At 36.3% G+C, this 288358-nt stretch overlaps 1 protein-coding gene across 2 annotated transcripts; it reads right to left on the bottom strand.

The window, feature by feature from the left end:
• Positions 1 to 52724: 52724 nt before the first annotated feature.
• On the bottom strand, positions 52725 to 246948 carry LOC149560533 (Alkaline-phosphatase-like family protein). Of its 2 annotated transcripts, none has more exons than XM_089824719.1 (20): positions 246418 to 246948; positions 222973 to 223007; positions 222609 to 222730; positions 219823 to 219912; positions 219538 to 219657; positions 219242 to 219325; positions 190417 to 190494; positions 149631 to 149756; positions 149443 to 149532; positions 74212 to 74250; positions 73951 to 74006; positions 72482 to 72632; positions 64192 to 64930; positions 63882 to 63973; positions 63108 to 63657; positions 62072 to 62213; positions 55027 to 55068; positions 54454 to 54619; positions 54175 to 54258; positions 52725 to 53697 (listed from the first exon to the last, which is right to left on the bottom strand). In XM_089824719.1, exons 1-20 carry the CDS (start codon positions 246738 to 246740, stop codon positions 53602 to 53604), a joined length of 3225 nt encoding a protein of 1074 aa, XP_089680845.1. In that variant the 5' UTR covers positions 246741 to 246948; the 3' UTR covers positions 52725 to 53601. The 2 variants fall into 2 exon arrangements, with proteins under 2 accessions (XP_089680845.1, XP_089680846.1); XM_089824720.1 differs by having other exon boundaries at positions 222609 to 222761; positions 246418 to 246894.
• Between the last annotated feature and the right edge of the window lie 41410 nt (positions 246949 to 288358).

The following is a 288358-nucleotide window of genomic DNA, read 5'->3' as shown; positions in this document are numbered from 1 at the left end:
TAAGCAAGGCCAAACTCCTCCCAGACCATGCCGAGCAACCAAAGACCATGACGAGTAACCAAGACCATTGCGAGCAACCAAAGACTATGCCGAGAAACCAAGACCGTGCCGAGCAACCATAGACTATGCTGAGCTCCAAGACCATGCCGAGCCCCATAGACCATACTGAGCTCCTAGAGCATGCTGAGAACCAGTCCTTCTTCAATTGAGTACCAATCCAAACACCCTCCAAAGTAACTACTGAGCCTCCTCCCATGAACTCCAAAGTAGTCACCAAGCAAACCCAAGATGCTCTTGCATCATTATAAGTCACTCAATGAATCTTGGTGATGATTTAGAAGTTCAAGGAAGCATTGTTAGGAAGATCACACTCTTATGTGTACTTGTTTTGCTTGCCACCCAAGCAGTATTCATAGTAACATCCTTTTTAAGATGCTAAAATGCATAGGAGCAAGCGAAGAGGAGCTACTTGTCTTTTGTATAAGTGTATTATATATTCTAATGACATGGATTGTCACAACCAAATACACATAAGTAGAGGAGATTTCTTCAAACTTGCCAATATTATAAGGGAGAAAGGGGGTAGAAAAGATATGATAAATATGAAATTGGAAGAACAACTGATCACGCTCCTCCATATCCTTGGCCACAGTCTAAGGAATCGTAAGATTGGCCATAACTTTGGTCACTCAAGAGAGACAATGAGTCGCTACTTCTATAAGGTCTTCAAGACTATCATATCACTCCGTAGCATTTAAGTTTTCCCCCCTTCTCCAACTACTCCTCTAGAAATTGTTGAGAAGGACCATTTTGATATGCACTTCAAGGTACATATCCTATTGATATGTATTTTGTTGCTTAAGCCATAAGTATATTGCTACGTATTTGACAATAATGTTCCTTACACTAGAATTATATTGGAGCAATCGATGGAACCTAGGTGGATATATTAGTTATCATTGATGTGGACAACCAGGCAAAATATCATGATAGAAAAGCCAACCTGTCACGGAATGTAATGGGTGTATGTTCGTTTGACTACAAGTTTCAATATGTTTGTGCTAGTTGGGAAGGGTCAGTTGCCAATAGTTGTGTTCTTGCTTCACTCTGTAAAGAGCAGATCTACTACTAGTGCCCCTAGGTATATTAAATCATATGATTAAGGATTATATTGTCATTATTGTAATACATAATTTTTATACTATTTCTAATTTATAACTTCTTTTTTCCTTTGTATAGGAAAATTCTATTTAGTTGATGTCAATTATCTAAATATTCCTAGATTTCTTGCCCCTTAGTGGTGTACGTGATATCACCTAAAAGAGTTTTCTAGGGTAAACCCCATCAACAATGCACATGAGTTTTTAAACCACCAACACTCCTCTCTTAGGAATGTGATCTGCACATTTGGTATTCTAAAGCAACGTTTCCCTATCTTCAGGCATGCAACATCCTATACTATCAAGAGTCAAACAAAGATCACATTAGCATGTTGCATACTACACTATTTCATTACAAAAGAGGATGGGTTCCACCCGATGTGGAAATTGAAGACAAAGATGATCGTGATGGGATAAATGTGCCAATTCTTGACACTTATGGGATGACTCAGCAAGATAGAGATGATCAGGGAAAGTTTCAAGATGAAATAGCATGAAGGATGTGGGAGGACTATAAATCTTGACATTAATTATTATTTTCCTCGTATTGACACTTTTTACTTCAATTTTGAACTACAATACTTGCATTGACACTAACTATAGATTCATTATCACTGATATATGATTCAACTATTTTGGATTGAGTGACATGAATTTTTCTCACCACTTCATCATGTAGATTGTATGCTTTCTCACCACTCCTTACAAATTCCATCTTGTGCACATTTTGCAATTATTTCATAATGCTTCTTGACATGAAAACTTCTTTGAGGCTTAAACAATCAACATGGGTTTTCTATGATTCCATTTTTAGAATTATATTTACAAAATAGACTTGTTTATATTTGAGTCGTAACAAGTGCATCTATATTTATTTTTCCTTCATGTCATGAGGTTTCTATATACTATTGGTTGTATATTACTGTTGTTTAGGAATTCATTTCTAGCTGTAGCACAAGGGTTGAAGCTACTATTTCTTAAGCAAATAAGTTATTTTCTATTTGTAAAGTTTTCCCAGGTGATCACACCTTTTATGATTTTACTCTATTGAAATTATTTTACATCTACTGTAGTTGTACTGCTTCTCTTTAGATCATGTAGGAATAAGTCATATTTCCTTTCAAGTATATCTTCATATTTACAGTCAAATTTGTTTTCAACAGATCATCAAAATCACAATGTTTTGTGATTATATCATACTATTTTGGAGGAGTCAAATAGAATCAAAAAATTTATGGTGAAGAAATGATGGACTTGTTTATATTGAAGTGGTAACAATTGCATCTATATATATTTTTCCTTCATGTCATGAGGTTTATGTATATGATTGGCGTTGCAAGTTGAAGTGAATGCAAATGATATTTCTAATTGAGAAACAAATTATTGTTGTTCAAGAAAAGTGGGATTCTTCTTAAATGAATGCAATTGATATTTCTAATTGAGTAACATATTACTATTGTCCAAGAACTCATTTCTAGCTATAGAACAAGGGATGGAGCTACTTTTTCTTAAGCAAATACGTTGTTTTTTATTTGTAAATTTTTCCCAGGCCATCATATCTTTTGTGATTTTACTCTAATAAAAAAAAAAATCAGATCTAATGTAGTTGCACTGCTTCTTTTTAGATCATGTAGGAATAAGTCATATTTCCTTTCAAATATATCTTCATATTTTCAATCAACTTTGTTTTCAGCAAATCATCAACATTACAATGTTTTGTGATTATATCATACTATTTTGGTGGATTCAAGCTATATCAAAAAAATTGTGGTGAAGAAAGCTCACATGTTAATTTCTCTTGTTAACTTCATTACATATATATAGTATCTTTTGAATGAGATAAGAGGTTTTATAGCATGTTGCTGCACTAATGGACTTGTTTATATTTGATTTTTTTATTCTTGTATATGCTTGCCACCGGCATTGGAGGAAACTGTGTTACCGAGTATTATTTCAGATGAGGTGTTGGATCAAATGTTTTTAATTTATTCACTCATAGTCTGAAGAGCTATTCGGCATATCATTGGTGAAGAGTTTTTATATCCTTCGGCACTTCTATTTTTCTACCCATCTCAGCTCATTTCAATTTTCCTTTCCAATACTATAGATCTCTTGCAGTCTCCTGAAATGCTTCAAGCTTTGGCCCATAAGGTAATCCGACCTCACTTCCTGGTTGATAACAAATTGATTTTGGCTTTACAAAAGTATGACTTATGCAATGGAATGGCATTAGTTGGTGGTTTGTTCTCACATTTTCAACTCCTACACAATCATGAATTTTATGTTGTTTTTGAGGCGCTTAAGCATGCTATAGACACTAGCAATTTCATTTATTTAAAACATGCTTTGCCACCTGAACCAAGATTAATGGGTGTTCATTTGGTCGAATGAATAAAGATAGTGGGTCAGGCTATGATTGATTTGTAGAAGGAATCTAATGTTTCAAACTCCAGGGGTATGAATGTAGCTTATGTGTAGTCAATTGAACAAAAATTTTGGGATTTAATTGATGAGGTTAACTCGGATTTGGATTGGATTCATGGCACTTCAGAGTTATGTTCTGGCTGCGGACCTATTCCTGGTGGGCTTGGGTCAATTGAAGGTGGATTTGTGTCTGATTGGGAAGATTTGTAAGATAAGTGCTAATTGCTAGGATAAGCTTGTCATGAAGATAGTGCTTGGAAAAGTCCAAAGAAATCAATGTCAAGGCACTCTCTAGTTCACCATTGGGTGGTAGTTGATACACCCCTTGTAATTATTTTCTTAAACTATATAAATCTATTTATATATTAGGGACGATGCTAGGTTTTCTTCATTGATTCTTTCCCAGTTGACCTCATTGAATTAGAATTAATAAAATATTATAGTGGCTTGCCACTTTTGCCTTAAAAAATAAATTAATTAATTTAAAAAAAAAAAAACTGCTCATCTCTGAGGTAAAAATGTCTTTCATAAATCTATTGACAAGCATACATGAGGAGGTTTGTATGCCCCCCATTTCTACCCCTGTTGTTAGTTCTTCTAGAAGTTCAAAAGTGGTATGGACTAGAGAGATGGAGCTAAAGCTCCTAAATTTTCTCTTTGAGAAAGTTACTCTAGGAAGGAAAGGTGAAGGAGGTTTTCAGAAAGAAGCATGGACTGCCATAGAGAGGAGATTCAATGAAGAGTTGAAGTGAAATATTAGAAGAGAAAACTTTAAAAACAAGTTGAAAACTTGGAAGTCCCTATCTATAGAATAATGAAAGAGTTGCAAAATACAAGTGGATTTTCTTAGAATGAGACAACTCAATGTATGAATGCCAACGACAGCATATGAGATGAATGTTTGAAGGTAATGTTCTCTTCAAAGTGTTTTTCAATCCTAATATCAAACAAATATCTAATTATTTAATTTTTCCAACATGTAGAGAAATGGATTCAAATTACAAAAGTGTATAGGAGGCAGCCATCCACCTATTTTAATGATCTAGTTGTCATTGTTGGGAATGACATGGCAGAAGGAAATACAGTGGCAACGACACAAGATACTGAAGATGGTAACATATTTTATGAGATTTTTGGTTTGGATGATGATGAGGATTGTTATACGCCTATGAACATTGCTGCTAATTTCGCTGAAAATTTCGTTCAATCAAATCAATCCACTAGAAACAATCATTCCACACCTATGACTAGAAGGCCAAACACAAGGAAGGAAAGCATGGCCGCTTCTTTCGATGTAAAATCTGAAAGTATCCATATGATATGGATGGAATCAATATGATTCAAACTATAAAAGTTGATAAAGAGGATAGTAAGAAAGACGTTGCAAATGTGTTTGATGCCTTGAAAGCAATTCTCGGACTTAGTTAGGAGACTATGACTATGGCATCTAACAGTTTTATGATGAACCAACAAGATCTATTTGGTTCTTAGAGATGGATGCAAAGGCGAGGGAAGATTATGTTATATATAAGTTTGGAGGATTATAATATTCTTATTGAAACCAACATTTATGCTAATGTCATCTTTAATGGCTATGTCAATATGATGTATCAAACACTATTTATACATATCTTTCCAGTATTGCAATTGTTGTTTCATATATGTATTTAATAATAAATGTGATACTACTATCTCAAGTTTACTTAGAATAATAAATGTGATATTATTACTTGGATTTTACTATATATTTTTATTAATGATTCCATTGGATTCATGGAACTATTCTTTATCCTTGACAAATCATTTGTGTTTGCTTGTAGTTGTTCTTACTTGTAGAAGATGATCATACTAAGCTCGAGTAGTTCCAATACACATATTATTGAATTCTATACCTACATAGTAGGATAGTTTCACAATAGATATCTACATATTCCTGGATGGGAGTTGTGGAGATTATATATAGTCCACAATGATCCTAAATAAGTGATATGTTTATCAAGTAGTGAGATGAGTTTGTTCTAATATTGTGTAAGCACTTTATTTTCATATCACAAATACAATAGTATTCATGAGTAGCTTGAATTTGATATTCTAAGTACCATTCTGTATCCCATGCATTTACTAATATTGGATCAAATTGTTGTAAATTTCATGTGATAATGGATTGGATACAAATAATCTTCCAGGGTCTCTACTGCTTGGTTTAGAATTGGATGTTCACTTCATTAGATCTACATGTCCTTGCAATTCAATAATTTCATATTTTGAATTAAGCCAAATCGATCGACTTGGTCTTGCTTTACAGTATTTCTATTAGAAATGCACAAGTTGAAACACACAATTGTTGCATAAAAATTTACTATAACAAGTTAATTTCTTCTCATTTAATATTGCATAGAACTCATGGTAGATATTTAGAGCATTTAAGGGTTTCTTGTGTCAAGTATCAATATTGATTCTTTCTGGTATTTCTCTAATTTGGAATAGAAAATTTGGATGCAACAAAACTTTCCATACCATTTTATACCAAATATATTTGCATATAGCCATGGTTATAGCCCAAATGTGTGGTTTTGCCAAAATATGGTTTTTTAAGATGAAGATATTCATTTAATGAGATAATTTCCTTTTTTTTTAAGGTACTAATTACTTGAGGTATTATGAAGAATTCTAATGAAATCTGAATTGTTGTTAACAAATTACAGTTTTATGAGTGATTTTTTCTCATACGGTCATTTGATTTGTTGCTATTAATGATTTTCATCTTGAAATTTCTTATTTTTCATAATCCAGTCTAGCATTCATAAACATTGTAGAGGATTTTTAATGGTATGAAATATGGAGTAACATTGCACTCTACTAGTATGGATGTTTTAATGAATGTATGTAAAATTATATCATCTTCCTAATTGAATGTAATTTTTAGTATTTTATATGTTCATTATTTATACAGGGTTGATGGATTTAAATTTACCAATGTGTGAGTGTGGCATTGGCCCTACAGTACCAAAGATCTCGCATGCAACAAATAATCCAGAACATAAATTCTTGTGTTGTCCAAATGCCAAAAAGGTTAATTTTTTTTTTTGTAGGTTTACATTTTATGTAACAACTAATTATTGTGGCAACCACTAATTTAGATTTGGTATTGTAGGGGGAAGGTGGTTGTAGTTACTTTCAATGTTCGATGATGTCCCACCTACATCCATCATAGCTAAATCTATAGCACATGAAAGTAATGATTGCAAGTTGTGCAAAGTACAAGACAGTGAAAAGAGGTTTCTCCAAGGCATGTTGTGCATTATAATTGTTTCAATCTTACTAGTATATTGGGATCATGTGCATAAATGCAGTTAAAATTCAAAGCAACTATTGTAGACTGTAACTTATTTTATGATTTTCTATAGAAACGATGGACATATTTAACAATGATTTGACTATTTTGTTGTTTAGAATTTATTCATGATCATGGTAACTAATTTATGATTGTGGTGACTAATTATGTAAATGATGAATATATTCTACAAGTTTCATGACTATTTTTCATAATTGTGTCTATTTTTTTTTTATAAATAACTTCTCGATAATTTAGCTTCACTCCATAAAATGAAAAATATAAAAACTATCTTTTTTTAAAAAAAATTTAAAAAACCAACTCAATAAAATGTAAGCAAAAAATATTATATAAATAATAAACATATTCTCAATCAAATTCTAGATGAACTAAACATAGAAAATTCCCATTTTCCATTCCCAAAATAACAAATCTAGAATATGTATTCCTATTCATGTATTTGTATTCCTGCCACCAAACAAACCCTCAATGATTAGAGCATACATTTGTATCAACAATTGTAGATATCAGAACAACTATAAGATATCATTCAAAATATATATATACATTCATTTCATATTATTGTTTATGTTGTATTCATTTCATAGAGATTTATTTCATTTCATATTATTGTTTCCTCTTGTATTTTGACCTCAATGACACATTTAGAACACAATTTTTGTAACTATTCTAAACTATCATTCAATGAGTAGAGAATATGTTTGTATCAATAATTGTGGATGCCATAAAACCAAGTGTAATATATCATTCAATATATAGAGATTAATTTTATTTCATATTAATGTTTCTCCTTTTATTTATTTCATATAGATTTATTTCATTTTACGTTATTTCTTTCTCTTGTATTTTGACATCAATAAAACACTTAAAGAACTGATGCCACGTGTCTGATGCCACGTGTCTATGTATGTATTTTGAGTCTAATTAAATCAATGTATAAGGCTATGCAAGCTAAATTGTAAAAGTTGATCCAATTGTCCACATAGGTCCCAAGATGGTCAAATGGCCATATCGAGATAAAAGACCCATGGAAGGGCACAAAATGTTGTAAAATGTGTTACTAGTCCATCTTGAGATGTTTAAAATTTTCTTAGAAGGATTGATGGTCATTTGTATGTAAAGTGTAAAAGTTGCTTAAAGTACAACATTGTGAAATTGTCATTTGCAAGTTGCGCCAAAGTAGACAGTTAGTCTACAAGATGGTTAAGAAGTTGAAGAGTCTTATAACTATCCAAGAATGTTATAAAAATCATAAAGTATTTGAGTAAAGGAGAGAAGAAAATATATTAGAGGAAAGTAATAGGATAAATCCTTCATTCCTCTGACTTTCCTGCTGCAATAAGAAGATAGACCATCAACTGCTTTGTCATTGAATCATGTTCTTCATGTGAAATTGGTTGACTCTTTTCATTTGTCAAACCTAGAAATAACTTATACTAGTTGATTTAGCAGTCTTATTTTTTCATTCATAATAAATTAGTATCCCCAATCATGACTATTTTTCCTTATACTACAAGGTCGTGTCACCTTCTAGTGTCAACACTATCATAGTTTACTTTCAAAGCATAATCATCAAATATGGTCATAACACAATACTATTCAACTCTGAATTAGAGTCTCTTAGAGTACTAATAAACCATTTCACGCCTTATACAATGCATCATTTCCTAAACTAGATTCGCAGTCAACAACATCAAGGAAATTGGAGCGTTTGAGCACTAAGTCTTGTGAGTATAGTCAGAAATTGTCATGAAATGACAATTACAACAACTTTGATCATTTTAAAATGGTTTTACTAGTGATCTAATCAAATTTTGTAGTGGTTTTTAATTTATCCAAGGCCCTTTCAATTAGAGTGAAAAGATTTCTCAATTTTTGTTTAATAACTAATTTGAAGACCTTGCAAGTAAAGGACATTGTCTTATAATGTTGATCATTCACTTATTGTGTAGATAGTGACATTTAACGAATGGACTAAATGTAGTTTGTAACCCTTTGAACATGATGTAGTGGTTACATTGCATATGGAGGTTTATAAATATGAGACACTTGAGGATTTTTATGATGTTTTCTAGCCTTATGGGTAGCATATATCTTGTTTTGAGACTAATGAATTTGATTATGGATTGTGAACTTGCAATTTGTGGACAACGTGTAGAGCGACTTTAAGAGAGGTCTTGAGATGAATCTTTTGAAGAACTTCTCCAATCTAAGATGTAATAGTAGTTTATGTAAGTCTAATTGTTGATCAGTAGGACCCTTGAGAGTTTGAGTAAGTTCCAAATGTATTTAAGTAGTTAATTAATTCATTTTTTTATAAAGAAATATTTTGTAACTATAACAAAAGATGTGATTATCAATAAAAAGAAGCCATATGGTTGTATAAAAAAATTATTTATTTCATATATTTATGAAACCAGTATACATGATCAATACCATGTTCTTTTCTTACTTTTGGTATGATAATTCATTGGGTGAAGCAATGGTCTTCCTTCCCTTTCCAACACAAAAAATCCATTATTGTCACCATATTTGCTAACTAGGTGTGACAGTTAAAGGTTGTATCAATAGCCTTGGAAAATTCTCCCTCTAATTGACCATATTGACTTGAATTCAATCATGGGCTATCATCTTATCAAATACATTAAAATGACTTTGGATGACTCTTAATACACCAAGAATGACTCAAGAACTCATAACATTTCATATCAACCTCTTGGTATGCTTGTGTTATTAGGTGCTCCTACACCAAGTGCCCTTGGTGATATAATACTTTAAGGGTGATACATTTTTCTTGATCATATTATTGATTATTAACAAGAAACCGCTACATTCTGATGTTCTTTCATGAAGCAGTCTTTACAAAATTAATATCATTTTGTTTATATATAATAGGAAATCAATATTTGTTTTATGCATTGTACCTCATTATCATTAATTTTTAGTCTTCTTTGATCCACTTTCACACTAATGAGTATTCACCATTCTTTGACCTACCCTTTTTATAATTAAAATATTGATTAAGATAATAAATTTGGATTAAGATATTGAGTTCAAGAAAGATTGAAACTTCCCATCAAAGGAATTTATAGTTGTGGTCCAACCAAAAACTCTACATAAAGCTTGTTTTAAGGTAAAAGTGTTGATTGCATACATGCCTTTAATGACAAAAAAATGGTATTTGTGTTTAAAATATGAAGATGATGTAAACTGATGAAATGTGTAGAATTGGATAAATTTTATGCCTATAATTTTTATAATTTTTTAAGTAAGAATATATTCATTTTATTTTATTTTGAAGTCGCTTTTTTAACTATAAAAAATATAGGGTGTAGTTCTCATCAAATAAGTATATGCAAATCATCTTTTTTTGTTTTGATTTGAAAATATCTTATAGATGACATGTATAGCTACTGAATAAAAAAAGAAATAATTATTTTTGATATATATTTTCTTTGTTATAAGTACTCAAGTTCAACCTTATTAGAATCCAATAGTTTTTTCCTCCCGTCAAAACTTCCCTATCAAATCTATACCTTCTTGAAAAAAAAATACATATTCGTGAAGAGGATTCTCTCCTTTAGAGATAAATATAATTTTTTAATTTTTTTGATATGATTTATTATATTTTTTCTTTTTTTGAGGTAGCATCTTCTGAAATGTTGAAATATCAACTTATAATATTTTGAGATTATAACATATTATAACTAAACAAAACACTCAAAAATTTATATAATGATGATATTGAATCTGAGATCTATAAAAGGGTATTTTTAGTTTTTGAAAAAAAAAAGAGTTTTCATAAAGAAATTGGATTTGACCAAAATAGGTTTTGGTATCATAAGCAGTGACACGGATCTATGCTATCAATGACAACCCCATCTCAAGCTAGAACTTGTTTATTTGCTGTGACTTTCAAACATAGGAAACTATCTAACTAGCTACAAGGACAAACACCTAATTTAAGACATGTTTTATTCAAAAAGTTAGATGACACAAAAATAGCTTACACTTGGTAACTAGTTGTCTTTGTGTCTAACTACTTTTCGAATTAAAAAGTTCGCTAACACAAAGACAACTTACTAAGAACAACTTCCAAACTTTGCATTATTGGACATGACGTTTTCTTTTTTTCTTTTTGTGGTGATTAGTTTGATGATCCTAAACTTTCATATAAAATGGTTATCTATGGTAAGAGCCTCCATCTCAAGTCAAACATACATTTACCTTGACCCTTTTTATATGAAAGAAATGGTGACATTTGACTCAAAAAATATTTCCAAGATTAAAAACATTACAAATGTCCTAGTTTCTTGGCCTTGTTACAATTTTGACCATTTATAGTTACATTGGTATTGGTACACCCATACTAGACTAGAATATGGCTTAGAGGCCTTATGTTTTCTTTCTGATACATAAAATGACATCAAAGAGGATTATTTGAACAACTTAATATAAAAGATGTGTACATCCTTACATAATTATGCAATACCATCAAGGTTATGAAGATTTTTTTTGAGGCCTTTAGAGTATTGTTGGGGGGAGGGTGGATGGGGCCAAATTAATGAACTTCCACCTTCACATAGTTAACCTTGTTTACTAGAGATAACTATTATTGAAGTAAAGAGAAGTTCAATATTGGATATTTTAGGACCCTAGGGACCAAAATAATTGTTCCTACTCGTGTGTTCATTTAACCACTAAAACCTATTACACTTCTATAGCTCATCAACCCTTGCAGTATGAAGGAATTTGATACAATGAGTCACACATTTGGACACATACAAGAATCAGTGTGTGAAGTTATGAGATTGTAACAAGATGTATGAAAGAAAACTAACAAGGATATTGTGAAAGGTGTCATTGACCTAGGTTATTGAATCATCATCCTTGCATCGGTACTCAATCTCGTAACCCTCATTTTCACTTCTTGCCACCTCATCTTATTGAATGATATATTTAATGGGACTCTCATATTCCATCCAAGATATTTTTCAATAAGATGAGGTGAAGCAAAAGTAAAAATAACAATTACAAGTTTGAGTATCAATGCAAGCTTGATGATTTAATAACCTAAGTCACTAACACCTTAAACAAGGTCCCTAATAGATTCCACTCATACTACTTCTTTGAATCTTAGAACTTCAAACATTGATTCCCATTTTGTGTCCTAATGTGTTAATGATTGAATGAAATTCTTTCAACTGCCATGGTTAATGAGTTGTAGAATTTTAAAAGGTTTTGGTGAGATAGAGAGTAATTATTTTTAGTCTTTAGGGCCCTAAAATCTCCATACATGTGGTCATCAAAATTCCAATGAAACCCCAAGGAGACTCTAATGAGGATGTTGTGACTACAAGGAAGCATCTCATCAAAGGCACAACATCCTTGTTATAGGTTTTAGTATTTATTTTTCAGAATACTAGCGGGATCTTCTCTTAAAAGTTTTCCAAATATTATGTCATGTTCCACCAAATATAAGGGGAAAGTTTCAACAAACATGGAGTCAGAATTCTAACGTATGACCCATTAATGATATGACTACAAGGTCATCAAAACTTCCGACAAAATTTGAGTGATGAAGTGTTTCTTTCCATTTCATTGTAGAATCGATGGCTTGGAGTCACAAGTCCAACAAATGTTTGGCAAAAAATGTGTCAAAATGTTTTAGTGAACCTTCTAACCTCCTTGTGCAAGATTGCTTTTGATGAAATGTCAGAATTTCTCTAAATTTGATATCAACCTTATGACCTCTCCATCTAGGGTTTCCTCTAATAGATTTTTAAACTCCCTTTAAATATGATATCAACATTTTGACTTCGTTGCCCAAGGTTTCTTGTGATGGATTGTTAAACTCCCTCTAAATGCTAATTTTTCCTATTTGAAGAAATTAATTTAGTATGTACCATCAACTCAACCTTTGGTAGCAATTTGTGTTTTTATACTTCACCCTACATGAGTTTTACAAAAGATGCATCAAGCTTTTCTTAGAATGCTCCTTGGTCCAACAAGTATCCATCTATCTAAGAATATATTGACCTAAATGTCTACATAAAGGCCTTCAAACCTACACATATGGAACTGCATTTCATGAATCACGTTCTTCTGAATACTAATCACTAGAGTAACTATCTTAACATGGTCCACTCCCTCTGAAGCCAACTTATCCATATCATCTAGTTTCTTCCTCTGTGAAAAAATCATACATTGTCCAAATCATTGAAGATATCATTCTCATCATTTGTGATTAGAACAAAAAATTCCTTTATAGTCTACTCCCTCTCACTGAGGCAACCCTCTTGTGTTTGACTTGCTATATGTCTCTCTTAGACTTTGTATGTTGTACTTAGGGTCTGTTTGGTTACTAGAATAGGAATAGAAAATTAGGAATGTGTTTTCTATTTTCCATTTGGTATATCAACTGGAATAGGGAATAGGAATGCATAGTCTCATTTTGCCTCTAAAATGAGCTTATGCCCATTCCAAAAAATAGTTCTTATTGGAATAGTCATTCATATTCTCCATTCCTATACCTGCAACCAAACAGATGCTTATCACTTCAATAACTTCCTCATATCTAACTATCATACCTTTTTCTTAACTCCCAAGATATAATAGAAACACTTTCACTAATCTTGTAAATTTAGACAACCTGCCCATATATACCCATAGCATATGTGCTCTTGAACATATTGGCATTCCTAGTCTCCATAGTTTTAACACCATTAGATACCAAACCCATCAATTCAAATAATTGCGAAGATGCTTAATAATATTATCTTTCACCACTTGCTTTATCTCAAGGGCCATAGTTGTTGGTCTTCCACCGCCCGAGTAAACTTATTTCTCTTTATTCTCAAGACCCTACTCTACATATTAAAAGAGAAACTACCATGCACATATGGTCTCTTCAAATCGTCCAGGTCATCTCCTCTCCACTAGGTTGGGACTGCCCAAACTTGACTTCCTGCAATGCAAAATCCCGTCTTCGCACGGTTTACACCAACTTTGCTTCCCATGAATTCTTATGTCCTGATTGATTGTTAAATGATACACAAGCGATTTGAAAGTCGTGAATTTATGAATTTCATGTTTGACGGAAAAGTCTTAATTATATATTCATCAGGCTTGTCTTTGACCGCTGATATATTTCAAAGACCAATCATATGCTCGTCATCATACATTCACACAAACAAAATTCCAATGTCTATTTATAATTAGAAATTGTTTCTTCCCATTTCCTAGTTCACTGTCTTTGTCTTAGAGAGTCGATGACTTTGGACAGATCGTCATGTATTATTTGTGAAACATCAAACTGCAGAGTAAAATTAATCTTTGAATTGCAATCACTGATCTTCTTCATTTTCGTCCTCTTGTTCCATCACACAGCATATAATCATTTGTGTTATTACTGATGTATGACCGCAGCATCTAAACTCCTCCTGATTATCTTTTTATTTTTCTTCAAATACTCATAAATCTCACAAGCCTCTACGAAATCACATTGTATTGATACCATTTTGATTATTTTACAAATTGTAACTATTATCAAATTATGTTCAAGAACCTTTTTATATCTTTTGTGGTGTTCCTTCAAAAGACGGCCTTCTTTCAAAGTGGCTAAATGTTATATTATTAATACAACATAATATATTATATTATTATATCAATAGAATTATAATAGAATTGTATTATCACAGAATAAGATAATTATATTATCAGTATAATTAATATATTATTAATAAGCATATACATAATTTTTATGTTATCTGTGTTTGTTTGAAGGGATTCGATCAAAATTACAATAACATCAACACCAATTACCTGCAAGATTGATTGCCTAACATACATTTATAGGTACCTAAATGTCATGGAATCAAAATTGTTCTAGTGGTCAATCAACATATAATCAAATAGAAGTGTTTTTTGTTTGTTTATTTGACTAAACCCAACTCCACAATTCATGACTTCTAAGATGTGTGACTTGTCTTTTAAAATCATGGTGTGGGTTGGTTCAAGGTTTGCTATCACTTTGGTATTCCTTTTGGAATTGATTGTGATTGTATGATGGTTACCAAACAAAATAATAGAGCATGTATCAACAAAGCATTTAATGTACCAATAGCACACATACCAAAGTTGGCGAGGGAAATCATATATTTTATTGATTACCAAAAACAACAAGTACATCATTCATGTTCCAATGTTCTTAAATAGAAGACAATTGGTTAGGAAGATCAACTGACACAACCCCTCACTACCTAACTACCTAACTCCAATACTAATTATCTTTAATTAAATCAAAGTATTAAAGTATTATTACGCCCTTCATTTAACTCCCGCCACACACCCCCCCCCCCCCCCACCCAAAAAAAAAAGAAAGAAAAGTCTTCCAGATGACTATCCAACAAGAAACCCAAAAGAAAATTGTACTTCAAAAAGTAGGGTGGAAGGATGTCCCTAAATCGGATGCCCATTTGTGAATATGTCGTAGATCATGCTCCACAACCACCAACATACCTCGAAGTCCTTGAAGCAGGAACAAGGCTTTCATCCTATCCTTTTCTTCTATGACCAATTTTTCTCTTAGAACTTCTTTCTTGGCCTTCCATTCGGCTTCCATTCTTCTTGTCAGCTCTTTTTCTTCTTCCAGACTCCTTGTCGATTCCCTTTCCTACTATAGTGCTAGGAATTTTCCTCAAAATGATTCCTCCATCTAAGGAGGTGCCTCCATGAAGGATGGTTGCTCAAGGGTTGTTCTAGCTTAGCCTCCTCATACAGTATTCTTTTATCCTCATAATATGGCTAGGTTCTTCAAGGTTCTTCTATGGAATAATTAGTAAAGGATGTAGAGCATGCCTTCTTCTTCTTCTTATGACTAGGTTCTTCTAGCTTAGCCTCCTCATACAATATTCTTTTATCCTTATGGAATGTATGTGGTTGGGTATTATCAATTGAGTTCATGTGTTCTATGTACTCCTTCTAACACCATAGATAACCTTCATCAGGTTCCATCTCTCAAATCTGTGACATATTGCACTCTAGTTGCAACACTTCATAATCCCCCATTGGTTAGTGAAACAAGTTATTGAGAGAGTTTGTTTCATCTTTTGAACATTCTCCCAGCATGCCTTCTTCACCTAGCTTGGTTCTATTGCCATCTGCTCCCTCAGCTTTTGAATTGGATGCAAGCTCGTGACTTAAAGATTGAATCCTTAAGTCAATTATGTATTTTTGACAGTCTACTTAAATGGAATGGGTATTTTTCTTCCAATTGTGATTTTCCTTTCCTGAGATTAGCCATCCTCTCTCCAATAGTGCGTTGTAACCCTTCTTCTCTAGGGAAATCACTACAAAATATAGGAAGAATTGTTGTGTCTCAATCACCACTTTACTTCCATTAAGGTCCCAATGGTCTTGATCCCATGTTGATCTACTCCTACCAACTAGAAAGTAGGTGGCCAAAATGTTAGTTTCCTGAGAGCCTTTTGGGTTTTTCATGGAGGAGATTAACACCTAAGCCTCCATTCACAATAGTATTGTCAATTTGCACCCCATAATCTCCATCTCTACCACTGTCGGTGTCCTTCACATCCCTATGGTGAATAAAGAGTCATTTTCCTTGTCTACTTTAATTTCTCCTTCAATGGTTCCTCCTTGGTATTGTTTCTATATGCTATTTACACCCTTACGTGTGGTAGGGTCTCCAATAGGTCTCCAATCTTTACTAGTACAGTAGTCTCCAAAACTTGTTTCATGATGTTAGTTTCTAGGATGCACATCATGGAGGCACATCTAGAAGCACTTACCTTTCATTCCTTGTTCATGAGTTCTTGGATCTCCCTCTTGACATCATCCAACCTCTCCTTTTCCATGCCAATGTTTGGATATGTGAGTTTTCTAGCTTGCAGCTAGGTGATACTTCCCCCTAGTTCTACAACCTCCAGCATGTTCACACTTTTTTGTTTGGGTTAGTTGACATCCTCATGATTACCTAGTCTACAACTTTTTCATAGCATTCCTCCACTCATTCCTCCACTCCAAAAGTCATGGGAAAAATATCCCCACTCATTACATCACCTACATTATATCATGGGTCATCACCAAGAGTCATACAGGATTCCACTCCTGGGTGTGGTGGGCATGTTATTATTATTAATGGTATTGCTTCTCCCCAATGTTATTCTGGTACTCCCAAGTGATGCTTCCATGTTTGTATTTCATGGAGGAGTAGAAGGTGGTGTGGATTGTTCCCCTTGCGTAAAAACTACTGAAGTATTTTGTGCCCTCAAATTATATCGGCAGCCTTTAATTGAATGCCCCAACACCTGAAAAATGTCACAGGATACCTTCCTGGGGCATGCATTTTTTGTGTCTCCTTCCTTTTCAAAGTTTGTGCACCATAATTATTTTCCTTCTCGTTTCTCCTCCTTACTCCTAGTCATTTCTTTTATCATCCTAATCATGTCTTTTCTCAATGCTTGGATCAGTTTAGACTTGTCTCCACTTTCTTCTCAACATTTGTTTCCACTTTCATGCCTCCTCACTTTAGAGGTTTCATTTTCTCTTTCTATATCCATCTCTCTAGTGCATGCATAAGAAAATGATGATGGTGGTACTATTTTCATTTTTCTTCGTAGGGATGGGGTCAACCCTTCAATAAACCATCTTTTCTTAAACCCATTGGCTTATTATCTAGTTTCCCACTCAATTCCTTCATCCTTCTATTATACGCTCTTATGGATTGATTTTTTTCTTGTCTTGTCTTGTATATTTATGCTACTATCTTATCATCTTCATGTAAGAGTGTGAATTCTTCCTCAAAGGTATGAAGATCCTTCCATGTCACTTTCTTCCTAGCCTCTAGATCTACGTACTAGTCAATGGTAATGTCTCTTAAGGTGACAGGAAATGCCTTTAACCAATCATCTGCATCGTACCCTCCATTTTTCTTGCATATGGTTATGCACATTTTACAATATCATGTTGGATCCTCTAATCCTTCTCCTATGAATCTGGGAAGTTTTTACTTCTCCATGGCCATCCTAGTTCTCCCATTCTTCCCTTGGTTGTTTCCTCCTTTTGGTACAATATTCCCTCTTGTTAGGATTATTCTTTGAGTACTAGTTTCTATTAGGATAGTGTTCCCTATGGTCAGGGCAATTTTCCCTCATGTCAGGAAAATTTCCTCTCCTAACATGATAGTTTTCCCTCTTGTCAAGACAATTTTCCCTCCTGTTGGGACAATTTTTTGGGACAATGTTCCCTCCTATTGGAACAATTTTCCCTCCTATTGGGATGATTCTCCCTCCTAACGATATTTCTTCTTATGTGCCTACTTCTCCTTCTCCTTGTATTTTTTTCTCTGTCTAACTAGATTTTTTCTCTTGCATAGGGCATTGTTCTCTACATGTTGGGGTTTCAAGTGTAAATTTTATAAGATCTTGATTAGTGGGACTCAGCAACTATGTTTTAGTCTAATTTCCTTACTTTGATAGACCTATTTGTTCCTTATATGATTTCCTAATTTCTTGATCTGATATAATTTTTGAATTAGTATTCTAATTTTAGTCTGAGATCTATATGACAATGTTATTGATATGATTTGTAGATAACAAATGAGACTAGCATATATATACATTGAAATATAACCAAGTAGGGCCCATCTTCTACATTCGTAGATAGTTTTAATGCAGTATTTTCCTCAAATATAACATCTTTTCTTAAGATAGTTATAATGCAGTATTTTTCTCAAATATAACATCTTTTCTTACTTCAACTGATCTTTTTCCAAGAACATAACCTCTATAATGTTTTGAGTTTTCACTATACCCAACAAATATTCCTTTCTTTCCAGATGGTTCTAACTTAGTTCTTCTTTCTTTAGGTATGTTAATATAAATAGGGAAACCAAAATTTCTAAGATGACTTAAATCAATTTTGTTCCCTATAAATACTTCTTCAAGTGTTATGGTTTCTAGTATGGAGTGGGGACATCTACCTTGAATGTATATAGAATTATTGGTGGCTTCTGCCCAGAATGAAAACATGCAATCTACTCAAACTATCAATTTAGATAAATGGAAACATGTAGGACTAACTACAACAGCAAGAAGAAAGGAAAAATAATGAAATAAGTAATTGTTGGATTACAAAGTTAGCCAATGCTTTGACAATACCCGGATTGTATATTCCTCAGTTGCTTCCACACCAATTTCCATCTTTCATATGTAACAAAAAAAACTAAATGCACAAATTATGACAAACAAAAGACATGCTCATGCTGAAGAGAGTAAAGCATATAATCTATTGAACAAAGGAAATAAAGCCTAGTTCATTCACATTCATTCAACTTTTAGCATTGACACATTCATTCCATAAACTCTAATTAAACTAAATGAATAGAAAAACTTAAAATAAAATCAAAGTCTCACATAGCAGTCCCAGCTACAAGGGTTTTCCCAAAGTAAGTTTTGTCGATCTTATTTACATCTTAAAAGGTTACATTTATAGCCCTTCTCAAAATGGCCTGTTACATTGGATGATTTCTCTATAGAGCATCTATGAATAGAAAAATCTAAAAATTGGATAAGCTCAAATCATTATCCATTATAGAGATTTTCCAAAATTCCAAGATGGTGACAAAAGAAGGAAGAGGGGAAGAATGATAGATGTCTAGAGAAACATCAAAATTTGGCTACTTTATTCATTTCTTCAACACCTAGAATGAGGATATCGTTAGCTCTGATCATCCAATAATCATGCATTTCTATAAATTCATCAAATCTAGCCACCCTCAATTGGAACTTCTCCATTTCAATCTTTATGATTGCATCAACTACTGACAGTTCCTGGATATTGGCCACTTGGAAGTTAAGTGGGTCAATGGCTTCATCAAAAAATGCCAAGAACTTGGACTTCATTCTTTTGATGTCCACAAGCTTTCCATTAGTAGACACAAAGGACTCTGTGTGCAAGATCTTCAAGTATTGAAACAACTTGTTAACGATCTTTTGCACCAGGTCATGCACATCCTTGAGTTCAATTGCAGATCTCACAGAGTTCTCTATGACATACTCCAAGGATTTCTTCCAATGGAATAGTGACTCTTGGCTAGTCTTTAGAATCCCATGAGACATGCCCACATTGGTCTTCATATTTATCACTTCCTGCATAAGGGCCAATTTCTCTGTCATCTTATCTTCTACCTTTTGTATGGCTTTATGATGATCTAAGGTAGCCTCTCTGAGCTTGTGAGCATCCCGTACCAAGCTCCCTAGATTCTCAACTAATGGGGGACCTTGGGCATTTATTTGATCTACCCATGCTTAGCCTACTTTCCCAAATTGTCTCTCTTATTGTAGCTTAAGTAGCAAGTTCTTGTTTTCTTCTACATTTAGGTCGAATTGACTAGAAGAAGTACTCTCAAGTGTGCACATTATTTATTCTACGAGTTCTCTATTGGAGGCTTTCAATATCTCCTTTTCTACTTTTAGCTCCTCTAACTTATCCTCAATCTTTTCATTGGTTAACTTCCACATGTTCACCATGGAGTTGTGAAATGGAATGCCAAGATCCAATGTTTTGATTTGGAAATCATCTTTTGAGAGCTTGTGAAATCTTCCCTCTTTCTGAGGCTCTACAATCTCAACTAGCATATGGCTAGTTATCGAATCTGTAGACAATGCGGTGATTTTCTCCTGCTTCATAGTCTTCTTTGATGGTTGAGAGGAGGTGATTTGTAAAATTAAGTCTTTTGATGGGGTTGCACCCTTGTATCTCCTCTTCTTTCTATCAATGGTCTCTTGGAGCCAAGACTTTGTAGAGAGCACATTAATAGCAGATTGTAGCGTACATGGATCGAATAGCTTCCTCATAATCAATAGAGTTTACTTGCTCTGGGAAGCAATACGGAAGGTAGCTACCTTGGTTACCAAAAGGGCTAATGTATCCCCTTGTTGAGATGCTTCCTATTCCTAGCCATCCATGGGATTCATATCACCATCCAAATTGATGACTTGAATAGGGGAGGATGGGTTAGCCATTGATTTCTCTTGTTCCTTCCCCTTATCCTTGTCATCTTCCTTCTCTCCTATCTTCCCAATGTTTGGAAGAGAGCCAGCTCCGCAGGTGGGAGTAAGTGGCACATTCTTTTCTAGAGGTTGGTCTCCTCCTTGGCCAATGGATTGTGTTGGCCCAACAGATGTTGTTGTAGTGGCCATTGTGGTCATATCTACAATTGATTGGGCAGCTCATCTTGATACTCCATATGTTAAATTGACAACTCCAGTCCTTTTCTTCCTCACCTAGGTCCACTCCACCCATTTGTCTATTCTTTTACTTATCCCTCACATGAGAACCTCGATTGTATCAATGACTGGCTTAGCAGGTGGGGTAGACAAGATAGGTGTACCCTTGATCTTCTTATAAGATGTGGGGTGCATGTAGGCTCCATCATCTACAAAATCACAAACATATACAGAATCATTATATAGCTTTATTTCCTCAATAGTTAGTCATGACCAGAATCTCTCCCAAGTTCAATACTCATTGAGACACCCAGACTAGAAATCTTTAATATCTGAGATATCCCTATAGGAATATCCTTACTTCAGATGATCCTTTACAAAATTTACTAGATCATATTGAGGCCTAAGCACCTCATAGTCTATCAACTTGATCTTGCTTTCAAAACTCTTCACCAGGTTCCTAGCATCTAGTCTAGAGGCACATGAACATGGGCCTACTAAAATAGGAAATGGAATCCCAGCAATATTCTTAACATTTGAACACAAGGTATATTAAATCATATGATTAAGTATTATATTGTCATTATTTTAATACATAGTTTTTATGCTATTTCTAATTTATAACTTCTTTTTTCCTTTGTATAAGAAAATTCTATTAAGTTGATGTCAGTTATCCAAATGTTCCTAGATTTCTTGCCCCTTATCAGTGTATGGGGTATCACCTAAAAGATTTTTCCAAGGAAAACCCAATCAACAATGCACATGAGTTGTTTAACCACTGACACTCCTCTCTTAGGAATGTGATTGAGTGCACGTTTTCTATTCTAAAGTAATGACTCCCTATCCTGAGGCATGAAACGTCCTATACTATCATGAGTCAAAAAAATATTGTGTTAGCATGTTGCATACTACACAATTTCATTACAATAGAGGATGGGGTTCCACCCAATGTGGAAATTGAAGGCAAAGATGATCATGATGGGATAAATGTGCCAATTCTTGACACTTATGGGATGACTCAGCGAGATAGAGATGATTGGAGAAATTTTTAAGATGGAATAGCATGAAGGATGTGGGAGGACTATAGATCTCAACATTAGTTGTTTTTTTCCTCATATTGACACTTTTTACTTCAATTTTGAACAACTACACTACTTGCATTGACACTAACTGTGGATTCACTAACCCTGATATATGATTCAATTATTTTGGATTAAGTGACATGAATATTTCTCACCACTTCATCATGTATATTGCATGCTTGCTCACTACTCCTTACAAATTCTATTTTGTACACATTTTGTAATCATTTCATAACATTCCTTAACGTAAAAACTTCTTTGAGGCTTAAACAATCAACATGGATTTTCTATGATTCCATTTTTAACATTTATATTTGCAAAATGGACTTGTTTATATTAGAGTGGTAAAAAGTGCATCTATATTTGTTTTTCCTTCATGTCATGAGGTTTCTGTATATTATTGGTTGTATATTACTATTGTTCAAGAATTCATTTCTAGTTGTAGAACAAGAGCTGGAGCTACCATTTCTTAAGAAAATAAGCTATTTTTTGTTTGTAAAATTTTTTCCAGGCCATTGCATCTTTTATGATTTTGCTCTACTAAAATTATTTTAGATCTAGTGTAGTTGCATTGCTTCTCTTTAGATCATGTAGGACTAAGTCATGTTTCCTTTCAAATATATCTTTATATTTTCAATCAACTTTGTTTTCAATAGATCATCCACATCACAATGTTTTGTGAGTAGATCATCGACATATAATGCCATCATTTGGAAAGGCTCGCTATGTTCTCACCTTCAATGATGAATTTTCAAACTACACTTGGGTCTTCTTTCTTTCTCATAAGAGTGAAGTGTTTTATAAGTTTATCACCTTCAAAGCTCAAGTTGAGAAGCAACCAAGGAGAGCCATCAAGATTCTTCAAACAGATAATGGAAGGGAGTATGTGAATTCAAGGCTTATAGACTTTTGTACTCATGAGGGTATTGATCTTCAACATTCAATTGCATACACTCGACAATAGGATGGTGTTGCTGAATGGTCAAATATAACCCTTAAGGAAATGACCACTTGTATGCTACAACATAAGTTTCTAGATCAAGTTTTTTGGGTAGAAGCTATGTGTTGTGCCAATTACATCCAAAAAAAAGTCCCCATAAGGCCTTGGATGGAATTACACTTTTTGAGGCTTGGTGTGGGATAAAATCAAATGTAAAACACTTTAAAGCTCTTGGTTTCCAAGTATGGGCAAGGATACCTCCACAAAAAAGGAAGGCATTGGAACCTCAAAGTAAACCTTGTATATTTGTTGTATATCCTAACCATCTTAAGGCATACAAACTCATGGATCTAGAGACACATGAAATATTATTTGAGAGGAGTGTTCACTTTGAAGAAACTTGTCCAAGTTTGGCTCCTTCAACTCCTCCTTCCTCCTTCATGGAAAGTGATGATAGTAATGATAGTGACTTGGAAGATGATATTCCTTCAACTTTGACTCGCAGGACACCAACTTCACGAGGTCCACAAATAGTTGAGGATATTCCTTCTTCTTCTTACACTCAACCCCATTGGGCACAACAAACACTTGATTCAGCAGGTTCATTGGTCGAGAATCCTTCAGATACTAGGAGGACAAGGGCACAACACAAATCATTTCTACATGCATATATTGTCATTGCTTTTGATCCACAATCATTTAAGGAAGCATCAGGGGTTCTTGAATGGGACAAGACCATGGAGGAAGAATATAACTCTTTAATGAAAAAAAACACTTGGGACTTAGTTCCTCTTCCTAAGGGAAGAAATTTGGTTCGATGTAAGTGGATCTATCAGACCAATTTTACAGCAAATGGAAGTGTGGATAAGTATAAGGCTAGAATTGTTGCCAAAGGTTTCTCATAGGTTCCTGATATTGACTATACTAAGCCCTTTGCATTGGTAGCTAAGATGAACTCCATTCATTTGACACTAGCTATTGTTGTAGCTCATGGTTGGGTTGTACATCAAATGGATGTGAAGAATGCTTTCCACAATGGGGATCTTCACAAAGAGATCTATATGGAGCAACCTTAGGGATTCACACAAGATTCTACTATGGTTTGCAAGTTGACAAAGTCTATCTATGGCCTTAAGTAGGCTCCTAGGTCTTGGTATGCTAAGATGGATTCCTTCGTACTCTTAGTAGGATTCACTAGGTGTCATTTAGATTTGAATGTCTACATTCTTCAGAGGAATGACTCACACTTGATACTCGTGCTTTATGTAGATGACTTGATCATTACAGGAAGTACTTCATCCATCATTGCCAATGTCAAGACTTCTTTGCAGGATAGGTTTGCTATGATAGACTTGGGTTTACTTCATTATTTCCTTGGTATTGAGATCACACAATCTTTAGCTAGGATTGCACTTTCTCAACCCAAGTATTCTCTTGATTTACTTTCTCACTTTTTCTTGAGAAATTATAAGCCTACACCAACTCCCTTTCTTTTAGGTGTTAAGTTAGAGGCCAAGTTTTCCACTCCACTTGTTGATGTTACATTGTACAGATGGTTGGAAGTCTCATTTACTTGACACATACATGCCCTGAAATAGCTTTTGCAATTGGCATGGTTTCTCACTTCATGCAAGAGCCACATGAGCTTCATTGGAAGGCTACCAAATGCATCTTGCACTATATATAGGTTGCACATACACATGGGATGGACTATGCAGTAGGTACTAGGCTTTAGTTAGTTGGATACACAGACTCAAATTATGCAGGAGATCTTGATTCTCACAAATCTACTTCAGGTTACATATTTCATCTTGGTTTTGGCCTCATTTGTTGGTAGAGTAAGAAGAAAAATACTATTGCTCTTTCTTTGACTAAGGTTGAGTATTGAGGGCTTGTTACTATAACTACAAAGGCTATATGGCTACGACACATCTTGAAGGAGTTTGGGTTCAACTTTCCACAATCTACAGTCATTCATTGTGATAATTAGAGCGATATTGAGATCTCAAAACATCTAGTTCAACATCAGAAAACCAAACACATTGAGGTTCATATGCACTACATCAGAGAGCTAATACATGAGTAGGTCATTGAGTTGAGGTATTGTCCTGTAGTAGAGCAGGTTGTAGATATCTTCACCAAACCCTTCACTGCGGTCAAGTATATCCATTTGCGAAATCTCTTGGGGGTGCATGACATTTTAGTAAGGGGAATCACTTGACTTCTCTCTTCTTTCTTATGGGAGGGATCTTTTCCTTACATGAGGTCTTCTTCTCTCTCATTTTCTTTTATTGTACTTATCTCTCTTTTTGGAGGGGGGGTTTTCCCATTTGGTTTTCCCTCTTTCTCTGCTTTATGAGAGATTGCATATCATTTGCAATTGCATATTGTACATGTGTACCTAACATGGATTAGTAGTTGGGACCCATCTTGCATTATTATATAGCTTTTGTGAACTTAAGTACATTTCCCTAAGTTTCACTTAAGGGGGGTTGTTGGTGTAAATAAGTATTTTCTATTTACACTTGACTTAAGTTTACATAGGTTAATGCTTTATCATATTAGTTGTCATGTAGACACCTAGGAGTTTGCATATTCATATTAGTTGTCATGTAGACAACACATTTGTTTGCACTCCAATTGAGCACATGTTGTCTACTACATCTCTTTACGAGATACACCTTTGTATCCTTATCCTCTCATTATTGCACGTACATTCATGCACAATGGAGGATAATCCACTCTTGTTGGACATGTGCTTAGTTGTGATGATTATCTCTTTGCTGACTCCTAGTCATTCTAGTTGCCTTTATATACAACGCTCTTCTATGATGTATTCATCCAATCATCTGATATCCATTCTCATTTAATCATCATTTGTCTCTCTTGTGCTACCTACTAAGCTTCTTCATCTTGGTGTTGAATTATTTCCTTAGGAAAATTCTTACACTTTCAAATATATTTGTACATTTTCAATCAGCTTTGTTTTCAGTAGATCATCAACATTACAATATTTGTGGTTATATCATACTATTTTGGTGGAGTCAAATAGTATCAAAATAATTGTGGTGAAGAAAGCTCACATGTTAATTTATCTTGTTAACTTCATTACATATATATAGTATCTTTTGAATGAAATAAGAGATTTCATAGCATGTTGTTGCACTAATGGACTTGTTTATATTTGATTTTTTGCAGCAATATAACATTTTCTAATCTCTAAGGTAAAATTGTCTTTCATAAATCTATTGACAAGCATACATGAGGAGGTTCGTATGCCGCCCATTTCTACCCCCAACTCTACCCTCGTTGGTACCTCTATTGTTAGTTCTTCTAGAAGTTCAAAAGTGGTATAACTAGAGAGATGGAGTGAAAACTCTTAGATTTTCTCTTTGAGCAAGTTACTCTAGGAAGGAAAGGTAAAGAAGGTTTTTAGAAAGAAGCATGGACTACCATAGAGAGGAGATTCAATGAAGAGTTGAAGTTTAATCTTGGAAGAGAAAACTTCAAAAACAAGTTGAAAACGTGGAAGTCTCAATGTATAGAATAATGAGAGAGTTGCAAAATACAAGTGGATTTTCTTGGAATGAGACAACTCAATGCATGGATGCTAAGGACAATGTATGGGATGAAAGTTTGAAGGTAATCTTCTATTCAAAGTGTTTTTCAATTCTAATATCAAACAAATATCTGATTATTTAATTTTTCCAATGTGTAGAGAATTGAATTCAGATTACAAAAGTGTATAGGAGGCAGCATCCACCTATTTTAATGATCTAGCAGTCATTGTCAGGAATGACATGGGGGAAGGAAATACAACGACAACAACATAAGATACAAAAGATGGTAACCTTTTTGATGATGTTGTTGATATAGATGATGATGGGGATTTTAATATGCCTATGAACGTTGCTTCTGATTTAGATGAAGATTTCCTTTAGTCAAATCAATCTACTACATCCACTAGAAACAATCATTCCACACCTATGACTAGAAGGTCAAAGAGGAGGAAAGAAAGCATGGCCACTTCTTTGGATGTAAAATCTAAAATTATCCATTTGATATAGGAGGGAATCAATATGCCTCAAACTATCAAAGTTGATAAAGAGGATACTAAGAAAGATGCTACAAATATGTTTGTTTCCTTGAAAGCAATTCTTGAACTTAGTCGGGAGACTATGACTATGGCATCTGACAGTTTTATGCAGGAACCAACAAGAGCTATTTAGTTCTTAGAGATGGATGCAAAGGCGAGGGAAAATTATGCTAGATATAGGTTTGGAGGACTATAATATTTTTATTGAAACCAACATTTATGCTAATGTCACTATTTAACTACTATGTCAATTTGATGTATCAAACACTATCTATGTTACATATTTTTCTAATATTGCAATCGTTGTTTCATATATGTTGTTAATAATAAATGTCATATTACTATCTCAAGTTTACTTAGAATAATAAATGTGATATTATTACCTAGATTTTACTATATTGTTTTACTAATGATTCTATTGGATTCATGGAACTATTCTTTATCCTTAACAAATTGTGTGTGCTTGCTTGTAGTTGTGCTTACTTGTAGAAGATGACCATACTAAGTTTGAATAGTTCCAATACACATATTACTGAATTTTGTACCTACATAGTAGGATAGTTTCACAATAGATATCTACATATTCCTGGATGGGAGTTGTGGAGATCATATATAGTCCACAATGATACTAAATAAGTGATATGCTTATCAAGTAGTGAGATGAGTTTGTTCTAATATTGTGTAAGAACTTTATTTCCATATCATGAATACAATAGTATTCATGAGTAGCTTGAATTTGATATTCTAAGTACCATTCTATATCCCATGCAATGAAATCTATGTTTACTAATATTGGGTCAGATTGTTGTAAATTTCATGTGATAATGGATTCGATACAAATAATATTCTAGGGTATCTACTGCTTGATTTAGAATTGGGTGCTCATTTTATTAGATTTGTGTGTCCTTGCAATTCAATAATTTCATACTTTGAATTAAGCCAAATGGATCGACTTGGTCTTTCTTTTCAGTATTTCTATTAGAAATGCACAAGTTGAAACATACAATTATTGCATTAAAAATTATTATAACAAATTAATTTCTTCTCATTTAATATTGCATAGAACTCATGGTAGATATTTAGAGCATTTGAGGGTTTCTTGTGTCTGGTATCAATATCGATTCTTTCTGGTATTTCTCTAATTTGGAACAGAAAATTTAGATGCAGCAAAACTTTTCATACCATTTTATGCCAAATATATTTGCATATAGCCATGGTTATAGCCCAAATTTTTGGTTTTGCATGAGTATGGTTTTTTAAGATGAAGATTTTCATTAAATGAGACAATTTCCTATTTTTTTAAGTGCTAATTACTTGAGGTATTATAAAGAATTCTAATGAAATCTGAATAGTTGTTAACAAATTGCAATTTTATGAGTGAATTTTTCTCATATGGTCATTTAATTTATTTCTATTAATGACTGTCATCTTGAAATTTCTTATTTTTTCATAATCCAATCTAGCATCCATAAACATTATAGAGGGTTTTAATGGTATGAAATATGGAGTAACATTGCACTCTACTAGTTTGGGTGTTTTAATGAATGTATGTAAAATTATATCATCTTCCTAATTGAATGTAATTTTTAATATTTTATATATTCATTATTTATACAGGGTTGATGGATTTAAGTTTACTAATGTGTGAGTATGGCGTTGGACTTGTAGTACCAAAGACCTTGCACAAAACAAATAATCCAGAACATAAATTCTTGTGTTGTCCAAATGCCAGAAAGGTTGTTACTAATTTTTTTTGAAGCTTTACATTTTATGTAACAACTAATTATTGTGGCAACCACTAATTTAGATTTGGTATTGTAGGGGGAAAGTGGTTGTAATTACTTTTAGTGGGTCGAAGATGTCTCACCTACATCCACCATAGCTAGATCTATAGCACATGAAACTAATGATTGCAAGTTGTGCAAAGTATGAGAGAGTGAAAACATGTTTCTCTGAGGTGTGTTGTGCATTATAATTGTTTCAATCTTACTAGTATATTGGGACCATGTGTGTAAATGCAGTTAAAATTCAAAGTGACTATTGTAGACTGTAACTTATTTTATGATTTTTTGTAGAAATGATGGACATATTTAACAATGATTTGACTATTTTGTTGTTTAGAACTTATGTATGATCATGGTAACTAATTTATGATTTTGGTGGCTAATTATGTAAATGATGAATATATTCTATGAGTTTCATGACTGTTTTTCATGATTGTGTCTATTTTTAAAAAAATAAAATTGATAATTTAGCCTCACTCTATAAAATCAAAAATATTTAAAAATATCTTTTAAAAATAATAATAATAATAATAATAGACCAACTCAATAAAATGTAAGGGAAAAAATATTATATAAAAAATAAACATATTCCAAATCAAATTCTGGATGAACCAAACATAGAAAATTTCCCATTTTCTATTCCTAGAATAACAAATCTAGAAAATTTATTCCTATTCCTGTATGCCTATTCCTGCCACCAAATGAACCCTCAATGATTAGAGCATATGTTCTTATCAACAATTGTTGATATCAGAACAACCATAAGATATCATTCAAAATGTATATACATTCATTTCATAGTATTGTTTATGTTGTATTCATTTCATAGAGATATATTTCATTTCATATTATTTTTTCCTCTTGTATTTTTACCTCAATGACACATTTAGAACATATTTTTTGTAACTATTCTAAATTATCATTCAATGATTAGAGAAGATGTTTATATCAATAATTGTGGATGCCAAAATAACCAAGTGTATTAGATCATTCAAAATCTATAGAGAGAGATTCATTTCATTTCATATTATTGTTTCTTTTTATTTATTTCATAGAGATTTATTTCATTTTACATTATTTGTTTCTCTTGTATTTTGACATCAATAAAATACTTAAAGAACTAATGCCACGTGTCTATATATGTTCTATATATGTATGTATGTATGTATTTATGTATTTTGGGTCTAATTAATTCAATGTATAAGGCTATGCAAGCCAAATTGTAAAAGCTGATCAAGTTGTCCATATAGGTCCCATGATGCTCAAATAGTCATATTGAGATAAAAGACCCATGGAAGGGCACAAAATGTTGTAAAATGTGTTATTAGTCCATCTTAAGATGTTTAAAATTTTCTTAGAAGGATTGATGTTCATTTGTGTGTAAAACGTAAAAGTTGCTTAAAGTACAACATTGTGAAATTGTCATTTGCAAGTTGCGCCAAGTAGGCGATTAGTCTACAAGATGGTTACGAAGTTGAAGAGTCTTATAACTATCCAAGAATGTTATAAAATTCCTAAAATTATTGAGTAAAGGAGAGAAGAAATCATATTAGAGGAAGGTAATAGGATAAATCCTTCGTACCTCTGACTTTCCTACTGCAGTAAGAAGATAGAACATCAACTGCTTCATCCTTCAATCATGTTCTTCATGTGAAATTGATTGACTCTTTTCATTTGTAAAACCTAGAAATAACTTATACTAGTTGATTTAGTAGTTTTATTTTTTCTTTCACAATAAATTAGTATCCCCCAATCATGACTATTTTGTCCTTATACTACAAGGTTGCGTCCCCTCCTAGTGTCAACACTATCATAGTTTACTTTCAAAACATAATCATCAAATATGGTCATAACACAATACTATTCAACTCTTATCAGAGTCTCTTAGAGTACTAATAGATCATTTCCTAAATTGGATTCATTGTCAACAACATCAAGGAAATTTGAGTGTTTGAGCCCTACATCTTGTGAGCACTATCAAAAATTGTCATGAAATTATTCTTACGATAACTTTGATCATTTTTAAATGGTTTTACCAGTGATCTAATCAAATTGTGCATTGGTTTTTAATTTATCCAAGGCCATTTTAATTAGAGTGAAAAGATCTCTCAATTTTTTATTTAATACTGATTTAAAGACCTTGCAAGTAAAGGAGATGGTCTTATAGTGTTGATCATTCTCTGGATTAATCTAAACTCCTCCTCATTCTCTTTTTATTTTTCTCCAAATGCTCATAAATCTCATAAGCCTCTATGAAATCACATTGTTTTGGTACCATTTTGATTATTTTACAAATTGTAAGTATTATCAAATTATTTTCAAGAATCTTTTTATATCTTTTGTGGTGTTCCTTTAAAAGACGTCCTTCTTTCAAAGTGGCTAAATGTTATATGATTAATACAACATCATTTATTAATTTATTATATCAATAGAATTATAATAGAATTGTATTATCACAGAATAAGATAATTATATTATCAGTATAATTATTATATTATCAATAAACATATATACAACTTTTGTGTTATCTGTGTTCGTTTAAAGGGATTCAATCAAAACTACAATAACATCATTACTAATTACCTTCAAGATTGACTGTACAACATATATTTTATAGGTACCTAAATGCCATGGAATCAAAATTGTTCTAGTGGTCAATCAACATATAATCAAATAGAAGTGTTTTTTGTTCATTTATTTGACTAAACACAACTTTGCAATCCACAACTTCTAAGATGCATGCTTTGTCTTTTAAAATCATGGTATGGGTTGGTTCAAAATTTTCTATCACTTTGGTATTCCTTTCAGAATTGATTGTGATTGTATGATGGTTACCAGAAAAAAACAATAAAGCATGTAGCAACAAAGCATTTAATGTACAAATAGCACACATACCAAAGTTGGCAAGGGGAACCATATATTTTATTGATTACCAAAAATAACAAGTACATCATTCATGTTCCAATGTTCTTAACTACCTAATTCTAATACTAATTATCTTTAATTACGTCAAAGTATTAAAGTATTATTACGCCCTTCATTTACCTTCCCCCCCCCACCCCCCCCAAAAAAAAAGTCATCTTCTAGATGACTATCGAACAAGAAACCCAAAAGAAAATTGTACTTCAAAAAGTTAGGGTGGAAAGACATCCCTGGACCAATGCCCATTTGCGAATATGTCCTAGATCGCGCTCCACAACCATCAACATAGCTCAAATTCCTTGAAGCAGGAGCAAGGCTTTCATCGTATCCTTTTCTTCTATGACCATTTTTTCTCTTAGAACTTCTTTCTTGGCCTTACATTCAGCTTCCATTCTTCTTGTTAGCTCTTTTTCTTCTTCCAGACTCCTTGTCAATTCCTTTTCCTATTGCAGTGCTAGGAATGTTCCTCAAAATGATTCCTCTATCTAAGGAAATGCCTTCATGAGGGATAGTTGCTCGAGGATTGTGGGTACTATATGTTTGGTCTTCCATATCTTTCTTGCTTTGTCAACCCTGACTCCACTGTGCATAAGTAACCTCATGTCTATATGGAAGTTGTTTTTCATAATTTCTATTAGTGACTCTATTGTTTTGACTAAGGCAATCTAAGTGCTACTCTTGAGCATGTCTTATAATCTCCTTAGCAGTCTATTGATTCCCTATACAACTCTTTGAGAAATTTTTCAACTTTTTCCTCAAATGAAATTTTTTTCATTCATGTTCCTAATAGGTCCAAGAACACCTCTTGAGATCCCATTTGATCTTCTATCTCCATCTCTAAGAGATTTGGTGAAGGGGGAGGTATTATTTCAAAAAAAATTAATCATTTGTATGGTTCTAACAACATTGATTCCTCATCTTGTGTTACTTTCTTTCCTATGCGTATAGATTGAACTAGTAGGGTGATTGGTTGAGCCACCTCTATGGCTTCTAGTGTCTCTAGTCTAATGTTATGTCCAGTCTTCATGTGGCATCAAAGATCTATCATCTTAGTGTGAGTTAACTAATCTAGAGCAACAAAATATGCCAGAATGGGAAAAAAAAATGCACCCCATTGAGGGAGTAGTTGTCCACTTGGTTCTTTTGTACTTACTCCTTGCTTTGTCCTTCAGAAGGACCTTCTCTATATGGACTCTGTCTGTTGCATCCAAAATACCCTCTATATTAGCATCCTCTATATAAGCATTCTTTATACCAGTTCCTCTAGATACTAGAATACTTTGTACCAAAATCCTTTGTACCAACATTCACCATAATAACATCCTTCGTACTGACATCATCTATATCGTCACCCTCCATACCAGAATTCTCCATATCAAAATCCTTGGTACCAAAAACCTCCATACTATAATCTTCCATACCAGCATTCTCCGTACCAAAATACTTTGTATACCAGAATTCTCCATATTAGAATCCTCCATAGTAACATCCTTTGTACTAACATTCTATGTACTAGCATCTTCTATATTAGAATTATCCATACTAGAATCCTCTATAGCAACATTCTCCATATCAAAATCCTCCATACTAGAATTCTTCTTACCAAAATCCTTTTTACTAACATCCTCTATACCAACATCCTCTGTATCAGCATCCTCTATACCAGCATTCTTTCTATCGAAATCCTCTATACCATTATTCTTCCTACCAACATTTTATGTACAAACTTCTCTAGTATGACCAACTATACATGCTTTCCCTATCATCTATACATGTACATGAACTATTGTACAAAGTCCTATTCTTGTTTGTGTCTTCTCTTTTTTGTATGAGAATTCACCCTCTAATACTCATACATTGAGTTTTTCCTCCTATTTGTGATATTACAACAATCCTTCATACTTCATCATGCCTTCGTACTCCACTCTAGAATACAAAGAATTCCCTACATATTGCAATTCCCTTGCATACTCCTCTATGTAGTCCAACTCTTTGAACAATAATGCTACTTCATACTACAAATCCCCTTGCTGCAAAACTTTGTAGTGCAATTTTTTGTACTCCTAATCTTCATACTCGTACTCTAAAGTTGCATATGATGTTCCTTAGTACGTAATCTATGACATATTGCACTCTAGTTGCAACACTTCATAATCCCCGATTGGTTAGTGAAAAAAGTCATTGAGAGAGCTTGTTTCATCTTTTGAACATTCTCCTAGCATACCTTCTTCACCTGGCTTGGTTCTATTGCCATCTGCTCTATCAGCATTTGAATCGGATGCAAGATCATGACTTAAAGACTAACACATTAAGTCAATTATGTATTTTTGATAGTCTACTTCAATAGAAAGGGTGTTTTTCTTCCAATTGTGATTTTCCTTTTCTGAGATTAACCATCCTCTCTTCAATAGTGCATGTAACCCTTCTTCTCCAGGGAAATCACTACAAAATATAGGAAGAATTATTGTGTCTCAATCACCACTTTACCTCCATTAAGGTCCCAATGGGCTTGATCCAATGTTGATCTACTCCTACCAACTAGAAAGTGGGTGGCCAAAAGGTTAGTTTCCTGAGAACCTTTTAGGTTTTTCATGGAGGAGATTAACACCTAAGCCTCCATCCACAATAGTATTGGCCAATTCACACCTTATAATCTCCATCTCTACTACCGATGGTGTCCTTCCCATCCCTATGGTGAATACAAAGACATTTTCCTTCTCTACTTTACTTTCTCCTTCAATGGTTCCTCCTTGGCATTGTTTTTGTATGATATTTCCACCCTTAAGTGTGGTAGGGTCTCCAATAGGTATCCAATCTTTACTAGTATAGTGGTCTCTTGAACTTATTTCATGATATTAGTTTCTAGGATGAGCTTCATGGAGGAATATGTAGAAGCACTTACCTTTCATTCCTTGTTCATGAGATCTTGGATCTCCCTCTTGAAGTCATCCAACCTCTCCTTTTCCATGACTATGTTTGGATATGTTAGTTTTCTAACTTGAATCCAAGTGATACTTCCCCCTAGTTCTACAACCTCCAACATGTTCACACTTTTTTTTTTGGGTTAATTGGCATCCTCATGATTACCTGGTCCACACCTTTTGCATAGCATTCCTCCACTCAGTCCTCCACTCTAACAGTGATGCTTCCATGTTTTTATTTCATGGAGGAGTAGAAGGTGGTGTGGATTGTTCTCCTTGTTTAAAAACTACCTAAGCATTTTGTGTGCTCAAATTATAGGGGTAACCTTTAATTGAATGCTTGAATACTTGACAACTATCGTAGAATACCTTCCTAGGGCATGAATTTTTTGTGTCTCCTTCCTTTTCATACTTTGTGCACCATAAGTCTTTTCCTTCTCTTTTCCTCTCCTTGCTCCCACTCATTTCTTTTATCATCCTCATGTCTTTTCTTAATGCTTAGATCATTTTAGACTTGTCTCCACTTTCTTCTGAACTTTTACTTCCACTTTCGTGCCTCCTCACTATAGAGGTTTCATTTTCTCTTTCTATATCCATCTCTCTAGTGCATCCATAAGAAAATGATGATAGTGTTACTATTTTCATTTTTCTTTGTAGGGATGGGGTCAACCCTTCAATAAATCATCTTTTCTTTAACCCATATGTTTGCTTATTGTCTAGTTTCCCAATCAATTCCTTCATCCTTCTATTATACGCTCTTATGGATTGATTTTTTCCTTGTCTTGTCTTGTATATTTATGCTACTATCTCATCATCTTCACATAAGAGTCTGAATTCTTCCTCAAAGATACAAAGATCCTTCCATGTCCCTTTCTTCCTGGCCTCTAGATCTATGTACTAGTCAATGGTGATGTCTCTTGGGGTGATGGAAAATGCCTTTAAACAATCATCTGCATCATTCTCTCCATTTTTCTTCCATATGGTTATGCACATTTTACAATATCATGTTGGATCCTCTGATCCTTCTCCTATGAATCTAGGAAGTTTTTGCTTCTCCATAGCCATTCTGGTTCTCCCACTCTTCCCTTCATTGTTTCCTCCTTTTGGTACAATATTCCCTCCTAACAGGATTATTCTTTGAGTACCGGTTTCTATTAGGATAATGTTCCCCATGGTCAAGACAATTTTCCTTCATGTTGGGACAATTTTCACTCATGTCGAGAAATTTTCCTCTCCTAACATGATAGTTTTCCCTCTTGTCAAGACAATTTTCCCTCTTGTTGGGACAATTTTTTGGGACAATGTTCCCTCTTATTGAAACAATTTTTCCTCCTATTGGAATGGTTTTCCCTCCTAATGATATTTCCTCTTGTTTTCCTACTTCTTCTTTTCCTTGTAGTCATTTCTCTATCTTACTAGATTTTTTCTCTTGCATAGGGCATTGTTCTCTATGTGTTGGGGTTTTGGGTGTAAATTTTATAAGATCTTGATTGGTGGAGACTAAGAAACTATGTTTTAGTCTAATTTCCTTACTTTGACAGACCTGTTTGTTCCTTATATGGTTTCTTAATTTCTTGATCTAATATAATTTCTAAATTAGTTTTTTTTATTTTAGTCTGAGATCCATATGAAAATGTTATTGATATGATTTGTAGATAAGAAATGAGACTAGTATATATATACATTGAAACATCACCAAGCAGAGGCTCATCTTCTATATTTGTAGATAATTTTAATGCTCTATTTTTCTCGAATATGATATCTCTTCTTACTCCAACTGATCTTTGTCTAGGAACATAACCTCTATACCCTTTTGATTTTTCACTATACCCAACAAATAACCCTTTCTTTCCACATGGTTCTAATTTAGTTCTTCTTTCTTTAGGTATGTGAATATAAATAGGGTGACCAAAAATTATGAGATGACTTAAATCAGGTTTGTTCCCTTTAAATACTTCTTTAGGTGTTATGTTTTGTAGTATAGAGTGGGGTCATCTGTTTTGAATGTATACAACATTATTGATGGCTTCTGCCCAGAATAAAACATGCAATCTACTCAAACTATCAATGCAAACAAATGGAAACATACAAAACTAACTATGACAGCAGGAAGAAAGGAAAAATAACAGAATAAGTAATTCTTGGATTACAGAGTTAGCCAATGTTTTGACAATACCAGGATTGTCTATTCCTCAGCTACTCCCACACTAATTTCCAGCTTCCTTATGCAACAAACTAAACTAAACACATTGATTACAGAAAACAAAAGACATGCTCATGCTAAAGAGAGTAAAGCATAAAATCTATTGAATGAAGGAAATAAAGCCTAGGTCATTCAACTTTTAGCATTGACACATTCATTCCATAAACTCTACTTAAACTAAATGAATACCAAAACTTAAAATGAAATCAAAGTCTCACATAGTAGTCCTAGCTATAGGGGTTTGCCCAAAGTAAATTTTGTCAATCTTATTTACATCTTAAAAGGTTACATTTATAGACCTTCTCAAAATGTCTGGTTACATTGGATGATTTCTCAGGGGAACATCTCTTAACAGAATAATCTAAAAATAGGATAAGCTCAAATGATTGTCCATTATAGAGATTTAGCAAAATGCCAAGAATGGTGACAAAAGATGGAAGAGGGGAAGAATGACAAATTTCTGGAGAACCATTAGAATTATCATGCCTTCTTAGAAGTAACTTATTTATCCCAAATCTATATGCTTTCATAGCTTTGGTTACTTTATCCATCTCTTCAACACCTGGAATAAGGATATTGTCAGCTTTGATCATCCAATAATCATGCATTTATGTAAGTTCATCAATTCTGGCCACTCTCATTTAGAACTTCTCCATTTCAATCTTTAAGACTGCATGAACTGTTGACAGTTCCTAGATCTTGCCCACTTGGAAGTTAAGCAGGTTAACAACTTTGTCAACAAATGGCAAGAACTTGGACTTCATTCTTTCATTGTCCACCAGCTTTCCATTAGTAGACATGAAGGACTTTGTGTACAAGAACATCAAGTATTGAAACAATTTGTTAATGATCTTTGCACCAGGTCGTGCACATCCTTGAGTTCACTCACAGATCTCATAGAGTTTTCTATGAAAAACTCCAAGGATTTCTTCCAATGGAATAGTGACTCTTGGCTAGTCTTTAGAATCCGACAAGCAATGACCACATTGGTCTTCATATTTATCACTTGCTGTAGAAGGGCCAATTTCTCTGTCAACTTATCTTTTGCCTTTCGTATGGTTTTTTGATGAACCGAGGCAGCCTCTTTGAGCTTGTGAGCATCTAGTACCAAGCTCCCTAGATTCTCAACTAGTGGGGGACCTTGGGCATTTATTTGATCTACCCATGCTCAGCCTACTTGCCCAAATTGTCTCTCTTGTTGCTGCTTAAGTAATAAGTTCTTGTTTTCTTCTGCATTTAGGTCAAACTAATTGGAATAAGTACACTCAAGTGTGTACTTTATGTATACTACTTCTCTTTGTTGGAGGCTTTCAATATCTCCTTCTCTACTCTTAGCTCCTCCAACTTATCCTCAATCTTTTCATTGGTTGACTTCCACATGTTCACCATGGAGTTGTGAAATGGAATGCCAAGATCCAATTTTTTTATTTGGAAATTATCTTTTGAGAGCTCATGAAATCTTCCCTCTTTCTGAGGCTCTGCAATCTCAACTAGCATATGGCCAGTTGTCGAATTTGTAGACAATGCAGTGATTGTCTTCTACTTCTTAGTCTTCATTGATGGCTGAGAGGAGGTGACTTGTATGATCAATTCTTTTGATGAGGTTGCATCCTTGTATCTCCTCTTCTTTCTATCAATGGTCTCTTTGAGCTAGTGCTCTATAGAGAGCACATTGATAACAAATTATAGTGTGCAAATGGATCAAATAGCTTCCTCAGAATTAATGGATCCCCTTGTTGAGATGCTTCCTATTCCTGGCCATCCATGGGATTCGTATCACCATCCAAATTGATGACTTGAACAAGGAAGGATGGTTAGCCACTAATTTCTTTTTTTCCTTCCCCTTATCCTTGTCATCTTCCTTCTCTCCTATCTTCCCAATGTTCAGAAGAGGGCTAGCTCTGTAGGTGGGAGTAAGTGGCACATTCTTTTCTGGAGGTTAGTCCCCTCCTTGGAAAATGGATTTTGATGGACCAACAAATGTTGTTGTAGTGGTCATTGTGGTTGTAGCTCCAACTGATTGGGCAACTCCTATTGATACTCTGTCTATTGAACTAGCAACTCATGTCCTTTTCTTCCTTGCCTAGGTCCACTCCACCCATTTTTCTATTCTTTTACTTATCCCTCACTTGAGAACCTCAATTGTATCAACGACTGGCTCAACAGGTGGGGTAGACAAGAGAGGTGTACCCTTGATCTTCTCATAAGATGTGGGGTGCATGTAAGGACCATCATTTGTAAGATCAGAAACATCTACAGAATCATTATATAGCTTTATTTCCTCAATAGTTAGTCGTTACCAAAATCTCTCCCAAGTTTGACACTCATGGAGACACCTAGACTAGAAATCTTCAATATCTGAGATATACCTATAGACATATCCCAACTTTAGATGATTCTTTACAAAATTTACTGGATCATATTAAGGCCTAAGCAACTCATAGTCTATTAACTTGGTCTTTCTTTGAAAACTATTCACCAGGTTCCTAGCATCTAGTCTAGAGGCACATGAATACGAGCCTACTAAAATAGGGAATGGAATCCTGACAATCTTCTTAAGATTTGAACACAAGGTGTTCAATTCCAAAATTTGTCAACATAGCTCGACTAGAACTACCTTGTCCTCTAGATATTTGGGCAATCTCTTAGGAACTCCATCATAAGCTTCTATTCTCAAATAGGAGAAGCTCAGGAACTGAATGAATGAGCAACCAAATTGGCTTATGGTCAAAATTTCCTCAAGTGAGAATCTCCTTTCTGGGCAATCGTACAATTTATGACACAACGTCATTGTAAAGGCATCATTCATAGAAACATACTCCTTATAGCTCCTTTGCAGTTATACATGTGGATAGAACATATAGACCTTGGGACACTCATTGTAGTTCTAGATACTTGGGAGACCAGGCCACAAATGGTGTGTTGCAAAAGCATAAATCAAATAGGACCTATAGAACTGCTTGAATCCTCTGGCAAAATTCAACTAGGAAGCGAGCTCATGTCAGATGATTTGTATCGATCTTCATATCTTCAACACAAATAGCTTGTACTAGGAAGAAATGGTGTTCAACGAACTAAAAATTTCCTCTCTTCTCTTTAGTCTGAGGAGGAGTGTGAGGATATCCACAATCTCTCAGTTTAGGTTTGTGGCAAACAAAGTTATTGGAATTTTTCTCTTCTTCAAGTGAGTGGTTTGGAACCAGGTCCTCTGCATGTCCTCCCATCTAAGAGTCTTTTTCTCATTAAACATGGACGTGGAGGACCCAAAATCAATGTCACAATATTTCTCTTATGCAAGGATGCCAAATGTTGACTACATTAGTGTCTTGTTAATTGATAAGAGAATGGATTGATCTTGAAATAGAATCTGCATCATTTCTAGATTGTATCTCTCTATGCACTCTTTTACTACCTCAGGTGCATGAACTTCCATTGGGAAGTTGGTTGCCTCTACCAATCCACTTTCTTTGAGTTTTAGAGTGATTTCATGAATGGGTTGGGAATTTAGCCTCCAATGTAGATCACTCAAGTCATAGAACTTGAAGGATGTATATGTATAATCTTTTAACTCACTTTCCAAGCCAATTAATCTTTCGTAACTAGAAGCTCTGATTTCCATTCGCTAAGATTGTACAAGATGCAATTTTCGATAAATAGTCTATAAACAAAGTTCTAGAAACCAATTTCTTGCAAATCTAATGAAATAGCCTTAAGGAATTATAAATTTGGTGCCACACGAATGAAATTAAGTTCAGCCAACAATTATAATGGTCAAATTTGCATTTAATTTCTTAAGCAATGACTAATTAAACTTTTCGTTAATTTGTAATTAGAATATTAAGTTCTCGAAAGAAATCTTAATTTACTTAAAGTAAAGCGATATGACTAAAAATCATTGAACAACATAACTACTTAGCTTAGCGGGAAGTGCCTTACTTTGCTTCAAAATCTAGACTGCAAATATTCTTAGCAATATTAACATAAATGGGAGAGAAAGAAAAACTTAGCTTCTCTGCAAACCCATTTTTCTTTTATTCAGAATCATAGCACGGGGAGTGATCCTTTTTCTAGCTTGTGCATTCCATTCTTCTATTTTTTGCTAAAGGCTTTAATGTCGCTTTTCCTTCAGAATGGGTTCACATGTTCAACACTTACTTTTCTAAAAGCATCTTTTGGACATCTCCAAAGGACATTGAAAATTTTGGGTAACTTGAATTTGTATTTTCAAAGCCTTCAGAAAAGTAGCCCATTTTTTTACCTTTGGGCAGAAAATTCCTTTCTCAGCAACATTTTTCGAACTGAGGCACAACAAAGAGTATTCAACATTTAACTTCAATCTAATGGGCCTGAAGAAAGATCTTGAGCACACCTTACTAGTTACGAGCCATTAAATCATTATGCTCATACTAGTTGATTATTTGAATTGAGATTTGTCTTAGGTTCATGAGGCTTCAGAAATATATCAAAATGGTTGCATCTCTATGAATATGTAGCAACAAAACCATAGACCTATACTACTAAGCAATATTTGAACTTATTTCTACATATCTGAATGAGAATCACGTTGGCATCTATCCATAGCTTCATAAGTCCTCAGGCATTGGAAAAATCACATTCTCATCCCTTTTTAATCACTTTCCATGGCTACAACCTTCGGATTCATAGTTGGTGTAGTTCTCTTGGTGGGGAAATCAACTCGACAACTTGAAATCCATGAGATATGAAATATTAGGGCAAGAAAACAAAAAGTGAAATTCAAAACACTTACTTCTCATCAAGAGGATGCAATATCACACCCCAACCATGCCTAAATCACCTAATCCTCATGTGCACCAAAAAAAATAGGAGACCTAAATAAAAAGGTTAGGTTAATGTATTGCAAAGAAGACCTAGAAAATGAAGATAGCAGAGAGCTTCGGGAAAGATAAGAAGTAAGTAACCTAAAATAGACTTAGAAACCTCTTAATCCCTTTTATTTATTCAAAATTCATTATGAGAGTCTCTCTCTACCAATTAGGCTATGATATTATTTAAATTTTGTAAGATCTTGATTGGTGGAGACTAAGCAACTATGCTTCAGTCTGATTTCATTACTTTGACAAACCTGTTTATTCCTTATATGATTGCTTGATTTCTTGATCTGATATAATTTTTGAATTAGTATTATGATTTTAGTCTGAGATCTATTTGCCAATGTTATTAATATAATTTGTAGATAAGAAATGAAACTAGTATATATATACATTGAAACATAACCAAGTAGGGGCATAACCCTGCATGATCATGCATCAATATATATAATAATACTAGCACATGTTCATAACTAAATTGTACCGATGCTAATCTCACTTGATGACAAGTCTTTTAATAATAAAATTTTTTGTCAAAGGAGACTCCTAATTCATTAATCGATGTGAGAAGTATAACACTAATAATGATTAGTGATAGCACTCGATAGCAATCGGGATAAGATACAATGCAACTTGAAGTTTATTGAATGTGAAGCACACCATTCGATCGGAAGATCATTTTCATAATAAAAGGAAAGGCATTATAAAACTAAAGCTACTACATTTATGAATTTTAATGATAGATTTGATCTTGTGTGTGTGTGTGTGTGTGTGTGTGTGTGTGTGTGTGTGTGTGTGTGTGTGTGTGTGTGTGTGTGTGTGTGTGTGTGTTTGTGTTTGTGTGTACATGTACATACATACATACATATATATAGATACATACATACATACATACATACATATATATATATATGTCTGTGTGTGTGTGTGTGTATGTGTATGTATATGTATATGTATATGTATATGTATATACATACATACATATATATATGTATATGCATACATACATACATACATATATGTATATCTATGTATTTATGTATTTAATGTCAGACTTATAATTAAGCATTAGGTGTTTCAATACACTAAATGTTAGCATCGAGGTCTGACTACCCCTCCTTCCTTCCCTATTCTTCTAAAATTGTCAAATTGGCTATGTCCCTTATAGTGTTTTCAATCAAATTTACTTCAATTTGATTTGGCACGTGAGTTTGATTACTAACCCCTCTGAGATGACGAAACATTTCTTCTTGCTATGTAGTACGTAGAATCACTATAGGGAAATTTCTTCTTCCTGTACTCACCTCAAGTCCTTATTTGGGTTTAGGGGCATGAATTGTTTTATTGTCTTGTTGTTCTCCTAGATTTTCCCATTATTGGAACTCACGTATACTTCTTTTAACTCTCTCTTCCTCCTCTCACACCAATTTTTTTGCGAGTAACTAAGGTATTTTTCCAAGGAGTTTGTACATTTTTGGTGGCACCCAAAGTTTGTCCCAGGACGTGCTCTCTGGAACCTCTCTCTCAGGATTCCCTTTGCATGTATTGGTTGACCAAGACTTCCTAGGATACCACCAATTATCATGACAGTTAATCTGCTCTTATTATTTATTCCTCTTCTTTGTCATTTTTTTTGACTTGTACTTGTGGAAGGAATGGTCTACCTATCACTCCATCACATTTTTTATATGACTACTAGACTCGAACTTGGGCAATGGTACCAAAAATGTAGAATGGTTACCAAACATAACAATAAAGCATGTCTCAACAAAATATTTACTACCAATAGCACACATACCAAAGCTAGCAAGGGAAACTATATCTTTTATTGATCACCAAAAATAATAAGTACATCATTCATGTTCCAATGTTCTTACATAGAAGACAGTTGGTTAGCAAGACCAACCAATACATTCCCTCACTAACTAACTACCCAACCTCAATACTAATTATCTTTAATTACATCAAAGTACTAAAGTATTATTATACCCTACAATTATTATTTTTTTAAATCCATTTTAGATACATACATGGTTCTAGGATAATATGAAACTAGTCAAGAGATATAAACTTTGCAGTGGAATCTACTGAATAAAACAAACTGAAAATTGATGGAATGTCAATTATTAGTTCTTGAGGCAATTTGGTATTTACTTAGGAATGCAATGTAAGAAGTACTTCCTAATGATTTCTATAGCCTATTTCCATCTAATTTTATGTCTCCATTTTCCATGGGCTCGTTTTCTATTTAAAGATAGTATTGTTGTGAAGTTTTCACACCATCGCACCATTACAAATTGGGACCCCCTCTTTTTCTTTTCTTGCTTGGGTTGTTGGGTTAGTAATGGAGTTCTAAACTTTTAGCATTGGGTTTAAGTTTGAAAAGAAGGGATTTTTGTTTGTGTTGAAGCGAGGATTTGGTTAAGTATAGGAGATGGAATGAAATTGGGAGTGATGCTAAAGAAGAGCTAAAATTGGATAAGTATAAAACTCATCTTGAACAGAGACATTTTTCACTACCCAAGTAAAAGTTGTCTCAGCTTGGCCGAGATGTGTTTTTCTATCCAAGTAAAAGTTGTCTCAATTTGGCTAAGACATTTTTCACTACCCAAGTAAAAGTTCTCTCATCTTGGGCTACGACATGTTTTGCTACCCAGGTAAAAGTTGTCTCACCTTTCCGAAGACATGTTTTGTTACCCAAGTAAAAGTTTTCTTAGCTTGGTCAAGACATGTTTCGCTACCCAAATAAACATTGTCTTAGCTTGGTCAGGATGTGTTTTTCTACCCAAGTAAAAGTTGTCTCAGCTTGGTCAAGATGTGTTTTGCTAGCCAAGTTAAAGTTGTCACAGCTTGAGCTCGAACTTGATTTTCTACCTATATTAATTTTGTCTCATCTTACAGAAATGGTCTTTGAACCCTTAAATGAGAGATGGAGCCTAGATGTTTCTTGTAAATGTGTGTGGCCTTTTTATGTGGCATTGGGGCCTAAAATTTGAGGCAAAACAACCTTAGAAAATAATGTTTGAATATGGGGGATTAAAATGCCTTGAATTAAATATTTATAAAGAAATTCATTTTTAAATTGAGGTAAGACCCATAAAAAAATTTAAAGCTATTTTTAAAAAGAATTGAGGAAAGAAAAGGACAAAAACTAGAAATAAAATAAAACAAATAAAATAAAAATGGGTTTTAAATTGGGATGAGATATAAGTTTTTGTTGATTTTGTAAAATATAGATTAACTTTAAATGAATTAATTATTTCATCCATTGTTGTACTAAAATTATCCAAATTGCATCAATGTTAACATTGGGAAATTAAAATTAATGGAAAATAAATCATAAATGGTAATAATTAATTATTTTCCAATAAAATTTGTATCACCTCTTTAAATTATTATTTTGTTTTATTGAAACTTAAAATGAGAAAGTTTGTGAGGATTTTGTATTGCAATTATTATTTAGAATTTGATAATTATTTACAAGCAGTTGTTTTCCTTGCAAGATAAGGAACGCATTTTCCAAAGTGATGAGGTGGCATTGCCTACATTGGCCTTTCTTCTCACGGATCCATGTGTCATTCATCCTTATCCAATTGTTATGGATTTGAATTTTTCCATTTGTCCAGGGGGCAATGTGATCTTTCATTGGCACGCAAGGTGGTGCTTAGTTATAATTGGGTGGGCATTTAATATTTGGAGCATGTCATTATGAGATTCTAATTAGGGATTATGTAGATTAATCTAGGCCTTTGATTTCAAATCAATCTTGGTCATCTTTTGTATTTGAGCTCCCTATATAAGGATTGCTCCCCTCATTTATGAAGGAGAACTTTTTGGAGGGTTGTTGCTATTGTTAATACCAAATTTTCTCTACTTTTCATTGTTCTGTCTTATATGGTGAATTGTTGTGATTAAGTTTGTATTAGTGCACGGTGATCCATATTTCCTCACTTAGTTTGGAATTTTATTTCATGTTATTTTGAATTAGTTTAGTTGGATGAAAGTCATTGTAGATGTTCACTTGAATGACTCAAACAAATCAGGCCACTAGCCTCTTATGGATTGTAAGAGTGCCTTGTATGGTCAATTGATGAAAACACTTAACTTCAATTGATGTTCAATCCTTGGTTTGCATCCAGATGATGGGATTGGAGAGAGGATATTGATGTGAAAATCATTTGTGTATTCCTTAGAAGCTTGCACTATATGGGTGGAGTCATTGGTGATATTACATCTAGTAAAGTCCAAGTTCATAGATGATTCCTTGCATTCATAGTTGAGGTAGAAGTAGAAATAGAGGTTAGAAGTTAGAGTTGGAGTTTAAGTGAAAAGGTTGAACTATATTCTCATTGCATGTTATTATTGATGTGAAAATCATTTTTGTATTCCTTAGAAGCTTGCACTAGATGGGTGGAGCCGCTAGTGAGATTACATCTAGTAGAGTCCAAGTTCAAACAAGATTCCTTTCATTCATAGTTGACGTAGAAGTAGAAGTAGAAGTTAGAAGTTAGAGTTGGAGTTGAAGAGGAAAGGTTGAACTATATTCTTATTAAATGTTGTAAAGCCAAATCTTTAGAAGTACAAGAGTCGACGTCCATTGAATGAATAGTGTAAGTCCCTTTGTGACAACTAGCATATCACATCATAAAACTAAGTGAAGTCCACAATGAAGAAGGAACCTTGAAGTCATTTCATGATCTTATTGTGCAATCTTAGCATGAGATACAACCTTATATCAAGAGAGGATTGTGTTTGTTGTTTCTCCTTGAAACAATAAGTATTTGAATTTGTATGTTGTAGTGGAAAAAAACTCACATCAACTCAAATTGGTGCTAGGAGGGCATGAATGATGTTTATTTGTGGAGATATCAACAAGAGTGAGCTTTTGAGTTGTATTTGAGATAGGACATAACTTTAATAGTAAAAAAAATCCCTAAAAAGAGGTGAGAATTTTAAAAAAATCAAAAAAGGAAAAGGTTTCTCAATGGAAAGGCAGGTGGATGTTCTTCCTATTTGGTTTGATTTGAACAAGAGGTTGCATCCATGTGGATTGTCTCAATAGGAATAAATAGGGCAATGTAGGATTCATGGTGCCACATATCATGAGATGCATTGCTTGGTTTTTCTTTTAAAGGTAGACTTGGTATTACAAGGAAGAATTTATTTTTCACAATTATATGAGCTTGTGGTACATGTCAATTCAAAAGAAAAGTTTCTTGATCTTAAAGAGAATATCAATAGGAAACAAGGAAGTGGATATGGGGGAAGTACTTGGTGTAGTATGCATAGCCTTTTACATTGAGAATCTACTTGTCCATCTTGTCAAGACATCATTGAGTTGATCAAGTTTCAAATGGGTTGGGATGAGGAAATATTTGCGGGAGATGGCAAGGATTTATTTCAATTCCCAAGTTGGATGTCAAAGGAAGGTGGCAATCATCACTCAAGTTGGGAACCAAAGATTAAAGAAAGAAATCGGTTGCATCAAGCAAACATGATTGAGTGTAGTGACAATGATAATCAAGAGGAAGAATTTTCACACATCACTTCACAAGAGGGTGTAGAAAAGAAAATCAAGGAAGCAATCCATTTCATCAAAGGAAGAGGAGACATAGAAGACAAAGATCGACATCTTGAAGAACTAGAAGGTAATAATCACAAGTTTGAGGAGGTGATCCTTGCTGAACTTTTCCTCATGCTACAAGGAAAAATTCATGAAGATGAATTGCAAGGAATTTTACACACTTTTTGGGAACAAGATGGTCAGAGGGATAAGTTGGCAAAAGAATTACAAGTTATCATAGATAAGTCAAGGTATGAAGAGCAATTTGATATGTCAATCCATGACATCGTCGCCACCAAGTTCTTTAGGGGGGGTTCTAAGTGATATCATGAAAGAGGTTGATTCAGTGCCAAGTACATTTCAAGATGATCAAGTTATTGCAAGTGGCATGGTTCACCATCAACTTCGACTGCCAAAGATCTTGTCATTTGATATTGGGTTTGATGATGAATTAATGAAGACATTAGATGGTCTTCCTTTTAGTGACGAGCATGTTATGCTTGATGAGATTCTACATTAAGAATAGCAAGATGTTTGGAAAGAGAGATCTACATGCAACATCGTGGGAGAAGAAGATGAAAAATTGTTTGGGATTTTGCATTTGATCAACTTGGGGAGATATTTGAGGTGATAATTATCAAGGAATCCTTGATTTTTGAGGATGCATTCAGGAATGTTCACAAGGATGAATGGTTTATGCTATACAAAGACAAGCCACCTAAAATAGTATTACAAGGGCTTGATCTAAAGAAAAACCCCTCTTTGGAAACCCATGAGTTTGATGTTGACGTCAAAGGGGGAATCCACCACTAATTGCTACCTCCTAAAGTTGTGGATGATCAACAAGGATATGAACATGAATTACCATGTGATACATGTTAGGTTGTTTCTTGCTTCTAATGTTAAAAATTTTGGAAGCTTTTTCAATTATGTAGGTTTAGGAAAGAAAACTTGCATTTGGATTGACCATGGGCCACATGAATTACCTCAATTGTTGATCTTGCATGATACTTTTCCTGAGTTTGAAAATGAGATAGTAAATTGGTTTTCAAAGTATAAGAATAAATTTGTGAAACTAGGAACCATCACTAAAGCCTTGTTACTCTTGAACATCTTGAGAAACCATGTCCGATCAAGTGTATATATTAGTTTGGTATGTGTCATTCGTTTGGGATTCCTGTACATAGTTAGAGTAGGTTTGTCTTGAACCACTTGGTTCAAGAGGGTTAGTGTAGGTTTTCCCTTTAGTCGTTTAGGTCTGTAGGTTTGTTGAGTCATTTGACCCAAGATTTTTTGTAGTAGTTTCTTGGTTTGCTTTAGTTTAGGAGTCTTCTTTGGGTAGTATGGTTTAGAAGGATCCAAATTAATGAGAAAGTTGGGGTGTCAGACAACACACATTGGTATTTCTCGCAATGGATTTGTTTGGTATATTTGTTGGATATCTCTTTGTGAGATTTCCTTGAATTGGAGATAGGATTCCTAATTACCTTATCGTGTGATATGGCTTTTTACTTAACTTGGATTGAAATTCATTTGATGATCTTTGAGTATCTAAGTCTTTCAATTACAATATTTTACTCACAATTTCTCTAAGTTCTTCAGAAGTTTTCAAAGTGAAGTTGGAATTAGTAAAAATCATACACCTGCTCAGTGCCACTGTGGACTTCCAAACCCTCTACAAGCTTCACTGCTTGTAAGCCAAAAATTAAAGATTGAGAAGAAAGAAATGCAATATCAAAAGAGAAAATGAAAAAATGAAAAATGAAACAGTTTGGCTTTGGGTGTGTGAATGTATCTATTGATGCTATAAAAGTAATCACTAAAGGTGGAGATATGTTCATGGTTGACCACAAGGACAACCTCAACAAGGCTATGGATGCTTGACTGGTAGAGAGGCTCTATCCAAGATGCTTTTGGAGTAAGGATATCAAAATAGCTAAATCCAATGGATCTGAGAGGATTTCTAGGTTCTTGTTGAACAAGGTATGAATGCACTTGCACACGTGTGTAATTTAGGATGAAGGCACTAAGCCAAATTTGTGGTTTCTTCAATTTTGTGTGCATAGCATAGTTGTTGGATATGTTGAAGTGGCTTCAATCAAAGGTTCCTAGTTCCACACAAGTTTTATCCTTGGAACTGTTTGGGAACATTTCTTTCGCAGGGGATTAGATATTGTGAGGTTTTCACACTGTCACCCCATTGCAAATGGGGACCCCTTCTTTTGTTTTTATTGCTCTAAGGTAGTAGTGGGGTTCTAAACTTTTGGCATTGGGTTTAAGTTTTAAAAGAAGGGGTTTTTGTTTGGGTTGAAGCAAGGATTTAGCTAAGTCTAGGAGATAGGACAAAATTGAGAGTGATGTTGAAGAAGAGCTATAATTGGCTAAGTAAAAAACTCGTATTGGGTTGAGACATGTTTTGCTAACCAAGTAAAAGTTTTCTCAACTTGGTCAAGACGTGTTTCGCTACCCAAGTAAAAGTTGTCTCAACTTGGCCAAGATGTGTTTCGCTACCTAGGTAAAAGTTGTCTCAACTTGGGCGAGACGTGTTTCGCTACCAATGTGTCTTAGCTTGGCTGAGATAGGCTTTGCTACCCAAGTAAAAGTTGTCTCAACTTGGTCAGGTGTGTTTTGCTACCCAAGTAAAATTTGTATCGTCTTGGTAAGGACATGTTTCGTTACCCAAGTAAAAGTAGTCGCAATTTGTGTTGGAACTTGATTTTTTACCTATTTTATTTTTGTCTCATCTTATAGCAATAATATGTGAGCCTTTAAATGGGAGTTGGAGCCTAGAAGTTTTTTGTAGATGTTTGTGGCCTTTTTATATGTCACTGGGGCCTAAAATTCAAAGCAAAACAACCTTAGAAAATAATGTTTGAACATGGGGGATTAAAATGCCTTTGGTTTAATATTTATAAAGAAATTAATTTTGAAATTGAGGTAAGACCCATAAAAAAGTAAAAAGTAAAATTTGAGAGAAAATGACAAACATTAGAAATAAAATTAAATAAATAAATAAAAATAGATTTTAAATTAAGATGAGATTTAAATTTACCTCGATTTTGTAAAATATGGATGGACTTAATATGAATTAATTAATTCAACCATTATTGCATTGAAATTATCCAAATGGCATCGATTTGAACAATGGGAAATTAAAATTAATGGAAACTAAATCATAAATCGTAATAATTAAATATTTTCCAATCACATTTGCATTACCCCATTAAATTATTATTTTGTTTTATTAAGAATTAAAACAGGAAAGTTTGTGAAGATTTTACATTGTAATTATTATTTAAAATTTGATAATTATTTAAAATTCATCCATAATTCTATGCATTTATAGTAAAAGTAGAAGTAGAAGTAGAGGTTAGAAGTTTAAGTTGGAGTTGAAGTGGAAAGTTTGAACTATATTCCCACTGCATGTTGTAAAGCCAAATTTTTAGATGTGCAAGAGTTGATGTCCATTGAATGAATAGTGTAACTCCCTTTGTGATAACGAGCATTTCACATCATAAAATTGAGTGAAGTCCACAATTAAGAAGGAACTTTTAAATCATTTCATTATCTTACTTTGCAGTCTTGGCATGAGAGATGACCTTATATCAAGAGAGGATTGAGTGTCTAGTGTTTCTCCTTAAAACATTAAGTATTTGATTTTGTATGTTGTAGTGGAACAAAACTCACATCAACAAGTATGTTATCTCCTTAAGCATTGTCATTGTACTAGTATCAAAATACAATAGAATTTTGTAACAGATTATTTCCCACAATTATTGTTAGGTAAAATATGTTGGGCGTTGTTTTACTCTCTTCAAGGCCTAAATTTAGTAAAGTGGTAGTTTGTTGACCTTTTGTCACATTATGTACCTCCTAGCACCTACTCTCTTGAAGTGTAATTTCCTTATATTGTTCAAATAGGTTTCTCTTATTTTTCAAGGTCTTCTTGGAACAATATATTTTATTCTAATTGACAATACATTCCATAATGAAATGTTGGTCAATTCTTTCTCAAGTTATAACAACTTGGGTGGCCTAGTTATCTAAGGCTTGGAAGAGCAGCCTAAAAATTTTGATCTTTCAGCTTGAACATTTGTTACTACAAAATTTTATGTTGATACGATCACATTTCCATGCCTCTAAATTGGAGGATTGAAAACTTGGACAACGAATTTTTACTTTAAAATATTATTTCAAAGTATAAAAATGCTTCTCAACCATCTACCATCCTCCTTTTCTATCAAATAAATGATGAAATTACACTTGTGAATCCTTAGATGTTGAGGGCCTTATGCAAACATAGATTCTTTCCGTTTAACTCGAAAGAATAATGCATGGTTGCAAGTAATTTCTTCTTGTAATATATACAACCCTTCCATTTGTGTCATCAAGATTGTATTTTCTATTCCACTTGACTAGTATAGAAGGTGTGATTTCCATTCAACTCGAGAGAATAATGCATGGTTGCAAGTAATTTCTTCTTGTAATATATACATCCCTTCCATTTGTGTCATGAAGATTGCCCCTATCTAAACACTATATTGCCTCTCTTTTGTTATGCTATATTATGAATTTCCCTAGGAAAAGTTGGTATATAACCATCATTGCAGAGAAAATACCATGCATTTGAATCATTCTAATTGTTATTTTTCCTTGGAGTCGTATCCTTCATAAAGTGGGTCCAATTTTCTATAATGAATATGGTACTTGAATTATTTGCTTTGAAGGTTAAAGACAGCAGTCTCCTTACGAATATTCATACTTATTTGGTTGATATTGTGGTCAAGGTCCCCACGAATTTCAATGAGGCTGTCTTTTTAGGTCGATGATCTCCTTTCAAAAACTCTACAAGAAACATTTCATGTCTTCTATTTCTGATGATGCATGGGTGCTGATATTATGACCTCTAGTCCTTGAGAAGTGGGGTAGGCAAATGGGTGCTAATATTATGACCTCTAGTACTTGAAAGTGAGGTAGGCAAAAATTTGGGCACTATTTTTTAATAAAACATTAATAGAATGATTTTGAATTAAGACAGAGAATGAGTAAGAAAATCCTCAGAAGGGTTGGAATAGGATTCTGCTAATTACTTACATAAAATGTCGAACCGTTTTAATTTGGTATATACATAGCTGCGAAAAATATCCATTTTCCAAAGGAAAGGAAAGCCAGATATGATCAAAGATAAAAGCATTAGATAAATATATTTAGGAATACATAAAAAGAATATTACAGAAACCACGATCTTCCCCATCTTCCACCATGAAAAAATGTTTTCTATCTGAAAAAAATCAATTATGAAGATTTGTTTTCAAAAAGAACTCGTTCATAGTTAGCCAACTTCAAGTTCTTCAACAGAGGCTGATTTAAGAATTCTTAATAACATTTGCTGCAATTTCTGATCTTAAAACAAATGACTTCCTTACAATTACCCCTACAACTAACAGATACTGTAAACTGGATGATTTAAATAGGTGATAAGGGAATAGCTAACCAATCAATCCATGTTCAAGAAAGCAAAAACTGCTCTTGATGCTACATAATCAATCCATGTTCAACAAAACAAAAACTGCTCTTGATGCTACGTAAGTAACAATATATCCTCAGGGATGGATCTTTGCTTGCTATTCTCTTTTATCGGAAAGGGATGCACTATGCAGTACATACGCAGATTGTCCAGTTTATAGAGCAAAATTGTGGCAATAAATGGATCTTCGCCAGAAATTCATTTTTAGATTGTATCGATGATGCACTGCAGTAATAAAATACCACTTGGCCTTCAAATGCCAATGTTTCTCTGCAACAATTGTAAAAGACTGAGCCAAAGTAAACAATCACTGGCATGTCCTCAATTTGAACCAGAAAAAGGTGCACTTAACAAAAAATCTCTATGCTCCTTCAGTCTTCCATACAAGAATTAGCCATTGGGAATAACAAAAATATAAAAGAATGTGTCAATCTTTGTCGATGAAATAAAAAATGTGATCTTTGCAGAAGCCATCATAAACAGTTTTCCTTCATATACACACTGATTAGCTTTCTTTCCAGCAGCTCATAAACAATAAATAATAGCCAAAATAACTAAGATATCTGTAACAAGGAGACCCAGAATGTCAAATACATATTTTGGAGCGAATAACCCCCACACCTGCAAAGACAACATATATGTTTAACATTAATAACAATTGTGAGGATCAAAGTGGAGAAGGCTCTGCATTACAATCACGAAAACAATTTGGGCAACATACAGAAGTAATGATGAAAGAAACAGCAGCTGCAAGTTCTATAAAAACTCTGAACAGTTAAATGTACACAAACAAACAACTGGACACATGCAAAGTAGGCTTTATAGAACATTTCCATTTAAGATTGTACAGTTTCCAATATCCACTGATGCAACTTTTTGAGACTCAATGTTGGAACTCCTTGGTACAGTTGAAGGAATTTAACCCACAGAATAACAGTTGATAACAAGAAATGGACATTCAACAGGCAACACTTGACATGATTAAAAATTTAAAACTGATGAATAAAAGTTGAGTATTTTCTATTGTTTCTTTTAGCATACTGCATCACTTTATTAAATTGTTCTAAATATAGACAATAACGGAGTACATAAACTAACCATCAAATGGCGCCGCTGTATCGTCACACAAATTGTTGAGAAAATTACCATGATTACAGAAATTAGTCCATAAGTCAAGAAAACCTGCATTTATGATTTTCAAGTTTATGAAGAAATTTATTTTTAATGAAATGAAATGATATTTGCAATACAATCAAATTTCAGAATGTAATTTTTTAAGTGAAAAACAAGTCTTAACCAATGTGAACCTAAAGCCAAACTAGTTTCAACAATTGAAGTTGACTGATCAAAGGATTATGACAGAGAGAGATTGCATACCTGGATCACTTGTAAGAGAAAGAGTTTTTGACGTTTGTTGCCAAAAACATGTGGATATTTAGTTGTGACAAGCAATGGAAGCCCAAATATTGGCAATATATGAGAAACTCCAAATGTATCTAGTGCAAGAAGAATGCCTTGCCGAATAATGTTGAAGTTGTCAAACCTAGCAATGTTCAACCAAAGATCAAGTTAAATAAAATTAACATATTTTAACTTTAGAGTGAGTTGAAACCATAGACTGCTTCCCCCCTGAAAATAACAATTTTCAACTTATTTTGCTTATTTGAAGTTGATCTCCTTGTAAGAACAAAGATAACCACAAACAAAACTAACTATTCGTCCAAGCAACAAAAAATCAGTTCTTAATTATATGTGTTTGTTTCATTGCTATAATATAATAGGCATCAATAATGTATAATTAGTCAGAAAGCTCCAGGCAGAAAACTCTCTGTAAGTTTTCTGCCCACAGTTTTCTACCAGAAGCTTTCTAATTAACTATTTCATGTATAAATATATTAAAAATCAATTATGCATTTCATGAAAAGTTAACCAGAAGAAAATGCCACTTACCCAACAAAGGCAGCACCATAACGGAGGCCATCAAAAGTGCATCTGTAGAAAACAAGTTCAAAAGTCAGAAGCATGCAACAAAATGACTGCAGTATTAGGTGCGAGTCCATTCCTCTTCCATTAACTTCTTCAATTAGGCTTCCTATTAAGTCACTTTCCTACATCTTTTCCCAACATCACTTACTAATTTGGAATATTTGTTTTGCAGACAAGAAGGAGAGAGTATATTAAAGGCCACGAGTAAACAAAGTATGTCAATGAAACAAGCTTTACAGTTACAATAGATCAATAAGAGGCCAGAGAAGAATCCTTAGCTGTAAACTAAAAGAGGGGGTGAGTCCATACATCATACATGCTTTTTGTATTTCATGCATGACTTCCATATTTTTCTTCTTGGTCCTCCCTGATTCTTCTGGAACTAAAATCGAATCAGCATTGGTGGTGCACCGAAGTTTTTGATAGACAAGTGCAAGAATCCAACCAGCCCAAGGGACTTGTCCACATTGAAACAGAACATGACTTTTTTGAGTTTCTTGATTTTTTGGAGAAGATGAATGTTATCTTCCTTAGAAATCAGGTTCACAGCTGCAAACTTGATAAGTGCCATAAAAGTGATGTCGTAGTTGACTTAATTACTCTGGTATCCAACTCACCCTCTCTGGTATCTTGATTGGATCTTAAAACTTGACTTATTTGTATTACGTTGTCCTCCCCTTTTCCTACATATGATCTTTAAAAAATGTTGCTTTCCATTATTGAGTCTCGCTGTTTTTGCTACTGGTTCCAAGGAATTCCATTCCCTTGAATATCAACATCATTGCTTTCCTGTCTTGTTGTATTGATTTAAGCTAGGCTGCTTCCTTCTTAAGACACACTCTTGCTAAATGTCCATGCTCGTGAGAATCCTGCATCTGAAGGGGGATATCAATATTTCATAATCTACTGATTGTTTCCAAATAAAGTCTTCCCGCTTCTAGAGTTTGCCTATTTAAGGGTGACTTAACGAAATCAATTTTAAACAGATCCAAGCATGGTTGAGAACTCCTGAATCTGTTGTAAATTGAGGAGTTGTTATGCAATCCCCTGTGCCTCCCAAAATCTTTCATTGTATTCTCTCTTTGCCAATAATCATTCTGTGGTAAGATAGTCTTACCCAAACTAGGACCATACTGAAAAGGCCATCTTTCAGATTGAAAGACTTGAGAATTATTCATAAACAATCCTGATTTCTTCGAAAATAAAAGGTCCACCAAGAATAATTCTATCTTTTTTAACTTCTGCAGAATAACTGCCATTTAGTAATCCTTGGACATTAGAAGGAGCTCAACCAGATGGTTTCCAGATGTCTTTACACAAGTTGTCAATGTTTCAACTTTTGACCAAAGGGAAAGCTCCCATAAGCAAGTACATTAGGACTCACTGTTTTAAGTAACCAGTCACAGTGCTCTCTGTTTTCTCGTCAGTTGCAATCTCCTTCATATTGACAGGATCTAGCTGTATGTTGGGATGCTGATCCTAAAAATACTGGACAAACTCAGAGGACTGATTCTGAAATCAATAGCCCAAACAAAATGCAAACATAGGTCTTTTTTGAAATAAAGAGAGCTCCTAGATTCAACTGTGTTAGTTTTTGCATCAATATTTCAGATCACACTCTATGATACATCATCAGGATGAAGTTGAGCAAGCAAAAAATCCTGATTGATCAGAGTGTGATCTAAAATGTTAATGCAAAAACTAAAACACAATCAAATCCAGAAGCCATCTTCATTAATTTATGGATCACGGAAAATTATAAATTTATCTTTTTTAGTTACATATTTCAAGTTTGTAGTTAAATCAACAACAAAAAATTCCAAACATTGATACATTATATTAATGTATAAACTTGAATCTTGAGGTGATGGACAGCTGAATGTGTAACTTTTTCATAAATATATGATATTGGTTATAGTTTGTTACATAAAAAAAATATACTGTAAGTATTGTCCTATGCGAAGAAGTGATGAACAATAATAATAGTGTACATGAAACCAAGAATATGTTCACTTCCTAACATCAATAGACTAAGCAGCAAGTCCAGTAAGTCCAGCAAGTACATGATGCTAATGGGAAACACCCATTGTGGTAATTAGCTCATGTCCTCAGCACTGGTGAAAATGCCAGAATAGTTACTTCCAAAAGAATGTGTTGAATTTTCTTTCTTTCAAAATGCAATCACAAAGTTTCTCACACCAAATGTTTGTCAAACATTTGTTAAGGTTGTAGCTTCTGTCGGGATTGATTTTATCATGAGATACCTTGTTGATGGTAAGTTATATTTAAGATAAATATCTTATATATATAATATATGTTATATATTATATATTATTATATAATAATATAATAATATATTACATATATGGTTAACATATTTATATTACATATATGCTTAAGATGAGCTACATATATGGTTATTTATATTACTATATATTAATATGTTAACTAGTGATGTTTAACCGTAGAGACATGTCTCTTTCTTCATGAGACATGTCTCCTCTCATATTTATGAGTCCTCAAATCTACATTTAAAAAATCATCAATAACAATGGCTATGATTCTACATTTGCAGAAACAGTTCTAGAAATTAACATGGTATCAGAGATAGGTTGCAAATAAAGACTGCAAGACCAATATTCATGCAAAATCCATATATGAAATTGAGAGAATAATCAACACAAATAACTATAACTTAAGATCGATACATCTTTGTTGCTTGAAAGTAAAGGAAAACTAGCACATGGGTGAAACTAGGCCAATCCACTATCAAATAGGACAAAGAGAGAATGAAGAGCATAGTCAACATACGGGTATAGAATTTGCAGTAAAACCTATAGAGATAATGTGGTGATTTAATGTCAGTTTTGACCTTGGTTTGAATAAAGGCCCACACACACACACACACACACACACACACATATAATTCCAATCACCATTTGAGCAGACCAACGACACTGAATGAACAGAGAGGACAATAAATAATTCAGAGAGCAATTCCCAAAGAACAAATTGGCTAGACTTGAAAATATATAAGAAAGCATCACAGTTCAGAACTCGAACAATCGCTAATCTCCAAACATTTGCAATAGATATTAAATAGTGACTTAGACATTTGGCATACGAAGGAGAGACTAACAGTCAGTACACTCAAGAATCGGGTTGATTCAAATCTGAAAACCAAGAATCAGAAATCAGATAGAAGTACGATATTCTGCATGAATATCACCAGCAATGTGACTTTGGAAATTATCTACTTCCACGTTGGCAACTATCATGAGGAGGGGTTTGTCAAAGGATGAGAAATCAAGTCTCATCAAGCCCTCTATGAAAGGAGACAAGCTGCCACATTGGAGATTGCATGAATCGAATAGGAGATGACAACGTATGAAGTCAACATTTTATGTGTCAGTTTTATAGTGAGGAAGGTCCATTAAAGACGTGGGTACCTAATACCATCAAGCGATTAAAGGTAGTGAAAAGTATTTTAATCACAAGTGGACAAGGGGATAAGAGGGAGGGATCCCTGTCTATAAACTGTCACTGCAGAAGTTGTATTGATAGAAGACTCACTGTTCTTGTGTTCTGTTCATGACTGATTGTGCATTCATAATTGTTCATTTATGGGAAACACTTCCTTTTTATTTTATGTCTATCATTATTACCGCCTAATAAGGACGATATGGATTACTATATTAGATGACTAAGCATTATGCGTGGACATTACAAAAGAATTTTAAACATAAATTTCCGGGTGAGCCATCTCATGTGCCACAGGAGCAAAGAGGACTCATCCCATGCATAAATGAATGAGAAAATAATGAGAGACATACAAGACAAATCATGGTTGGTCGAATATGAAGGTGACAATGATAAGAGCAAATCAGTATAAGCTGGTCTACCATAAAGTGTGAATATAAAGGAGTGATTGAGTTTTGAAAAGTCACAACCTTTGTGTGAAAAGATGAATTCAATTTGAAATCCATGCTATATCATACAAGGTGGACATTAAGAGGAAGGGTGCTAATAAAAGAAGGCAACAACTCATATAATTACCACATTTAAAATGAATTTATAAGTATTTAATATGTCAATCACGATAAGAGAAGGTAAATAATATAAAGTCATGAAAGGCCACCAAAATGAAACCTGAAATTATAGGAGGTCAAACAAGTGAGGTATGTTATGTAAAGGTATCTTGTTTTATTAATACAAAATTTGTTTTTATTTGTTAAACGAGTTTATCATATAACTTTTCTTATATATAGAAGATGGAATATATGCTTGTATATTTCAATTAGACATTTATCTAAACTATTCTTTCTCTTATTTTTTTATTTCTATACATACTATATGAGATATGTGCCTTGATCTTTTCCTCCGTGAATGTTATTGCAGGAAGGGGGAGATTGAGATTCAGAGGGAGCCTGAGATGTTATTAGAAGCAACCTTGAAAGAGAGGGAGAAGACTGAGGATGTTATTTAGTTAACCTTCAGTGAACTTGGTCTTATTGATTAAGAGAGAGTAAACAATGTTGAGATGGATTCCCTAGTGTTGATAGCATAATTTTAGTGATAAGGAAGTATGAAATGGGAATGTAAATTCAATGAATAAGAATGTACATTTACTATCAAAATAAGATATTCATATTAACTACCACCTTAAACAAATTGAGAGCGAAAGCTTTATTTCAATTAATACAAAAGGTGCTAGGCACCGTGGGCCCACCTTTTAAGAGAAAACTTACTAAGGAGAGGGTTCATCATACTGGTAGCTGAGATAGGAAATATGTGATTCAGTTGAACAAACATTTTGTCAATAGGGTGGATATGCATTGAGTTCTCAAATAGATTACAAGCTTACTCCTAAAGCAAATTGGTAGAAATTTTCTAGACTCCATAAAATGAAATGAGTGGAAATAATAATATTCAATGTTTCTACTATCTAACTAGCTAATCAAGGTCTTTAGCTCATTTTGGATAGCAAGGGCAACACAAATCAGTTTGGATAAGTGGATCAAGCATTGTCTAGATCAGCTCGAATAGACAACCCAACAATTGAAGAGTCTCGGTTGGGAAGGAATCATTGGGCCACACATAACATGAGAGCACAGATATGGGTTGATTTAGATCCGATACTTGGATTAGTTATTTTTTACTTGTTGAAGGGGTAGATCTTAGATTTGGGGAAATCAACACGAAAGATGATACCAAAGGAATCCATATTTGATCTGATGCAAAATCATTCAATAATATAAGAATGAGTGGGAATTTTACATTGTGGGGGGAATAATAGTCAATGTTCCATTCCCACTAGAACCTTCTTAAGAGGGGAGATGTTCCACATACAATCTAAGAAGACAATTTCTAAATATTCATGTGCAGATAAGTATTCTTATCTTTTACATTTATCTACTCATTGTAGTCTCTCTCTTATTTGTGATTCTATACATATTATAAGGGTTATTTGCCTTGATCTTTTCCTTTATGTTTGAGGATATTCTTATAGGAAAAGAAGGTTGGTACTTTACATATGCTACCAAATATTGTGCAGACTCAAGCTAATGATAGTAGCTTCAAAGACCCCGATGATCAAGATGGATAAAGTGAGGCTCTTGAAGCAAACATCTTTGATTATTGAGATTATGAGATTCTTCTACATTAAAAGGGAGTATGACACTTCTTCTGAAGGTAATGTAGGCACTTAGAAGATTGATACTCAGAGGGAGTCTAGAAATACATGTGGGTAACTGCATGATTTGATGGGCCCACTCCTATGTATATCATGAGGAAGTGATGACTTATCACCAAAAAATTAGATATCGGACTCAAAGTGAGTCTGACAAGAATCCTTGGGTAAGAGAGTCTCTAAGGGAATAACTATTGGACCTGACTTCCCAGGATCATTGTTCAGAGGGAGAATTTTTTGAGGTGCAATCCTTTGTGAATGATATCTTCTTTATGAGGAGAAGTTCTAAGTGAAACTTCTTGTAATGCATTCTTCTCTGTGAAAAAAAATTAAGGTGAAAGCCTTTGTACCACCCTCTGACTGGGTTCATGGTGGTTACTATTTCACATATGTAATGTAAGGTGACGACCTTTCATTGACATTTATGAACAAAAGGTAACCATTATAACATGATGATCTTATAAATGGTAGACCTGCTATCACGATGGTCTTAATTAAATTGTTGTCCCAAAGTGTTGGAAATCATGATGATGAAGAGACAAAAGGTGACCATTGTAAGGTGGCGATCTTATAAATGGTAGACCTGACATCATGTTTCTTTGGGCTGGATTTTTCCCGATACCATGATAATCAACTTGTTATGGTTCTTTGGGCCGGATCTTGGCGTACACCATAGTTACTACTATAGACCACACTTAAGGTGGTGTTTTAAAGTTATGGAAATTGCCTCAATTGTGTGTTATGAAAGGTGAGAACTTTAGCCTCGTAGTGAATTGAATATCATATTGAGATGATATCTCTTCATATTCTTGAGAGCATAATGTGTTCTATAAATCCTCCCTAGCTAAGGAGTGTTAAAGTTGTAGCTTCTGTCGAATTGATTTTATCATGAGATACCTTGTTGATAGTAAATTATCTTTAAGATAAATATCCTATATATATAATATATTATATATGGAATATAATATATATTATATATATTATACATTATATATTATTATAAAATAATATGATAATATATTATATATTATTATATAATGATATGATATATATTACATATATGGTTAACATATTAATATTAGATATATGCTTAAGATGAGTTACATATGTGGTTATTTATATTACTATTACATTAATCTGTTAACTAGTGATGTTTAACAGTAGAGACATGTCTCTTCATGAGGCATGTCTCCTCCTCTCATATTTATGAGTCCTCAAATCTACATTTGGAAAATCATCAATAACAATGGCTATGATTCTACATTTGCAGAAACAATCCTAGAAATTAACAACATTTAGTCAAACAGAAATGTATATTACCTATGCCCTGTGGAGAAAAACAACTGCACAGCAAAGAGATTCCACTGTATAATTGGCAGGGGATCTAACATCAAGTCAATCCTGCTCCTGTCTTCTTCTTTCTTCTTTGCCAAGGAATTCTGCAGCTTCAATATGCACCAACCTGTTGCATAGATAGAAAGTAAATCTCAACCCTATTGCATAATGTACCAAATAGTGGAAACACGATTCAGCCATGTGATAGGTTTCATGAACCAAACAGCATCTGAGATATCTCACAGCAGTACCTAGTGTTAAAAAGTTATGCCCATGGAGAATAACTTAATAGTCCAATGGTCAAGAAAACTATGCAAGAACCTTTAAACTGTTCAAATAGTCCATAGAAATTATAAGATGGTACAGCTTGTGCATTTTATTTGTTCCCATAAAATATTATCTAAGAGAGGGCCTTTCGAGAAGTTTATGTTCCAAGTAGAAAAGTAAATATGCTTTAATTTGTGGCTGAAACATTGGACCCTTCTGCACTTTAAAAGAAATGATTGAAGATATTATTAAAAGGGTGATATCCTTGTCCTCACTCTAAAATTATTTTTCATGTGTTGGCTGACACAGTTAGATTCTAGTATTTAGATGAAAGAGTTGAATAATCATCATTTTAAACAAGCATCTATCTTTATTTATATACATTTATCTTTTACTTCATGCCTTCATCTTATCTTCCATGGTCAAACATGATATTGTTGTGTATGTGATGTTTGTAAGAAGGATGGAAAAACGATCCAGAATTCACATATAATTTAGAGTTAGTATCATGCAACATCAAGAGTACATTTGTTTTGTGGTATAGGGTTCAGTGCAAAATAGCAGCGAGCAGACACGATCTCACAACAAAAATGACGGACTACAACTAATAAATTACAGCCTAACAATATTATAACAAGCTATTAGAACAATATTTTCGATTGTTCACTATTTGTCCACGAAAAATGATAATATAAGGTTGGCAAATCATATCAAAGTTCAAAATCATTAAATTGTTGAAGGTTAGAGAATATACCCTGTAAAACAGCAAGCAATGTTATAAATAGTCCCTGCTTCCCCAGCAATAGCAAAATAGAGTAACTCCATGCTGATAACATGGCTAAAACAGCAATAGTTGTATTCTCTCTATAACAAGTGTGCTCCTTCGAGTTTGATTTTCTTATAGAGAATAACAGCATCGTGAGCCCAATAGTAAGAATATACACTACGCGCGGAAACATGAGTCTTGCAGTATCTTTCAATAAGGCAGGCATATTAACAAAATGAATAAAAGATGGATCTCCCAAAATCCAATGCAACAATATCAAAAGGCAACTTATAAAGCCCCCAACATAGAAGGCAAACCAATAACATTGGTCCAGCAAGAAATGCTTATGTTGAAGCCACCTTGAAACTGTTAAGGTTACTATTACTGCTACAAGAGCAGTTACTACAAATAGCTTTGTCACACTATCAGACGATATGAAAGAATAAGTATCTGATGCAGGTTGCATCAAGGCTTCTTTTGATGCCCCATTTCTCTCAATTAGTCCCAGAATAGTGTTTAAAACCAAAAAGAGAAAAGCCTGCAAAATCTGAAGGTAATTAGATATAGAAACAAAGGTTGCAATATATAAAAGATCAAAAATGTATTATTTCGATCTGGACACATTGCAAAAACTCATATGACTAATTTTATTATTATTTTCATCAAATGAACTTTCATTAGGTGCCAGATAATTATTTGTCCTGTATAGAAAACCTTACTAACAGGCAGAGTAATTCAAATCATTTACAGAAACTTATTTACCTCCAAAACCATAGATTCATTCTTAATGGAAGAATGAAGACTTAACAATCCTATCGAAGCCAGAAGAAAGTTTGCCACCCTTCCCTCCTCAACTAAAACAACACCAACAAAATAAGTTGAAAACTTACAATACATGCAAAATAACAGTGAACGAGATATTGTACATTCAAACAATTTAAAATCTGACGTGCAACCCTAGTACTCAATACTTGTTGATTGGCAGTCAAGAAAAATTACAAGCATGTAACTTATCTATTGGTGCTAAAAACAAACTTCAAAAGGCATGAAAAAATTAGGAACAAAGGCTTACGAATAAAGCTGTTTGAAAGAAAACTACTTGCACGCATAATGACAATAGACACAGCTATCATATATCTCAGAGAAATTCCCTTATAGTTTGCCAAGGAACTCAGCTTGGTCCAACATATGAAGAACCATGCCATCCAATGCCTGTATGAGCCAGCCTTATCTTGTACCATATAGCCAATTGCCGAACCCATAGCATATGTTCCAAGGACTAAGAGTAAAATATGGTCTTTCAGGGCAGCAACTGATTGAGGAAAACCCACGCCTTCTAGAATGGAATATGCAATTGGGAAGCAGAAAATTCCAAGAAAGGTTGAACACAATCCAGTTACAAGCAATTGTCTCCAAGGAAAGCATGCCTCCAAATTTATATGCTCTTTTTTTGAAGAAACCATAACTATCTTTCCAAGTCTTGATGCTGCATTTAAATGCACAAAAAATGAAAGTAGCAAAAGGAGGAACCCAATTATCATTGCTTTGATACCAAACTGTGTCCATTTGGCCCGTGCAAGCTGAGCAGTCACTTCCAAGTATTCAAAGTAAGCATCAATCTGTTTTTGATACCCAGACAATTTCATTTCACAATTCCCATTATCAAACCCATCTTTTGATGATAACTGTTCCTCTTGTAAATTTAAAAAAGTTGCTTGTGACCGATTATAAATATTTTCCAATTCTGTCAGATCTTCGGGGGAAAAGCCAATAATAGAAGATGCAGAATATGAATCAATGTACCGCTTGACCTGCAAAAGGAACACATAAAATAATTTTATTTTATTTTAAAAGTCGATTACCTTCCAAAGAAATAAAATTAGAATAAGCCATGCAAATGCTGCTTTTGATTATAGCATACTTATACCACACAAAATAGTATAAACTGGCCTTCAAGGGCTATTCTTAACTATATTTTACAAGCTTTATTCAACCAGAAACATTTTTTCCAGATACCCTGCACAACATAATATTTAACTTGTACAAACTTGTACAGAAAATTGTGATGCTAAAAAGGAACTATTAGTGAGTGAAAATGGATTATAAAATTAATCAGCCAAGATTACTTATCTTTATTGATAAAACATTAAACTTTAAAAGCAAATGATCTTTGTAGGATTTAATTTATATAGGTTTAGAGCTATCCTCCACCTCTCTGCTGCAAATGATCTTTGTACAAAAACATATTAGTGTGCTACACAAGAAACTTAAAGTACTTTAGATTTACCCCTTCTAACTAAATTTATTTGGCACAGGTGTTTCTAAGGTTCTTTTTAGAATGTAGGGTTATTTTTAGTCTGACCATTTCTACTGTGAATCTACTTTTGACCCAACTTACATACTTTGCTCACTTGTGGACATTAATATATTGTCAAACGTTCTGGAGGAAGTATCCTGCTTCCTCATAGCATTGTTCAGCCTAAATCCAATATTGGGGGACATGTTGATGTGAATTTTGTGACCACTACAACATGCAAGATGAAACACTTAGTACTCCAAGATGAAACATCAAACATATAACCCTCTCTTGAATAAGAAAGGTTAATGCTAAACAATTTATAGGATTCTGTGATCAACTAAGACAACCCCAATGTTCCTTCTAATTGTGGAATGAGCTCAGTTATGTTAATATGATATGTCGGATATCACTAAGGAACTTACTCTATCCATTCAATGGGCATCAACTTTGCAAATGCGAATAATTTGGCAATGACGGTTCTTCAACTACTTCTAACATAACAAAGTGCAAATAGATAAGGGTTTAGGAAGCTAATCCAACTCTAAAAATGAAAGATAATTCTGATACAAAAGACATCTGATACATCTAAATCTGATGTAAATTTGATCTACATTCACAGTGAGGTGAAACTCTAACCAGTCCTTGCATCATCAAGTCAACTACAAAAAGGAGGGTGCTATCTTCTAAGGATGTGTGGATGATTTTGAGATTGTTGACACTCATTCCAATACCCAATTAAGGCACAACAATCCAAATGGGCATCTCCACTCCAAGTGAAATGCTCGCAATAATTCAAATCAACATTAAACAGTTACTTGCAATCAGCAAGTAACAAAAGGTATAAACATAATTTCACCTTAATTCACCAACAACAATATCCTCCATTCATCTACTTCTAATTCTGTTCAATATAAATAAAATCCTAATCTACAAGAGGAAATATAGAAACCGTGAAATACTCCAAAACTTCACAAACATTTGCCATGATAATAAACATGAATTAGGAATGATTTTGGCAGTATATTAGCAACAACCGCTGCAAATCTTGCTTTACCATTGATAAGATCTTTTCTTTTACAGGGAGCCCAAATATGATGAATGGCCATGATTGACTTGGAATCAATGGCCAAACTTAAGCCAACACAGCCCTAATGTAACTACCAGCTACAAGCATTAATGCTTATCAGGTTACAATGGAGCAGCACATTGTTGGTTTATAAGAAAACTACATTGTTTTTATGAACCAATGATAAAATAGGTTAGATGAAGATGTTAAGTGGACTTCACACGCACACTTGGAATGACTTAATTGGATTAACTTTGACAATTGGAACTAGGATCCTCTAATTGGTTGAAGATGAACGAGCACCACTTCAGCATGCTTATCTTGTACACTTCATCGGTTGCACTTCTCCATCATCATAAAGAAGTCTTTGCATCTCTAGTAATATATCCTGATACTCAACATTTTCAAGCACTCAATTAATTGTGATGAATCATATTCCTAGATTGCTTCATCTTCACTAGTTCCCTCCATCTTCTTGGAAATCTTCTCATTCAATTGTATTGAACTTGCTACTATTGTTATCTCACCTTGACCTTGCCGAAGTGATGGCTGGATTGTTCTAACTGTATTTACATTTCTGAAGGAAATTCAAGTTTCTGATGATCTTCATTTGTAGACTTGATCATTCTCATTGTACAGCTAGCTCTTTGATTTCCATCTTGATGACTTGAATTTGAACTTGTGGTGACCTTCACACTACATGTTATCTTCACCTTTAATGCTGATACTGGATAATCAGCTATAAATCAAACCTTGTCATTCCAACTCTTCCTTTCACCTTGCTTGAGGTTACTATACTTGTAAATCACCCTTCTTAAAATCTGATCTTTGAGTTCTCCCTTTCTAATGCACTCGTATTCTCAAATTGACTCATCTTCATGAGTTTCCTCCATCTTCTCATTGAAATGTCCAGAAATTGCGTGTACTGGTATCTCACCTTGACCTTGCAGAAGTGATGGTTGGATTGTTCTAACTGAATTTGGATTTCTGAAGGAAATTCAAGTTTGTGATGATCTTCATTTGTAGACATGATAATTCTCAATGTACAACGAAGTTCTTTGGTTCCATTTTGATGACTTGTTTTGAACTTGCGGTGGCCTTCTTGATGCTATATGTTATCTTCACCTTTCATGCTGGTACTGGATCATCTTTATGTTGATCTTAGAATCTCTTAGAGCTGTGAATCAATCCTTGTCATTCCAACTCTTACTCTCACCTTGCTTGAGGTTGCTTTACTTGTAAATCCCCCTTCTTAAAATCTGATTTTTGAGTTCTCCTTCCTTATGCACTTGCCCAAGCTCCCCCTTCTAAAGACACCTCAATATACCCTAAACCAAAAAACACGTGTGAAGCTTGTGAAATGATATATTAAACATTTTTTATGATGAGACAAACCCTTCCAATAATAGTGGTGTATTTGAAGAAGCTTCACCTTGAAATTGCACTTCACTCGTATCATTTTCCTCTCCGTCAAACTCAGAATTTCATCATAGCAAATATCAATAACATCCTATTAATATTCTGACCTATTTTGCTTATGTTTGTTTGATTAGATTGTGTTGGGTGAATTGAGGCATTCAACTAAGCCAGGCCAACCTGATTGGTATCTTCTTCAACAAGTTTCTATTGCAAGCCATCATTTTCAGAAATTGCCCATGTCTTGGGCTCCATGCCATATTTTCAGAACTGCTATGTTGTTGGGTGCTTGCCTTTGTAAGCTGAGCAAAAATTGTACTAGTTGTGGGCTCCATGACTAAGGCAGAATTCGACAGCTTATCGAGCTTCATACAAAATCAGAAATTGCTACTTACTTGTGTGGCTACATCTAGCATTTTGGAGTTTGTCATAACCTTCAGCTCAGCTATGTGTTGGGCAGAGTTTTCTCATTGCTTGGGCTCGACTTAATCACCCTTGAAAAATGACTTAGTGTAAAATTCTATCACCTCTCGCCCAAGTTTATATTTCAATTTTTAAAACACATCATATTACCGCCTTCCCTAATTCAAGAGCCCTTAGTTGACTAAGGATTTGAAATTTGATGTTCAATACTTACCTCACAAGGCTTCAACTCACACCTAACACAGACATTTCTCTACAACCTTGACCAGGATTTTTATCTAACACCTCAAACATTTACTATACTGCCACTAAGACTACTAAGCTACTAGTTGCTAAAGCAAGAAGAGGGGGTCCCCATTTGCAATGGAGCAATGGTGTGAGAACCTCATAATAGAATGACCTATATACATTACCAAAACTTGCACCAGCCCTTTGGTGGTGGATCATGAGTTGTCAGTTTTTTGGCCTGTGCTTTGCTGTGGGCATGTGGCGTGTCGTTTGCTAGCATTGGTCTCAAGTTTTGATCTTCATTATTTCCTTGTTTCATTGAATTGGAGTTTAACTGCTTTAGGTTTAACCCACTCTTGCTATTATCTGCATTTTTTTTATTATTTTTTGTCACATACTCTTTATAGCCTAGAAATCTCTCATTCTATCCAAACACTTTTATATTATATCCAGAATCCCAAATATAATTTCCAGTCTTCTTTTGGACATCTAAAGGATTTCAATACTTTTTTCTTTAATGTTTTGCTTCAACAATACATAAACATATGACTAGATAAATCTAGTATGGTTGAGACACAAAACCTATGTTATAATAATGAAATCTTATGGATGGCTTTCTAAAAGTTACACCCTAAGAGCCACACAAGTAACATTGATCAAAATCTAACTAGTATGTCAATGGGCCTTTAGTTTGTTGGTAACATTGAACGGTTCTTAATAAGCATTACTAAGACCAAGACTTGCTCAGTGCAAGGCCCCGACATCACAAGGAATAAGGCCAGGGATCGCGCCCAAGGAAAATTTTGTGGTATGGTACCCCTCAATTCTTGGCTCTTAGCTGAAGAAATTTAAGCATAAAGGCTCATACTCACATATCAGTAGTTGAAGCTTTTTTGTAGATGATATAAAATTCTCCAAACAGTTGACTGGTACCATTCATATAGTGAGAATCTGAACATAATATGTGATATTTTAACGAAAGTAATATCAGTACTTCATGGGGATAAATCCACAATGCAGCAGTAAGTGGTGAACCTCTCATCTAGGAAATCTAGGGTTCAAGTTTACTAGCTGAAGAGATTTAAGCATTAAGGCCCATGCTCACATATCAGTAGTTAAAGCTTTTTTGTAGATGATATATATATCTCTCCAAAACATTGACTGGTACCATTCACATATTGAGAATTTGAACATAATATGTGATATTTTAACGAGCTTAATCAGTACTTCATGGGGATGAATCCACAAAGCAGCAGTAAGTGGTGAATCTCTCATCTAGGACATCTAGGGTTCGAGTGTACTCGAGCCCCATGTTATTCTCAGCTTTGGCCCATTGTTGAGCAAAAAAAATGCTAGTACTTCACAAAAATATGATGACTAAAAAAATGAGCAAAGCAATCTGTTACGATAGGTGATGAATGCATAAAAATAAATAACTACGTATTTAATATTTTTATACTTTACAAGTGCTAAGGAAACCATAGAACAATGCACGAAACTATAATATGCTAGTCAATCTCTTCAAGGTGCAGCAAAGACACTGATGTGTGTGATCTCTCTAGGTCCACTTCCATCCCCATCTTGGGCTAAAAGGTCCTTAATTTTTCATCAAGTATGTAATAGCTCCCACAAAATTCTACCCAAAAGCCGAATAATCCTAGGCCAATTTTTGCATTGTAATTGTTTGATAAAATGATATCGCTTGATATGGCTTCAATCATCAACTTCAATCTGCATCCAAACGCGTGCTAGTTCTATGAATTCAACATAATAGTTCCAATGCCAGAATATATGAAATGTGTGTATATATATCAAACTTGCATAGACATAAATAGAATATGGACACGAATACATACATAACTGATTCGGGTGCAACCATTATTAAAGACCCCCAATATGGATATGGCTGGATATGACTTTCATTAAAAACTATACACATTTAACAAAATCTTCTAACTTATTAAAGAAATTTTCCAATTCTCTTAAGCAAATACAGACACTTCAAAATGCTACATACAAAAAATAGTAGAGATGCTTTTGAAGATGACCCAAAAATGGCTCGTTGAAAGAGAAAACCATTTCATTTGTCTTTTTTGTTTATACTTAAACAAAGAGAGAGATTATATGATTCAGTTTTTAAAAAAATTAGGAAGATCAACATCAAATATTAAAAATATTAAGCACAGTTGGAAAATCAAGGTTTTTTGGGGCAATTGTGGATACAGTATTTGATGCATATCCATGCCTTATCAAATACAGATACAGAGATAGGAGTGCCCAAGGAGGGGCGGAGGTGTATCTTGCTACTCTGGGGTGTGTGTGCATGCATGTGCATGTGCAAGCGTAGTTGTATAAGCATAGTATCATAAAATACTCCATTTTAAATTTTTGCTAATCTAAGTAAATATTGAAATTAGCAAAATAAAGAATAAAGTTGTTCAAAATGCAAAAGCTAACTTTCTATTTCAATGAAAATGTTACAGAGGCTCCCAGAGTAGACTGCTTATAAACTGTGTAGCGTTAAAATTTCCCCACTCAATAGATGTTCCAGACAAAAATAGAAAACCTTGCATCATTCGTTTCTCTTTTCTTGATATTTGTCACTTGTAACTCAGGCTATCTCGGTTTCCCATTCATCTGCTAACAACCTCAATCGTTAAACAAATCATTTACCGCCAAATGAGGGCTTCTTGCTACTCTGGTGTGTTTGTGTGCGTGCATACATGTGTACGCGTCTGTGCAAGCGTGTGTGTACATGTGCACACATGCACGTGCAAGTGTGTGTGTGTGTGTTCACAAGTGAGTGTTTGTGTGCAGGCATGTGTGCCTGTGCACATACATGCAGGTGTGTCTGTGCACGTGCAGTTGCATGTGTGCAAGGGCATCATTCACATGCATCGACATGTTCATGTGCATGTGTGTAGTTGTTTAAGCATGGTATCATAAAGTATTCCTTTTGAAATTTTCACTAATTTATGTAATATTGATTTGCAAAATAAAGGATGAAGTTGCTTAAAAATGCAAAAGCTAACTTCCCATTTCAATTGAAATGTTACAAAGGCTTCTGGAATAAACTGCTTATAAACTATGTGTAGCCTTATAATTTCCCCACCCAATAGATATTCTTGACAAAATCAGAAAACTTTGCATCATTCATTTCTCTTTTCTTGATATCTGCCACTTGTAACTTGGGCTACCTCGGCTTTCCATTCATCTGCTAAGCAATATCAATCATTAAAGAAATCATTTACCACCAGATTAGTGCTGATTCCTTTCAACAAAGATCCCTAACTGCCTTCTAAGTTTTTTCGTGATTGACAAGATTCTCATAGAGTTCTTCAGGTAAATAATAAATGACTAGAAAAATATACCATGCCAGGAATACTAGTTGGAACCACAGTTTTCTTAGAGAATTCTAAATTAGAGAACTCTAAATTGCTACTTGAATAGAATTTTGTATCACTTACACACGATTCTTGAGGTAGGCTCTCCTACATGTTCGAAAAGATTTCTGAACTTTGTCTACAAGGAATTTTTTTTCAATCCAAATATATCAAAGTGTTAAAGAAATGGTGAAAGTTTGGCTGATTTTGACTCACATATATGGTAACAATAATTTAAGAGATCAAGAAGACTAGCATTATCAAAGGACTACCATAGAGTATGCCATTATTATAATAATTTTAGAAGAACCACTGAGCACTTGAAAAAGTTCACTCCCCAGTACCGGTTATAAGCATTGAAGAAGTACATCTTATGCTAATGCTGGACTCAAAAAGCCAGCTGCCACTATTTCGGGAATGCTACTTAAAGATACAAAATCCAGAAAATTCATCACTTAAGTCATCTAAGAACTGAAGAATAATACCACTCTTTTGCGCCCTTGCCCTATATGTAAACTTTAAACTAAAACAAGCTTATGAAACTTGCCTGCCAACTATTAATACACATCACATCTGTATAGTGTTCCATCCATCTTTGCAGCTTCAAGCAGGAGGTAGAGTTATCATCAACATCATCATATGGTTCAGGCCATGTTCTTGCAGCTAAACCATAAAGCTCTGGGTTCACACGTCCAACACTGCAAAAGCAATAATTTCAGTAGACATTAAATGTTAGCTCTAGATATTTAAATACTTCAGCTGATTTAACTTGTATTGCTAAAAAATCGCATCCTGGAATAGAAAAAATATCCGTAACTAGATATAAAACAGTTTGCACCATTGTGTCCCTAAAATATTCTAGTAGCCATATGCAATTTACTTCTATATGGTTCCTCCTGAATTAAACATCCTTGGCATAACAGTTGAAAATCAAATCGCTTTATAGTTGAGAGAAGAGATCAACATCTAGTTTCAGCAAACTGGATTATCAGTAAATTATTTTCCAAGCAAGCCATCACTACATAGAAACTTTCAGTCCATTGGTCAATTGACAATCTTTTTATCTGTGCAAATAGAACAACCCTCACACATACGATCCTTCATATTTGGAAGCAACAGGAACGAAAGGATTTAAATGTACAGATTCACCAAGAAGAGGTAAGATTCCATGATCAATGTTACATGATAAAAGAAGTGGCAATATGTGAAGGAAAATCTCATTTTGAATCTCATTTAAATCTTTCTGCTGCTGATAAGGAAACAGAAGATGCTTCTGGAACCATAGTTTATCAAAATGATATGATATTAGAGGGGCTGATCATCCCTGGTTTAAAAATCTATTGCCCTTGAAACATTGACATCAAATGTTTGCTACTACTCAGTGAAGGTCAGATTCAAGATTAATTATATTGTGCATCCTAGCCAGGATATGTAAATAAGTAGACTTTATGAGATATGTTCTTAATAAAGTCTGCACAGAAACGTGCTCCAGATGCACTATTCCATAGAGTAAAGAAAAGCATGCCACACATGCCCCCTACTTATTCACCTGGTGATAAAATATTAAGATTTCCTGCCAAAATATTTATATGGCCTGCAGATTGAAAGTGAGCAGACAGAATAGGTCAAGTCTCATAATCACAAACAGCTCAAAATCAAAAACTCAAGAACTCTAAATTAGTATCTCTACTAAAATTTATTTACAAATCCAACATGCAAAGGCATTATCATCTTAGTTTTGAATTTTCTCTATTTCATATGGTGTTTTTAAGAGATATAAAATCTCATTTTATTAATTTTAGGAAATAAGAAACATCTGGATTTGCTAGTCACTGAAAGAAAGCAACTACTTGGTATAATTTTGCATTGCAAACTATGTACAAAACAGATAAATGGCTATCTAGCTCAGAAATGTAGCATTACTCATGATACTTTTTTGTGCAACTAGGCACAACATTGGAGACTGTAAACTAAAGCTGCTATATCTAAAAGATAGCATAGCACGTTATTTCTCACCTTCCAAAAGGAAAAGGTACACCAATTAATGCTGCCATTGTCACTGCAAAGTCAAGCTGAAAAGACAAAAATAATAATAATATTCCATCACATTTCTTTGTTCTAAATTTTTTTCCCATTAAGAAATATCAAAATAGAAATGTGGTTGTATTCACAAATCCTGGTCAAGCATCCATCTATAAGCAAGTATAAAATAAGCACACAAAGAATGGTGACAAACACTTGTAAGTTTTGCACATAAAAATGGTGGCAAGCACTCACCTGGGGTATGGATCCAATACAAATGTCATTTCTTCCGTCCTGGAAAATGAACCATGCATCAGAATATCCACAAGAATAGGAAAAAATCCAACAAATTGAAAATCTAAATATTCAACCCAGACAAGAATGAAAACATTAACCATAAATTGTTGTGATTGTTCTATGACAGGAACTAATGCTCTCAAATTGTCTTTCCCTAAGTAATATTTGACAAGGAAACTGAGAAAATGGTCTCCCAAAGCATCTGGCATCCCAAAATTAATTAGCAGCACTCAAAGGAACAGAATCAGAGCATGGTCAAAGTTTCACAGATGAATTATTTCAAACAATCATCACATGGGTGAACTCGAGACGGGGATAGTTCTGAATGTCATAATCCATTTCCCCCTCTAACGAATAAATCCTTACCCCATTTCCACGTGGAGAGAGAAGGAATCGATTTCCTAAATTAACATTAAGATAATGTTAATAAGATACTTTAGATATTTTAACAAAACTAAAGTAACCTAACCTTTCAAAATTCTTTGCAAAGTCATTTTAGCACTCACTAATTGCAAAAATGAACACATTTTTGTTTTTGAAGAAACTGTTGGCGTAAACCATTGGGTCACTGCAACAACTGTTCACAGGTTAAACCCCGTTCCAGCACTTGCATATACTCCATTCCTGCATTTCCATGCATTAACCTTCTCTCGTTCATGATAAAATTTATAAAGTTCTGACCCTAATGCTGGTGTGCCTGCTGAGAAGCTACAAATGGTTGTCGGATGTTATCATCAAATCATGTGATTACAGGGAAAGCATTTCAATTACTCGTATTCATAGTTTCTTGTCTCCTCTGGCTTTCATGAATTCAAGGAGAGGCATTCAGCTTCAGGGTGTTCCCTTCTTAAAACCACAAAATGGAGGATCTAGATGCAAAAGACTGCAAGAATGAACACATTTCAACAAGTAACTGGTCATACAATTACAAACAAAATCACTTGTTTTTGAAGAAGTTTATTAGAACATTTTAGTATCTTTTGCTATTTTTAGCTAGCTTCTTACAACCTTCAATTATTGTTCATTTAGGAGTTATATTTATTATATTTTAGTCTTCTATTTTTAAAAGGCTTTAGCTTCAGTTTGAAGCTCTTGAAAATTGCTATATGTACCTGGTCTATACATTAATTCAACAATGCAATTTCGAGTTTCATAGTATCACAGTGGGGTTCCATTTTTTCATGAGCAAAATTTCATGGGCATTTTAAAGCCATAATTCAATGCTCTTTTTTGTAGGTCCATTTTTTCCAAAAATCGAAGGATGTTTTTGCTGAAGCATTGTCGCAGAAGCTTTTATTTTTCCAGATTCGAGTCACTTTTCTGAAGAAAATGTGTGATTTTTGCCAAGGAAAACCATGGGTTTAATGAGGTGTTTCTCTGGTTTTCTGTTGCAGATGGCACAATTTTTTTTAGAAAAAAAATATGAGGAGAATTCCACAACCTGACAGCTCTATCCTGAGCTTTTTTTCTTACAGACGCCTGTTTTGCTTGCAAACGCCCATTTTTTTGGCAGACACCCATGTTCTGGAGTCTTTTCCTGTGTTTCGTGGCCCATTTTGTTGGAACCATGCACGACCTGCACAACTTTCTATGTGACTTGTGCCACACGATTTCCAGCCAAAACATTTTTCCACCACAGCATGTTATTATTATTTTCATGTTTTTAAGCTCTGACAGCCCGCAATATTGATGTCTGTTGTTTGCTATGATTTCTCTGTTACAATTTCACAGCCTGTTGCAAACCCAAACCAGAGTTTATTGCACATTCAAGGTCTTCTCTGCAACTTTTGGCTGGGACCTTTTCTCTGTTGCAGTTGGTTCTGCATCTCAGGATTACGTTTTTGGTACCTACATTAACTGAACAGTACCTTTTACCTCGGTTTTTGTGCCTCCATAGGGTTGACCGGCAACCTTAGTATTCGTGATGGCATCTTTAATCAAAAATATGTTGGAGGAAAGTCAGAGGTTCAATGGCGACAACTCCAACTCCCAGAAGCAGCATATGGAGACAATATTTGAATATTGATGTATTGCCAAGATTGTTTTGGGTACACAAACATGTCCTACAATACCTGGAACCAACCAAATGAAATTTGATAAGCGCAACCAGGAAGCTATGATGCTTATACAACTTTCTATTATGGATAATCAGCCCCCTCAAGTGCCTTTAACGAAATAGCTAAAGAGATTTGGGAGCTCTTGGAAGATCTAATTTGACATCCGACAAGACCTGAGCTTTCATTCTAAAGAGTTTGATTTCTATCATGATGGATGAGAAGATATCTCACCAAGCACATTTTACAAGATCAAGGACATCTATGACCACCTGGAGGCTATTGGCCCCAAGATGGACAAAATGAATGGTAGCAATCACATTAAAGAGCCTGCCCCAATCCTACAAGCATTTCATTGAGATGCTTAATATTTTTACTAGTGTTAATCTAACGTATCATGATATCTGTCGCAAGCTTTTGCAAAAGGATAGATGGAAGAAAAGTTTGGAAGCAATGCTAGTTCATTTTCCACAGAACATGTGGCCTTCCACAAATAAAGCCTTGGATAAGAATAAAGGTAAACAGGACAAGGACAACCCAAGGATTCTTCCAAGAAGAAAAGTATCCAGTGCAAATACTGTGACAAAGTTGAACAATATGAAGAATGATTGCAAGAAAGGGTTGGCATCCAAGCAATTTAAACAGGGTCTCAGCAAAAGGCCTGTGTTGCTACACATTCTAATCAGGAGTCCCCCTCCTTTGCATTCATAGCCACAAGCCCATCCGATCACGAGAAAGCATCTACTTCGTACATTGACTCTAATGCCTCGTGGCATTTCACACATCAGCAGGATGATTCACATAGTTTACTTGTTTCACAAATTCACTAATCTTTGGAGGTGAGGATTATACTATTGTTGGAAAAGGCAACATTTAGATTTCATCAAGAGGAAGAGAATTTGTTCTTATTCACTGTATACTTTGTCACAAGTATGGAGCTCAATCTATTGTTAGTTGAATAATGCTTCATTGTCCACAATTGGATGTCATCATCAATTTCACATAAAGGAGTTGGAGCATTGTTTTCAAGGAGTCTTGCACTACAATAAGGATCATGGTCTTTATAGACTTGTTGATACAGATGATTCTGAGAAGCAGGCCATGGCAGCGAAGCATACTTCAATAAGCAATCTTTGGCATCACCGATATGGGCACCCGAATATTCATTATCTCTCTTGGTGAGCTCGAGAGAGTCTAGTTGTTGGAATACCTCAGATTTAAACACAAAATTATGGAGTTTGCATAGCTTGTCAAGCTGGAAAGCAGTCTTGAACTCTATTTTAAGATGGTGATGCTTGGAAGGCATGCAAGGTCTTGCAGTCCATTCATGCAGATATTTGTGGACCCATGGACACTCCATAGTCACTGGATGCAGACATTTTTTCGTCATTTGTTGACGTTTTCAGCAGAATAATGTGGGTGTATTTTCTTCAACATAAATTAGATGTCAACAACATGCTCCATAAGTTTAAGGCCTTAGTAGAAAAACAGTCAGGTTGTCAGATAGTCACTCTTCGGTCTGACAATAGAGGGGAATTTTGTTCATATGGTTTCTCCAACTTCTACATATCACACAGCATTAAGCATCAGCTTACCACACCTTATATCTCATAGCAGAATGGTGTTGTTGAGCGTAGGAACTGTACAGACACTAAGATGGCTAAACCTATGTTTGAGCATAGAAATGTTCCAAAGGAAGTTTTGGGCAGAAGTAACCAGCACTACAATTTATTTCTAAATCGGTTTCCCACAAAGAATGTCATTTGAAAGTTTTTGGCTCTACAACTTATGTTTGGATTCTAGATGCCAAGCACACCAAATTAGATTCCAAGACTCAGAATTTGATGTTCACAGGCTACAGTGATAATTATAAGGCTCATCGATTGATTGATGTTGGCACTAGTTGTCACATATTCAATTGAGATGTGGTGTTTGATGAAGAATGAGGGTCGTTTCAGCCTTTTCATGTTTTGAGCCATAAGGATCAACTCCCACAAGCTATAGATTTGGGTGTTTGGACTCCCTCTAACACACCTAATAGGAGGGAATGTGATGACTCTGCAGTAGTGGGGCCTTCTCGACATGACATTCAGGATCTACATCTAGAAATCCCAAGTGATGTTGCTCCTATCACAGTGGATGTCGGTTCTTCTCTCTGACCAATGTGGTAGGCCAAGACATTAATGATCTTCATGATGATGTACTTATTTAGGGTGGTTTAGCTAGGAATGAGAGCAGGCAACATACTACAATCAACTTTTCTCTTATAGAAAGCATTCACAGTATTTATGAGCCTTGGACATATTCAACCGCTAAAGGTAGACTAGAGTGGGAAAAAGCTATGGCAGACCACTTGGTTGTTTTCAAATCTTCCAATAGGGAAGAAACCCATTGGCTACAAATGGGTGTATAAAGTCAAGAATAAAGATGATGGAATGCTTGATAGTACAAGGCTTGATTAGTAGCGAAACATTTTCACAGGAGGGCATCGAATATTAGGAGACATCTGCTCCCACAACCAAAATGACTACCATTTGACTTGTCCTCACTCTTCAGCTTAGCTTAGATGGAAAGTCCATCAGATGGATGAAAAGAGTGCTTCACTCTAATGGTGGTTTGCAAGCAGAAGTCTAAATGACGCAGCCTCCAGATTTCAAGTTTGTTGATAAAGAATACTTAAGTTTTCAAACTGATGAAAGTACCCTACGGCCTCAAACAAGCTCTTTGTGCATGGTACATCAAGATTAATAAGTATTTGATTAGTGATATCAGATTCCCACAATCCATATCAATGAATTCCTTTTTCGGGTTTATTTATGTAATATTTTTTACCATCAACGTTTTGGATCACACTATATGGTCTATCATCAGGATGCAAGCGAACCAAGGAAGACAAAATGGCAAACTAGAGACCAAGCAAGGCATAAAAGGAGGGCAAAGAGAGAGGGAGAAAAGCCACACCAACCAAGGCTGACAAGACCTGTGTAAAGTTACAATGCAATCGTTTTTAACCCTTTCAAATGCATACATATGATTTTTATACATACAATGTGCATCTACAGCCAATGGACTTTTTCACTAACACTTGCCATGCAATCAAATTAACTGATTAGAGCAGTTCATTTAAGACATTACATCAACAGCCAACTTAATTTATTAAGTGAGATTTGCACTTTCACAATGCCAAAATAACAATGGTGCGCACTATTTACCGTACAAGTAAAGAAGTCAACACATACAGACAATAATAGCAAAATAGCAGAATTATATTCGCAATAGTAGATGAATGATGATTTACAATGATCCCAGACGGGATATAAATACTACCGCCGAACTTTCCCGAAGGAGTCCATCGGCCACCATTATTCTATCCGCTACAAACTATTTACCGCCGGACCGTCGGCTACAGAAACACCACCGGACCGTCGGCTACAAAAACACTGCCGGAGCCATCCAGTCGGCTAACACCATCCCCCCCAAAAAAAAAGTCGTCTCCTGACGACTCTCAAAATTAGGAGACAACTTACAGACTACAAAAAATCTAGAGAGAAGGGGGCGTCCCAAAAGTGTGGTGCTGGCAACGTAACTCATACACCTGTTCTGTCCAGATGCGGAGATCTGTCTGGATCTGAGAGTTGACTTCGACGGCCTCCTTTAGAAGAAGTGTCGCGTCCATGGCCTGCGTCCTAGCTAACTGCATCTCGTGCTCAGCCGCATCCTTATCTCGAACCGCTGCCTCTATACTTTGCTTAACCAAGTCCTTCTCCTGCACCGTGGCTGCCAAATCTGCCAGTAGTGCTGCCCGCTCTGTGGCCCATGCTGCCTGCTGGTCGACCAAGTCGGTGGCTAGTTTCTGTCTAGCCTCAATCTCAGCTGCCAATGATCGCTCTGCTGCAACCCTGTTCGCCTCCGCACGCTGACGACCATAGTAAACATCTTTGTACAGTCCCACAACCTCATGTGCCAGCTTCATCATAGGAGTGTCAATGGGTCCAAATTCCGGCTCCACGGCCCAATCGGCCAACATCTCAACTGTCTCCGTTGCCGGCCAGCCCCTGTCTATAAAGCAAGTCTCGAAACGCCGAGGACAAATCCCACGGATATATGCCCTGATCAAGTGCCACTCCCTCCGCCGAGTCAGAGCCTGAATTGCCACATCGTGGCCCTTCTTCAATGCAGATTTCATAGTCCTGAGGTAATCCCGGCACCTGTCCTCGTTTGACCCATAGTCCTCCTTGGCGAAGGCCTCCAATGACCATTCTGCATCACTGTTTTCCTCCTCGTCAGCGGGAGCCATGCCCACATCCGGTGCCGCCGTCTGTGTTGTTGGCGCAACCACGGCATGTGGCATTCCCTCCTCCTGAATCTGAGGCTGGGGTTCCGCTGGCCATGTTTCTGAACGCCTAGGAGACTGAATGGAAGGACCTCGCTTCGTCGGAGTGAGTCGGAACTACTACCTCAGAAACTCACTAGCTCTATCCATCACCTCCGGTTGGTTAACCCGCGCAAGCTCCATGTTCATCTCCGGTACTGGCTGTGCTGACTCGGCCTCTGCTAAAAAAGATGATGAAACGGTGACCACTGCATCACAATCAATGACCTCCAACCGAACCTGCGGCTCAGACTATGGTAGTGGTGACTGTGCGACAGTGACATCCGCTGATGTAACTGGAATCACCTCCGCTACAGCCGTCGGCAGGGGCTCGGCAATTATCCGTGGAACGGCATCCGTTACTACGTGTGGAACCACCTCCGCCACTGTCCGTGGGACATCTGCCTCCGCTAGAGGAGTCATAAGAACCGGGGCATGGCGCTGACCAAAGGCCGGAATGACCGTCGAAGAGGTAGTCAAGTGTGCTGAAGTTGACAGCTGAGGCGAGGTAAAGAATGTGGGCCCACTACCTGCTATCTCACCGTCAACTTCAGCCGATGTGCTCTCCTCTTCTTCCACAGATTCAGCCCCGTCACTCATCGAAGTGCCCTCCCGTCCGCTATCTGTCTCTCCGAGAGGGGCCAATTTGCGGAGTACTTTCTTGTGGCCAGCTGCTGACCCTCCTGTATCTAGGTGTTGCCAGTAGAATATGGGAGGCTCCCCGTCTACCAACTTGCCCCGTGGAGGAGCCTCAAAGCCATCCATTGGGATCTGGTGAGCTGCTGCCTCTAGAAACAACCCGATGGCATGGTGCGGCATGAAAAATGTTCGGTGCTGGAGCGTCATGAATTCTTCCATCCTGTCGGCAAGCACTGAGGCCCAATCATATACCACTCCTTGCATGATCCCATTCATAAACAAAATCTGTGGCAATGCGATATCTGAAGCTCGGGTGGCACCTATCAACCTGATCTTGATGACGTCCATGATACAATGCCAATGACCCTCTCGAATAAAGTCCTTGCGAAGCCCTCTGCACCTTGTCCCCTGGACTATTGCCTCCCTCTCCATGGGTGTAAGGTCCCTGCATACTACAGCTATCCAATGCTCCTTCCGTTCCTGTGACAGTTTGTGATTCTTTATTTCCACATTCTTCCCGCCAGGGCCAGGAATGTCGAAGACCCTGGTGAAATCTCTTGGTTTAAAGGACACCGTCATCCGCTGCTTTTTGTACAAGAATGTACTTGTTCTGCTCTGGACACTGTATGTCTCTATCATGGTGCGCAATACTGATTCGAACATCCGAATGGAAAAGATGGGACGCTGAATAGCCCAATGTACCTGTGCCCGTATCAAAATCTGTTTAATCTGGTCTGCCTCCGGGGTCTCCTACCACCACTTCCGGCATTCGCTTCCACTAAGACTCTCAAACTGGACAGTGAGATAAGTGAGTTCTTCCTTGGTCTTCTGTTTCTTGCTACTGGAACCGGAGGGGCCTGCAACTCAAATTCCCAATGCCAAAACTCTTGAATGCTTCTCCATATTTGCTACCAACTGACTCTTCCACGGCTTCCGCTTGCCTGCTGACTCCATGCAGAAAAATGGTTTATTCCTCCTATTGTATGCGAGCTGCACCAATGAAGTGCTAGCTAAATAACCATCCGCGCAGTAGCATCCGTGGAAGGGAAAAAACGAGCCGCGGAAGAGCTTCACACCACGCACCGGCTATTTAAATTTCCCACGGAGAAAGTCTGAGACGGAGGAGATTGAAGTGTCTTAACCCGCGGCTATTCTCTTTTCTACCCGTGGCCCCTGTGGTGGAGACGTAATGGCTTGAGGGCTCGCGGGACTTTATCTTCTCCCGCGGACCAGTAGCTTCAATTTCTTTTGCGCTGACCGCCACTACACACTCATAAACTTCTGTGCACTGTTGTAACTGTCGTCAGGGAATTCAGACCATCCTCATGGTTGAATGAAGACGCCTTTATCTGCCAACTGCGCGTCAATGAATTTCCATACCCTGTTTCATAGCTCTGAATGTACCATTGGCTTGTTTGCTGCGTTTCTTCAGCAGAAGCTGTTGCCCGCGGGGCCTCCATTTGGTGTTGTCCGCGGGACCTCCGGCAGGTGTTGCCCACGGGGCCTCCGGTAGGTGTTGCCCGCGGGGTCTAACTTGCCCGAGGGGCCTCCGGCAGGTGCTGCCCGCGGGGTCTAACTTGCCCGCGGGGCCTCCGGCAAGTGCTGCCCGTGGGGCCTTTCCGCAGCTCTTTTTTTTTTTTTTTTTTTTCAAATAACAGGGGTACCTGGGGCATCTTTGGACGCCGCCGCCGCCAGAGAGTGCTGTGCTGACGACAAGGCAGGATTCAACGACGGCGAGAACTTCCTTACACGATATGGTTTCAACTTGGACCCGTCAACCGGCTGAGCTATCTCCTGTCCGTCCAAGGCTGCCAATTTCATTGCCCCAGTGTCGCCAATTTATGGGATTTGATACGGTCCAACCCATCGCACTTTGAATTTGCCCGGCTTGATTTCGTTATGGCCGTCATACTTCAGTAATAACTGTCCCGGCTGAAATCTGCTACGTTTCAAATGCTTATCATGCCAGAGTTTGCGTTTGTTTTGCGCCACTTCTATTGCCCACTATGCCAGCAACCGTTTCTCCTCCAGTTTATTCAAATTATTCAATCGCTCTTGGAGGCTTCCGTCATCATCCATTTTGTTTTCCAACGCTATTCGGAGACTTGGAATCACGAATTCAGCGGGGACCACTGCTTCCTATCCAAACATTAACTAGAATGGTGTGTGCCCGGTCGTCACTTTGTATGCCGTGCGGTACGCCCAGAGGGCAGCAGGTAAGTTCTCTTCCCAATCTGCACCTTCCACCGCACAGGATTTGTAGATGATGGATACCAGAATTTTATTGGTGGCCTCTGCCTGCCCGTTTGCTCTTGGATAGTATGGAGTCGACAGTGAATGATAAATCTTGAACTGAGTGGTGAGCAGTCGAATAACATAATTAACAAAATGACCTCCCCTATCACTTGTTAATTGTAATGGGATTCCATACCTTGTGATCATCTGTTCATAAATAAATTTCGCGATACTGACGGCCGAGTTATCTGGTAGCGCACGGGCCTCCACCCACTTGGTCAGGTACTCTGTTGCAACAATGATGTAGCGACACCGTCGAGTCTTGCTCACCCTTAGTGGTCCAATGAAATCTAGTCTCCATCGCTCAAAAAGTTCCTGCGCATGAGAGGGTTGAAGTGGCATGAAATCTCTCTTTAGCGGCTTCTCAGTCCGTTGGCAAGTCACATCTGACGACCCATTCCCGTGCATCATTGTACACCATCGGCCACCAGAGTCCTGCAAGCAATATCTTCCGTGCAGTGGTGTCAGGCCCCATGTGTCCTCCTACGGGACCCTCATGTGCTTCTTTTAAAACCTGTGGTATCTCTTCTTCCAACACACACCGTCAAAGAATATGATCCGGCCCCATTTTGTAGAGCAACCCATTGATTAATTGAAATGTACAACTCCTAATTATCAACTTGCGCCTATCATTTGGTGACATCCCCGTGGGAAACTGTCCTATTGAGAGGTATTCACCAATATTCCTGTACCACTCCGGCAGCACCCCAATCTGAAACAGCTGTGCATCAGGGAAGTCGTCATTTACACCATCCGCTAGTTCCCCTGTTTTGATCTATGACAGGTGGTCGACACTGACGTGTTTCTTTCCCGGCCGGACAATGATTTTGAAAGTAAATTCCTGCAACAGTAGCAACCATTGGCTGATCCTCCCTTGGATGATGGGTTTGTTAATCATGTACAAGAGGGCCTGGTGATCAACATAAAACACAAACGGTGTAGCAAGCAAATAATGGCGGAATTTTTGCACAGCATAAACCATTCCCAAAGCTTCTCTTTCAGTCATGTTGTAGTTCTGCTCGGCCTTTGATAGCAATCGGCTGGCAAAGTATATTGGATGATCCAATCCGTGATTACCAGTCTGTGCCAGGGTTGCGTCGATCGCATAATTGGAGGCATCCACATGAACATGAAATTCTTTATTCCAATCCGGATATGCCAGGATGGGTGTCGTAGCCAGTCGTACCTTTAGCCCTTCAAATGCCTCATCCTGCTCTTTCTCCCATCTAAATGCTTCTTCCTTGCACGTTAGCTTATCTAACGGCTGGGACACCTTGGCAAAAATTTTAATAAATCTCCGATAATAACCTATATGTCCGAGAAAAGATTTTACCTCCGTGACATTAGTAGATGGCTGCATTTCTAGAATGACTCTCACCTTGTCGGGATCTGTCTTTAATCCTTCCTTACAGACAATGTGTCCGAGCAATCTGCCGTGTGGAACCATGAATCGGCACTTCTTGGGGTTCAATGCTAGCCGGGCCCTGCGACATCTCTCCATACACTCACCAAGTGCTGCCAGGTGTCCGTCCTCTATGCTAAATATTGACCAATCATCCAAGAAGGCCTTGAAATTTCCCACAGACATCTTGTCGAAGATATGCAGTATAATCCGCTGGAATGTGGCCGGTGCATTACACAACCCAAAAGGCATCCGATTGTACGCGTAGACCCCATCTTCAACAACAAACGTCGTCTTCAACTTATCTTCCTCCGCTATAGAAATCTAATTATATCCAAAGAACCCGTCCATAAAAGAGTAGATTTCATGTCCCGCGACCTCCTCCAAAATGGTATCTGTGAATGGAATCGGAAAAGAATCTTTGATTGTTACTGCATTCAGGCATCTGAAATCAACGCATATCCGGATCTGAATAGTATCCTTCTTCAAGGAAATGACTATTGGTGACACCCATTCGCTGGTCTGTACCTTGAAGATAATGCCAGCGTCCAGCATCCGGTTGATTTCCTCCGTAACGCGTGCGGCATAGTTCTTATTCATCTTGTAGGGTCGCTTCCGTACAGGTACAGCTCCGTCCACCAGCGGAATGCGGTGCACACACAATTACGGCGGTACTCCTTTGAGGTCCTTGTATGTCCATGCAAACACATCCTTGTAGTCCATAAATATCTTGAATGCCGCAACCTTCAGTACTGGATCCCAATTATCTCTGACTAGTATGTTCTTCGGCTCTGCCTCGTCCCCCAAATTCATTGTTTGCAATGGAGCTTCGTTGTACTTAATTGTCTGTCCTTTACTGAATGCATGGGTGGATGTAACATCCAACAGTGCCTCCCCCTCCTTTACTTCAGTAAACTCCTTTGGATATTCGTTCTCAATTGACAGAACATTACAGCTGTGAAATAATTCATAGTCCCCCATTTGCCAGTGATAGAGACCGTTGACGGAATCCAAGTCAGCATTCGTTGTTCCTCCGTCCACTCGGAGGACACCCTCTTGATCCGATTCAATCCGTCGTCTACCTTCATCGTCCTCTCCGTCAGAATTTGATGACAGAGCCTCTTCCCCTACCATTTGGGTATGCAGATCAATGACGAATCGACGGCCTTTACTTTCCAGGGATAAAGTGTTCTTCTTCCAGTCGTGTCAAGCTCTTGCTTCAATAAGCCACCCGCGGCCCAGGATGGCATCATATCCTTTCCTTTTCAATGGAATCACCACAAAATCCATGAGGAACGGCTGGGTGCCAATGGTTACCGGCTGTGCCATGAGGATACCTAGTGGTTTAATTCCATGTTGATCGGCGGTTAATAACTGAAACCTTGGAGGCCACAATGTCGGCTGTCCAAGTTTCCTCCAAGTTTCTTCTGGCAATACATTTACGCCAGACCCTCCGTCCACTATGGTGTCTGTGAGAACATGTCCAAGTATCCCCATCTCGCCAACTGCAGGGTGTCGTCCGGATGTCAGCGCCAACAACATCTGATCTTCTCCTCCGGCAACAATTTCCTTTTCTTTCCATCGACTCGATTCTCCCGGTAACTCTCCCTTCTGCAGGCTCGATTCCCCTGCCATATTTGAGAGAGCAGAACGAAGTTGGGGCATGGTGAGAAGCAAATCACTTACCTTTACTTGCACCTCCGTTTGCAAAATTTGTCGTACTATGTTTTGTTCTGCGGACTTTCTTGCTAAAGTGGCGGTGGTGTCCGGAGGAGTTACTGCGTGAGATACTTTTCCAACCTCCACCCGTGCTGCCGCAAATTTCTCCTTTTCTTTGGCGAGGTCCGAGTATTCTTTTGCTTGTTGCCGCGTAATTGCCAGAACTTCTTCCTCCTCGGCTCCAACAATGATCAAGTTCACTCTGGATTTTGGACATTTTGAGTAATCGTGATCGTCGGGTCCGCACCATCGGCACAATAGTTGAGGTGTATTTGCTGTTGGACATTCCCGCGCAAAATATCCCCACAAGTTACATGCTCTGCACTAAATAATTGGTCGTCTGTTTGCATCATCCTGAATCCGGCTTCTGCTTGTATTGGTATTATTATTGTTGTTATTTTGTCCACGCCAATTATTCCTGTAGCCTCCAGATGTAGTGCCGACGGCATTCGTGTTTCCGTTGCTACCTGACGAGGAGGCCTCCTGTGTGAGAAGCACCTGTGGAGATCCTCTTGTTTTCATGTTAAAGGGGCAGTCCTTTGTCGAATGTCCCATGATCTGACAGATGTCACAGAATTGGTTCTTCGGACACGATCCTTTAGTATGACCGTCGGTCTTACATTCCGTGCACCACAATTCATTACCTTTTGGCTCTTTTTGCATATTTTTAAACTCCTTCATCATTCGAACCATATCCTTCTGTAAGGCACGAACCTTTTTGTTACTACCTTCGTCATCGCTGCTATCATCCTCAGGGGATTCATCATCATCAAATTCAAAGGAGCTGGTTTTCTTCTTCTGTCTTCTGCGCACTTTCAAGGTCGAGGGCTCTGTTGTAAGCATCGGCATATGATGACGGTGGCACAATTTTCATTTTCCTCCGTAGTTTCGAGCGTAGGCCGTCCACAAACCACCTTTTCTGCAATCCGTCCGCTGGCTTGCTTTCCATTTTGTTTATTAAGTCTTTCAATCTCCTGGCATAGACACGAACAGTTTCGTGCTTCCCTTGCTTGGTATTGAAAATTTTCGCTACAATTTCATTATCATCCCGCAAGAGTTTAAATTCCGCCAAGAACTCCTTTTTAATGTTATCCCATGTATCCAGCTTCTGCGGATCCATATCCGAAAACCAATCAATCGCGACACCCCGTAGAGTTGCCGGAAATTGCTTGGCCCATTCGTCGGCATTTGTGATTCCATTTGCCCGCCAGATCGTCTCACATGTCTTACAATGTCGGAGGGGGTCGGCTGTACCATCGCCTTCAAATTTCGGTAATTTTTCTTTGGGTCCCGCCATAACTCTGGAGGTCTGCACTTCTACAGTGGTCGGCACTCCCACACCGGCAGTCGGCACTCCCAAACCGGCAGTTTGAACTCCCACACCGATAGTCTGTACTCCCACACCGGCGGACTGGTCTCCCACACCGGAGGTGTCGACAGTTGCAAACCTTGGTGAAGACGAAGGATCCTCCGAAATTGTTTCCCGCGGAAGTCTATCCTGGACAAAGAGGTCACTCCACGCTCGTGCTCCGTCGGCACTGCGAGCCGTGCGAGTTGATGCTCTCCCGTCTGAAGTTTCTTCCCTCGGTGAACACAAATTCAAGAACTCCTCCCGTGCTTCTTCCACCAATTCCACCCGCTGCCGAGTCTCCTCCAACAATTCCTCCGCACTTCGGTTTCCATCGGCAATCCTTTGAAATATTCGTCGGCGTTCGGCTTGCTGTGCTAGAATTAAATTCTCTTGCGCAATACGGATTCCATCTTTTCCCTTCGCCTTATTCCGATCCTTGTTAAGCTGATTTAGCATTAATCTTCATTTCTCCCACCTTTCAGATTCATAAGGCAACGGCGCCAAATGTTTACCGTACAGATAAAGAAGTCAACACATACAAACAATAATAGCAGAATAGCAGAATTATATTCGCAATAGTAGATGAATGATGATTTACAATGATCCCAAACGGGATATAAATACTACCGCCGAACTTTCCCAAAGGAGTCCGTCGGCCACCATTATTCTATCCGCTACAAACTATTTACCGCCGGACCGTCGGCTACAAAAACACTGCCGGAGCCATCCAGTTGGCTAACACGCACACCTCAAATAAATGAACCTAGAGATGGCTGTAGATGGCAATTTGCAGCAGTACAACATTAAATGCAAACTCTACAACTGAATTTCCCATGCCAAACAGTGCCAACTCTACTTATCCTTTAAATATGTTGTCTGAAATAGGAGTCACACCTATTATTCCCTATGTGACGAAAAGCATTTTCCTAAATAGAAAGGGTCCCTCTCAATCCTAATGTCATGTCCCTCGTTTTTATATTTTCTTCTAAAAAGATTCAACTAGTAATAAATAAATAAATAATAATAGATAATAATAATTATTCAAAACTAAGAAAATAGATTAATAATATCATTGATACAAAATGATATACTAGGCTTACAATATAGATAATAATAATTTATATATAAATAATAATGAATAGATTATAATAAACTATCATTGCTATTAGATGATGATTTAATATATCAAAGATATCATATTATAAAATATATTAATATATCGCTACTATCCTTAAATATATATATATATATATATATATATATATATATATCAATGTCTCAAAATAAAGTTTATATTGATAATAAAATATTAATCAATCTGCCGACTCAACACTTAGCATTTCAAACCACCATTATTAAAGACGTGTCCTCAACATAGCACCAGGTCACAACATATAGAGGAACTAATTGATTTTAACAATTCGGAGGAAGGGGAGAATAGCAACGAAAAGCATACATGGCAGAGTATTAGACCAAAAGATATCAGATCGATACAAATTCAAGAGCAATCAACCATCGAAGAGAAAATTCCGAAGCCACCAACATCTGACGAACGGAAGGAGGAAGGTTCAGACGCCAATCGTAGTGAGAAGACAAATCGATGTTGAAGAGGAAGAAAGGAGCACTCTTCCAGCGATAAAACCACATCAACGTCCAACACCAAACTCTGTGCAGGAGTCACCAAACACAGTGCACAATACTCAGACAGAACAAGTACGGGGGCAGATAACCATCAAACGCGATCCTACTACCATCGCGGGAAAAAGAGCGGACATACTACATAGTGTCTTCTTATGGGTTCAAAGCCAAAGTTAAGTCTCGAACACATCCGTGCATAAGCACACAGAGCTCTGTATCTGTGAGACCAAATAAGGAACTTCACAAGACACGGTAGAAGATTGAAATCCTTGTGCAGTTATATTAAAGGTTTCTCATTTAAGTTGAATTTGTCGGACATCCAGTAATTAAGCATATACATCAACAACGACCATTCTTTCTTGGGTAAAATACTTCAAATTATAAGGAGCAATTAGATTGTGATCTAACCTGGCATAATCAATCGAACTAGTATATAAGACAGGAATGACAACATTGGTGATTACCATTTAACTAAGTCTAATTTTGGAAAGAATACGAACTCTTTTGCATCAACCTATACATAGAAACTCCATCAGTAATCATTAGAGGCATCATTATCTATTATTCCAAACAACACCAGGTTCAGTTGTATATTCATATTGTCATGCTTAACCATCACAAGTAGTTCGAATCATAGAAATTTTACTTTAGACATACAATATTGAGGACTAGAAGGTGATATCCTATGTTACCCGGGGACGCGTTTCCACCCCTAAACCTGAAGTTTCGGAAACGGGGACAGTTTCGGGGATGGGGGGACGGCAAGGAACGTTTCCCAGGCATCCCCACTTGGAGAAGAAAACAGGAAACGCGTCCCCGAAACTTCAGAAACAGTCAACGAGTTTCCAAACCACGTTGACCGTTTTGGGGACTGTTTTTCCGTTTCCTAACGTCCCGGGGACTACATAAAAGGTTTCCTATTAAAATTTATTAAACTCAAAAAAACCATTAAAAAAATGATTTTCCAATCATCTGCAGGCTCGGACATGTAAAAGTCAATTTTTTTATAAAATATATTATAAAATGAATGATTAGGGGCAACTATCATACCATCTTTGTTTTCATTTTGAAGCTCAGGATGGTAGTGATAGTGACTTTGATATGGATGATTAGGGGCAGCTGCCTTAGTATCTTTTGTTTTCATTTTGACTTTGATGTTTCAGACTTGGAGTGTTCTGTCTTGACATTATAATATTATATGATCATTGATACACTATAGTTGATACTTCAAAAGTTTAAAACTTTAAAGTTTGAGTCTTTATCTATTCAATTTTTCCATTTTATTGAGAGTTGATGTTTTTCATTCTCTTATTTGACTCATTTCATTATGTGCTAATGGTATCTTAAGTACTTAAATGATGATTGAAAATGATGCTATTTGGAATTTTCTACGATGATTCGATTAGATACTGATTGCTATGCTCTATGATCATTGATGGATCATTATTTGATGAATGAAATTGATAATTTTAAACTATGTTGCTATGATGAATGTAGAATTGATGAATATATTTGAAAATTCAGATATAATTCAGATATATATATATATATATAGCCGTCCCCTACCGTCCCCTCTTTCAACAAAAAAAAAACTGTCCCGGAAACCCCTTTCCTCGTCCCCCCGTTCCCTCGTCCCGGAAACTTGGGGTAACATAGGTGATATCATCCATGCTCTCTATTACATAGTTCAATTAGAAGATTTTATTATGATGAAATAAAGCTATTTTCCCAATATTTCAAAGATATCCTACTGAGGACATTACACCTAATTTATTTCCAAATATTTCCAACATTTGCTTGATTTCAACATTGATAGTACCACACATAATGATTTTAAATCATTTCCATTCAACCTCTTTCTTTAGCATAGATTTATACATGGCCGAGGATTTTCAAATTCCTTGCAATTTTGTCAATAGAGTTTCCATTATTTCTAATAAATTTCCAATATTTCCAAAGTATGGTCCTAGATTTCCAATATTTCATTTCATGTATTTTTTCTTCCATGGGTGCAAATTAAATACATAAAAGGATTCTAAATATCTCATTTATATCACACCTCACAATTTCTCCTTTGAGTATAAATGAAACACTTAGTAAGAATTTTAATTTATTCTTTTCAACCTTCCCATGGATGTTAAAATTTTAATATTCCCTTGTAGAGTGGAAATATCACTCAAGTTTACCAAGATATGCTACTCATACAGAATAACACAATTGAGATACATTTAAAGTAAAACATAGAATGTACCATTAATACCACAATACCAGTAGGCAAGGAAATGGTTTCTTTATTAAAACCAAAAACAACATCCATACATTGACAATATTCCAAGTATTTATACAAAGGTCGATTGGTTGGGAACCAACCGACGCATTCCCTCACCTCCTAACTACCCTAGCTGACTAGCTATAACAAGTACTAAACACAATAGTTTCTTTATTCTGACTACATCTATCCCCCCGCCCAAAAAAGAAGTCATCTGGAAGACAATTATTGACCATGAAAACAACAAAAAGAACTTTGATATCAAGATGGATGGGAGGACATCCTATGCTCAGAGCTCCCCGTAGCCATTGCAGGTCCCATTCAGTTGTATTTCCTTTTGTCCAAACACCTTGCAGAACCCTTAAAGCGTCCATCTTCTTGGCATCTACTGTGACGACCTTGCTCTCCAATTCAACTTTCTCTATTTTCCAGGCTTCCTGCATGGTAACTTTTTCAACTTCCCACTGATGTTGAAGATTTTGCCATTCCAACCCCCATGCTTTAGCCAAGCTTTTTCCCTGTTGAAGTTCCAAGAAGGTTCCCCAAAAGGCAACTTCCATAGCTGCAAGCACCTCCATGAGAGGTGGCAATTGTTCCTATCCACTGGAAATGATAGAGTTGCTTGTCCACGCAATGGCCATGTCCTCCTCTGAATATCCACCCTGTTCTAATAGTCTCCAATCTATATGGCAGCCAGTCTACATAAACGCGGCCAATGCTTCCGCTACTATTATGACAGTTTCCAGATTTCGAGACCTAGCCTGCTGCATGAGCTCCTTGGTAGAATGCTCCATGGCATGCAACTCGGTGAGAAACAACTCTACCTTGGCTGCAAAAGAAACCATGTCCGGAAGTTCCCCACGCTTACTTTATATCTCTACATGTTCCTCAGCAACTACCTGTTAAGGGGAAGACACCATGCCTTCTTCCTCGAGTAATTTGTCAGCCTCCTCCAAGACCATATCCGCCATAGCCCCAATCGTCGTACTTTCCTAAGTATGGACTTCCCCTTGTTTATCCATTACTCCTACTAGCTGTACCACTAGAGCAACTGGATGTACTACTTTTGGGCCCAAAGGTGTTTGCAACCTCACTTTATGTGCGCACTTTGTCTGGCATCTTAAATCTATTACTTTAGTACGAGAGTGTTGTTTTGGATAGATTAGTGGTGCCATCCTCAGAACTGATATTTCGGAAACCCCCCATGTCAGAATTTGTTGCCTGTCGCCTACTCCTTCCTCAACTCTTGCCTGATTTGGTTCGGAAATATCTATTGTAGCAATTCCTTCGGGATCACCGGTCATGTTATGGTAAATCTCTGGAAATTCTGATATTCCGGTTGGAAGTGGCCCCTCCACAAGTGGTAAAAAAGTAACTTCCCGTGGAGTCCCCTGCAAGTGACTTAGGCGAATTTCTGCCTCCTGTGAGTCTAAGGAAGATGAACCCCTCCTCTTCCAAACTCTCTTTGTCCTCCTCATCCTCTTCGAGTGTCTCAGCCACAACTGTCGATTTCGATTTCTTTTTCTTTGGTTCGCCCCCATTGTGAGATCCTACACTCTTGGTATCCATATGGAGCCAATATGTCATAGCAGGCTTGTAGGGTTCCACCCTATTCGCAAGTATCAATGTCCCTCAGTGTTCACTGCTTACCTGAGTCAGTAATACTTCTAAGAATAAGGTCACAGCATGATGGGGCATGTAAAAGGCTTTGTGTTTCAACTCCATGAATTCCCAGAGTCTATCAGAAAGAAATTTAGCCCAGTTATACGTCTATCCTTTATACAGTCCATCCACTATGGGCAACATCCAAAGGGCAATGTTTGAAGTGCGGCCACCGGTTGTGAGCTTACTTTTCACCAAATCTAGAATGCACCGCCATTCATCATTTACAATGAAAATTTTCTTGAGACCCCTACTGCTCTTCAAAATTCCTTTCCATTCAAGATTTGATCTTTTCGTCACATGTTTCAATCACTTTTCTTGTCTTCTATTGCCATAAGGGATTCTTTCAGTTCTCGCCCTCTATTGGGAATTCCGAAAACCCTACTTATTTCTTCTACTGAATAAGAAACTATCACCTACTGTTGGAAATACTGCACTATAGATTTATGATATGATCTCTCATAACCTATGATTAAATTCCTAGTATAGGTTCAAACTCTTTTAGTTCAAAAATTGGCATGAAAATTATCTTGTCTACCTCTATTGTGCACAACGCCTTCTTCAGAGGATGATTTGCTTCTGCCTTCTTCCACCAGGTCCTGCACTCGCTTCCCATCACACTTTCAAACATGATATTCTTAGTTGTAATTTTCTATGCCATTTCCCCTTTGCTTTTAGTCATCTTCCATATCTTCTTGGCTTTCAATGCCACAAGTTTCTTCTTTTTGGAGTCAATAATGTTCCCTCTGCTCGGGTTTCCTATGCTTAAATTCACCATTGTGTGTTGATGTGTCAATTTCAAATTTTCCTTAATTATTAGTATAAGCCACATGTACCAACAATTCTTGTGATGTAACTGCTTGTAACAAACTTCCACATGTGGCAATGTGGTACGGACTAGGCGTGTATATAGACTACCACTGTATGGCCCTGAGCTTCCTCTTGTCTTGGAACTAATAAGTATGGCTGTTTTTCTCTTTAATGGCTCTTGTACTAACGGTTTTTGTTGTACAGTCACCTCCTCACGTATGTGTACGAATGCTTCTACTTCTTGTACAGACTTTTCCTCTTTTGCCTCTTGTACGAAAGCCGTATGTACTTCCTTGTGTGCCCCTCGTACAAATGTCGTACTTACTTCCTTTTGTGCCTCTCGTACGGATATCGTACTTACTTCCTTCTATGCCACTTGTACAGATGCTTCACATACTACTGCCTATCGTACTAATATTTGTCGTACGGATGTCTGTCGTATGGATAGCCCCTTTGCATGTACTCTCTTCTTCCGTCATACTTCTCCATTCTTTCGTATGGTTGCACCTTCTATCTAGGAATGTCTTCATACGGCCACGTCTTCCTCCTTTTTTTGTACGAATGTTCGTACAGCCGTTCCTTCCTCTTCTGGTGTGGCATGTACGGCTGCTACTCCTATTACTATGTTAAGTATAGTGATAGTTTGTGGCTTAGTCTCTTCATATGGACTAGGTTTAGCCTTTTCTCCTTTGTCACTTTTTGCTTTTCTTACTTGTTCCTTTGTTTCTTCTGTACTTATAAAGTAGTTGTTTGCCCATTTATTCCTTTCTTCATATGTTTTTAACTTAGACCCATTTACTAGGTCTCTGACAGGTTTATTATCTGAAGTAGATAATTTTATTGCCCCATTCTCCTTTATTTTTTATATTCTAAATGGTCCTAACCATTGGACTTTAAATTGACCTTGTTTAAAATTCATTTTCTTCAAATGTTTGTCATGCCAAAATTTCCAACTTTGCTAGGCCACCTATGTACTCTATTGAGCAAGTGTCCTCCTTTCACCCAGTTTGAGTAAAGTATATAGCAGTGTAATGGGACTCGACGAGTCTGACCAGGACTCTGCGAGTCCGAGCTAGAGTCGCCATTTCCAAGGCAATCTGCCTCTGGACTCAGACTCGGCCAAGTCCTACTCACCGAGTCTAAGGACTCACCAAACTCGCCGAGTCCCAAGCCTTGGACTCTCACCGACGACTAACAAAGAAAAAGGCAAAAAAAATTTAAAAACATTATTTTATGTTGTCTTTTTTGGTTGTTATAACATGTAATTGGCCTAAAAAGGTCATTCCACCTTTGCTTATGCTCGCAAGAGAGAGAAAAGAGTTAGAGAAGAATATTGGGGTTTTGAGAGAGAAATCAGCAAACCGGTTGGCTCTCCATTATCGATTGTTGATGGTTTGTGCACCTTTGTAGCTTGCATTAAAACATTGAGAGGAGCTTAAGGGAGCATTTGGAGGAGGTCTCTACAAACTTGCATTTCCATTGTTTGACTTTTGAGCAAATTTGAAGAGGTAAGCTACAAGTTGCATTTCTTTGTGTTGTTTTGTAATATGTTTTAAACTTTTACATTCGTATTTTTTACTTCTCATTTTGTTTAAATTTGTTTGGTCTCCACTACTAGTCTACTACTATCTACTATTTTTTACTTCTCATTTTGTTTACATTCATATTGTGATAGGCTAGCAGCATATACATTGAAATTTGACATAATGTCTCAGGGTGAGGGAAGTGGAACTAGGCATCCATTTAACTCTAATGCAGACCCAAGTGCAATAACAAGGGATAGGGCTTGGAAACATGCCATCCCGGGGCACAAAAGGGGAGTTGTTACATGTTGGCATTACGGTGTAGTATATAATGAGGGAGGAATAAATAGATTGAAGTATCACCTAGCAAATATACTTAGACGTTATGCTAAAAAATGCAAAGATGTACCCCAAGATGTTATGCGAAACATGCAAACTCTTCTAGAGGAAAAATGGAGAAAAAAAGAATTGAAAAAAAGCAACATGAAGAAATGGCACAACTTGCCTAACAGGGGTCTTCTACTTTTCGCTCTCCGTTATCCCCTACTCCACCTACTGATGCCACTGCTTCTATGAAGGTGACCATTGGGCCTCGCATTCGTAAGCAAAGATCGACACTTGATTCCATGTTTGCTCCACGTAGGGCTCCAGGTGCACAACCATCGCTTGAGAGCATGGGTTGGAACAAGAAGAAACATGATTATGCAAAATAGGCACTTTGAGTCTTCTTCATCTACAACAACATTTCATTCAATGCAGCAAGGTACTTATTTATTTCAATTTAAATTTATGTCTTCTCTTGCTTTCAAAGTTTCAACTTTCAACTTTCAAGAGACAATAATATGCTTATTTTATTTATTTTAATTTGTATTTTGTTTTCAAATTTAAATATAATATACTAATTTGTTTAACTTTAAATTTTATTCTATGTGTTTTAGGTCCCCTTATTGGCAAATTGGAATCGATGTTGTTGCTGTTTGTGGTCCGGGGTTCAAAGTCCCTAGTGAAGCCCCTAGTGCTGAAGAGCTACAAGGCCATATTTTGAACCAAAGGGTGGCTCGAAGTTGAAATCAAGGAGCAGCGTGAAGTGTGGAAGAGGAAGAGTTGCACCATCATGACTGATGGTTGGACTAATAGAAAGAGTAGAACACTTTTCAACTTTCATGTCTCCCCATTAGGTAAACTGTAATTGTACTTAGAGTCTTAGACATTAAAAATTTAGAAGTAGAACTTGTATAAGTGATTAAGTTTATAAATTATGATTCATCATTAATCATTATACTAATTTGTTTCTTTTTCTTCAGGTGCCACAGTTTTTTTGAAATCAATTAATGCCTCAGAAAAAACAAAGAATGTTGAATATGTTTGTGAGATAATGGATGAAGTGATAAAAGACGCGGGTGAGGAGAATGTGGTGTAGATAGTTACAAATAATGCAACAAATTATGTTGCTACAGGAAAGCTTCTTATGGAGAGACACCCTCACATATTTTGGACCCCTTGTGCTGCTCACTGCATTGACCTCATGTTAGAGGATCTTGGTAAACTCCCTTGGATAAAAACAATTATAGAGCAAGGAAGGAGTGTATGCAAATTCATATATAATCATACATGGGTCATCAACCTCATGAGGAAACACAATGGGCAAAAGGAGTTGTCTCGTCCAAGGGTCACTAGATTTGCAACCAATTTTCTCACATTGAAATCTACGCTTGATTCAAAGGGAGGTTTGAGACGAAAGTTTGTTAGTAAGGAGTGGATTGCACCATCATATGCAAAGACCACTGCAGGGATTGCTGCAGCTGATCATGTTTTTGATGAGGCTTCTTTTTGGACATCGATTGCTGATCTTGTGACGGTAATTTTCCTTCTTGTCCTCATTTCAACTTTATTTTGTTTATGAAATTATGTTATAAATTATTGTTCATTTTTTAAAGAAAAAACTTAAAGCTGATTATTTCTCTTCCAACTTTCATAATGATTGCAATTTGTAAAGCCGCTTGTTGTTCTCCTACGAATTGCTGATGGAGAGAAGCCCTCAATGGGCTACATTTATGAGTGCATAGATAGGGTGGAGGCCATTCGCTCTTTTTTTGTAAGGAATCGAGATAGGTATGGGCCTATATGGGATGTCATTGATAGACATTGGCACAATCTACTTCACAGGCCTATACATGCAGTGGCCTACTTCCTTAATCCAGCATGCCAATTCAGCCCACATTTCGAGGCTAATGATGAGGTGTGGAGCGGCCTCTACGATGTTGTCAAGAGAATGTCACCTGATTCAACAGTTGGAACAATTATAGTCCATGAGATTGAGTTGTTTAAGAAAGCTCAAGGGGACTTATTTGCACAAGAGTTGTGCAAGAAAAATAGCACAGAATTGATGCCTGGTAAAAATCTTTGATTTTACATCCTAATTTCTAATACTAATTCTATTACTATTTTAATTTGATAAATTCAAAGTTATTGATATGATTCAAAATTTTCTTGTTTCAAATGCATGGTGGGAGATGTTTGGCACAAAGGTGCCAAATTTACAGAGGATTGCGATTCGCATCTTGAGCCAGCCATCTAGTGCATCAAGACGCAAACGTAATTGGAGTCTATTTGAGCACATACACTCAAAGAAGCGCAATAGGTTGGCAGTGAAAAAATTAAATGATCTTGTCTTTGTTCACTACAACTTTCGCCTTCACCATAGACAGATCCTTGGCATCAATACATCACTGACTGTATTAGAGAATGTTGATCCTCATGCAGAGTGGAACACAGAGATGGCTGATCCAGTAATGAAGATGTGGAGTGGGTAGATCAGGTGGATCGGGAGGCTAAGGCAGTAGCGATGGCAATTGAGGAGGCTAGAGCGCGAGGAGACAAAGTGCAGGACCCTGAGGCTAGGAGTGATGGATCTCAGTCTGATGACGAGGATTATATGGGTGAGGATGAGGAGGAGGATGAGGATGAGGTTCAAGCTCAACCTCAAACACAGGGAGAGGATGGCGCTAGAGTCTTCCATGACTTATCTTAGGCACACTCGTAGGAAGACAGACTACTATGAGCCTTAGTCTTCTAGTTGTTATTTTGATATATGTTTTTAACTTTTGAATTTGATACCATGGATTTCGTAATCCATGAATATTGTAGACAATTGAGTCTTTGACACTAGAGTGACACTATGTTTATTACTTTAAGTTTATAGTTTATAACTTTATATTGTGTTATTCAGTTTTTTCCCTTTAGAAATTCACTTTTATACTTATGTGATCTATGCAAAATTGTGTGTGTATTAAGTAGCTTCTATTTATCTCAATTATTGTGTATTTGATGTTAATTGACTAAAAGATGCATGAAACAATCTTTAAATCCTTAAAAATCTTTGAATTTATGGGTTTTTCAATTTTTCGAATCCTTGTTGAGTCTGGTTGCTGAGTCTGAGTTCGAGTCGGATTTTGACTTTTTGAGTCAGAGGCGAGTTTGAGTCCCGTAACACTTGTATATAGTCTTTCCTTAAGGCTCTCCTCATCACCCAATCTGCTTTGAATTGCCACCCATAGGCTTGGAACCATATGTTCCATTGGCATCACCGCCTCCTACCTGTACATAAGATGAAAGGAAGTGTGTCCAGTAGTGGCCTTATATTTAGTCCTCTACGCCCCAACCACCGCCAAAATTCGTTCTTCCCTGTCTTGCCCTTCGACTCCACAAGTTTTATATAGGATTGTCACTATCACTTTGTTAGTGGCCTCTACTTGGCTATTTGCCCTTGGGTAATAAGGACTTGAGAAGGAATGAAAAATTTTACACTCACTTGTCATCATCCTTATGGTGTGGTTCACAAAATGTACTCCCCTGCCACTTGTCAGCTAGAGTGAAATCCCCAATCTTGTGATTATTTGCTCATAAAAAAATCTGGTTGTGTTGTTCGGAAGCACCCGTACTTCAGCCCATTTCGTTAGGTACTCTGTTGCCGCCACTGTGTATTTACATCAATGGCTTCTGCTTACTGGTAAGGGACCCACAAAGTCCAGTCCCCACCATTCAAATAATTCTTGAGGTTGAGATGGAAATATTGGCATGAAGTCCCTTTTTAGCAATTTGCCTGCCCTCTGACAAGTGTCACAACTTAATACCCATTCCCTCGCATCTGCATACAGTGTCGACCACCAAAGTCCTACCAAGAGTAGCTTCCTTGCTATAGTATCCGGTCCCATGTGACCTCCAGCTAGTCCTTCATGGGATTCTTTTAGGACCCCAGGAATTTCTTCCTCCATCACACAACTCCTTAGTATTCCATCCGCTCCCATTTTGTACAATAACCCTTCAATTTGCTGAAATGTACTACTTTTTAAGGCAATTTTCCTCCTCTCTGCTACAAGCATTTCTCTTGGAAAGGTTGTTGTTGATAAGTATTGTTTGATTTTTTCATACCATTGAGGTAACACCGCGATCTAGAATAGGCATACATCAAGAAAGTCCTTGCACACCCCACTGCCCGAGGCTTCTCTAGATTTGATTCTGGACAATTGATCAAAAATTACATGAGTTTTTCCTGGCCGGACTATGATTTTAAATGTAAACTCTTGTAGTAGAATTAGCCATCTACTTACTCTCCCTTGGATCACCGGCTTGTTTACTAAGTACATTAGTGCTTGGTGGTCAACAAAAAGTGTAAACGGTGTAGCTAATAAGTAATGTCTGAATTTCTATACTGTCGACACCATACCTAATGCTTCCATCTCCGTGGTATTGTAGTTACACTTTGCTTTAGATAGAAGCCTACTTGCAAAATATACAAGATGATCAAGCCCTTCCTTCCCTGTTTGTGCCAAGGTGGCACCTATTGCATGAGGATATATGAGAATAGAGGCCCCAACTAATCTTTTCTTCAGTTCTTAGAAGGCGTTTTCTTGCTCTTCCTTCCACCCAAACTGCTCTCCTTTCCTGGTTAATTTCTCCAACGGCATTGACACTTCGGCAAATCCTTTTATAAACCCTCTCTAGTATCCTACATGGCCCAAGAATGATTTGATATCTGTTACATTAGACAAAGCTTCCATTTCCAAAATCACCTTAATCTTACTAGGATCTGTCTTCAATCCTTCTTTGCACACAATATGCCCAAGAAGTCTCTCGTGTGAAACCATGAACTTGCATTTATCGGATTAAGGGCTAGTCTTGCTCTTTGACATTTCTCCATGCATTCTCCAAGAATTTTGAGGTGTTGCTCCTACCCACTATAAACTGACCAGTCATTCAAGAAGGCTTTCAAATTCCCCACTGATATGCCATCGAGATATGTAGTATGATCCTCCGGAATGTGGTTGGTGCATTGCATATAGTTCGAAGGGCATCCTATTATAGGCATATACCCTGTCTTCAACCACAAATGTAGTTTTTAGCTCATCTTCCTCCGCAATGCTAATCTAATTGTACCCTGAAAATCTGTCCATGAAGGAATACATCTCATGGTCAACTACCTCCTCCAAAATGCTATCAGTAAACAGAATGGGGAATGGGTCTTTTCTTGTCACCACATTCAAACATTTGAAATCTACACATATCTGAATTTCAGCGCCATCCTTCTTGAGTGATATGACTAGAGGAGATACCCACTCACTTGTTTGTACTTTGAATATTATAACTACTTCTAACATCATTGTGGTTTCTTCCCCAACCCTTTTTGCACAGTTTTTATTCATTCTATAAAGTCTTTTCCGCACTGGTCTTGCTCCGGTACCAATGGAATCCGATGGACACACAGTTTTAGGGGTACTCCCTTCAAGTCATTGTACATCCAAGCAAAGACATCCCTATACTCCAGGAAGATTCAACGGGTTGCCGCCTTCAACACTGGGTCCCAATCATCTCCTATCCAGATTTCTTTAGGTTGATCTGCGTCTCCCAGATTTAAAGTCTAGAGTTTGGCCTCTTCATATTCCACCTTTTTTTCAAAAATGTGTGCGGGTGTCTTGTTGAGAGTTGCCAACCCTTCCTTATACTCTGTGTACCCTTCCGGGTATCATTCTTCCGACTCAAATTCTTGTACTTCCAATATATTACATTCCACATGAAAAACTTCATAGTCTCCCATTTGCAAGTGAAATAATCCATTAAGGGAACTTGTGTCATGTTCTAAGCATTCCCCTAATCTAAGAACTCCTTCCTCATCTGGTTCCATCCCTCCAGAGTCTTCTCCTTCGGAATCTAATGCCATGTCCTAACTGACTAGTTCTTGAGATCTATGATGTACTTTCTACCTTTGACCTCAATAGATAGTGTTTCGTTTCCAATTATGAGTAGTTTTTGCTGCAACCAACCATCCTCTTCCTAATAAAGCATTGTACCCTTTCTTCTCTAAGGTGATAACCACAAAATCCAGAAAAAAATTGTTGCGTACCAACTATGACTTTTTGTCCCATCAAAATTCCTATACTCTTGATTCCATGTTGGTCCGCTTCCACTAGTTGAAATGTCGATGGTAAGAGTGTAGGTTTCCCTATTTCCTTCCATGTTTCTTTTGATAAGACATTTACGCTAGAACAGCCATCAACAATAGTATTTGAGATCTTGCACCCTAGTATCTCCATCTCTACTACCGTTGGTGAACACAGTATTGTCTTTTGTTTGTACTTCTCCTTCCTCCTCTTTCTTTGAGGTTGTCCCTTTCGGGTTTGCACCTTGTGTTAGTGCTACCTACAATTGGGGTAATGTTTCTAATAAATCACTTATTTTCACTAGGATAGTAGTTTCTAGTACTTGCCGCACAATATTCGTTACACCCCTACTAAAAGTAGACTTTTCCAGCTTTGTCTTTCCTTCCTCTCCCATGCTATCTTGAATGTCTTTATTTGCTTCCTGAAATCTTTCGGTCTCCATAGTAGCATCTGGATAGGTTAATTTTCTTGCATCTTGGTGACCGCAAGATTTTCACCTTCTGCATCTTCAATGTCTAGCATATTTACCCCATTCTGTCTTGGGCAATTTGCATCCTCATGATTTCCTGGCCCACACCATTTACAGAGGATTCCTCCATTTGTCCACCTCCACTTTGACAATCTCGTGCAAAATGTCCCCATTCATTGCATCTCCTACATTGGATCATCAACCTCCCCTTGGAATCATATTGGAGTGGACGATGTGGTGTGTTGTTGTTGTTGTTGTTGTTGCTATGACTATTACTTCCTCTCCTATTATTTTTGTATCCTCCCGATCAAGCTTTTGTATTTGTGCTCTTCAGTGGAGTGGAGGGGGCTGTAGATTGCCCCCCTTGGGTCAAGAATACTTGAGCACTCCTTGTTTTTAAATTGTAGGGGCAATCTTTAATTGCGTGCCCTAGTACCTGACAAATTTCACCAAATGCTTTCTTCGGGCATGCTCCTTTTGTATGGCCTTCTTTTTCACAGTCAGTACACCAAAGTTCTCTCCCTTCTTTCTTTTCTTCTTTACTCCCTTTTTTCTTTTCTTCTTTACTCCCTGCCACTTCCTTCATCAATCACCTCAGGTCTTTTCTCAGGGCTTGAATGGTTTTGGATTCTTCTTCGCTCTCCTCCAAACTTTCACTTGCGCTTCCATGCCTTCTTGCCTTTGAAGTTTTACTCTCACTTTCTATGTCCATGGCACAAGTATATGTATCCCCAAAGGTCGATGGTGGGACTATCTTTATCTTTTTCCTAAGGGACGACATTAATCCTTCAATGAACCATTGTTTCTTTGGTCCATCTATCAACTTGTTACCTAGTTTCCGTATTAGCTCTTTCATTCTTCTACTGTAGGCTTTGACAAATTCACTCTTCCCTTGTCTTGTCTTATAAATCTCTGTTACTATTTCATCATCATTCCTCAAGAGTTTGAATTCTTCCTCGAAGGCTACATGGATATTATTCCATGTGGTTTTCTTTGCTGCCTCCAAATCGGTATACCAATCAATGGCAATACCCTTTAGTGAGGTCGGGAAAGCTTTTAGCCATTCTGCTGTGTCATTTTCTCTGTTCGCTTGCCATATTGTTATACATGTTTTACAATGGCGAACGGGGTCCTCCAAGCCATCCCCTGTGAACCTTGGTAATTTTTGTTTGTCTATCGCCATTATGTGAAGCTTTTTCCCTCTTATCAAAACACTTCTTCCAGATAAAGCACCTCCTCCCGATGAAACACTTCCTCCCAATGGAACACCTCCTAACTGGAAGTTCACTCTCGAGGAGGAAAAAATAAAAGTATCCTCTTCTTCTTGACTTTGCTCCTGTCTGAGATCTCTCCCTCTAGCTATCTCTGGATTTTTGTATCCCAACTTCCTTGCTAGTGTCTCCAAGATGACCCAACTTGCTATACCTTCGATTGTATGCTCGATCAACCCTTCTTGGATTCTCATGGAATCCCCTTGTCCTTCCCTCAAGTTACAACATCTCTCCTCCCGCTGTTGGAGACGTAGTATCCTCAAGGCGACTTCTTCCTCAGTTTCTTCTCTTTGTACTCGCCTGGGATATATGTTTGGAATCGGAGGCATGAATCAGTTTTATTGTCTGTTTCCCTTTTTGGAATTTTCATGTTCCTCACATTCCTTGGTCCTCCTTTCAGCAAACTACTAGAGTACTTGTTGTCTCCTTCGTTCCCTTTGTGTCTCAGCTCTTTCCTCTTCCACTCATAACAAATTGCGTGCTAACAGGCAAGGAATCTCTCATAGGAGATTGTACACCGCTAGTGGCACCGAAAGTTTGTCACGTACCACACCTTCAAGAACCGTTCTCTCACAGGTTTCCCTTTGTACGTATTAATTGACCGCAGCTTCCTAGGCCATTACCAGATCACGTGTCAACTGATCTTCCCTAGTTATTTCCTCCTCTTCCCTATCACTATTTGTTACTTGGATGCGCAGTACAAAGGGCCTTCCCATTACTCCATCCTGCTGACCTCCAGGTTCAGACTTAGGCAACGACGCCAAAAATGTAGTATGGAAATATCACTCAAGTTCATCGAGATATGCTACTCGTACAGAATAACACAATTGAGATACATATAAAGAACATAGAATGTACCATAAATACCACAATACCAATAGGCAAGGAAATGGTTTCTTTATTAATACCAAACACAACATCCATACATTGACAATATTCCAAGTACTTATAGAAGGGTCAGTTGGTTGGGAACCAATCGATGCATTCTTTCACCTCCTAACTACCCTACCCAACTAGCTATAACAAGTAGTAAACACAATAGTTACTTTATTCTAACTACATCCCTCTTGGACATGAATTAGATGTGGCAAAGGTTTTAAATCTTAACATTTCATATTTTTTTGTATCCTTTACTTGGACCCTCGATTTAATTCTCCCATTTCCATCTTTTCTATTAAATATAACAACTAGGGAGGGAATCAAAAATTTGACCAATACTAACACTTCCTGCGACTTTGTTGGTAACTATCCTTGAGCACAAATTATCAATTTCATACTTCATAAAACTTTGATCACATCTTTCAATTATTCCAACAAGCATCATTCAAGTATATTTCTATTGTTCCCAATGTTTTCTCACAATATTATTTTGGGCGCTCTTTTGGTCTTGTGAAAGATTTTCAAAACCATGGAATATTTCTTGGTTATGTGCAATTTGCGCTCATGAGTGCACATTTGGTATGAAGGAGCATATTTCGTGCTTTGGCCACTTTCCTTGAGCATGGTGGATTTGTCCTCAAGGGTGCATATGAGCTCCCTTGAAACTTTTCACTTTATGAAGATTTTCCACACCATATGAGGATATGCACTCTAGACACACTTGGGCACTTGCAAAGGAATTTTGCACTTAAATGTTTTTCTTTATACAAGCAAAAAAAATGCCCATTGATGCATCTCTACCACCATGAAGGATTCTAAACCCTTGATGGAATCAAATTTTAAAGTAACTCCCTAAGCACCGTGACTTGTAGTCCTAGGCGCAAGTGAGGGTGTGTGCAAGATTCTCTACTCAACAAGATTCTCCGACTTTGCAAACTTTCCTTGGTACTATGTTTTTAGCGTTGTTAAGTGTGGGGATTAAGCTCAGTGGAGGCTTTTGGCATTTAGAATGAATTTTCTGACTACATAAATTTCATGCTTATGGGTACTAATAAGATTCCTAAGTTAACTGAATTTTGCAATACTTAGGAAAGTTCACGACAAAGTTTATGCCTGATGTTGGAGATTTTCCTTTCAAGTCATTTTGCATTATCAAAGACAAAATATTGGCCAACTTCCTAATGAAGACAACATATGATTAATCATAGTTTAAATCACCCAAGTACTACAAAAATAACACATTGTTTGTAGTAGATATATTTAAAGATTAGTGAATGAATTAAAGAAGGGCAAAGGATATAAGTAATTAATAAACAAGGAACTAAGGAAAATGAATGACGACAATTATATTTCATATAAGGCAACACTTGAGTTTACAATGCAGTGATTTTGTTAAAGAGATGTCTCAATGGGTAACTATTAAAGTTTGAGTTAAGGCTGGTCCCATTAAAAAAGGTTGTGTTCCTTCAAAGGGAGACTGTAGAATGCTTGAAGTATAGAATTAAAGATAATTAGTAATGGGCTTGGTTGGTTAGGTAGTGAGGGCATGTGTTGCTTGGTCTCCCTATACAACCAATACATCCCCTCGCTACCTAACTACCCAAGCCCATTACTAATTATGTTCAATTACAGTGTTGTTTTATTACACCCTACAGAGACCACTCTTCGAAGAGTTGTCTCTCTTCAAGATGATAAGATATACAAGTTTGAAGAGTTATTCATAAAGGGATCCAGATTTTCAATGTGAAATCATTTCATTCTTGGCAGAGGTTTCAAGCAGATCTTGTATGAAGAAAAAAAGACATGTATAGTGTTTGAAAAGAGATGAAGTGTGAATAATGAAGAAGTAATGGCATAAAGCACAATGCACGTGAGAGGATAATTATTAAGAATACTTGCAAAGTTTGTGATGACGAAAACATGAAATATCAGGCATACTTGAGGAAGATGTCTGCGTATAGCAAGGAACAAATGGATGTTTAATAAACAGATTTGTGAAGGGGAGAACATGCAGATTTGAAGAAAGTATGTAATAGTGTTGCAATGATGTTCTTGTGAATTTAAGCAGACTTAGAGCAGAATTAATTTGGAGAAGACATTGATGAAATGCTATAAGTTGATTTGTGAAATAAGGCATAAACAATACATCATGTAAGAGAAGACTTGTGAGAGGAAAGAAATGTACAATCTGATTCTATAAAGGTTTGTTATCCATTGAAGAAGAAATAGTTTGAGAAGAGAAATACTTATTTATTTGGAAGTTGATGCTTCTCAAAAGAAGAGATTGATGTGTCCAACTGAGCCTGTGCTTAGTTGTGGGGATCGCTCTCTCCAATGACTTGATGCCTATAAATTCTATAAAGTGTATTGGTGCCTCCAGTAGGTTGGTGCCTATGAGATTTATAAACATAATTTTATATAAGCAATATATTGTCTCGGCTTTCTCCCAAACGGTTTTCTACATAAATTATGTGTTCTTCTTGTGTTGCATATTTGTCATATCTTATATGAATGATAGTGTGCAATTGATATTGCCATCATTATTAGGTTTTGAAAAGAATACCAATTCACCCTTACCCAGCACTATTTGTAAGTGTGTGCTCATAATTACATCCATGCCAAAGTTCTACTTACATCCTCTTCCAATGAACATTCTTGCTCAAATATGCATCTTTCTAACTTTAACTCTCATTATTCGGTCACTATTATATATTATATTTTTTATTTTGTGATTGTAACTGTTGTATGAAAATTCAATAGGTTGTGAGATCTTGAGCTAAGCGAAATTGAAGTACATACTTATTTATCCAATTTGTTAACTAATGTCAGATCCTTCTACTTTGATCCATCATCAAATGTCATCGATCTGCTCCTCACAACACCATTTTGACCAAGTTCGATGCTCAATCCTTCAAGCTTGGAGCCATCTTTGACCTAGTCTAGTTCCTTCATCGTCTTCGAGGTTTTGCAAATTTTGTTGATGGGCATTACAAATACTTTTCACTTGGCCTATTGCTCTTTTGTGGTTGTTGTTGGTTTTGACCCTGATGGTAGAGCCCGATGCTAGTACGCCCAAGCTTCTTCCTTGTTGGGCTTAATCAAGATCAAGATTGATCATCTCCCTCCCTTCCAATTCTCTCTGGATGCTCCCACTAACCTCCTTCCCTCACAACAAGAGTTGAACGGACATGTTAGACTTAACATCTACAAACATTATATAATCACAACATGAAGCAACCCTCTGAGTGGTCTTCGGTTGAGGATGACCTTTTATGCTGAGCACTTTATGGACATTCAAGATGGGATCATTGAGAGCCCTTTCCACTCGTCATGGCACTAGAGCCATGCTCTACGCATCTCCTTGGGTTCCTTTAGAGTTGGTTCCCACCAACTCCGCATCCAAACAGACCACCACATTGAAATAGACAAACAAATTTGTTGCCTTTGTGCCTTAGCTGAGGCTGAGACTAAGACTCACTTTATCTTCTAGTGTCCCACCTAGTGCAAGATCAAGGGGAGGTTTTATTGCCTGCTTAGAGAATGTAGATCCCTTTCATCATTCTTTAGATACATCAATCAGCGATGTCTTGCTCTTTACCTCCAAGAGGTCATGCGGCTTTGTGATCACACTTTGCAGGACCTATTCCCTTTGAGACAGACTTTTGATCAGCTTAACACTTCCTTTTTCTTTATGATGTCTCATGCCTAGGGCACAAAGTGGTCATTCAAACCTCCTACTTCTACTCACACCAAGCTTGTGAGACCTTGCAACAAGTTCACTCGGCACTGGCACTCCACCTCTAGCAGTATTCTAAGATGGTCAAGGGCTCACCCTCGCCCTCAACCTTATCCTTCGGTGCTGAACTATTTCCTACCTAGGAAAGACCTCTACTTTTCCTTCGTTGGGGTTTCTGCTTTCTTGTTATCCTACTATAGGCAGTTGCCTTCGTTGTATGCTTTCAATCCTTTAGAGCCTTTTGTGCTCTTGTTAGACATTAATAAATTTATCTTAACCGCAGTCAGCCAGAGGCAAGAAAAATATTGGTGCACTCCAATTTGTGTCTCTTGTCACATAGCAGACCTGATTACACTGAGGTGATGAAAAGGAATTGGAATCTAACTCCTAAGTAAGCCAACACAAACACTACAATTAGACTATAGATGAGGCAACTTTTGCATATGGCATGGCTAATGGTAGTGCCATTGTAGCTAGTTGTGGTTCAAATAAGTATATTGTGAATTGTGTCTATCTTCCTTTTTACAAATTATGACGCATTTAAATATTTACTTCTCATGTATTGGCAATTTAAATTCCAAGTATTATCGTTTGTTATAATTTGATGTACAATACAAACCTTACCCATACCCAAGGGAATAAGATACCATACCAACATATCTAAACCTCAAACCAGTCCTCATATCAACATCGATGTAACATTAATTTTTTATTCCTTTAGCTTCAAAGCCCTAATACACAAAATATAAACTTGCACAATTTATAATTGATAAGGTTTCCTGATTTTTAACTTACTGTCAAAATTAAATTTACTATGTAACCCAAGAACATATCCATCGTTCGTTGTATGCTTTCAGTCCCGTAGGCCCTTTTGTGGTCTCTTGTTGGACATTAATAAATTTATCTTAACCGTAGCCAGCCAAAGGCAAAAAAACACATTGGTGCACTCCAATTTGTGTCTCTTGTCTCATAGCAGACCTGATTAGAGTGAGGGAATCAAAAGGAATTGGAATCTAACTTGTAAGTGTGCCAGCCCAGGCACTACAATTGGATTATAGATGAGGCAACTTTTGCATATAGCATAGCTAATGGTAGTGGAATTGTAGCTAGTTGTTGTTCAAATAAGTATATTGTGAATTATGAGTATCTTCCTTTTTACAAATTATGAGGCATTTAAATGTTTACTTCTAGTTTATTGGCAATTTGATTCCAAGTATTATCGTTTTATGTACATATGCAAACCTTTACCCGTACCCAAGGGAATAAGATGCCATACCAACATATCCAAACCCCAAACCAGTCCTCATATCAAGACCGACGTAACATTACATTTTGTATTCCTTTAGCTTCAAGCTCTAGTACACAAAATATAAACTTACACAATTGATAATTGATAAGCATTCTTGATTTTTAACTTACTACCAAAATTATATTTACTATGTAACCCAAGAACCATCCTTGGTCTGATTGAGGCTACCCTCACATAGATATGTTTTAGGAATGTATAGATGGGATGGAAACATCCCACCACTATCCCCGAATTATTCAAAAAAGGAAACGTTCCAAGGATATCTAGGGAAACACAAGAAACACTAAGAGCAGCTTGTAAGGAAATTATGGTAAGGAAACATAAATTACATGCATACAAAAACATAGTTATTTATGTGAAAAAAACCTTTTTGGGGAAAAAAACACCACTCCAAAAGCTAATTAATTTATCATTCAAAAACCATAATATTATACAATATACTTGCATAGAAATCTTATCACAAGAATATCACCAACGGAGATCCAAAGGCAACTAAATGATTATCAAAACATGAATGTTATTAGAAAGCCATGGGATAAAACCACCCAAAAATAGCACACAAAATATCTACCTTTAGAGCAATGACCTAACGATAAACACTTGAAGATTCGCAATGAAAAATTATATATGAAACCAACCTCGCCCACCCCCCACCCCAACCGTTAATCTGAATTTAATGACCACTTCAACATGGAGAATCAAACATTTAGTATTCCAAATGCAACACCAAATCTCCAACTCTCTAATGAAAAAGGAAGCCCGTATGTTGAACAATGTATATGTATTGCGTAACCAAATAAGGCAACCCCTAGGTTCCTTCTAGTTGTGGATATTCTTCTTTGTGTCATTTACAATCAAGTGTAATCTTCTACTACATATATTCAATGGCATTACATTAGTTGTTACTCCACAATCAACTAAAAAATTGTGTAAAATTTTCCCAAAAATTCTCAAAGCGAGGAAACAAGGCTAGCTCATCCTTTCCTTGGTATAAAACAACTATATCTTGTTTGGGATTGTCTACCTTTGATTCTTTCATCTTGTTAAGATTTCCCGTGACTATAGGATTTCCACTCTCAATTGTATGTTGATTTTGGATAATCACTTCATTCTTTGTCTCATCTTGAGAAATACTTGATGCATTCCATGTGATACTTAATATGCTAGTAACATTTTATCCAAAACACTTAGGAGAGTTCTACTCATCAGCAATACTTTCAATAATTCAAGCGATGATATACTCAACTTTCTTTATCTCTTTAGCCACAAACTAACTCAACCTCTTTAATCCATCTCGAATTGGGACATTACTCATGCCTTGCCTTCTTTCGGGTGAGTCCTTGGCATGATTTTGATCATTGCTTACATTCAAATGTGATGTTGTTGAAGCTCCTTTGATATACCTTTAGTCCTTAATTTCCCTATGACAATTGGAGTACATGTAAATCATTGGTTCCTCACACCTAAATAGTAGTGTACAATAGAGAGAAAATATATCCTTGTTCTTCACATAGTTCATTTGCTAATGTAGGTGGAAATTTAAAGTTTGGCACCTCCACCAAACCCTTAGCGAATTCTGGTGGGGGTATCCCTCATAGTTGTCAAATAGTGGTGAAAACATGGAGTCTTACACAACTAAAGCTTGTTCATGGGAATGAGCTCATATCTTGTTATAGCAAGAATCTCTTGATTCTTTATACTCTTCATATGCCTTTGGAGAATATTAGTAACTACTTGGAAGTCATGACATTGCATCTCATAATGTTGATTCATGTTGTTCAATGTACACGAATAAGATGATCTTGCCTCTTTCATGAGCACCCTATTTGTTCATCAATTGTCAGAATTAGGTACATTATCAAATGGTGACACTGCATTTCCAGTCTTACGTGTTATGTTTCATGTCTTCTTTTGATATCCTTAATTATTACTGGTGGATCCTTAACTATTTCCTTGCAAATTGCCTTGACTGTATCTTCGATATTTTCCTAGATAACTATATTTTGGAGCTTGTTGAATCTTTAACATACCTTGCAACCGATTGTTTTGGTTCCTCAAGTAAGTGACTTTAGCAAACAACTTCTTTATTTGCTCAACAATGTCTTTCATCTTATCTCTCTCCTCTTGAACACTTGCAAAATACATTGCATTGCACCTTGAAGATATGTAGGTTGAGATTGAAGTGTTTATGAAATGGGAACTCCAAGATGAATTACCAATTGATTTGATGGAGCTTGATACAATCGTTGAGAAGTGTGATTTATTATTGGAACATGTAAGCCATAAGTTGATTAAGCCCATAAACTTGATTTGATCAAAATTGATATTTTGTTGCTCCCATGTAAAATGATGATCCTAACATATTCTGACTTGAATTTCTCCTCACTTCCATAACCTCGTTGTATACCTCATTCAAATATGTCGAAGTAGTGTAAGACTCTCTCACAAAGATAGAAGTGACATGATTCAAGGCATTATAATAAATTTCTCTTTCTCTTAGTTTCTTCTCTCACGATGAGCCCTCCGACCATCTCCTGCGATCATTTCTCCCAGCAACCATCTCACGCGACCGTTTCTCCTCTTCTTCTCCTCGGCGTTCATGGCGATGGTCGTCGTCTTTACTGTTAGGTTAATCTCTGATGTCACGTCCTACTGCATCTGCGTTCAGGTTGGTTGTTGTTGCTTTCTTTCTCACAGGTCCCCTTTTTCGTTCGTACCTCCGTCTGAGTTTTCATGAGCTTTTGTTGCGAGTTCCCATGGCTGCCTTCTACGATATTCTGTGATATAGTTGGGTGTCTTCTGTTGCTACTGCTTCTTGCATGGGTTTCTTACATTTAGTCAACCCTTCATCATTTTTATCTTCTGCGATATTGTGGTTACTGGTGCCTTCTGCTTCCACAGGTTTTCTCTTGTGTGTTTCCTCAGACTTCTTCCACAAGTTTCACATTGGCTCTCTCATCCCTCTATTGTGGTTATTGGTGCATGTACAGATCTGATCGTTGGTGTGGGGTTTACTCATTTTGTCTTTCACGCACAGACAGCTCTCGTTTTGTCTGTTGTGTACAAAAGTTGGCCAAGCTCACAAACATGACTACTGTCAATAGCTACTTGCCGCATAATCAACCTCTAACCTACCAGCGACTATGTGAACGTGTGAACAAGCTTGAGACGGATAATAATTTACTCAAAGATCAAGTTGTTGCATTGACAGAAGAAATTAGAGAACTCAAACAAGCTACAGGATTGAATACCTGGAATATCAAATGTTTTTCCAATACCTTCATCTCTGAAACTACAGGCTTGAAATCCAATTTAGAATCTATCATTGAACAACTGGATGGGCTGTAAAAAATCTGAGAACAGCGAACTGAAATGGCCACCATACATTCTTCTTTGATTGTTGAAACTGAACAGAAGATGAAATCATGGGCCTCTGCACCGCGATTGAGCTTAGACAAGATTGTACAGGGAAAGACTGAGGTTCAGCGCATGCGACAGGCACGAGAGCTCAGCTTGCGTGTTCATGATCTCTCATCCACTTCTAACCCTCCTTCTACTGGACACACTTTCCTCACTAACCAACTCAGTATCTCTAATATTACTTTGGATAAGTGTTGGTTTGGTCCAGGAGATGCCCTTTTCATCAGGATTTTCTCCTTTTCTAACAAGTTCCGTGCTCTTAGAGCGAAGAGAAAGTTGTTCTCTGTCCCTTCTAAAATTTACCTTGATGAAGATCTCATGAAGGCACAAGTTATAGAGTTGAAACATGCATGGGGAATTGTGGCAGATGTTAGGTGGGCTGAAAAATAGGTTGTTATTAGGAATCTTAGAGCAGTTGTTCGTCATTCACGTCCTAGTAGTTGGGAGGCGAGGCAGTCCTCTAAAACTGCATGACGGTTTCGACAACAGTCTGACAAGAAGAAGCCCTCCACTCCATCTCTTCTTGTCAATTGCTGGAATGGTAATGGCTCGTTATGTTCATTAGCTAGTCTCTTTAACGATGCGGTGGGGTCCACCAATATTTTGGCTGTTACGGAGACCCACAAGAGTCCCATGCACCCTCTTCCAAGTTACCTTTGATACCAGTGGTTTTCAGTTTGCAAAGAGGAGGTTCGTACTTCTGGTAGGGTACGTGGGTCCAAGGGTATTGCTTGTTTAATTAGGCATGATATTTTCAGCTACACATCAATGGTTCATTCCAACGCATTTTCCATATTTAAGCATATCTGTATTGGCTGTCAGAATCACCAAAAGAGGGAAATCTTTCTTGTAGTATGTTACTTTCCACCAACCTCTTCACCATATGCCATTCATGAGGCCGAGAATGGGGATCTATTTTGCGACCTTCAACAGAGTATCTCTCAGTTTGCTGCTTTGGGTGACATCATTATTCTTGGAGATTTCAATGCACGAACTAGGAATCTCCAAACCCCTAAACATGTCCAGGGCTTTGATTCAATCTGCACTTCTGAGATTGATCCAACTAGTATGGGACTTCAACATACTTCGGATGATACTCTTGGGCCGCTCTCTTGTTATGGTCGCCACCTCCTCCAACTCTGCAAGTCTTCTAGTTTGTTGATTTTGAATAGTCTATCATCCTTTCCTGGCTCTAACCTCTTTACTTGCTGGCCCCATTGTGGTAGTGCGAGTGTTGTAGACTATGTCATCACCTCTTCTTCCTTCATTCCTTCCATTCACAAGTTCACCATTTCTCGTCTCCCCTTTGCTAACCATGCTCTTCTTAGCATTACTTTCTGTGCCTCTCCTCGTTTATTGCCTTCTCCCCAACCCCCCCGCATCCCATTTGACACTACCTGCACCCGTACTCGCTTCTACTACTCTAAGGGAGATGGTGAGCTCTTTTCCTACCATCTTAAGAGACTATTGACACCTGCTAGTTTCAATGATTCATATGAGGCCTCCGCCATGTTTGATTTACTTGCTTCTACTATTTGGGAGTCTGCTCTTCTTTCTATCCCTCACCGCTCTCTTCCCTCTCTCAGGTTTAAGCGTCGTAATACATGTCCTGTGAACCAATGGTTTGATGTTGATTGTCAAGCTTTCCATCACTCTGTTTGCTTCGCTTTTGAGACTCAATCTCCTACTTTCACCCACCTGCGTTAGTCTTACCTCTGTTTTCTTCACCACAAGAAACGTTCTTTTGCCTCTTCTCAGTGTAGATCCCTTTGCTCCACACTTATTCAGAACCCTCAAATTTTTTGGCGTACCATTTTCCATTGTTGTCCCCCCCTCCCTGCATCCTTGACTTTCACTCCCTGACCTCCCACACCATTACGCTTTATGACATTCCAAGGCAGCCACCTCTTCATTCCACTCCACCTGCTTATTCTCCTCTATTCACCTCCTCCAGTATTTATGAGGCCATAAGATCCATGAGATGCAATAGCAACGGATGAGGAAGGTTTCCAGGCAAAACTTTTCAAACTTAGTGCTTCGGTCTTCAAATCCTACCTTCCTACACTCTTTACTAGAGTGGTTTGTACTACAGGACCATCATAATCGCGCATACTTTTGCCAAACTTTATACCACTACTCTGAACACTATGTTATCTAGAGAGCTTGACAGGAAAGGGTGTAGAGCAAGAGGCCAGGCCGGTTTTCAAACAAATTACTTGACTATGGATCATGTATTCATGTTGCGGGAGGCTAAGCACCATTCTGAGAAAGTCTGTTGTTGTTTTGTGGACTTCCATAAGGCTTTTGATTATGTTCCTAGGATAGCCTTATTTCAGAAACTTAGAAAGATTGGGACATCAAATATGTTGTTGACTACTATTATAAGACTATATGAGAAGGTGATTGGCCGATTCAGGACTCCGAAGGGCTTTTCTGTTCCGATTCAGAAAACTATTGGGGTAAAACAAGGCTGCCCCCTTTCTCCCACCAATTTTGGGTTATATATTGATGAGCTTGAAGATTTCCTTGCGAACTCCTCGCAACCTGGTGACAAGTGCTATTTGCATCAGGTTTTGATCTCCATTCTCCTTTTTGCGATGATGTTGTTCTTTTGGCCTCTTCTCCTAGCAGTTTATAGAGACTCCTTGATAGTTTCACTTCTTTTTGTGATCAGTGTCAGCTCATGGTCAATCTGACCAAGACTCGGGTTATGATCTTTAACTCCTTAAAAACCTCTCATCTTCATTTCTTCTTCAGGGATAGGAGGTCGAGATTACTTCTTCTTACATGTATCTCAGGGTGAAGTTCTCGGGACCCCGCTTCAGCTTGAGATCAGCTATTCAGTCCAGAGTTAGTAAGGGCATGGGTTCTCTGGCCATGTTTGAGAGACGATGCTTTAGACACCATTTTCAAGACATTTCGTCTAAGTTGTTCCTCTTATACTCCTTGGTTCGACCGACTGTTCTCTATGGCTTGGTGGTTTGGGGACTTTCTCTTCATGCTTCCAATTGGGCCTCTTTAGAGTGTGTTCAAACGTTTCTTTTACGACGTATCATTAGATGCCACAGACTCACCCCCAAAAGCATTGTTTTGGCAAAGTTTGGAGCTCATACTTTCAAACTCGCGGCCATTTTTTACTTGATTTGGTTTCTCCATCGGCTCCGAGGCTTTATGGATTCGACTATCGACTAGCACAAATATTCTCATTTGGCAGATTGTTCTTTTGTTATGGTTATGAGATCCGACACTAGCACTATATCTCATTGTTGGTATGCCCAGGTCACCTCTCTATTAAGTTCGACTAGGATTGAGATTGATCATCTTCCTCCTTATCAATTCTCGCTAGATGCTCATGTTCACCTCCTCCCCTCACGTCAAGAGTGGAATGAGCATGCCAAACAAGATATCTATAGACAGTACATTATCACTACCTAGCGTAATCCTCTTGGTGGATTGCATCCGAAGATGGCCTTTTATGTTGTACATTTTCTTGAGATTCAAAATGGTATTATTGTCCGCACTACTTATCTTTATCGGTGTTGGAGTCACACTCTAAGATTCTCTTTGGGCTCCTTCAAAGTTGGCCCCCACCGTCTTCAGGTCCAAACTGATCGCCATATGGATAGAGGACCGTATCTATCGATTGTGTACTTTGGTGGAGGTGGAGATTGAGACTCAATTTATATTTCGCTGTCCTATCTACTACTATGAGATCAGAGGGAGATTTTACTACCTATTCAGAGATTGCTTTTCTCTTTCAATGTTCTTTAGCTATATCAACTAGAGGTGTCTTGCACTTTACCTACAAGAGGTCACATAGCTCCATGAACATACCCTGTAGTCACTCATACCTTAGGGCCATATTTCAGATCAGCTCATCACCACCTTTTCTCCCCCTAGTCTCCACCACGGGGATCAAAAAGGCCATCTAGTACCACTTACTCCAGATCAATTTGATACCACACCAATCTTTCCAAGCAGCGACATTCATCCAGTGGTTCTCGGCGTGGATCTAAGACTCTGGATCATTCACGATTATACCCTTTTGTGACTGATTTCTTTGTACCAAGGAAGGACCCTTAGTCGTTACCTTGGTTTTTCTAGTTTGATGTCTTGTCTTGTTCTTCTCACCGTTTGGTGCTCCTGCTTTGATCGGCTCTTTTATTTTGTATGCTCAGTCCCATAAACCCATGTGGTTTTTTTCATTGGACATTAAAACTATCATCTTATCTTATCTTGCATTTTCGACAATACAAGGGGCTTAGAGCCTTGTGAACACTCTATGGAGTTGACTATAAAAAGAACTAACTAATTCACCTTCTTGCCTCCTGAGTTGTATGAATGGTGAAAACAATTTAGATGGAAATTTTGGATAAGTAATCTTGCTCAAGAATGCTTTCTTCAAGGCTTCCCATGAATCTATGGAAGAGGTGGATAAATGTATAAACCAATTCATAGCATCTTTGCCCAAAGAATTGATTAAAAAAAATCAACATGCTACATCTCCATATTCAATTTGCCACTTGCATAATCCTCCTTCAAAAATCTTGATGTGGTTGTCAATAATTTTATTAAGATCATTGCCCTGAAACTTAAGGAAAAACCTCTCTAGATTTTAAGGCATATCATGGTAATCATGGAAAACCTGTGGGGATGGATTGTTGACAAACCAAGTTGCACCATTTTGTTCGTGTCCCATTGTTTTATTGACTTGTTGCAATAAAACTGTTTGAGCTTGAGTAACTTGAACATGAACTAAAACTTGTTGAGTTGTCACTGGAGTTGATTAAACTAGTGTTGTCTAATTAGGATATTGTTGTAGATCAATTGATTAACTCAAGGAACCTCCTCCGCCTATATTGCTTTGATTGTTTCCCTTTTTCTTGTGAAATTGCAACTTTAGTAAATCTTTCTCTTGCTTTGGAGTCTACCTTAAGACTCTAAAACTTTTCTAGCGATAATGAGTTTACTCTATCCAAATTTTCTTCACTTGTTGGTAGTATCTTAACTTTCAACAATTCCCTCCTAGCACCAATTTTTGATGAGTGAGTATTATGACCATTTCAACATGCAAAATGGAACACTTGGTATTCCAAATGAAACACCAAATCTCCAACTCTCTCTTGAACAAGGAAGATCATATATTGAACAATATTGTGTGATCAAATGAGGCATCCCCAACGTTGCTCCTAGTTGTGGACTTTCACTCAGTTGTAATGATGTAATATGCTAGATCACAAAGGGACTTACGCGATCAACTACTATTATTGCAAAATTCTAAACTATACACTTGAGAGAATATTAATACAAGTAATCCACCATGAAAATCAGCAATCTTGGGAATATTATTGCAACAATCTCTACAGGTCTCTCTTACAAATTATTTGAGTCAGCCTTTTATAAAGGCTCCAACTATAATTAATGGCTCATATCGATTCAAGATCAAGGGCTCATATTAATCCAATAAAGCCTTGATGTAACTAACTGCTACAAGCATTAAATGCTTGACCAATTACAATGAAGCATCACCTTCTGGGCCAGTAAAAAAGTTACACTGCTTTTATTGACCAATCAGAAAATAAGTTAGAAAGAAGTATTATGTGAACTACACATGTACACTTGGCATGATTCGATGAAATGAGCTTGGACACATATTACTGGAGCCTTTTGATTGGTTGAAGATGAATGGGTGTCACTTCAAGGTGCTTATCTTATAAACATGAGATCCTTTGGAGATAAAGAAATATCTCTTGATACTCAAGATTAGCAAATTTTCAATTGTGATGGCTTATATTCCAAGATTACTTCATCTTCATGAATTATTTCATCCTTCTATAAGTCTTCTAATTGCATAATGATTTGAACTTGTAAATTTTGTACTCAGATTTCTGAAATTAACGAGTTACTTCATGTGGTTGGATCATTCCTATTGATCAAATTTAGCTTAGATTCATTCAAATCTGAGTCTTTTTTTTGAACTCAACAAAAAGTTGATTCTTCGCATTGATTAGAGGGAGGCAAAGTGCAAATGGAGAGTTGAATTGCCAACACTCCAAGATTTATCCAAGGCCCTGTCCTTGGACACAAACCTAATCATCCTACTTTCATTTCCCTCTTGTCCTCACTTGAAACTTCATTGTCTTCAGCTCCTCTTTGAATTTGAGATTGATCAATATTGGTTGAGTTAATTTGCATTTTAGTGAGAAATCTGCAACTAGTTCTTTGGATTTATTGTCTTGCATGTCCGAAATCATGCCTTTGGATAAAGAAATGGATCACATTTTACCTTTTATCAGACTTGTGTGATTAGATTCATTCCTACTTGTCTTATGACTTAATTGGGACCTGGGATAAGTTCACCATTATTTAAGTTGGATTTTAACTATGCATGGACAAGCATGTCCAAGGACAGAAAATTAACATGTCCTTGCACAACCTTGTCCAAGGCTAGGTTGAATTCCAACCTATCCATGGACACAAAAACCAAGTTTGTCACACTCGGCATCTTATCTCTCAATTTGTCACAACTTTGCTTCTTCTCTCCTTATTCGTCACAATTTCACTTTCAACTTCTCATTTTGTTTGCAATAAGGTGAGCTTGATGTTGATCTTCACTTCATGGCTTGATCCAAAATCTGATTTTCATCTCCATTAGCTCAATTTGGAACAGGGGATAAGGTTTCATGCTCTAAAATCCTTGATTTCACCATCCATGATTTCCTAAGGGATGGGAACTATCCAAACTCAGGAGGGCAGAAATCAGGGGGACCTTGAACCACCCTATCCAAGGGCAAGTCAGAACCCAACCTGTCCTTGGATAGTGTAGTCCAAGGTCGGGTCAGCTTCCAACCTGTCCTTGGACACAAGTCCAAGTCACCTAAACATTCATCTTTCATTTTACTCATTGTCCTTATGTTGTCCAAGTGAATCCATTCCCATTACTTATGCTATGTCATCTCATCCCTTCTTCAGAAATCAACAATCTCCATTGTTTCTAAATCCAAGTTCATTTCCCAATTTTGTCCTCCATTTTGACTTCATCATTTTATCCAAAATCTTCATCAACTTCATCTTCGTCTCAAACTCACTAAGTGTACATCATCATGCTTCTCCTGATGTTAGCTCCTCATATTTCATAACTAAACTTTATTGTTTCAAGGTGATAAGACTTAGACGCCAACCAAATCAGATTGTCGCCTCACTAGATCCTAGACCTAAACTCCAGCTCTCTCAATACTTCACTAAGTGTTGGATCCTTTTCTCATGATGCCAAATGGCTTTACCCTAAGATGGGCAGAAGTTGCTCAAAACCATCTCTCAAACACAGAGAACAAAAAAGCCGCCATCTACTCCCATTTTTCATGCAAAAGAGGGGGGCCCAATTACAATGCAGTGATGGTGTGAAGACCTCAAACACAACCCTAACAACCCCTCCTTGCAACCCTCCGCACTCATGTATCAACAATAACCCTTTTGTCAACAGTAAATTTTAATTATTTCAAGGTTGAGACACCCTAACACAGCTAGCCAGCAATTCTAAAGAAGGATAAGGAATGCATGGACACCCTCTTATAGTTGAGGGCAAGCCCCACTAACTATATATTTCATTTACAATTTAAAAAAACACAAAAACAATGAAAAATATATATTTAAATGTTATCTAATGTTCACAAGCATCAAACTTGTTGGGTATCAACATGTTTGTTCCATATGGTTACATTTTAAATAGGTGAATTATGTTCATACCTTCATATATTTTTTAAGGGTGAAACAAAAGTTGTGGAAGGAAACTCTATCCCTTAATCGTAAACTATTTGGAATCAGTAAGGAAATATACATTTTCATTCAAAGAAAATGTTGAAAAACAATTACCATTTGATTGCTAGCTCAATTTTAAATGCTAGAAAATTATTGAAAATTCTTCCAAATGTTGAAAATTTCAACAAGCTTCCTAACCTTTGCATCAAAAAGGAGGTAAAGATCTCTACGAACTTCCTCAATCATGCCAATACTCACATAAAGTTTAGTGGGATCAAATTCAAGTTTAGGAAGTACTAGCAAAAAATTGATTCTCAAAGGCTTCATCTTTCCTCGATATATCTTTGCAGTCCTCTATTGCTTCTTCCATGGTTGCCACCTCCTACATCAATTGACAATGTGGGTGGAATCTTCCAATATAACACCAATACCCAGGTACATCAGGACAAGTTTATGGGACGCGGGGAAGCCTAGGGGACGACAACAGGAAAAGGACGACGCAAGGAGGGGTGTTGTATAGCATACATATAATACTTGAAATTCTAGTTATGAAATAATGTTTGAGTAGAACATATACCAAATTAAAACACTTGAACATAGAAAAATTGCAACATGAACTAGAACCATTGAACATTCAACATAATATCATATAACATACACAATAGTATCATTCAAAAATCAAAATTCAAATACAAATTCAAGTACACATCCCAACGACGGCATGGTTGGGGAATGGCAAAGGAGGGGGTACTTGAGTACTCAATTACACGATGTGCGGACATCTCAAGGATGGGTACTTCAAGGTTTAGGAGGGGGGTGCAAGTCCCCTTATTACATTGGAATCTTCTTAAAAATAGGATGTCCCACTAAGTAATGTTTCTCTTGTAATCACTTTTTAATCTATTGGTTCCCAAAACCGTAAATTGGAAATCCAAGAGCTCGCCACTTCTCCAATAGGATTCCACAACCAATTCTAGCCAATAAACAGGTATGACCTTCATTTCCCTGCACTTTAGGCTCCGCTACACCCAGGGAGATAGACCTTTGCCTCAAACTGTCTAGTTCAAGGCTTTTTTATAACGAATTTAACCTTTGGTGAGTTCCTCAAGAGGCAAAGTCCTTGAACTCAAATCAATTACAAGTTAAATGTTGAATAGTTGAACTGAATGAATGTTTTCTATAATATTTGTCAATAATGGTTTTCATGCTTGCTAGGAAGATATAGATTTTTTGACTTCAAATATCAATCCAATAATATTTCAATGATTCAAAAGACTAGTATCTTCACTTATTCGGGCAACAAAGTCAACTACAATGAAGATTATCACGTACAACTTGTTGCGAGGTTCTCACACCATCGCCCCAAAATTTTGGGGACCCCCCTTTTTTTTTATCACCTTGGCAAATTTTTGGATTGCCCAACAATTTTGATTTTTTCTGAGAGTTTTCAATCTTAGACACCTCCAAGCTAGATGGGAGACGGCTAGGTTTATTTTCACCCGGAACGACCAATTTCATCCTTAGGATGGACAAAATTTTAAAGAGCAACACTTGGCATGGTAGAATTGTGAATTTTGTACTTAGACAATTTGTTTGAAAATATGGATATAATTGTAGAAACTTGAATAATTTTCAAAAAATGAAAATTTTGTTAAATTTGGTCTTTTGGAAAATCTTAACTATTTTTGGTGAAAAGGATTAATTTTGTGATGATGAAATCAATTTGCAAAATCGATTTTTAAACTCTAAGAGAAATGATCTATTTATGTTAAAATGCTAAAATTGCTTAGCAAAATCGATTTGAATTAAAATTGCAAAATTTGGCTTTAAATGGATCAAATTGCCTTGAAAACTTTTTAGTCTATAATGAAACTAGTAATTTAAAATTCAAAAATGGCTTTTGGCCAGCCAAAATCCAATTTTAATGACGTATTAATTACTAAATCTTCATTAAATAGAAATATTTAACACCTTTAAGGCATTATTTAAAACCTCCAAGGCAACGTGGTGAAGTTAGTGGAACTCAGGGCGAAGCACACACCTTGTCCTCCTATAGAAGAAGGTAACGAAAGGCTAGCTAAGATCATTGTCTTGGCTAAGAAAATGAAAGAAAAAGAAATATTTATATTAGAAGATCATTTGATGTAAACCCAAGTGGCAATTTTCCTTTCTTTTAGAATAGGACAAGTGTCTATTTCTGATTGGCGACCATTTTGGTGCCTTCTCATTGGTTGCCACTTCTAGATATTTTTTCATTGGTCCATTGACGAGGTGGTGGCTTCTCATTGGCCGATGCGGTGGCAACCCTTATTAGGGTTTTGAGGATCCAATATGGATCGTTGATCTTGTTTTGATCTACACCATACGTTGTATTTTTGGCCCCTATATAAGGCCATTTGCTCTCATTTGTAAAGGGTTGGAGAAATTGTTGCTAAGATAATGCCAAAATTCACTTTCTTTCTCATTGTTGTGACTTGCATGGTGATTAAGAGCCTTTCATGTTATTGCATGTTTTCTATTTCCAAATAGTTAGAGTTAAATTTCTTTTCAAGTTGTGAAGTTAGTTGCATTTCAAGTTGTTTAAGCAAGAGCAAAGTAGATGGATAGCTATATGGTAGCATTAGTAGATGTTTGATAGGGATCAATACTAGACCATTAGCATCCTAGCGGCTGGTTGGGAAGCCTTGTGTGGTAAACTACTTCATTTTCCTTTGAATCATTGCATTTATGGAGGTGGGGCCGCTAGTTAGCCTTCATTAGATTCGATCCCTGTCCATTTGCCAACCTTCCATTCATATGAGTAGGAGTAGAATAGTGAGTAGTTGAGTAGTCAAAGTTTACAGAGGGAAGTTAGAGAAGTAAGTCAAGTATTAGAACACACCCATTCACCCTCCACCACCATCGCTTTCCCATCAATATCATCATTGGAAGACACATCCTCCATCGTCATCACCATCAACATTATCTGCCACTCACATATTTCACAAACCGAACCACCATCTCCATCATCCCACCAAAGTCCAAGACATCCTCAACAGTTTGCTTAAGGCCGCCTACCTGATTACCAGTAAATCACATCGATAAAACTGAGCGAGTATCCACAAGAGTAAGAAACATTGGAGTCATTCTCATATGCCATGAGCAATAACTTTTCAAGAGAGGAATTGTATGCTTGATACTCCGTATCAAATATTAAATTACTAATATGTTATGTAAGTGATACAAAACTGCATCAACATTATATGGTGCTAGAAGAGGGCTGAATTTAAATTCTTTCTTGAGGAAATTGGAGCATTGGTGAGGCACATACCCTCCATTGTCGCGCCATCAACATTATCTAGCGCTAGACGGCCTGAAAATTTTATTAAGAGGATTTGTTGGTATTCGATTATGAAGAAGAATGGTGCTCCCTAGATCAAATCAGCCTAGAGCAACTTGGAGAACACTTCAAGATCACATTGTAACGAGTTTGTGCTCAACCGCTTGGGAGGAAAGTGAGAACACTAGAGAGTACCTAGACACCATTGATGTGCTAAATCAAGAAGAAAAAAAACAAGAGCTATTGAAAGGAGAATTCAAAGGAGGTTAGAATGTCAAAGAGAATTGGAAAGGAAGCTTGAGAGAGAAAGGAAAGCACAAAGACAAGCTCAAGCTATTGTTGAAGAGAATTCGAATTAGAGACAATCGAGTTGGGACTATCTTCAAGCTGGATAGAAAGAAAAAGATTTGAGAGATTGATATCTGATAAGAGGCAGAGGATACTAAGAAATACACCACACCAAGAGGAGGACTTGCTTGTGTTAGAATTTCACAAGAAATCAAGAAATCGTTGGGTAGCTGATATCGCAAATTTAGCTAGGCCCCCAAGTAGTCCACCAGTTCAGGCTCAAGTCAATCCACCAGTTCAGGCTCAAGTTAACCCACCAATTTAGACCCCAGTCAATCGACCAGTCCAAGCTCAAATCAATCAACCAATGCTGGCTCAACCACCATGGATTCAACACAACGCCTCACCCCTCTTATTCCAACAATAGCATGATCTATCGAAGAATCCGGCGGTATTCTGCTCCAAGTTTTTTGTCAATGACCCTAATCGTACAGCAGAGGAGCATATCAAAGTATTCCAAGAGGCATTGTGCAATAGAAGAATTCAAGAGGAGGATGTAGCGTATAGGCTTTTCCCTTATTCATTGTGGGAAGAACCTTATTACTAGTTTGTTAATTTACCAGCATCATCAATATCGAGATGGGTCCAACTCCAAGAGGCCTTTATCACAAAATTTGGCATGCCTATCACACCACTGGAGTTACATAGAAAGTTTGTGGACATAAGGAGACATGATAGAGAGGCAATAAGTTCCTTCAATGGTCGTTTCCATAAGGCTTACACGAGACTGCAAGCCCCTTACACAATGACAGAAGCTGGTGCATTGGAAGCATACTACAGCGCTTTAGACAACTAGACTGCTATGATCACAAGAATGGCGAATCCTGCTCCCACAACGTTGACTGAGGCCTACACTAAAGCAATTGAGATAGGGAAGCAATTGGGCCAACAAGGAATGGAACCCCAAGGTGCAAGGACTCAAAAAGAAAAGAATGAGATGAAGGAACTGATTGACCAAGTCAAGAAGCTGTCTATGGAAGTCACCTATTTGAGAAACCAAAACAATCAACTCCAAAGCTCCCAAAGAAATAATCAAGGGAATGATTACCAAAATCAAGGTGGAGGTTATCAAGGAGGTTATCAAGGAGGATATCAAAGAAACCATCAAGAAGGAGGATACCAGAGGAATTATCAAGACAGTAACTACCAAAGGAATAACCAAGGTGGCAGTTATCAAAGGAACTACCAAAACAATAATTATCAAGGTAACAACAAACCACAAGACCAAGGATATAACAATCAATCCAGCCAAAGAACTTGGAATACAGGTCCAAACAATGGAAATGTGGTGTCCCCACTTGATAATCAAGCTTCAGCAGATAATAGACTAGTGGACCGAATATTCTTGGTTGAGTCCGCAATGTCCAATATTCGGTTGAGTCCGCAATGTCCAAGTATTGCAGATTCCATGAGACGGATCAACATTCGGAGTTAGGATGTGCAAAATTCAAGACAGCATCTAACCTGTTTCAAAACATAACAGATGAGTCAAATAACCAAGAAGATGTTAAGGTTACAGGGTATGAGATTGTCCCTTCCCCGGGCTATGATCAGTGTCTGACTTTTGAGGAGTTTTCATTCCCACTAGAATTTGAAGATTATGAAGAACCCCAAGGGAGATCTCCTCCCGAGTCAACAAATGGACCAATTGATGAGGTAATAAAACAGAAAGGGTATAACAATGGGTCGGATTTTTCTTTCCCACCTTTGGAAGATACTGGTTCAAGGAACAGGTGGGAACCAAACATTTCAACAACCGGCTAGCAATGCAAGGTTCTATCAAAGGAACAACAAAAGAAATGATGGACCTTTTAAATCCTCTATACCCCCAAATAATTTCAATATGCCTCCACACCCCAATGCGAGTAATATACCAAATGCTTCAAGGGATGCACCCAAATACAGACAAGGTAACCTTGGCAATGGAAATGGACATCCGAGCTTTCAACAGAACGCACAGTAGAACAATCAAGGTACTCAAAGAGTGCAAAACGTCCAATCAACACAAGAAGAAAATAGGGGAAGAACTGGAAATAATGTCGTGAACAGTGAAGAGTTGAAAAGATTAGGACAAAGTGTGACAGAGGAGATGAAGAAGATCAAAATCAATCTCCCTTTGTTCGAAATATTGAAGGTAGCGGAGATTAGAGACACGTTCCTTGACGGTTTGAAAGATAATAAATCACAAGGATCTCACACTCAAGGTGCAACAACATAGACTCAAGGCAGGCCTCCTCCTAATTCGGTGCATGTAATCCAAGACACTCCGGAAGCGAATATGACAAACTCATCTCAAGACATTTCATATGGAGAAATAGGAAGTTCTACACAAGAGATTGCATATGGCGATATCAGTGAATTCAACAGATAGTCGGGACCTCAACCAATTTACGTAGCTCAAGGATCAACACCTATAGAACAACAAACTCAAAGGAATCAAGACCCGATAAACAATAAAGAAAAAGTGAAGAAAGAAGAGGTTGCTCAACCAACAAATTTCAGAGTGAAGCCAAAGCAAGTACATAAGACACCCGTAGTGTATTATCAAGGAAAGGATGAGCCAGCCCCATTTTTTCTATCAGTAAGGATGTTCGGAAAGTTGCTTCACAATTACTTGATGGATTCAGGAGCGTCAAGTAACGTCATGCCTTTGAACATTTGCAGAAGATTAGGAATCACGCCTTTGGGATCTAAGAGAAAGGTTACCCAATTGGATAAGACAGAAGTGTCAGTAGTGGGTGAGCTACACAACATACACATGCAGTTGGCATCTGATCCAAGAATGGAACACATGGTAGACATTTCAGTGGTAGATGTGGCCGATACCTATGGATTGATCCTAGGTAGAGATTGGGCTAGAAGATTGAATGGATATATGGCAACCGACTTCTCTCACATGTGGCTCCCATGGAAAGGACTAGCCAACCAGATCAGGATCGATAGTACCCCAAGGTTGAGATTGATAATCACGGAATATGAGGAACCAAATGAAATATTGTTTGTGGAAACAAATATGAGCACCTACAGACCAAAGAAGGCAGAAGTGTTAACTATGAACATCATAAGTGAAGGAAGGGATTCCACTGAGATCCTGATTAAGCCAGATCCAAATGCTTCATCCGACGAGGGTGAGGGCATGTTTGAGAACTTCATAAATTTCGTGACTAGAACTGTGCGACAAGGAACGGAGTTGGGTAACCAAACATCAATAACAGACTTATTATTACCCAACTGGTGCAGAATTCACAATGCATTCCACTCGGAGTTATCTTGCTCCTTCTGTACAGTGGCCTTAGAACAAGTGGAAAAGAGAATCCCAGGGGCTCTAAAACGAGGAGATCAACATGGTAAACAAAATGTTGAGATTCAACAAGTTGATGAAGCAGAAAATAGCACGATGGGTGAAATAAGGAACCAAATTACACCACTCAATGCGGAAATAAAAGAAGATGATGAAACAGACGAGTTGAGAAATTTCTGAAAGGAGTATTTAGAAAGAAATGGAGTATGGACTCTAAGGTTCGATGGCTTCAAAACTAAGCAAGGAGCCGGAGCTGGATTCGAGTTAGTTAGCCCAACAGGGGCAACATATTTGGAGGCACACAGATTATAATTCCCATGCACCAACAATATGGCAAAATACGAAGCTTTGATTCTAGGCTTGTTGTGTGTTATTAAGAAAGGTGCCAAAATACTTCATGTACTCAGGGACTCATATCTAATAATTGAATAGATAAAGTAGAAGTTCGCTTGCCATGACAAAAGGTTGAAGAGATATAGAAATTGAGTCTAGGATTTGATAGAAAGCTTTGATGCCTTCAACATCAAGTTCAGCTATAGACAAACAATCAGGTGGCAAATGCCCTCGCACAGACTGCAAGCTCACTAGCACCAATTAAGTTAGATGGCTTGAAGAAGTATAGAGTTGAGTTGGCATCGATCCCATCAATACCAAACAATGTCAAGAATTTCCAGATGTTCGAAGATGATAGGCATATTCTCAAATTCTTGACCAATTCAGATGTCTTCACAGCACAAATCATAGATGGGGAAGTGGATGAAGAAGCGAAGATCGACACAGAAGGAATTATGAGCCTAAAGACCAACACTATTCCAAAAGGAATGATTGAATTGGATAGAATATTCGACATGGACCAATTCCACAAAACGTAGTATCAACCTACAGGAGGCGACGAGTGTGAGAAAATTTATTTGGGAACAAAAGATTGTCCCAAGATTGTCCACATTGGGAAAGTTTGTACACCTAAAGAGAAGGCAGATATATTGAATTTGATGAGGGAATTCCCTAACGTGATTGCTTCGGGATATGAAGATTTGAAGACATACGATCCTTCCATCATCACACACACGATTCCGCTAAAGGAAGGGAGTAAGCCATTCAGGCAGCGACAAAGGCCAATCAACCCTTTGTTGGACCCATTGATATATCAAGAAGTGAAGAAGTTGCTCGATGCGTAAATCATCTTCCTAGTGAGACACTCAACATGGGTCGCCAATCTTGTCCCAATCAGGAAGAAGATTGGAGAAATAAGGTTGTGTGTGGATTTCAGAAACCTAAATAGAGCATCAGAAAAGGACAATTACCTATTGCCATCACTGGACGAGGTTTTGCAAATTGTGAATGGAGCTAAAATGATGTAATTTATGATGGATACTCAGGATACAATCACGTGATAGTCAAAGAGGAAGATAGATTGAAGACGGCTTTCACCACGAAGTGGGGACCATTTGCATACAGGAGGATGCCTTTTGGCTTGATCAATGTAGGCACAACTTTTCAAAAAGCCATGGATTATGCTTTCAAGGACTTACAAGACAAATGCATTATCATTTACATAGATTACATAACGGTGTTTTCAAAGAATAGAGAGGATCGCATAATGGACTTGAGGAAAGTTTTCACAAGATGTAGAAGGTTTGGAGTCTCTTTGAATTCGAAGAAATGCATGTTTGGAGTTACCGAAGAAAAGCTTCTGGGACATGTGATTTCAAAGAAGGGTATAATGATAGATCCAAATAGAGTGGAAGCAATTTCCAAACTTGGCATACCAAGTAGCAAGAAGGAGCTCAAATCGTTCTTTGTAAAGATCAACTTTGTGAGGAAGTTCATATTGGCATTTGCGGAGATTGTGAAACCAATGAATGACATGTTGAAGAAGGATGCGAAAGTGGATTGGACTCCGACAGCAAAAAGAGCATTTGAGGAGATAAAATATGTCGTCATCAATGCACCAGTCCTAGTAAGCCCAGATTATGAGAGACCATTCAACATATATTCTTTCGCCTCTAATCACGCATGTGCGGCCATTTTAACACAAAAGAATAAGGTGAAGAGCATCCAATTGCATTCATGAGTGCACCTTTTAAGGAGACCGAATTGAACTACCCAAATGTGGAGAAACAAGCCTATGCCTTGGTGAAAGCAGTAAAGAAATTTAGGCATTATATCTTGAGAAGCAAAGTACATGCAATTGTGCCTGACATAGCAGTAAGGACTCTCTTGATGCAAAGCGAGCTTGGAGAAAGAAGAGGCAAGTGGGTCGCCACTATTCAAGAATATGACATAGAGATCCAACCAATAAAATTGGTTAGAGGACAACAATTGGCGCAAACCATGGCATCAGAAGGACTTGGACTTGAGCAACAAGTTTATGAATTGGAAGAGCTACATCCCGATGAATGGTATCAGGACATAATCAACTATTTGTTGAATCACCAATGTCCTTCACATTTGAACCCAATGCAAAAGCGAGCACTAAGATTCAAGATTAGAAGATATATGCTACAAGGAGCAGTGTTGTACAAGCAGAATCATGAAGGGGTATATTTGCGATGCGTTGGAAAGGAAGAAGCAAGGAACATTTTAGAACATTTTCATGACAAATGGGACACAGGACATGGATCAAACTTGGCCACGGGACATTGGATACTAAGAGCCGGATATTACTGGCCAACCTTGTTCAAAGACACTCACGAGCATGTGAAGACTTGTCATGTTTGCCAAACTACGGCAAAGAGATAGAGGAACCCAGTAATGCCTTTGCGGCCAATCATCGAGGTGAGACCTTTCACGATGTGGGGACTTGACTTCATTGGTCCCATCAATCCGCCTTCCTCAGCACAACACAGGTATATTCTGACCACAACTGACTACTGTACTCGGTGATAAAAAGCCCAAGCTTTCAAGAATTGCACTACTGAGATTGTCATTAAGTTCTTAGAGGAAAAGGTCACTACCAGGTTTGGTTGTCCTGCTTTTGTATGTGCTAATGGTTCTGCTTTCACTTCTTTGAAATTTCATACTTGGGCATTTGACCACGGGATTATTTTAAAACTTTCATCAGGATACTATCCCTAGGGAAATGGCCTAGCGGAATCTACAAATAAAAACCTTTTGACTATGATTGGAAAGCTTTTAGATAGGAACCCAAGAGATTGGCACACACAACTAAGATACACCTTGTGGGCGGACAAAACTAGAGTGAAAGAGTCCATAGGAATCACACCTTATCATTTGGTTTATGGACAAGATCCTGTATTCCCAATTCAATTGAAAATTCCAACTTTGAGGTTCATACAGGTGTACTATGATGAGAACGAAGACAGAGTCCAAATTAGGTTGGCTCAACTGATGCAATTGGATGAAAAAAGAGACGAAGCCCTAGAGAAATTTCCAAAACATCAAGGGGTATTAAAAAGTTGGTTTGATAGAAGAGCGCAGAATAAGGCCTTCAAGATCTCTGATTTGGTCTTATATTGGGACAAAGCTCATGAAAGGAAAGGACAACATGAAAAATTCGATAAACTATGGAAGGGAACTTTCCAGATATTCGAGATCATTGGAGATAATGCATTTAGACTTAAGACACTAGCGAGGATGTCCCATTGCCCGTCAATGGGCAATTCCTCAAGCATTATTTCCAAGCCTAGGACTCCATCTGGAGCCCTTTTGTACATAGTTAGAGTAGGTTTGCTTTCGGTCAATAATTTAGTTTGCTTTCTGTCCTTTAGAGTAGAGTTTGTCCTGGACCATTCGGCCCAAGGGTTTAGAGTAGTTTTCTTTTTAGTGCTTTAGAGTAGATTTTCTTTTAGTTGTTTAATTTAGGTGTTGTGAGGAAGTTCGAGTTTGATTTGCACCAAGTCATTTGACTTGGGATCTTTTAGTTTCCCTCAGTGAGAGAGTTTTGGTTTTAGGGTCTTTGCAAGTGCAAAGGGGGGTTCCATGTTGTCACTCGTAGGTGAGGTGTGTAGATTTTACATTTTTGGTGACAAAACAGAGTCCATCTTGTTCATTTCTCAAATACATTTAACATGGTTTGGAGATTAAAGGATGTGTTTAGTCGTGGTCTATGGTAGGACTTGTACTAAATTTGGGTTAAACTCAATAAAGGTTCTTGAGTTACTTTTGACATGGTTACAACATTCTACTTACACTTAATTGCTCTGAGATCTTGGTATTTTGAAGTGAAGTTGGACTTGGTAAAAATCATACACCTGCTTCATCGCCACTGTGGTCTTCCAAACCCTTCACAAGATTCATTACCTACAAACCAAACAAAAGATTGAAAAGAAAAGAAAAACAAAAAAGGAGAAAATATCATGAGAAAAGAGAAAGAACAATATCAACGTGAAAATAAAGATGAAATTCGGTTCAAGGGTGTGCAATCATCTCTACCGGTGCTATAAAAATAAATCACTAAAGGTAGAATCGTGATTATGGTGCCACAGCGATAACTTTCTCGGGGCTATGGATGCCTGAGTGGTAGCGGGGCTCTATCCAAGTTGCTTTTAAAGTAAGGATATTATAATAGCTAAGTTTGATGTATCTGAGAAATTATCAAGTTCTTGTTGAGTGGGGAATAAATCATTTGCACACACGTAACATATGGTCAAAATGCTTAGGTTCAACTTGAGAGTTCTTTCCTTTGTTGAGAGCTTGTCCTTCAGTGATTTTCGGATAGGCCATCCTGAGATTTTTTGTTCTAAGTTATTGTATTCTTGAAACGTTCAGGAACATTCACCTATGGAGTCACCAAATGTTGCGAGGTTCTCACACCATCGCTCCAAAATTTTGGGGACCCCCCTTTTTTTTATTGCCTTGGCAAATTTTTGGATTGCCCAACAATTTTGATTTTTTTCTAGGAGTTCTCAGTCTTAGACACCTACAAGCCAGATGGGAGAGGACTAGGTTTATTTTCACCCGATTTCGCTTGATTTTCCAAAACGACCAATTTCATCCTTAGGCCAGACAAAATTTTAAAGAGCAACACTTGGCAGGGTAGAATTGTGAATTTTGTACTTAGACTATTTGTTTGAAAATTTGGATATAATTGTAAAAACTTGAGTAATTTTCAAAAAATGAAAATTTTGTTAAATTTGGTCTTTTGGAAAATCTTAATTATTTTTGGTGAAAAGGATTAATTTAGTGATGATGAAATCAATTTGCAAAATCGATTTTTAGGCTCTAAGTGAAATGATTTATTCGTGTTAAAATGCTAAAATTGCTTAGCAAAATCGATTTGAATTAATATTGCAAAATTTGGCTTTAAATGGATTAAATTGCCTTGGAAACTTTTTAGCCTTTAATGAAATTAGTAATTTAACATTGAAAAATGATATTTGGCTAGCCAAAATCCAATTTTAATGACGTAATAATTACTTAGTCTTCATTAAATAGAAATATTCAACACCTCTAAGCCATTATTTATTTTCCTTTTGCAATTTTGGTCCAATTGGCAATTTAAAAAATTAATTTTCATCATGGCAAAATTAATTCTGGTTAAGTATTTAATTGTGGACCATAATTTTGCATTAATTGTTTGTTTTTTCTTTCTCCTAGGGTCTAAGTCGGCCAGCTAGGGAGGGTTTGTGGAGTTGGCTATAAGAGGAAACTCCTTCCTCTTCTTTCCTCACTTCTCATCTTCTCCTCCTTGCTTTTGGGCGATTTTTATTTGAGGGCAAATTTCTCCATTTTTGGGTGAATTTCTTCTTGGAGCAGCTCTTTGGTGTTGGGCAATTTTCCTTGCAAGGCAGATTTTGGCGATTTTTGTCTTGAGGGCTGATTTCTCTTCCATTGGCGATTTTTCTTAAGGGTAGATTTCGTCCTTGTCTTGGGCAATTTTTGGTGGGAAGGCAAATTTTTCATGGTGTTGGCCATTTTTTTGCAAATTATGATTTTTTGCAAGGAGCTGTGATTTTTGCCCTAGGTTGGACGATTTTATTTGAAGGTGAATTACATGATAAATTTCCGATTTGCAAATGGATTTGAAATTCTCAAGGTCTGATCCTAAATTCCGAAAAGTCACTGTCTGACTATTGGTTAAGGTGAATTTTAATCATTTAGAGTTGAAAGGCGTCCTTAAGCTGACATCCTTCTTTCGTTTTAGTCTAAGGATTGCTTCCCTTGGTTTTGCTAGCCTTCTGGTCCACCACTCTACCATCCCATAATAGGGCAACGAGTCGGAGGATGTTAGTGCAAGTAAGAATCCCAAGCGGACAAACACTAAGAAAGACAGAGAGGATATGATGCCCAAAACACCTTCCTTCTTAAAAATGAAGCGAATAACCGACACCAATATCGGTATTGTAGACATGATATGGATGAAGGACAGACTAAATGAAGGACAATCCCCCTTAACAAAGAGGATACAAAGAGCGGCGGTACATCGCAGCCCCAGCGTCCACACTTCCATATCAACCATGATGAGCGACCTTGGGATGGCACTTGATTTTGAGAATATCAAAGAAGAGGATATCAATGAGACAGACTTTGGATCGAGGTTGGATGAGTTAGGAAAGGTTGCTATTAAGAAAAAGCATTTGGGCACCCTTTCCTCTGTCAATGCTTTTATTGAACTTGCGAAAGAATATGAGAAGGATCATAAAAGGATACTACAAGCAGCAAGCAGTGTGGTGAAGTCGGCAGAACTTAGGGCGAAGCACACACCTTGTCCTCCTATGGAAGAAGTTAACAAAAGGCTAGCTAAGATCATTGTCTTGGCTAAGAAAATGAAAAAGAAAGGAAGATTTATATTAGAAAATCATTTGATGTAAGCCCAAGTGGCAATTTCTCTTTCTTTTAGAATAGGACAAGTGTCTATTTCTGATTGACCACCATTTTGGTGCCTTCTCATTGGTTGCCACTTCTAGATTTTTTTTCATTAGTCCATTGACGAGGTGGCGGCTTCTCATTGGCCGATGGGGTGGCAACCCTAATTAGGGTTTTCAGGATCTAATATGAATCGTTGATCTTGTTTTGATCTCCACCGTCTGTTGTATTTTTGGCTCCTATATAAGGCCATTTGCTCTCATTTGTAATGGGTTGGAGAAATTGTTGCTAAGATAATGCCAAAATTCACTTTCTTTCTCATTGTTGTGACTTGCATGGTGATTAAGAGCCTTTGGCGTTATTGCATGTTTTCTACTTCCAAATAGTTAGAGTTAAATTTCTTTTCAAGTTGTGAAGTTGGTTGCATTTCAAGTTGTTTAAGCAAGAGTAAAGTAGATGGATAGTTGTATGGTAGCATTAGCAGATGTTTGATAGGGATCAATACTAGACCACTAGCATCCTAGCGGCTGGTTGGGAAGCCTTGTGTGGTAAACTACTTCATTTTCCTTTGAATCATTGCATCTGTGGATGTGGGGCCACTAGTTAGCCTTCATTAGATTTGATCCCCATCCATTTTCCAACCTTCCATTCATAGGAGTAGGTGTAGAATAGTGAGTAGTTGAGTAGTCGAAGTTTAGAGAGGGAAGTTAGAGAAGTAAGTCAAGTATCAGCACACACCCATTCACCCTCCACCACCATCGCTTTCCCATCAATATCATCATTGGCAGACACATCCTCCATCATCATCACCATCAACATTATTTGCCACTCGCATATTTCACAAAACGAACCACCATCTCCATCATCCCACCAAAGTCCAAGACATCCTCAACAATTTGCATAAGGCGGCCTATGTGATTACCAGCAAATCACATCAATAAAATTGAGCGAGTATCCACAAGAGTAAGGAACATTGGAGTTATTCTCATATCCCATGAGCAATAACTTTACAAGAGAGGAATTTTATGTTTGATACTTCGTATCGAATATTCAATAACTAATATGTTATGTATGTGATACAAAACTCGCGTCAACACAACTTTATAAAGTTCTATGCACTTCAACTATAAACAATTTAATAATCAAGACGGAATAGATCAAGTATATATACGCAATTTCAAACTAGTCCAGATCGCAGTTTAACTCCTAGGGTAGGGAGACAAATTGGATATAGACACAAAAACAATTCAATATTTCACTATATCTATAATGATCGAGTTTTAAATACCATAAATAACCCTATCCACTTATCTGACATTTAAGTTGTTTATGGAATTTTAAAGCTGATTATAAAGAATGAATCAATAGCGGTTTAAACTTTAAATCTCTATGCCTTAAATAAAAATAAACAAAGGGACTTTTATTTTATTATTAAAATAAAATATTTGAATTCATATTACAAAGCCATATTAAAATTCCTTATTCCTCCTTACAAGTGACGGTAAAAATACTTCTTTGAAATGTCGAATATGTTTTGTTATTGTTTTACAATGTCCTTCCTTATCACTCTATTTATATTTGATAATATAAAAGAGTCTCACTTCTAAGTTTGAAAATTATTCATTTTCATGAATAAATTACATTTCTCTAATTACAATTGCACATGTTTAAACAATTCTTCTCTTAAACAAATTCTTCTCTTTGACATTTTAATAATATTTGCAGTTAGCATGAATTACCACATGCCAGATCATTTCACAATTTTGTCTTTATACAAAACTATTTGCAATCAAATATTAGTCTACTACTGTGGGTCCTCCTTGTCTGTTTGTCATTTTGACGAAGTCTAATATCTTAGGCTTTTACGGCAATAGTACTCATCATCGTTCCATGTCATTAGTAATTTCCTTTTTTATTACCATCGAGATACTTATTATATCATTTGTGTAATTTTGTCTTTTGAATGACATGGGAGCTTTATTTGATCTTCATCACTGTCCACACCCTGAGAAGCATATCTGCATGTTCTCTATGCTCCATTCCATTTGCTAATAGAGTAGGTATGAATCCCTATTTGCCGTGTAGATACTCACACAGGTTGCATTTCATACAATGGCATATTTGCTTGTTTCATCATTGTCTAATTCGCTCCATATATCATGGCTTGGCCCTACAAACTTATTTCTTTAATTCCAAATAACTCCATGTTGGACCATGATAGGAATTGCTACTGTATGTGCTCATTTGGTGTTGAATGTCCAGAAGACTTGTTTCTTTCCCCATGTGCAACTACACTGGAATACCATGACCGACCTTGAAGTTATAATAGCAACCTTCATCACTGCTGTGAAGTGAATTGATGAGTTGATCAAACACTTTATTTCCAAGCTTCGATGGCTCCCCTAGTACATTCAGATATATCTATGTTTTCACAAAAATATGCTCTATCATCTCAAACTGAAATTCCTTTCACCAAAGCTGAAATATAGACACGTCCTTATCCAATGCAATGTTGTTTCCAGAATGATAGTTACAGCTGAAGAAGTCAGTATTCTACTGTATTGTTCAGCGTAGGACGATTAATTCCAGGTGTAATAATTCCTCCCACATATCTCTGTTTTCTGCCACTCTTGTGCTAAGCATGATTTGGTGATATGTTTCATTATTTTCTTAGCAAATCATTCATATTGTATGCTCAGAATTACTCCAATAAGATTCCAAGTTAATAGTGAGAGAAGTCTGCTGTTTAGAGGAAGCAAGACAAGTGTTTGAGGTAATGTCTATGGAGATCTAATAGATTAAATGCAATAAGAAAATTCCACTGCTGTATGGGTGATTCTTTAGAACATGAAGGCTTGTAATGACAACAGTTGAATGTTTATCTCATACAAGTGTTTACTAATTTATGCATTGATAACTTGTGAGGCTATCATAAAGTTAGGTATCATGTCTTAGTTACAATTAGGCTATGTACCTTGAGGATGGTAGGATGAGTATGGGACATCCCCCGCAATCCCCAGTTAGGCAAATGATGCAGGAGATGTCTGTTGTGAGGTTTTCACATCATCACCCCAAAAAGTTTGGGGACCCCTTCTTTTTTAGGTTGCCTTGGCAAATTTTCGGAGTTGTCCAAAGGTTCTTGATTTGAAAATTTTACACCTTGGACTCCTTCAGGCCAGGAGGGATGTGATTTGTTTTTTTTTTCACTCGATGTTAACTTGATTTTCTAAAGCATGTAATTTTATCCTTAGGCCAAACAGGTTTCAAAAACAACAATTTTTTTTATGGATAAAACAATATCCGGCAAGATAAATTTGCAAATTTTTGGACTTGAAATATAATTGTATAAGCTCGAACATTTTCAGAATGAATTTTAGATTTAATTGTTTTGGAAAATCTTGAATTTTTTGATGACAAGGGAAATCTTTTGATAGTGAAATTGAAATTGGAAAATCAATTTTGATTGCTAGAAAAATGATTTATTTTGGTTAAAAATTTGAAATTGTATTGCAAAATTAAAATTGAATTAAATTGCAAAATTGCATTAATTGGGTTGAAATTTTGCCTAGAAGATTTTAAAATATTAAAAGAAATTGGTAATTCGAATTAAAAATTGATTTTAGCGTGCTAAATTCAATTTTAATGATATTTTAATTGCCAAAACATTATTAAATGAAAATTTTGACATTTCCTAGGCTTACCTTGTTTTTATTTTGCAATTTTTGATAAACCTAGCAATTAAATGGGCTAATTTCACTATGGACTAAGTAATTTTAATGTTGCATTTAAATTTGGGTCATTAATTAAGGAGCTAATTTAATTTTGTTTTCCCTCCAGGCAGGTCGGCCCACTTGGAGAGGCAAAAGGTTTGGTATAAGAGGGGCTTCCTCTCCTTTTATTTTCTCATTCCTTTTTCCTCCTCCTTGGATGTACGATTAGCTTCTAGAGGCGAATTTCAGACTTGGGCGATTTCTTTTTGACAGCAGTTATACACGGCATTCTAAGACTAGGGATCGTTCACAAGTTTACCCCTCTATTACTGATTTCTTTGTGATAAAGAAGGACCCTTAGTCCTTACCTTGTCTTATTTCTTGTTTTGTTTCTTGCTTTTGTTTCCTCTTAGTTACCGTTTGGTGCTTCTGTTTTAGCTAGCTCTTCTATTTGTATGCTCAGTCCCATAAACCTTGTTGGTTTTTCGTGGACATTAATACTATTTATCTTATCTTATCTTGGAGCAGATTTTTTTTCCTTTTTTTGGCGGCATTTTCTTCTCCTTGCTTGAGTGAATTTCTGCCTTAGGGCAATTTTTGGAGCAATTCTGATTTTTTCCAGCTAGGGTGATTTTGTTAAGGCAGATTTTTCCATTTCTTGGCAGCGAATTTCAAAATTGGGCGATTTCATCTGGTGAGAAGGCTATACAATTCGACATCTGATTTCTTTTTGGCATGTTTGGGCGATTTCAAGTAAGTCAAAATTTTGATTTTTGTTAGGGCATCATTATTTGCAAGGAAAGTTGAAATTTTCGAAATCTGATCTAAATTTGAAGAGGGCCTAGTTACTGGTAAAGGCAGATTTAAGGTAAAATTCTATTCATTTTTAAAGGTGAAGATTGGTTTAAAAGCATATTCTATTCCTTGTTCTTGCTTGGTTTGTTTCCCTTATTTTCTTCTTGCACTCATCCAACCCTTCATCATTCCATTGATAGGTTGAAGTTAGAAGATATAAGTGTAGAATCCTTGATAGGACATTTGGAGAGGTAGAAATAAGATAGACCACCCTAGGATTGAAGTTGGGAGATATAAGTGCAATCCATACTAAGGTAACAAAGAGGCAGAAATTAGTGGTAGTCCCACAATTAGGTTGAAGGTTGGAGATTGATAAGTGTAGAGACAGGACTTGGAAAGGAAGAAATAAGCTAGATTCTATCGATAGAAAGAAGGTTGGAGATTGATAAGTGTAGTCCATATCATTTAGAACGAAGGGGCAAAAATAAGTGTTAAGGATGGTAGATGTTAGTGCAAGCAAGAACCCAAAGCGAATGAATACCAAAAAAGACAAGGAAGATATGATGCCTAAGACAACCTTCTTCTCGAAAGTGAGGCAAATAACTGATAACAATATCGGTACAGCGAACATGATACAATTGAAGGAAAGACAATCCCCCACGGCAAAGATCTACAAGAGCGAAATTGTACACATATCGGCTTTCCCACCACCTTGCCTTGTCTAGAATTGGTAATGGAGCATGCATCCTAGTTTCATATTGTTACTAAGTCCATCATTTTTTATGAAGGAAAGAGATTGTTAGCCAACATCGATGGGCAAGTGGTCGAACAAGAATTTAATATTCCCTAGTATAAAAGCATGACAGTGTTAATGATGGATTAGGCGGCCAAGTTATTTTAGGCTAATCAAGAGGCTTACTTCATTCATCTAAAACAAAATTGGTTACACGAAGGCAAGAAGGGAGTTACCAAGTTGTCAAAGCTCACCAAGTCGGGTTTCAAATCAGAGTACGGCAATCTCATTGTGTTTCTCAGCCGAATCATGGGCATGGCTCAAGGTATGCAATTTGAGAACTGGATGTATTACTATATTGATGAAATTAAAAATGGAAAGAGAAGATTTGATTGGGCTAGGATTATACGCGAAAATTTAGAGTTGCAACTTAGGACAGTGCAAAATCAAAAGCAATTCTATATGGGGTCTCATCTTTTCTATCTGATTGCCAAACTATATAAAATTCCTGGACTTAAGGCCTTAGAAGTAATTGGCAATGGGCCATGGCAATGTTTGGTGCATGAGTGCTAGCCACAGCTTCATTTGCACAATACCAAAGATTATAAGATGTTCTTTGATGCCTTTGCCATGATGGTAAGGATATTACAAGGGACACCTGCTAAGAGGCTCTCATCGGAAGCAGAAGAAAAAGTTAGTAAGTATGGGAGTTGGTTTATCCAATTTTCACAACTTACATATATTAGAATAGTAGGAACTACAGTTTGTCCCAAGACACTTCCAAGGTACCCACTCGACAAGGTAGTTTTGATTGAGTTGGCTAGGCAACTTGAGCATTATGACAAAATGATGAAACTTAAATGTGAAACAGGGATTACCTTCTCATTTGAAATAGGCAATGATACTTGCCCCAATCCTGTCGCCTTTGCAACTGCGGAGAAAGAGTTAGAATGGTATCATCTAGGATGGTATAAAGCAAGACAAGGATTCGATCCTAATGGTCTTATCAGGCATCTCACGGAAATACATTAAAACATATTCCTACTATAGAAGAGTTTTGGGCCAATGCACAGGATGATTCTCAAGGTTTTCAGTGAGCATGATTAGGGCAATCAAATGGAGAGGGACTCATATTCCAGATCAACTCCCTCATATTCCCGATCAACTATAAGATGATGAAAATGTGCTAAGAGGAAAATATGATACAATGGATGGAACAATGGATGGAAGGGAGTTGAGTCCAGTAGATTGGGGATGATCATCAGGATCCTTAAAGGCAGTTACAAGGACAATTGACCTACACACCAAGTCATGGTACAATAAGAAGTTAAGGTAATTACAAAGTTGAAAGGTACGCCTTACTTATGAGAAGATGAAGCCGAAGGAAGAAGGTCCAGCAGAATGAGTGGGACAGAAAGCTGAGGGCAGTAGCCAACAACAAAGAGTAGTTAAGAGCAAGAAGAGAAGTTTGGAGGTTGAGAAAAGTAAAGATCGTCAAAAGCCTCCAACAAAAAAACAGAATGCAACACTATTAAGGGAGAGCATAATTGAGACTAAAGGCCAAGAGGATAATACAAGTGGACAAAGGGTCGTCGTAGAGGTGAGCTCTGATTCAGAATCAAGTGGTTATAGTAATAGTACCAAGTACTCTCCTCTCTCGGAAAACCAACATTAAGATGATATGATAGTCACTAGTGAAGAAGAGGATAGGCCAATTGATATTAAGGAAATAAGCTAGGCGCTCGAGGCTGTTGGTGATGCTTTGCTAGTCGAACTAAATCCAAATTTGGGGAGATGCACTGCACCTCTATGGTTAAGGCAAATGCTTATGCCAAGAGGTGAGGTGGTGACTACCGAATAGTTGAAGATATCCAAGGGTTAGTGGAAGAGGGTGATAGCGAGAAACAGAAACAAATTGCAAAAATAGTGGCAAAAGTAATCAGAAGTGATGATGGTCACTGAAAAGTTCAGATTGCTATACCAAAGGTTAGCAAGGCAATGGATGAGATTGTAGCTCAGGAGTATGAGATAGTAGAGCATAACATGGGAAGAATCACGGATGACATGGAATGTGAGGAGATCCAGAACGGTATGGTTTCAGTTAGAGAAAGGTTGAGGAAGAAAAACGAGAGGATTGTGAAGTTGGAGGCCGAAAACAAGTATTGGAGAGATTGCCAACCTATCCAACAGTTGCATCATGCAACCCTTCCACAAGACAGCAAGAGCAACACAGAAGAGATATCGGCTCAGTTGCGTGAAGTCAAGGATTGGATCCATGATATAATTCAATATGGGCGAAATTTCTTGCCTTCCTTTATCTTGACATTCAAGTCATTGGTGGCTATTAGATATAAATTCAGAACATTTGAAGGTGAGTGGAAGGATTTCCTTCTAGTCAAGGACTTAGCCATTCCCAAGCTACAGGCATTTATTGAGCTACCGGAGAGATATTTGGAGAGAACCAAGTTGGTAGATGAAGCAAGAATGAGTATGGTGGAGTTTTGGTTTCTTGCCTTGACTATCAAATTGAGAATACTTAAAGAGATACAAAAAAAGATTGCACAACACAATCTAGGCGTTGACACTTCCATTTCAACCATGATGAGCGATGTTGAGGCTGCATTAGATTTTGAAGATATCAGAGAGGAGGACGTCGATGAGACAAAGTTTGGATTGAGATTGGATGAGTTGGGGAAGGTTGCCATCAAGAAGAAACATATGGGCACCTTTGCCTCCCTCAATGCTTTTATCGGATATGCGAAAGAATATGAGAAGGATCATGAGAAGACACTACAAGCAATAACATGATGAAGATGAAGCATACACTTTGCCCTCCCATGAAGTCAACCACATGCTAGCCAAGTTCATTGTGCTGGCTAAAAAGATGAAAGAATAGGGTAGAATTATATTAGAAGGTCATTTAATGTAAGCCCAAGTAGCAATTTCTCCTTTCTTTTGGGTAGAATAGGTGTTTGATTCTGATTAACTACCATTTTGGTGCCTTCTCACTGGTTGCCACTTTTCCCTTTTTTCATTGGTCTGTTGATGAGGTGGCATCTTCTCATTGGCCGATGGGGTGGAAACCCTAATTAGGGTTTCTAGGATTCAATCTAGATCGTTTATTTTGCCTCCTAATCTCTACCGTTGGTTGTCATTTTGGCCTCTATATAAGGCCATTTGCTCCCATTTGTAAAGGGTCAAAGAAAATTGTTGCTAAGATAATACCAAAATTGCTTCTCTTTATGATTGTTGTGACTTGCGTGGTGATTAAGAACATTTGGTGTTATTGCATGGTTTCTACTTCCAATAGTTAAAGTTAGATTCTTTTTGAAGTAGTTAAAGTAGATTTCATTTCAAGAAAGTTGTTAAGGGTAAGAGTAGATGGATAATGGCATGGTGATATTAGTGGATGTTTGATAGGGATCTATAACTAGGTCACTAGCATCCTAGCGGCTTGTTAGGAAGCCTTGCATGGTAATCTAATCTTTTTCCCTTAAATTATTGCATCTATGGAGGTAGAGCCATTGGTAAGCTTTCATAAGATTTGATCCCTATCCATTTGCTAATCTTCCCATTTACAAGAGTACAAGTAGAGCAGCATGTAGTTTAGTAATTGGAGTTCATTCTTAGAAAGTTAGAAAAGGAGAAACACCATTGGCAGACACACCCCCCATCATCACCGCCATCAACATCATTTGGCGCTCATATATTTTACAAAGCTAGTTTCATCATCATCACACCAAAAGTCCAAGTTATCCTTAAACGAACAACGTAAGGCCGCCTACGTGATTAACCAGCAAATCACATTAATATAACTAAGTTAGTATCCACAGGTGTAAGGAACATTTTTTTCTCATGTCTTCATGAGTATTTACTTTTCAAGAGAGGGATTGAGTGTTTGATATTCCATATCAAGTATTCAATCGCTATATGTTATGTAATGGTACAAAACTGACATCAACAACGTCCCTAGTGATTGGGAACTTTTGGGAGAAAAAAAGGAGACGGCCAGCCGTCCCCGCTACAAAAAGGGAACGTCTAGAAGTCCCCCAGTCATACTAGGGACGGCCATGTTTTTTCTAAAGCTTAGAAGAAAAAAAAACAAAATAATTTATTTTGTTTGTTCCTATTTGGTCATCCAGTGATACCCGCCCCTCCAAATGCCCTAAAAGGTCAAAAACGACCACATTGTGGTTGTTTTGACATTTCTTTGGTTTTGCCTAAAGTTGGAGTGTGTGGCAGCTTGTTGGGGTTTTCGTTTTGCAAGAAGAGGTGATTTTTTTGCTTCCATGGTGGCAGAGGCAGAAAAGGAGCAGTCGTTTGCTTCATTTTTCTATTTTGTTTTCTATGTTGAACTTGAACATGATGATGAAATTTTATGGCAGCCCTCTAGCCTTTGGGCATATTTAGGTTTCCAATTTTTATGATATTTTTCAATGCTAAACCTATATTTAAATATTTTTGTTCACATATTGATATGCATATTGACAATTGGGTATTGAAATCAGTTATTATTTCCTAGATGGCATTCAAATGGTGTATGTTAAGGTTCTATAATGTTTAAATGACATTCTTTGTGCTTAGTTTCATATAAATATCATGTATATTTACAAATTTCAGTGTATATTTAAAATTTCCCTATATATATAGACGTCCCCATTTGCTGTCCCCCCTCCGTCCACAAAATTGCCAAAAGAAATTGTCGTCCTGGAAACTTGGGGGAACATAGCAATTAGGCAATAGGAACTTGTTAAACTCAAACCAAACCTTACACACCAATAGTTTGACATTATGCCTGTGTGGTATTGATTAGGATAATATTTTGTAGGAATACGGAGAAGACTAATCATGATTGATAATTTGTATGATAAATTTTGCAAAATAGGACAACAATGTTAATCATAGGGTGAAAAGATTCAAGATAGTGCACAAATGGAGACCCTAAAAATTAGGGCCCATCACAATCTTAAATAAAAACATCTCCCAAATGATTTCAAGTTTACATCGATTGCCTTGATTTCAAGCATGACAAAGGTTGGGTCAACAAAAGGCCACAACATTATCCAGGGGTTTTATCTCTTAGGTAGATTGTAATGTCTCCTTGCACCTAGTCACTATGAGGCTTCCATTGGACATTTACCAAGTTCCTATTGGCTAAGTGTAAGGAACTCAATACATTGAGGAAAGCTCTAGCAAGTGTTTTCAGTGTGCTTGATAAAGTCTCTATTTTTAGCATATGCCTATTAATAAAAAGTGATATTCTTAGCACTTTGACTTGACTTCTATCTCCTCTCAGTTTAGAGAGCAATGCTTTCCAATTCAAAGTCTCGTGAGTTTTAAGGTTGACAAGAAGTATTTCATTTATTTTGCATAAGTGTTCTTTTATCAAGTCAGTTTGTAACTTTACCGAAGGGTAATGTGTTCATAAAGTGTCCCCCTATTCCTATACAGAGGGAAGTGGGCCACTCTAAATATGTTTTCAAAAAGCAAGTGCTGACTTTTATCTTGTGTATCATAGGGAACGCAAAGAATTTCCTCATAACAGGCAGAAACGAACTACCATCCAGCATGAAGGAAAACTACATAATGACTTGAATATACTATTAGATTATGGCTTGGAGCTTCTTTGAATGGTTGTAGGTGGTTACTAAGGAGAAGAAAATGTTTGACAAAGTGTGGCATCCACACATCCCTTACATTGGACATGAAATGGCTGATAAAATAAATTAGGTATGAGAGTGCTCTTGAACAACAGTTCAAATATTTAACATATCAGAACTGTAGATATAGACAGCAAATAAACATAAAAGCAAATGGACACATAGGTAATTACTGATATACATAAGATTCTATATTATTTACATGCTTGTACAAAAAGCAATAGTGACATATCAAATCTTGTAAAAACCGTCTTTACCGCATCCTAACCGTTCCAACCCTCCATGATCATTTTTAACTCCTGATCAATTAATGACAATCTTAAAACAAACGATATATGAAAGTTAAAATAATAATCAAAGCAAACTGCTGCCTAAATTGGCACTCATGACTTCTCAATAAAACTCGTCGTCATCCTCTGTACTGTTCTAAATTATAAATTCTCAAGGAATTGAAGTTTATTTTTCAGGTTTCAATTATTCTTGTGTTCATCCATCTTGTTTTACAAATATTTTTATTTGTTACTAAGAACTCCAGATTCAATTTAATGAAAGAAAAAAAACATATTACAGTAAAAATTTATTTCATTAGTTCCAACGCAAGCATTTATATCAAAAAGCACGGTGGTTAATTTATTGTTAAGTGTGGATTTACACAATCAAAATCAAAATTTTCGGCCTGAAGTTAATAATTTCAGATATAGAAGCAGAGCTCTTCCATCCATAACAGCAGATTTCTTTTATAGCAATTGTATTAGAAAATTTTGGATCATAACAAAAGGACATTTTTCATTATGTAAAAAAAATCAAATCAAATGAAAAACATTAACGTACAGAATTTTGGATATAGTTCCTTCTCAATTTACTGCCTACATTACCTGGTATGGCTCCCAATCTAGGTACTGGCATGGGTGCAAGTAGGGTATGGCTCAAGACACACAATCTGGGGTTGTACCCTAAACCACCTTGGACCAGGCTTAAAATTAAAAAATTGGAAGTTAAAATCCCAACCCATTGACCAATGACCAATAAGTATTGCTGTCAGTGCAGTTGCACATTTCACAAATAAGTATTTCTGTCAGTGCATTTTAAACAGGCTATAACTTCTTTTGATTTATATTTAGCATTTTTCTGAAGTATCTATTAACACCTGTTCTAGGGTTGTACCCTAAACATAACCACCTTGGACCAGGCTTAAAATAAAAAAATTGGAAGTTAAATATCCCAACCCATTGACCAATGACCAATAAGTATTGCTGTCAGTGCAGTTGCACGTTTCACAAATAAGTATTGCTGACAGTGCATTTTAAACAGACTATAACTTCTTTTGATTTATATTTAGCATTTTTCTTAAGTATCTCTTAACACCTGTTCTGGGGTTGTACCCTAAACATAACCACGTTGGACCAGGCTTAAAATAAAAAACATTGGAAGTTAAATATCCTAACCCATTGACCAATGACCAATAAGTATTGCTGTCAGTGCAGTTGCATGTTTCACAAATAAGTATTGCTGACAGTGCATTTTAAACAGACTATAACTTCTTTTGATTTATATTTAGCATTTTTCTTAAGTATCAACTAACACCTGTTCTGTATTTAATTTTACATTTTTTGTGTAGATCATGGCTAATTATTTTTATACATTTAGTATTCTATCTGGGTTACCAAGAGACAGGTAATGGTACTGATATGGGAGATTGGTACTGGCATCAGAACATCTATTTTTAAAATACGTGACAGGTACTTGAAGAGGCCATTTTTTCATATAACTTAATAATCAATAGAAAATGTCATGACACTGACCTTTCAACGTTACAAATCCTTGACCAGATTTCCAAATACTAAATAGGTGATGAACACATTCAGGTGGAAAAAAAGTATCAAACACCCAACAGCTATCCAATCTATAGGCTAAAAGGGCAAAGAGTTCATCTAAATCCAATATATAAAACATTCATCAAAAGCAAAGATAAAAAGTATATAAGAAAACTGAAGGCAAGGGCCAAAACCAACAAGTTGAGCCATCCAACACTGCAAATCCTTCAGATATTTTGTGTTAAAGTATATATATGTGAAAATGAATATAGACATTGACAAGAGTGAAGGAAGAAAATTCATTATCACAACCAAATTCCTGACTCCAAATCTAGTAGAATTCAACCCCATTGTGTAAGCCACAAAGTATGCATTGTTGTCAGTAAAAACTATATTATAGCCGACGAGTTGAGTTAGTATCCGAAAGGTTGCATGATGATTGAGTCACCTCTTCGGGAAAGTATATGTACATCGTCCGAATGGATTTATGAATCATCATTGTAGTTGGAATTGCATATCTGCCTATATGAATAAAGTATCTGTTCAGTGTTACATTCTAGTCTATTAATGCGATAAGTATCCGTTTACTCTATACGATAAACATGCATAATGGAATTAAAAGCACAAGAAAATATGAGTATCTTTCAAGTTTTGCATCAGATTGCAAATAGCCAAATAGCAAATACTTGTGGTCTTGTCCGCTCATGTTGACTCCTGACCTGTGTCAGCTCTTCTTTTTTCCTTCCACGACATCTTTATTTTCCACCTTATCAATATGTTCATCTTTTAAGTTTAAGGTCTTTTTGTTATATTTGTGTGGGAGATGGTGTGTCTTTGGGGGACCACAGTTAAAAGTTTCCTGTAGTCAAGAGACATCTCAAGCAAGGTCTTTAGTACCAGAGATGTGCCTTGGTCTATGAGTCATGTTCCAGGGAGACAGAGAATTGTCTCCTGCAAGAGAGTATTTCATATATTTTTTGACACAGCAAACAACCTAAACCATTTAATCAATGAACAATATGATCATTTGTATTGAGTTAACCTGTCCAGATACAAGTTTGAAAAGTGAGTAATGCTTTGTTTTGAACATTTTTGAGTCATTTTGATTTATCTTTAAAATTTTGTTGAATTATCAATTACCATGTTCTGTATTTGATTTTTGTATATTTTGTGTAAATTATGGCTCCTTTTCATATATTTTTAATTTTTTGTACAGCCACGCCCAGACCTACCTACCCCAGACCCATATCCAATACAAATGAGAGTACAGACAGTACAGAAGCAGTCAGTTTGCTTATCCTCACATAAACAAGGAATACAACTGTTATAGTTGACAATTACAAACAACTCCTGTAATATTTAAACTTATCATCTCAGACCAGTCAATTACAAGCATATACCCCTGGTCATTACAAGAAATAAGGTTTGCAGTTTACCGGGTTCATCAGTTGCTTAAGTTGATTTATATTGTACAACTTGACAATGCAGTTTACCATATGCATTTAAGTGCTCATTACTGCAGGCAGTGTCAGGTTGAAAATGTTTCTGCTACTTCTCTAAACAGAAAATTAACTTCTTAGCAATTTCTTCCTACCATCCATCAACATAAGATTTACATAAGTTGTTGACAACAAGTGACTTTACAGTTGAGTATGATATAGTATAGGCACCAAGCAAGCATATCAGCCTTTAGGAGCATGTTTCTTTGGAGGGATAACAAAAACTTACAAAAGCTATTCTGCAATATGAAGTGTCCAAATTTGACAGAATCAATCTTGCATGAGTGGACATGCTCATTGCAAATATTGATGTTTCTACCTGTGGCGCAATAATTACAAACAATTAAATTTTATAAGTAATCTTTCTGTAAAGGAAAAACAAGCAGTAAAAAAAACTGGTCCAGGCCAAAGTATAACCTCTTCATATGTTCCTCCTCCATGATCTCCATTCAGTGTCTGGCCATGGTCTCCCATCACAATGAGCATTGTATTTTCATGCAAACCCCCAGGTTCTGAATGATCCTTCAGAATTGATACAACTTTCTGCAAAGATGGAGCATAATTTCGCAGTAAGAAAGGAAAGAAATAAAATTCTGCATTTTGTAGGTGTGTTTGTGTGGGGGGGTTGGTGTGCATGAGAAAGAGAGCTAAAATACAAAATTGGCATCCTGGTATTAAACAAGACAGAAATGCTCCAAATAAAATAATCGACTTCAGATATGACCTCTCAAACTTACAAAGAATTTTAGACCATTAAGCAAAGGAAGCACTGATTATTTAAAGATACATTAAAGATACCTTTTATCATCTTGCAGTCAAACAAGAGAAAGACCACTAACAAAGTCATATAAAGAATGATCAAGAGTTTTGAAGCTTCTACATTTCTTTCCATCCAACCACAGCAACCAAAATGTAATATCCCTAAATTTTAACCTAAAAATGCAATTCCAACTAAAATATATGAAATGTAATACACTTAATAATATAAATTTACCGAGATGTCCATTAACAAGATAAATCCTGGTTTAGGTCCTGCACACAATATTAATCACCAATATAGCATCTATTCTTGACTAAACATACATCATGAAATCATATAAACATTTTCATATCAAAAATTAAGGTATTAATATTAATCCATAGCAGTGGGGTTTCCCAAAATGACCTCATTAAAATTTTGTTGAAACATTTGCAAACGTTGTCAAGGATGGTCGCCCTTATACTGCAAGAGCATTGAAGGTGAGCTGCCTTTCCATCCCTCGGTTCATCTTGGAGGCCAGTCATCCTCTTATATGTATTAGTTGGTGTTTAAACATTTTATTTTTTTTTTTTTTATTCATATATAAAAAACAATATAAATTTGAACTTAAAGAAAGTGTAAATTTAAATTTTGTTTCTAGGCAACATTTCTGTGTCCTAGAACCTCCTCTCAGGCTGCTATATATACAAGTTTGTTTCTGGGTGCCAGCATCTGCAATACAATTGTTGGTTTTAGGGAGAAATCCTAAATCAATTAGCTAGTATGAATACTTCATCTCCCCTACAAGATTAGGACACAAAATCTAACTTCCCATTCAAATCTACAATTTCACACCATGTTTTCAATGAAAATTTAGAACAAATCTACCCCTAAAAAGTGGTCACTGATATTGAAGCTTAGCAACAGGTTTGAGTCAGTGAATTATGTAAGTAGATTATGGCTAATCGGTTAAGTAAAGCAGTTGACAATTTCCAATGATTTATAGTTCTCAACAACTATCAGCTGTCTTAAATATATTATTGTTGGAAACATGATCCAGGACCACAATGTAATGGTAATTCCTTGTTTGAATAATTAAAATGGACTTGTACGTATTGCCAATTACAATCTCAAATCAGAGGGAAAGAGAATATGCAGATTTAGACAAATAAAATGAGAGAGATAAGTATGATATCAGAAGAAGATAATCATAACACAAGAAATTAGCATTTATCTGAAATTGTGATAGCATTTTGTCCAGATTCACCGACAATGGTTCATCACCATTTTTAAGACACTCATTAGCATATGCAAAAAATAACACATGAATAGACAATCATTAAACTTTTGAGAACATTGTCCTGTTATTCCAAACTAACCAGACAAGGGGCATTATAGTGGTATAAAAGCATATTCCTATCACCTTGAGGGGAACTAGTTGATGCAATCTTTCCAATGCACAAGTAGTTTCCTAGGAAGGGGGAAAAGGGAAAAGATATTCAGGAAAAAGAAAGCATCGCACATGACACAAAAATCAGTTTGGTAATAGTCTAAGGGTATATGATACAATAATCGACGGAAGGCATAACAAGAAACATGGACGTCAGACCTTTATAGGCTAACATATGAAAAAGATTGAATTGGACATTCTAGGAAAATTTGCTAACTTCAATCATGATCAAATTACAAATATGCTATGTGTTATTATAATATCAGCTACATTCTATTAATAGCTCACAAGATAAGTCATGTGGTGTTATGTACCAAGCTACATCATACAAGGCAAGGAATAAGGCCTATGAGGGAATGGGTGTGGTTACATCATACAAATGGGCCATGCTAAATCATGCAAAGGCAAGAGTCCTGCAGTGGAATGGGCACGAGCTACATCATACAAAGGCACTAGATAAGGCTGATGATGGAATGGACAATGCTACATCATACAAAGGCACTAGAAAAAAGCCTACAATGGAATGGGCATGGGTTACATCATACAATGGCACTATTTGTCAAGGATCGGTTACTCCAAGAGATGGATCTTGTCCTAGTTGGACACAACTACCTCTTGTGGATTTGTAACACCAAGAGATGGATCTTGTCCTAGTTTAACATTCTTCATTATTGTGGATTGGTTACTCCAAAAGATGGTGCTGGTCATGGTTGGACGCTCCTGACCCTTGTGAATTGGTTACTTCAAGAGATAATTTTCGTCCTTGTTAGACACTAATGCCTCCTTTGGACTGCTCACTCCAAGGGTTGGTTCTAATAATTTAATCAATTATTAAAATAATAAATAATAATTAAATTAAAAAATAAGAAATAAATAAGTAATAAGCCAAAATTATAATCTAATATTAGATATGATTTATTAGTATAATAATATAATACGTTATTCATATATGAATATAATAAATTAAATTAAATAATAATATATTACTAATATAATATTATATATTACTAATATATAATATTAATAAAGTAACATAATATAATCCAAAAGGCATTACTTTTGAAAAACAAAGGTATAAGGAAAAAATTATAGAGGGAGCAACATGGAATCAAATATTCCTTTTATACAATCAGCATGGGATATACAATCAGCAATGGATAGCTTATACAACCAGCAATCGAACATAAAAGCATCAGGCTTGAATATGACAACTTTAAATCCTAATCAGTGAGCATACAATAAAAGAATAATTTAAGAACCAATCTCGGAAAGTAGTCATCCTACCTAGTTGCCACGAACATATACGATCTGATCAAAGTATATTGGTAGTACATCAAACACGACAATGATGAAAGAACATCAACTATAATTATGACCATCGTAGTGCAATTAAGAATTAGAAGGCATGAATGGAGATTGGTTGTGTTGGGAGGTTAGTGCCTCTGTCCCCTCTAGGTGAAGGTACTATTCAGCATAGATAGATGGATTTGTGACATGTGCTTAACCGCCTACCATGGATCATTGTCTTTGGTTGTTTTAACATTTATTAACAACTCAAGCTTTTGGTGTATTGACAATGGTGATTCCAACAAGTGGTATCAGAGCCTCAGGTTACGGGTTCACTACCTCGGTCATGTTGGGGGGGCCTTGTTGGGAGGTTGGTGCCTCTATCCCCTCTAGGTGAAGGTACCGTTAGGATTAGACCTGATGGGTTTCTGACATGTGCTTAACCACCTCCTATGGATCCTTGTCTCTGGTTGTTATAACATTCACTGACAGCTCAAGCTTTTGGTGTAACAGTAGTGGTGACTCCAATAGGTTGCCATATATTCATGCCAAATTGGAAATGCTAAAGGGGGAGAAACAGATTTATGATTGAATGTGGAATATTATGCATCAATCTAAGACTCGCACTGAAGGTATCTCCATAAATACAAACCATCATCAAAGTAATACCAATTATGTTTAGAAAAGAGCACAACTCAATGTAAAATATTAAGGAACAATTAGGACAAATCAATTTTTCAAAAGGTGTCATTAATATTAAGCTAGCAATCACAAATAGACATGAATTGATGCTGATTGGGGAAGAGAAATGTTCAACAAAAGGCATGAGACGTGCCCTTTGAAGGATATTAAAAGTAACTCAATCTCAAATCAGAGTGAAAGAGAATAGGCGGATTTAGACAAATATAAGGAGAGATAAGTATGAAATGAGAAGAAGATAATCATTACACAATCAATTAGCAGTATATCCTAAATAAAGATAGTATTCTTTTCAAATCCACCAACAATGGTTCAGTACCATTTTAAGACACCCATCAACATACTTGAAAACAACACTGTATGGACAATCATTGAATGCTATTTTATCTAGCTTGCAATTGGACTTTCGAGAACATTGTCCCGATATTTCGAACAAGCCAAATAGGGGAAATTACAATTACCCCTAGATCTGACAAACTTCTTTGGGCCTAGAAACTTGGCCAGGATGTTTGTAGTCTAATCCTCAATTCGAACATAGCGATACTATACTGATCCATCTTCTACAAGTCGTCAATGAAATGCCCATGAAGCTCAAATCAATTGGTGCGCTCATTGAAGATTGGATTCGTGGAAAATCTCAACACCCCTTAATTTACACACTTCAAGGGTAAAGGACCTTCTTCAGACATTTGCATGTTAGAAAGCAACCTTTGAAGCCAAGCTGCCTCACATGTTGCTTTGATAGTTCCCCAATATTCTACCTTTGTCAAGGAAAGAGCAACCATCTCCTACTCACTATCAGTCCATGTGTCTACACCCACGTCAAGAATAAAGCCATAAACAGAAGTAGACTTCCTATCATCAACTAAACCTACCCAATTTACGTTTGTAAAACCAATCGGCCAGAGATATTTGCCTTTGCAATACAAAATGCCAAAGCCAAGTGTCCCTTTCACATATCTCAACTTACACTTCATTAAAACTCAATATTTTGCTTTAGAGGCCACCATGAAATGAGATATGTAGCTCACAGCATAACTAAGATCATGTCTACCAACTAAATAGACAAGCCTACAAAATATTTGCCTAAATGTGGATTCATTCACCACAGGTCAAATTAATTTGGATGATAGTTTCATTCCTTTCTCCATAGGTGTAGATGAAGATTTGCAATGATTCATCTTGAACATATCTAGAAAATTCCTATTATACTTTGACTATGAAACAAAGATACCACCACTTGCCTACCAAACCTTTACACTGAGAGAATAATGGAGAAAGTCCCAAATCAGTCATATCAAACGACCGGCACAAATTATGTTTGATCTGCTCAATCAAATGGGTTGCACTGCCAATAATGTTAAATATAGTGGATCTCTAATAGATAAACAATTACAAAAGAATGTTTGAAGATAAGTTCTAATTTGAGTTATGCAGAATATAAGTACTTATCTCTAACTGCAACTTGCAGCAAAATATTTGATTGTCTTCCTCCTTTAGCAATAGTTAATGCATTGGATCGTTGTATAACAAAAGAGATGAAGATGATAACAGTAATATTTAACAATACTGACATTTCTCTACAAGTACTCAGATGCCTTATATAGATGATTTTCCCTACGGCAGTTTGTAAGTATATATAGGCAATATAAAGACATGACTCCGAAGAGTCATGTCTCTACGTGGCCCAAGAACCACGTAGGGACATGCCTCTTTGGAGGCATGTAAGTTAAGATAACTGCCAAACTAAATCATAAGCCATCGCCCGATAATAAATCAAGGGCCCGATAATGATCAACATTTGATAGAAGCAAAGCACGAGGGTATGAAACCCGATACAAGCAAGATATTAAAGTCACTGATAATATGAAGCCCGACCATTGTAAAGTTGGTCAATAATATGCTCTCTTCACTGTCAATAATTCTGATGCATGACAGAGGTGTAAGTATACCTATATGTATGCATATATCAATACGTATATATGTACGTATGCTTATATCTCTGTTGTGCATAGCAAATAGTGGTAACATAATTCTGATGCTTATATCTCTATGATGCATAGCAAACAGTGGTAACATAATTCTGATGCTTACATCTTTGTAATGCATAGCAAACAGTGGTAACATAAGAGATTCATGTTTTGCTTCTTCTGACGCTAAACATTAACACTCCCTCTTTAGCTAGGGAGAAGTAAAACATTAATTAAATCAAAATCATCATATAAGCAACACAATATGAATAGTAAACGATCTCTACTTGCACTTAAGCAATGTCTACAGATAGCATATAAAATCTCTACTTGCACTTAAGCAATGTCTAGAGATAGCACACATAGTCTCTACTTGCACTTAAGCAATCTAGAGATAACACATATAATCTCTACTTGCACTTAAGCAATGTCTAGAGATAGCTCATATAATCTCTACTTGCACTTGAGCAATGTCTAGAGAAGCCCAGAAATAATCTCTACTTGCACTTAAGCAATGTCTCGAGAAGCCCAAAAAATAGATTTATTATTTACAAGATCGTCACCTTATAAATAATTTTCTACAAATGAATATGTCCATGAAAGATTGTCACCTTTCATTACATATCAAATAATATTAAGTAATCAATGAAGACATAATCTCAAATGAAATAAACCCTTTATTTCAAAAACTTGTCATTACAATTAATCATACCAAGTTTTTCTCTGAAGTATTTCAGTTTCACTTTAGCAAAAGGCTTGGTAAGGATATCAGTCGTTTGATCATTATATCTCTGATGTAATGAAATGGAATTTCAATATGTTTGGAGTGATTGTGAAACATAGGATTAGAAGAAAGCTTAATACAACTTTGATTATCTCAATAAATCACTGTGGGCTTCAAAGGTCTTTTGAAGAGATCTGAAAGAAACTTTCGTAGCCATACTGCTTCTCTGGCACCCAAGGAAGATGCAATGTACTCGACTTCGGTAGAACTTAATGCTACTGAAGTTTGTTTCCGACCAGACCAGGAAATCACACCAAATCCAAGACTGAAACAATATCCTGAAGTGCTCTTTCGCTCAAAGGAACTTCCAACCCAATCAGAATCTGAATATCCAATTAGTTCAAGGTTGACTTTGTCATATTTGGTTCCCATTCCAATAGTACCCTTCAGATACCTCAATATGTATTTAGTTGCATGCAAATGTATCTTCTTAGGAGCACACATAAACTGACTCAAGGTGTGAGTTGCATAGCATATGTCTGGACGAGTATTAACCAAATACATCAAAGATCCAATAATTTGTCTGTAGTAAGTAGGATCTACAGCCTCAGATTTGTTCATATCATCTTTTAGTTTGTGTAGATTTATTTCCATAGGGGTAGCAGCCGGTTTACATTCCATCATTCCAAACTTGGTTAATATATCAATTGTATATTTTCCCTGATTTAGTATAATACAGTTGTCTTGTTACAAGATTTTTGATCCTAAAAAGTAGTGAAGTAATCCTAGGTCCTTCATTTCAAATTTTGCACTGAGATCTTGCATACATTTGTCTATGAGATGTTCATCACTTGTAATTAGCAAATCATCAACATATAAAACAAGGATAACCATATCATCACCTTTAGTTTTGAAGTATAGATTTGGGTCAACTTCATTTTTGGCATATCCCAATTTCAGTAGATGATTATCTATTCTTTCATACTACGCTCTGAGAGCCTGTTTAAGACCATAAAGTGCTTTCTTTAATTTACAAACATGAGTCTTGCAGTCATAGGTATTGAACCCTTCTGATTGTTCAATGTAAACTTCTTCAATCTTACCATTGAGAAATGTTGTTTTGACATCAACCTGATGTACTTTCCATCCTTTGGATGCTGCAATAGCTAGGATTGTTCCAACTGAAGTGTACCTGGCAATAAGGGCAAAGGTTTCTTCATAATCAATACCTTCTTTCTAAGAGAAACCTCGGGCTACAGATCTTGCCTTGTATTTTTCGATACTACCATCTGTAGCATGTTTAATATTGAACAACCATTTGGAAGAAACAAATAATTTGTTCTTAGGTCTTGGTACAATGTCCCATATATCATTTTTCAATATAGAGTTATATTCCTCAATCATAGCTTCCTTCCAAGATTGATGTGAAAGTGCTTCTTCAACATTAGTAGGTTCGGAATTTATGAGTTTAGATAGTAATGCAACATAGCAAGATTGATTTCTAGTCCTTTTGCTTTCCTGAATTACTTCATCTAGTTCAACTTGATTTTCTGCTAACATTTTTCTAGCCCAAAGGGGTCTCTTCTTATTGATATGGTTGATGTTTTCAGGTTTTGTATGATTAGACATGGAAGAGATGTCAAAATTATCCTCCCTCTCAATTTTTGTAGGTTGATCTTCTTCTAAAATGGATTCATCACTATTACTAGAAATTTTAAAGGTTGTATCTTCTTCAAATATTACATCTCTGCTAATTTCAATTGTCCTTTGCCTAGTAATGTCGATCCTGTACCCTTTTGTAGTTTCACTATATCCAATGAATATTCCCTTTTTCCCGAAAGGCTCCAATTTGGTTCTTTTTTATTTTGGTATGTGAATATAGACTGGACATCTAAATATTCTCAGGTGGCTTAAATCTGGTTTAACACCTATAAATACTTCTTCTAGAGTGGTATTTTCTAATATGGATTGAGGGCAATGATTTTGAATGTAGACAGCAGTATTAGATGCTTCAGCCCAAAAAGAGTAATGAAGATTTTGATCATGTAACATGGCTCTGGCTGATTCAACAATAGATCTATTTTTCCTTTCAGCTATTCCATTTTGTTGAGGATTATAAGGTACAGTAAACTCCCTCTTAATCCCAACAGAAATACAGAAGTTTTTAAAGATATCAAATGTGAACTCACCCCAATTGTCAGACCTTAGGGTTTTGATCTTTTGACTTGATTGATTTTCAACTAAGGCTTTAAACTCTTTAAACTTGGATAAGACCTCAGATGACTCTTTTTGTTTCAAAAAATAAATCCAGGTTCTCCTAGAGTAATCATCAATGAATATTATATAGAAAAGACATCCATTAAGAGAAGGGACTGACATAGGACCACATAGATCTACATGAATCAATTCAAGAATGAATTTAGATTTATGATCACTTTTGGGAAAGGAATGTTTAGTAATTTTACCTAAAGCACACCCTTTAGAAATACTTGAATGATCTGCTTTTAGATTTGGTGGGCCTTTTACAATTTTACTTATAGATGATAAGGCTCGAAAGTTAAGATGACCTACTCTTCTATGCCAAATTTCAGTGGAATTTGACTTATCATTAATAAGGGTTAAGTTTAACTTTGGATTTTGATTATTACAAAGCTTATAAAGACTTCCATCCCTAACTCCAATGGAGATGGCTTTCTTAATAGATGAGTTCTTAGTCCAAGATAGAACTCTATCTTCTTGAAATGCAATTTTGTACCCTTGATCAGCAAGTCCGGAGATGGAGACAAGATTTATTTTAATCCCTGGTACATATAGGACATTCTTGAGTTGAAGTGTGATTCCAGAATTCTACTGAATAGAACAAATACCAATTCCTTTAATAGGGTGAGAGGAATTATCTCCAATAGTTACTTCTTTTGATTCATGTTTTGAGAAGGCTTCAAACTTATCCTTAAATCCGGTGATATGACAAGAAGCTCCACTATCTATGATCCAAGTGTTGTGATTAGTGCTTAATTCGCTTGAGAGAGCTACTAGAAATGCATAATTTTCTTTATGCATTTTCTCATTGTTTTATTCTTTAACTTCTGCTAAAGCTGCTTGGATTTTTTGCTTTTCTGGACATACATAATAGAAGTGACAAAGTTTATCACATTTAAAGCATCTTACTTTGGACCAGTCACGTTGTTTGTGAGATTTGTGATTTTTGTTGAAATCCTTCTTGTTATTCTCAAACTTTCTTTTCTTATTTGATTTGGTATATAATGCTTGGATGTCACCTTCTTGATTTGAACTTAGACCTCTGGAAGCTATTCTAGACTCCTCTTAAGTGCATTCATTCTTTAGTTGATCAAATTTTCGAAGTTCAGGGCGAGAATTTAATCCTTGTATGAAGGTTTCCCATGATAGAGGAAGACCTCTAAGAGCAATCATGCTTAGTTCCTTATCATCGACTTGGCTTTGCATAGTTGCAAGTTGATCTTTTAATTCAGTGATTCTTAGGAAGTAAGCGGTTATGGATTCTCCATTTTTCATCTTTATGTAGAGTAGATCTTGTTTTAGAGTCAACAATCTACTTGTATTATTAATTTCAAATGTATTTTGAATGGAGGCGAACATTTCATATGCAGTTTTAAGATTAGCTATAGATGGAAGTATTTGATCCTTTACTGAAACTATGATGATTTTCATTGCTTTATTATTATGCCTTTTCCATGTTACTTTCTCGGATTCATTTTCAGGCATGGGTAAATTTGATTCAATGTAATTTTCTAATTCCATCTCTCTTGGTACTATTAATAATCTAGTTTTCCAAGATGAGAAGTTTGATGCTCCATCTAGCCTATCTTTTGTTCTTACGTGATTCACCATTTTAATACTTTGTTTTAAAAACCATTCCTTCTTTTAACTTTTGAATCAGTTTAGAATGAGTATTTTGTAAGAGTTTTCTTATCAGTACAGCTCTGATAACATGTTAAATATAGTGGATCTCTGATAGATAAACAATTACAAAAGAATGCTTGCAGATAAGTTCTACTTTGAGTTATGCAGAATATAAGTACTTATCTCTAACTGTGACTTGCAGCAAAATATTTGATTGTCTTCCTCCTTTAGCAATAGTTAATGCACTGGATCGTTGTATAACAAAAGAGATGAAGATGATAACAGTAATATTAAACAATACTGATATTTCTCTGCAGGTACTCGGATGCCTTATATTGATGCTTTTCCCTGCGGCAGTTTGTAAGTATATACAGGCAGTGTAAAGACATGACTCCGAAGAGTCGTGTCTCTACGTGGCCCAAGAGCCACGTAGGGACATGCCTCTTCGGAGACATGTAAGTTAAGATAACTGCCAAACCAAATTATAAGCCACCGCCCAATAATAAATCAAGGGCCCGATAATGATCAACATTTGATAGAAGCAAAGCACGAGGGTATGAAACCCGATACAAGCAAGATATTAAAGTCACTGATAATATGAAGCCCGACCATTGTAAAGTTGGTCACTAATATGCTCTCTTCACTGTCAATAATTCTGATGCATGACAGAGGTGTAAGTATACGTACATGTATGCATATATCAATATGTATATATGTACGTATGCTTATATCTCTGTGGTGCATAGCAAATAGTGGTCACATAATTCTGATGCTTATATCTCTGTGATGCATAGCAAACAGTGGTAACATAATTCTGATGCTTATATCTCTGTGGTGCATAGCAAACAGTGGTAACATGAGATTCATGTTTTGCTTCTTCTGACGCTAAACATTAACAAATAAGGATCAGGTCATCAACATAGATGACAAGAAGATGAATCTCAATACCAGTATTCTTTACATACAAATTAGAACAGGAAGGACACTTTTGAAACCCTTGCTCAACTAAGTAATTATCAAATTTGATATACCATGCGTGAGGACCCCTATTTGAGGTCACAAAGTGTTATTACCAGTTTGCATAGGTGGTGTTCTTTATCAGCAACCTTGAAACCTCGAGGCTATGTAATGTAGACTTCTTCTAACTCACCATTGAGGAAGGCAATCTTGAAATACATTTGATGGACCTTACAACCAAATTGCATTGCAACGACTAGGAAGGACCAGATGGTGCTCATTTTGATTGTGGGAGTTAATGCCCTTTTTCTACAAGAACCCTTTAGCCACAATTGAGCTTTGTACTTACCAAGAGTTGCATAAGCCTTATACATCACTTTATAGAACCATTTGCAGCCAATGTGTTTCTTCCTTGGTAGAAAACCTGAATAGCCTTGGTTTTGTAGCCCTTTTGCCTCTAAATAAGTCTCGGGTTCATAGAACCTCTAAAGATTGGCCATAAGAAAAAAAATTGACTATGTTCTTACTCTTGCATGTGGACAACTCATCCTCACAAACATCGCCAATAAGCTTTTCCCACCGCTTAGCCCTAAGAGTAGAACCATCTACTTCCATATCAAGATGATCATCATGATTGGTGCTGCCTGCAATAAAGTCATCTACATGATGATCAGGTTATCCTGAGGAAAATCTCTTGGAACAAGATCGGGTCAAGGAGATTCAATAACCTCTAGTTCAAAATCATCAAAATCCCCCTCTTTAGATGCAAGTAAGGGAAGTTGAACACCAAAGCCCTTAGCTTTCAAAGACTGATACAAGAGAAGTGGGCTGAAAAGACCCACCTCTTCATCAAATATGACATTTCGACTAAAATGAGTCATCTAGTGTCCACATCTACCAGTTGATAAGCCTTATGGTTGTTATTGTAGATCGAAAACATTAACTTCTAGCTATTGGAATTGAATTTTGTTCTCTTGGCATCTAGAATCCAAACATTAGTTGTAGAGCCAGAAACCTTCAAATGGTTGATTTTGGGATTCCTCCCTGACCAACCGTCCTCTAGGGTCATCTTCTTAATGGCCTATGTTGGTGACCATTTCCAAGGTAAACAACAGAATACAGCCAATAATTTCTTAAGAATGTCTACGCTCCAATATCAAACAGGCCACTTCAGTTATTGTGTTGTTCTTCCACTCAACAAAACTATTTTGTTGAGGATTCTAGGGTGTGGTAAGCTAGTGTTCAATGTTGTGTGTAGCACGTGAGTTGGAGAAATCAGTAGAACAAAAATCCCCCATTATCTGACCTAAGAGAGATGATCTAACATGCTGCCTCTTTTTCAACTAAGGCCTTAAACTTCTGAAATATACTATACACCTCTAATTTTGCTTTAATTTAAAACACCCACATTTTCCTACTGCAATCATTGACAAATAAGAGTGAGAAAAGAGTTTAGTATTGCTTTCCTGCCTAGCAAGCTCTACACACACCATGATTCTACAACTGAATCTCAGATAATCCAATGAACAAACTCTCTCAATGAGTGAAATGTTGAGAAGCTCTAAAATCATTGTACTAAACCACAAAAAAATCATGGAAATGGTTGGTTTCCAAGCTCATACAAAAAAACAGTGAACAGAAATGGTGCAAAACTCGTGACATAAACAAAAAAACTTTGGACAGTTGCAGAGTCATTGCCCAAGAAAACTTCAAAGCTCAAAATCTGTGTGAGAAGATGGAAATGGCATCAAAAGAAGACGCAAAAATCACAGAGATCCCATGCTAAAAAACCTCAAAACTGAAATACAGCTTGCTTAGTGTAAAGTCCCTCTGTAATATACAACAGAAATACTTTCGATTTTTTTGATTAAAAAACTTTTTTAAGAAAGAACTTAAAAACAAAATTAAAAAACAAAATAGGATTGCCTACAAATTTTGTAAAAAGAAGAGAATTTATTTGTGCTTTGATACCATTGAAATAGAAATCATCTAATACATGTAAACTAGATTAAATACAACTAAATGACCACTAAATAACAAATTAAATGCTCTAATACACAATTGTGGAGTTCCTAAATTATATTGTAACATCTCATGAATGGATGGATGGATAGACATGTATTTATGTAATTGCTATTTCCTTTGAATTAGTCATCGAAGTAGCATTAGGCAGTAATCATTTGACGTTGTTGCATCTACAAATCCTGGAGAAATAAAAAGAATGGAAAACAAGGTGATAGGATGGGGCAGCCCATGGATGAACTTGTCCAAGCCAAGGAAGATAACGAAGACAAGCTCACACAAGAACATGTTCGGAGGGAGCCCTTAGGAGAGAGTCCTTTGGGATGCTATCTAAAGCAACTTAATCATCAATAATAAAGTTGACCAACTTTTACACAAATTGTTAAGACCCATTGCACGTCATTTAAATATCCTTCAACGTCTTCATGCAAAGAAGGAACAAGAGCCGCACAAACAACAAATACTACAATGATATAAGGAGAGAAACCAAAGGGAGGAATAGGAAAGTGACACCAAACAAAGATGCACTTACAAAACTTAACACTCTTATAGCCTAATAAAGATGAGAAACACTTGAGAAGAAACTACAAATCAATAGAAGAAAGAGAGATGGTCACTAGAAATAAGACAGCAAAGACAACAATGAAGAATTTAAAAGGGAATCGCCCACTAAGAAACAAAAGCCAAAAGGTCAGCCCAGATAGTTGAGAGGAGAGAACAATTGATGTAGGACCATCCAAGCACACAAGCAATCTTGCATCACCCAAAAAAAAAAAAAATCATTTGTGTTTTTTGGGGTGTAGGTAGGAGTTTCAAAAGCATCTAGTGGAGTGTCGCAAAAATAGAATTCTTTTATCCATACTTGGCTTCCATTTCAAAAAATCATGATCAATAGAATATTTAATGTGATTTTGAAATTATTGTATTGCATAATTTCAGGGTTTGAAGGGTTGAAAGGGACCATTACTATGTCAGAGGGATCTTGTTAAGAAAAATAAATACTTTTTTCATAAATTTTGTTGCCTAGATAAATGTTAATCAGACAAACAAATTTTGGCATTCCATTCTTGTCTTATTGTTTCATTTTGAGTACCTACAATTTAGAGTCCATTTAAGAAGGAGCTGCAAGTTTTATTGATGAACTGTTGGGTGACAGATCTGCAAAAATAGACAAAGGAACCTCATTGGTTGAACCAGAGAAGCCATGCAAAACAGTCGAAGTTCCTAATAAACTAATGAATGGCGCTATTGTTGAGCTAAGCCTGTCTCTAGTTGGTAAGTTTTTTGCTTTACGGCCTAATATTGACCAATGTCCTTTTTCTTTTTAGCTATGTGAATAAGGAAGATCTCATTACAATCCTTACTAGTGGCCTCTGCCCCTATGGCGATAACTTTCAGAACAACTTGTGCCTCTGTAAATGGAAACCATAGTTTGACCCTATGAAGGATATACGGTCAGTGGCTCAAACTTAGAATCACCTCACCGGCCTTCCTTTGGAATATTGGACTTACGTGATTTTTGGGGGGGTTGTTGAATCCTTTAAGAGTCTTCTGGCAGTGCATATGAATCATATGATTACCCAGCACAAAATTAGGCTTATACTTGCTAGAATATGTGTCAATATGGCAGTTGACTCTATCCTACCCACTTATGTCACTCTCAATTCTATGTTTAGTTCATAGGACCAACCTGCTGAATATGAAAGTTCAGAAGTTTACCCTCAGGTCTGTTGAAAGTATGGAAATCTCAGCAACAAATGCAAAAAGCAGCCTGTCAGAAAACAATAGGTTCTTAACAAGGTTGATCAAGCTGTGACAACTTTGAGAAAGGAAACTAGCAAGAGGTTAAGAAGAATCATACATTGAACCAAACAAATAATGATGATCTGACAGCATGCTCGTCCACGACCATGCAAGACAAGCTGAAAAATTTGGATAATCAGTTAAATGGTGGGTAGATGATATACTAAAAGAGGCAGCAAATGAAAAGAATGATGAAGGCATGAATTGAAATAATGAGGATTCTAAACTGGGGAAAGGTAATAATGTGATAGTGGACCTTAGTCTCTAGGAATTGGAGGAGGCCCTACATGACAGTAGGGGCACAACACCAATTCCTGAGCAACTAGCATCTAGAATGGATAATCTTGAGAGTGTGAAGGGTTTAAATAATACTGTTGGTGGATCCAACCGGCTTTGTTTTAGCCCCAATAATACAGGACATATTGTTGTCCATGCTCAGTCTGACTTTAACAGTAATGAGGGAAGTCTAGCTAATAGCAACAAAAAGATTGTGAATCTAATGAATGCCCCGATACTGAAGGTAAAGGATTTAATCTAGAGCAGGGTCCTAAGAATCTTAAAGGAAACCTGGCTCTTCTGGGAATGTATGAGACAACATATCGCTAGCATGTGTGGTTGTGTAATTAATTATGATAAAGATTACTTTAAAGTTTTCATCCAATCCGCCATCCCATTATGGTGTGTGTGTGTGTGTGTGTGTAGACGTGTGTCTTATCTGTGTGTGTGTGTGCGCGCTCAAACACCATACTTATAAGTATAAAAATAAAAGGCATAACATTAAAGTTATAAATATAAAAATAAGAGTCATACTCGTAAATCCATATATGTCAGTTAAACTGTAAATAAAATACCTCGAATATCACATTCATAATTTGCAAAAATGAAATACTCAAGTCTCAAAATGTCATTATACTACAAAAATTCAAATTACAATTGACATTTAATATTCATATTTTCTTTAAAATGAAATACTCAAGTCTCAAAATGTCATTATACTACGAAAATTCAAATTACAATTGACATTTAATATTCATATTTTCTTCATTAGAAGCATCATACACAGCCTTGGGTAATTCATATTTTGCTTCTAAATATTTTAAGCCCTGATATAAAGATAAACTAGTATATTCATACAGAGATATAGTGAGAATTTAAAACTAATGTGTATTTTATTTCATATGCACGCACACATTTAAGTATACTTGCTTGGGTACTTCCAGGATGCCCAGGTTCATTACAGGTTCTTTTGTGAGAATCCAAGCACCTAGGAAGAACTCAATCCATACCCAAGCCATATCAGTGCCAGGGCCTAGGCTTTACCAGCAAAACTCAATAACTGAGCTACTAACCATAATGGTCCCTTGCTTAAGCAAAATAAATAAATAAAGGATACTAGCCAACAATCCAAACTGTTCTCTTGTCAACGAAGTTTAGAACATAATCCAAATAATAAAAGTATATCAACAAATGATGCTAACAGCACATTGTTATGAGATCATCAAGACATATCAAGCAAACATTTATAACCAATTTAAAGGCAAAAAAAACTAAACATCCAAAGAAATATACTAAAGCAAAGGAAGAAAACAAATGACAGAGAAAATTAAAAACATGAATTGGAAAGGATGAATTAATAATGATACCTATATAAAATTCGTCTTTTACATTCATGCTGTTTAATACCATAGAGAAACAAATAAATCACAAATAAGAAAAGTACCGGAACCGAAATAAGAAAAATGAAGGAAAAGAAGGCTAAATAATTAGAAAAGATAATAATTTAAAAAATAAAACATAATAAACATACAATTTTAAAAAAACAAAAAAAAAAAAAAATATATATATATATATATATATATACACACATAAATGGCTAATACTTAAGAAGGAAATGAAAGGAAGAAAAACAACAAATGGCAAGAATACATGCATAATTTGAATAATATGAATAATACTAATACATGCATACAACCAACCAAGAACCCAAAAAAGGACTAATTAATTCTTAATTTTAAACTATACAATAGTAGAAGTACAAGATAATATGATTAGAATTATATAAATTTATACTATCTTTAGTTTTAATATTGCATATTAACTTGAACTTAAGAAATACAATAGTAGAAGATAATATGATTAGAATTAAATTAATTCATACTATCTTTACTTTTAATAGTGCATATTAAATTTAAACCTCTGACCGAAGGCAGTGAATATAATAATCGCAGGAGCAGAAAATTTATTGATTGGACAAAGAGAATTTCTGCCGTCCATGCACAGAAATACTATAAAATAATAAAGCAGTAGTTTAGTCAAAACCTTTTGATCCCAGAAAAAGCGATAATAATTTTAGGGTTTCTGTAAGAGATGAAGACTCATTCATTTAATTAATGGAGGATTGAAGTCAATGTCGCGTGCAGGCAACCAAGATACTTATTATAATATTAATGACAAATCAAAACTATTATTTATAGTTATTCGAATATGTTTCTATATTGAAATTAGTTAAAAGATTATGGAGATTATGCAAAGAGACACAGAATTAGACGGCCTCGTCTTCAGATTCTTGAAGGTCAATCAAAATTACAAATCTCAACGGTTGTATTGAATAGATGTTAAATCCTACACAACTAATTTTCGAAGTTGTTCTAGGCCAGCGAACAATGAAGAGCAGCAAATAGCGAATAATAGCAGTAAATGATTGAGATTCATACAATGAAAATGAAAGTGACAGATTGGGAGAAGGATCATTAATATTACTTAGGCTTTGGATTTCTGCTTTGGAAAAGCCGAACAATGGCCACAAGTTTGAAATGCTGGGAGACTGTTTCTCTGCAGACGTATACACAAGAATATTTCGCAATTATCGATCTGCCAAGAAATGCGGGAACATTTGACAATTAATAATTGAAGAACACTCATACAGGCATTAAACCATTAGAACTTCTTTTGTATCTTCAGTTCCTGAATTATACTACGAAACAGCGAATATTGTGAGGACAATTCGTCCCAGCTGACAGAGCATAAGCACTTTGTGCAATAAAATGCTCGAAATAAACAAATCATAACAGATTTGGGTATTATTTTGCCTCAGCTGTACAAAAAGGCTAGGACAAACGAATAATAAAACATATTGAAGGCGAATAATGCCCAGTTTCTCATGGATAGTTCTTGTCCAGAGAAATACGTAGAGAAGATAGGGGTTTGGTCAGTGATCAATCCCAATGGATATATCAGCACGGTTCAGAGATTTTCGAACCAAAATGCCCCAGTTGTGAATAAGGAAAGCTATTGATCTAATATCATTTTTTCTATTAATAGCCTTGACAATCAATTTTGATTTTTTAATCGTACAAAATATACTTCCTGCAAGAGATTGCCTCTGTATTCCCAGCAGACAAGTACCGCTAATAAACCTTATGCAAATTCCCCCAAAACCCTTGAAGCACATCTTTGTAAGCCCGAATCCTCAAACTTCAAACCCTCGCATAACCTTCCAAAAACATATATTCCCCCTCATCGCAGGAATATTTTGCCCAATTCTCCCTCCCAATACCTCAGTCAACTTCAAAAGATTGCTCAATCCAATATTAAAGCTAAAGAACAGATACTGATCATCAGCAATCCAAACAGTGAAGAGCAGTGGCATGAATGCAAGAATCTCGGTGTTTTCGCACTATGGAACGGGCCAAAACAAGATATGATCAATCTAATTAATTGGCTCCAGGATTTCTGTCAAAGTCAGGTAAGTATATCTCACCATTCTGAAAGAATTATAGTCATTCAGTGTAGGGATGAAAATGTCAAAAAAGATTTTCTCTTTACCTCTATTTGCTATTTTAATAGTTATGCCATTAGATTCTCGGAATGGACACTAGATTTTATGGAAGAATTGTTAAACGTTTCCATTCCAACTTGGGTTTCAATTCATTCACTCCCACCAGAACTTTTGCAGTTAGAGATTATCAAGAATATAGGTTCATCAATAGGGAAACTGATAGGAATAAACGCTTCATACAAATACTGTAATAACATTAAGTTTTTGATTAACTGCGAGATTAATACTCCTGAATTCCAACCTATTAAGGTAATAAGCAACAGATCTATCTATAACTTAAATCTTCATAGATTTGAAGGCAATATCTCTGAAATAATCAGATTAAATAATGAAAGAAAGATCTCATTTAAATCTATGCAACCAACCTCTGAGCTTAAACACATTTTCCCTATGATGTGAATAAGGAATAGAAAAGAATTTCAGGGGAAGTGCAGTCATTTTACAGCAAGGAAAATAGTTGCAGAGTTGGAAGTTGGTAATACAAGTAAAGTAAAAACAACAATCATAACTAAAATCACAAATATCATAGACAAAGATCAGAAAGAAACTACAGAAAATCTACAAGAAATTGAAGAAAATGAAGCACAAAATATAGAAAAGGGAAAGACTTCAATATCAAATAACAATAAAGAAATGATTGATCTGTTGAATATAAAACAAAATAAAGGCACTAATCCACAGCAGGGAAATGAACCAACCTATTAAGATCAAAGTAATAAAGGTATCAACAAAAGAGATGGAGTAAAAACAGAACTTAAGACAACTTATATTAGGATGCAAAAGACAGCAAACAGATATAGAAGCAATAAAAAGAAACAAAAAAAAGTTCAGGTAGCGAAGGTTATAGAAGAAATGGGTTGGAAAGAAAAAGCATCAGGGAAAGAACCCAGGTTCCAGAAAAAAAATATTTTGGATAACTTTACCGACACTATTGAAGAAATTGAAAACGTGGGTCTCTTCTCTATTGCATCTCCTAAGAGTAGTAAGATTAAACACACAAAAGAAGTATTAGAGACCCCATCGCCACAGAAAGCAGAGTCTATAAAGGAAATCATAGAAGCCAACAAAGAGGTAGTCAAAAAGTGTACCAAATTTTGGCAGACACCAAATACAACACAAGAATCTCCAAATAATAATCTCAGTGGGCACATTGTAAGAAAGAATGATCAAAGTAAGATAAAAGGAATACCAGTACAAGATTTTCATGACTTTTTGAATAATGAGCTGTCAGAGAATGACTATCTGGAAATGTCAATATCAGATGAATCTCAGAAAGAAAACTTGGAACGATTAACAGATGAATTGATACAAGTTTTTAACCACGATAATATTGATAAAAGCAATGATGTACAAATAGAGGAACTAATTCGGCAAGTTTTGAAATTAGGAGGAGAAAAATATACTTTTGAAGATTTAAGAAGAGATTTGTTAATCATTGATGATGAAAATAAGAATAGTAAAGTGGAATAGTCAATCGAAGATAGAATACGCTCGTGACAAGGAAATGTTACAAATGTGGGCAGAAAAGGGAATACACCAGATTTAGCAGTTAATATGAGTACAGATGATTAGATAAATCTTGCTGATCAGATAATGATAGAATTAAAAAACGAAGAGATAGATATGAAAGAAGGTAAGCAATCAGCAAGTGTAGCAAATGCACAGGAGAACATAGAACATTTAGGTATTCTGATGAATCAAGAAGGGATAAGCACCCCTAAATATGGCAGTTGGAAAGCTAAGAAAGAAAAGAAGTCCCTAAAAGAACTAAGAGAAGCAGATGGGCAGGCAAAAGAACAGCAAAAGATAAGTCAATTACTTAAATTTGGGAAGGGGAAGAACCTTCCCATAGCAGCATGAAGATCACTACCTGGAATGGTAGGGGCTTAAATGCACCTAGCAAGAAACATTTACTAAAACATAATTTAAAACAATTTGATTCTAAAATTATAATGTTACAAGAAACAAAACTAAATAAGGAAGAAGGAATTAAGCTAGGAAAGAAATTAGGTAGTTGGAACATCAACTTACATGAATCTAGAGGAGCATCAAGGGGATTAGGAATGATTTGGAATCCTAGGAAAGTAAATATAAATATTATAACTTCAAACAATTCATTGATGAGTAGAAAAATTGAAAGCATAAAGAGTAACTTACAGTTAATTCTAATAAACATCTATGGCCCGATCCATAACAGAGATTAAAAACTATTATGGAAAGAAATAAGTCTATCTATAAAAACTCATAGCAATGAACTTATTCTAATAGGTGGAGATTTCAATACTATCACGAATATAGATGAAAATTTGGAGGTATCCACCAAACTCCCCAAGCAGCTTTGGAATTTATAAAATGGATAGAACTTAATAACCTAGTTGATATCCCTATTAGTAATGGTAAGAACACTTGGAATAATAGAAGGAAAGATTTCTCATATATTGTTGAGAAATTGGACAGGTTCTTCCTCAAAGGAGAACTAAGAGGAATAGATTTTGATATTCAAGCTCAATCCTTTCCATAGCAGGATCGGATCACTATCCGGTTAGGATTTAATTTATTAAACCCCATAAACCTGCCAGAAACCCTTTTAAATGCGAAAAAATGCGGTTTTGACAAAAAAATTATTGATCTCATTAGAGAATGGTCGGAATCAAGACAAATTTGAAGGTTCCAAAATGTATATATTTGTATCTAAGATGAAAATGCTTAAAGAAAATATACTGAAGTGGAACAAAGAACATTTCAACAATATATTTAAAGAAAAACTACACATAGAAGAAAGTTTAAAGAAATTAAACACATAAGTAATTATAGAAGGTATGAACACTGAAAATTTCTTTTTAGAAAAAGAACTCCTTGCTAAACAGGAAAACATTTTAGCAAGGAAGAAGTCTTTTGGAGGCAAAAATCAAAAGAGAAATGGCTAGAAAGAAGAGGGAGATCGTAACACAAAAAAAAATTATAATAGCAGGCTAATCAACAGAGTTAAAAGCAAAATTAGTAAAATTAAAAATGCTTCAGGCACTATCACTGACAATCCTAATAGTATAACAAAGATCTTAGTAGATCATTTTAAGAATTTATTAAATAATTTTACAAGTTTGAACATGATAGCTTAAGCGAAAATGTTGGAAACTACACCAAAAGTGATCTCTATAGAAGATAATAAAGCATTAAACTCACCCATATCTTTGGAAGAAGTCAGATCAATGTTATTCAACATGAATCCAAATAGCTCTCCAGGACGAGATAGTTTCCAAGCCTTCTTCTATCAAAAGTGTTAAGAAATTATCGGAAGTGATCTTTGGAAAGCCATTGAGGCATCAAGAAATGGTGGATCATTATTATACAAAATTAATTATACCTTTCTTACGTTGATACCCAAAAAAGTTGATCCCGAAAACCCAAGAGATTTTAGACCTATAGCTCTTTGCAACATCTATAAAATCCTATCCAAGATTTTAGCTAATTGAATGAAAGCATTTCTTCCTAAGCTTATATCAAAAGAACAAACAGGTTTTGTACCAGGAAGATCAATACTAGAAAGGATACTCATTATTCAAGAAACATTACACTCAGCCAATAAAAATAAAAAGCCAAGCATGTTCATGAAACTGGATATTCAAAAAGCATATGATATGGTTGACTAGAGATTTTTATGTAAAACCTTAGAAGCTTTCGAATTCTCTCATCAATGGATAAATCTTATTTGTCAATGCATATCTTCATCTAAAACATCAATTCTCATTAATGGGACCCCTGAACGCTTTTTTGACACATCTAGAGGTTTAAGACAAGGAGATCCACTATCCCCTTTCCTATACATTATCATGGCAGAAGCCTTTGGTAGATCTATTACAAAAGCGTACTATGATGGCAAAATCAAGGGAATTACTATTACCAAGAATGTTGCTAATATAACCCATCATCAATATGCAGATGATACCATTTTACCAGGAGAAAGCACAATAAATGAGGCCTTAAAACATTAAGATGATTATTCAACAATATATGGAAGCTTCTAGTCAAAAAGTAAAAGCGGAAAAATCAGAAATATTTTTCATTAACACCAACCGTGAAATGGAAAAACAGATTTGCAACATTATGGGGTATAAAAGAGGTAGATTATCATGTAAATACTTAGAAATAGAGATAGGAAAAGGCAATAAAACTAACAAAGGATGGCATAATATTCTTGATAGAATGGATAAAAGGATAGGAGGATGGAAAGATAAATGGCTCACTAAAGCGGGTAAAATTACTAAGATCAAAGCAGTTTTATCCGCCCTCCCAACATATCCCCTTTCCTACTTACCATTATAAAAAAATATCAATACGAAGCTTGAGGCAAAACTCAGAAGTTTTCTTTGGAATGACACTGACGAACAGAAAAAACTGGTGCTTATTAAATGGGAAGATTTATGTAAGCCAAAAGTATCAAGAGGCTTAGGTATCAAAAACTTAAGCTGGCAAAATGAAGCATTAGGGGCTAAACTTGCTTGGCGTTTCTTTGTAGAAAGGGATCATAAATGGGCTAAAATTGTGTACAAAAAATACCTTAATGCAAATGATCCCTATTCCCTATTTCGTGTTTAGAATGAGGACCCTCCCTAAAGGATCCGAAAGTTGGAATTTTACAGCAAGAAGCAGAGCCCTTATTAGTAAATATCTCACATGGGATGTTGGAAATGGTCATGAAGCTCTCTTCTAGGAGGATTCATGAGATGGTTACCCCTCAATAGATAGCATGGGGATCCCAGCTAGCATCAAAGAGAAATTAGTTTAACTCTGGGGAATTAAGGTCAACAATTATAAAACTAAAAACGTTATTAGTGGAATTATAAAATGGGAATGGAAATCTGTGGAGAATATAGACGTGGAACCAGCAATAAAAAAGGCATACGAAAAAAAAATTCAAAAAAGGAAAATAAAGCAATTAGAAAGAAATGACAAACTCATTTGGGCAGTATCAAAAGATGGTAGGTATAGTGTTAAAAATGGATATAGAGTTATCACGCACTCCCAAAGATGGGAAGAAGTGAACATCCCACTTAAACTATGTTGGGATTCATCCTGTCTGCCAAAGGCACGATTCTTTTTCTGGATGGCATCTCAGAATAGGATCCTAACTATTGATAGACTTAGTAAGATGAGTATTGAAGGACCATCAAGATGTGTGCTATGTAAGCATGACAGTGAAAATACTGATCATATCTTATATAGATGTCCATATACTCAATATTATTGGGATTAGCTCAAACAAATGCTGGGTTGGACCGCCCCTATGCCAGGATCCCTAGATGATTTTCTTAAGGGCTAGCCAACAGATAATAGTAATTGTATATATAGAAAATTATGGAATATGTGTCCATCTATCCTTACATGGGAAATATGGAAAGAAAGGAACAAAAGAATATTTCGTGACAAGGACATGACGGAAGATGAGATTATTAAAAAAATCAAGGCATGTATAGTTGATACTTTAAATGCTCACCTGAGGAAAACCCAGAAAGAGGAAGGATCATTTTCATTATGGGATGGATTAATGAAAAGGAATTGGAAAAACCTAATTAATCCTCCGCTTATTTATAAAAAAAAGAATAAAGAGGCGAGGGACAAATGTAGATGGATCCCACCACCGACTGGGTGGACCAAATTAAATTTTAATGAAGCCTCAAGAGGCAATCCTGGTACTACTAGAATAGGATGTATAATTAATAATGATTCTGGCAGGTGGATCGCCAAAAGGGCTATATCCATAGGATCAACCACTAACAACCTTACTAAACAAGAAGCTCTGCAAGAAGGTCTCCAAATTTGCCTAAATCTAGGTGTTTCAAAACTAAATGTCATTAGGAAAAGGAAGACGCCTAATTGGGTTTTAAACTCTAAACTAGAAGTACTAAATATTTTGGACCGCTTTGATGATAGTCAGATTCTTCATATCTTCTGGGAAAGTAACAAAAAAGCAAATCAGCTAGGACATAAGGATGCTGACAGTGAAAATATTTTAATATATAAGGAATAATAATGTAAACAAGAATCGAATAGCCATACTAGTATAAAGGGATTAGGGAAAACTACTCTATTAGCGAAATTAAATTTGTAGTAGTCAGAGATTAAGTATAAATCCACATTACCTTTAGATTTCTATTTCTACAAGGATACAAAGGTTGGCCCAAGAATATACATACGTAAAATCTATATATTTAGCTAAATGCGACTTATAGTCATTGGAACATTTGACACGCACAATTATCATAGGGCTAGTGGGAGAAAATTTATAGCTACTAATCAAGAATTTGAAAGAATCAAAGGCAATTTGGAAATAATTAATCAAAAAAGAAAGGTTTTTTAAAAATTAAAACAGTTAGATAATAGCTTGAACATCTAGAAAAGGAACTCTATGTAGGAATTAGGAATTAGTAAATCATATCTATTAATCCGTATTCCTAATTTATTGCTCGGAGGCGTAGGTTTATTAATACATTTAGGGTTTTATGTCTCCCATGCTCTTATCATCATTATGTGACACCAAGATAAATCTTATTACAGATTTATTCGGTGTCATCTAGCTAACATCAGGCAATGATGGCAAACAATCTAGTTGCTTCTGGATCCTTCGAATGAGTTTTAGTCTTCTATTCGTATCGACTAGGTATTTACGGCATATATTGTCCTATCCATGCTAAGTCCGTTTCTGTTACTATAGGAGACCACAGACTCAATTCTAAAGTATACAAATTCATAATATGCTAATTGATCCGGCATTAAATTGACATGTAAGGGCAAGATTCTATTCGCCGTTAGGAAACTATTGACCATCAAATTGAAGCCACATCCTTAGATCTTAGTATAAGGCTTTTAAATAAAAAAAGATTTTAATAGGGATTCAAATTAACTGACAAAATCTTAAACTAATCAACACCGTTAGGATCAAGTTTGTAATATAGGTGGATATTATGTTAGAATTAATAAACATAGGAATCTCCAGCTAGAAATTCAAGGATATCTAAATCGATGTTTTTTATTAATAGTACTAACATTCATTTTGAGTTGCTCTACTGATTAGCAGGTTAGCTAGGTGTTATCACTCCATCCAGGATTGCAAAAGAAGTGTCAACTATAAAGTATATTTAGATCTGTTCCAAGCGGTCACCCTCATCTCAGAAACTGAAGAGTTTAAATGATCGTTATAAAGATCATTGGAGCTTGTATTATTCACAAAAGGAATCAGTCATTTATATTGTACTCAACAACAAAAATTGGGAATTCGTAACTGTGGTATGCCCCTTTTAATAATGTAATAATAAAGGACTATGGTCCCAGGCAAGACTGGAGTTTTTCTTCTCCGTTCTTTCCTATTAGTGCCTGTTTGAACGGAGATACTCTGTTGTATTTTTATTTTTATTAAATTAATATAATCAAAGGCTTCGGCCGTTTACCAATCAATCAAAATATATATATATATATATATATATATATATATATATATATATATATATATATATGTATGTATGTATGTATGTATGTATGTATGTATGTATGTATGTATGTATGTATGTATGTATGTATGTATGTATGTATATATATATATAGCATATTAAATTGAACTTAAGAAGTTAACCCACTAAAGGAATAAAAGCCTAACAAAATCTAAAAGTAAAAACTAGAAAATAGGTGGATGATGCCTAAGCTAAAAAATAAAAAAGCAAGAAAATGGAAAGGAGGAAATAATGTATGAATGGATAGTTCATATACTAATTGCTCCCTTATAACCAAACAATATCTAAACCAAAGTGTAATAGCCAAAAAACTATCACACAATTGATCCCAGAAAGAAAATTATGCATTGATATGGATTGTGGAAATCTGATGAACTTCTCCAAATTTTTCATTATAGCATTTGACTGCTTCCTGGAAATAATCATGTTATTCAACTAGTTTCGTTGTCTAATTCATTTCCCAGATTTTTCCATAACTGAAACAACTACAAGAGTGTTGGTCACTCAAAATCAAACTAGTAAGCTCAATGATCTCACCACGAACCAAATGGCAGGAGACTGCTCTAATGCCATTGTAATAACTCCAACAGGTTATAGCTTCAATTTTGGATGACATTTTGTCAAACACTTTGCATGCAAGCTCTAATACCATCATAAGAACCCCAACAAGTTCTAGCTCCACCTCTGTAATATTATGTGTTTCTACCTCAATTTGTTCAACTATGGGGCTCAAGGAATATCATCAAACACTTGTCATGCAAAGTTTTTACTTGTTCTTTGTTGAGTTCGTGTTGTTTCTGTCCTGTACATGACAATGATGTTTTCAATGTCTCTAAAAAAATTGACCAACAATGTCATAGGAATGCTATGCCGACTGATTTTTGTGTCCTTACATGCACATAAGTGATTCCAAATAATAACTACAGCTACTTGAAAACACATCAAACACTTGGCATACAAACACAACACTTACAACTGATTGACATTACAGCATACACTTGTCATGAAAACTAGTAAGCTGATAATGAGCATAATAGACATGGCACTTCATCAAACATTTTCCGTGCATTCTTATTTCTTAATATCTGATTCAAACCATTTAAAATGGCAAATATGATGCATATAAATTTTATTTGAAACCAATGAAGAAAAACCTTTGGCTGATTGCATGCATCAATTGACTTCCAAGTTGATGGTGCAGTCCCTGGAATTTATCATAGATTGATGCTGAAGCTTGGAATTTATAAGGAGAGGCACTCTTGTTCCCAAAAACATGCCCAATGACTGGCTAACACTGCCCAGAATTCAAACACAGCCCTTAATATTATTGATTGCTACCTGCAGATGAAAAAGCGGCTCCTAAAACTTCAAACACTGATCCCTAATGGCAGTGATCTGCATTAAATAACATTCCAAACACACTGCAAATTCATAATGATATGTAGCGCTGGATCTTCCTCACAATTCAGACACCAATTAAGCGCAATCTTAATCTATAGATAAGATTAAGGTTGGCACAATTCACTGGCAGAGATCTACCAATTCAAAGTGCAAACATTTAGTAGAATTCACACTTCTACAAGCTGAAGAAAAACTGAAAACCCTTGGCTTTCAACTTTCAACACCAATTTAACAATGTCAAAATACACAATAGAATAATTTTTCCCTTGCATTGAATGCATTTATAACTTCCAACCCCAATCGGCCGGTAGCTTCTCGAATACTTTTTACATGACTTAAATCCAACTTCGGCATTTTAACATATTTGCTTTTGCTGCCATGATTTGAGATATGAGATATTATAATTCATTAGAACTCTACACAAGAGATTGCATACGGTGACATTATTGAGTTCAACAGACAGCCAGGGCCTCAACCAGTTTACGTGGCTCAAGGATCAACGCCGGCGGAACCACAAACTCAAAGGAGTCAAGACCCAGTAAACAATAAGGAAATAGTGAAGAAAGAAGAGGTAGTTCAACCAACAGATTTCAGAGTAAAGCCGAAGCAAGTACATAAGACACCCGTAGTATATTATCAAGGGAAAGATGAGCCAACCTCATTCTTGCTATCAATAAGGATATTTGGGAAGCTTCTCCATAATTGCTTGATAGATTCAGAAGCATCAAGTAACGTCATGCCTTTGAATATTTGTAGAAGTTTGGGAATCACGCCTTTGGGATCAAACAAAAAGGTTACCCAATTGGATAAGACAAAAGTGTCAGTGGTAGGTAAGCTACACAACATACACATTCAATTGGCATCTTGAATGGATTGATCCTAGATAGAGATTGGGCCAGAAGGTTGAATGGATACATGGCAACTGACTTTTCTCACATGTGGCTCCCATGGAAAGGACTTGCCAGGACTCGCCAACCAAATCAGAATCGATACCACCCCAAGGTTCAGATTGACAATTACTAAGTATGGGGAATCAAATGAAATATTGTTTGTAGAAACAAGTATGAACACCTATAGACCTAAGAAGACAAAAAAGTGTTGACAATGAATATCATAAGTGAAGGAAGGGATTCCACTGAGATCCTGATCAAGTCAGATCCAGACACTTCATCAGATGATGGTGAAGGCATGTTCGAGAATTTCAAGAAACTTGTGACTAGAACTATACAGCAAGGAGTAGAGTTGGGTAACCAAACATCAATGAGAGACTTATTATTGCCCAACTGGTGCAAAATCCACAATGCTTTCCATTCGGAATTATCTTGCTCCTTGTGCACAGTTGCCTTAGAACAAGTAGAGAAGAGAATCCCAGGGGCACTAAAACAAGATGATCAACATGGAAAACAGAAAGTTGAAACTTTACAAGCTGATGAAGCAGAAAGTAGCATAATGGGTGAAATAAAGAACCAAACTACACCACCTAACTTGGAAATGAAGAAAATTGATGAAATAGACAAGGGTTCCTAAAAGGATTATCAAGAAAGTGATGGAGTATGGACTCTAAGGTTCGATGGTTCCAAGACTAAGAAAGGAGCTGGAGCCAGAATTGAGTTAGTCAGCCCGGCAGGGGCAACATATTTGGAGGCACATAGATTGCAATTCCCATGCACCAACAATATGGTGGAATATGAAGCTTTGATTTTAGGCTTGTTGTGTGCTATCAAGAAAGGTGCTAAGATACTTCATGTACTTGGAGATTCATATTTAGTAATCGAGCAGATAAAGCAAAAGTTCGCTTGCCATGACAATAGATTGAAGAGATATAGAAACAGAGTTTGAGATTTCATAGAGGACTTTGATGCCTTCAATATCAAGCTTAGCTATAGAGCAAATAATCAGGTGGCTAATGCCCTCGCACAAGCTGCAAGCTCACTAGCACCAATTAAGTTGGACAACATAAAGAAATTTAGAGTTGAGTTAGCATCGACCCCATCAGTACTAGATAATATCAAGAACTTCCAAGTGTTTGAAGATGATAGACATATCCTCAAATTCTTGACCAATTCAGATGTCTTCACAGCACAAATCATTGATGGTGAAGTGGATGAGGAAGCAGACATTGATTTAGAAGGAATTATGAGCTTGAAGACAAATACTATTCCAAAGGGAATGATTGAGTTAGAAAGAATATTCGACATCGACCAACTCAACAAGGTGCCATATTAACCCACAAGGGGTGATGAATGCCAGAAGGTAAATTTGGGAACAAAGGATTGTCCCAAAATAGTTCATATTGGGAAAGTTTGCACACCTAAGGAGAAGGCGGATATATTGAGTTTGATGAAGGAATTCCCAGATGTAATTGCCTGGGGATATGAAGATTTGAAAACATACGATCCTTCCATCATCACACATACAATTCCATTAAAGGAAGGAAGTAAGTCATTCAGGCAGCAACAAAGGCCAATCAATCCCTTCCATCATCACACATACAATTCCACTAAAGGAAGGAAGTAAGTCATTCAGGCAGCAACAAAGGCCAATCAATCCTTTGTTAGAACCATTGATATTCCAACAAGTAAAGAAGCTGCTAAATGCACAGATCATCTTCCCAATGAGGCATTCAACGTGGGTCACCAATCTTGTCCCAGTTAGGAAGAAAAAGGAGAAATAAGGTTATATGTCGATTTTAGGAATTTGAACAGAGCATCAGAAAAGGATAATTATCCATTGCCATCACTAGATGAGGTCTTGCAAATTGTAAATGGATCACAGATGATGTCATTTATGGATGGATATTCATGGTAAAATCAAGTGATTGTTGAAGAAGAAGATAGATTGAAGACAACTTTCACCACCAAGTGAGGAACATTTGCATACAAGAGGATGTCTTTTGGCTTGATCAACTCAGGTGCAACATTTCAAAGAGCCATGGATTATGCTTTCAAGGACTTAAAAGACAAGTGCATTATCATTTACATGGATGACATAACAGTTTTTTCAAAGAATAGAGAAGATCACATTCTGGATTTGAGGAAAGTTTTCACAAAATGTAGAAGGTTCAAAGTTTCTTTGAATTCGAAGAAATGTATGTTTGGAGTCACCAAGGGAAAACTTTTGGGACGTGTAATTTCAGAAAAGGGTATCATGATAGGTCCAAAGAGAGTGGAGACAATTTCCAAACTTGGCATACCAGCTAGCAACAAAGAACTCAAATCATTCTTTGGAAAGATCAACTTCGTGAGAAAGTTCATATCCGCATTCGCTGAGATTGTTAAGCCAATGAATGACATGTTAAAGAAAGATGCAAAGATGGATTGGAATCCAGTAGCAAATAAGGCATTTGAAGAAATAAAATAGGCTATCATCAACGCACCAGTTCTAGTAAGGCCAGATTATGAGAGGCCATTCAATATATATTATTTCGCCTCTGATCACGCATGTGCGGCCATTTTAACATAAAAGAATGAGGTGGACGAAGAGCACCCAATAGCATTCATGAGTGCACCTTTCAAGGAGGCTGAATTGAATTATCCAAATGTGGCGAAACAAGCTTATGCCTTGGTGAAGGCGATGAAGAAGTTCAAGCATTACATGTTGAGAAGCAAAGTACATGCAATTGTGCCTAACATAATAGTGAAGACTCTTTTAATGCAAAACGAACTTGGAGAAAGAAGAGGAAAGTGAGTCGCCACTATCCAGGAATATGACATAGAAATTCAATCAATGAAATTGATTAGAGGACAACAGTTGGCACAGACCATGGCATCAGAGGGACCTGGACTTGTGCAACAAGTTTACGAATTGGAGGATGTGCATCTCGACGAATGGTATCAAGACATAATCAATTATTTGTTAAATCACCGGTGCCCTTCACATTTGAATCCGATACAGAAGCGAGCATTGAGATTCAAGAGCAAAAGATACATGTTGCAAGGAGCAATGTTATACAAGCAGAATCATGAGGGAATATATTTGAGATGTGTTGGAAAAAAAGAAGCTAAAAACATTTTGGAACATTTTCATGATAAATGGGGAATAGGACATGGATTAGATTTGGCTACGGCACATTGGATACTAAGAGTCAGATACTACTGGCCAACCTTGTTCAAAGACACTCACGAGCACGTAAAGACTTCTCATGTTTACCAGACTTCGACAAAGAGAGAAAGGAATCCAACGATGCCTTTGCGGCCGATTATTGAGGTGAGACCTTTCACGATGTGGGGACTTGACTTCATTGGTCCTATCAATCCACCTTCCTCGGCACAACACAAGTTTATTCTAACCGCCACTGACTACTGTACTTGGTGGTCAAAAGCTCAAGCTTTCAAGAATTGCACTGCTAAGATTATCATCAAATTTTTCGAGGAAGGAATTACTACCAGGTTTGGGTGTCCTTTTGCTTTTGTATGTGATAATGGTTCTGCTTTCATTTATTTGAAATTTCATACGTGGGCATTCGACCACGGGATCATTTTAAAAATTTTCATCAGGTTACTATCCCCAGGGGAATGGCCTAGCAGAATCCACAAACAAGAACCTTTTAACTGTGATCGGAAAACTTTTAGACAGGAACCCAAGAGATTGGTACACAGCTGAAATATGCTTTGTGGGCCGATAGAACAAGAGTTAAAGAATCCATAGGAATCATTCCTTATCATTTGGTTTATGGACAAGACCCTGTATTCCCGATTCAATTGAAAATTCCAACTTTAAGGTTCATACAGGAGTACTATGATGAGAACGAAGACAAAATCCAAGTAAGGTTGGCTCAATTGATGCAGTTAGATGAAAAAGAGATGAAGCCCTAGAAAAATTTGCAAAACATTAAGGGGTAGTAAAATGCTGGTTTGACAGAAAAGCACAAAACAAGGCCTTCAAGATCTCTGACTTGATCTTAAATTGGGACAAAGCCCATGAAAGGAAAGGACAACATGATAAATTTGACAAACTATGGAAGGGTCCTTTCTAGATTTCAGAAATCATTGGGGATAATGCATTTAGACTTAAGACACTCACTGGTGAGGATGTCCCATTGCCTATCAATGGGCAATTCCTCAAGCATTATTTCCAAGCCTAGGACTCCATCCGGAGCCCCTTTTGTACATAGTCAGTTTAGGTTTGCTTTCAGTTATAGTAGTTTAGTTTTCTTTCCGCTCTTAAGAGTAGAGTTTGTCTTGGACCATTTGGCCCAAAGGTTAGAGTAGTTTTCTTTTAGTTGTTTAGTTCAGGTGTTGTGAGGGAGCTCGATTTAATTTGCATCAAGTCATTTGACTTGGGATCTTTTAGCTTCCCTCAATGGAAGTAGTTTTCATTTTGGGCTTTTGCAAGTGCAAAGGGGGTCCCATGTTATCATTCGTGGGCGAGGTGTGTAAATTTTACTTTTTTGGTGACAAAACGGAGTCCATCTTGTTCATTTCTTGAATACATTTGGCAAGGTTTAGAGGTTAAAGGATGTGCTTGCTCGTTAATATATGGTAGGACTTGTACTAAATTTGGTTCAAACTCGATAGAGGTTCTTAAGTTACTTTTGACATTGTTACGACATTCTAGTAACACTTAATTGCTCTGAGTTCTTGATGTTTTGAAGTGAAGTTGGACTTAGTAAATATCCTACACTTGCTTCAGTGCCACTGTGATCTTCCAAACCCTCTGCAAGCTTCATTGCCTACAAGCCAAACAAAAGATTGAAAAAAGGAAGAGAAATATCATGAGAAAAAGAAACAAGAGAATTTATGCAAAAGGAAAGACGGTATCAAAGTGGAAATAAAGATGAAATTTGATTTAAGGGTGTGCAATCATCTCTACCGATGCTATAAAAATAATCACTAAAGGTAGAACCATGATTATGGTGCCACAGTGATAACTCCGTCAAGGCCATAGACGCCTGATTGGCAGCGAGGCTCTATCCAAGTTGCTTTTGAAGTAAGGATATTTATAATAGCTAAGTTTAATGGATCTGAGAGATTATCAAGTTTTTGTCGAATGGGGAATAAATCATTTGCACAGACATAACTTATGGTCAGCATGCTTAGGATCAACTTAAGAGTTCTTTCCCTCGTTGAGTGCTTGTCCTTAAGTAGATTTGCAGATAGACCATCCTAAGAATTTTGTTCTGAGTTATTTTATTCTTGAAACATTCAGGAACATTTCACCTGTAGAGTCGCCAGATGTTGTGAGGTTTTCACACCATCGCCCCAAAATTTTAGGGACCCCCTTTTTTGGATCGCCTTAGCTAAATTTTTTCAGAGTTGTCCAAAAGTTTCAATTTGGAAATTTTACGCTTTGGACGCCTTCGGGCCAGGAGGGATGTGGTTGGATTTCATTCTTCACCCAGTCTTAACTTGATTTTTCGGAACTTGTAATTTTATCCTTAGGCCAAGCAAATTTCAAAGATAACATTTTTTTTTAAATGGTTAGAACAATATTCGGTAGGATGAATTTGCAAAAATTTTGGGACTTAAACGAATTTTGAAAATTGGATATAATTGTAAAGATTTGAGCATTTTCAAAGTGAAAATTTTATAGATTTAATTGTTTTGGAAAATCTTGAATTTATTTTTTTTGGTGAGAAGAGGAAATTTTGTTATAGTGAAATTAAATTCAAAAATCGATTTTGGATGCTCGAGAAAATAATTTATTTTGGAAAAAATTTAAAATTGCATTACAAAATGGAAAGTGGACTTAATTGCAAAATTTGTGCATTAAGTTGGTTAAAATTGCCTTGAAGATTTTAAAAATATTTAAAAAGATTGGCAATTTAAAATTAAAAATCAATTTTAGCTTCCTAAATCCAATTTTAATGATATTTTAATTACCAAAATGTTATTAAATGAAAATTTTTAACATCTCCAAGGCTTTCTTAATTATATTTTGCAATTTTTGGTCACAACCGGCAATTAAATAAGCAAATTTCACTATGGGCAAAATTAATTTTAGCATAGCATTTAAATTTGGGTCATTAATAAAACACTAATTCAATTTTTCCTCTCTTATAGGGCTAGTTGGCCAGCTTGAGGGAGCAAGAGGATTGTGGCATAAGAGGACTCCCCCCCTCTCATCTCCTCATTCCATCTCAGCTTTCTTCTATGTTTGGCGATTTTTTTTTGAGCAGCTTTCATGTGTTTAGCAATTTCTCTTGGAGAAGCATTTTCCAACCTCAGACAATTTTTTGGGAGCAGATATTTTCATTATTTGGCATCATCTTCCTTCTTCCATTAGGGCTGTGATTTTTGCCCTAGGTGATTTGGGAGCAAATCTGAATATTTTCTCTTGCTTAGGCGATTTCTTGAAGTCTAATTTTCTTGCTAGAGGCTGTGAATTTTTGCCCTAGATTTTGGCGATTTTATGTTGTAAAGGAGATACATGACCAAAAGTCTGATTTTTGGCAAAGTTGGGCGGTTTCAAAGAGGTCGAAGTTCTGATTTTGCTAGGGCATCACTATTTGTAAGGAGGCTTACATTTTCTAAAGTCTGATCCGAATCCAAAAAGAAGGCCCGGTTATTGGTAAAAGACAAAATTAAGGTAAAACTCTACTCATTTTAGAGGTGAAGATCAATTTAAAAGCAAATTCCACTCCTTGTTCTTGCTTGGTTTCGTTTCCCTTATATTCTTCTTGCATTCATCATCTACCACTTCATCATCCCATTGATAGGTCGAAGTTTGGAGAGATAAGTGTTGATTTCATGATAGGACACTTGGCGAGGCAAAAATAAGCTAGACCACCCTAGGTTGAAGTTGGGAGATATCAGTGTAGTCCATCCTAAGGTAACGAAGAAGCAAAAATAAGTGGTAGTCCCATCCCTAGGTTGAAAGTTGGAGATTGATAAGTGTAGAGACAGGACCTAGTGAGGCAGGAAATAAGCTAGATTTCATCGATAGAAAGAAGGTTGGAGATAGGTAAGAGTAGTCCATGTCACTTAGAACGAAGGGGCAGAAATAAGTGTTTAGGATGGTAGAGGTTAGTGCAAGCAAGAAACCAAAGAGAACGAACACCAAAAAAGACAAGGAAGACATAATGCCTAAGACCACCTTCTCGAAATTGAGGTGAATAAGTGACACCAATATCGACACGTGAACATGATCCAGTTAAAGGAGAGATTAAAGGAAGGACAATCACCCATGGCAAAGAAAATTTACAAAAGCAAAATTGTACACGCAACGACCTTCCCTCCTACCTTGCCTTGTCCAGAATTGGTAATAGAGTGTGCATCCCAATTTGATATTGTTACCAAAACCATTGGCGGACAAGTGGTTGAAGAAGCATTTAATATCCCCCAGTACAAAAGCATGATAGTGGTAATAATGGATCAAGCAGCCAAGCCATTTCAGGATAATCAGAAGGCTTTCTTCATTCACCTAAAGCAAAATTGGTTACACAAAGGCAAGAAGGGAGTTACCAGGTCATCAAAGCTCATCGTATCAGATTTCAAATCAGAATATGGCAATCTCATTGTGCTTCTCAGCTAGATCATGGGCTTAGCTCAAAGTATGCAATTCGAGAACTGGATGTATTATTTTATTGATGAAATTGAAAATGGAAAAAGAAGATTTGATTGGGCTAAGATTATAAGCAAGAATTTAGAATTGCAACTTAAGACCATACAAAATCAAAAGCAATTCTATATGGGGTCCTATCTTTTCTATCTAATTGCAAGATTCTATGAAAACCCTAGACTTAAGGCCTTAAGAGTAATTGGCAATGGACCAGGGCAATGTTTGGTGCACGAGTGCTATCCACAACTTCACTTGCACAACAACAAAGACTATAAGATATTTTGTGATGCCTTTGCTATAAAAACGGTAAGGATATTACAAGGGACACCTGCCAAGAGACTCTCATCGGAAGCAAAAGCAAAAGTCAATAAGTATGGAAGTTGATTCATCCAATTCACATATATTAGAGTAGCAGGAAGCACAATATGTCCCAAGAGACTTCCAAGGTACCCACCTGAAAAGGTAGTTTTGATGGAGTTGGCTAGGCAACTTGAGCATTATGACAAAATGATGAAACTTAAAGGTGAGACAGGGAGTAGCAGGAAGCACAATATGTCCCAAGAGACTTCCAAGGTACCCACCTGAAAAGGTAGTTTTGATGGAGTTGGCTAGGCAACTTGAGCATTATGACAAAATGATGAAACTTAAAGGTGAGACAGGGATTACCTTCTCATTTGGAATTGGCAATGATAGTTGCCCCAATCCTATCGCCTTTGCAAATACAGAGAAAGAATTAGAATGGTATCATCTGGCATGGTATAGAGCAAGGCAAGGATTTGATCCTAATGGTCTTATCAAGGCATCTCATGGAAATACATTTAAACATGTTCCTACTATAGAAGATTTCTAGGTCAATGCAAAAGATGACTTTCACATGAGAAAACTAGCTTTCTCAAGATTGTCAGTGAACATGATGAGCGCAAATAGATGGGGAGGCCTTGATATTCCTGATCAATTGGAAGATGATGAAAATGTGCTGAGAGAAGACTATGAAACAGTGGATGGAACGGAGTTGAATCCAGTGGATTGGGATGATCACCAAGATCCTTCCTTGGAGGCAGTTACAAGAATAGTTGATTTGCACACCAAGTCGTGGTACAACGCGAAGTTAAGGAAATTACGAAATCATAGGGTACACCTTACTTATGAGAAGATGAAACCAAAGGAAGGTCCAGCAAAATCAGTCGAACAAAAAGGTGAGGGCAGTAACCAGCAAGAAAGAACAGTGAAGAACAGGAAGAGAAGTTTGGAGGTTGAGAAAGGAAAAGAACATCAGAAAACTCCAACAAAGAAGCAGAAGGCAGCACCATCAAGAGAGAGCATAATTGAGGCTAGAAGCCGAGAAGATAATACAAGTGGACAAGGGGCCATGGTAGAGGTGAGCTCTGATTCAGAATCAAGTGGTTATAGCAATAGCACCGAGTACTCTCCTCTCTTAGAGAACCAACATGGAGAAGATGTGACAGTCACTAGTGAAGAAGAGGATCGGCCAATTGATATTGAGGAAATGAGCCAGGTATCTGAGGCCGTTGGTGATGCTTTGCTAGTCAAAACGAATTCAGATTTGGGGAGATGCACTGCAGCACTATTGTTAAGGCAAATGCTTATGCCAAGAGGCGAGGTAGTGACTGCCAAAGAGTTGAAGACATCCAAGAATTAGTACAAAAGGGCGATAGCGAGAACCAAAAACAAATTACAAAAACAGTTGCAAAGCTAATCAGGAACGACAATGATGGTCACCGCAAGGTTCAAATTGCTATACCAATGGTTAACAAGGCATTGGATGATATTGTAGCTTAGTAGAGCATAACTTGGAAAGAATCACGGATGACATGGAATGTGAGGAGATCTAGGAAGGCATCGTTTCAATCAGAGAAAGGTTGAGGAAGGCAAACGAAAGGATTATAAAGTTGGAGGCCAAGAACAAGTATTGGAGAGATTGCCAGCCTATTCAACAGTTGCACCAGGCAGCCCTTCCTAAAGACAGCAGGAGAAACATAGAAGAGATATCGGTTCAACTACGTGAAGTCAAGGATTGGATCCATGATACAATCCAAGATGGGAGAAATTTCTTGCCTTCCTTTGTCTCGACATTCAGGTCATTAGTGGCTATTAGAAATAGATTCAAAATATTTGAAGGAAAATGGAAGGATTTCCTTCCAGTAAAGGACTTAGCCATTCCCAGGCTACAGGCATTCATTGAGCTACCGAAGAAATATTTGAAAAGAGCCAAGTTGATAGATGAAGGAGGATTGAGTACGGTGGACTCTTGGTTTGTTGCCTTGACTATCAGATTGAAAATACTTGAAGAGGTATGGAACGAGATTGCACAGCACAGCCCAAGCGTTGACACTTCCATTTCAACCATGATGAGTGATGTTGGGGCTATGCTTGATTTTGAAGATATCAAAGAGAAGAACATCAATGAGACAAAATTTGGATCAAGATTGGATGAGTTGGGGAAGGTTGCCATCAAGAAGAAACATTTGGGCACCCTTGCCTCCCTCAATGCCTTTATCGGATACGCGAAAGAATATGAGAAGGATCACGAGAAAACACTGCAAGCAGCAAGCAACATGATGAATTCAGCTAAGCTCAAGATGAAACATACACTTTGCCCTCCCATGGCCAACGACAAACTAGCCAAGTTCATCACTTTGGCTAGAAAGATGAAAGAAAAAGGTAGAACTATATTAGAAGATCATTAGATGTAAGCCCAAGTGGCAAATTCTCTTTTTTCTTGGGTAGCATAGGTGTCTGATTCTGATTGGCTACTTTTTTGGTGTCTTCTCATTGGTTGCCACTTTTCCTTTTTTTCATTGGTCCATTGATGAGGTGGCGTCTTCTCATTGGCCGATGGGGTGGCAATCCTATTTAGGGTTTCTAGGAACCAATCTAGATTGTTGGTTTTGTCTCTTAATCTATACCGTTGGTTGTAATTTTGGCCTCTATATAAGGCCATTTGCTCTCATTTGTAAAGGGTCGGAGAAAATTGTTACTAAGATAATACCAAAATCACTTCTCTTTATCATTGTTGTGACTTGCATGCTAATTAAGAACATTTGGTGTTATTGCATGGTTTCTACTTTCAAATAGTTAAAATTAGATTTCCTTTGAAGCTATTAAAGTAGATTTCATTTTGAGAAAGTTGCTAAGTAAGAGTAAGAGTATATGGATAGTTGTATGGTGATATTAGTGGATGTTTGATAGGGATTTGTAAACTAGGCCACTAGCATCCTAACGGCTTGTTAGGAAGCCTTGTGTGGTAAACTAGTCCTTTTTCTTTGAATCATTGCCTCTATAGAGGTAGAACCGCTAGTTAGTTTAATTAAACTCGATCCCCGTCCATTTGCTAGTCTTTCCATTCATAGGAGTAAGAGTAAAATAGCAAGTAGTTGAGTAGTAGGATTTCATTCTAAGAAAGTTAGGAAGGTAGAAGTCATTAGCGCATTATTGCCTCCATCATCACCACCATCAACATCATCTGGCACTCATACATCATCGTCGCCATCATCCCAAAATCCAAGTCATCCTTGAATGAACAACGTAAGGCCGCCTATGTGATTACTAGCAAATCACATCGATAACTGAGTTAGTATCCACACGTGTAAGTAGCATTGGAGTTTTTCTCATGTCTTCATGAGTAATAACTTTTCAAGAGAGGAATTGAGTATTTGGTATCCCATATCAAGTGTTCAGTTGCTATATGTTATGTAGTGGTACAAAACTGACATCAACAAAGTAACAAACACGTTGGTTAAAATAGAAACACTTACTCATCATTTTACCTTTCAAGTGAATTGCAAGATACATTGCATGTTAGCCCCTATCTCTCTTCATTTTTTGCTGTATGTCATCATGGAGAAGAGACGGATCCTTACCTAAACAAAGGACAGTCCAACTAAAAGACATATAAACAAGCACGCACACAGCCAAATAAGCCCAAAGCATCACCCAAACTTAGTTTGTCTAACCCAAACAAATTAAGAGTTTACGACACTAAAATATCTACACTGCCCACTTAGATCAGACAAGTATTATCAAGTTCTAATGATTGTATCTTGTGAAAAATCCCCTTGAAGTAAATAAGTTTTTAAGAGAGAACCATGTTGCCTCCCTGAAGATGCAGTAAACTGCAACTACCTTCAACTTCATTATGCTTCTCCTAATTAGGGGCTGAAGTAAAATAAAATTATTTTAATACTTTTCCCAAGAAAAGTCACATAGTATGCATAGTTTTACCAAACAAGACAAGAGAAAATGTAAATGGTTTTATGTATGTACCTAAATGGTTGCAAACTAAAGGAGAGTGGTAGTTCTACAAGCACTAGTTCAGACACATCAATATAATAAGAGAGTTCACTGGTAAGAACACATATCATCAAAAGGGAATAATCCTAAGGTCCACTTGAATCACAAAAACTAACCTCTAGAATATCATTATATTGCTCCAACTTTGCAATCATTGGTTGAGATTCCACCCCAAATATGTGGCCTGCATGGTCCTGTTTCAAAGAAATGAGAAAATTATTTTACTAATTAAATGCACCAGAAGTTCATCATCATAGGCATATAATGAAAAGGATCCAAGATGAAAATAACTTATCTGATGAAATTTATTTCCAGCCTTTCTCTATAATTATGGGTTTAGGTACAAATGTGTTAGACTCCAAATAAACATTACATCCAGATTCCTACTTTTTTAATAAAAGAACTAGCATGCCCAATAAAATACTTTAGATAGGATCAAGGGAAACAGATTATTGACAACTAAAGGCATAAGGAAACATGTCTCTAAACACAAAAAAAAATCAAATTTATTGTTCCTTCAAATAACCTTGATTTACAGACACTGTCAATCAAAATATTCTATTACCAGTACCTATGAAGACTATGTTGGGATAAGAGGAGATTATCAGGATGGTGGGAGATTGTTGAGATGGTTGGCATGTTGGATTGATAACAGGTTTTATCATTGATGTCAACAAATGTCTCGTGGTTGCAGACAGACAGACTCAGATTATGTATGTTGCAAGCTATTGATCAGTAAAATGCGGACAGTGTTTGGCTATCCTAAGCATGGATTTTTGTTGCAGGTGAGTGTTTCAGCTCTTTATGTGTTGGATTGAATGAATTTCAGTTGTTTTAGTGAAAACTAATTGCAGAGCAGTGACAGGGAATTATGCCAAAGGTGGTTGCAATATTTTGGGTATAACTTGATTGCGAGCTGGACGTAAGGTTTGCGAGCATAGAAGATGTTAGAATACTTTGTTGTGCGTGTGTTAGAAGACTTTGTTGTGCGTGTATGTTCGGATTTGTGAATCATTTGGTTCATGCTGGAGTGGTCACTAACATGTAGTGTGTGGTATAGTATCCTAGCAGCCGACAAGATCGTGTAACATGTTGATCTAGTTTGGCAAGCAGCGATTAAGATCCTAGCATGTGGATTAGTCTATGTAATTGTTTAACAAGGCATGTATGCCTTAGCATGGGCCTATTTGTTTATTTGAGCATTGGAGATGTCCTAACAAGCCAACCTAATTGCTTGTTTGCAGTTTGTATAAAGGAAAGTAATTTCCTGATTTGTAATGTGTGGAGTGAGATCATATATGCGAGTCTTGATTCTAGATATCAAAGCAGGGCTGAAGGATTGTCAAATGCTTCGAGAAGAGGTATGAGTGGAGTCTATGATCATTCCTAATGTACTCTAATGGAGCCATAAAGGCAATTGAATAGTAGATCAGTCAGTTCAACAAAGATGGCTTTCACCTTTATTAGACAGTGAGTCTATTGAAGGTTGCTTTTACCTTCATTCTTTGGGTAGTGAGCCTTTTGTCCTCATCAACTCCTAATAGGGTTGTGAACCTTTTAACAAGGGTTCAATCCTTTAACAAGGACAGTTGTACTAAACACATTGTATCGACTCCTAAGAGAGCCAAATCCTTTAACAGGGATATTTATATATTAGTACAAGATCTAGTGGGTATCATCCCCACCGAGGTTTTTTCCATAACAAGGTTTTCCTCGAGAACAAAAATCCTTGTGATTATGGTGTTGACTTTATTGTTGTTATTCATTGTTATATTGTTGATTGTTGATTGGTGATCAGTTTGATAAGTTTAAATTTCATCATTATTACCCACAACTGATTCAACCTCCCCCCCTACCCCCAATTGTGAGGTGTGGACTTTGGTTATTACAGATTATAGTAGTAAAAATCTAGAAAATACTGCAAGTACTCAAAGCCAAAACTGGTCAGCAATCCAATCTGAATTGGATCACCCAACTTTATTTCAGACATAGGCATGAATCCCAAGGCATGAGAAAATGTAATTTTCTCAAAAATTATTTAGTCCCAGTTTGGCATGAAATTGAGAAACCAGCAACTTTGTAAAAAACACAAAATATTTTCCAACCGGTAATGGCATTAAAGTGGAGCGAGTAGGTTTTCAAAGGAATCTAGGGTTTCGGGGCAATGGCAATGCGTAGGCCAAATGGCCCTTTCGAAGAAATTATGGAGATGGTTACGAGAGCAAAGCTTGGAGGTTGTCGACTCAAGTATGGAAGGCTCCGGCAAATCTTAGATGTAGTCTCAAAATGGTTCATGGTGGGTAGAATGATACTAACAAAAGGAACAAATAGGGTTATGCTTCTCTGCATACTACCGGCATTATCGTTTTCAAGAAGATTGAGAAGAAATTTTGGCATCACAAAATGAGGACATACCCTCACAAACAACCAAGCTAAGTGATAGTTGGGACCATTCGAAAGTGATTTCCTTACTGGTAGGAAATAAATAGTGGATTGATTCACTTCGTTTTCTCAAAGATAAATTTTTTTAATGAAATAGAGTGGGGAATGGTCAGCATTCCCCAGACTACAGCACTACTGTGGCAAACATTTGGGAAAGGAATGTGATTTGAAAACCCTTCCAAATGGTTTTCACCTAGTGACTTGTCCTATAACAAAGGACAATGAGTGGGTCCTTAATAGTGGACCATTCATGTAATATCCTATTGGAATATTGTCTCCCAATTTATCTCAAAATAATTTTAAGAATATAAACAGATCTTTTGCAAATAAACCAGCAATGAATTAGTAAATGCTCATTAAAAAACCTCAAAATATGTTATTGCATTATACATCAGCAATACAATAAAAAGATATCAAAATCTAATCTTAAATATAATTACACAATCAAATTGGAAAAGAAACAATAAAATGCACCTGTAGCCTCAGATGTGATTTCTAATGTGAATCCACCACAAATGATGAATCAAGGCTACGTCCAATCCACTTAGAAAGTCCTAAAGGTTTTAGTCCTCAAGCTTCAACAAGAGAAAGCTAGCAACTTCCCAAAGTTCTCCAAAGACAAACCAGAAAATTAATCTCAAATCCCAGCATCCTCAAAATGAACTCCTCGTCCTTCTTTTATGCCCAACATAGTGACCCTTCAATTTCCTTCCTCTCTTGTCCTTTTCCTTCTTGTCCTCTTTTCAGCTCCCTCTTTAATATTAAATTGACCTATTTTACAAATTTTTTTTTAATTCTCATTTGTCAAATTTAATACTATATTAATTTGACTTGGGAATTTCTAACACCCCAAAATGGGGACATTACAAGTCCTCCCTCCTCGGGATTTCTTTTCCTCAAGCAATCGATACCAGGATCCCAAATCAATCTCTGAAATTCCGATGTGTCTATAGACTACACAACTCTGACCACAAATCTCTATGTAACATCATAGCATAATCCACAAGATGTAAAAACATTTATCCTGTAGACATTTGAACCCCAAACCAACCTATCAATATGATCCTGGGTGTAGAAATAGATGATCAACGAATCTCCAACCTCCTAAATCAGCTAGCTGAATAAATAGATGTCCAACACACTGGCCATATGCAACGAAATCAACTCATCATCACTCAAGATGTCACTGTCGTAAATCAGGTCAAAATCAAGAATGTCAACACTGTCACCAATTTGTTGCTAAACAGGAATGGTAAACATCTCACATGGAATATATCGTAACTTATATGTTTCTCACTCGTCTACATGCAACCCACTAACCTCTAGAGTCTGAACACAATCTGAAAATACTATTAGACCAAGCAGGGCAGCCGCTAATAACTGTAGCATGGATGAAGAAAAAATCACCAACCAACAGATTAACAACTGCCATATCAGCCCAACTGGGTGTCAGATCTCTGGTTGGACTATAAAAGCCTTCAATATGCATTGAAGACAACTCCATTTCAGGTTCCCCACAAGTATCATCAACCAAATCAGCATCTCCATCAATGAAATAATCACCTCCACACATAGTTTTCAAAGTGAAGTCACATGATTCATCTTCTACCTCATAATATGGTGTGATCATGTTACTGTTGTAGTAAAAATCAGAACTTATGTATGTTTACCGTACAAGGTAAGAAACTTAACACATGTAGTATAGCAAGATTCAACGCAAAACAAATACTTTATTAATATACGCACTCAATGATTACAATCCAAATACAATGATTACAATGCTCACCATCATGATTCCAAAGGCCATCTCAGACATGTACATATACCTTTCTGAAGGGGAGACTTAAGCGTCACGCGTCTGTTCGGATACTATTCTACCCATCGGCTACACTATACATTTTACCAAAAACATCATCCCCCCCAAAAGAAAAGTCGTCTCCGGACGACAATTACAAAATATCCAAGAGAGATTAACAAAACGGAATACATTAACTGACTAACTGCAACAAGACAAATTTGTTTCTATTACACCACTTTCACATTCATCTCGTGCCTGCACCATACTGGTCTCCAAACCACGTTGCATCTGTAGCCTCTGCTAACACAATTTTGTCTCCTTAGCTGACCTTGATAGCCACCCGTGCCGCTTTCTCTGCTTCCAACTCCTGGGTACACTGAACCAAGTGTCGTCATACTGCCTTCAACTGGATGATCAACTCCTCTTGAGCTCTCTATGCATCAACCAAGACAACCTTACGTCCAAACACCTCTCTGAGTGCCACCTCTGACATACAAACACTCCATGCCTACAACAGCTTCAGGTCTCATCAACCGGTCACACTTCCGATTCCACACTCTTTGAGCCAACTACTAGCGTTTTCTACCCATTTATGTCCTTCCCTTTCCTTCGACATCATACCTTATTCATTCTGAACATTTTTTATTTGTCGTCGTTTTTTTTTTTTTTTTTTGCTCTTCCACTTCCTCTTTCCTGCACTTCATTTGTTCCTTTGTTGGGTTGGGTAAATTATTCCTCGACACACAGAAATTCTTCTCCTTCCCTATACGAATCTGTATGGCTTTCCCTCAAACTTTGTGAATCGACTACAGCAATTCCTCTTCCTTACTGAATCGGCTCCTCTTATGATGGTATGGCTTGGTTTCCTCTCTAATTGGCCATACCGACTGTTTTTCTTCTCCTATACGAAATTTACTGTTTTGTCGTAGCTTTATTCTTATCTATCCCTCCTGTTCTTTTCAGAATATGTCGTACGGTTTTCTAGTTATTTTGAAGGAAATTTAACTCCTTACATTGTACGGCTATGTATCTTCCTTCCTATTTTGACGCACGGCATCCGTACGACTCTCATTTACAGCAGCTTCCACACACCGTATGGTATATACCGTGCAAACTTCAGCCCTCGACTGCTATACGTAGTACGGCCCTCCTTCGTTCCTCCAACTTGGTTAAGTGCCATACGGCTTCTGCTCTCTCTTGGCTATTAACGTATGGTCTTTATCTTTTGCTCCTTCTGTGACAATCTCCATATGGCTATTGTTCAACACGCTTTTAATACCTCCATCCGTATAGCCTTTATATAGGTCCCAACACTTATGTAAAGTTTTTTCAGCCAGACGCTGCTCTCCACTAGCCGTAAGATCTACAGTATCCTATCATTCTTGGCTGTATGGTCTTCAATTTTCTTCCTTAGAAAGTATGTTTTCCTAGCCATATGGTCTTCAATTCTCTTCCTCCTGTGGCCGTATGGCTCCCAATTCCTCCTCCTGTGCTCTTCCTCTGGCCGTACGATCTCTTCCTTCTATCTTCTAGTGTACAGTGACCACCTTCAAAATGTCTTTACCTAGCCATACGGTCTTTATCTTTCTATCTTCTAGCGTACAGTGACTTATCTCTTTATCTTAATATGTCTTGTTCTATCTTAAGGCCGTACGGCAGACTGTACTTCTTCTTGCTTGTATTGTCTATAGTTCCACCATCATATTCAAAATTTATTTCCAGTTCCTTCCTGTTTTTATTACTTTATTACTTCGCAATTTAAAACTATAGTTTATTACTTCATACTTAAAAACTATGTTTAACTCCACATTTTATTTACATATATACATTATTTACAGTCATTTTTTCTTTCTCAGTTGTACATTATTTTCGCAGGGGACCATTCCTTTCATGGTATATTTTTAACTTTGATCCATTTACTGCATCTGGTATTTCCTTTTCATCCAGTGTCCATAACTTAATTGCTCTGTTATAGCCAACTTCCCGTAACTTGTACGGTCTAACCCATTTAACTTTGAACTTTCCAGGCCTGATTTCATTCCACCCGTTATGCTTCAATACTAACTGGCCTGGCTGAAAATTATTTAATTTTAAGTGCTTATCGTGCCATGCCTTCCACCTATTTTGTGCAACTTCCACGGCCCATGCTGCACAGTTCTTATTCATTCGGTACGACCGCTTTCATACGAGTACTGCACCTTCGATCAATAGTATTCGGTGAACACATAGCTCCGGTGGCACTCCTTTTAAATCTTTATATATCCAAGCAAAAACATCCTTGTAGTCCATGAATATTCTGAATGTTGCCGCCTTCAACACTAGGTTCCAATCATCTCCTACAAGAATGTTCTTTGGATTTTCCTCATCACCCAAGTTCATTGTTTTCACCGTAGGCTCTTCATACTTCACCGGTTTATCTTCACTGAATGTATGGGCCGATGTTTCATCCACCTGCACTTCTCCCTCCTTCAGTTCATTGTACTCTGGGAACTCATTGCCGGCTTTTCCTTCCTCGACACTCAACATGTTGCAGCATAAAGAGACCTCATAATCTTCCATTTGCCAGTGTAGCAGTTCGTTCACCGAATCTAGGTCGTCATCAGTTGATCCTCCTAATCTCAACACCCCTTCTTCCTCTGGTTCCATCCTCCTTTTGCCTTTGTCATCACTCTCACCTTCTCCTTCCGAGTTCGACGATGCTACTTCTTCCCCTACCATTTGTGTATGCAAATCAATTATAAATCTCCTGCATCCTCTCTCAATGGGCATATCAATTATAAATCTCCTGCATCCTCTCTTGATGGACAGGGTGTTCCGTTTCAATTCATGCTTTACCTTTGCCTGCACCAGCCACCCCCGTCCCAGGATGGCATCGTACCCCCTTCTCTTTAGTGGAATGACCACAAAATCCAGTAAAAATGGTTGTGTCCCAATTGTTACCGACTGTGCCATCAAAGTTCCCAACGGCTTTATCCCATGTTGATCCGTTGTGAGTAAATGGAAAGTAGGTGGCCATAGCATGGGTTGTCCAAGCTTTTTCCAAATATCTTCCGACAGCACGTTCACCGCCGATCCTCTGTCTACAATTGTATCCATCAACACAATACCCAAAATGCCCATCTCCACTACTGCCGAGTGTCTTCCTATCATAAGTGCCAATAGCATCGGGTATGTTGCTGCCGCCGTTGTTTCCTTACTATCCTTTGCTTCCTCTGTCACTCTCGGGGATGGCGTCATATTTATAATGGATGTACGCAACTGTGGCATCGTGAGGAGGTCATTTAGTTTAATCGGTACTTCTGTTTGCATTGTCTGTTTCATCATGTTTTGTTCCGCCAAATTCCTTTTCTAAGTTTCGGCCGTGTCCTTTACTTGTGATTTCTCTACTTTCATCTGCTTTTCTATCTCTGTTCGTGTTTTTTGTAACCTCTCCCTCTCTTCTTCTGCATCCGGATATTTCACTTTCCTCGCCTGCTCCCGTGTAACTGCTAGTACTTTCTCATCGCACATTTCAATGCTTAATAGATTTACCACTTGTTTTGGACATTTTGCATCTTCATGGTCCCCTAGACCACACCATCTACATAGTAGTTGTGGTGTCTCCTTCGTAGGACAATCCCTAGCAAAGTGGCCCCAGAGATTGCATGCTCGACATTGTATCATCGGCCATCCATTCGTATCATACTATATTCGGCTCCAGCCTCCGTTATTGTTGTGGTTTCCACCCCTTCCGTGTCTGTTATTATTGCAATATCCACCCGAAGTTGCATCATTGTTTGTGTTATTGTTATTGATGTTGGACGCTTCCTGCATTAGTAACACCTGCTGGTGTCCTTTTGCTTTCATATTAAACGGGCACTCTTTCAAGGAATGTCCCGCCACCTGGCAGATGTCACGGTTTCTTTGGGCATGAGCCCTTCGTATGGCCATCCTCTTTGCAATCTGTGCACCACAGTTCTCCCTTCACTGTGTCCGGATTCTTTTTCAAATTCTTGAATTCTTTCATCATCCAAAGCATATCTTCTGTAATGCTCATACCTTCTTGTTTGACTCCTCATCACTACTGCTACTTTCTAAGGATGAATCATCTGAATCGGAGGATTTATGCTTTTTCTTCTTACTTGTCTTTTGTTCACTTTCTAAATTCATTGCACAAGTATACAAGCCGGTGTACAACACCGGTGGTACAATCTTCATCTTCTTTTTCAAAGCCGGCTGTAGCCCCTCCACAAACCACCGTTTTTTCAAACCATCCGCCTATTGACTTTCCATCTTTTCGACCAGTTCTTTCAGTCATCTAGCATAGGCTCGGACTGTTTCATTCCTTCCTTGTTTAGTACTATACATCTCTGCTACTATTTCATTATCGTCTCGAAGTAATCTGAACTGTGCTATAAATTATTTTTTAACTTTCTCCCATATACTGAGTTTCTGAGGACTAGTGTCGGAAAACCAATCTATTGCCACACCCCGCAGGGCCACTGGGAACTATCTGACCCAATCGTCTTCATTCGTCACGCCATTTGCCATCCATATGGTTTCACACATTTTACAATGTCGCGCTGTACAATCACCATGAAACTTGGGTAATTTTTCTTTAGGACCTGCCATTGTTACTTTCCTTTGATTCAGAGGTACTTGTGTACCCGCGTTGTTCTGAGTGCCTACACTTTTCTGAACTCCCGCACTGTTCTATACACTCATGTTGCTCTGTATAACAATCTTGTTTCCAACAACCGTGTTGCCTGGTGAAAGGTCTTCTTCAAGTGAGGTTGTTCTATTCTCCGCTTGTATATGTCCGTCCAGTGTATTGGGAAAGAAGAGATCACTCCATGCTCATGCTCCCTTGACACTCTAAGCCGTGCGAGTTGCTTCCCTTTCGTTCAAACACTCTCCCCTCGGCATTTACAGGTTAAGAAACTCCTCCTTTGTTTCTTCTACCAAATTTAATCGTTGTCGAGTCTCCTCCAACAATTCCTCAGCACTCCTCAGTCTACTAGGCGAATGCACTCCCTCCGTCTATGCCTCTTCACCTCTTCATTGCCCCTCAGCAATCTGTTGAAGCCTCTGCCTGTGCTCTACTTGCTAAAATTAAAACTTCTTGTGTTGTACGTAGTTCATCCTTATCTTTCACCTTGTTCCTATCCTTGTTAAGCAAATTCGGCATTAATCTTCATATCATTCCTTCGTTCCAAGTACGCCTGGCAACGGCGCCAAATGTTTACCGTACAAGGTAAGAAACTTAACACATGTAGTATAGCAAGATTCAATGCAGAACAGATACTTTATTCATATATGCACTCAATGATTACAATCTGAATACAATGATTACAATGCTCACCATCATGATTCCAAAGTCCATCTCAGACGTGTACATATACCTTTCCGAAGGGGTGACTCAAGCGTCACACGCCCGTTCGGATACTATTCTACCCGTTAGCTACATTATACATTTTACTGACAACAATGTATTTGACTTCTTGCTGGTCCTTATGGTCTTCCTTAGCAAAATGTGCGTCATTAGGATGGGGGATGGTGGAAAACTTGTTCTGGTTGTCATGCCCACAAATGGTATTAATTCCTTCAACAATTTGTGGAATCTCCAGAGTTCTATTTTTTGGTTCATCTAACTTGTGAATGGCTGCAAAAGAATTTGGATTTTCAGTCTGATCTAAGAAGTAAATGTGTCATACTTAGCTGGAGATATAACTCATACATCTCCTTCTCTTTATCTTCAGCATGTTTGATAGCTATATCCCTGTTTTGAGCAACTTCAAGTAGTTTGGTTTCATTCTTTCTAATGCCCTCTTAAGAGTATGGAGGTATGTATGCATTATTGATTTCATTCGTTATTCCTTTCTCTTCTTTATAATTATTAACTTCCCATAAGGTTTCATCAATGTTTTTATGGGTGTTATAAGAGTTCACTAAAGCTGCAATAACCATATCATTTGATACTTTCAGCTTATCCTCCAAATTATATACTCCAAAATCATCAGCCTAAAATGGGATTTCTAATTGGTCCTTCAAATCAGCCCCTATAGTAACATCATCTTGCTCTAGCTTTTGAGTACTAGATTCAATTTCAGCTGTACCGTTTTCAGAGTTTCCTTCTATCTTCATTTGTATTGTCTCATCAACTATCATGCCATTGTTTTCAAATAGTCCATCTTCATGGAGAGGTACCTTTTCATTTTTACACATATCATGTTAGTAGGCATTCTCATGAAAGTTCTTATCAATAACCACTTCTAAATCACCAAATAAAATGCTAGAATAATCCTTACCATAAACGATAGAAGAACCCCTCTCATAGTTTTCATCATGTTGAAGTTGGACTAATGAGCCCTTAACTTCCTCAGTGCTGATTTGTGCTTCTTGAGTTGACTCTTCTTCGTCATTACCCTCACAAGTGTGATCAAGTGACCAGGTGTGCTTGCAAATAAAACAAGCCTGCTCTTTCCTCATTTGGTTCCTGCTCATTTCTTGAGATTCTACAACCTATTAATCCCTTGCTTTTGGTTCTTGTTTAGCCTGTTGTTGTTTGTACTTCTCAAATTTTGGCTCACATTGTTTGAGCACTCTATTGACCAGCTTATAAGCACTTTGTGAAGCCTCTTGTTTCTTGTTTGAAATTGTTAACAACATTTGTATAAGTGGTTGGAAATGAGCATCACTCTTATTAATTGTCATAACCATAATAGTTTCCATTGTAAAAATATACGCAGGGTGCCCTTCTCCAATTGTGCCCACAAAAAGCTGAAACATGGTATGAATCAAATCGATCAATCCCAAGTCAAGTAGAAGATTACACAATCTGACTTCTACAGAAGATTTCAGTATGGCTGCCCTTCTAGGAAATTGACTACTATTGTTGTCACCGAGATGTTGAAAACTATCAACAATAAGTTGAACTACCTCCTTCATGGTGTCTTCTTCATAGGGTTCCTGTGGTCCAAAAATTCTTATGACCTCCATTGGGCATGAAACAACTAGTAGCTTTATCTTGCTATCAGAATATTCCGGCCACTTGGGATGATTAAAAGTAGTTATTGCAGGTTCAAGAGCAATCTGCAACAAGTCATGGGGTGATTGCTCTACAATGGTTAAGCATCCTTCCAATTGGATTAAGGTGATGAGAGTAATTTTCCCTCTGTGTAATTCTAAACCAGGTTTGCTACCTATCTCATAGAGTTATTTGGCCAACCTGTTATTTGTTGACATTTCGAATCTCGAAAGTCTATCTTGTTACTTCTCTACTTGTGAATGCAATCTATACTATAGTATTGTGATTGATTTTCAGTCCTTCCATGGCTTGCCTGCTGCTGCAAGATAATTTAGTCTGCAATACTTCAATGGATTAAGATGTTATCCTTTGGTACTCACAAACATACTCCACCTTCGTTTACAAGACCATTACGCATCCATGAGTTATGAATTTCATTCATTTCCCTATGGCATGTACACCGGTGCATGAAATTACTGTCTTCAAACAACGAAATGCAAAATACATGTCACTCCAGCGTTATTACTGTTGCTTGAAACAACAAATTCAATTTTTGTAAGAAATATCTGTAAAGCATTGGATGGAAAATTTGAACTGCTCACTCTACCGTCTATGCCAATTTTAATTTGCACTCTTCTTTCAAAGCTTTCTAAGATCTGAATGTGTACATATGACTGCCATCAGTACAGGTTGGAATTTGTCAGGTTAGGATTTGTTGGATTGACTCTCTCTCAATAGTGCTTGGATATTCCAACTCGTAGTTTCTTAAATGAAGACTTTTTGAAAGCTTTCCTGAATAACTTAACTGCAACCAATACGAAAAACTGAGACTTCCCAATGTCAATGCACTAGCCTGCAAATTGATATCTCAAGGGAGGTAACATTTAAATGCCAATTGAACATCCAAAAACGGCTAGAGGAGATAACAACAATGTAACATGGGGACTCGCACACCCCTCCCAAACCTCGAAGTACCCATCCCCGAGATGTCCCCACACTAGGTGCTTGAGTACCCAAGTACCCCCCACCTCCGCCATTCTGCAACCATGCCGCTGCTAGGATGCGTACTTGAATTTCTATTTGAGTTTTGATTTTTTAATGTTACTATAGTGTGTGTAATATGTTGAATGTTCAATAGTTCTAAGCTCATGTTGCAATTTTGCCATATTCAATTATTTTAATTCGCTATGTTCTACTAGACCATCATTTCATAACTAGCATTTCAAGTTTTATGTGTATACTATACCTTCCCTTGCTGCCGTCCCCCAGCCGTCCCGAAAATGAGGCCCATTTTCCCCACGTCCCGAAAACTCGTCCTGATGAACCCTAGTACTGGGGTAACACTGGATAACAATATAGAAAATGATAGTTTTATAACTAATGCCAATATATAATATACCCTTGACTGACACCGAAAATAATTTGAGGATGTTGAGCCAATAAAATATCATTTTCTAATTACATCGACGGCAGCTCCTTTGAATGAGAAATTAATAAACTCCATTCCTAGAAATGTTGTTTCTCCACAACGTAGACTCTGTCATCTACACAAATCTGGCTATAGTAATGTCAATTATTGGATGACTCCATAAAATAAACACTTTGTCTCACCCACTTTGCTTCTGCTAATTGGAAGATGGAACTTACTTCACTCTTCAACCCAATGGAATTCCCTAACTCAAAATTCTCCTCTCTTGAGCGCATCCAACAACCTCTCTATCCTCTGTTATCATTCATCATGTGTTGACAAATGGATTTCAACTCTCGTTTCTTCCTCATATTACTGTCATGTTTGTTGCAAGGATTCCAATGGTCTCAAGATGTCAAAGTCGCTATTTTATGTTTTCCCAGATTATGAAAAGTCTCAAAAAAATTAAGAATTACAATTTTTGTGCACTGCCCAAGCCAAAGGAGATACAATTTGTTTGTTTGCTAAAACAATTTTCTTACATCAAGAGACCACTTGTATTTGGCAACGATATCATACCATTCACTAGTTCTAACTCTTGTGTCGAACAAACACCAATGATGGGATAAAATTAGTGTGATACCTTCCTTCTAAATATTGATAGAAGATGCTTTCTAGTATTCTAGCAAAATGCAAAGCGTTTCATAAAACAGATGTTTTTTGTCCAAAGCTAATGCCAAGGAAATATTCTTGTTAACAACTCGTGACGATAGCCAAAATTGGTTCAAATATTTGTCTTTGATGAAACAGCTTGTTCTCTCATAACGTGCATCAATTTGTAATATTGTATTCCCGGTGAATTATGAAGTACCTATTCAAACGAATTAACTCACGAACCAAACAACTACTTATATATTTCACTCATTAACATGCACTCATAGGACTAGTTCTTTTCTGTTTAGACACAACATGATAATCATGAATAATCCTTCTGTACAAAATCTAATGGTTGGATGAGACAACCAGAAAAAGAGTGCCCATTTGAATGCAAATCTCTGAATTCCCGACTTGTAACGCTCCAAGCAATTGTTGAATCTGTGCAATATGTAACGAATAGTCCTCAACTCCCTTAGCAAATAAACTCCTTGTGCCTAACGCGTCAGCTATTGTGAGACGGAATTTCAGCCATGGAGAAGGTTCAAACAATGATGTTCACTCCAGCATTGAGATTTTGGGAATTTGTGTTACTGTAATCGAGCAAAGAATGTTCCTAGCAAATAACTAACGTTCTTGCTTCACATTTGTGACTATCTGCTACCCTATAGAGAAACAAGCTTAGTGATTTCCAGGGGGATTATATTTCAATCACGGACCATATGAAAAGCATGAGTTTTGTAAATGTCGCATAATAATTCCTGGCACTACAATTCCCTAGAAAAAGTAAAACATTAATCAAGAGCTTATAATATTATTCTCCGCTCATATATTTGAAAGAAAGCTATAGTCAAAACATATAGTTCTCCACCAAGTCCTTCCAACCAATAAGAATGCCAAATTTATTTTAATTATTTTCCTTTGACTATCCACGATAGTAATTAGATTATTTAATATTTCTATATCTCAGCGGTAATATGCTCCACCAAAATCCTTCTTTAATATGCATGACAAAGATAAGGTTTCACCAAACTTCCTTTGATATTCTCGTATTCTACCAAGGATGTTTGTTGCGGCAACTATAGTCCCAGAAGTATTAACAGTTGCCTCTTTAATTTAGCAATAGAAGCCCAAAATTCCAATTTATCTATATCGGCTTCCACAATGATAAATGAAAATTTCCGACCCCAAAAATTAGAACCCTAATAAAATATTTAAATAGAGACTTCAGAGAATAATATGGCCTATTGCTCTATTGATAACAATTAAATAGTCCTCCAAATATTTAGGTTTTTCCAAACAGCTCTTTGCTTGCCAAATTATATTTAAATTATTCCTTTTGCCTTATAAAATCAAAAGTTGCCATACTTCAGTCTACCACACATTAGTGTATAATATAAACTCTGGTATGCCAATATTTCATTTGTGCAATTTTAACCATTCAGAATGGCAGGATACACTGCTCTGATACCACTGTAATATCCTATTCGGATATTGTCTCCAATTTTATCTCAAAATAATTTACAGAATATAAATAGATCTCTTTTGCAAATAAACCCAGCAAAATAAACCAACAATGAACCAGTAAATGCTCATTAAAAGACCTCAATATAAGTTATTGCCTTATACATCAGCAATAAAATAACCGAATATCGAAATCCAATCTTAAAAACAATTGCGCAGTCAAATTGGAAAGAAACAATAAGATTGCACCTCTCAGATGTGAATCCACAACAGATGATGAATTAGGGCTACCTCCAATCCACCTACAAAGTCCTGAAGGTTTTCGTCCTTCGACTTCAACAAGAGAACGCTAGCAACTTCCCAAAGTTTTCCAAAGAGAAAATAAAAAATCAATCTCAAATCCCAGCATCCCCAAAATGAACTCCTCGTCCTTCTTTAAAGCTCAACACGGCGACCCTTCAATTTCCTTCCTCTCCTCTCATCCTTTTCCTTCTTGTCCTCTTTTAACTCCCTCTATAATATTAAATTGACCTATTTTACAAAAAAAAATTAATTCTCATAAGTCAAATTTAATATTATATGTATTCAACTTGAGAATTTCTAATGCCCCAAAAAGACGACATTATAAAACATGATGGGGGGGGGGGGGGGGAAGTGTTTCTTTTACATTGAATACTAGTTGCCAATTTTGATCAAAGAAAGAAAAAGATGAGTAGGTTTTGATTTGGATCTGACTATGCAACCTCTTCCATGAGTATTGGGACCTAGAAACCCTTAAATCAATAGGTAATAAGTTGGGTGTCTTTGTTAAAGTTAATGAGGCGCTCAAAACAAACGAGTTTAGCATGTGTGCGCATATCTGTATCCTCTGGCAAGCGATTCATCGCCTACCTGAAATCATAGAGCTGAAATTAGGGAAGGAATCTAGAGGCAATCAATTAAAATAGAAGATGTGATAGAATCATGTTCAAATAGCAAAAGGATAAGACAGCCACTGAGATAATGCATAAAGAAAGGGAAAAGGATTGGCTTAAAATCCTCTAACAGATTCATTAATCATGCTCCTTGAAATCAAGCAAAGGAACGATCATGGTGTACTTTTGAATCACACAATGCTCAATCTAAACTTGAATAGAGATTAGACTGAAGGCGGGATGGACGGGATAGATGTAGATGGGCTACAAAGAATAGGAATTGATCTTCTCTTGTTGAGTGGAGTTTGTTGTCAAGAGAAAAATTTGCACACAATCTCCGCTACTTTAGCATGGTGATGGACATCTCAAAGTTGCGACAATCAAGGCACAAGTTAGATGATGGATTCGAGGGATATCCACAAGCAACTACATGCAAAAGTTTAGGTTTTGAAAGGCATTTCTACCCTAGGGTCGCAAACCTTCAACACCAAGTGGAAGAGTATACCCAAACAGGAGAAAAAAAAGATATGTCCCACCAAAATTGAAGTAGGCTGCCAAATGCCAAGTTGAAGTCGAATTCTAGGATAGTAAAACCAAGTGTCAACTCTACAGAGGAAGCTTATTCAATAGGAATTAGGTGTGCAGTTGTCAAGGGAGAAACTAATACCTCCTCCTCTAGTAGTGCACAAAAAGCCTTTCACAAAGGTGAAGATGGGAAGGCTAGAGAGAACCAAATATTTTTGGAGTAGAACTTAGCAGAGTTAAGGGATATTGGAGATGAGATTGAGGGGGAATCTCATTTCAAACACATTCAGATTTCCCCAATCAGAAATCTAGAAAGCTCCTTTCAAGAAGCCAAGGATAATGGGACACTTTTGACGAGGCGGATTTAAATTATGTCTCAACTAATGAATTGGGAAGTGAAGATGAGATAGGCTTAAGTGTTCAAATAGAAATTCTTGAGAAAAGAACTTTTGAATAAAACACAACTTCACAAATACTAAAATTGGAGAAGAAGAAAAAGGAATGCCAAAACTATTAGAATGAAGCTTGAGATGGCGGGAAGCGCAGATGAACAAAACAAATTGAGATTGAGAAAACGAACACTTTTCTCGATAACAGTGAAGATCCTTTTGTTGAATGTCAGGGGCTGCAATACCCCTAACAAAATCCATCTAATCAACAGGTGTCTTGATTAGGCAAGGCCTAACTAAATTTTGTTGTAGGAGACTAAGTTGAAAGGGATTAATAAGAACTCATTTTGTAAATACATCAATAAATGGAAGCGTTGCCTTGTTGAAGCCATTGGAACATCAAGTGGCTTAGGTGTTCTTTGGGATGCTTCAGCTATGTCAACTGCTATGGTTGGAAATGTATTGGCACTGTCTAAAAGTTTTTTCGAAACAGCTAAATATAGATTTTCATGTTATTAATGTTCATGGTCCCAATAGCTCCTCAGGGAAAAAGGAACTATTGCAAGGAATCTCAAAGACCCTCTCTGATGGGGTTAATGGCATGTGTCCTTTGGGTAAAAACTCCTTCATCCGTCTAATAATATGAAAGGAGAAATTGGGTGGCAAGGTCAAAGCCAAAAAGATTTCAATGAATTTGTCACCAACAATGGGCTTATTGAAGTGTTTTTCAAAAATGGTGAATTCACGTGGATAGACAAGAGGAGTGGTTTAGTTAATATTGCAAGGGGAAATAGTAGACATATCCTCCATCAATGCCAACTGAGGGGGGTACTTAGATTCAAAACTTGATATATTTGTCTTGGCTAATAACTAGGCAGAGACACAATGGACTCGAGATGTTGATATTCTCCTAATAGCAGGGTTTGCTCACTGCCCCATCAATCTTTGAATACAAGTGGAGGTGGCCCAAAAAAGATGTATTATAAGTTCAGGATGATGAGGTTTCATCTAGATGGTTTCAGTGAGTTAGTGATGGGATGGTGGAAGAATGCTCCTTCTAGAATAGGTAATAAGACTTGGATTGTTTTCAAGAAAAAAGATATTTCTCAAAGAACAATTAAGGAGGCGGATTAGGGAAACTTTAAAGAATATTTTTAAAGAAAATTTGAGTCTAGAAAATGTTTGAGCCTGCTTCATACTTAAGTAATAGACAAGGGAATGTTTGAAGAAGACTTTACTGAAGAAAAAATGCGACACAAATTGTACTCCAAAGTCTTATCAAGGGAGGAGGTTTTTTAGCGTCAAAAATCTCATGAAACATGGTTAATGGAGGGTGATCGCAACACAAAATTCTTCCACAATTTGGTGGAAGTTCACAGATCTTGTAGCATTTTTTTCTCACTTAAAGATGCTAATAGTGACACCATTCAAGAAGCGAACAAATCAACGAGGCCATTCGATACCATATAAATTTCGCAACACAAAATACTTCCACAATTTGGTGGAGTTCGTAGATCTTGTAGCAATTTTTTCTCACTTAAAGGTGCTAATAGCAACACCATTCAAGAAGCGAGCAGATCAACGAGGAGGCCATTAGATACCATACTGATATTTTCTCGAGCAATAGGAATGATGTTCATGACGACTTGGGGATTTTGGATGTTACTCCTTCATGTATTTCAATGGTCCAAATCTTCATGCTAATGAAGTATCTGTGCCAAAAGTGAAATATGCTCTATTTGGCCTTTAGGGGATGAATCCTAGTACCTGATCAGTTCCCAACAGCCTTTTTCCAGAAGTTATGGGATATTTTCTCCCTTGACTTTTTAGATGTGGTAGAGGAATCTACGAAAGGTGGTTTCATGTTAAAGGATTTCAATAATACTTTCATCACTCTCATTCTAAAGCATCTAGAGATTATCTCCTTTGATGACTTCAGACCCATCTCTTTATATAGCATGATCTATAAGATTGTTTCAAAGGTTATAGCTAACAAGTTAAAAATGATCTAGAGACGGTGATTTCAAAAAAACAAAGTGGTTTCCTCCAAACAAATCAATTTATGAAGGTGTTATAGTGGCACATGAAGCAATAAACTCAATAAGAAATGCAAAAACATTGAAAAGGATGGTCAAATTAGATAAAAGGAGGGCTTACGATAAAAAATATTCCTAATAGAATTTTTTTGCTAATGATGTTGGAAAAGTTTGGTTTTTGCAAGGAATTCATAAACTAAAATTTAAGTTGCACAAGAACTTCTCGCCGATATCTAGTAAATGGTAGCCCTCAAAGTTTTTTTGATTCTACAAAAGGCTTAAGTGTTGAAAGTAAAATCCACCAAGATACCTAGGGGGGTGAATCAATTTCTGGATCAAAACAACTTTTATCAACCTTATTTATTCTGAAACATGTAATTAGCAAATGCAATAATCACAAAAAGATACTCATACACAATAACACCAGATTTGTTAACTAGGAAAACCCTTGATCAGAAGGAAAACCCCAATGGGGATGGTACCCACAAAATGATGTACTAATATATAAGTTCCTTGTAAGAGGATGGACCCTGTTAGGAGTCAATGAATTACATTCAGTACATATCAGTCCTTGTTAGGAGACTTTAAATCCTTGTGAGGAGATTCCAACCCTATTAGAAGTTGGGGAAAGCAAAATGACCCACAGTCCAAACAGCTTTTGGGGCAAGACCACTGAACTCATTGTCCAAATAGCCTCAGTAAAATTCCTTTCAGAATAATACCAAATAATCAACTGTCCTCTACCACTCTCTATCAAATCCAAACACTTTCCTCGCTCATTGTGCCTCAACTACACCAAACACTTCTCTAATCTCAATATCAGCTTTACTAGAACTTGTATCCAAGTTCGCTCACTTGCATTGTTCGCATTCCACACTTGGTCACACAAAACCACTTACACTCTTTTACAAACAAGGAAAACATCTTTCCTTTATACCAAATCCTAATATTAATCATTGTGTCAGCCTTGAGACTTTCCCAATTTACAATTACAATATAGGACCACTTTAAGATAATACATTACATGTTACATTACATCTTTTCATGAATTACAAAATTACAACAAACTGTTGGCTCTTTGTCTTCATAACTCTTCGCACATGTTACTTTTGACTTTACCCACTTAGCCACATCATCTTCAATATGTCTTCTTCCTCTGTCTAACTGCCCTTATCCTGATTCCATCTCTGACAAGAGATATACTCAGTTTACCAATAACTGCTTCTCAGATATTAAGTCTCTATACAGCCTTCAATAAATCTCGAATAACTGTTACCAGTCTTCAACTTACTGCATGTGTGCTTAACCATGCCATATAAACATTCTCCGGAACACTCCCTTAACCGCGCAACATCTCATCTTCAAGCCTCAAACCACGCAATCTCAATCTATGTCTGCTACTCTGTTATCTTTCACAAAATTACCAATATGTTGACATCAATGACAAATACTGCCATGAATGCAACACACAGTCATGCTAACAATCTCCCCAATGCTCCAGCAATGCTACGATACTCCCCCATAGAAATATCATCAGCATTCATGCTAACATTAAGAAAAGGTAATCCAATCTCAACTTTTCTTTTCATAATAATGGTTGAAGCATTAGGAATGTTAATGACAAAAAATGGGATGATTTGTGTAAAGGATTAGCGTAGCTCAAGGGTTGGCCCCAGTTTCTCATCTTCAATTTGCAAATTATACCTTCGTTATGGGAGCAGCAACACCCAGAGAAGCCAGATTAATGAAACAAACACTACACAAATACAGCAGGGGTTCTAACCAGTGTAGTACCTAGAAGAAATCATAGATTTATTTCTGCAACATGCCATGTCAAAAGCAAAGGGAAATTTGCAGGATTTTGGGCATGAGGATGGGCACTCTAACGTGTAAATATTTGGAAATTACCCTTTTTGGAGAGGCATACAGGTCTGACGTATAAAGGGACTTAGTTAATGGTTGTCTAAGGAGAATGGACAGTTGGAAAAGTAAGTGGTTAACCTCCACAGGCAGAATCCTTATGCTGAAATCTATTATTTCTGCAATGCCTCTATTCTCAATGATGTGCTTAATGATCCCAAAGAAAATTATTAGAGTATTAGAACAGAAAAATGAGAAAATTCTTCTACTGATTCAAAAGTGACCTCTCAACCTGATGGAGTTAACTGCAGATAGCACGGGGATTTCCTCTACCCTATCAATGAATTACAAGAGACACTACTCCCATTTCTGAGTCGCTAGATCGGTTGTGTTGCCTTGAACCTTAAAATCAGTCCTTCAAAGACATTGTGCTTGCTCTTTCAGTAAAGTTGGATGCCTTATTGGTGGACTCTAATGCATGGAAGAAAGGTTATGCAGATATGAAACAATAGTAAGATGAGAATCACAACCAAATTGCTGAAACATCTGCAACTATTACCTCAGCCATCATGGAATTTGCTAGCTGTAAACAACTCCTGGACTCACATATCATACAAGCGTCACAGATCTAACACATAGATATGCAGCATCAACTAGACAATGAACAAGCCTCACTGAAAACAGAAACAAAACCTCAGCTTAAATATTGGGCAGCGGTCCGTAATGGGGGTCGGTCAGCCCCTCTTCTTGTTGGGGTGGAGGCTCTTGTCCACTCCAAACTAGAAGATGAGAGGGCTAGAAGAGCCAGAGAGCTAAAATTGAAGGTTCGTAGCCTCCTGCCTCATCACCACTGACTGATAGATGTGCCATATGCATTCCTTTGAGACCAGCTGGATCTTTTGAATCTCTCTCTAGATAGGGCATGGGTCGGTTCTGATTCCACCTTGTTCCTACATTTCCACAATTCCTCAAATAATTTCATGTGCTCAGGGCACAAAGGAAACTCTTTCCTCTACCATTGAAGATGTATCTGGATGATGACCTCACAAAAGCACAAGTTCTTGAGATTAAAAACAGGTGTGGGCACTAACAGTAGCAGCAGGCCGTGATGGCAAGTGGGCAATGATCCGTAACCTTAGGGCTGTGATTCGGGACAGCTTCTCCTTGGGTGGGTGGGCAATTCAGTGGCAGCGAATGCCAAATAATGATCACCGAGGTGGCTCAACAATAAATAGTGTAGCGTTGCGTCTCTACGCGTTAGTTGTTGGAATGGAAATGGTTCCTTTTGGTCTATGTCAAGCTCACTTCAAGATGTCATTGCCTCAGCTGACCTTCTTTTTATTACTGAGACCCATGAAGCCCTACTAGGCCTCTTCCTAGGGTTATACATTTTCACTGGTTGTCAACTTGTAGACATGAGATCAGAAGTTCCAAGAAAGAGGCTCAGGCAGGGTTTGCTTGCCTAATCAGCAGCCAATTTCAAAATATGATGTTTGTGGTTCATTCACACATCTTTGCTAGAATTTTTAGTGGCTTTGTGTGTGCCAAATGGCCTCTCGCCTCAAAAATATTTTCATTGCAATTTGTTACTTCCCTCTGACCTCCTCACCATATTCCATACACAACAGACCTGAGGGGGAGCCATTCATAAACATATTTAGTAGCATTACTAGGTTCTCTGACTTGGGGGATATTCTTATTGTTGGCGATGTCAATGCCTAGACTATGGACTGAAAGATTCCACTCCATGATCGGATGTCAAATTCAATATGTCCCTCTATGTCTAATTTGATCCCCCAAGGTCTCCTGAGGTCCTCCAATGATTCCAAGGGGGCTTACGAAGTACAATTGCCACTTGCTTTAGATGTGTGAGTCCTCAAACTTGGTGATCTTGAACATACTTCCTAGCCTCCTTGGTTTGATTTCGTTCACCTGTTGGCCTCATTGTGGGGGTGTGAGCGTTGTGGATTAAGCCTTTGCCTACCCGTTTCTCATTCTTGCTTTTAGCCACTTCACTGCCACCCACCTTCCACATGTAACCACACCCTCCACCTACACCTACCTAGGGGTAAAGTTTTTGGGCCCTTGCTCTATCTTGAGCCTGGTAATCCTAACTCGTATCAACAAGGTTATGGCTTTGTTGCCCTTATTGAGAATTAGTGCTTTAGACATCACTTCTAGGACATTTAGTCCAAGCTAACTCTTATGAATACTTTGATCCAACCAACTATGCTCTACGATTTTGAGGTTTGGGGTCGTCTCTATTGGAGCCAAACAAGGCCTCTATTAAGCAGGTCCAAACCCTTCTTCTTTGGTCTATTATCAAATGTAGACGAAATACACAGTATTGTTCTGATCAAGTTTAAGGCCCATCCTTTTAGTCTTGCTACAGTCTTCATCTAGTCTAGTTCTTACATTGCCTGTGGGGCTTTGCAGACCCCTTGGAGGGTCATCACAGATTATTCCTACCTGACTTATTGCTCCTCAGAGGCTATTGCATGCTCAGACCCCACCAATCAAACCCATTGTTGGTTTGCCCAAGCCTGGACTCTATTGGGGTCTATGAGATCGATATTAATCACCTTCCCCCTTCTAGTACTCCTAGACACCCCCTCATTTTTTGCCAACTTGGCAAGAGTTAACGTGCACATTAGGACGAACATTTATGGACAGTATATTCACACTACATGGACCTATCCTCCATAGAGCTTCTTCCTAAGATGGCATTCTATGCAGAGCATTTTCTCGAGTTACAGGACGAGGTCATTGTGCGCCCCTCATACCTATCTCATGGTTGGTCTCATGTTCTTTGTATCTCTCTTGGTTGTTGAGAGTGGGTTCTTATCGGCTTTGCATTTAGACCAACCACCATTTGGCTAGGGGGGATAGGATCTACCATCTTTGTGATGTAGGGGAAGTTGACACAAAGACTCACTTCATCTTTCGATGCCCCATTTACTATGAGGTCAGGGGTAGATTTTATTGCTTATTTAGTGACCAAGTCTCTCCTAACCTTCTTTACATATACAGATCAGAGGCGCCTTTCACTTTATCTTCAGGAAACATAGAGGTTCCAGGACCTCAACATGCAATAGCTTTTCCCCATGAGATCACGGACCCACCAACTCATCACCTCATTCTTCATTGTGTTTTCCCCCATGCGAGGCACCAAGTGGGCTTTGGATGCTCATCTAGGTCTCCCAGGGTTGTGACACTGCATAGTTCCCCCATTCAACAACAATTCTCTTCTGCTTCCAGCTCTTCCAAGGGCTCTCAAAGGCATCTTAGGGTCTCCTACCCTATGGCCTATCAATCAATTCTAGACTTCTTCCCAATTGATCGGAGCAATTAGCTGTCATGATTTCTGGTTTGGAGGTTTTTTCTTGTTGGTTGTTGGTTTGGTTTCTTGGTTCTTTTCTCTGTTCTTTGTCTTTCTTCTAGGCATTGTTTGGTGCTCCATTGTTCGCTAGGTTGCTGCTTGATTTTTAGCAGTCCCTTAGACCCTTTTGTTAAACATTAATAAAATTATCTTATGTTATCTAGAATAGTGCTATCTACCTACACAAAATTCCACTTCTAGCATGGGACAAAGTGTGTAAGGTTACGTTTCAAGGTGGTGTTAGGTTGAGAGATTGGCAAGTTTTGAATGAGACACTAGGAACCAAATTGGTGTGAAACATCTACTCTAAACCTTATCAACTTTGGTGAAAAAACTGAAGGTTAAAAATCAAAGACATAGGATTCTAATTATGCAAAATCCTCCTAAGGGCTTAGGAATATGGAGCTTATGTGGCATGTCGTTTGGTCATATTGGATCACATTTCTTGGCAAACTGGTAATAGAATGCAAGTGAAACTTTGGGATGATTCCTAGGATGGTTTCCCCGCCTTGAAAGAAAATGGTGAATTGCATGATATCAAATTGTTTTTCTTACAATGATGGGGTAAGAAAATGCAAGACAACTTGGAACTAAACTAGGGATATTTTGGACCGGAATGGATTTGAGAATCAATAGAGATTGAGAGTCTATTTGGGCAGCAAAAAGACTTAATAAGGATCATTTTTCAAAAAGGTAATTTTGATAACAATAAAAGAAGATAAATTAATTGGTGCAGTACTGTAAAAGGAAATTATTCCGTCAGGATTGAATACCAAATCCTATATAGATTAGATGGGCTTGAACAGTGGCCAACAAAACTCTATTGAGGAAAGGAGTACCTACCAAAGGCAGGAACATTTGCAAGGCTAGCAACAAGAGGAAGAATTTTAACTGGGGAAGGATGGAAGAGGCTTGGTTTTTTTGGGCCTACTAAATGTGTTATGTGTGAGAAGGTAAAGGAGAGTATGGATCACCTGCTTCTACATTGTGAATTTGTATAAAATTGCTCGGATATTTTGATATCTACTATGGGATGGCATGGAACCTTGCATACCTCTATTCAGGAAGTTTTTTGAGAGGTGGGTGGTTCCTTCGAAGAAATCAGCACTTTCAAGGGTGTGGAAAGCTAGCCCATCAATTCTTTTATGGGAGATTTGGAAAGAGAATAATAGGCATATTTTTTGGATAAAAAGGAAACAAAGGAAAGAATGTTTCCTAGGATTAATCTCTTGATAGAAGACTTGGTAGGGGCTGCAGCCTCAAAGATTCTTTCAATATTGAATGGATTTCACCATGGAGAACAAAAGGATTCACAAGATATGGTCGGGAATTCAAAACAGGCCTATTTATGGGGCCGAGCTAGGTGAATCCATCGGCAAAGGTAAAGAAGGATGTGGTATGGGAGAAGCCCTGAGATGGATGGTACAAAATTAACTTTAATGGAGCAACTAAAGTAAACTCGGGACCATCGGGGACAGGAGTCATTATCTAAGATTGGCAGGGTAATGTAGTAGCGTATAGTGAAAGGAAACTAGAGGAAGGAGCAAACAATGTTGTAGAGGCAAAAGCAACCCTAATGGCTATCACATTGGGTAAATTACTAGACTCAAAAAGAGTGCATGGACTATTTAATAATAGTCCAACAAATTTTGAATGGTAATTCAGTTGCAAGGCACCTACAACATATTATCAAGGCAATCCTAGACAAATTGAGAATACTCGATCATTTTAAAATGAGCCATGTGTGAAGATTGGCAAATCAAGAGGCAAATTGTTTGTCAAAATGGGCTTTATCTTTGAGGAGTGTAACAAAGTCAGGGTGGAGATTTTTGAACTTTAACCATCCACAACAAAGGAGAAGAATCAAGGATAATTAATGTATGATCAACTATGATGTCCCCTTTTTAGTTCGATCATGATTAATATGTGTTTAATCAATTATAATGTTCATGATATGTCATTTCAGTTATCAAATGATGTTATTATAGGAATTTACAGACAAAGGATGTAGATGTTATCCAAGTTGTCTAAATTAACCAAGTTGCTTAGACACCAGCTATGGACTCACTCAAAGTTTACATGTCCAAGTCTGTTGGGATAAGATGCCCTAGCATGGATTAATACAAGCTCCTCTGCTATACTCCTCCTTCCTTAGCCAAAAAGTAGTAGGGTTCAAATGTAGATATATAATTTTTGCTTTTATAGTTGACACTACAATCTCGTTATTGTAAATAATATTAATACTACAATAGTTATAAATATATGACCTATATTCATATATATAAATATGTATATCATATAGATATATTATATCTTAGAATCATATAAAATTATTTATTTCCTCCTACTTTTGAAGAAATCTCATTGTATTTATATTCTCCTTTATAATTATGATCCATTCAAAAAGTCACACCACTTCATAGTTAAAATCCACGTGAAAACTCACAACCCTTCATACTTACAATCTTTTTGAAAAGTCACAACCCTTCATAATTATAATCCTTTCAAAGAGTCAGAATACTTTATAATTACAACATTTTTGAAGTCGCAACCATTCATAATTATGACTTTTGAAGAGTTGCATCCTTTCAATATCATTGATACCTTTTGAGAAAGTCACTTCCTAATTTTCTTCACATTTCTTTCCTCTTCCATTATTCCTTCTTTTACTCCTAGCTTTTCCTCCTCTTCCTTTCTTCTTTTTGAAATAAACTCTACTCTATTTTATATCTTATTTTGAAGGAGTCGCGTCTCTTTATTAAGTTTATTACATATCTCTTGAATTTTCATTAGATTTAGTTAACTTATATTATTTTTTATTATATTATTTATTTACTTATTTACTTTCTACAATATTATCCTCTTGTAGTCAATTTTATTTATTTATTCATCCATTGTGATTTTATTATTATTTAATAGAATATTATTATTTATTGTTATATATTATAATAACATTTAATTACTATTTCTTATTTTTTAATACAAATACTAATTTTAATATATGATTTTATTATCATTATTTGTTTAAGAATGTTATCTTGTTTAATTATTATTAAAATTTTATCTTAAAATGGGGACATGACATCAACCCCCCATACATTGACTTTTTCATTTTTGAATTAAAAGTATAAGGTGGCGATTTTAAAAGGGCAAGGTGATGGCATATCCCTACGAATGGTGATGATGTAATCAAAAGAAATGAAGGCAGGGAGATTGATGAAATCTTTCAAGTGAGAGTGTTTCATAATTCCCAGCGTGGTGGCAAGTGAAACATTCATTATGAAGCATGCAATGAAGCACAAAGTACAAGAAGTACTTCGTTTTGAATGTAAAACTTGAAAGTGCTCTAAATTGGAGTTAATGCTTGGTTAATGGATGGGACAGATGTCCTACTAATTTGATTTAATGGTGCCAAGGGATGTGAAGGAAACAAATTGATCTTGTTGTAGAAAGCACAGCCACCATGGAAGCCACATTCACCCTTCTCACTACCAAACAGCACAAAGGCTTCTTCGGACCAGTAAAGGAACGATGTAATCCAAGCAGCTCTAAAATTGCTAGGTAAAAGCTTCATTGAATCAAAACATCGCTACCATTTGAAGGTGGACATCCAAGCTTTCATGCTAGCATGCGATTCAGAAATTGCAGAGGACACAAGGACCATTTGATGGGCCATGTACTCCATGGTTGGCGATGAAATGCTCATCAGTATGGAGTGCATTCTTGAAACAACAGTACCTGGAGTTGGTTTAACAACTCTAAAGTGATATAAGATACCGTAGAAGCAAGGAAGGTATTAGCCCTTTTCTGAGGTGGCCTAGAAGATCGGATAGGGATGAATACCAGATGGTTGTTCTTGAAGCATGGGAGGAGCTCATATTAGCACTGCGAAGACAAGAGTTCGAAGTCAACCAGAATGCGGTAGTAGAAGTGGGTCAGAACATACCACAGTGACAAAGATCACAAAGAGCAGTCGTAGCAGGAACAGTGCAACAAAGGTAAAATTAGAGTGTGGGGTAGGGTGTTTTTTGCCTCTCATATGCAGGGTTTAGTTTTTTGGTTTTTCATTGGTTTTTTATCTCATGTACAGGCATAACTGTATTAAAATTGTGTTATGCCTGTAACTGCTATGAATTCCCCAAGGTCTGTTAAGGGGTCCTCGATGTATTGGGCAAGGGTATGGTTCAATTTTATGTTTAAAAGGTGGCATTGGAATGTGGGTAGAAAAACTTGAATTTTCGGGTTAGGCTTTGTGAAGATCTTGGATGGTGTGGACTGTTACAGTCATTGATGTTGGTATGAAGATTACTTTACATATGGATTTACTTTTAATATTAATACAAAAATCGCTATTACTGACCCCAAAAAAAAGCAACCGCCAATTTTATCTTTTCTAATAAATTTTTCAACATTTTTAAATATCCCAGTAATCTCCAAATTAATGCCAAATAATTGATTTTTAAAATTATTATATATCAATACCACAAAAGATTTTTCATTTTTTGTTGTCTAAATAACTTTCATTAAAACGCACTGTCAATCACTTTCTTCTATTAATATAGCCTATAACGATGAATGAAGCTTTACATGGTTAGCAGGGTGCTTTAGTTCCTCCAGACATTAAACTCGCCATAATCTTGTTCTGATTACCCATGTGTCAATAAAGGAAACTTTTTCCCAAAAAAGTAAGTAAAACATGGGAATTGGGAACCCTGCTATCGCATCATAACCTAAATCCTCTTTTAAGAATACCAACATTGACAAAAAAAAAGTACATTTCAGCTCTTCTTGAAACAAAAGGTGGAATTCAATCTATATTAAATCCCCTGCTTCAAACACCTTTTTAGCTACAGGAGGTGCACTTTAACAATTTATAGCATTAAACGCCATAATAGAACCTAAATACCACATGTAGCTCCTGGGAGGCCATAGTGAAGCAATGACAACATATGACCAAGCCAAATTCCCAATGGCAAACAAGTTAAGATATATGAATATAAAACATAACCAGGTAACCTCTAAGAAGAAACTAATATATTGCTCAACTGAAATCTGACTATACATACCACACCAAGGAAATGTGCAATAAGAATGTCCCAATCAGTTTGATATAATGCTGGAAACATATGTTCAATGACACCATTATCCACCTGCAAAAGGAAATTTTTGCACATAATTATACCCAATACTGTGTATCTAGAAGAAGTCATCAATTTTGCAATAAAAAAAAGAGAAAATAAAATCAATCTCCCTAATAAACTAAAAAATAAATTATCATGTGAAATGAAAAACTAACATGATTTTTTTCAATGCCTGATCAAAAAACAGAATCACAACATTGATGTAGAATAAACAAACTTACAGTATGAAGGTCCTTAACATTAAATGATGGATATGGATAAGCTTTGTGAAAGTGGTTTGGAAATACTTGTAACCATGTATCATCACCCATCATGATCACACGCTTTCCATTCTTAATTAGCTGCAAAATTCATGAAAACAATTGTTGCTGCTATCAGCAATTCATCAATATTTTTGAAAGAGAACTGTGGAGCAGCTCAACAAAAATAATTTCAGTGGATTATATTTAAAACTTGCTATCTCACTAAAGGTTCTCACTTCATTCCTTTGAGTAGTATTCACAAACCTGATGTATCAAATTATCTTCAGTGATGGCTGGAGCTCCAAAGCTATTTCCAACATCAATAAAAGTTGGCAGTCCACCAGTTGTTAATCCCTGAAATAATTTTAGAACAGAGCAATTTTATGTTAGCTAACAAATAGTTTATTTTCACAATTACATTTCTGATGAAATATGAAGTTTATAAGAAAAACTCCAAGATTTATCCAGTCATAAATTAAGTATCAAATTTATACATTCCAAAATAGCTTAAGATCAACAAAAAAAAGCATTTTATGAAGCAAGCAATAACTTCATCAATTGTATAAGAGATGCATACAAAGAGCTGAAGTAAACAGTGAGACTGTAGGCTGCCATTTCCTTGAAAAGGAAGATGCAAGGCAGCCTTGCATGAAAATGGTTCACCACTTCACTTATGAGAGCTTAATGATTTTTAGAGGGACCAGGATATGCATGTGAAAACTACAATTAATAGATTCTTTAAGTTGTAGACTCAGTGTTTTGGGACAATGGTTCAGATATTAGCCATTTAGCCTTCACCAGATGATTAATGATAAAATGATCTAGTTCTTGTGCTTTTTGGTGCACTATAAGTTGCATTTGTTTCACTAACAAAAAAATTAAAGAAATAAACAGGTTCACTTACTCCACCTAAATAGGCTGCTAAGCCAATCCATGCCTGTACCATTTATAAACAGTCCAATCATAGTATATATTCTTGAGGTTATTAAGATCTTGTTTTGATTTAACTCCAGCCCAATAAACCCTCATATTTTTTTATTGGTGAATGATGACTTCTAAAACTATGTTCCAACTTAAATTCATGTGTGGACTATAATAATTGAGCATGCAGCCCCCAATGATCAGCTCGGTTTGGCAGACCACTCTAAGTGTGACTGCAGGCCTTAACTAATATGTGAGAGCACTATTGGGAAACTCTCCTTGCCCAGGGAATTAGAAGGAGATCTTGCCCTCACGACCCAGATGCTGTTAAGGATTAAGCTCCCTAAGTGTGTCCAGGCCAGTGGGCCTCTTAATTCCTCCATATTATCCAAGCAACAATTAGTATCCCATAATTTACACACAATAAACCCATAAGGAAAACAACTCCATGTTGATTGTTTCCAGACACACGTATTAACATTTCTAAAGAAATTTCCCCACAGCATTATCCCCTAAGACAACCCAAAACATCATGTTTATGCGATGTGTTAATCAACAAAAAGAAACTTCCAGAGACTCAAAGGCGTGATCAATACAAGTCAAAATGCTATTGTTCCTTGGTCCCACTGAAAATGGCCTTTCACATTTTCCGCAATTTTCAAATGTCATTTTGTTCAATTTTGTGATCTTCTACATTTAGTGGTAACACCTTTACTGGTAGAAGTGGAAACGTTTAGTGGTAACACCTTCACTGGTAAAAGTGGAAATGTTTATGACATATGTGTTAATCAACAAAAAGAAACTTCCAAAGACGCCAAGACATGAACAATTAAAGTCAATGTTATTGTTCCTTGGTCCCACTCAAAATGGCTTTTCACATTTTCAGCAATTTTCAAATGTCAATTTCCTGATCTTCCACATTTAGTGGTAACACCTTTACTGGTAAAAATGGAAATGCTTCCCCGAACCTTAAGAAAATCTCCAAAGGGGAACGACCTTTAATAGTAAAATAAACTAACTTTCCAAAACTATAGAAGAGAATCTCCAAAGGGCACCTTTAATAGTAAAATAAAAATAAACTCACTTCCCTGTGCCCCTTAAAAACCTATAGAAAAGAATCTCTTAAGGGGCAAGGAGGCATCACATAAAATCATTACTCAACTTTCCCTTCTTGAATAACTTTCTCATTCAACACCTCTAGATGGTAAGTTGGACAGGACAGATTGTAAGATGAAGAAGATTCTTCAGCATAGCCACGAGAGCATGAAAGTCACTGCATCTAACCCAACGGCTCTTGTGGCCAGGCTAGAGGCTCCCTACCAAGAGAAGCCAATTGTGAATGTGGATCCGGATACTGATAAAGCTGCTGGTTAGTCAGGACTCGGAAGGGCCTGGGAAAAGGTCTTGGGCGAACCTCAAGAAGAAGACTGCTATCGTGCCCAGCGGCATTCAAGAGCTTAAGGCCTCGGTGAAGAGGATGACCGCTTTGGAAGAAGAGGTCGCTGAGACCGACCCTTAATATCTGGATTAGTCTTTCCCTTTCTTTCTTTTGCTGATTTTACTTGTGCTGGTTTGCTGGTCATAGGCCTTCTGCTGGTTTTTGGGTCTGTCTCCACCAGTCTTTAGGTTATGAGGGCTGTAATGCTTAAACTTTTGTAATCTTTTGTAAACGGTGTTGGGTCCTTTAAAAACCTGTTTTTGCAATTAATCAAAAACTTTCTCATTCAACGCTGCCTAAAAATTAGATGGGATGATGCATACCTAGAATAAGTGATAAAACAATCTTGTCACTCAATTAAAGCAGATACACCTCCATGAGATCTAACCTCATAATGAGCAAACAGGGGGTAAGGCTCTTTGTAAATAAACAAATTCCAAGGATATTATTCTTCCATCCTAAGCAACTTTGTCTACGTACATACAATTTAAAAGGCTGAAAAGATAATTCAATACATTATGTTGAGCATAGAAAACAGCATACAGTCATTATGTTTTGCGTTGAAAATAGCATTCAACTAAAATGAATTCAGGTTAAGTTGGATGTGGTCAAGTCAAGTGAAAATAGCGTGCAAATCTTGTTTGTGACCTTATTTTTGTGGAAGGAAACATTTACAGATATTATTTACCACCTTCAAGCGTTGCAGACTAGTAGTTGGAGGATCAGCAATGGCCTTGAAAATCCTTGCAGATGACCCTTCTTCTAAAGCTAGATTCTGCAGCACTTGCAATTTGTCCATCCATGGCTTGACCTCTGGAACAACATTTGGAAAGCATCCCGAATCCTGTAAGATATTCCTACAACAATCAACCTATTCTGCCATCAAAACTGAGATGGCATCCTTATTATAGTTTGCAGATCTAAATCCCACAAGTGGGCTTTCTCTATTTATAGATTGGTGAACATATAGAACAAACATAATAATCATTCAGTAGAGAATGTGAAATTATGACCTCCATCACACTGACACAAAACATGAATAATGAAAACCATACCTTTGAAGAAACTGCTTGGTGCAACAAAGTCAAACCTGCATAGTTAAGAAGTGCCATAAACAATGATTAAGAAACTGTATCTGAAATGCAAGACACCATTTCCAACATTTAGCTTTTGATTGAAAATGAAATTAGCTAAGGCACCACGTTTCCAAAATTGAAATTGTCAGCAATCTTGCTGGATGTCAATCATCCTACATGCAGTTTTATGACATTATGATTAGTTAAAAGATGTATGTCCAAAATAAATGTCGAGTTTAAGCTCATTAAGCTATTATTGGTGCAATTTTTTCAACCATGCGTCAGCCGCATACAAGTTTCTTGTAAGATGAAAAAGAATATTAGTGTCTTGCATGTTAAATTTTGCTGTTGAAATTGCAAATATATAGTCACCAGGAAAACATCTGCAGGTTGGAACTTGGAAGTGAACACCAAATTTCTTCTCAATAGAATAATGTACAAGAAGAGTAAGTGTGATTGGTAAGAAAAGGATAAATTCGCATAAACATTCTTTTTTAGGGAAAAGATTGACAGTTGACACTTATGGGATGTCTAAAAAAGTGTGATCCTTTTGTTTCTTACAGACTTGTCTTCCTCTGTTTATTTGCTTCCCTCATTTTCCAATTTCCAACATTGGCTAGTAGGATCAAGATGCTTTTTCCGTTGCAGTATTAGTATCAAAGCTTCACTAATGAGGAAAATTTGTCAATTGTAAAGGACCAAGAAAAAGATAAAGAAATCTACCTTCCCTCGTAATGACTCGGCAATATTGCAATTGCATGACAGTTTATTGTTCAATTTTTTATTCACAATTAGCTCTTTCTATGAACTATTTACCAAACATTTATTTTAAAATAGAAACTAGAGTAATATTAATATGTCAGAAATTTTACCTTCCTACAAAGGATCAATTTGAATACAAGGTAAAATCAATTTTTTTTGTTGTCGGTAAATTCTATATTGTAGCCAACGGGTAGAATAGTATCCAAACAAGCGCATGACGGTTGAGTCACCCCTTCGGAAAAGTATATGTACACCATCCGAAAGGGATTTTGGAACATAAAAATCATTGGAATCATTGTAATGAGCATATTGCATATATGAATAAAGTATTTGTTGTGTGTTATATATTACCGTACTACATGCGATAAGTATCCTTTTACCCTGTACGGTAAACATTTGGGGTCGTTGCCAGTCGAACCTGGAATAAAGAAAGTGTTATGAAGATTAATGCTGAATCTGCTTAACAAGGATATGAATAAGATAAAAGATAAGAATAAAATACGCACAGAATAGGAAGTTTTAATTTTAGCACAAAAGGCGGAGCACAGACAGAAGCTTCAGCAGATTGTTGACGAGCACCGTGGGGGTGAAGGAGCACAGACGAAGGGAGTGCATTAACCTAGCAGGACGAGGAGTGTCGAGGAATTGCTAGAAGAGACTCGACAACGATTGAATTTGGTGGAAGAAACAAGAGAGGAGTTCCTTAACTTGTATACACCGAGGGTGGAGCATCCAAACATAAGGGAAGCAACTTGCACAGCTCGAAGTGCCGAGGGAGCACAAACGTGGAGTGAACTCTTTGTTCCTGATACACCTTATGAACGGATACAGGCAAAGAATCGAACAACTTCGCTTGAGGAAGATTTTTTTTCACCAACGCAATTTTTGGAAGCTGGGTGGTTGTCTGAAGCAGCGCGATTGTGCAAAACAACGCGGGTGCTCAGAACAACACGAGTACTCAAAACAGCACAAGTGCTCAGAACAGCGCGGCTACACAGCAAGTACTACAAAATCAAAAGAAAGTAGCAATGGCAAGACCAAAAGAGAAATTGCCAAAGTTTAATAGTGACGAGATGGCAAATCCGATCAAACACGCAAGACGTGTGAAACAATATGGACAACAAATGGTGTAACGGACAAGGATGATTGGGTCCGGCAATTTTCAACAACCCTGCAGAACGTAGCAATTGATTGGTTTGCAAAAGCGGATCCTCAGAAGCTAACTACATGGGAAGAAGTTAAGGAGTTCATAGTAGAGTTCCGACTGCTAAGGGACAATAATGGAATTGTAGCAAAAATATACAGCACAAAGCAAGGAAAGAACAAAACGGTCTGTGTCTATGCAAGAAGGCTAAAAGAGTTGGTGGGAAAGATGGAGAGCCCACTGGCTGACAGATTGAAAAAACGATGGTTTGCTGAAGGGCTATGGCCGGCTCTGAAGAAGAAAATGAAGATTGTACCTCCAACATCGTATGCAAATGTGTATAATCGGGCGATGGATCTGAAGAGTGAACAAAAAACAAGCAAGAAGAAGCACCAATCGTCGAACTCAAACAATACATCGTCCAAAAGTAGTAGTAGCAACGAGGAATCAAGCAAGAAAGTTCGAGCGTTGCAGAAGGATATACTACGAATGATGAAGGAATTTAAAATTTTGAAAAAGAATCCTGACTCGGTGAAGGGGGAATCGTGGTGTACGAACTATAAAGAGGAAGGCCACACAAAGGGCTCCTAACTGAAAAACAATTCTGGGATATCTACCAGGTTGCGGGACATTCCATAAAGAAGTGCACGTTTAATATGAAGTCAAAAGGACACCAACAAGTGTTACTAACGCAGGAAGTGTCCGCCAGAACAAACACAAACAACGATGCAACCTTAGGGGATTATCGCAACAATAACCAACGCGGAAGGGGTGGTAATAATAATAACAATAATAACAATGGAGGCTAGAGTCGGATACAATACGATGCGAATGGACAGCCAATGATACAGTGTTGTGCATGCAACCTCTGCAGGCACTTTGCCAGAGATTGTACCATGAAGGAGATGTTGTAGCTATTATGCAGATGGTGTGGTCAAGGAGACCACGAAGATTCAAAATGCCTAAAGCAGGGGGTAAATTTGTTAAGCATTGAAACATGTGCTGAGAAAACACTAGCCATTACACGTGAGCAAGCTAAGAAGGCAAAGTACCCTGATGCGGAGGAAGAAAAGAGGTTGCAGCAAGCATGAACGAAGTTGAAGAAACAAATGGAAACAGGAAAGTTGCAAGCGAAAGGCACTGTCGATACCTCGAAGAGGAACCTAATTGAACAAAGCATGATAAAGCAAGTAATGCAAACAGAAGTTTTGATAAAATTAAACGACCTTCTTCTTACAATGCCTCAGTCACAGATGGCGATTCTGAATATGACACCACTTTCGAAAGTAACAGAGGAAATAGGAAAGGTGGGCAGCGAAGCGACTGCAATAGACCCAATGCTACTGGCACTCACGACGGGAAGGCATCCAGTAGTAGTCGAGATGGGCATTATGGGAACTATACTTACAGACACAATTGTGGACAGAGAGTCAAGCGTGAATGCGTTACCAGAAGACATATGCAACAAGTTAGGACAACCTACATTGTGGCCACCTATATTCCAGTTGCTCACAGCAAATTAGCACGGGATCAAACCATTGGGAACCTTGATGGCACAGCCGGAAACTATTGGAACGAAACCATTTTTATTGGATTTCATGGTCATTCCACTGAAAAGAAAAGGGTATTATGCTATCCTTGGATGGGGTTGGTTGGTACAAGCAAAAGTAAAACATGACTGGAAACAAAATACCCTATCCATGGAATACGAAGGCAAAAAATTTATAATTGACTTGCACACACAGATGGTAGGTGAGGTGGCGGCATTGTCAGACTCAGAAGGTGAAGGCGAAAGTGAGGATGAAGGAAAGAAGAGAATAGAACCGGACGAAGGAGTGTTGAGATTAGGAGGGTCGAATGATGACAACCTAGACACTGTGAATGGCCTACTCCACTCGCAGATGGAGGATTACGAGCTCTTTCTGAGTTGTAATATGTTAAGGGTTGACGAAGCTGAGAAAGGATAGGAAAATGAATGTCCGAAGGAATACAGAGAAGCTGAAGAACGAAAGGCGATTACAGCTGAAGCTGAAGGGAAGAACATACCGTACGAACCCAACAAAAGGTCGGAGTACGTACGGCCATACAGAGGAATATATCAGGATACACCGTACGGCTGGGAAAGTTATAGGGAGAGGCCTATAAGTGAACCGTATGGCTGTACGGCCAGATTGCTTGGAGGTTGGGTGACCGTACAATGAAGGAGAGACCGTACGACGAACTCGTACGAACATCAGCAGCAAGAGAACCATACGGTACGGTCCATATGGTAGCAACAGTCGGAGTGAGGAGGTTGTATTGTAGCAAGAAGACCATACGATCATACAGCTGTGGCAGAAGTAATCCATCGTGTGGCTGCACAACATACGAAATAAAGCTATGGTATAAGAAGAGGAAGCACCATACGTATCAAAAGCAATGAAGTGTCGTAACCGTACGGTCGAGTAGGAGACACTTGTGGACATTCTTTAAAAAAAAGACAACAAATCATAATAGCTAACAATGAAAAACATATGGTACTGAAGGGAAAGACATCAACAAGTAGTGAAAAAAATGTAAGCAGTTGGCAGAAAGAGTATGGGATCAGAAGAAAATCATAAAAATGGTGTGTTCCATGGAGTTTTGTGTGGGTTTGAGGGTGCTAATTTGGTCTTAGCAGTGGGGGCATTGCCCCTCCACCCTATCTTGTATCGCGACAAGGAGTGCGCCTGGGGCTCTGCCCCAAGACCCTACACTGCTACAGGCATAGAGTGTTTGTCTACCAGAGGTGGAGAGAGTACTGGAGCAAGCCTTTCGAGAGGGATGCTACACTCTAAGGCACTCGGAGTAGGTGTTGGATGTGAGGCTGTCATGGTGGATGCATAAAGAGCTCAGAAGGAGTTGATCATCCAGTTGGAGGCAGTAGAGCGACACTTGGCTCAACGTACCCAGGCGTTGGAAGTAGAGAAGGCAGCACAGGTGGCTGTCAAGGTCAAATTGGCTAAGGTGACAGTATTGTGTTAGTAAAGACTACAGATGCAACGTGTTTTTGGAGACCAGTTTAGTGCAGGCACGGGAGAAATGTGAATTTGATGTGAAGGAGAAAGATCTATCCTATTATACTTAGTCACAGTTAATGCATTCCATTTTGTTATTTTGTCTCAGTAATTTTCTAATTGTCGTCCAGAGACAACTTTTCTTTTTGGGGGGGATGATGTAGTCAGTAAATTCTATATTGTAGCCGATGGGTAGAATAGTATCTAAACGAGTGCGTGACAATTGAGTCACCCCTTCGAGAAAGTATATTGTAATATCCCGATACAGGATATTTACTGATTTCTCTTTGAGCAATATAATCATAAATTAAACTTGGCAGATAGTTTCCAGCAACACTAAAAATAGTAACAAAACCCACCGGCACTTATCTAGTCTCTTTTAGAAATGGAATACTCAGATTCAATTACAAGAACATGCAATACGAGACAACAATAGAAACAACTATTCTCCATAAGATCACCATTTGTTATTTCCACTATAACATTCAAGATGTTGAACATATAACCACGAGCTACAAACTGATAAGATGAAACCAGCAAACTCTTATAGTTCCTTAAACAAAGTTATTGCCTTATACAACAGCAATATAGCAACCAGCAACTAAAACGTTATTGTATTATACAACAGCAATACAATAACCAGTACACATAAACCAATCCTAAATACAAATTTAATAGTTGAATTGGAATGATGGGATAAGAACCTGTAAGTGTGAATTAAACACCTAAAATGATGATTCCTAAGACAATGGGTTTGCATCCACTGCCTACTAGCACGAGGGGCTATGTACTCCAACTAGCTGAAAGCTGAAGCTTTCTGAGACTCCTGCAAAAGAGGAAATTGAACTGAATAATAAATCAAGCATGCCAACAATGAACTTCCTTCCTCTTTTAATACACAATCCTCAAACTATTCGGCTCCTCTCTGGTTTTCATCTTATTCCTCCTTGCCCCTTTTGTTCTTTATCTAACATTTTGAGCCTATGTCTCAGAGTCAATTTAATATTGCATAAAATAAGACTTCAATATTTCTAATGTTCCAAAAGGGAACATTACAAATCTCTCCTCCTTAAAATTGCTTGTCCTCAAGCAATTAGTACCAAGATCCCATACGAGTCTACAAGCAGCCTTGAAATCCAAATTGAAAACAGTTTTGACCATACTGTGAAGCCAAATGTCTCTCTGCAATCTATCTGTCATCCAGATCCTTGGATCCCATATAACTCTCTGAAAAAACTCAACACCTGTACCTGTAAACCGATCAACATTGATCAACACCAAGTCCACAATAAAATCTTCGTCCCACAATAGATACAATCTCCAACATCTGGATCCCAAACTTTCTTACGTTGTCTCGCTGCTATGATGAGATAGAAATATATCCAGGGTCCATGTATAATCCAGTAGAATGTGAAGACTTGACCTAAGCGGATGATGTAAGAAACGAAATGTTGAAAAGCTGAAACTATCATCCCATGGACATCAAAATTCATACTGTTAGCATAAACTTGGAGAATTCTGAAACGCATAGGTGCTATGAGTATGAAAGATGTTGAAAATCTACCCACAACCCTCAAAAAATTACTCCACCAAGAACTGTTTAGAGGCTCATGAAGAAAATTCACCCAACTCCTGAATGGAATGAAATCAGAAAATATGTTGGGACTGATCAAATGATAAACAACGGAAGTTGATTCATCTTCCCCTGCTGAGATCCGGATTCACTGCTAGAATCTAAGCCAGGATCCCAAAGTCTGAAATCAAACTCTTCCTCTTCATGGCATACAAGAGATGATACTTCATTTAACACAAAAAGAGGATTGTTAGACTTCCAATCAGCAACAACTTCAAACAAAGGGTTGTTAACAAGCTGAAAGTGTTCTGAAGTTTTGCTACTTAACCGTTTGGGGCAGCTATCCAAATCATACATCTACTGAATACTTTCAAGTTCATCAATGACTTCCTGGAAGAACTCATGCCTCAACCTATTCTCATGTTCCCAAGAGTGTTCTATGAGCTTGATTTTTTTTCCTACTCCCAGTTAAGATAGTTGACTTTCACTTAGTGCCTCCCGAACATTCTTAAGCGTCCTATTGAGATCCTCAATCTCCTCCCTTTCCCTATTTGACTGTGTTGCATAAATCTCAGCCACCTTAAGAATATAATCCCTGTCGGACAGCAGATATAAGTGATCTGATTTCATAGTTTCTAGGGCTGTTTTGACTTTTCGTAACTCAGCCATTTGCCAATCACTTTCCCCCTCCCTTGGGACTTTCCTATAGAGTTGCTCAACCAACTCATGGGTACTATCAAACTGCACCAAGGATCCCACAACCATGTCTTCACTAACCTTCAGTTGATTCTGTAAGGCATGTATTTCATTATCTTCTTGCTAAAACTGTTCATTGTTTTGCAATGACATCGTAGGTTGTTCCTCTAAATTCATGTTCTGAGTATCGTGAGTATGTGGTTTATGATACCAAGGTTCCAAACTGCTACTACCTTGTGTGCAATCTGTTTCATTATTTTGCTTGACCAAGCTCACCTCCAAGTCACCAACAAAGAAACCTATACCTCACGTAACATCTTCGAGAAGGCTGCCCATCTCTAGTAGTTGTTTGCTCTTCTATTTCAAGATCATCCAAATGATAATTCTGGTCTACTGGAATTTCTTCATACACCCTTATGTGTTCTTCGCTTGCAAAAAGATCCTCAACCAACTCCAGATACTTTCATTTTGCCATATCAGTCATATTTGGCTATTCGAGATAAAAATCCATATAATCCCTAAATGATAGATCATTTTGAATTCGGTTAGGGAGTCTTTGATAGTCTTTGTAAATATTGAGTATTTCAGTTTTTATAACAGAATCTAAATTCCAGACTAGCTGCTCTTGTGGCTTCATAGTAACTTCCTTGAAATTATCCGATTCCTTTCCTAATTCTATAACCCAGGCAATTTAATATGCTTCTCGAATCAATCTACTTAATGGTACTATCTGACTATAACCTTTTCTTAAATTTCCTCAAAGGGCTAGAAACCTAATTAAGAACCCTGCTCTGTTTTATTGATATTAAGTATCCTTTTTTTTAACAAATGCCTACTCGCCAAAAAATAGTACACAAAAGGCGTGAGAAAGGATAAATTAGTATCCCAAAACCAATTGCAGGCATAGCATATCTGAAAGTAAAGTACAACAATAGGATGCGCCATTGCCAAAAACAAAATTTATAGTGTAATCCTATCATGAAACCTTCTGCATAAGTTCAAGACAAAATGAAGTCCTACCAAACTCAGATATAGATGCAAGTTGAATAGACTCTACTGCTAGAGTTTGTACTAGAAAAACTTAACACCTTGTCTACCTTTTTGAGTCTCAAACATTCCATCCCCTTGTCTTTCCGTCAAATCAGCTCAGAAAGTCATTCATATAACAGCTGGATCAGGGTTCACCACACTAGCTTATCTTTCCTCCAAATGTTTCACATATCCAGAACACTTCAGCTCCCGCTCAAAGTGCAATTTTGAATGCATCCAAAGAACACCATCATGTTATATATATCATCAGGTAACTGACTCATTGATAACACTCCAGACTTTGTGCTTTGGGAAGGGAAGAGCCAGCTTTCATGTTTTTCATGCAAACCTTGTAAATAATCTAGAATCGCACTATTTTCCTCTGCTCGTTTTCACAACTGCAAGCGCCTATGGCATGTGACTGGATTGGCCCTCAAGTAAAACAGGCAAGAAGCCTAGCATATCAATGACAGGAACACTGTCCAATATGGTTATCCATCCAACCAGGAATTTGCGTACATAAGGATTTAAAAAATTCACCCCTTCCCTCAAGAGTGATATGAACTCTTTTATGCTAAACTGGTCACTTTCTAAAACAATGTCTTTGACAATATTCTGAGAACTTTGACTTTATATTCTCTCCGTGATAGATTGTGCTGTAATAACGCAACTCTCCAAGGTTTTGTAATTTGGTTTCTATCAGCTCTTCAAACATTGATTTTTTAATTTCCTTCTTCATGTGTTATATGGAAAATACAAGCTTCTTTGCCAAATAGAACGATTCAGAATCCACTCACAATTTCAGTAAGTAGCACTCCCCGACACCTATCACTTAATTCGAATTGGTAATCAAATCAAATGAGTAACGTCCTTGGCTGATTACCTTGGTGTCTACAATGAATAGTTTGTTTATATTGCCAGGTGCAGAGGCCCGCCAAGAAAAGCAACAACAAGTAAAGTTTCTACTTAACATTATCTGCCTTGGCCGTTATTTGGCAAGTAATACACTTGTCGCAAAAACCCTACAAGTAATAAAACTCCTTCCTTCGACAATCCTTTTTACGATGGGCGTTACCACATGGGTTGGATATGATAGTTCCACCATCGGTCATTATGGGAAAACAAGAGCCCATCAATTCCCTTCTCAAAATGTAACAGCACCAAAAATCATGACCTCCAGAATCAACACTTCATCTTCCACTAAAACTCAACATCATTCCAATCGGAATTAAAGGCAACCTCTACGATGGTAAATACGGCTCCTCTAAAATCGAACTCTAGAAACAACACAAGCTTGTCAAATTCGCAACTGCAATCAACTTCGGCTGTACCCATTAACTCTTCAACGAAAATCGTATACCAATGACTTGGTGGTAATTCAAGATGTATGAAGTCATTGGAGAACTTTAACTTCCCTTCGTTGTGTTTTCTGCAAGGTTAATGGTGTATTCTTCTGCAAGATTACCCGTTACCTACTGGAGAAAGGCATTGGTGACACAAGTATAATATGCACATGCTAGAAGAAGACCACCACCAAAATAAGATATTCACTAGAGATAAACATTGTCATGGAAAAATAAAATATGGTGGCTCTATCTGGTACTTCAGTGATGGAAATATTCCCCTTCATCCCAAGTACTCCAGCATGGCTACCGACACTCTTATCTTCATCCCTGGATGCCTCTGCTATAGGTTCTCTGTCGTGCCTTCTAAACTTCCTGCAACCGTTATCACCTTGCTATCGTGGCCTGGAAATTGATGGGGGAAGCACGTCTTCAGCTCAACTCACTAATAAGATCCGATTGGTGAAGTCTTTAAGGCTCTACTAAATTCATAAATCCACGCTAATGAGATGGTATCTCTAGATTCTGGATGCTGAGTTTGCAAATGAGACTCTGACTCTAAAGTTGTTGCCTTGAAGGTATCCTGAAGTTCTCTAATGCTAAGTTTGTTCAGTAAAAGGTGATCTTCCGGACTGTTCAGACCTGGTTTTGAAACAACTTCTGTAAATGAGAGTGTTGACCCACCAGCATCGTTTGCAATGCTATTTTCTATCTTCGTCCAGGAAACATCAACCTACCTATCTGCACAAATATGCTTTTTGGCTTCATTGTTGTCTAACAATGAAGTGTGCGTCTGTAAACAAGCATCTGAAAGCAGGATATTTGACACAGGACTTGAAATATTTTGTAGTAATCCCCATCAAATTGATCCCATTGATGCTCTTTCTTAAGATAACTGGAAGTGTGTCTAGGGGGACCTGAAGCTCATCATAGGCATTATTTTTCTCTTATCCTCTGTAACATCACATCAAGAACTCAAGCTTAGCATTCAACTTCTGTCTCTCAAGTTCCGGTTCCTCTGAACCTGATGTCTTGTAAACACTTTATGTCTTGTTTCCTACAATTTTCTCCTTTGATAAAACCCTTATGCTAAAACTGTCTCCGATAGAAAGTTCAGAACTGCATAACCTCATATACTATTTGAATATCTGCAACTAAGTTCTGATCAACCTTCTGGCTGAACCCAACAGATGGCAGGAAATAGGCTCTGATACCACTGTAATATCCCGCTACAAGATATTTACTGATTTATCTTTGAGCAAAATAATCATAAATTAAACTTGGCAGATAATTTCCAGCAACACCGAAAATAGTAGCAAAACCCACCGGCACTTATCTAGTCTCTTTTAGAAATGGAATACTCAAATTCAATTACAAGAACATGCAATACGAGACAACAATAGAAACAACTATTCTCCACAAGATAGCCATTCGTTATTTCCACTATAACATTCAAGATGTTGAACATATAACCATGAGCTACAAACTAATGAGATGAAACTAGAAAACTCTTATAGTTCCTTAAACAACGTTATTGCCTTATACAGCAGCAATATAGCAACCAACAACTAAAACGTGATTGTATTATACAACAGCAATACAATAACCAGTACACATAAACCAATCCTAAATACAATTTAACAGTCAAATTGGAATGATAGGATAAGAACCTATAAGCGCGAATGAAACACCTAAAATGATGATTCCTGAGACAATGGGTTTGCGTCCACTGCCTGCTAGCATGAGGGGCTACGTCCTCCAACTAGCTGAAAGCTGAAGCTTTTTGAGACTTCCGCAAAAGAAGAAATTGAACTGAATAATAAATCAAGCATGCCAACAATGAACTTCCTTCCTCTTTTAATACACAATCTTGAGACTATTCGGCTCCTCTCTGGTTTTCATCTTATTCCTCCTTGCCCCTTTTGTTCTTTATCTAACATTAAATTGACCTTTACAATATTTTGAGCCTATGTCTCAGAGTTGATTTAATATTGCATAAAATAAGACTTCAATATTTCTAATGTTCCAAAAGGTAACATTACATATATGTACGCCGTCCGGAAGGGACTTTGGAACATAAAAATCATTGGAATCATTGTAATAAGCATATTGCATATATGAATAAAGTATTTGTTCTGTGTTATATCTTACTATTCTACATGCGATAAGTATCCTTTTACCCTGTACGGTAAACATTTTTCACAAAAAAAAAAAGACATGGTTTATAAAATCATATCAAAGATTGCAACAAATGGGCTAAAAACAACACTCAACAAACTGATATCTCCAGAACAAAGCGGATTTGCACCTAACAGGAATATAGTGGATGGTATAATTGTAACCCATGAGGTAATTCATTCTGCCTGAACCCTCAAAAGACAATACATGATGCTAAAACTAGACATTCGGAAGGCCTGTGATAGAGCGGATCGAGGATTCTTGAATAAGGTAATGCACAAGTTTGGATTTTGCGAAGAGTGGGTGAAATGGATTGGTAGCTTGACCAAGGATTACTGGGCCTCTATCCTAGTTAATGGCAGCCCTCAAGGATCCTTTTCAACATTACAAGGCCTAAGACAGGTTTCACTCTTTTGGCTGAAGTCCTAGGAAGGCTAATCTTAGAAAGAAGGGAGAATGGACAATGGAAAGGGATCCGGCTTGCAAGAGGAATTGAGGTAGTCATGCACTCCCAGTTCGCGGATGACACCTGATTCTTTGGAGTTGCTACTTTAGAAGAAGCATTCACAATGAAGTGGGTCCTATCAACCTACAATGTCGCGTCAGGACAAAGCGTTAACTGGGGGAAATCAGAACTTTTTTGTTTCAACACTGAGAAACCAACTCAACTTGCCATTGCTAAGGTTTTTGGGGTCAGAATTGGGAAACTTCCAGTAATTTCCTCGACAACCCTCTTTTTGAAGGAATGGAGAAAGCTGAATTCTAGAAAGATCCCATTGACAGGTGCTGCTCCAAAATGCTAGAAGAGTAGATGGCTTACCTTCGCTGGGCATTTATTGATGCTAAGAACAATAACCTCAGTAATGCTAATCTTCTCTGTGTCCTGCTTTCGGATCCTAGAACAGCAATTGATTTCATACAGAAGCAGACGTGGAAATTTCTCTGGAATGGGGGTCATGAATAGGACAAATTTCCACTTATGGCATAGGAAAAGTTATGTAGACCAAAGGGTGGTGGTGGGGCTGGTTTGAGGGACTAGAAGCTCCTCAACATTGCTCCGAGAGCTAAACTCATTTGGCAACTCTATTCAAATCCTGAACAGAGATGGGTCAAATATTTTAGAAAAAAATACCTGGACGGTCAACAAAATGAGAGGATTCTAAACATAGCGAACCCGCCTAGGAGGTCTACCTTATGGAACTTCTTAATCAAGTGCAAAAGCCTGATAACAAATCACATATCATGGCAGGTTGGGGGCAGGGCGAAAGCAGACTTTTGGAATGAATCTTGGGACGGACATCAGGTCTTTTCAGCAGAAGACATCCCACACAACATCATAGCCACTACAAACAGAGCTTGAGGTAGAATAGGTGAAACATTTTCTTGTTCAAAACTCGAACCAAATTGGGGAATTGTTGATGTGGAAAGATGTGGATACACTGGAACTATCCACAAATGACAAAAACGGACTTAAAGAAATCCTTACAAATAGAGTATTCTATGGAACACAAGGTCAGGACACCATCAAGTTGTGCAGATCAAAAAGTGGTAAGTATTCAGTTAAGATTGAATATGCAATTCAGGAAAACATCCATAAAGACATTGAAAGGGAAAACAAACTATGCTAGCACAATGCGTGCTTGCCCAAGGCTAGAGCTTTTACATGGTTGGCAGGCAACGAGCGTGCCTTGACAGGTGAAACATTGATGTTGTTTGGATTCGCTGGTCCGTTGAGATGCTCTTTGTGTGCTAAAGAGGAAGAAACAGCAGACCATCTCTTTATCCACTGTGAATACTCACAAAAAGCATGGGAATTTATCTTTAAAAGACTGCATTGAAGGGTCCAAATGTTATATCCCAAATTTTGCCCTAAAATTTTTAACTGATTATAACCATTGAATCAATTATCTCTTCATAATCGTGTGAAAATGAGTTAGTTAATATAGTCACTGTTTATTTCTTCATAACAATGTGAAATTGAGTTAGTTAATTATAGCCGTTGTTTATATCTTCGTGATCATGTAAAATTGAGTTAGTTAATTTTAACCGTTGTATCGATTTAATTATCATATGAAAGTAAGTTAGTTAATTATAGCCGTTGTATCAATCTATTCAGGATCATGTGAAATTGAGTTAGTTAATTATAGTCATTGAACATATATGATGAGCATGTAATGTTAGTTATTTTGACATTGACGAAATCCCTAACGGTCACTTGATGATTTTAAATTAGCAATTTATAAATCTTGAATTGATGTCTTGGCGAGAATGTTGTTTTGAATGATTATAGGATGAAGATTGATGAGAGAGGGGAAGCATTGCGAAACGAGGTCATCGGAAGGGGATGGTCAAATAGTTCAGTCATCAGAATCGACAAGTTTGACCTAAAACTATCTTGGTAAGGTTATTAGGACTTGGCAACATATTTCATGGTGGAATTGCATGAGCTACAATGTGGAATATTATAATATAACAATGTAAAATAAACCTAAATTCTTACCTTTAAGAATTATCAAATATTAATATTATTTAATTATTATCTTACATTCTTAAGTATGGTCATATGTAAATAATAATAAAATGACACCATTACATTAAAAATATTAATCCAATGATGCCACCTTATCATTAAGTACATATAAGCATAGTTGAGAAAATAAAACAATAATAAAATAATATTAATTCTTAAAAACCTTTCATCTTCTTCTTTCTCACTATTCCCTCCTTTCTTTCTTTTCTTTTTAGCTGTTTTGAAAGACTTTCGAATTGGGTCTTGTAACTGTAGGTAGTCGTAGAGACAGTCTTATTCTTTATTAAAGTCTATTGGCATTCATTCTTACACACACTCCCTCGCCTTTTTCTATACTTTGGCAATCGAGTTACTTAAAGATACCATCAAAGAGACTGATCTCAGCCCGATAACATAACTGATCAACCTGTATCGATTATGTTCTACCTTAAACCAAATCAGTACCAACTTCCGCGGGTCACACAGCAAGCTAGGCGATTTCTTCTAACTCTTCGCAAAGTTTGGTGACAAAGTCACGTAAGCTCTTAAATATAATCTGTGTACTCCTTTACTTTTATTTTTAAAATATCAATGCAAAAGTTAATCTTTAAGTTGTCAATAATAGTATGTGGAAATGACCACCAAACAGTTCTTCAAGTATGCCGTGACCCTTGCAAAGTTGTCGTTTTTCATTTGTGATAATCTAACAATAATTAATGCACAAGTCTGTCGAATACCTTGTAAGTTAGTCAATTCCCTTTGGTGAAATTGTTACTCTAATTTATACATAAGTCTGACATTTTTCTTTATTCATATAAACATCCGAATATGTAGACTTTCTCTGAATCATGTAAGGTCAATGGCAAGAATGTTATTATCTCAGTTGGTAATCAAATACATCCTGATATAATACAGATAATTGAAAGATAGATAATGAAACCAACACCAAGGAATTCACTAGGCGAAAATGCTAGCATATGGTGAAGGTGTAAAGAATCTATGTGAAGCTAATCTGAAGGCACCAAGGAATCACCGGCTTGTTGGCCTGAAAATGGTGAGGAGGTGAAGAGACATCTGCAAAACAAGAATGATATCAAAATTAAATAATTAATAAAACAAATAATGCATTAGCTCATGCATGTTCCACTCATGAAGGATGTTGTCAAGCCGAGTGGTGGAGATCGGGTTTGACGACCCACATTTTGAAATCCTTGGCCAAGGTGTAATTTGGCAGATTTACCGAAACAAGTGATCTATGTTGATTGTCAAGACGCTTTAGTTATTTTGTCGAATAACTGTTGGGACTTCAACCCACCTAGATACTCTGATGGCTGGACCTATGAACATCCCAAGCCCGACCTTGGAGTAGGGAGGGCCGTTCTATTAAATTAGAATAAGTGGGGATAAGTAATGGTCCGCGGTTGGGAGGTTAAGCCCATGTCAATGCTTCTCCTCTCACCAAAGCCAGGGCTTGGACAACAAGTAAAAGAAGTTACACAATATTCACTGCATGTTCATTTCACCTTTGAATGTTTACTTATTTCATTTCAAGATGAAAGTTATTTACTTTTTAATTAACTTTTATAAATAACTTTACTTAAATTAGATATTTCTTTTCAAGAACATTTGTTACTTAATTTCAGTTGAATAATTAGTAGTAGTTAAATGATTACATCTGATATTTGCTTTCAGCTGATTAAGTTAGTTAATTGTTATCTTCTCATTATGTATTCTTGGTAAATTCAGCATTGTAAATAGATTTTAATTCAGTTTTTAACAGCCATTGGAAATCTTAGTCATGTGAATTAGGAAATCAGTTTATTTCTAGATTGAAACTTGATTAGGAAAATTGGTATGTTACACCAACACCAAGAAATTTGAAGGATTGGCTAGCAGCGTGGCCAGCTAAGCCCCCTTCCTCCACTTATGCTGCGATCTGGTTCATCATTCCTTCCATACAATTTGGACAATTTGGAGTGAGCTGAACAGAAGATTATTCCAAGAGCGGGCGGAAGAAAGTTCCAGGTTTCTCTCCAGACTGGAAAAAGCTATTTCTGAATTGGTAACTAACGCTGCTTCCAAAATTAATTCAGAAAAAAACTCCGTTCAATCAGAATGATAATTTCATCCAAAGAAACTGGCCTCTGATAAAATTTAGGCCCGTTACTGGGTTGGGGGGGCTAATCCTCAATTATCTAAAAAAGAAAAGGTGGAATGGATGCCACCTCAACCAGGATGGATAAAAGTCAATTTTGACAGGGCTTCTAGAGGGAACCCTGGGCCTTCTGGTATTGGGGCAGTGGCAAGAAGAGAAGATGGTAGCATTGTGGCAATTCGAGCAAAGCACATTGCAATTGGTACAAATAACCAGGCAGAATGCCTAGTCGCTTGAAAAGCTATAATGCTTGGCCTGAAGCTTGGAGTCAAGATGATTCACTTGGAATGCAACTCTCAGGTTATAGATTGTGCCATCATTAATGGCAAGCTAGTAGCCTGGCATTTGGATAAACATATTTGTTAATGTTTTATAGCTTTAATTGGATAAACCTATGAATAATTTTTTTTTTATATATATATATGTGTGTGTGTGTGTGTGTGTGTGTGTGTGTGTGTGTGTGTGTGTATGTATATTAATTATATAATTAAAAAATAGACATGTCCCTTCAAGGGACATGTCTCCTCATAGGCTTACTCTCTATATAAATGGAAAGAGATTGTTGTATTTGAAAAACATACAACTCACAAACAATGTTATTTCATCTGCAGCAATCATTTAAACTTTATCATGGTATCAGAGCAGGTTCTTTACCAGGGAATAACTAAAATACAAAAACAATGGTTGAAGAGTGCTCCCAGTCCATCATTCACACTATTGAGCAGAGGATACCAGCAAGGAATTAACATAATTTAAAGAGTTGTGTGAAATATATGAGTTTACATTTTTGATAAAATTCCCTAAATGAAGTGAGGTTGCATGTTCTCAAATGATTGACATAATTGATATCATCTGCAATATCATTGGAAGACTTTTGGTAAAAACCATATACAGCAACTGGATAAATCGACCGCATTCAGCAATTGAGTTGATAGCTGCTTAATTAACAAATCATCGCTACAGATGATACTCTAATAAGTGGCAACAACCTTTATATATTGAATACTGATTCTCAGTTTACAACTATCGTCCTAAATGAGTGGGTAGCGATATGATAACAGTTCCACTTAAGCTGTTGCATTCAAATATTGTTATATTGCTGTGATACTTTTCAGGTTTGTCATAAGTCTGTTGCTGAAAATAGTATTTTCGTCTCCCTTGGCATATTGCTGGAAATTTGGGAACTAATGTTATTAGCAGCTTAATAATTGAGCTCCAACATTATTTCAAAGGTGCTGCCAGTGTTGTGAAGGAGATTATTGTAGATAATTAAAGGTTGGCTATTTAATTCCCAGAACAGTTCATTCAATATTTCATCCAAACTCCTCTATATCAGCTGAAGATTATATTCTCACTGATGGCTATCATGAATGTTTGTTAATATGCAATCTGAGTCAAATCTTTGCTTCCCCGTGGGAGACGCCCCTCACAGTTATGGCTCTCTCTTTAATGTGTTCTGGAAGAACTTTTGCTTGAGGATCTTGTTTCAAGCATCTTGCCTTCTTATAGGGGTTGAACGATAAATCCCCCTTCGGAAGTTGAAGAGAATCATAAAGTTCTGGTTTAGATCACAGTCCACTTAAAGTTACATTGGATTTGATTGGATACAAGACAACATTACCTTTTTTTATGGATCGATGTAATGATAGTGCCTGCCACTTTTATCACCAAGTTTGGATATCGCAGGAGGCAAGCTCAGGCGTGCTTTGATTTGCAGTGATGCTTATTTTCCCTGTGTTTTTACACACTCAAAACATTATCAACCTGGCTTCAAAATACAAGCCTCTGTTTTAGTAGAAATACAGTACGTTTTGATGAATATGCATGTAGCTGGGCATTTTGAGAGTATAGAATTGTACCATTTAGGGACCCTGGAATCAAGAGGAACACAAGCACGCTGAATTTCATTATTCTACAGGCAAGTATAGGTACATGAAATGCTACAATAAGGAAAAGTAACATATCGCCTCTGTGATAATAGGACAGAGGTCCTGAGCCAATCAAACCTTCTTCTATTGAATTCATGAGGCATCAAGAATACCATGGCATGCACAAGAAGTATCGAGGATTAAGAAGATTAAAGGATCTTCCAGTGATGGGAATCGATAGATGACGAGAACGGCATATGTTCTATGTTCTTGGACGCACAACAAGTTATGCACTGTGGGTTTAATATTATGAAGAGTTGAAAGGAAGCCACAGGCTCAAGGATAATATCATGCACACATTCTGGAATAGCAATTAGCTAGTTCGAGGATAACATATGTATGTGATGCTAGTTTAAAGTGAAACATAGAGACTTTGAAAAATAATCTTGATTCCTAAAACAATATTGTTGTCGTCACGGGAGAATATTGGATGTGAAATGAACAAATGCTTTATACTGTTTCAAGGAACCAGGTGAACAAAGAGTTTTTTTTTTAATGTGTCATTTTCTGATACTGAGCGAATGAATCAACAAGTTATCAGGGTCCACTTAATATCTTGAATAATTGAACATAACTTTGGAAGGACGCGATGTTCACTTCTACAAGCCTTGCCATCGGTTAATCACAAGATAGAGTATATAATCCAAATGAAATTCTATCTGAATCTCTTAAGTTGCTGTAGACAAGAAATGAAGACAATTGACAGGAACGTCAAAAGTCAGCTATCGTGTATTATCAGCCATAGGAGAAAGACGACACTCAAAACAATGAGCAGTTGATATGATAAGACAATGATTTATAGAGATGATGATATTCACATACCAACCAGCTTCATGCCACAATTGTAAAGCTATATTGTGATGAGAATGTTGAGAAGTACTCCATTTTGTAGAATTGACATAGATGAGCATGGAATGGAGGAATTTACAATTTTAAGAGGTGTTTATGCGATGGAAACCAATCCAAAATGCCTTGGATCCAAGTAAAGACAAGGTCTGCAATCACTTGGAACTATCCCAATGTGATTTAGAATAGTGAGATAAGTATTCTCTCTCAAGACTAATATTTTTTATTTTTTATTTTGCAATCAGGCTCTTATATGTATCCTTGTATGTATTATAAGTGTTATTTATCTCCTTATGCTCTTGTTCTTTTCTTTTGTCTCCGAGTATGTTCTTATAAATAAAGAAGAATAGTGCTTCAGGTATACTGCCGAGGCATTTATGCAAGACTTGATCTTATGGAACTAGCACATTTTGTGAATATCTAGACTATAACATTCCAAACAGATGGATACTTGTTGTACCCCAAGGAGCATGACACAACTTTCTTTTAGGAGGTCAGAAGTTTGATATCAGATTCAGAGGGAATCTGACACTTCATTGGAGACAACCTTGTACTAAGAGATCGGGAAAGTTGGTATCAAACTGAGAGGGAGTTTTGACACTTTAATAGTAACCTTGACAAGCAAATCAAAAGGTTAGTGTTTCTTTGTGAAGAAGAATATCCAAGTGCAATCCCTTGTAATATACTCTTGTCTATGAGAGATAAGTTTGAGGTAAAAACCTTATTCTCAAATGGTTGTCATGATGACATCACATGACAGTATCCAGGTGACTTCATGTGTATGGGAAACTATCATGTGTGCATCATGCGGAAGTGACAACTTCCAAATGATTATGACTTGTACTTGCAGAAGTTATTGGAAGGTGACGACATTACAATAACTTATATCACGATATACATTTTGAGTAAATGTTGAAATAGATCATGAAAGGCTTTATCTTGTAAATCAACAACTAAGTGTTAGATGTCATTAAATTGACTATCTAAAAGTTGTTTGTATAGATATATGATAGGTATTTGGTGAATATCTTGCCTTGATATTCTGATAGGCCATTACCGCATTGAGTACTTGGTGAATATCATGTAGTGGATGTTCTGATAGGCCATTACTCAAAGTACTTGTTCAATATCATTTGATTGATGTTCTAAAAGGCCAATACTCATGCTACCTAATATGATATCAAAAGAGTATTTGGTGAATATCATGTGTTGATATTCTGATAGCCCAATACCCATATGATATTATATAATGGAAGTCTTCGGATGAAAGATTTCCTTGATGTGATTTCCTAATATTACCAATTGTGTAATATTTATCATATGTTTATCCTTCCTAGCTAAGAGGGAGTGTTAATGTTTTATAGCTTTAGTTGGATAAACTATGAATAATTATATATCAAATCTAATGTGTTTATTATTATTATTATATATATGTTATTATATTAATTATATAATTAATGAATAGACATGTCCCTTTAAGGGACATGTCTCTGCATAGGCTTACTCTCTATATAAATGGAGAGAGATTGTTGCATTTGAAAAACATAGAAATCACAAAAAATGTTATTTCATCTGCAGCAATCATTTAAACTTTATGAACATTAAGCAAATCCGCGGCATCCTAATGAAGTTTGAGGACTTCAAAATAACACACGTTTTATGTAAAGCCAATGATGTCACTGACAAACTTTTGAAAATTGGAGCATGTGAATCCATGCCTAATATCTTTGAGGATTACCGGCATTTGCCTTCCCCCGAGCTGGATGATATGGCAGATAGTACCATTGATTAAGTTACATCATTTGGGGATATGGAGGAGGGGGTGGTAAGGAGGAAGTGACATGGTACAGGTGCCATCAATGCACCAAGTTTCTCGAACCCTCCTTAGCCCTCATAAATCAGGTTTTGAAGCCTCCTGCAACCATTGACTCCAAAGCAGCCTTTGCTTGAGTGGGTTGGAAGCCAATTTTGTATCTGCAACTGGTGGAGGGGGAGCTTGTGTTGATTGGTGAAAGGAGGGTCAGAATTAGGCAGCGCAAGACCACCCCAATACAGTCCTTTGCACCCAGGGATGCAAATGGAAGACTGTTATTCCAGCTACAGCTTCTTCTAAAGAAAAGAACTGATGGTGGAGCAAGGACGAGAAAGGAAATGGTGCCTTCTCAGGAGGGCAGCTAGGCTGCTTCAGCATATGAACCAGGCCACGGTGTTGACATGTCTATTCTTCCTGAGCATGGAGGAGAGGCAAGTACCGGAAATGTGCCAGCAAAGCCGCTCATTCCCACAGTACCTGTTCAGAAAGAAAAACCTAGGAAGCAGCAAATAGTGGACAATTGTCAAGTGTACCAGGATCCACGGGCGATTCCGAACTTCACCAAGGCTGAATTTGATAAGTGGTTCAAGTAACTCATCTAATGTTGCTTGTACATACACTATAAATAACAAAATTCTTGTTCTATGGTTAGTCGGATTTATGCTGCATTTTGTTATGGTTTGTTCCCCATTGTGTATGGTGGCACAGCATACTTGGGGTGGGTAGTGTATAGGTTTGCTTCTGTTTGAAGTTTGGAGATGATGATCTGCCAACTGATGGCTTGATCAATTACCAAATGTACAAAGTTGTACTATTTTGATATATTAATAGAATAGAACTTTGTTACCAATCCCAAAAAAAAAAAGAGACTTTAGATGGTATACATATTGCACATGAAAAATTAAAATAATGCGTGTATGTTAGTGTGACTATACCCTGAAGTGATAAAAAGAAGATGATATCAGTAGGTTATGTAACTTGAGAAATGATAGTCAGAAGAGTGTTTAGTTGCAGAGCTCTCATGGTATCTAGCACACAAATTGCACTTTCAAATAATGCAAACATGAGAATTGAATGTAAAGCATATTTATGGAGTTCAAAAGGGCTCTAGTTCATCAATGCCACTATGATTGCACACAAAAGTAGTGTAAACTGCAAAACCAATATGAGGAAAAAAAAAAAGGTGCAAAAACATTTGTACAAATCCCCCTTACAATGTATCTTAAAATTTGTATGGTTTTCATGTGATCCAGTGTACTAAAGCCAATATAATTAGACCCTGCATTGGTGTAACTTGAGAGTTTAAGTATCAACAGTCATTTGCAGGGTTAGAAAGGGCTCCAATGCATTGATGCCAGCATGATCAAACCCTAAAGTGGTGTAACTTGAGCACTAAATGTGAGGACAGCTACTTCCAGAGTCGTGGTAAGATAAGGTGGACTAATGCCAGTATGATCATACCCTAAATTAGATAGGTCAGATTTGAAAGAATAAGGTACAGATGAATGCGTGCCGGGATACTAATGATGAAGTAGCTATGACTGAATTCTGTCTTGAAATCATTTTAGCATGAGCATGCTAAAACAATAGAAACTAGAAAAGGTGCACCTTCGGAAATGAATGTCTAGTTCTCTAATGAGTATGCCAGATGAACTCAGTATTTTGAAATAATTTGTATTGAGGTTTCTAGTATGGCCACAACATGAAGTGGTGTTGTATGTCAGTAAAATATAGAGATAAATTAGGTTGCTTAATACAATATGTGTGCTGGTATGCTTACAGTGCGGACCACAGTATCATCAGCGTTAAATAGAACTGTGAGTTACGATAAATTCTGATAGTTTGGATGTTTAATAGATGAGTGAGTTTGATTGTGCACGATCTCACCTGCGGTCCCAGAAAGATCTCTACCATTCGATAAGGAAGCATCCTATGTAACAGAGATTTAAAACTGAACATAGGAGAATATTTACAAGTCCAGAGGGGGATGTGAGTCCTGATTGGTGGAGAAACTTGAATCGCAAAGAACCGCTAAAATTCAATTTCCTGAAAGCGCAGAGTAGGGAACTACGTCAGGTGAAAAACCAAGTATAATTTGGCCGAACATATACTCCCAGACATTGGCACTACTTCAAAGGAGAATGATAGTAGGTGCACTACACACCAACAGGTTGTTTGTTCTCCAGTGAGCCAAAAAAATATTATGAGAATTAAAGACCTTCGATTGGTTGTTCTCTGGACAATTAAAAAAAGAGAAATCTTAAGAGCTACCTTGCTTGGATGACAATGAGGAGGAAACTAATTGTGGATGCCCCGGATGGCAAAGGGCTATTTATTTCCTAATCCAATAATCAAACAATTAGCAAAATAAAATAAAATAGTTAAAAAGGAAACGACAAATCTGAAAGCATACCTCAAAGCGTCCAGAACAATAAGGACAACTTTATCCACTGCAGGACTTGTCCAACACGCCTGTTTAAATCCAAAACTTTTTGACTTGTTCGATTCCCTCGTACTCTCGTGATCTTCAGTAGAAAACTTATTATTAGAATTTTGTTGAGATGCTCTGCGTAAGCACGGTGACATTTCAATATCTGAACAATGGCTGAAAGCGGAGAGCTCCGTGCGAGTTAACAAAAAACCCCTTGCAAAGAAAAATATCGCGACCCCGTGGAGGAATAGAATGTACAGAAAGAGACATATGAAGGTTTTCTTCACTGATGCATCCTTCTCCATTTCTTGGACTTCAAAATTTCGAGCCTTTGTATTTCTTTTCCCGTTTCAACTTTGTTCGGATTTGCAGAGCAGTTTATTGCTGTTGCAAATCAGCTAGAGAGCCCTCGCATTTTGTCGAGGATTTGCAGAGCAGTTTATTGCTGTTGCAAATCAGCTAGAGAGCCCTCGCATCCCTCGCATTTTGTCGAACATTTGGCAAAGTATAATCAAAAATTACTTCGATAACGGTCCGCTCTTAAGGGTATACGGGACGGGTGCTAATAGAGCGCTTTCTAACATTTCAATTACTAATTTTAAAAATATACTATTGTTGCTTGCATTGCCCACGGTGCAAGTCGCATTGGTCTGGATGCTAAGCTATTTAAAGAAAATTCAAAGTCTGAAAACACATCGTTGGCCCAAGTTGGTTATAGAGGAAAAATTTGTGAAGCGGAAAAGCACATGGATGAAGCAAAATGACAAATGGATGCGAAAATGGGATATCAACATCCAAAATTGCCCGGATACCATTAAAGAAATAAAGAAGTTTGTCAATGAAAAATTTCGCAATATTCTGTGGACAAGACACATAGGGTAGAAAAAATCTTATTACATTAAAGAATTTAATCCCACTTCTAGTCATGATGAAAAGGCCTATATAAGAGCACCTATTAACTGAAAAGCAAAAATGTTGATAGCACAACTTAGAACTAGTTCACATCAACTGCAATGTGAAACTGGTAGATGGCAAGTTCCAAAGGAAGAGTTGGCAGAAAAAACATGTTTATTCTGTAATATGGGAACAGTTGAGACAGAGCAGCACTTTGTCAAGGAGTGCCTGGCTTACAATGACATCAAGTATGGTTATACAAAAATACTACAGAACAAGGACTTCAACTATTTATTCGAGGAAGATCAAGTGAAGAGAACAGCGGATTTGATTATCAAACTTCAGAGAAGGAGAGACGAGTTAACCAAAACTTTGCAACTGACTAGTTCCACTCCTAACTCGAGAGGGTGACTGCATGGGTCCCATAGACTACTTTAGTCTCGTGGACGTCATTAAAATCTATCATATCATATCATATCAAGTGTATAGTCCATAGGTTAGGTATATTGTTTATGTGGTAAACATATTTTTAAGACCTCAAATTTGCTTTGTTTAAGTTCCACATTGGTTTAGAAATCATCATCAAAAACTTTGGCAGGTGTTTTAGGTGATTCATTGTACTAGCTAGTGAGGTAAAAACAACTCTTTTCACATACTTGCCTTTCGCACAATTAATACCAAGTCATTTGTACAAAAAAAAAAAGTCATCTATCACATATGATGGCATAACATTTTGGGTAGGTTGAAAGAAATAAGAATAAAGTAATATTAATTTGCAAGTGACTAGAATAGGCCAATTGATGTAAGTGAAATTCATTGTACTAGCTAGTGAGGTAAAAACAACTCTTTTCACATACTTAGCTTTTGCACAACTAATACCAAGTCATTTGTACAAAAAAAAAAAGGTTATTTATCACATAAGATGGCATAACATTTTGGGTAGGTTGAAAGAAATAAGAATAAAGTAATATTAATTGGCAAGTGACTAAAATAGGTCAATTGCATTATATAAGTACATGGAGCTCAGCATAGATGAGTGTTTAATGCTTCTCTAATGTGCTGTGAGAAAAATGGCTAAAAAGGATTAGCCACAACAGGGGAATTAACCATGACAAACCTCTAGGTCCTTAGACTCAAAATCCATGGCAATGGCAAAATGGAAAACACCATCATAACCATCAAAGGCAGCATCAAAACTCCCTTCATCATCCATATCTACTTTCCAAAGTGCCAATCTCTCACTAGCCTATGGGAGATCCAACAAATGCTTGGTCTTCATTGGATTCCCTATAAACCAGAGAAGAAAACATGAAATGATCAACATTAGCCACACCTAGCATGTGGAAAAGCTAAACTACATTGAAATTGATAGATTCTTGTGCTCAAAACAAAGTATAATAAATTAGGAACTTCACCAGACAATACAAAACATTCAATGCACTTTTATAGATCCAATTTATTAGCATGAATGTTGATGGTGTTCCTATGAGGGAGTATATTAGCATTGAGGGAGTATATTAGCATTGTTGGAGACATTACTTAGAGCTAATGTGTTGCATTCATGATAGAGTTTATCATTGATGTCAACATATTGGTTATTCTGTAAAGATTGGCAAAACAACAAAGAGAGATTGGCTTTACGCAATTTGAAGATTAAATATCAACCTATGTGCACTTGGGATTATGTTTTAGAGTATTTCTAGATGCTACAGTTAAGAATGCATGCACTAACACGAAGATTGGACAGAGTTATGCGAATTTTGGTAAAGGCAGCTTTTAGACAGCATTTCTAGAAAATAGGTACTATTGTTTCAATTTTATGTCTTGACAAAGGTGGAATTTGGTTGAGCAAGCTAAGACAAAGGTTGAAGACATCTTGAAGAATACTTGGTTAAGTTAGCATGATCAAATGTTCATTGCATGGAAAGTTATGCAAATTGTGAACTGACAGATTATTTGTAATATTGGTTGAAGTGTCTACTGTAATGTAATGTGTAGTGTAATATTTAAGGTGGTCATATCTTATAATTATAAATTGAGAAAGCCTCAAGGCTGTCTCAATAAGTTATTTTAGGACTTGGTATAAAGGAAAGATGTTTTCCTTAGTTGTAATTATCAGTGAGATCATTTTCATGTTATGTGAACTTGAGAGTGAGATCTAGTGTTGATTTTTTGTAATCAATGAGAATATATTTGTAATACCTATTGTGCAAGATTAGTATGCAAAGTTGTGAAAACTAGAGCAGAGCTTGGTGTAGTTGAGACACGGTGAACTAAAAAGCGAACTGTATTTAGCAAGACAAGTTTCTAGTTGCATAGTTATTTCACATTGTATTATTCAGAAGGAATAATACATAGGCTATTTGGACAGTGGATTCAGTGGTCTTCCTTTCAACTCCTGACAAGATTGGCACAACTCCTAACAGAGATAGAATCTCCTAATAAGGATTCAAAGTCCCCTAACAAAGACTCATATGTACTGATTGTATTTCATTGACTCCTAATAGGGTTTAACAAGGAACTTTTATATTAGTATTTCATTTTGTGAGTACCATCCCCACTAGGGTTTTCCCTCTAAACAAGGGTTTCCCTAGTTAACAAATTTGATGTGCCTAGTTATCTTTATATGGTTGTTGCATTGATTGTTTACATATTTCAGAATTAATGACATTGAGAGTTGTTTTAATTGCATAACTTGTTCACCCCCCTCCTCTCAATTATCTTGGTGAACTTTACTTTCTAACAATTGGTATTAGAGCCTTGGGTCCTTGAAGGAAAAGCTTAACAGCTTAAGGAGATCTGTGACACATTTCAAGAAAGACAATTTGAAGTTTGATGGAGTTAACTATGACGGCTAGAAAGATAAAATAAAGACACACTTGTTATGCATGGGTCTTGAATATTGGTTGGTTACAAAAGATAAGAAGTATGTGATTGAAGAAGACAAGCTTGAAGGTTGTTAGGAAGCAGAGAAAGACCTATTCATGCAGAATATGCTTGCTAAAGAGGTAGTGTTATCAGCTCTTCCTAGAATGGGATATGGAGAAGTAAAATATTTTAGACTTACTAATGAGATTTGGAATGCTTTACAAGTTAGATTTAAAGGTGATAAGCATACTGATAAGGCTAGACTACAGAGTTGGATATGTTTATTTCAAGATGCTAAGATGTTGGAAGATGAAACTATAAGAGGATATTTTTCTAGAATATCATAGGTTGTCAGAGGAATAAATAATTGTGGAGGAGAGAAGTTTGAAGATAAAGTTGTATAGAAAATATTGAAGACTTTGACACCTTCTTATAAGAAGACAACGCAAATGATTGAATATGTTATTCCTTGCACACCTAACTTTACAAGAGAGACTCTTCTTGTGATATTGCAGACATCTGAGATGTGGATGAAACAAAATGGAGAATTTCCTAAAATGGAGACTGCTTTTAGCATGTTGGGATACAAATGTATACTAACAAGAAATTCTAGTACAAGTGGAGACTATACTAGTAGTGGCCGAACAAGAGATGAAGAAGACAAGAAGATTAAAGAAGGACTTGCCTTTCTTATGAAGAGAGAACCTAAAGGTACCAACAAAAAAGTGTTGTACATGTAAAAAAAATGGTCATTGTTCCTCTAATTGTCCTAAAAGAGAAAACAAGTTTAAGAAGATGGCTTACAAGCCAAGAGTACCTAACAATGGATTTATGTCAATAAGGATGGTGAATTTGATTTCAAAATGGTAGAATTTCTAAATCAATGATAATGAGGAAGATGATGAAAATGGATTTGTTTTTATTGAAGAAGAGAGCCTGAAAAAGATGAAACAAAAGAAGAAATAAGAGAGGACAAAGCACTAGTATCACGAGTTGAAAAGAAAAAGTTTGAGTAGATGATAGATAGTGGTTGTTCCCATCATATGACAAGAGATATGAACAAATTTGTAGAATTCAATAGCTATGACGATGGAGTAGTTAGAGTTGGAAATAATGTAGCATGTCACATAAAAGGGAAAGTATCTATTACACTTGATGGAAAGACTAGCACTGATGATGTTTATTTTGTGGATGGTTTGAAACATAATCTTTTGAGTGTTGGACAACTTGATGATAAGGGATATATGTTGCAATCCACAAAGAGTACTTTTATTATAAAGAATAAGAATAGAACATTGATTGGTATTGGTACAAGAGTAAGAGGTAATGTATTTCAATTTAGCCCTACTAAAATGGCATGTTTAATTGCTAAGGTGGATGGCAGTTGGTTGGGGCATGAGGGATTTTGTCATATCAACTTTGATAACATTGTGAAGGTTAGTAATGCATTTGTAGTTAGAGATTTTCCTAAGATTGTGAAACCTACTAACATGATGTGTAAAGAATGTGTGATGGCAAAATAGAGGAGGAGTTATTTTATGAGAAAAAAGTATACTAATTCAATGAAATTGGAGATTGTGTACACAGATTTAAGTGGTCCTACAAAGACTAGTGTATTCTATGGTGAAAGGTCTTTTATAATTCTTGTTGATGATTTCACTAGAATGATGTGGGTTGCATTTCTTAGAGAAAAAATTGAAGCTTTTGAAAAATTCAAGATATTTAAGAATAGGGTTGAGAATGAATATGGTTTAAAGATTAGATGTTTGAGATTTGATAAAGGAGGATTCATTTCAGATGAATTTAACAAATTTTGTGAATTCAATGGTATAAAGAGACAACTTTTAGCCCCTGAGACACTTAAGAAGAAAAAGATTAGTAATTCAAGCCATGCGAGCAATGATGTTGGAAAAAAATGTATTACATATATTTTGGAGAGAAGTAGTTTATACAAAAGTACCATGAATAGAATGCAGATCACACAAGGTACTAATAAGATCCCCTATGAACTTTGGTTTGGAAATGCATCTACTATGAAGTACTTTAGAATCTTTGGAAGAAAATGTCATATTAAGAGAGATGATGATATTGGAAAATTTAATTCTAGAAGTAATGAATGAATGTTTCTTGGATATTCATCAAAAAGAAAAGCATATAGACGTTTTAATCAAAGATCAACGACTATTGTTGAGAGTGCAAATGTGAGAGTTGATGAAAATTTTAGGATTATGTATAGGATACTTGATTATAATTCTAATCAAGAGACTAATCGAACAACTAAGAGGCAAAATGTTGAGCAAGAAATTTTGATGAAACTAACACTAGTTTGCATAATGAATTAAGAGAAGAACCTAGATCAAAACCAATATCAAAAGTTAGACTTGAACAAGTGACACTTAACAAGAATGTGGAAAAGAATTATCATGTTGACTAGATCATTGGAAGCAAAGACAAAGGAGTTATGACAAGACACAAGGTTCATGAAGAATTGTGCTTAATTTATCTAGTTGAACCTAAGAATGTTGATGAAGTTTGTAAAGATGATTATTGAATAAAAGCTATGAAATAAGAAATAGTTTAGATTGAAAAGAACCAAACTTGGAAATTGGTTCCTAGACCTAAAGATAAGAATGTTATTGGAACTAAATGGGTATTTAGAAACAATACAAATGAACAAGTTGAAGTTGTGATAAACAAAGCAAGATTGGTATGTAAAGGTTATTCATAGCAAGAAGGAATTAATTTTGAAGAAACTTTTGCACTTGTTGCTAGACAAGAGGTAATGAGAATGTTTTTGGCATATGCAGCTAACAAAAACTTTAAAGTTTACCAAATGGATGTCAAATTCGCTTTTCTAAATGGAGAATTAGAAGAAGTGGTATACATTAAACAACTTGATGGCTTTCCTTTGACAGATAAGGATGATATGATTTTCAGATTGAAAAAGGCATTATATGGACTGAAACAAGCACCTAGAGTCTGGTATGCAAGATTGGATAAGTTGACACATTTGGGATCTGTGAAAGGTAATATAGATAATAATTTGTATTTGAGAAATGATGATAAAGGATTAGTGATTATTGTAGTATTTGTGGATGACATTATTTTTGGAGGTACTGATGAGGTGAGGCATTTTTAGAGGAAATGAAGAAAGAATTTGAGTTGAGTATGATTGGTGAGATGAAGTACTTCTTAGGATTACAAATTGTATAGAACAATGATGATATTTTTATATTACAAATGAAGTATTTTAAAGATTATCTTAAAAAATTGGATTGGAAAGTTGTAAACCTATTGGAACCCCCATGGTAACTGGATGTTTAGTTATCTAGAAAAAATGAATCCCCTACTGTTGAACAAAAAAAGTACAGATCTATGAATGGCAGATTGTAGTATTTGATACACACTAGACTTGATATAGCTAATGAAGTTGGAATTGTGGCAAGATTTCAAGCACATCCTAAAGAGACACATTATGCAGTAGTAAAATGAATTTTTAGATATTTGAAAGGTACACTTGATTATGGATTATGGTATGACAGATCACATGATTTCACTTTATGTACATACCTTGATGTTGATTGGGCAGGAAGTTTAGATGATAGAAAGAGTATTGGTAGTGGAGCATTCTTCTTAGAAGGAAGATTGGCTTCTTGGCTAAGCAAGAAACAAGATTGCATTTCACAAAGTATGACAGAAGTAGAGTATGTAGCAGAAACAAATAATTGTAATTAGATTATTTGGGTGAAGCAAAGGTTGAAAGACGTTGGGATAGAATTCACTGAACCTATTATCATGTAGTGTGATAACACAAGTATTGTAAGTATGTCAAAGAATCCAATATTACATTCAAAGACAAAGCATATATTTATTAAGTATCACTTTTTGAGAGAGAAGGTTGGAGAAAAAGAGATTAGATTGGAATATATTAGCACAAAGGAGTGGATAGAAGATATATTCACAAAATCTTTGGCTAAGGACACATTTAAATATTTGAGAGTATGCTTGGGGTTATGCTCCAACCTACTTCAGAGTAAATGATGTAGAGATTACATCAATCCATATGGTAGAAGAGCACTATTTCTTTACCTAGACTAGATGTTTGATGCCTCCTCTATGGGGGAGTATCTGTGTTTGAGCCGAGTCATTAAGGACTCTTAGTATTGGTATTATATAGTGTCTTTTGACACTGGAGCTCATTGCAAACTTTTTCGGAAATGATTGAACTTTGAGATTTGACATAATGATGCCTTTTTTATTGATGTCAATGTGGGAGAGAGTAGTATCACAAAAAACATCTTAAACATCTTTTGAGGGAGAAAAGTTTGTTACAAATAGGAAATACTTTGGGGGGAGGGCAGGGGATAAATCAGTATTCTACAAACTTTAGCCCAAAACCAGATATTATTAACAATCTTATAAATTGCATGTGAAAGTAAACTAACTATGTTGAATGGCAAACATAACCATCTCATAACACCATATTTTGTTAAATAGGGAAACCCTAGCCAAGAAAAAACCATGGTGGGGATGGTACCCATCAAATGATCCACTGATAAAAAGTATCTTGTAAAAGATAGTGACTTGTTAGGAGTCCATTACATCTGTATAGTGTCTCGGTCCTTGTTAGAGGACTCAGGCCTTGTTAGAAGTTGTAATAGACAAATGCAAAATGTATGCAAGATGATCCCACTTCCCAAACATGAAATATACAATGTAGTTCCTTAATACAAAGAGATAGATACAAAAACCTATTTGCACTATTGTTGATATCTTCAATATCTGATACTGCTTTTCTGCTCACAAAATTTGCATTCCTTTGATCATACATCATATTTTTCACATCACATAATACATGCATAGCACACCAAAATTTTGCATTTACAATCTTTTCTTTATACCTTTGCAATTACAATATTACTATCAAGACGACCTTCATGTTTTTACACACTTTACAAAATACATTATTATATTTCGCTGACTTAGGGTTAACATATAGGAATGGGATAAGTAATTATTTTGTAACCAAAATAATTCCTTAAACCAAAATATCCAATTCTCGATTATGCCATGTTCTGCATGAATATTGACGTCATTGGTGAACTACCTATAACTCTTGTCATATTGTTTGTATTGTCCTGTTAAGTTGACTATAGATTCATCACACTTTGTACTATATTTTCTTAAGTGTGAACATGCCAATATAACTTCTGTGAACTACGTCGATCAAAAAACTATTTGTTCTGCCAGATAAACTGTATGATACTTAAACAATTTTCAAAGTATAAATGTCGTGACTCATTCCTCAAGATCTACCCTCTTCATACAAAATATAGGTTTCCATAAATGACAACATCCAATGTCTACCTTATCCAAATTTCCAACAATCTCCCTCTTTGGCATTGATGGCAACATATGGAAAAATTGGCTAAGTCCCAAAATGACAAACTTCAAAATTTCAAAACTTGGCCTTAACAACATTTTAAAATTGTGGATCATTACATTTTAAACATCTTTCCTTATATCTCCTATTATAGAACTCCCCCTTTTATTATTCTCCTTTTCATACACATTCATATAATATACTTTCCTTGTTCTTCTACCTATATACATTTGTACATTTAACCTTTTCTCCCATTTAACTTTATCTACAATTTTCCTTTCCCTTCTCTCCCCCTTTGACATCAATGACAGAGGTGTCAAAATTTATGTATAGGTCAAAAGTTGTGTTACCTTCATGGTTGCTTCTGACTGGAGATAAGAGTGATGCAATCATCAAAGTTTTGTTTCAACATGGTGAATTCCATGTCCTACTTATCTTTCACTATATCAGCTACACTCAAAACTATGCATAGAGCATATGATGCTATCTCCACTACATCTAATTCTATGTAGGTGAACTTATCATAAGATGCCTTTACTATGAGGAATTCTTCCAGTTGTCTCTATACTAGATCAATTTTCAATGCAAGGTGTTCTCTTAGCAATGAAAATATTTTCATCTTCATTTCCTTCTGCAACCATATAGTCCAAGCATTTTCAAATCCAATTTTTGATTGAAGGTAAAGTATGTAGACTCATTATAGACTAAGGTGCAAGTCATAATGTTGTGTCTTATGAGGTTGTTAGGAAGTTGAATTTGAAAACAATTGTACATCCTAAGACATACTATGCACTTGGGTGAATGGAAATCAGAATTTGTTGGTTAGTACTCAAGTTATGATTGAGTTTTCGGTTGGTAAATACAAAGATAAGGTGTTATGTGATGTTATGGATATGAGTTGTGGACACTTGATCTTAGGGAGGTCTTGGCACTGGTCAAGAAAAGTAATTCATGATGGTTTCACCAATAAGTATTTGTTTCACCACGAAAGTAAGAGATATGAGTTGCAACCCTTGGAGAGGAACAAAGAAGATCCACTTCTCATGTGTTTTGGGCAGGAAACAACAAAGAAAGTTTTGTATGATACTAGTTGGAAGAAGGATACACAAGTACAATCAAGAGGCTACTATGACAGTCCTACAGATGTAGACCTTTGGGACCTGGCCTTTATACAAATTAGGAGCATTAAATATCCTTTAATGTAGTCAAAGCATAGCAAGGGGTCAGAGATGCTGAATCAGGGATTTCGTCCAAGCAAGAGATCAGAGATGAAGGACTTACAACTTTCTCATTGTCCTTCACAAGGGTAGTCAACAAGTTCAAGTTTTGTTTTTAACAAGTTGTGTGTGAATGTAGGTTGGCAAGGTGTGAGAAAGAAGATTACTTTAGAGGATTACTTCACCCCTATATTGTGGGGATACACAACTCTTGGGACAAGAGTTTCTTTGGTTGTGGGGAGTATGGTGCAGGGGCACATAGGAACAACAAGCAAACCATGAAGACTATGAAGGAGGTCAAGAGACCTATTGGCTATCAGAGGTCTAAGGAGGTGAAAGGAATCCTAAATGGTGGAAATCATATGAATTGTGATGTATTGGCTCTTATAATGGTTTAATACCATGAAATGACATTTGAATGAAATAATATCTTTGAAGGATTAAATGAATGTATCTTGGACCATCAGTGTCCCAAGGTGTCTAGGAGGTTCTAGGAGGTTATTTAGGGTTCAAATAAGTCTTCTAAGTATTGGAGAAACCTCAGTGATTAAATTTAATAATTTTTAGTTCATTTTCATAGTCTAAAAGTTCAAATAGTCACTTGGTAACAACAAGTAGCCGTTTAGGAAGGAAATGGAGTTTTGGTTGTTTAAACACTTAACTAATCCCTCAAACTAGTTGGAATAGGTTGGGGAAGTTAATATTGATTTCTATTTTTATTTGGGACTCCATTGTACAGGGAGGAAGCCTAGACTGTACGGGCAACACACAGATTAAATGAAAAATCTGTTTTGGATCAGCAAATCCATTATTTTGGCATTGTTACTTCTTGTTTTGATTTGAGATCTTGCATAGAATAGGTTTGGAAGGTTTCAATAGGATATTTGAAGGGTTTTTTTACATGTTTTAGAGGTTTTGAAAGTTATTTTACATGACTATTTTGTTACTTCCAGTGGATTAGACTAATTTTCTCAGTTTTCCTCTTTGTGTTTTGAAGTTTATTTGTAACCAATAACAATCCCATGGACTCAAAGGCATAGAATCCATGGAATGCTGATTTATAACCATGTACCATATGAAACTAACTTGGAACTTGTAGAATATTGAATGAAACAGTGTGATCACAGGGTTGGGGTAGAGAATGTTCCTTGGAATTGATGGCACAAGTATAGCAGCAGGAGTTTGGGTTGAATAGAATAGAGATTTTATGATAGGAATAGTCTTGTACGGTGGAGTGAATGTTGAATCAATAAATAATTGATCAAGGAGAGGATTGGAAAGGTGAGATTGGAGAAACCTTCAAATCAAGGGTTTGTAGCAATCAAATTGGGGCTTTTGGGGTTCTACATGTTTTGGGTCTAATTCCTCTTAGTATTAGAGGTTTTGGGAAATTTTATGAGACTTTCCAAGATTGGATACCTTGGAGATGATTCTAAGTGGTAGTTGCTTTGCAAAATCATCAATTTTCAATGTATTTGTAGGGGTACAAGTTGAATACTTCCATTTGGTCCAAAAGACCAATATCTGAAATTAAGATATGTTATAGAATTGCCAAAAGGGCATCTGAATGTGGTTTTAGTTCTTCTAGTGTTTTGGAAAAGTTTGGAGTTTGAAGACCAAAAAGGTCATTGCAGGGCTAATTATTGATTTCTAGGCCTTTGGGCCAGTTTGGAGCCTTTTTGTCATTGTGAGTAGGGGATAGATCTAGAAACCTTGAAACCACTTTAATCTACCCTCATATACCTCAAATACATAAAATATATCATGGGTTTGCATATAGTGTAACCTTGGTTGTGTCAAGCCTTTTAAAACCATTTGAGCACTTTGGGAAGTAATGGATTTGTAAGCCAAATTTGAGTGACTCATCTTGTGTAAAAGGTCCATCTCCCTTTCCTCTATATCAATGTGCTACAACACACTTCCAATACACAAATTTTCCTTCCGTCAAACATAGTCTCAATTCCTTGACCTTTTCGTCAAGACTCTTTAGATGTCCTCTTATATTGTCACAAACTTTTCTAAATTTCTCTGCATCATGAAGAGTATGTGCCTTTACCACTACAACATTTGATAAGGTAGTCAATTCGGCCTCAAAATCTTGAATAATGGCTTTTTCTCTATCCTCTGGATCTAGTTCGATCATCTTTATTGATATAGAGTTTTCCAATCTGTCAGTTACCCCTATCAATGTGTTATGCAAACTCTTCACTTTTCTACTCTTCTTAATTATTTTACTACATGATGAGATCAATTCAGTTTGATCACATCATCAAATCCTATAAGTGTTGTCAATGTAAGAGGTGTCCTAGAAGAACTAGGTGCACTCTCCTTCATCTTCTTTTTTCCTTTCTCTCTTTCTTCCCCCTTCTTCTTCATCTCTTCTTCTCTTTTCTTATTTTATTCTTCTTCTTCTTCCCTCTTTTTCTCCTCTTTTTTCCTTTCCTTTTCTTCTACTACTTTCCTCTTCTCTTATTTCTTCCCCTTTTTGTTCTCAGCTTCTTTCTTCTTCTTTTCTTCTTCTTCTTCCTCATTTGCAGAGCTAGTATAGCTAACCAAATCACCAACATGTTAGTTTGTGGTGATTGATTAAGGAAGTGAGTTGTACATACTTCATAAAATGCTACATACTATTCGTCAATGGCTAATATTTGCCAATTGGCTATTGCTTATATTCACCAATTTATGGCCGACATGTTGTAACTAGTTTTAACCCTACAGTGGCAAAAATACTTGTATAAAAGGGCTTAACGTTAGGGATTGTTTCATAAGGTGTGATGCAAAAATTATTTCTTGTAGCGGTATTGAGTTGTAAGGGACTATGGATTGTAATCAGGTTGTAATCACTGGATTGTAATAATATTGGACTTGTTGTTTGGTGGACGTAGCCCAGGGTTTGGGTGAACCATGTTAAATCTTGGTGTCTTGTGTTCTTTTTTGTGTGATCTATTATTTTTTGATATTTTTTATATTTTCATGTAATTGTTATAATTTATGTTTGTGGTTTAATCCTAACACAACATTTGTGCCATTGTCCTTAAATGGGTCCTCTAATGTATCAACTATGACATTAGTGTTGTCAATTTGCATTGTGTTAGTACTGATGGTGATTTTATAGAGTAGCACCTATTGTTGATGTATCCTTTATTGCCTTGGCCACTGATATAACTATTGGTATAGTCATTGTAGACTTTTTTAGCACTATTGTAGACTCGACTAGTAATGTCTTATTTTCTGCTATAGGGATTGCTCCCCCTAAAACTTTACTTGTTTGCACAAGACTAGGTGTGGAGGTCATAAATGTAACAATTGATTGTTCTGTCTCCTTATTTACTTCCTCATAATTTCCACCCATTAAAAGAATTCATCTTTTATTATTTCTCAGTAAGGGTTCAATACCCTTCTTTATCCTCTCCATATCCTCATCAATGTTTACTTTACAAAATTTTATGATAAGGTTTTCTCTAATTCTTTTGTCTACATCTACGACTCATCTTCTCCTATTAATCAATCTATTATACAAATCATTTGGTATATCCTTCTTAATGTCTGCAAATTTCTTATTTGCTAGTATCAAATTCCTAACTACAACATTCTCCAACTGTAATATATCCATATTATTATAATAGTCATAGAACTTATATAACTATACAATATTTTTGTTGTCATTGATAATTTTAACATTCAATTTCTCAACCTTTGGCTTCCATGATTTCTTACCAGAGACTTTCTTTACCTTTGTTTCTACTCTTTCAACTAGTTTTTCCTCTGATTCCTCCTCATAAAACTCTTCTAATTCAATTATTTGCAATGTTTTTCTTCTTTTACCTGGTCAACTGGACGCCTACTTTGTTCTCTTCCTGGGAGGTGACTCGGCCTTTTCATGTTTTACCTCTATCAACTTTGTTGATCTCCTGGTGTTGGTAGAGGTTATTATCTATTCTTTTGTTATACTAATGTCCTCTTGATCTTTCTCCTTCTACACTAGTTGAACAATAATAGGTTGTACTTGGGATACTATGACATATGGTGCATTTTATGATTGTCCTACTACTGATACTTCTTGTGAAATTTGAACTTCAACTTCTAGGGGTTTGGCTATCAATACTTCTATTTGACCATTGGCCCTCATTTCTATAACTATTCCCATTACCTCTTTATATTCTTCTCTTGTCATTCCTAATTCCTTCAGTACTGCATCAATCTTCTTATCAACTTTCTTCTTGATATCTTTGTTGTGAAGCTCACTGTGAACTTCCTTAATTGTTTCCTCGTGCGTGCCCCATCTAGGACACTCTACATCTCTATCAGATTCCAAAATAATCTTCACATAGCCTTCAATTAACTCTTCTATTATTTCATAACCCATAGGTTCAATGAATTTAACTTTAGGCTCTACTACTTCCATGCATGTCACATCAGTTTCAACCATGAAACAAATGTCATCTTTATACTTTCCTACCAGAGATGGAGGGATTATATATCTTTGCTTCATTTTGGCTTGGAAAGTCTTCATCATTCTTGATATGTCTTCAGTTATCCTTTCCTCTGATTTATTTTTTTGTAGTATGAGTTATCATACTCATTGTGCATTTATCACTATCCCATTCCCAGTCAAGCATACCAGAGAAACTTCTAATAACTTAAAAGAATAAATGTGTCACCAATGATTCAAATTTGAATAATGCATTCTTGGTTTTCTTCAATCTTTCAATGTTATCCAGTAACTATTGTTTCACGATCTCACACATGTTAACTTTTTCTTTCTTAACTGTAATAAGGTAAGTTGCATGAATAAATCCAGCAGGCATAAAGTTTACTCTAGAACCATAGTTCAACTTGTACCAAATGATTTTACTAATAAATATTACATTAGTTTTAATTATTAGGTCAATTCTCATGTTTATGCCATCAAACTTGGTTTTCAGTTTTGTCTCCACTAACTTCTTTACATTCTTCTCAATAATAGGATTACAACCTTCATTGCTCAAACCAACAAGTTTGTGAATCATATTATTGTTAATCGTGATAGGGATATCTCCTACCCAAATCATGCCTTCATGAATTCTTCTTAGAATTATTCTATTTCATTCATTGTTATCAAAGTCAATGTAAAACATATGTTTGACAATATTCGACTCATTCAAGTGCTCAAACCCTTGCTTTAATAATAGGTCATTATTATAAACTAGGTCTAAATCCTAATGAATGTCACTATCTCCAGTGCTCTTAAACTTATAGTGAATGTAGGCCCTAATATCCTTGATGTGTAGTATGTTACGTGGTACTTGTGAAAATTCTCCTAGGGGATCATCTTCCAAAGACACATAAGGGTACTTCTTAAACTTATATCTAGGATGCTCACTCACATCACATAAAGTAGGATTTCCCATTTTTAAAATTAAAACCTCAAATTATGATTACACAAACAATAAATACCTTGATTTTGGAAATGTTGAAAATAGATTGAAAAGATCATTGTTGAGAGAGATTATTGAAAGAGGAAGATTGTTGAAGAAGACTATGTTTCAATCATTGTTTTGTCACTAATGTCAAACTTGCTATTTGCTAGTAAGACAACTACTTATAAGATTCAAGCACTATCACTTATTTGATTGATGAAGAGGATTTGATCAAAAGACGTAACAATAGCACCTAGAGGAAAGGTTGAGTTATGATTATGTAATGAAGTACAAGGATCAGTTGAGACAGTGATGACATGATGTATTGAAAATCTACTTAAGGTTACAAAAGCTAGCTGCACTAAGAAAGATTAGAAGAACAAGTTACACAAAGTTTGTTTTCCAAGCTTGCCAAATGTTTTATGGGTGCACTAAAGCTGTGAAAAGTTTTATTTATTCATCCAGACCTTGGATAACTAATTCTCCCCCTCTCAGTTATTCTAAAGTATTCCAACATGAAAACTAGGGCTTGCTTCAATTCACCTATTAGAACACTTCAAATTCAACTTAAATTTGCTACCAAGTAACTTGATCCCTTTTGCACACTAACATATAATCTCAAAATCATCTACGCTCTTAATCACAACTTCAACACATCATATTGTACCTCATACGAACTACACAAATCTTAACTTGCTCTTTGTCATCACTTTTACCTCTTTGATGCTCGATCTCTTATATAAGGTACTTAATTCAAATAGGATGAATTAAATACAATTGTTGACTTCAATCTACCTCTAGGTGCTTCAAATGGTTGTTCTTCTAACACCACATGTGAACTACATGGATCTTAAGCTTTGATATATACCTCTTTGAATTCTTCTACATGTTCCTTTATGATGTATTTCTGATTGTTATTGTTGTTATCTATTCTTTTGTCGTTCTTGCTCATATTTCTTCTAAAGTTTAGATTCTTGTTTTTGTTCTTCATATCCATTCTATAGAATCTTTCTATATGACCAAAGTTGTTACACAACTAGCATACTGGTGCATTGTTTCCAAATCTTGGTCCAAGTTGGTTTACAGGGGCTCTACAATTTTTTGGCTATATGTCCAAAGTTGTTACACTTGTAACATACAATGTTATTCCTCGTTCCATTTTTTCCTTCTTCATATCTTCGTCTTGCATGCTTAGTACCTCTAAACATTCTTTTATTTCAATTACTATTATCAAACTTAGGTTTCTTACAATTTACTGCTCTATAACCAAAACCATGACAATTATAACAATAAAAATTAGTAATTAGTTTGAATGACTTACCTGTGTAGTTTATTTTCATATGACCAACTTCATCACATGCATAACATCTACCTTTGAATTCATGTCTCACTTCTTTAGGTGATTCAACTTGCTCAGATTGCTCAAGTTCATCAAATTGTTTAGGTTGCTTGACTTGCTCAACCTCCTCAGGTGCACTATCAAATTCATTTTACTTAATATATTTGAGATCTTCTTTATCTTGCATAGGTTGATGAATTTTAGAATTAGGTTCCTTTCTGGCTTTAGATTTCTTAGCTGACTTTTCTCCAATAAAATATCTAAGGCTAATCTTATCATAAGGTCTCTGAAAAGACATTTTTTCATCAAATTTTTTACTTCTAGAATATAATTTCTCAAGTTCTTCATACTAAAACTTGGTGGATTCAAGATCATATGTGACTTTTGTAAGGTTTGATCTTAGATATGCATTTTGATTTTAGATATGACTCAACTTTGTTATTATCTTTCTTTAGGCTCAATTCAAATCAATAATTTTCAATTCATGCTTCAATATCTCATTTTCTTTCTTTAGTCTTGAAAATTCATCGCTATCCTTGATTCGATCTATATTTTCCATCTTCCCATTGAGATGATCTATCTTTTCTTTCAACTTTCCAATATAGTCTTTTCCATTCTCATATCTTTCTTTCAAAGCATCTCTTTCTTCAGCAAGAAAATCAATCTGCTCAAGAGCTTTTTCTAGGTTCTTTTGCGATGGTTCCACATCCATAGGTATCTTACTCAAGATGTTAAGCCTTTTCTAAGTTACCAACCTCTACTTCCAGTTGTTATAAATAGGAAATATTGAGAGTGGGGGGGGCGGGGTGTGAATCAGTATTTTACAAATTTTAGCCTAAATTTGGATATTATTAACAATCTTATAACTTGCATATAATAGTAAACTAACTATGTTGAATAGTAAACATAACCATGCAATAAGAGAACTCACAACACCATATTTATTTAACTAGGGAAACCCTGGTGGGGATGGTACCCACAAAATGATCCACTAATAAAAAGTATGTTGTGAAAGACATTGACCCTGTTAGGAGTCTATTACATCCATATAGTGTATTGGTCCTTGTTAGAGGACTTAGGCCTTGTTAGAAGCTTCAATCCTATTAGGAGTTGTAATATACAAATACAAAATGTATGCAAGATGAGCCCGCTACCCAAACATGCAATATATAATGCAGATCCTTAATACAAAGAGATAGATATAGAAACCTCTTTACATTGTTGTTTAAATATCTTCAATATCTAATACTGCCTTTCCTACTCACAAAATTTGCATTCCTCTTATCATACATTAGATTTCGTACATCACATAATACATGAATAGCATACCAAAACTTTGCATTTGCAATCTTTCCTTTATATCTTTGCAATTACAGTGTTACTGCCCAGCTGACCTTCGTGCTTTTACACACTTTACAAAATACATTATTATCTTTCATTGACTTAGGGTTAACATCTAGAACATAGTCCCTAATTATTTAAGTAATTATTTTGTAACCAAAATAATTCCTTAACCCAAAATATCCATTTCTTTGTTATGCTTTGTTTTGCGTAAATATTGCAATAACTAGTGAACTATCCATAACTCTTGTTGTACTATCTGTACTATCTTGCAAACTTGACTATAGACTTATCACACTCTATACTTTCTTTCTTCAAGTGCACATGTAGCAATATGAATTATGTGAATTGTGTTGATCAAAACTCTATTTATCCTACTAAACAAACTGTATGATACTTAGACAATTTTCTAAGTATAAATTTCATGGCTCATTCCTCAAGATCTTCCCTCTTCATTCAGAAGGCATGTTTCCATAAAAGACAACATCCAATGTCTAACTTGGACAAATTGACAACAAAGTTGCGTACATGAGAAACTTCCTTTGGGGGAGAGTTAGAAATATGTATCTAAGAGAGGATTTGTTGATTGATGAAGAGGATTTATAGAAAGATGTTGATGTATGGGGGAGGTTAACATATTCCTTATGCATGTTAGTCACTTGATGATGTATGAAATTCATGAGCAACATAAATGGGGGAGTGACAAAGATGAGGAAGTAGTATATCTGGTATTCTTGGAAATTAGACTTTATAATTCTATGTCGTCATCAATACCAAAGGGGGAAATTGTTAGCATGAATGTTGATGGAATTCCTTTGGGGAAGAGAATTGGAGACTTGATTCAGAGCTTATGTGTTGCATTCATGACAAATTTTGTCATTTATGTCAACATACTAGTTATTCTAGGAAGATTTACAGACCAAGGGGGAGAGATTGGCTTTGTGTAGTTTGAGGATTGAAGATCAACCTATGCACACTTGGGATCATGTTATTAAGTATGTCTAGATGCTAAAATTAAGATTTCATATAGTAAAATGAAGACTAGACAGAGTTATGTAGATTTTGGTAAAGACAACTTTCAGACAACATTTCTAAAAAGTGGGTACTGTTGTTTGGATTTTATCTCCTAACATAGATGGAATCTGGTTGAGTAAGTTGAGACATAGTTTGAAGATGGCTTGATTAAGTTAGCATGATCATATATTCATATCATAAAATTTTATGAGAATTGTGAGTTGACAAATTGTTTGTAATCTTGATTAAAGTGTATATTACAATGTAATGTGTATTTTAATATCTTAAGGTCTTTTATTATTATTATAAATTGGGAAAGCCTCAAGGATGAATCAATGATTTGTCTTAGGAATTTTTATATAGGAAATATGTTTTACTTGGTTGTAATTATCAATAAGATTATTTTCATGTTATGCAAACTTGAGAGTGAGTTCTAGTGCAAATATTTTGTAATAAATGAAAATATGTTTGCAATATCTATTGTGAAATAATGATATGTGAAGTTGTAAATACCAGAGCAAAGTTTGGTGCAGTTGAGGCATGGTGAGCTAAAAATGAATTGTATTTGGAAAGACAGGTTTTTGGTCACACAATTATTGTTTCACATTATATTATTTAGAATGACTAGTACAGAGACTATTTGGATAATGGGTGCAGTGGTCTTTCGTTCAACTTATAATAAGGTTAGAACAACTCCTAATAGGGTTGGAATCTCCTAACAAGGATTCATATGTATTAATTGTATTTAATTAACTCCTAATAGAGTCTATCCTCTAACAAGGAACTTTTATATTAATATATAATTTTGTGGGTACCATCCCCACCAGGGCTCCCTCTGATCAAGGGTATCCATAGTTAACAAATATGGTGTTATTGTGCATGGCTATTGCATCTATTTTTTACATGTTTCAAAATTAATAAGGATATTAAGAGTTGTTTTGAATGCATAATTAATTCAATACCCCCATCCTCGAGTTATCTTGGTGCACTTTATGTTCTAACACTATTACCCATCAAATTTTTCATATAACTTAAACTCATTAGACTATGTTTGTAAAATTGTACAAAAGATGGCTTGGTTAAGGAAGGAGGTCTATATTGAGGAATTCATTATCTTCTTCATTGGTGCACACTTACATCCATGGATCCATGACATGTCTATGATAGATCCATTGTAATTGTGGAGATATCCTACATCCTTCAACCAAATTTGATATCTACAACATATAACAAGGCAAAATCCTTATTGTTTTTACAAGCAAGGTGAATACTTACATTGATCTTGTTTCTTTTATATACATTTACATTTCAATTTAAAGGTCGTTCCTTAATCTGGGGTTTGACTAAGGTAAACCCTCCCCCAAAAAAACCCCCAAAACTAAGTTTTATGTGTGCAGGAGTATGATATCAATTCAACACGTGGATATAGAAATTACTCCCTAAGAGATTCTTGGAGAATTTGGTTTGATTCTATTACAGTTCCCCTGGTACACATCAACCTCACAAGAATGTGACTTTCTAGGTTGATCTAGACCCTACTAATTTTCTAAAAAATGATTTTTGATTTTCATCTATTTCATCGTTTAATTCAGAGCTTCGTTGTTGGATATTCAGAAACAAGCTCAAATCCATGATTTTTGGAGATCATCTTCTACTACATATTTTGAGGTAAGTATTTCATATTTTATTTGCTTACATATATTTATCCCATATCTATAGTTTCATTGGGTTTATTGTGTAAATGTAGCATCTAGATCTACATAATTTAATTAGTTAGCTCAATTTTGCATACACATTATCACACAAAGGATAAAATTTATTTTCTTATATTGTATTCCTTTCTATGATTCAAATTAAGTATTGGCATCCTTCCTTTATTTGGGTCTTGATAATCTAATTTGGATCCAACAAAGAATCACATTTGGAAACTACCTTTATCCACACATATATATCTATTTGAATGGCTTAGTGGAAAAAAGTGGAGGTCTACATCTTCTTAAAGTGCTTCCATATTTCCCTTGAATATTTTAGTGAACACGACTTGTCCCCCCTTCTTTTTGGTTTTAGATGGTTTTATTTTGGGTGTTTACCTTCTTTTGATGAACCCAACACATTTTCCTCTTCTATTGGATTTTGGAGTTATATATGGGTATCTTATTAAGTTCAATTACTTTATCTCTTTTTTTAGTCTTATTTTTTATTTCAAAATTAGATATAGCTTGTACACATTTCAATCATGTCTCAAAAGTTGTTTAAAGCATTTTTAACCATGTCTCCTAAAAGGAACCACTCTAGTGTTTGTGATGTGGCATTTTCCTCTCTTATGTTACCTTGTAAGGAACCATTAGAGAAAGGTTACAAATTCAACCTCTCTCTTTGTGAGGTAGAGTTGAAGATTGATATTAACCTTTTTCCTAATATAGACCTTATATATGAGGACACTTTTAGCAAGGATGATTTTATACCTTCTTTCAATCCCTCTAATTTTTCTTCCATGGTATGCTTTCTTGATAGAGATATTCTTCCCTATGATGATTCTCCTATTTTGGATGAACCATTGGATGATGACATGGACTACTCTCTTCTTCATGAAAGCACATTACTTAGAAAAAATGATATCATGGATGACACTTATTCTATATCATTTCCACATGACATAGTTGATATTTCTCCTTCTCCTAAAATATACATTCCTCTTAGGGAAATTTTACTTCAAGAGAACATCATAAATACTTTCATTAATGTGATCTTGCATTCATTCAATGATCTTGGTAAAGATGACTCATTAATGGATATATACAATTCCTATTCTAAAGATTATTTAGGAAAATATGATAGTGACAATCTCCTTAATGCTATCTTCTAGTGATGTGTCTATGGAGAAGTAAGCTCTTAATTAAGTTCATGTTTCTCAACCTATTATCACTCTTAATGATCACCCTTCATCAAATTAACCTCTTGTCACCCTTAAGAGTTGTCCTCCTATAACTTTTGTTAGAGCAAATAATTAATTTAATTACATTGATTAAATTAACTTTACTCCCTTCTTAAGATTTCCCTTAATGCACTTACATTATCATTTAACAATTAATTATTAATTATTAAATGTCTTTTACCTCTTAGGATTTCCCTTTTAGGTTTTTGATCTCCTTCTATAAAGATTGTACCATTGTACTTTTTACTCATTTCTTTTAGTGTGATAAATATATTCTTGCATATTTTCACAATCAAACCCTTGCCTTCTCTTGTCTTTTCTTCTCTATGACAAGTTCTTTCATGCATGTGTCCTATGGGATTTGTGGATTTTATGGTATTAGAAGTAGATCTACTACAACTTGTTCAGTTTGTTATTTAAGATATCAGAAGAACAAGGGTATGAGTAGATCAGATCTGTGATTTTAAGGATTTTTTTTATTTCAATAGGGTGGTAAGCAAAAATGGTGACTTTGAGAAAAAATGGACCCCACTATTGAGCTCACAACACCCAAAAACTCTTATTTTCATATAAGGCATTTTAGTTTGGACACTATTGCAATCTAAGGCAAAATAAATTCCAAATCATACACACTTCCCAAGGTGAAAATTTTATTATTTTATGCCAAAAAATAAAAATTAAATTAAATACATGCAAAAGCTTTTTGAAAAGGTTTTTAAAAAATTACATTGAAAAAAAACCCTTTCAAAATATGTGCTTACCTTTTTAAAATTGCATGCATCAGTTATCAAATCGCCGACATCTACAGTACATGTACACCTACCAATGTAATGCTGATGTCAGCATTTATGAGTCAAAATTTGATGACCGTTCAATCATTGTGCATTTGGTTTGTTTTGTTATAAAAAGAAATTGATAGTTTTTTGCCATATCTTGAGCACACGGTATCATTTTTGGGCAAACGAGATACCGTTGGAAAGTTGATTTTGAGACCCATCCAATGGTGTAGGTTTTTTTTCTAATTTTTCTAATTTCATCTATGTTTTCATAGTCAAAGTCAAAAGTTATTTTTTGCACTCTAGGAGGCATATCTTTTGCATCCAGACTTTGATTTTTTATTTAGAAAAAGAGTCAAAAACATCTTCTTGAAAATTTTCTAGATTCATTGTCATTTTCATCAAAAAAAATCAAAGGCGCACATGATACTCATCTAAATTTTTTTCCCTTCTCATTGTATAAGCCTTCCTTCTAATTGTTGGGGTTCAATTTTTTGCATTAAGAGGGGTGTTTTTATTCTTGTTTCTATAATTTACATCAGTAAAGTAGAATTATATCAAAACAAACACCTTCTAAAAGAATGGTCAAGACCTCTTATTGTCTAGAACTTCTGACCCTGCATAACTATCACGCATGGAAAACCTTGATGACACAACTTCTCTGTTCAAAAGTGTTGTGGTCTTGTTAAATGAAGTGTAACCAGTTTTAGAGAGGCCCTTTGAGGTCATGCATCATAGGGACAGGATGGATGAGGTTATGGGGTTGATTGATTTGTAGGTATCAAATAGTTTGTAGTTTCATCTTGATGGGTGTAATACCCCTCGAGAGATGTGGACTAAGCTTGAGGGCTTGTTTGGTACTGTTAATGAGTTTAGGGTACTTCATATTGAGGTAGAGCTTACCTCTCTTGTACCTAATTTTCCCTCTCTATTGAGGACTTCTTAATGAAGTTCAAACAACATAGATATTTGTTATAGGGTTGTGAGAAGAACAAAACTAACACAAACTACATTTACCTAATTTTATCTAAGCTTCATGGGAACTTTTAGATTTTTTCTTCTACCTTTTATTTCACCAAGGATGCTTTGGGTCCTCAATTTAACAAGTCATCCTTTGAGGTCTTTTGTGATAATCTGACTCAAGAGAAAGCTAAGCTCTCTCAGTTGGATTACATTGCAAGATCAATTAATCAAGAATTGGTAGCTCACACCTGTCCAAGAAAGGAGAAGAAACAACACTCACAACCTACAAGGCCTTAGAAGGATTCTAGTGCTCAACTCTCCTCAAACCCACCTTCTCTTAAGGGAGAAACATCAAAAAAGAAAGAGTAAAATATGGTTATTAGAAAAAGACCAATCATGATGAGTTATATTACTATGAGAAGAAGATAGATGGATATGCAAAACAGGTTTCAAATTTGATTGCTCTTCTTAAGAAGAGCAATATTGACATTCCTTCTTCTACTTCTCACAAGTCTTCTTCATCATCAATTAAGATAGATGGAAAAGAAATTGAAAAGGGTCATGCATTATGTGCAACTACTACTCCACATTCTTCTACATGGCTATTGGACTCAGGTGCTTCACACCATATGACATCTTCTAAGGATTTTTTCTCTTCTTTGAGGCATCTCTTACTCCACACATTTGGATGGGGAACAACACTATTATGACTATATGTGGGAAACATTCTATTTACATTGATGATGGTACACTTCATGATGTACTGTGTGTTTCATCCCTATCCTCTAACATTTTTTCTATTTATTAGATTACTCACAATGGGACAAGAATGATAGTTGAGTTCAAACAAGATTCAGTGTACATCAGAGATAGTTGGACAAGCAATATTGTTGCTATAGATATTTGTTGATCATTCTTCCTTCTTGTACTCTTTTTCTCATTTTGGTCCACCATCTCAATTACCAAAGGGTCACTCTCTTTCTTCATGAGAGCCTATTTAGGTGAAGTCGGGTCACTTGAATTTATGTGTTGTTCCTGAGACTAGTGTTGTGAATTATACACCTCCAGCTCTTGTTCATATTACATATGTTGCACATGACTACTCTTCAACATTACCTAACATTGGAGCTCCATTCATTGAGCCACCTAGTGCAGTTGTTGAGGATACATCAAAAGACATTCATCTCCTCTCAGATGATGGATTTAACACACATGTTATCCCACCTCCTTTAGGGATTCTATTACAAGATTCTTATGCATTCTCTTTTGAGAATTAGTTGGGACTTATAGCTTCACCATGCATTTAGGGGTTTCATCTTCCTTGTCCACTACCTAATTTACATATTGGAGCCACATTGGTTTGATCATCGAGACAAGAGTTCTACCATTTTGGGGGAGCTATGGAGTATTAAGCCTCTATCATGGGGGATTTTATTGTACTTATGGTTTTGAGAGAGCCTCTTGAGACATATCATTTGTACTTTCTTCTATCTCTTTTGGAGTAGGGTTTTTCCCACATGGTTTTCTTTATTTCTCCATTTTACAAAGTTTTGGTTGTGCTATTTACCTCATCATACCATGTCGTTGAGACCTATTTTTGCTTTCAACATTGTATTTTCCTTGCTTTTTCCTTGCATTATTTGTAGCTACATTGTTTCTCATCTTAAGGAGGTGTGTTAAAATAAAGAATTAATTTAATTATATTGATTAAATTAACTTTATTCCCTTCTTAATGTTTCCCTTTACGCACTTGCGTTGTCATTCAATAATTAAATATCAATAATTAAATTCCTTTTACCTATTAAGGTTTCCCTTTTAGGTTTTCAATCTCCTTCGATTAGGATTGATCCATTGTATTTTTTACTAATTTATCATAGTCTGATAAATATATTCTTGCATATTTTCAAAGCTAAACCCTTGTCTTCTCTTGTCTTTGCTTCTCTGTGATAGGTTCTTGCACCCAGGTGTTCTACAAGATCTATGGATTTGTATTGCTGAAATCTTTCAACTCTTAAAGGGGAACCTAGCTATTCTAAGGGTTATCATATGTTGTCTCACACCTATCTTGCAAATAATAATACTAAACCTACTACATCTCTTCCACCTTCTCAACATGTTTTTCCTCCTCCACATCATCTTTCTCAAAATCTAGGGTTGGATTATGATTTGGTATCGTAATTAAATAATACCCTCACCAAAATTTCTCTTTCATAACTTCTACAAACATCTCCTACATATCATGAAGCCTTGAAAAAAGATTTAACAACTCTTCCAAATCCATCTCCTAATCAAGATAACATCAATGCCTTTTTACAATGCATAAATTCTACACTAGTCTCACCTCAAACTTTGTTTACTCATGATGATTTAACTCCTAAAGAGATTCAAGATTGCTACAATGCTCTTATGATAGTTGTCCCAATCAATGGTAACCTTATTTGTCAAACCTTAGTTGATAATGGATCTAGACTTAATATTTGTAGTATGGATATGCTCAAAGAAATTAAAGTTGATCTTTCAAATATCAACCCTGACAATAGTCCTATTCATGGCTTTGATAATGTTCCTAAGAATAAATTAGGCACAATCATTTTACCTATCTAGGTAGGCCTGGCTATTTTGGATGCTTCTATTCATGTTATGCCTGTACCTCTTTATTACAACATTCTTTTGGGTATACCTTCACTACATGCTATGCATGTTGTTCCTTCAACACTTCATCAAAAAGTCAATTTTATCTATAATAAAGCGATGTGCACTCTTTATACAAATATTAAACCAAATAGTTGTCTAAATGTCGAGGAATGACAAAATCAAGAATCTAATGATGATACTCCTTCTACAAGTATTATTTAAGAAGATGATTGGATATCCTTATTTTTTAATCCAACTTTAATTGGCGAGTATAAAGGTAATAATCTTTCATTCATGAGACCTAAAACAACTCCTCTTTCTAATAACTTTGTTACGACTTCCCCTCATGTCGAATCACTCAAAACTAGTGATATGAATTCTTATTTTCATCTTGGTTATCATAGATTCATTGAGGGTGGATTTGGAAAACTACAACACCAAAACCATATACCCTTAGGCAATGGGGGGCATGAGAAATCTTTTCACTCCATTTCCAATAATAATTTAGGATGTGAGAAACAAAGTATTAAATCTAATTCTTTGTCCAATCATCTCCATCATATAACATATCTACTCCTCTTAATCAAGAAATACTTTTACCTTAACTCCTTCACACTAAGGTTATTACTAGCCTAAGCATAGAAAGAAACATAGTAAAAAAATTATGAATCTTTTGTTTTTCATGTATCACTGTTATCATGATCACTCTACCAATTATTGTCAAGCTTTAAATTATAAAATTCAACAACTCATTACTAATGAGGTTATTCTCATATATCCTTGTGACAAGATTTATTTTAATCATTCTTACTTCAAATAACATATAATTCCCTATTATGTTTTTTTATGCCATGTAACATTGTTGGTCTTCCTCTTAGGGTCTCATTGTCATACATGGTTCAATTTTTGAGTAACAAAACATGTCATATCTTCTCTTGTTCCTACACTTAGGGTCCAAGGGACTCTTATTTATCATTCTCATAAATCCATTAATTCCTTTGGTTGTGTGTTATTTTTTTGTTATGTGGCATCCAATCTTACATCATTTGCAATTGGATTTCATGGTAGATAGCTCACTTACCTGAGAGCCCCATAATAGTACGTTATCCTTTTCAAGGATTTTTTTTTCCCACTTCTTTCATGGTGTCTCATTGCATTCTACCCTTTGATGACCCCATAGGATTTGTGACCTCTTTGATTTGGATTGGGTATTGCTTATGGATACTATCTTGATATTGAATTTTCTTTATCCTTCTTCATCACTTCCTTAAGATGCAAAAATAAGTAATTATTTTTCCATCTTATGGGGGGAAATACATGGTCCCCTTGTTTTTCACATGTTTTTATTTTTCAAACACATCGTATAGAGTATACTAGCAAGACACAACTTTCTAGGGCCAACTACTCTCTCTTTCCACATGTCTTGGATTGGTTGACTAGCATGCCACACACACTTCCTAGACCGCTTAACCTATCCTAGTGAATTCACAAACTATTATCATAATATAGGAGTATTATATTATGAGGGTGTAAATCTAAGGTGAAAATTTGTGGGAGTGACTATCGGGAACAAAATTATGGTAGACCATTCTATCCTCCTCTTTGTTTACTTTGTGTGATTGACTATTGGGAACACAAACTTGCTAGAACATTCAATCCTCATTTTTTTCTTTGCATGATTGACTATCAGGTGTTGACCCAACCAACCACATTGGCATTATGAAGTATAGTTAGCATAATTATTTTTCGATTGATTGGAAATTCGATCAAAATATGTACATCTCTTGAGTACTAGAAGATATCTTCATCAGTATGCATGAAAGAATATGGCTAGGCTAAGACAAATCTAGTTAGCATGAGGAGTCATTACAATGACATGACATAATAGGTATGGAAAGAATTTAAATTAAGGTTGTTTGAATGCGAAGGGGACAAAAAAATTGAGACTAGATCCACGTTAGAATAATAACGCTACCAATCATGGGTCACTCATGAACTACTCAACAATTTGAATTCAAATCTTGAATTCACTAGTTTGAGCAGGATATTCTCCAAGGGTTTCAACATCCATAGATAAGAGGTTAAATAGAGTGTGTACAAGTATGTAGAAAGGGAAGTTACTGAGTAAGAGTGATTAAGAGTTGGAGAAGAAAGAAAATAATATCACATTGGGATTACAAAGAAGAAAAAGCTAAGTGATAGATGAATGTTGTTAAGGAGGGATGTGAAGAATAAAGAGCCAGACCTAAAAATAATCAATAGAGTATACTGTGAGAACAAGGAGAGGAGAGAAAGGTAGAGTGTTATGAAGAAGATCACTGAGTATGCCTACTACAAAAAGGGAGACCATGAAATCTCAAAGATATTCACTAGAGATCTACTAAGAAAGAAAGTGCTACATGATTAGATAACTTTGATTCCTCTCTAACTATTGTAATCAATTTGTAAGCTCCTAACAAAACATGCTTCAATTGTAAGCATATGTGAATTCCTTTAACTAGATTCCTCTCAGGAAGAGTGTTAAATCCTTTAACAAGGTATCCTTAACATGATAATCACAATCTTAACATATTAAAGACATTCCTAACAAAATGGGTTCTTAGAAGGAACATGTTGTAGCTCTTAACAGGGCAACCTTTTATCTACAACAAAAGGCTAGTGGGTATATTATTCCCACCATGGTTTTCATCCTCTCATTGAGGGTTTCCACATACAAAATTTTGTGTATTCATTGTTCAGTACTCTTGTGTATGAGTTTATATGCTTTTATTTCATTGCATTCATAATAGTTCTAGCTCTCAAGTGATCATTAATTAGTATATTCAAGTAGTGAAAGAGCGTAACTAGTTAAAGAAGACAATACTAATTTACCCCCATTTGGGATCAATAATTGGTATCAGAGCTTTGACACTAATAGTAGCAAGCCTTACAGCTTAAGGAAAGATCAAACAATAGCCATGAAGTACAAAAATATATACAAAGAAACACTTAATACCATAAAATAATTAAATGAAAAGCTTAAGGAGTCCTTAGTAAAAAGGAAAAACCTTGTGAAGAAACTCAGTGAGAGTCATGAAATTTTCAAGAAAAAGGAAGGGTAGAGTAGATTAGATGGATCTAAAGAAACTATCTTTGACCTCATGACTTATGAAAAGAGGCTAAGCAAGTCGATTGCTAAGCTAAAGAAAAAATTGGAAGAAGCATCAAAGAGATTGAGTCAAGCACAACAGGAGAAAAATGATCCATTACAAGCATTGGAGAAAGTTGAAAGAGCACTAAGTGAAGCTATTGAAACCAAAAGAGTAGGTGAGGAAAATTCTAGACAAAATAATCAATAGATTCAAAGGCTACCAGAGGAACTAAAAGACACCAACAAAAGAATTAGAAGCTAAGAAGGTTCAATGATAGCTTTGAAATGATAGATGAGCAACTCAAAGCTCAAAGGAGGAAAAATGACACAACCAATCTTGACTATGAAGTTAGCAAGATTAAAGGTGACAAAACATCCAAAATAAAAAGCTATACCAAATATGTATGAGGGAAAATTTTATCTAAAGGTGAGAAGCCTAAGAAACCAACCTATCATTGTTGTGGTAAAATAGGTCATACCTCAAATATATGTTGGTACAAAAATGTTGCACCCAATGAAACATACACCTTCTATGGGTATTGCAACACCTATCACAAGTATGGTCACCCTTCTTAAGAGTCTAGGTCTCACACCCAGGAGAAAATATTTGATGGGTATTGTTACCATTGTAATAAGTATGGACACAAGGCTATTGTATGTAGATAAAAATTGTGGACAAATCAAAAATCTTAGAGGACCCCCAATCTTGGTTGGAAGAATAAAATAAATATGCATGTATACTTAACCTTTGAGAACATAGGACGTATGGGTGATCACTGACACATAGAGATTGATTGAAGAATTTACTTAGGACCATGAAAAAGAATAGGCATGACCTGTTACTACTACAACAAGATAGGACATATTGCCAAAGCTTATAGATCAAGGAAAGGAGCCCAAGTGCGAAAGTTAAATAGTAAACGAAAGTTCAAGATAATAGACAAGGAGGAAGTCAAAAAGGACTTCAATAAGGTATGAAGAAGGAAGACAGACAAGAACAAATAGGTCAAGCCTATAGAACTTAAGAGCTTACCTGTTCATGGCAAGACTTCTCCAAAAAACTAAGTTAGTCCTACCTTGGAAGGATTTATGCTAAAGAGCACATGCCACATATTGGTCCCCTATTCAAAATTGGTAGTAGAAAGTATAATGCAAGCATGAGAATACTTCATTGAGGAGAAAGAATGTTGAGATTATGACCATTGTTGCACCTAACATATGTATTAATTATGAAAGGATGGGTAGGTAAAAATTATGTTTACTGTTGTTCATTAACAAAAACCTAATGATATCTCAAAGGATATAAATAGGGGAGTTTGATCAATTACTTTTCAAAATCAAATTCTTGCGCCAAACAAATAATTAAGAAAATGTAGTTGATCAATAGTGCACCATCCCTACCACCAACAATTTCTCTAAATCAACAAAAGTTTACAAGGTCATACTCAGCAAGAACAATTAATTCAAAAGGGAATCATGGTAGACAACATTCATGAGACTATACTTGTTAGCGATGAAGAAATGCTAGAACCAACATATGTAGTTACCCTATTGAAAGGAGATGTAAGAAACCAGGTAGTGGCACTATCATCATTGCCTACAAACATTTTTCTTGTAGAAGATGTAAGTGCATACCTATAGGAAAAAATTATGGAACTACAAGCTAAAAAATTCTATGAATTATTATCCACATTTTTAAATGACAGTAGAATAAAGGAGAAAAGATACCTGTTGAACACAACTTTGCATTAAGTGATATAATTTCCTAACTTTATCTAGGAAGACTAGGTGAGAATTGTACTAAGTAGAGTACACAAGAACTACATATAGCTTGAAAAACCCTATAAAATCACAAAGTAGGTCATTCTTAGGGTAACAAGACCAATGACATTGGAGAAAGGGTGAATTCAAGAAAGGCAACACTTGATGAAGTGGCCAAAATGAAAAGAGCAAAGCAAGTGGGATGCACATTAGCTATAGAAGAAATTTGTAACCCTAAAATGAGATTTTCTATAATGGCTATTGCTTACAGACTTTACTTTTCAAGAAAACTCAACAACATGTCATGTGGAGTGGTACACACTACTTAACAATTCATTCACAAGGGTGCACCACTTAATTTAAGTAGATGGTTGCATGAGCAACTGATGAAAAACCTGACAAAAATTAAAATAAGCCTAAGGTACATCTATTAAAATTTGAGACTCTCCTGGTACATATATTCTTCTATTTCATGAGAGAAATTCCTAGTCAAGGTCAAGTCATGTGGCTAACTGATAGGCTCATTTATGAATTTTTTTTGTAAAGCATACATGATGTTAGGTGATGATAAATATGTTCACTTCAAAAGATATTTTGATACATTTAGGGATATGGTGAGAAAAATAAAGAGAGTACCAATATAACTAGTAGAAGAATACAATAATGAAACATGTTTTCTAGCTAGCACCAACTATTACAAGATAGAAATGGTGAAGCCCAGAACTCACTAGCTCACCATATTCTAGTATGAGATAATAGAAGAAGAGGAAAAATAAACTATAAAGATAATTTTGTCTATGCCTATTGATGACAAGCTACTAGTGTGTAACACTAGTACAACAAGAAAATGCACAACATCCATAATTGAAAAAGATGGAAGAGAATAGAAATGAAGATAAATGAAAAAAGCAAGAGGAAGAAGGAAACCAATATCAAGTCCATAAGCCTTAAGAAACACAATGGTGGTGAAGAAAATAACAACTTAGGAAGAGAAACTACCTCACCTAAACCTAAGTCAAGAAGCAAAGATGAGAGCAAGAAGAAGAAGATGGAAGAAGGGGTAAAGGAGAAACATGCACTTGCACAACAGAGACCAAACATTAGGATTGTAAGACAAGTAAGAAGTGGTAACCCCACTCCTCCACTCTTAATTGATGATATACTAAGTGACATTATGAATAGTGGAAACAACAACACCATAAGGTAAAAATATGCTCTTATGAGAGACAAATGTCAAAACAATTTTATAAGTGTAGTATTAGTTAGTATGAGGGTTTACAATAGAATACCAAAAATGGTAAAGAAGGATCTACCAAAGGAACTATCAGATGTTATAATAAAAAAATGGTGAATCAAAGTCACACATCTAAAAGGAATACTTTATGATACATTGGCAAAGGTCAAACTAGAATTTGCACCAGAAGATAGACAAACCTGTATAGATGCACGTATTGAAGAATTATTAACACAAGCTAATATTGCATTGATCACAACAGGAAAGGAAAGATAAATGTTTGAAAAAGAAATCAAAGAATAGAAATGGATAACTGATCAAGTAGAGATTGTATGTGTAAGGAAGTCGGCAAAACAAGTAAAAGCTCTGACCAGACCAAATCCAAATGATAAGGGCCAGAAAAAGACAATTGTATTTATTAGAACCAATAGAGCAATAGAAGTTGAGGGACATGTTATATGAAGAGCTTATAAAATTCAACCCTATGACCTCACTAATAAAATTAGAATATACAAAAATGCACAACACAATAGTCACAGAAAACAAAAGGTCACCAAGTATAGAGAGGTCACAAACAACTCCAATCACATATGTAATAGATGATACCTCAAAGGTAGTTGGGGTTCAATTGATAGTAGACACAAAGAAGCCTTATACAAATTAGCATAAGGAAAGGCAAGATGAAGATGACTCTCAGCCAAGAAAACTACCAAAAACCCAACAAAAGGAGAAAATCTTATCACCTGGAGACAAAAAAGGAGGCATAGGCCAAAGAAGTCCAAAAGAGGAAAAAGTCTTGAAATATCCACAAGAGAAACAAGCCACATAGAAGGGTGTCAACCAACCGATCCAATCTCAATTACTAGTGAAATCCAAAAATACTACAAAGCTTCAAATCATTAAAATAAAGTTACAACTGGGAAGCAAAACTTCTAAACAATCTAAAAGGAAAAGGATGATGAGGAGAAGAATACCATCCTCATTGTCTTCGTCTTAAATCTCTGAAGATGCAAAATAATTGTTCAAATGGCATACTCAGGAAGTGGAGAATCTTGAGACAATGTATGCAGGTAGAGCGTATCAAGTAATGAAGAATTGAATCAACACAATCTTTTATTAAGAAAGCTCACCAAGACAAATAAAATAGACTACAAAAAGAATTTTTTCATAATATAATCAAAGCAAAGAAGTTGATCATAGGATTACTTGGTGATATAAAAAGTAACACTACTACTGATCATATTGATCAACTAAGACACATATTGTAGTATGCAAAAATTAGTGTTGGAACATTCCCAATCAAAAAAAGGAAGGAGAAAGACAAGCTCAAGTAATCGATTGAGTACCACTTACAACAACTTGCAGAAATCAAGAATGCTATAATTGAATTGTTGAAGGGCATCTCTGCAATCCTTCAACAAATCTCAGATTCATGGAACTTTCTAATAGATCTAAATGACTTGGTAAAAATAGTTCATCAAGCACTATAGGTCACTCAAACATCATTCGATGTTCTGACTAGTTTAGTTAATATGCACACTAGTCAATTTCAATAAAAGCATCATTTGATCAACTGGGTTACTACAACACAACTCAGAAGGAACTCCACTCTTTAAAGTATGATGTATCTTATTTCCCATGATAAGAATTATCCATGAACATATCACTAAGGTAGATGCATTACTATGCTTAGGTCCTAGAGACACAATTGAAGAAGTCAAACAATGCCTACTAGAAATCATCAGTTTGACCCATGCACTCCATAAAATTCCAGACACATGGAAGGTGGAGTTGGAAACTACAAAGGCAACATACCCTTTGTCATTGATACAAAAAGGGGAGATGATGAAATGGGAAAGATATGGGAGATGATAAGAAAAGTTAATAAGTAGGAAAATGAGAAACTGAGAAGATAATGAAAGAGGAAGACTAGAGAAAAGGGGAGATTAACAATGTGAACAACAAAGAAGAATTGAAGAATTAATAGAAAATATAATGAAAGAGGATCACAACACAAGACATGGCAGAAAAGCATAGAAAAATGGTTAAGTTTGATCACTGGTAAAGATTCTACCAACATCCAACCTACCAAGGTGTATGTTTTGTCATCAATGCCAGAGGGTGAGATTTTTAGACCAACCGGTCACATTGGAATTATGAAGTATAGTTAGCATAAGTATGTTTCTATTAATTAGTAATCAACTGAAGGATGTACACTTCTTGAGTACAAGTAGATATCTTCACTAGTCAGCATAGAGGAATAATATTAGGCTAAGAAAAATCCAACCAGCATGAGGAGTCATCATGGTGACATGGCAGAGTAGGTATGGAAATAATTCAAATTAAGGTTGTATTATAACAAGAATAATGGAACATAGAGGGGACAAACAAATAAAGATGAGATCCACATTATACTGACATCGCTACTACTCTAAACCCTACAACATAGGTGTCATGGGTCACTCGTGAACTACTCAACATTTTGAATCCATTGGTTTGAGTGGGATATTCTCCAAGGGTTCAAACACCCATAGATAAGAGGTGACTTCACACATTCAAAAAAGAGAGAGGGAGATAAAGTATAAACACGTATGTAGAAAGGGAAGTTACTAAATAAGAGTGATTAAGAGTTGGAGAAAAAATAAAAGAATGTCACACTGGGATTACAAAGAATAAAAATTAGAATGACAGATGAAAGCCATTAAGGAGGGAGGTGAAGAATGGAGAGCCACACCTAACTAGAAGCAACATAGTATACTATGAACATAAGAAGAGGAGAGAAAGGAAGAGTGATATTAAGGAGATCAATGAGTACACCTATTATACAAAGGGAGATTACGACATCTCAAAGATATTCACTAGAGATCTACTAAGCAGCAAAGTGCTACATGATTAGATCACATTTGATTAGTCTCTAACCATTGTAATTAGTTTGTAAGCCCCTATCAAAGCATGCTTCAACTATAAGCATATGTTTAATCCTTTAACTAGGTGCCTCTCAAAAAGAGTCCTTTAATAAGGTAGCCTTAACATGTTGATCATAATATTAACAAATTATAGAAACTCCTAACAGGATGGGTTCTCAAAAGGAACATGTTGTAGCTCTTAATAGGGCAATCTTTTATCTACAGTAAAAGGCTAGTGGGTATATTATTCCCACTATGGTTTTCATCTTCTCATCAAGGGTTTCCACATACAAAAAATTGTGTGTTCATTGTTGAGTACTCTTGTGTATGAGTTTATATGACTTTGTTTCATTGAATTCATAATGGTGCTAGCTCTCAAGTGATTGTTACAATATATTCAATTGGTAAAAGATCTTAACCAGTTAAAGCAAATGGTATTGATTCACCCCCCCAAGTACCGATTGGGACCAACATTACGAACACAAACTCCTAGGACCATTTGACCCTACCCATCTTTTTCATTTTTGTGGGATTGAATATTGGGCACACAAAACTGATAGACTATTCAATCCTATCTTCTTGGCGTGGCTCACAATAAGGAACACAAACCTTATAGGAAAAGTTAATCACACTCCCTTCTCTCTCTTTCTTGCTTATTAGTGACATCTATCTCACTGTGACTTTTGGATATGATAAAGACTCAAATATCTTAGGCAAAAATACATAACTTGAGTATGGCTTTTAGAGTACTTTAGCCTTTATGCCTTGGTATAATTTTTGGGTTTATTCTCAAATCTATGCATTGTTTCCAACTTGATGGTTTCTTTGTCTCCTAAGTCATGATAAGATCAAATTTTTCTTTTGATCTACTTTACCAAGAGTTTAAGGAAAAGCATACTCCTGCTAAAGTGGGGTCAAAATGTACCATCTTAAAATGGATGCACTTTCCTTTTAACACCCTTTCCATAACAACTTCCTGGACCATGGATGGACCTGTGCTTAGTGCTCCCTTTTCCCTCTTACCTTCCACTTTTTTCCATATTTCTTCTAACATATACTTGATCTTTCTAAGGCTCCCTTGTCCCCTTCTTAAGGATTGGGTCGACCCAGATTGACCTAGTCTAGTCTAGGTCAACATAAGTCAAACTTTACTAAGTCAAGGTTAACCAAGTCAACCTTGACCCCAGGGATTGAGGGGCCCAAAGCCCAAAATGTCTAGGGGGTAAAATGAGTTGACTCTTTACTTCCCATTTAGCCTAAAGTTGACTCTTCACTTCCTAGTTGGATTGAAATTAACTCTCCACTTCTCAATCGACTTAACTCTCTACTTCCCAATCAACCTAAAGTTAACTCTCTCATTTCCAATCGGTCTGGATTATTTTCCCACTTGAAAAATAGTATAAAAGGAGGCTTGGAGTCTTAATTTTCCCATCTCGTCATCATCAGGCATCAAATCACATCAAGCATTCACAAGACATCTACTAGGCAAGGAGTTCAAGCATTCAAGCAAGCAAGAGTTTTTCATGCATTCAAAGATTCTTTGTGTGCATTTCCTCTTCAAGATCTAAAATTTTATTGGTCATCAAGGGAGGAGATCTACATTGATTCATTCCTTATCTTCTTCATTGATGCACACTTTCATCCATGACTCCATCATATTTCTATGGTATATCCATTGGAATTGTGGAGATATCCTACATCCTTCATACCAAATTCAACATGTACAACATACAAAGAAAAATCCTTATTGACAATGGTTTTTATAAGAAAGGTGAATACTTACATTTATCTTGTTTCCTTTAAATACATTTACATTTCAATGTCAAGGTTGATTCCTCAATCTAGAGCTTGACCAAGGAAAAGCCCCAAAACCAAGTTTTTATGTGTGCAGGAGCAGGATATCAATTTGATGCATGTAGATCTAGAAATTGCTCCCCAAGATATTTCTAGAAAAGTTGTTTTATCTTTATTTTAGGGCCCCTAATATATGTCAATGTCACAAGAATGTGACCTTACAGGTCGACGTGGAGATTCCTACTTTTCTAGGAAAAAAACAAGATTAATTTGTGAATTGTCAATCTAGTGTGTTAGGGTTAACAAGACAAAAATAAAATTACATGCAAGTAAAAACAATATCATAAAATAATAAATCGCATAGAAGAGAACAAAAGATGCAAATATTTAATGCGGTTCACCCAATCACCAAGTTATGTCCACCAACAACAAGTCTGATATTCTTATTATCTAATGATTACAAGTAGATCACAATCTCTAATCCCTTACAACTCAATAGCCCTGCGCGAAGCTAAAATACCATCATACATAATGAAATCCCTAACCCTAAGCCATTTTATACAAGCTTTTTGATGCTGAGACTCTACCCTAGGACCTTGCAAGGGGTGTTGCCCCCAAACCTCTGTAGTAAAATATGGGGGAAACCACACTGAATAAAGTGGAAGAAATTAACCTGAGTCTGATTAGGCTCTGCATAAAAACATAATGGGTGTGGATATTAAGTTAGGGGTGATTAGTGCATATTTAATGAGCAACTACACTGCCACTTAGATCAAAACATGAAATAGCTTGAGAACATGCAAGTGCAGTTGTCTACGAGACATTAGAGAAGGGTCGGATGACAGTGGTTTTGCAAGTATCACGATGTCTGATCCTTCACAAGATCCTTTTCAAACAACACAACTTTGTATCTCTAAAATTTGGGATAAGATGCATGTAGGGGTTTTATATTAAATATTTTGTATAGTTGTATGATTTAAAGTTAGTGGGTGTTTGGAAATCTCGTAACCCAAAATTGTTTATAAAAAATGTTTACTACTATCCAAGACAATACACTGATATTATTACTGGTGACCTATCTAAATTTTTTGTCACAAGCAGTAGTGTGAAAAAAATCCAACGGGCTCTCACCCCAGTAAAAACCTATCGACTATTACACACACACACATGTATATATAACACATGTACATATATATATATATATATATATATAGATATGCGCGTGTGTGTATAGATACATAAATAGATATATATGTGGGTGTGTGTGTATGTATGTATGTATACACACACACACATATATGTATATGTATATATGTGTATACATATATATGTATGTATCTATACATATACATATATGTGTGTATATGTATAGATACATACATACACACACACCCACATATATACATATATGTATATGTGTATATACATATACATATATATGTGTGTGTGTGTGTATACACACACATTTATATACATATAAATATACATATGTGTGTGTATGTATATACACATATTCATATACATTAATATATATTAATGATAATTTAAAAATGTACGATTTTTAGGACATCGTTAAAAAATTATATCTTATAGCAAAAAATACAAGATTATTAGGGCATCATTAAAAAGATATTGGGCAACACTTTAAAATGGTGAACTTTTTTACTCTTGGATGCTTAACAATTTCTAGAGGGACCTCTAATAATACCTAGAAGCCAAAAAAACATTTTTTGAGTTGTCATGTCACATATAAAGACAACCACAAATAATTGTCACAACCCCAAATATATTTTAACCTTTCTAGATGTGCAAAGCTAGTTATAACAGCTATCGGTACACCTCCCCTAGCATCCATTTTTATGGAGTGGAGATTCATTAAATAAAAATAAAATTGGTGCACGATTAATTTGATTTTTTTGTCTCAAAAGTGGCTTCTTCTTTTTTAAGGCTTGTGGAGGTGGAAAAGATGGGGTTCAGAAATAGCCCAACCATTGTAGGCTTCTTTTTGCCATTTGTCAATCACATGATTTTTATTTATTTTTTAGATTTATTAAGTTACATGAATGATTATGCTAAATAAGAAATTTAATGAGACAACCACCTTCCGTAAATTGTAGAGTTTAAACTTTTAAGAATGATCTCCACTACAAAATTCATGAGACCTCTCACTCAAAAATAATTCTTAAGAAAATCAACAACACCCATTGAATTTTTTTAGGAAGGCCCCCTCCATACATTTGCACCCTAAGAGGGCTTTTACTAACTCCTTTCTAATACACATACACACACATACATATACACATATATGCATACATAAACATATGTGTGTGTGTGTATATGTATATATATATATATATATATATATATATATATATATATATATATATATATAGAGAGAGAGAGAGAGAGAGAGAGAGAGAGAGAGAGAGAGAGAGAGAGAGAGAGAGAGAGAGAGAGAGAGAGATTGTTGTCAAGATTCAATTATGTAGTTTTTTAATCAAATTTATTGACCCATGTTTTTTTACAAGAACCTATTTCAACTACTTAGCATTCATTTCATCTCGGTGGTGCTCACATAGGTGAAGCATGAGGACTTACTCATAGGTCACCCATCCTAGTATTACTCTAGCTCAATAGCACTTAACTAAAAAGGTTTCCTCTATGGTTAAGCCCACTTTGTTGACAACTGGCTATATGCAGATATGTAAATATTGTCATTAATGGCAACACATGATGTACATGCTTATAGTAAACCTTAGAAATAAAGATACTTAGCTTTTTGGTACTTAGAAAATTGTCTAAGTTTGGAAATGGTTTACAACAGTTTATTGTTTTATGTATAACTTGTTTATATGATGTTATTCTTAAGAGAGAAGATATATGGAAATAGTATACATGTTTATGATTATGTGTATAACTTCGGACATCAGTACATACAATACAAAAAAAGAGATGTTTAAGATGTACATAACATCAGAATGAAAGGTAAAGGAATTATCTTGTTTACAAAATAGTTACTTGATCGATTAAGGACGACATCCTAGATGTTTACCCTAAGTTGGGAAAGTTTATTTTGGTCCTAGCCAACCTTGTAGCAATTTGTGAAAAGGCATGGTATTTATGCAAAGACATCTTGTGAGATTATGGTGAAGTAACATGCAAAAGTTGTGAATATGAAGATTTATATCATATGTAGAAGTGAATTTGATAACTTGATTTTGTGATCTAAGATTGAGCTGAGGTTAGAGATTAGTTGAAAGAAGATACAACATCCATACTTCTATATTTGAGGAAATTTAATTACTTGTTTGGGCAGTGAGCTATTCTTGTAATTGAAAGTGCATGTTTGGGTAGTGAGCTCTTCTTGCACACATTGTCCACAACTCCTAACAGGTATTCAAGGTCTCCTAATAGGGATTCTTATGTATGTAATGTGTATATAGACTCCTAACAAGGTCCATCCTCTAACAAGGAATATATATATCTTTGTGGGCATCATTCCCACTTGAGTTTTCTCTCTGATCAAGGGTTTCCCTAGTTAACAAATTTGGTGTAATTTTGTATGCGCATCTTGTTATAGTTGCTTTTTACTTTGGTTGCATGATTAAGATTAATTAAGGTTGATAAATGTTTAAATTGGATAACTAATTCACCCCCCCCCCCCCCCCCCCCCCCAAGTTATCTTGGTGGACTATTATTTCTAACAATTGGTATCAGAGCATAGTTACTTAGAAGAGGCTTAACAGCTTGAGTAAGATCCCTATGGATATGGAATAGTCGATGAAGAAACTTGAAGAGGCACTTGAACAAATTTATCTCCTTATTGAAGAAAGAGATAAGTTGAAAGATAGATATGAAGACTCTAAAGTATACATTGGACAACTGAAGGATAGGATTGAACATCTAAAATAAAAGCCTGAATCTACTAAATCTGAAACTAGTGATGATGAATATTCAAAATTGAAGACAAAGTACAAGATCTTGAAGCATGAATTGAATATTACCAATCTCAAGTTGAGTTTTAAGAATGATCCTAGCAAAGTTGAATTTGATTTGAAGACTGGAAATTTAGATCTTAAAGTAAATATAGCAAAGAGCACATATGAATTTGAAACATTAAAAGAAGATCATGAAGAACTTCATAAGTACAACACTATTGTGAAAAGGTGAACTAACTTAGAGAAAGCTACATCTTGAAAAGCTTTATTCTAGTAGAGAAAAGCTTGATAAATCAATGTCAATGCAAAGACCTACCTATGATAAGACTGGTCTTGGTTACCTATTTAACATCTCTGCAAAGAAACCTAAAAGTGGATCATATCTGAAAGAAAAAGA

Source organism: Cupressus sempervirens, chromosome 4 (genome assembly GCF_028749045.1).
Source record: "Cupressus sempervirens isolate cs-2001-9-10 chromosome 4, ASM2874904v1, whole genome shotgun sequence".
Lineage (NCBI taxonomy): Eukaryota > Viridiplantae > Streptophyta > Pinopsida > Cupressales > Cupressaceae > Cupressus > Cupressus sempervirens.
Note: the sequence above shows the minus strand (reverse complement) of the source record. Positions and strands in the feature narration are given on the sequence as shown.

Bases quoted from the DNA above. Each gene is read 5' to 3' on its own strand.
- LOC149560533 (XM_089824719.1), bottom strand. From the start codon at position 246,740: ATGGAGAAGGATGCATCAGTGAAGAAAACCTTCATATGTCTCTTTCTG. The intron at 62,214-63,107 runs GTATATTCTCTA...TCTATGCAACAG, and splicing joins ATTGCTTGCTGTTTTACAGG to GTTGGTGCATATTGAAGCTG. The intron at 54,620-55,026 runs GTAAGTGGCATT...GAACATTGCTAG, and splicing joins TATGGTGCTGCCTTTGTTGG to GTTTGACAACTTCAACATTA.